This window comes from Hermetia illucens, chromosome 1 (assembly GCF_905115235.1).
Source record: "Hermetia illucens chromosome 1, iHerIll2.2.curated.20191125, whole genome shotgun sequence".
Classification (NCBI taxonomy): Eukaryota; Metazoa; Arthropoda; class Insecta; order Diptera; family Stratiomyidae; genus Hermetia; species Hermetia illucens.
The window spans coordinates 208367273-208655630 of NC_051849.1; the positions used below are offsets into that span (position 1 = coordinate 208367273).

Consider the following 288358-nt stretch of genomic DNA (forward strand, 5'->3'; position numbering starts at 1 on the left):
AAGGCATTTAGGAACGAAGTTGGTAAAGACCAAACGATTTGAAGCAATAGATCCATGTTCCATGAAACCATGTTTTTTTTCATAATGAGGTGGACGAAGTGCGCGGTCAGCCAGTTGAGGATTGTGTAGCAAGAGGAGAGAGAGAGATGGTAGTTCACAGCTAGCGTCGGATCTCCGCTCTTGAGAATAGAAATGATAATAGCCATTTTCAAAAGATGGGGATAGTAGCATTCTTGGAAACTTTTGTTGAAATTACACACAGTTAACAAGGAAGAGGTAAGGAAGCTCATAGGGAAGGATCAGGAGGAACCGAACTAACGAAGGTATGAGGAGAACAACAACCACAGATTCTAAGCAGTTTAAATCAAGAAGAGGCATAGAGGGTACGGTGGTCGAGGGAGTAAACACGGAAGGAAAGTAAGAATAGAGACGGACGCAGAATTGTTGTGGGGAGTTGGCAGTGGATTCAGTAAAATTAATGAAAGAAGGCGAATATTGGGTGAGGTTATGGGAGTAGCCAGCGTGGGAACCAAAATGGTTTCAAGTTACCGCGGGCAATCGCGACTAGCGCTTCGGTCAAGAAGTATCTCTTATCATCATCATTCATCAACAACGATGCAACAACCGGTATCCGGTCTAGGTCTGCCTTAATAAGGAAGTCCAGATATCCCGGTTTTGCGCCGAGGTCCACCAATTCGATATCCCTAAAAAGCTGTCTGGTGTCCTGACTTAGGCATCGTTCCATTTCAGGCAGGGTCGGCCTCGTTTTATTTTTCTACCATAGATATTGCCTTTATAGATTTTCGGGGCTGGATCATCCTCATCCATACGGATTAAGTGACCCGTCCCCGCAATGGCGTGTTGAGCCGGACTAGAATCCTTCTGTGGAATTGGAAATAGGTTCATGGTTAGCGCAATTGAAAAATGTAGAAGAACGAGCTCAGGGAACTATACTAGGGCGAACCCGCCAGGAATGGAGCAGTCCAGGATACTTATGGGGGATACCAATCTAAGCGCGCAAGGGACCGTTTAAATCTCACAAAGAAGAACCTCCGGATCATAGTGGGAATACTCTTTGGTCAGTGCCGACTAAACTAAGCCGACATTGGCGATAGTCAGTTGCAATGTCAAATTTTGAAGTACCCGTTTATGAAGGAGGAATACCTTACAATATTATTGCTGGACCCGAAACTATCTAAGCTTCCACAGTGCCAAGTCAAATGAATTCTTGGTTTATGGATGATAGTCAGGAATAGTGGCACTGCTCGTGGTGCAGATGGAAAGCAGGGATAATAGCCACCTTCTACCATAGGAATTCGTTAAATCGTGATTTTGTTCTCAATAGCACGGTATCGTAGGTAAAATTGCAAATTTTATCAGGAATGGAGGCAGACCAATAATAAGAATGTGCTGCGAAATAGAGCCAAGCTATTGTATGGATTTGACGACATCCTTCATCCAATTCCCGAAGGATTATAGCTGGGAAACTGAACTCTTCCCTTATAAAACATTTCGATAATATTATAATAAGTTTTAAAATTCAAATGGCTACTGAATGCTTCAGGACTTCCTCCTCAGACCTTCTTTCGTATTCAAAAGGGACTGAATTTCTACAATTCGTTATCAAACTAAACATTCGCATTTACAAAACTTTTATCAATCTCTAAATGTCGCCTGGACTTTTCCATTTTCCTCTCCATTTTTCAATTTATCAATAAGGGGGTGGTGGTTGATTTCATTGCGCTCACATCTCGAAAATCCTTTCATCAAATCGACCTTTTGCTTCCATTCAAATTCAATTGAAATCAAAGGACTCGATTGGAAATGATGATTGTGCGGCCATCATGATAATGGCATACAGTCTGGGAGGTAGAATGGCGAACGACCTTTCTCCTTTTGCAGATGAGAGAATACCAGTGGGGGGGGGAGCGATGCTTTGCGTGCACTCGTTTCTCTTCGTTACTGTATCCTTGATATGAATGAACATTTGAACGGTTTTTTAACGTCAAATAAGAAACGAAAAGGAAACTGATGATGATGGTGAAAAAGGGGCTGAACTTTTTTTTTTTTTGATCTGCCAGGCCAGTTCGTTATCCATGTATGCATTACGGTTGTGTGTACATAGCCTCAGCCTCGGGACTAAACGAATGTTAAATTTTTGTTGAAATTTTGTTTTTATCAGGGGCAGGGGCTTCTCTGTCATTGAAAAGTTGTTGAAGGAGATGAGATACAACTTTGTCCAGGTCTATGATTACAATCAAACTAGTTAGCTTAATGCGATTCCGTAATAATAAGAAGAGTCAACATTGACATCGTTTCGTCCTTTTGTTCTGTTTATCTTCGTCCTGTGTTTTCGCTGTCATCTAAAATTACAGAAGAGTTTCGAATCCCTCTTGACGACACAAGGGAGGGCACGCATACACTAGTGGAGGGAAAAACTTTTACTTTTGGGTAATTTTATGATTGTTGAGTTATACCAAACCGTATTATTTTGTGGACAAATTGTATCCGTGATCTATATCAATCTACATGTCGCCGGTATTGAGGGGGTCTGCACCCAGAGGAAAATAAAGGAAGTATCTTTATTTCAATTTGCCAGATATGTTAAGTAATTAAGTCCAGTGGCTAATAGCTCTAAATCGCTTCTGTAGTAAAAAATCCTTCCATTGTCCTACTCTCAAATCTCCATCACTATCTCCTTCCATTGCCTTATCACACAGTGTTCAGTATCCTGGACTTCGCTACTAGATTTCTGTCATTTTCGGACTTACCTCACTCTCCCATTTTCTCCTGCTGACATCCTTCTAGACTTTCCCATCTGCTTTCCGTCTTTTTTCGAGTTCTAGTCGCAGATTCCTATCCAGAGTGAGTTTTGTTAAGCGACTTTCTTACTGGCTCGACCAATTCTTTTATCTTCTTGACCCGTATATGTTTACAAAGTGAATACTGACGACATGGTAAGCGAATACTCCACTCCAATCGACCTTAAGCAAAATATTTCGGGATATAGAGTAAAGGGTTGCTTAATTCGGCTTTCACTCCCCCTGGATTGGAGAGCATAGCGGGAGGCTTTTTCTTAAAGTGCCAATGATGATGGAAGTATATCGTAATGACGCTGATGATGACCCCATCTCGCTGCTTCTCAGCACAACCTTTTATGTGAGTCGGCAAACAGACCCTCTTTTTCCGTATTGTTAACTAAATAAATCGATGGACACTTTGAATGGTGGCAAACATCCTTATGTGCGTTTTATAGATTGCCAGGAAGGGGTATGGATCCCCCGGTTCGTTTCCTTTTTGGGACACTCGTCATCACTGAAGGGTTAAGGAATCCTCTTGACGTTTTTTTTTCGTTCGGTCATTCGGTCCCCAAGAGGGTTTTTGAGTAAAATATGTTCCAAATCGAATGAAATGTGTTCGAGCGAGTGTAAATTAATATTAGGCATATGGAGGAGGAGGGAATGGTGCTTGAGAATTCGGGTGAAGTGGGGTCGAAATCTGAAGAATGTGTTTCGGTTGTGTGTTTATAGAATTGGAGATGTTTTCGGACCTTTAATTGAATTTAACATTATTTTATTACGAAGTTGATATTGGGGACGAAGTCAATTGATCCAGCTAATTTTGATTGTGGAATGTTTTCAGAATTATCGCACTAGGACCTCGTGACAAAAAACATCAAAGTCGAAGAACTAGGAAGACCACCAGGCAGATATTACCCTTCATCATTATTGAGAAATTCTGATGTTAAATGGTATAATTTGATAGAGTTTCGATGATTTGTTGATGCAGCGGAATCCCTTTTCACGACGTTAACGAAGTCTTTTTCCTATCTTCGACCCAGGTCATTCAATCTCTGCAGAGTTTGACTCTTCGGCACACCACGATTATTAACGGTGTCACGAGTCTACGAGGAAAGCTCTTATGGGTTGTGTTGATTTTTCTATTTGGTTCTAGTGAGGTTCGTTAGTTTCCAGCCCCCGAACATAAAGACGCATCCCGTTCGTCTGACCATGCAACATCAGCCTGCGTTAACTCGTACGGCGTACATACTTCTGATTCTGGGAACATGATGGACTGTACTATGATTATTCGCCATTAGAACGACAGGAACGACCGATTAACTTCAGCTCAGCAGATGATGTCTACACTATCGTCGCGCCCTGTGATGTTGATAGCAACCCACATCCTTGCCCATCAGTTTAGTTTATGTTCTGCAAGCGTTGAGCAACTCAAACCTACAGGAGGATTTCGGGATGCTATGTATTCATGCACACACCCTTTTTAGAGGCAGAACAGCAGATAGGAATTGGGATTGTCGTCAGTCTGTCGGATTGATCGGGTGGACCCCTTTTCGTGAGGCTCTTTGGCAGTAGTTCAGGGACCTAATAGAAGACTGGGATATTCGAGGTCGCACCAAAGGTTCATGAGAGGATTTCAATAGGTATCATAAAGCAGTACGTTTGCTAACTAATCGGCTTGAGAATTCCTTAACGGAGCACAGGCCGTGGGCTGAAACGTGATATCTCTACTTTCCGGCTAGCGCGATTCGAGTTACGCAAGTTAGTGCAATATGGCGAAGAGAAGCGCCCCATAAGCACGTATTCTGGCCAATCGCATGGTTGTTGGATAAAAGGAGACTCCGTAGCGCGAAAAATAAAAGCAAATCTTACGACTGGCAGAACCTAGGCAACCAAGTAAATGGGGATCCTTGATGATTCGTTTATAAACTTGTCACTCGGCTCTCAAGAAACTCTCTATATTTAATATCGACCAGATGGACTGCATTACATACATAGCTTTATTCCGTAGATATCCCGCACAAATTGATGGAAACAGCGGGGAAAGTGACGAGACCTGTTCGCATTTTACCACGTAAGAACTTGAAGAGGCAGTTTTGACTATGAAAGGTAAGAAGGTGTTGGGTCCGGATGGTATCCCGGCGGAAGTATATAAAGCGGTGTTCCAACAACAGTCAGACTTGTTGCTTAGGGCGTTCAAAGCTTACCTGAAGGAAGGCATTTCCATAGAAGGTGGCGAGGGTCCTGCTGATTAGCAAAGGAAAAAGAAACTCTGGGATGCAGTCTATATGTTGTTCAAAAAGCTCATCAGATATAGACCCGCTGAAGCGGCTTGTGCAGTTCGGTTTCAGGGCAGGAGCATCCACGGTGATTTTGACGGATAGTGCTCTTTATAAGGCTTTTGTCAGAAATGCCTTTAATTCCCTAAGATGGGCAGATATGCTAGTAACATTACAAAATTTATTTCACGCGCCAAGCTCTCCTTCGGATATTGGGGGATTATCTGAGAGAATTCTCCCTGCTTTATGAGATGCTGGAGGGCCAGATGAAGATGAAGATCACGTCGGGAATAAAACAGGGATGCACTGTTGAACGAGCGTGAGTGGATGCATCTCACCTCCCCTGCATCCCATACCAATCGTGGAGTCGACTATAAAGAAAAGAAGAGAAGAGAAGAGAAGAGAAGAGAAGAGAAGAGAAGAGAAGAGAAGAGAAGAGAAGAGAAGAGAAGAGAAGAGAAGAGAAGAGAAGAGAAGAGAAGAGAAGAGAAGAGAAGAGAAGAGAAGAGAAGAGAAGAGAAGAGAAGAGAAGAGAAGAGAAGAGAAGAGAAGAGAAGAGAAGAGAAGAGAAGAGAAGAGAAGAGAAGAGAAGAGAAGAGAAGAGAAGAGAAGAGAAGAGAAGAGAAGAGAAGAGAAGAGAAGAGAAGAGAAGAGAAGAGAAGAGAAGAGAAGAGAAGAGAAGAGAAGAGAAGAGAAGAGAAGAGAAGAGAAGAGAAGAGAAGAGAAGAGAAGAGAAGAGAAGAGAAGAGAAGAGAAGAGAAGAGAAGAGAAGAGAAGAGAAGAGAAGAGAAGAGAAGAGAAGAGAAGAGAAGAGAAGAGAAGAGAAGAGAAGAGAAGAGAAGAGAAGAGAAGAGAAGAGAAGAGAAGAGAAGAGAAGAGAAGAGAAGAGAAGAGAAGAGAAGAGAAGAGAAGAGAAGAGAAGAGAAGAGAAGAGAAGAGAAGAGAAGAGAAGAGAAGAGAAGAGAAGAGAAGAGAAGAGAAGAGAAGAGAAGAGAAGAGAAGAGAAGAGAAGAGAAGAGAAGAGAAGAGAAGAGAAGAGAAGAGAAGAGAAGAGAAGAGAAGAGAAGAGAAGAGAAGAGAAGAGAAGAGAAGAGAAGAGAAGAGAAGAGAAGAGAAGAGAAGAGAAGAGAAGAGAAGAGAAGAGAAGAGAAGAGAAGAGAAGAGAAGAGAAGAGAAGAGAAGAGAAGAGAAGAGAAGAGAAGAGAAGAGAAGAGAAGAGAAGAGAAGAGAAGAGAAGAGAAGAGAAGAGAAGAGAAGAGAAGAGAAGAGAAGAGAAGAGAAGAGAAGAGAAGAGAAGAGAAGAGAAGAGAAGAGAAGAGAAGAGAAGAGAAGAGAAGAGAAGAGAAGAGAAGAGAAGAGAAGAGAAGAGAAGAGAAGAGAAGAGAAGAGAAGAGAAGAGAAGAGAAGAGAAGAGAAGAGAAGAGAAGAGAAGAGAAGAGAAGAGAAGAGAAGAGAAGAGAAGAGAAGAGAAGAGAAGAGAAGAGAAGAGAAGAGAAGAGAAGAGAAGAGAAGAGAAGAGAAGAGAAGAGAAGAGAAGAGAAGAGAAGAGAAGAGAAGAGAAGAGAAGAGAAGAGAAGAGAAGAGAAGAGAAGAGAAGAGAAGAGAAGAGAAGAGAAGAGAAGAGAAGAGAAGAGAAGAGAAGAGAAGAGAAGAGAAGAGAAGAGAAGAGAAGAGAAGAGAAGAGAAGAGAAGAGAAGAGAAGAGAAGAGAAGAGAAGAGAAGAGAAGAGAAGAGAAGAGAAGAGAAGAGAAGAGAAGAGAAGAGAAGAGAAGAGAAGAGAAGAGAAGAGAAGAGAAGAGAAGAGAAGAGAAGAGAAGAGAAGAGAAGAGAAGAGAAGAGAAGAGAAGAGAAGAGAAGAGAAGAGAAGAGAAGAGAAGAGAAGAGCTTTTCCCGTCTCAAACTCTTGAATTTCCGAAATCTCGGCTGCCGCCCCGTTCGATCAAGGTATCGCGCACGGGAATCCCGCGATTTTGTATTTTTGCCCATTTTGTCGACCCGGGGTCGTGGAGATTTTCAATTTTCTTTTAATTCGGCCAGCCTTTCCGGGCCCACATATTTCGCGATATCTTGCGTTCCCGGCATCGTAGCTCGAAAATTCTTGAATTTCCGAAATCTGGGTCGCCTCCCCGCGGGAATCCGACGATTTTGCATTTTTGCCCATTTTGTCAACCCGGGGTCGTGGAAATTTTCAGTTTTCTTGCATTTCGATCGCTTGCCGCAGGGAGAACATCTGGTCTGTTGCTGATTTGCCTGGAGTGAATAAGAGAATAGATTCTCGCCTGGGTTAGGCAAAAATTAACAAAAGGAGTTTTTTGTTGTGGGTTGCGGTAGAATAGTCATTTTTTTATCTATCTCTTCCTTCGAATTCTGGGTAGAATCGAAATCGACCGGATTCAGCGGTTCAGGTTTTGGAACTTCAAGACCTCCCCCGTGTTAACTATCCCGTTCGTGTCCATACTTTTCGTATCCCTTACCACCAAGAAAGTAGAATTTTCCTCGATTTTTGCACCCTTTTCAAACTCTCTACCGGGCTTATGGATTGCTCCCCCTCTGCTGATATCGTTCTTCGTAACGCGTCATACAACACTCGTAACGCTGACATTTTTGGTGTGCCCTTCGCGGAGCTCGAAGTCTATTTCCATTCCCCGATTCCGAAACTATGTCGGAGTTAACTTTAGTTTTAAGTGTAAATTACGACCTTTGCTTTTTCCTCCTTCTGAGGGCAATATGTAATTGGATTTTTTTTTGTTTATTGTCCTTTTAATAGACTTCAGACACTATTCGTCTAAAGAGGGTATTTCGGGCAAGGAATTCCTCCTTCAGGGACTTGCCACAAAATCATTGGTCCAAACAACACTGTACCGATAATGCGTGACCCGCACCCCGACCAGCCAAGTTCTTGCCAAGAAACAACTGACCAGTGTGGAAGCTTCTCCCATCCCAGAAATTTCCACATTCGTGACTTTTGTGCGAAACCTTAACTTTTGCACTATACCCTTCGTTGTCTTGATCTACCAAACAATTTTTTTTTGATTGTTCATCAACTTCAAACATCGAAAACCCTACGTATGAAGCAAGACATCTGTTTCTGTCTGTCGTCGCTTGCTGATGTTCAGGGGTTGCGAGGAGGCAGGTTTTGCATCAATTCTGTCGATTGAATCATGCAAATGATGACATGCGACAGACCCGGATCTAGACGGTACTTATCTGAAGTGGCTCCAGCCACGAACCTTCACCAGAGGTTATCTGGTACTATGGGAACCAAAATGGCCCCCGAGGGCATATCATCCAGGAGATTTCCTGATGGATGTGATCTCGCCCGCTTATTTGCAGTTGACCCCCCAGGGAGGAGTTTCCTTTGGATTAGGGCTATGTCAACTTCATGGACCTAGCTCCGTGTGGGCTCAAGAGTAGAGTTGCGCTTACAACTCGGATGCCGTACTCCTTAGTTCGATAGTGGCCTGGAACGCCGAGATTTTTTGGATTAAAGAGGAGGCGATCAAAGACATTAACGGTTAACTTCTACAAATGAAAGAGTGGACCATAAAGGATGGGAGCAAGTTGCTCTCCATTTGTTCCAGTCCGACATTAAATGGATACGGACTTAGGACTACTCAATCCCTAAAAAGAAATTGTAGTTCCAATTAAGTTTGAATTCATCTATATTTCGTTCGGAGTCAGTGTTTTAAAAACATATTTCCGAGTGTTTCTTCCTGAAATCTATAAAAAGTTAATAATCTTGCTTAACATCTCTATAAAATAAATCAAACAATATTCAATACAATTACCCTTCAACCTGCATAAACCCCATATGATATGATAGTATCCTTACACCAGTCCTTCCCGAAATGGCTTTATATTCTGAAAATCCGACAAGTATAAATTGAGGATACTCTGCCCCAGGATATGAAAATAACTTTCCCCGAGAGCTTAACACTGCATTTAGGTTGAAACAACAGGATAATACGACACTATAATTCAGATGTCGTCACATTGCAATGACATGTATTTATGACTTTGAAGAGCATTTAGGAAAGGACTATGGAAAAAATGGATCCAAACTGGTGGGCAGCGAAGTTCAAGGCATAGTTTATATTTACAACAATTCTTCTGGTGGCTGGTGGCTTCCAACCCTCCGAGCAAAGAGAGTAAAAATGGATGTGCTTTCCTGCGAGCAAGGCAAACTCAAGGAACTCTGTTTGATTCGTGAATATTGAATGCATCCGGTTTAGTATCCTGTTTACTTAATACGAAATCACAGATAGAATTTTAAAGGAAAAGGGACATTGTGTATATTGGTTTGAAGGCACGCGCCTCCAGCAATAATAACCTCCATCATCATATCGAGTACCGTCTCACCCTGCCTTGTTTTCCCTGCGAATATATGAAGCGGTCTTGAAGTTGGCTTGGAAAAAAAAGGATTGTGTATTTTCTTTACGATACTTTCGACGAAGGGTTGATGGGCTGGGCTGTTGAAATCACGACTGCCACTTTCCCTCTTTTATGTTTACATCGTGTTTTAAATGAAATTTGTGACGTTTATATACTTAAAGGGATTTCCTCGATTGTTAAGGATGAAAAATGGATTTCGGGGTGTATTTAAGAAAATTTGTTGGCACTCGTCTGGAATTCGTAAAAGCATAATATTGTGTACTTCAATGCTAGGTTGATGGATGTGATTGTTATGCGATTGTTTGCTTGGTGGAATGAAACGATTTTTAATATGAGGAAGATGGCCTTTACTCAACATCGGTTAGCAACCAGTTCCTTATTGTTGTTTATAAAATTACATATAATAACCCTCAGGTAGGTAGGGTTTTCTTCATTAACAGGAATAGAAGACTGGAATATTGGCTCACCCTTCATTTTTTATTAACAGCTAATTTATGCAATTTTAGGGCGTTCAAAATTTTAAGAAACTACTCTTTGAGCTGAGGATGACCAAAATGAGGGCTGAACTATCCCAAAACCCAAATAATGTGAGGAATGTTACCGTGACTTTGACACACCAAAAGGATAACGCTCGACATTAAGTCAACACTGGGAAGGTGAACCTAAAAAAAGTAAAAAAAAAAACCGGCCCGATCGGCCTCGATAAGCCGGGAAACTTATGATCGAAATGCTGCGATTGTCGGAGAAAATCCAAGGTGGATCGCATCACTAATCAACATTTTTCCTAGCTGAAATTTTCGCACATCTTCCGATCTCATTCATTGAAAATGCTCCTTAGTTCATGGTATGTAGGTTCTGGTATTTCTTCATCGTGTTCCGATGAAAGTACGGCGTTATATCACTTTGACACCAACACGGTCACCAAAGCTCTCAACCAATCAAACTCCCCGTAACAGGTTTGCAGTTGTTAATACCGACCGCACCAGATATTATCTGGTACTGGACGGCACGTGCTGGAGCTAACCCAAATGCTAGCAGTTGTTGGTTCTCTAGCATTATCTCCCTGTCAAGACAGACATATTTTATCACGTGCCTTAACTCAATAGTAAATCAAGTCGGGAAACCGGAAGCTGGACGCTTCAGTTACGAAAGGTTTTGTGTATTTCTTAGTACATAGCACGTAGTATATCCATATATTATGTGAGAGTATCCACTTTCGGGTGATATTGATATTCATAGTCTTCAATTTTCGAAGAAGCAACAAATTTGAGGTATTATAACTTTGTTAGTAATAGTCCAATTTCCACCAAACTTGGTAAGATCATGCTCTATATTATAGCCTTTATCACTGCAAAATTTCATGGTACTAGGATGAACTCAAGGGGGGTTTCTAACCAATTACAAAAAATTGTTGTAATATACTATTATTAACTTTATTTAAACAGATATCGGCATGGAAGGTATTTCGGAGCCCAGGCACTATATAGTGGCAGTCTCCTGATTTTTTTCAGATTTTTCGGTTTGGTAGTTTCTGAGAATGGCCCCCTTAAAGAAGTGATCACTTTCAACCCCCCGCGCTCCCCACCCTTCCAACGACTGTCAAAACTAAGATCGGCTTTGAAAAGTACTAATCGAGACCTTTAATTTGATACCCCACATGACTATATTTGATGAAAAAAAATTTTACACCCCCGTTTTGCATGTATGGGGACCCCCCTTAAATTCTACGTAAAAGGATGTAATTCACTGTATGCGTGAGCGTTCACAGTTCCCACTTTTCTATCAAATTTGGTGTCAATCGCTATAACCGTTTCAGAGAAAAATGCGTGTGACGGACAGACAGACAGACAGACAGATTCGATGAAGAAATGTTCAAGGAGGTACTTCTAGATGACACATTATTATCGGGAAGCGCACAAGAAAAAGCTTTACAGGTCGCGGAAAAATTGCAGCGGGCATGCGATGCCTCTATGCCACGGCGTAGCGCTTTCCGGAAACGAAATCCCAATTTCTGGTGGAATTCAGAAATTGAGGAATGTCGGAAAAACTGCCTCAGAGCTAGGAGATGCTCTCAGCGCAGGAGAAATCAACCTGAATTCGTTGAGCTACACATGCAATACAAGAACGCGAGGAAAAAATTGCAAGTAGCTATCATGAAGAGCAAATCCGAACATTTCAAGCGGATGTGTACCGAAGCTGATTCTGATCCATGGGGTGGCGCCTACAGGTCTGTAATGTCATCACTGAAAGGCAAGCGCTCCCCACCGATTACCTGTCCAAAATTACTACAAAACATAGTGGACACTCTCTTCCCAGAGGATGTGAACTACACAAATCTGCCTAAAGTTCATGTAAACTCCGACGAAATTCCTGAAGTGGTAGAAGAGGAAATGTTTGATGCAGCAAGGAAGTTCGCTGAAAATAAGCCCCCAGGGCCAGATGAAATCCCGAATATCGCCCTGAAAGTGGCAGCCAGGTCAGCACCAGGTATGTTTGCCAAAGTTTTTACGGCATGCCTTAGAGAAGAAGAATTCCCCGAGAAATGGAAGCTGCGAAAGTTGATACTTATTCCGAAGCCAGGTAAATCATTGGGAGACCCCTCCTCATATCGACCGATATGTTTGGTCAATACCATGGGTAAACTATTTGAACGAGTATTATACAACAGGCTGCTCGCTGTTGCGGAAAAGGAAGGAGGCCTATCCGATAAGCAATTCGGGTTTCGTAAGGGGAGATCAACCATCAATGCAATCAAAATGGTGACTGGTCTGGCACGCGCTGCAATACAAGATGACAAATGCTGCGCAGTGGTGACACTCGATGTAAAAAATGCATTCAACACTGCAAAGTGAACGAAAATCATAGAGGCTCTAACCAAACTACAGGCTCCAAAGTGCATTGTACGCATCGTTGTTGCATTTCTTCTTGGAAGAAGATTATATCGCGACTCGGACGATGGAGAGAAATTATTCCCAATGACGTGCGGCGTACCACAGGGGTCTGTCTTAGGTCCCTTGCTGTGGTTAATTATGTACAATGGAGTGCTGACGCTACGCCTTCCTAACGGCGTGACAACTATTGGCTTTGCGGACGATATCGGGGTAACAATAGTGACAAAACGCTTAGACGAGATCGAAATCTATGCAAATGAAGCGATATGGGAGATCAATTCCTGGTTGAAAAAGTCCGGTCTATCACTTGCTGAACATAAAACGGAACTAGTGCTAATCAGCAAAAGAAGGAAAGACACGACCGTGAAAATTAAAGTTGGTGGAAAAACAATTTACTCCCAAGAGTCGCTTAAATATTTGGGAGTAATGATTGACAAAAGACTCAATTTTAAGAAACACATTGAGTGCTCTGCAACTAAAGCATCTTCTATTGCTGTAACGATCTCGAGGATACTACCGAACATTGGTGGACCAAGACAAAGTCGACGTCGTCTTATTTCAAGGGTAGTTAGTTCCGTGCTACTCTACGCAGCTTCAGTTTGGGCAACCGTTCTGGAAAACAAATCAAACTGCGGAAAACTAGGAATGGCGTATCGACTAAGTGCACTCCGGGTATGCAGTGCTTATCGAACGACATCAGGAGAAGCAGCATATGTACTGGCAGGGAAAATCCTCATAGATATCTTGGCGGATGAAGGTCGGCGTCTCTACGACAAAATGTACGCAATCGGGGAGTCTATTGTACTTCGGCGGCAACTAGCACGGCGGGAATTCACCGCAAACTGGCAAAAGAGATGGAACGAGCCACAAACTGGCCGTTGGACCTACCGTATCATTCCACACATTCGAAGATGGATGGAAAGGAATCACGGGGAACTAAGTTACGAGCTAACACAGTTTTTAAGTGGACATGGAGGTTATCGGGCTTATCTTTATCGATTTGGACACGACGAGTCACCATGGTGCCCAAGATGTGGTAACGTGGCTGAGAATGCGGAGCATGTTGTATTTGAGTGCCCAAGGTTTACAGCACACCGAACTAGGCTGGAGGCGATCGCAGACAGGCGCTTAACACCTGGAAATATAGCGGAGTTTATGTTGGAATCAACGGAGGCTTGGAATCAAGTGGTAATTGAGCTGAAAATGATTCATCAACAGCTAAGGCATGAAGAACTGCGAAGAAAGCAAGAAAGGGAGCGAACAATAATGCGCCGCAGTTAAGAACTGATCCAGCCCCACGATGCAATGCTTATAGCAGTCCCGTGGGAGAGTAGAAGAAGAAGGAGGTGGTTTTAGTGAGTAGAAATCTCACATAACTGTATGGCAGGAGCCAGCAGTAGGTTTTGAACCTTTCCACCTTCCAACGATGAAAAAAAAAAAAAAAGACAGACAGACAGAGACAAAACCTTAAAAAACTAAACTCATCCAGGGTAAACTACTCTAATAGAGACTTGAAGTCTCTAGGCGAGTTGATACCACCGAAAATTCCTATATTCCTATAAGGGAGGAGACGAAATCCTAAAAAAACTAACGCGCACGGGATGCACGGGGAAGGACTGGCTCTGGGCTGACTTGGGCACTTACGCGACGACTGGCCTCCGTCTTCCTTTCCTCTACAGCAAGCTGACATGGTGGCCCTGGAGCGCCCACCCCGACCTAAACGTTCACCCCCTGCCGCTTCAAATATAATGTGGGAACTTTAAATGCATGGAAAAACTGATGCTTTTCTAGGAAAGGCTAAAGTAAAAGCAACTGTAGTGACCGCGGCCTCGCAACGGGGACGGAATCTCATTTGCCTTTTTCTGAATTAATTTGATCAAATAATGCATTCCACAATGTGCAATTACCCTAGTTGGACATTATTGAATGCATTCGGGTGAATTGATCTTGACAGAAGGGAATAATTTGCCGCATCCGTAGGTGCACGCGCATGTTGCAGCAACATAAACTCTCGGAGTTCAACCGAGTTCAAGGCGAGGATAGCGGCATGGAGATCGGTTCGTGGGTGGACAGCTGATCAACGGCCGGTGGGATTTCAAAATTTGATTGTTTGTGTCGGAGCCATACAGGGTAGAGTTAGAGGAAATTTAGCGATCTCCCGAATTTCAGCTTGGGGCAAGAAGTAAGGTAATTTACATAAGACGAAAATTGGATAACGCAGGGAAACGGAAATAAAGTTAGCGGAGAAAGGAATGATTGACGTGGAGGTGTAGTCGGAAGGTCAGGGAATTGGTTTGCTGAGATAGCGGTGTAAAGTTTTGGATGTTATAATGATGTTTAGTTTTGGGAAATTTGTGCATGGGCATGAAGCGGCAGGATAAAACGCCACAGAAAACATAGTCTGCAACGAAGACGTAATTCACGAACGGTAAGACGGTTGTCGAAGAAGAGCTTGCTTTGTGATGAATGTGAATTTCCTCAGTTTCTCGCGGGAACAATCGTGTAGTGATTTTGTGCTGAAGTTTCAGTTTCGAGCTACGGAAGACGTTCCCCATTGGGTGTGCGACATTCATAGAAGATCGCATTTGTGGCCTCTAAGAATTTCTGGTCTGAGAATGTCCGAGACATTTTCTTCTTCACGTGTGCGTCACTGGGAGGAAAGAAAATTAAAAAAAAAAAAAACCAAATGCTTTCGGTATTCTTTTTTTCCGCATTAAATTCAGTTAGTATTTCCGTATACACATTTTTTTTTTCTTCCTTCTTTTGAATCAAACAATTTCCGTATTAAACAACGAAAGAAACAAAACAATAACAAATACACGCCACACCGAGTTCAAAGTCTAATCAACGTGTACGTTTTTTGTGCTTTAATTTCATTTTTTATATTTTTCTTTTATATTTTGATTTAATTTCATTTTTCTTTTATACAGGGGTGGCAGCATAACTTCCTTTTTTAAAATGCGCGCCACTCAGTTAGTTGATGTCATAGCGGAGCGCTAGTGGTCCCGTTCAAGAGGGGATACTGTAAAGTTTTGTCCCGACACGGTTCAGTCGCTATCATGCGTTGGAATACTGAGGAGCGTGCCTTTGCCGTTGAGGTTTACTTTTCAAGCGGATGTTCGGTTATTGCAACACAGCGTGCATTTCGGAATCGCTTTAATTTAGCCCCGTTGGCTCCCGCCCCAGACCGCAAATCAATTGTTACATGGGTCACTACATTCAGACAAACTGCAAGTGCGACAAAAGGACTCCCCCTCGGACACCACCTTGTCGTGGTGGGGGAGCCTGTAGTAGTTTACTACTACACTAAGGGTGTCCAAAAATATGAATATGGAAACGATGGATTTAAACTCTCCAAGTGGTAAGAAGTCACAGACTTCGAATCCACCCGCGACCATGAGCAATCATGACGCGACCGAGGCGCGGATTTTGGAGGCCTCACCACATTCATATTTGCCTATAGATCAATCTGTAGAAGGCATGCTTTCCGACTCAGTGGAAAGTTTGCACTTGGTGCCTACGGCGAAGTTAGCCAGAAAGGAAAGTACGGAAACTTTCAAATTGGGAGAAACTGGAAATCCGACTACGGCTGAATTCTGCCTGTCAGAACCTTCCCCTTCATCCTTACCAGGAAGCGCGGAAGAACGGGAAGCTGGTGACGTGGACGCTACTGGTTTAACGCCGGTGTGTGGAAATGGATCCAAGCGGTCCGGACACCGTGAACCAGGAAAGGCCCGACGCCGACGGCAGAAGAGAGCACTGCGAAGGAAGATGATTGGGAATGAGGACATGGACGTGGCTGTACCACTAGGCGCGGTAACGCCCAGAGAAATCGAACACAAGGAAGCGGAATCTCCGGCGGAAGGTGGAAATTGGAAACCCCGGTAAGATCCACATTGGACGTACCAGACTCTTCTGTCAGCGACAATATACTAAGTTTATGTCGAAAAACATAAAGATTGGTCAAATCAACCTCCAGCATGCCAAAGCTCCCTCCTACCTGTTGGCAGCGAGAATGACAAAGCTGCAGGATTTCCCCTATATCTTTCTGATGCAAGAACCGTGGGTTCGATTTAACAGAATCTGTGGCATTGGATCAGTAAAGGGGGCTAGGATCTTCTACGACGAAAGATCCATAAGACCGAGAGCTTGCGTCCTGATGTCAAGACGGTTAGAGGCAACTATTCTGAGACAATATTGTTCCCAGGACTTAGCTACGGTCATCATACAATACCAGATAAATGGCGAGAGGGCAAACATCATAGTTGCCTCCGCTTATTTACCCTATGATTCTTTGTATCCTCCACCGACGCAAGAGCTTAGGGATCTGGTGGCGTATGCAGAATCAAGTGGTCTAGAGCTCTTAATAGGTTGCGATGCGAACGCTCAACATATTTGTTGGGGCGGTAGCAAATGCAATCCAAGAGGGGAGAAGTTATTTGATTGCATCACTTCAGCTGGTCTTATGACTGCAAACGTAGGGTGCGCCCCTACGTTCGTGGGACCGAGAAGAAGCGAAGTAATTGACCTAACAATCTGTACCTCAAAATTGTTAGAGTTGATTACACACTGGCGAGTGCTAGACGAGGTCTCACTGTCAGATCACCGATATCTAGAATTCAATCTGACTATTGCGGGCAAACAGTCTGCAGTACAAAGACGGAACCCTAGGAAAACGGATTGGGCAAAGTTCAATGAACTTCTTGGCAATAAAGTACAGTTCCCCACCCGGGAGAACGGGTGAGAGAAGTGGTAGGGGGAGAGTTGACGGTTCTTACAACCCCTTCAACACGCAAGTGTTGCAAGGGGAACTGGAACACTACGAAAGCGGTTGTTACCCATGAAAAGGTGAGAGCTGTCATACTGTCCTTTGAACATTTCAAAGCATCTGGCATGGATGGCATCTATCCGGCAATGCTAAAGGAGGGTATGGAGCATTTAGAGCGACCTCTAAGAAATATTTTTCGAGGATGTCTTGCTCTGGGCTACGTGCCTTCTTCTTGGCAACAGGTTAAGGTAGTCTTCATATCGAAACCTGGGAAAGATGGCTATTCGAATTCAAAGAACTTTAGACAGATCAGCTTGACTTCATTCTTGCTGAAAGGTTTGGAGAGACTGGTGGAGCGTCACATTCATGGAAACGCACTTAGGTCACACCCACTTAGTGGAAACCAACATGCTTACCAACGTGGAAAGTCCTGTGAGACCTGTGAGACAAAAAGGTTTTCACCGTAAACTAGCCGCACTGCAAAAACTGTGTGTCTCGGTATCACTAGTGCCATGAGCACGACATCCGGCGCAGCTCTGAATGCACTACGCAATTTGCAGCCCCTGGATATATTTATTCAAAGCACTGCAGTGAGAGCTGGTCATAAACTAATTCGATTATGATAGATCCATGGGAAAACAACGGATGTGGGGGGGGGGGGCACAGAGCATTGGAAGAGTTACTGGGAGGACTGAATCCTGTTCTTACAATGCCTTCCGATTCTCGTGTCCCCATACAACTGTTTGGTAGAAGATATGAAGTTACCCTGAAGCGTAGAGAGGACTGAGAAGACCCAGAGGAATGCGTGGCGGGATATACGGAAGTCTTCTACACCGATGGCTCAAAAACAGAAGAGGGTTCTGGAGCCGGAGTCTACCTCTCGAATAAAAGCGAGAAGTGGGCTTTTGCAACGGTTTTTCAAGCCGAAGTTTATGCGATCCTAAGGGCGGCAAACTGGGTGATTGACGAGCGGTTGGAGGGCAGGAGCATCGCAATCTGCAGTGATAGCCACGCTGCATTGAAGGCGTTGAGCAGTCCTTTGATCACCTCGAAGGTTCAGGAATGCAGAAACCGTTTGAACTCTAATCTGGGTACTTGGTCACTGTGGCATAAAGGGAAATGAAATCTCGGACGCTTTAGCGAAAGACGGAAATCCTGCGATACGTTAACGAATCCGGAATATTCCGTTAGACGGGGGTGGCGAGTACAATGGGCCAACACGGCCTGAGTGCTCAGAAGCTGTAGCTTCTTCCCCACCATAGACACACACACAATTAACGTGATAAGTCGAGGTATGCCTGTAGGGTCGAAATAACATGGCCCAGGACGTCCTGTATTTTAAGACGGGCTGTAGCAATGCCATTGTAAGAAGCTTTAACAACTGTACTGCACTCCAAAAATGCACAGCGAAGCATATCGTTATTCTCATTTCTGGCGCAGGAAAACCTGAAAAGTCTTCAATTGTTTAAAATAAAATACATTTATTCCTTTAAAATTATCAGTTCAATCATTGATATTCATATATTTTTTTTCAAACAATGCATTCTGAACATATATAAATATTCTAGAAAGAAACATATACACAATCGATCCGGTTCTAAATTTTTACAAAGTTTGTCATATTATTTAAATAAATTGTTATATAATTATTGCATTTGAAATAAAAAAAACTTAGGGTGCGAAAAGAAATATAGAATGAACTACGTTTTATTCTAAATAGTTTCTATGTTTATTTTTTATCAAATTAATTCGGTACTAAAAATCGAACTAAATAAATTCTTTTTGTTTTTTATACATTTAATTGTCATTATTTTAAAACTTGTATGATATGAAGTCTTCACGTGGTTATTAAACTATTATAATTATTAATATTCTATGGACGAATACAATATTATTCACATTTAAACGAATTATACAAATATTTAAAAACTTATACCTTTGCAGCTGAAATAATTCGAAATTTATTTCCAATAAATCAAAATTAGATTTTATAAATGTAAATTTATATTTAAAAATTATAATAATGATCATATCTTTCATTTTGAGGAAATAACACCGAAAAATAAGATCAGTTATATGTCGATATGTTTATATATATTTATGTAAAATGGTTTGGTAAATTTTTCATTATTTTTTTTCTCTTTAAAATCAGATGAAACTATATTTGATGATTATAAATTGTTCTCAGTTGATTCAGTCGATTCGTCACTCGTTCCAAAATAATATAACAAATGACGAATTAAATGAATCTAAATTTATTGAATTTAAATTCCGTGATTTATTATAATTTTCCTTGGAAAAGATATGGAATATTACGAATAATTATCAGAAAAAGATATTGATAATAAAATGAATGATAGCCATAATGTGGTGAGTGCCATTTCTGAGTCAAATGGAAAATAAATCTTGGTACAGTTGACATTTATACGGCGCAAAATGGAAATGCCAATGTAGATTCAGTTTCAATTCTTAAATCATCAAATATAATTTCAAATTGTTTTGAAATAAATCATAAGATATCGTATACAAACGTGTTTTCTGGAATATTAGACTTTTCAATCAAAATTTTTGTTGTAATAGGAACTATATTTTGTATTTTTACACATGAGTTATGTAGATAACGTTATCTATGCTAAATATCTGATAATTTTACGCCTCTATTAGATTCATGGCTGTATTCAATATAAATTCGGTATTAATATCATTATTAGCAGTAATAATTCTGTTTACGCATTTATATCTAATTCTCTTCCTTAATATTAGTGCATAGGTCATAGCAGCTTGTTGAAATGGGGACCGAATTGTTTTAGAGTAAAATAATTTTAAAAAGAAAACTGTTCTGAACGATTTATTGAAGAAGTTAAAAACCCCCCTTTAATTTTTTTTATTAATTTAAATTTATATTTCGGTTTTTATATAATATCCAGACTCTGTATCTTTTTTTTAAGATTTTTTTTTAGTAATTTCAACGCTCTCTAAGCGGAAGCAAACCCAACTCATGTATTCGACCCAGTCCGGTTTTTGTTAAATAAGATTTTCGGCTCTACTTACAAAAGTATTTACAGATTGACATATGGTAAATACCATAATTCTCCGTTGGAATCCAGATGACCTCTAAATCTAATCGACATATTTAATGTTCATATGATTATTGATGTTCGGTTTATATTCCATAGTGGCGGAGGGCAACAGATTTCGGGCGTAGTCATTAATACACCACGAAGCTGTTGGTCATTCCGGTGGCATTGACATTGATTGGTGATGGTGGTGGATATGATACGGTGGTGACATTGGACTCATGTTGGTGGGGGTCATAGAGCCTCCATCTGAACTATCTCTAGCGCTCCTATTGCCCCCATTGAAAGCCGCCCCCAATGGTGGCAAACTACCTGCATTAAGTCCCGGCAAACAGAACATGCTGTTGGTGCTATTTGGTGTACCCGTAGGACTATCCAATGATCCTGGAGGATTTATCCGTTTTTCTTTCTGACGGCGATTACAGAACCAAACTCGTACGACCTCCTTGTCCATGTGAAGCTGTTCGGCCAGTGATGAGATTTCTTCACTTGTGGGTTTTGGATTGATTAGAAACGCTTTCTCCAGCGCTCCGCGGACGGTAGTCTCGATTGAGGTTCGCTTCTTTCGTCGACGACCAATTGCTTCTGGGGTTGTCAGAGTGTTTGTCAGAGTGGTGATGCCAAAGATTCTGCAGAAGAAAGTGCACTTTCGTTAGAACTGTGCTTATGCAATTGGTTCCAGTGTAGGAAATAAAAAACAGAACTTACCCTCCTGGCTTGGATACACTTGTATCTGCATCTTCCAACCATTTCTGCAACAACGGTTTCAGCTTGCACATATTCTTAAAGCTCAAATTCAAAGCTTCAAATCGTGATATGGTTGTCTGCGAAAAGTCATTTCCATACAGTTTTCCCATCGCTAGTCCTACATCACCCTGCGTAAATCCCAGCTTTATCCGTCTTTGTTTGAACGTTTTCGCAAACTGTTCAAGCTCCTCCAGATTTGGAGTTTGCTCAGGCGAAGAATCCATTGCACAAACTGTTGGCATATGGTTGTTCATCTGGGGCGAACGTAGATCAGATCCTGGAGTTGAGGGTGTCAGGAGCCCGGAAACGTTAAAGCTTTGGGAGTTCGGTGGTGTAGTCTGGTTGTGCCCAAGCATGGAAATCGGGGTAGTTGCCAGACTGGCAGGGCTAGTGGATGGACTATGCAAAGGTGAATTTGGAAGCGGAGTTGCATGGTTTTGACTCTTAAGTTGATGTTGTTTTTGAAGCGCATGATATTGCTGTGTTGCTTGCGCCAAAGCTTGGAAAGGGTTTTGCAGCATTGATAGCTGCGCACTCACAGTATTACTATTAGGAGCCATTTGTGTTGAAGCAGTTTCATGCATGATTTTTAGGAAAGCTTGCTGAAGATCATGTGGACTCATCCCGTTTAGTTGTCCTTGTAGAATGAGGGATGCTAGGGGATTTTGAAAAGCAGCTAATGCTGCAATTGAACCGGTTGGATGTGTGGCTGGTTGGCTGTTTTGGCTTTGCAGTGGATGATGCCGTCTCGCAGATTTATTGGTTTTGTTTGCTGTTGGTGAAGGTAACCTTTTTGGTGTATCATTTGTAAGATTAAGGACATTTTCTGAGGAGTTGAATTTCTCTTTTCTTCTGTAAGGTAGGGTGTCTGGTCGTTCGCCATCGCTTGAATCATCGCTCTCTAGTGGTCCTGAAAGTAAAAAGGTTCAATATTATTAGAATAAAAAAAATATTTCCAGTTTTATTGCAAAGAGTGGGATAAAAATGTAAGGATTAAGTTCAGGTTGTCACTGCAATCTGGTACCAATCATTGACAAAAGTTTCTGAAGAACCTGCAACTTTTAACCCAGAAACATTGTGAGATGTTTTGAAAACGCACGTGAAGCTAAAATTCAAAAACAACAAAAACATAAAGTGTCGGCTTGACCACGGGCGTGGAGCCGAACAACTCGCAACTCGAGTACGAGGAGGGATCCAAAAATAACCGGATTTTTATTTATTATCTTTCTTTACGAAATTCCTCCAGTGACCTTGGAAGTACTTCCCATTAGATGCGATGCGTTTATCCAGCCTTTTCTTCGACTCTTTGAAGCATTGCTGGAACTCTCAAACCTAGATATTGTCCAGCAGCAAAGCTGCGTCCTATGCAGGGACCGTGATGCGACTGATGAGAACGTTGCGCATACTGCAGGCTCGGGGCGGTGTTCAGTCTTCAGAGCAGGATTGGAAAGGGCTAGGACGCGGTCAACATGGTTCGCATCCTACAAATCAATATGCACCGGAGTTCAACCGTTCACGAGTTGCTAGCGCAATTCGCTGCGGAGACCAAAGCTGATTTAGTACTCCTCAGTGAGCAGTACTGAAACAAGGACCCAGTTTCATGGTACCCTGACATATCAGGTACGGCTGCTATCTGGGGGACGGCACCCTCTTTAGGGTTCTTACCCAAGGCCGAAGGGACGGCTTTGTCTGGATTCGGTGTTCAGGGATAATGTTTTTTAGTGTCTATTTTATGCCGAATGAGACGATGTCGGAGTTTCGACTCAGGCTTGATGCTTTGGAGGATGCTATCTGAGGCACAGATGGGCGGATCTTGGTCTGGGGTGACTTCAATGCTAGGGCACTTGAATGGGGAATGCCTTACACAGATTCCAGAGGGAAAAGAATTCTAGAATAGCGGCGAGAACAGGACTGGTAGTTCTAAACACCGTTTCCACCCCAACGTTCTGGCACCCTGGCTGCGAGGGAAGCCTTCCAGACGTAATCTTCGCGTCGGAATCACTGGTGTCGCTGGAGGATGGATGGCGAGTTCTGGAAGACTTCTCGACAAGCGACCATCAATACATTGTCTTCAAAGTTGTGAACACAAAATTTCGGTGTACGCCACCCCTGCGCTATTTCTGTGCATGGAACGTAGCGAAAATGAACACCGGGAGGTTTGTCGAAACTCTTGGAACAGGTGGGGCACGTTGGGGGCGGTGGCGCTGCAGCGAGCATTGTCATAAATTCAGTTATGAACCTGATAACGACGGCCTGCGGAGCCTTCATGTTCAGAAGGGCATCGAGACGTGCCAAAGCTTCTATGTATTGGTGAACAGTGGAAATCGCAGAGCTCCGGAAGGAGTATCACAGGTTCTGCCGCTTAAGACAACGTTTAAGCGACCAGGAGGAGGCATGTACCATAATGACGGAGTAAAAATCAGCCAAAAGGAGACTCCGCAGCGCAATAAACAAAAGCAAAACTCGCTGTTGGCAGGATCTGGTCAACGAGGTGAATGGGGACCCGAGGGGACTCGGTTACAAACTGGTAACTGAAAAATCGTGGCTCTGCGGAAACCCTGTTCACTTAAGGCCGAGCAGATGGACCGCATTGTAAGGCACTATTCTCTGCGTACCCCATATGGGATGATGATGTCGGCGCGGAGAGCGCAGAGGACTGTCCACTTTTCTTTACAGAAGAATTTGAAGAAGCAGTCCTCTCTATGAAAAGCAAGAAGGCGCCAGGACCCGATGGTAGTTCAGCAGAGGTATAGCTGGTATTCTAACACCGGGCAGACCTCCTGCACGGCGCATTCAACGCTTGGCTGAAAGAGGACACTTTCCCTGCACGTTGGAAGCTGGAGATGTTTGCGCTGATCCAGAAAGGGAAAGGTGACCCTGAGTTGCCGTCTTCATGCCGCCCACTATGTATGCGTGATACTGCTGAAAAAGTGCCCGGAGATTTATCTCCTCAGCAGCTTGGTTTTAGAGCAGGGATATCCACAGTTGATGCTGTCATGCAAATCGTGGATGCCGTTCGACCAGCGAAGGCACATAGTCGCCGAACTCGAGGGGTGGTCAGAAATGCCTTTAATTCCGTAAGATAGAAAGACATTCTAGGCACACTAGACAATACTTTCCACGTGTCGAACTATCTCTTACGTATATCGAGAGACTATCTGAGAAACCACTCCCTGCTCTATGAAACATCAGAGGGTCAGAGGAGGATGGAGGTCACGTCGGCTATAGCACAGGGATCCATCCTACGGCCGGACCTCTGGAACACTACCTATGGTAGTCTACTTAAACTCGACATGCCAGAGAAGTCGCGTCTATTCGGTTATGCAGATGATGTCGCGGCGCTTGTTGCAGCACGCACTGTCGAACAGGCCTAAAGCAGACTCGGCATATTGATGCGACGGGTAAGCGGATGGATGACTACTCATGCTTTCAACTTACACTGGAAAAAATCGAAGTAGTCACAGTGACTATATCCCCATATCGTTCAGCGAGTCTATAATCGAGTCAAAACCAGCGGTAAAGTACCTCGGGCTGACTCATGACTCAAATCAAAGCAGCAGCGAACAAGGCTGTAGCTGGAGTTTCGGCGTTAAGTAGGTTAATGGCAAATATTGGGTCTGTCCTGCTTTGCGGCGCAGAAGGTATGGGCTGACGCTCTTGGTTGTAAACGTCTTGCGCAAGTACAGCGACGGGTGTTTTGCGGGTGGCGTCTGCGTAATGCACTGTCTCTGAACCGGCCGTGATGGTGATTGCGAGAGTGAACCCAGTTGCCCTTGTTGTCAAGGAGCGTCAAGCCATATACAAATGCAAGGGAGATAAGGCTCTGCTCGTGCAGAACAGCAACGCAACCTAGACGAGTGGCAGCTCTCTTGGCAAAATGAAACTAGAGGCAGATGGACTGCGCGATTCATCGGCGGTAAGAACAATTAGAGTGCCCTACAATAAATCATAGCAGGAGGAACGAAACTCCAAGGGCAAGTCGAAATCTGCTGCCCCAACGATGTCACAGACGACCCAAGTGATACCCAAACGTATTGCAATCAACCTGCCACCAAACCAGAGAGTGCGGGAAAAAATGTGGATCCTCTGGGAAATCAACAGGCGCCTAAGAGGAAAAAGGCCATACAAATAGTTCCGAAAAACGGAATTAAATGCACCGAAGAGAAAAAGCAGAAAAGCAGGTCCCCCAAGTGCGAGCTCCGACAATCGACTCAACAAAATCCAAGGGGAATGAAAAAGGTGGATGGACCAAAGTAGTTAATAAAGAGGCCGAAAAAAAGGCAAAAGTGGGAATTTGCCCAGAAGCAATTGTGGTCTCTATGCGGAGATACTGAAAAAGGTCAAAGCTGACACCGACCTAAAAGATCTAGGCCGAAATGTCAGCAGAATTCGAAGCAACCAGAAGGGTGACCTCATGTTTGAGCTGAAAAAATCCAGCGTGGGAAAAACTGATGGATTCCGAACTCAAATCAAGAACTCACTTGGAGAGAATGTCACAATACGGGCCCAAAAACACGAGGTCTATATATAGTGCAAGGATCTCCATGAAGTGACATTCAAAGGAGAAATTTTCATTGCGTTGATGGAACAGTGGATAGAACTTGACGAGGAGTCTATTGTGAGTTTGCGGAAAGCCGATGGTAACACTCAAACGGCAACATTGCCATTACTAGTGGACACAGCGCAGAAGTTATTGGCGGCCTGGAAGGTTCGAATTGGATGGGTTGTTTGCCGTCTGAGAGAGCAGATTTCTCTAAAGAGGTGCTTCGAGTGCCTCGCGTTCAGTCATTTCGCAAAGGCATGCACCAGCGGCATTGATTAGTCCGATCGATGTAGAAGGTGCGGAGAGAAAGGCCATATTGCCGAAGCGTGTAATAGGGATTCCAAATGCTTATTGTGCGAAGGAAGGGAGGGACGGGATTACCGGCATATTGCCGGAAATGCTAAATGCCCGGAATTTAGGAAGGCGCTGACTTCAATGAAAAAATGAGGTTTACTCAAATAAACCTCAATCATTGCTCAAAATTTACTCGACCTGACCACCTCCGAAGTGGAAATTGCCATCATTAGCGAATCTTATAGAAATCGTCACCTTGGCGTATGTATTACAGATTCGACTGGTGGAGCGGCGATATGGGCATGCAGTCGATAAGCCATACAATATACTGGGAGTCAGACAACCAGCGGCTTTGTGTGGGCGAGAATAAACGGGGTATATATGTACAGCTGTTACGCCTCACCAAGTCTGACACAGTCCGAGTTCGAGGAAATGCTTGACAGTCTTGTTCTCGACGTCAGAGGACGAAGTCCAAAGGTGATTGCTGATGATTTCAATGCTTGGGCCCTGGGGAGGGCTAGCAGAGAATCAAATGCCAGGGCGCAGTTTATTAGAAGCTTTTGCGCAGATGGACATAGTTTTGGCCAACGAAGGTTATGTAAACACCTTTCAGAAAGGGGAGTCTGCCTCAATTGTAGACCTAACTTTTGTCAGCCATGCACTGGCACGTGGTATGTCCTGGTGCATCAGCAAGGGCTATACCCACAGCGGCCGCCAGGCAATCTACTGTGGGCTATGGGTGGAGTCCCCGGGCACCTGAAACCGAGAAAGATGTCAGACTGGTCTGCTAAAGCGCTGGATGACCAGACCTTCATAGAGGAATGACTAGACCAACCTAATAAAGCTGGCGCCTCTACAGAAAGAGCTGTACATGTGGCCCATTGCATAACCAAAGCGTGTCACGCGTCCATTCCCCAGTAGAAGATCAAACTGCTGGTGGAATACTGAACTGGTCAGCCTTCGATCAGTCTGTCACCGAGTCAGAAGAGCCACCTATCAGCATCGTTTTGCATATTAAGGCCACCAGATGACTTTTAGCTGGGGTGATGAGGCCGAGCCGAAGTAGAACTGGCTTGTGGTTGCTTACGTAATTGAAAAAAATTAAAAACGAGCTGCTAAAGGAAGCAAAGGAGGTGAAAAATTGAAACAGTTGGAAGTATGGTGGTCTAAAAACAAGTCCACCCCGGAAAGTAATGGTGGTTTCACGTGGTCAAGGCTGGAGAGACTGGCACTGTTGTGCAGTAGGCACGAATCCCACACGTACGTGCTGCAGATGGGTCTTTTTAATAGTTTTACAGCACCGAGTGATAGCAGGAGAAAATGCTGTACAATTCTCACGAAGGAACCCTACAGGACTTGTAAGAAATTGCTGAACGAATACTTTAAGGTTCAGCTTGCTTTCCGTTTTTGAGACGAAACTACCACTTCACAAACTTGGTCTTTACCGAGATTGTATAATGCAAAAGCGTAGATCTGGAAACAAAAGAAAATTTTGCCAATCTCAGCACAAATACCCCACCCCCTCTCTGAATATGATTGTAAAATCATTTTCCATCAAATTTTCTCTACTGTGAAAATTGCAACGAAAATTCTCAGGCCACAAGTTATCGTTATCCTACAGGTTTATAGTCTCCAGTCTCGGGCTTGGTTATAAGCCACTAAAGAAATGAAAGGGAGTGAAGTGAATCCTGTGAACGTATAAACGGAAATTTTCATTCAACCCAAATAATTTGATTTTGGTCACAAGTGAAATTGAATGCAGACATGAAGTATAAAAGGAGCACTCGTTGAGCACTGAGCCTGAAATGTCCTCCTCGTTCATCGTTCGTTCGGCCAAGGGTTAGGAATCAACAACAACCAAACCCATAGTCCATAGTCGGGGTACAGAGAAATTCATGTCCTATAAGGAAAGGCAAATTTTATTCAATCTTCCAGTCGACTGGACATTCTGGGCTTATCAACATGTCCACAACATTGGCCAAGTCAAGTCAAGGATAATGCCCAAAGTGGATTCATCCGTGTACAATAAGAAAATAAATAAAAATGGAAAAATAACATGAAAAAGTGGACACCGGACCGTACAGGCCTCGTATGAGTACACAAAGGAAATGACGGCGGCGAATATGGAGCTTTGATGGCTAAGGCTTTGGATTAAAATGAAGCGGCTGATGTTCGGATGGAGATATGGAAACCAGGAACAGAGTGAAATTTTCATTTTTGGCTTTCCTTTACACTAAATGCGGGAGAATTGAAGGGAAAACTATTAGTTGATATGCTTTCGTAATAAAAGTCAACATTGTGGAAAAACATTTCATACTACATATCCGCAATTGGGACCTAACTTTGTGGGGGTTTTATCGGGAATTCCAAGAAAAGGGAGGAGGAGGGCCAATTTTTATTCATCCCAGAAAACGAGGAATGTTAAAATGTATCTAAAAAACAAGTGTCACTTAGTAACTTTCTGCGCCATTTTATCGGCTTATCCTAATTTAAGATAGTTTCAGGGGAAGAGCTTTGTTAGCATGATGCTGTCCCAAATGATGACAATCATTCAAAGGATCATGTCAATATTTTCGGTGCTAATTAGCTCGGCAACTAAGTCAGGAAGGAATCATGTCCTTTCAATGGACGTGTGGCAGGTGAGAAGTTTAATTGGTCACACGCATTTCACTGGGCTTATTAGGGACATGATTTTACCATTGACCGGATTTGTTTTGAAAGTGCTAATCGATGAAAATATTTTTTTTATCCTGTAGTACATTGAATGAGGTCCTTGAGCAATTCCAGCTTTCAGTACCCAGCTCGGTAGGTAAGCTTAAAGGAAGAAAGCAAAACCGACTACATGACGGTAATGAAGTTAGGCCTTATGAGAGGGGTGGAGTGGAAAGGGTAGGACTCCACATCACAATCAATGCTTCTACGTAGTTTAGATAGTTAGTTTCAGGTAATCGAATAACTTTCTTACTACTGCAAGGCAGTATTCCGACGAAAGTGTTAGTGTTTAGATACTGAGCCATCAGCATGTCTTTCAAAAGTTCTTGAATCACAAAACATTTACCAAGTTGAAAAAATTTAAGGGAACCGTCGTTCTTAGCTAATTGATTGAAAGTGCATTTAAACCATATTTCGGGAACCAGCTACCCCTTTCCATCAAGACAGTACACTGATAACGTAGGTAGATGGTTCCCGAAAAGGGCTGGGGAGAAGTAGATTCTCCATGAATGGAATTTTAATATTTTATTCGAATGTCGATTATTCTCGTTAATTATGACGTCAGCATCTTATTTGTTTGGCTTAGGATGCAGTAAAGCCGTAAGAAATTGATAAATTTGAACTGCTATAACTTTGATACTAATAGTCGGATTTTCAAGAAACTTGACATGTGTATGCACGAGACTGTCTTCTATGTCGGTACAATTTAGTACTCCTAGGATGAACTTAAGGGAAGTTTTTCAGTCAATTTCTAAAAGTTGGTAATATACTATTAGTAAGTTTTTTTGAGCAGACATCGGAATGGGACATATTTTGAGGCCTACATTTGACCTAAGTGCAACACTCTGATTTGTTACAGATTTTTGGGTTGGGTAGTTTCCTCACTCCTTAATCGCGCACCTTACAATTCACGCCAAAACTAATATCAGTTTCGGAAAGTACTAACCGAAACCTTTCATTTGCTACCCCACATGGCAATATCCGGTGAAAACAAATTTTAAATCCTTCTTTTGCATGTATGGAGAGCCCCCTTTAAACTCACCAAAATTTATGTCACTCGCCGTATGCGTGGGATTTCGTAGTTCCCATCTGTTCATCAAATTTCGTTCGGATCGATTTAGCCATTTTGGAGAAAAGTGCGTGTAACAGACAGGCAAACAGACAGAGACAGATAGACAGCACAACAAACCTTTGGGGGAAGCTTCGCTTTACAGGCCGATATGCCTTTCAAATTTTGGCAAACTATTCGAACGAGTAATCTATAACAGATTACTTCCAATTGCCGAAAAGGATAGCGGTCTCTCCGAAAATCAGTTCGATTTTCGAAAGGGGAGGTCTACAACAGATGCAGTTGTCCTAGTAGCTAACACAGCTAAAACCGCACTTGACGAGGTCAAATGTTGTGCAGTGATCACACTTGATGTGAAGAACGCCTTCAATTTCGCTAGATGTCAATCAACTTAGGCGTGGCGAAGTACCTGGTACGTATCGCTGCCGATTTCCTAATCGACAGGGTTCTGTGCTGCGAATCAGATGAAGGAATGAAATTATACCAAACAACATGCGGAGTTCCACAAGGGCCTGTCCTAGAACCAAACTTGTGGATTGTTATGTATAACGGAGTACTGCCACTAGACCTTCCTACTGGTGTGGCCTCCATTGGTTTCGCGGACGATTTGGTGTGACGGTTGTTGCACGCCTTCTCGATGAAGTCGAGCTTTATGCAAATGAAGCAGTCTATGAGATTAAATTCTGGTTAGATAATGCTGGTCTGCAGCTCGCAGAACATAAGCCGCGGTACTTATTACCAAGCGGAAAAAATGCACTTTCATGAAGATCAAAGTTGAACGCAAACAATTCATTCCAAGCCTGCGCTTAAGTACTTAGGCGTAATGATTGACCAGAGGTTAAACTTCGGATTGCATGTGGAGGGTCCAGCAACCAAGGCATATAATATTGGAGTGCTGGTTGCGAGGATGCTACCAAATATAGGTGGCCGAAGGTCGAGCCATCGACTCCCTATTCCGAAGGTGGTCAGTTCGATCCTACTGTATGCAGCCCCAGTATGGGCAGATGCACTAAAAAATATAGCAAATAAGGGAAAGATAGGAGCTGCGTATTGCATAAGTATACTCCGAATATGTCGCGCTTACAGAACAATCCAAGCTTGCGTGATAGCAGGAATGGTCCCGATTGAGATTCTGGCGAAAGAAATACAACGACTTTACGATCTCATCGGAGAATCTACTGCCTTTCGGCGTCAGTTCGCACGAACTGAAATTGTCGCGGAATGGCGTGGAGCGAGTCAGAAAAAGGCCCCTGGACTCACAAAATCATATGGGATATCCGGAAATGTATCGAGCGATCCCACGGCGAGGTAAGTTCTGACCTAACTCAATTCTTGAGCGGACATGGAGGCTATCGAGCATATCTGTATCGATTTGGGCGTGATAATCCGCCATATTGCCCAAAGTGCCCAAATATTGCAGAGGGCGCAGAACACGTTTTTTATTGCCACAGATTCGAAGCCCAAAGGCCTACAATGGAAGCTACAACCGTAGAGCATTTTAAATCCGAAAATATAATGGAACTTATGGTGAAAGCAAGGGGATATGGACCGAAGTCGAAAAGGTGATTGCAGCCATCGGAAAGAAGCTTAGGCAGGAAGAAGTCATCCGAAAGAGAAACACGAATGTTAGCACGAGCGCAGAATAAATTCTGATTCAGCCCCGCGATGTTATACCAAATGAGAGTCCCGCGGGTAGAGTGGAAGGAGAAGGAGGTGGTTTTATTGGGCAAGAGTCGCACATAACCGTGTGGCAGGAGCCTGCAGTAGCTTTTGAAGCTTTCTACCTTCAATCGGCAAAAAAAGACAGACAGACAGACAGTGAACCAATTTTAATAGGGTTTTGTTCAAGGGTGCGATCATTTCATCAGTGTTAACACCGTTGTGGTCAAGATTACGATCCGGGTTGACTAACAACAGAAACTACCCTCGTTTCCGCCATTCTTAAAATCTAAGAAAAAGGGGCGAAAGTTGACTGCATAGGTAAGCCAGCCCTTGAGTGCGCTGTACTGAAGTGTCCCTCGGCACGCACTTACATGCCTTAGCGCTAACCAGGCTCATTTTTTCCCTTGCATGTCAGTTACGAAAACATCACGTGTGTGTTGAATCGGACACTTTGGACCCGCTCTTGAAACTGAAAATCTAAAAAAAAGGGAAAAATCGCTACATAATCGACGTGGGGTAGGGTGTGATAATAATGATGACTAGGACATGCGCGTGGTGCCGGAAAATTCGAGGACCCGGAGCCGCGGGGGAGAGCGTATCGGATTGAATCGACGACCTCGTTCCTTTTCAAGCCTTGACTGTCAACCGTACCTTATAGTACATTTCTACTAAGCGATTGCCAGTCCTCCTGGAGCTACTAGTGCCTCAACGAGGTACACAATTGGTCAGACGCTATTCCTATCGAACAATTTCTTTTTCAGATAAAGATTCTCGGTCGATCCATCCTCGTAGGTGATTTCAAAACCCCATCCTGTCTCTCTTGATGTTCATCAAGGAAGCGTCCTTCAACGGTTCCTCTGGACACTGTTATACGGGACATCCGCCGTCCAGCACCGCACAAACCGCTCTATCCAGAAATGCTTCCTAGCCTCTCTTAGTAAAGCTGATGTCGAGCAACTTGTGCAAAAGTGGGATGATCGCCTCATGCAATACAGTCTGACACTGAGTCTGAAAAAAACAGAATTTTCGATGATCGACCCTAATGAAGCAGGCACTATCACTGCCAGTAGAAGTGACCTGCCGAGAACTGAGCGAATTAAATACATATTTCGGATTAATGCTATCGCCCAATGGTGAATTACGCTATGACTTTACTTCACGCATCAGTGCAACTTGAATGAAGTCACAAGTGGTATCCTTTGTGACCGACAATTCAACGAACATCTAAAATCCAAAATTTACGGCAGTATCGTTCACTCTGTCGCGAGTGTTGGCTGTCTAAAAAAAACGAATAATGGCGCCTGGTGGAGAATGGAATGGAATGGAGACATAGATGTTACGTTGGACCAGTAGCGTAACACAACATGATCACATAAAATGCATGGATTGATGGATATGTAGCAGCAAGCGCCGCGACATCATCTCTTCTGGTATGTCGAGTTTAAGTAGACTATCATAGGTAGCGTTCCAGAGGTCCAGCGCTAGGATGGATCCCTGTGCTACCCCCGACGTGACCTCCATCCTCCTCTGACCCTCTAGTGTTTTATAGAGCAGGGAGCATAGTTTTGTACGTGGCGGAAGGAGAGGTTTTGTACGTGATGGAAGGAGAGGAAGAGTAACATGTTTGCTTCAAGGTTGTATGAAGTTGGGGAGACCGTCTTCAGAAATTTTCCCTTGTTCAAAGTGTTAGCAATGGTTAAAAAGGTTCGAAGAAGGTGGAATATCAACCGCAATTTTGGGAAATGGCAGAGGAATGCAAATAATTCCAAAATAATTCCAACAAAAAAATGCACATGCATCGAGCGGCGGCAAACTTTGCTCTCCAGATCTCCAGATGATGTTACCAGAAAAAGGTCCATGAAAGGAGAAACGTTTGACGATGTTCAGATCATTAAAAAAATCGATGGAAGAACTGGAGAAGGTTCCTAGAAAAAGATATCCAGAGGGCCTTCTTGCAGTAGAAATGTCACTGGAAAAAGTGTATTTCAACTCAGGAAGAGTATTTTGAAGGAGATACAATTTTGTTAGAACTAACTAACTTTGTTAGAACTAAACTAACCATTCCGGGAAGACACTTTTGATTTCAGTTCAGTTGATTCACCGATCCGAACGTCTCATGGCTGATACTAAGTGCTGGATAAAATTTTGAAAAATTGGGCATGTTTGGCAAAGTCCAAAGTCTCAACTAAGATGAACTGTTGCCAGGTCGACCAGTAGTAAAATGCGTGGTATAACTCTTGTTTAAGGGTTTTTGGGTCTGCTCTGGGACCTCGAACGGACCAATAATGATTACGGTCTACGTCTTCCAGGCGAGATAGGATTCGGGCGCAGTCCACGCGAATATGTACCAGGTCCCAAGTGCGACAAGTACGATGGTTAAAAGTTATAATATTTTTGCGGCTTCCGCAAAGGATTGTCCATATTTAGTCATCCAAAAAGCGAGTGGGGGTTTTATCTAAGGCAGAGGCAACTTGTTAGACTTTGTCTCTCCTCTGCTGTGGGAACAGTGTGGTTGAAAGTGGTTGTTTTTGCGCTCTTACATATACGTTTGTAAACATGAGTGCAAATTATATACAGAGTGAAAACTTCCCGGTTACGCCCTAAATTGTCTAAATTAGATTTTTCTGAAGGATTGAGGTAGCCCTAAGTCCATTTCCACTTGATGGACCGGACAAATTGGGTAGCAGCAGCCTTTCTTTTTCCTAGTTTTTGGGGTAATTTTTTTTAAAAAAGAGGAGCTGGTAGAGAGAGAGAAGCAGCGTCCAATAAGTTCCTTTTCTATGGGAGAACGGCACATCGCTTCTTCTAGAAAATTGGGGGCTTTACTCGACAATATGGGGTCCGTGTACCAAAAAAATGTATCCAGTCCTCCACCCAGTTAATAAGAACTCAGGACACGCGACATCTTTGAATATTAAATCATGTCTTCAACACGAAGGAAAGAAAACTACCAAGGGTTTGATACGTAGCTTTTAACGTCTTGAAAGAAATCAATCGGATATAAGTAGGACAGCGAAAATAAAAATATTTATACTGGAGGAGATTCATCTAGAACATTCGAAGATTACAAGGGACTAACAATTACCTAAGATAGAGATCCTAAATTATCCAGGTTATTTGTTCTTTGGGTACACCTCCATTAACCAGTTAATTACAACTTCCTGTTATCAACTCCCTAGTCACAACCCTTCAAAATTACCTCCTCAACGTACATATCACCCTCCTAATATGTAAAAAAGATTATTTGATATGCATAACCACCATAAAGGCACCCTAACTCCATCCCCATTATTCAAATTGCGACCCTTCCTCTGACACCTAACAAAAAAAGTCATTCAAACAAGGTGACATCAAACGCAACAATTACAAGGCAATTTGTTGCCTCCTCTCAGGTGTAAAACCGCTTGAAATGCATTTGAAAACCGCTTAAATAAATTTATTTAAATTTCACGCTATTATGCAAGACCTTTTATTGTGACAAGTGCTGTCGAGGGATTTAAATAAACGACAGAAAGGAAGACTTGAAGGGTTGATGTTCCCGATAGAAGTGCTCATTTCAATGTTGGTTATTTTTTGTGTGTCCTGTGTATACGCAGGGATGCATGAAAATACCTGGGGAATAGGTGTTTGAAGTGCGATATGGCATTGTCATGTATTTATTTAAATTATTGGTTTAACATAGCCTTTCATTGCCTCCTGTTATGCGATCAACAAGTTTAGGAGGAAAGGGTTCCTGCGATGGGTGAAATATGAGATTTTAAAGTGATACGAATATGCGGTTAATAATTTGGGGAGAAAGGGTGTGTTTTTTGTACACTATGGAACAATAAATGACATACAATCAAATAAAATCCTGTTTTTGTTTTTATAAAACGTATAGACTGTCGTGCAAACATACACGACCTTGAAGGAAGAGAAGAGTGAGGCAACCTTTCAGAAGATTCAACAAGTAGAATCACTCAACTTGGAAAAATTGTCAAAATTGTCAACTTCCAAGATCAATATGTGTTTTAATATGATGAGATCTCCTAAAGTATAAGTACCTTTAGTAGGCCTGACGACGGAGGGAGGAGTCCAACCTGAGAGCCTTTTTTGCAAAAATTCATGAAAACGTCCTTCGGGTAATTTTTCTTCTAATACTACGTGAATAACTCATCAGGTGCTACCATTTCGTAGTACTGCGAGTATTTCAACAAAGTGCTTGAGTTAGGGGGTTGGAGAGGGCAGCGGATATAGTGGTCATGGGATTGATGACCTGGGTAGAGGATAACTATTCCTTCTCCGTTATTCCTATAGGAAATTTTCAATTTATTCCTGACACTTGACGGCTAAGTGATAGAGTAGGGCTGACAGGGCTTTCATTACATATCTGGCTAGGGAGGCCCCGATGCCTTATTGTTATGAAATTTCAAAGAGGATTTGAGTTGATATGCATTTCTTGAGGTCATCACTTTTGGGTACGCTGGTTCACTAGTGGAGAATCCGTAAGACGTAGCCTCTACATCTGATAAGGAAAGGTCTCGGTCCATAAGATGAAAGTAGAGGGAACCAATGCTCAGGATACTACTGACAACAAAAGTTCTGATCTTTGATGGAGTTGCCTTATTAAAGCCCAAAGTGAGGCATAGCGATCTGAAGTTTTGGTTTGCACAGTTTGAAGCCTTGTTGATATGAGGCATATTGGATAGGTTTGAGGTTACAATCACCTCAAGGTGGATGATTTGTTTCCCTTTGGGGGTGGGAGAAGTAAAGACATTTACGAACAGACAACTGATGTCGAAATTATTTTGGTGTCATCTTAAGTTTTCCGTTAAAGGCAATTGTTTGGAAATTTTGTGAGTGAGAGTCGGTTTCTCCTTGGTACAGTATCGGTAGAGCGTGTGCAAAAATGAACTCAGACGAGCCCTGTCCTGGCGTACTATGCCTCTTGTGAATGTGCAAACCATGAGGTCACCGGTATATTGCAGCATCTTCATTGGATTGGGAACGGGCTTCAGGATATCTATGGTAACAGGTAAAATGGAGGTTATTAAGAGAGCGAGGAATCCTAGATGAGGTGAAAGGCGTGGTTGAAAGTAAAAAATGTTGTTTAGTTTATGAGCGGTCCACTTTGTCCCTTATGCCAAGAAGGGAAGCTATTGAAAGTGTTTTATAAACAATCCTGGGCTAGACGTTGAATTTTAGGACTAGAAGGGCAGGCTCAACGGAGTAACCTGATGGATTGGTTAATTGGAAGTCTGAGATAGAGTTGTTGGCAGCGCAATGCTCATCTATCATGGTGAACGGTCCTGACGAAAATGTTGGCAGAAGTTGAGAACGTTTTCAATCCTTTTGGAAGTGGGTGTGATCTGATCAAATTTGTAGCTCGTGTGGATTCCGAAAATAAGGGCAGGGAGGACCGGGCCGAGCATTTCTTAAAATTATGGATGGGACCATTTTGGCGTGACACATCGTTTTTTCTTTGTTTAATGGAATATCGTAATCGTCTTGGAGTTGACGAGTTTTATTTACGATTTTGAACCAGAAAGTTTGGAGTGAATGATGGAGGAGCTCAATTTTGTTGGCTGTTTTGGTGTAGGACAGTGAATATTTTGAACAAAAAGGAGATATTTTATGAGATATCTCTCGTATGGTTATTGTGTGATGCGTCCGGCAAAGAAGGACAGAGTTGTAAACAACATTTTCACTAGAAAGAAATGACCAAACAAGGGACATTTCCATACGAGCTATTCTAAAGTGCATAAAGACGGCAATGAATTATTAAGGACCGGAGATGATAATTCCAATAGACTTATTGAAGAATGAAAGCACGAGGGCCATGTGGCTCACCCATATACGGAGTTTTGCCGAAAGCCCGAATTAGAGATTTTTACAAAATTCAATTTTTTGATAATACAGACACAGAAGGGGTGGAGTGAAAAGGCACATTGCCAAGGACTGTCACAGTGTCTGAATTCACATGCGAATTAAGAGAAGGTTTACTTAATACCTACCATGCCGCCCTGAATTAAGTGTAAACTGGAGCGGAAAAATAGAGTCAATGCGACTTGAACCTTTGAAAAGTCACTCAGGATCTGCATTCAAAGAGCACTTCCGAAATGAATCATATCTTTCTTTACAATTATGGGACTAACACGCTATGTTGGTGTATAACTTGAAATTCGAATGAGTATTACCCCCACCCATATTATAGAATTATTCACACATTCTAGTTGACGAGGTAGCCTATAGGAAACCTGAAATCCCAAAAGTGAGAAGACTGCTAAGTGGCCAGCGAAAGTGAGGAACCAGCAAACTTTCGTAGAGATATCGATGTGTTGGCCATTCAAGTAGTTCTGTTTTTAGTTTTGCCGCTTTCTCAGGGAGTATATGTACAGTGTATTCGCGAGTATTCAATAAGACCTAAAATCCTGCGCTTCTGCCCTCAGTGTGCAGCACCACATACAATGATGGCCTTAGCCTTCAACATGTTAACTGAAAATGGAAATAATACGCATCTTCACAAATCGCGCCAAGAGAAATTATGCGGGACTGAAGGATAATGTTAAATTTTAGCGGGGTCCTGTAGTATATTCTTATAAAATATTCGGTGACAATATGGTTCAGGCGAGGGTGGTGCCGAACGTAGGAGGTTTGGGTTGCTCAGGCCTGAGGTATAGCGTGTCAACTACACCTACGCGCCAGCGTTTGCCAGAAATACCCTTCAGCTGCCCCACGATTTTCTGAGATCCTTGCAGTCCTTGTCTACTGTTCTGCGACAAGTGCCTTTGGGGCGACCCGCTTGTCGGCCATTTTGGGAGAATGGATTTCACTGCATGGCATAGTCAGCAATGCAATTGTTGCTCATCCGTAATCTGTAACCTATTCACTGCCACTTCCGCTTTCTGATCACAATGTCAGGTCAGCACACTTTGATGATACGACGCAGACAGGTGTTCACGAGGCTTGGAGCTTTTGAGTAGTAGTGGGGCTCACTTTCCATGTGTTACTCCCATATAGCAACACAAAAAAACCCTAGCAGAGATTTTGGTGTTGAGATAATTGCATTTTCAGATTTTAAGCAATGCAACAGAATTGTTTCTAGCGCTATTAATACGTTGGGCAACATTCAGTTCTGTGCCATCGTTCGCAGAAACCAGGTTCTCTCTATATATTCAAATTGATCGAAAATTTTGATGCTCAGCCCATTAGTGCAGGAAGAGATAATGCAATAACCCGTCAGACCGTGAACCTTGGCTTTATTGGTGTTTACCTTCAGCCTTGCCTCTCTTTCTAAATTCAGACCCATTTGATCTAGGTCCATGACCCGGTGAGAGAGCAAATAGACGTCATCAGCGTAGTCGATATGTTTGAGAGTTTCCTCGTTTTATGGACAAGGCACCATGGCAAACGTCACCGATAACAAGAAGAAATAATATCGATGACAAGACGCAGCTACCTAATATTCATCGAAATTCTCAGGTGGATTACTCAGTGTACCTGCATCCGGTCAGCAACATAGCTCTTCCACTGCCGAGTGACACCTGGATCATACAAGCGGCCAATGTTGAACTTGGAGGGTCGCAGCTCTCCGACTCTGCGAGAAGAGGCGGACGCGACACGCAAGAGAACGTAAGCGACTATCACATGGTGATCCTTTCGGGGCTGATGTCCGCGCCTTTTTTGTTACCCACATCCAGGAGACAACCCCTAAATTTACTGATGGTCGCAAACAGGACCAATCTGAAGGCTTGTGCGGTGTCGATCAGTTGAGACCCAACTGACCTTATGGCAGGTTTTGTGCTTGAACCTTATGCCATTAATGATGAGGCGGTAGGAACTGCAGAAATCCAAAAACCTCCTATCATTATCGTTGCGGTCGCAAAGTCCATGCATTTCCATCACATGTCCGAGCAAGATGTTGTCAAAGCATTCATCACGATCAAAATGTCACCTTTAAAACTCCTCCCCTGAGCTGTGTGTAATTGCGTCTAGAGAACATCCTCCTCCACTGTATAGTAAGTCTCCGTTGGTGCTACTATTGTACATTGGGATACTCCTTAACCTGGAGCGGAATCTTGCAGTCAGAAGTTTGTCAAAAACCAGTCCAGATGAGGAGAGCGCGTCTGGATGGGGGTGGTCTTTTCTGCTCCGGTAGAGCAATAGCTTGTGTAAAGTGGAGTTGTCCTTTTGAGAAAGCAATTATTACTTCTACAAGGAATGAGGATTATACAATATTTTCAGCTCTGGCCAAGCTCTGGTCAATAAGGCGGATTTGCGCTCAATATAATGCATGTCGTGTTCTACGAATTATATAAAGGAGCACTCAACATCTGCGAGCCGCTACGATCACGCTGCTCCCAGGGCAGAGGTGAGGCAGCGCCTGACGATTTGCCTCTGCCCTGGTAAGAAACCGTAAAGCCGCCATCGCTTATAGATGACCTAGTTTACCAGATATGTCCGTGATGATTGAATTTAGTGCTGGAATGAGTCTCGGGAAATACGCAGTAAAAAGTTAGAAGACATTTGCGGGATTCCAGCTGAACTGACGTAAGGAGGGGATAAGTGCTGCCTATTCAGAAAGTTGAAGGTTAGTTTGTACAGCTAAAACTGTTGACTTGAATTACATCGGCTTTCGGTTATGCGAACTCGAAGTCTACGATAATGCTGTTGCTATCATAGTGACAATCTCTTATTCGATGGTCCAATCAAAAAGAAAGGACTTCCAATACCCAGGGTTTGCCTGTAGTTTGCACACTCTTTTAACATTTTCGAATCGTGTGGAAACGGGCATTCGTTGAATAATATGGACAGGGAGGGACTCATGGATATTTCAGTCAATGTTTTGGTATCTTTCGGCTTGATGGAGGTTGTATTTTTTTAGACTTGACGGGAAGTCTGGAACGAATGCTGAAACAGTAAAGTCTGATTGAAAAGTGTTAATCGATGTATTAATTTCAGCTTTAAAGTTGCGAGGGTTTCTCCCTCTTCTCCACAGCTTTGAAAGTGCGAATTATAGGGTATGCTGAGTTAAGAGGCATAGTTCCTTACAGGTTAGTGCCTCGTGTAGACCGCCAGAAGGGCACAGACTACCTACTGAAAAGACCCTCGCCTGGCCAGTTGGTCAGCTTGCTCATTCCCCTCTACGTTCCCATGGTAAGAAACTTAGAGTAGGGTGATCTTAAGCATGCGTATAATAGAGCCACACATTAGGATGGGGCATACCACAGATGTGTACATCCAAAGAACCATCTTTGGCCGGAGTCCCCGTTTCCTTGCAAATCTCCTTTCGCAGGCATAGAAGACTATACAATCCTTCTTAACTCGCAGTTCTAGGTTCGATCTTCATTTTAGCTTCAGATACAGCATTACACCCCGAGACGGAGGGACGTGCCTCTGTTCAAGTGACTACTTCCCAGATCAGACTGGATTATCCTAGCTCATAGCACGGATATCATCTAATGTTCCCTTGATGGCGTTGGTAATAACGTTGTTAAATGTTCTTCCTGCATCCAAGAAAGCAGCTAGAGTATACTGCTTGTATTGTATAGATAACTCAAACGTGCCAATTACCTCGTGAAGAGCAGTTTCTGTGGATTTACCTTTGAGGTAAACGTGTTGGGACTTAGAAAAAGGCGTTCTCTCCATTACCATCTTACGTTGGTGTCCAGGGTGAGCTCTAGGGCCTTCAACACGAAAGAGGTGAGACTGATTGGTCGAAAGTTCTTCGTGAACTCATGGCCGCGTTTGCTCGCTTGCGGTATGAAAATGAAGCGTGCGCGTCTCCAAGACAGCCCCGGTAAATATCCGTCTAGGAGCCTTCTCACTTTTTAAGAAAGGATGGGCTCCTATGTTCCTTGGACAGAATCTTAGGGAGCCCTGTGGATACGTTGGTGCTTTCAATGATCTGATGCTTTCAATGTTTTTCAATACAATCAGGACCGCCTCCTGGCAGTCTTGATGCCCGCCTAATACTTCTCCATAGTAAGCTTGATGGCCGAAAAACTTTCTTCCACTGTTTTCGGCACATGGACCCCTCTGTTTTGGATGAGAAAATTTCGTACTCTGTTTTTAAAACTGCTAGGCCAAAATTAAGGGTCCATAGCCCCAAAACAATGACAGAAAGTTTCTCCCCAATTGGTATAGTCCGCCATCAAGGAAAAGAAAAATGTAGTTCTCCTTCGATCGGCCTAGGCCTGAACGAGCGAGGCGGTCGTTTGGTTCAATATAATTCGCATCCACATCATGTTTGCAAGTTTATACAAAGGAAATGAAGAATACCTAGTAGCACCACTTCGGCTACGATGGTCCCATGACAGAATCGATTCAGCGCCTGATAAGTTGCCTCTCCCTTTGACGAAACCGTAAGTCATCCGTATTTTGAAGAGTTTCCAAAACTTTATATTGTAAAGGGTTGAAAGGAATGGAAGAATTCGACTACTTTGCGTACTAACATTTATGCTGCCAGTTTTAATCAAGGCTCTTTTACGAGATTAATTTCTTGTTGTGTCAAGAGTTGCGACATAGAACACGAATTCCACAAAATTGCTTATAATTTCCTCTATTTCGATAGACCATGCACATTCTGGGAGGCTTACTGGATACAGTACCCCTGTAATGTGCCTATCGGCGACTATATGATTATTGCGGGCAACCTCTGTGATTTTATCAGGGAAAAGGTGCAAAGTAAACGAGAGAAAGGGCCTCGGGAAACATACACAACATAATTGGGTTGTTTAGTGAATATTGTCAGGTTTCGGGAGTCAGCACAATTGAAAGGTAGAGAACAGCTAGTACCCTACTGGCTGTCGTGAGGAGCGTAGTGGTATCGCAACATTTGTCAGTTGCTGACTTCAGATGGCGCACATTTATTGCCTGTGCTAAATAGAGCAAGACTTGGCCTTATAACAACAGAACCTGGACGTGGTAGCTTATGAGCCCGATGTGTGCTGATGGCTATTATTGGATTATATGCATGGGACATTTACAAATAGGGAGGTGGAAAATCGTGGAAAGACACGTCCGCCCAAGCTCCGCCGCCCGGACGCCGGAGCTACGGCGGGCACGTGTGGGATTCGCATCCACTAAAAACCACCCCCGGTCTTTCCAGCCTCAGCCCCGCGGGACCACCATTAAGGCATTACTTCGCGGGGTAGGTTTGCCCTTAGGCACTCGTCCTTCTCCTATTTGCGACTTTCCTCCTTCTTTGTTCCTTCAGCAACTTATCCTGTATCTACGCAATCAAGCTCTCCGGGGTCACGCTCCTGCCCAGCACCTGGTTCAAGCTCCTTCTCCCCATCGCAAATCGTGGGCAGTGAAACATTACATGCTCTGAATCCTCCGGTATGCCATCGCATCTGGGACAATTCGGAGAATCATCCAACCCAAAGCGGTGCAGATAATGCCCGTAGCAACTACCGTGTCCCGTGAGAAACTGGGTAATGTGGTAGTTGGTCTCCCCACGTTTTCGCTCAAGCCACACCTTAATGTAGGGAATGAGCCTTTGGGTCCACCTCTCTTTCGTAGATTCGTCCCATCTACGTTGCCTGAGATCATGCTACTCTGACCTTGCCGCGTTTCTACGCTGTGCATGCCCCTTCATACGTCTTTCATGGTACAGGACACTCATTTATTTTGCGAGAATATCAACAGGGATCATGCCTGCCACCACAAATACTGCCTCATCTGATGTGGTTTTAAAAGCACTGCAAACCCTCAAAGCCATCAGCCGATAAACCGAGTTCACCTGCTTCCGTCTCTGATAGTTTGCAAGCGCCTCTGCCCACACAGGTGACGAGTAGAGCAGGATGGAGCGCACCACTCCGGCTAGCACCAACCTCCGGCAATGTTTCGGTCCACCAATATTTGGCAACATTTTTGCAAGTGCCGTGATGGCATTGGCTGCCTTTTTGCATTGCTCTAGGTGTTCCCTAAAACTCAATTTGGTGTCAATTATTACCCCCCGATATTTAATAGCCGGCTTTGATACGACCGTATGTTCACCGACCTCCACTTTCACAGTGTTCTTTTTCCTGCGGTTCGTTATTAAGACTGCTTATGTTTTCGCGTCCGCCAAGGTCAGCCCGGCCTTTTCTAGCCAGGACTTTACCGCTCTCACTGTTTCCGTTGCGTAAACCTCCACATCATCTGGGTGTTTTGCTGCAACAGCCACAGCTAGGTCATCAGCAAAGCCGACAATCGTAGTTCCCTTTGGGACGGGAAGAGCAAACACCTCATTATACATGATATTCCACAACAGGGGACCAAGTACCGATCCCTGTGGTACCCCGGCTGTGTGGGGCTCTCATCCGTCCCGTACCAGAGAGTCCTCTCTGAGAGGTAGTTTTCCACCAAATTCGCTAAATATCCGGGGACACCTATGAATAGGGAACTATATCGTGAGCTCCATAAGCTGACTTCAGAATTCAGACTCCAGTGGATATTCTTCCTTCCGTATATAACGGCTATATGATCTTAAGGGTTGTGGCGTCAAAACGGCGTACCGCAGCGTTAATTGCGGAGCAAGCATTTTTACCTACCACCTAATGATAAAGAAACTGAGAAGCTCTATTCATATTTTATGGCAAATCAAATGTAAATACATCCTACTGAGCAAGGTCACCTCTCAATGACTTATTCCCACCTTAACTATACCACCTAGTGACTTCTTAACAAGCGCATTCTCACCTTAACATCTTGAACAAATCACATTCCTTAAATCTAAAGTCAAGCACTCCATCGAAATCTACTCAAACCCTTGCGACCCACCGAAATGAAAAACGTTACCAGTTACCAATCAACCCTTCATCTCCCCCAGGAAAAATTCCTGGCTACACATTCAAAAACTCAAGCCAATCAAAACTCTACCCTAATACACCATAAAAACATCAAAATCATAAAAATATAACTTTAAAAAAATCAGTGTAAGGGTTATTATACCAACATGCTACCCATTGTCCTTTGAAATCTCCTCCCGTCAACTATGCAACCCTAATCCAACCCACCGATGCATAACCCTTGCATATCATGAAAATGGAAATTCTTTCTCAGCACAAATGCACACGCATACACAGTTCTTTCAAAACAATATGAAAATATCAAAGAAATGAGAAAATCCTGAGGTCATCTTGCTGCTTTTTAAAAAAATAGGGGACGGGGGATGAAGTACAACAGAATCAAAATTGCAGTGAAAATAATAATCACCGACCCGAATTGATAAATTATGGATATATATGCGATAAAATTATGTATTGTAATCGGTATCAGTGTACGTCGTATGTTAGGATCCGTGACAGGATTGAAATTTTCAGATATTATCCTTTCGCAGTCACCCCATACCGCCTGTACGCAATTGCATACAAGTTTGGAAAATGCAAAGGGTTTTTTTATGTATAGCTCACGATTGCCGATTTCGCTGTCCAATAGCAGCAGATGTCCTTAATTTGTCTGATGCTAAATAGGATACGAGTTGAGTTTTGTATATCTAAAATCCTTTGCATCCCTCATAAAAGACGACCGCCATTTTTTTTTTAAATTTAAACTATGGCGCGCTGCCTCGTTTTAGCCGTTTTTAAAAAAAAATGATATAAATCAGGGATTGTAAAGAAAGGATGTTTGTGGTGCAATTCCGTATCAATCAATTTTTGACACAGGATAATGGTCATCTCATAATCGGAGAGTCGAACCTACGAGAATAAATTTAAGTTTAATACGTGCGTAATTAACGAAGGGGTTAGTTGCATAGTTTTTTCGCGCCCGCATGAGGATAACAACAAGTATATGAAACCGTGAGGGTAATTTGGTGATGGAAAGCATCTGGGTGGAAAGGAAGGTTGTAATTAACACTGAATTTATAGCGCTCTGACTTGCAATAAATTGTGATCAATCAAATTATTTGGAGATTGTGAGAAAAAGGATTAATTGAATCCTCATGATTTGCGATTATACTTGAATAACAGAGAGGGTGTTGTCCTGGGAAGCGATCAGTTGTGTTCATGATGATTGCTTCCTTGATCCCCTAATTTTTAATACCATTCCAACATACCAAGAGCTACTTCTTTACCATAGTAAACTATATTCTTAGAATGCAGCAATAGCTTTGCATATAAAAAGATGTCAGTAGTAAGCAGAGGGGCAAGATAGAATTGCTTAAGACTACGAAACATGAAACTTTGTAGAAATACCAGGTGTACAAGCTTAAATCCGCTGTTTGCGCACAGATGGTGTTAGTGAGGGTACCAAGCTGCTATGAGCACGCCATATTTTTTTGTTTGACATTTGTCAACAATTGTCAGTGCATATCATCAGTAATTTCATGCAAAACCATATTTTTTCTTTTCAATAATCGTGTCCAGTTTTGTTCTCAGAAGGAAATATTTGGGGAAGGCCCTGTTTATTTGCTTGAATTTGAAGAAATCAGCCGCTGAATTGCATCGAATGCTTGTGGAGACCTACGGCGACAATGCTCTATCGGAAACAATGTGCCGCGACTGGATTCGTCGGTTCAAAGATGGCGATTTCGATCTAAGCGGCAAGGAGCGTGAAAATCGGCCCGGGAAAGTTAAGGACTCGAAATTGGAGACGCTTTTGGACGAGAACGATACTCAAACGCAGAAAATGCTCGCGAACCAATCAAGTGTGTCTCAACAAGCCGTTTCCATACATCTACGTGTAATGGGTAAGGTTCAAAAGATCGGAAAATGAGTGTCGCATGAACTGAACGATAGGCAGATGGAACGGGGCCAAAATACATGCGAAAATGCCAGACACAAAAAGGATGAGTTTGCATCCGTTTGTGACTAGCGACAAAAAATGGATTTATTTTGAGAATCCTAAACGAAAAATATCGTGGGTTGATCCCGGGCAACCAGCGACATCTTCTGGAAGACCGAATCGCTACGGACGGAAGACGATACTGCGTTTAGTGGGATCAGCGGCGTATTGTCTACTATCAACTGTTGAAACCTGGTGAAACTGTCGATGCCTATCTTATCACCAATAACTCATCAAATTGCGTCGTGCTCTGAATGAAAAACGGCCTTAATATCAACAAAGACATGAAAAGCTGATTTTCCTCCATGATAATGCTCCGTCGCACACGTCGGAAAAAGTTCGAAACTACTTAGAAACGCTAAACTGGGAGATACTTCCCCACCCCGCTTATATACTAGACTTGGCCCCATCCGACTATCATCTGTTTTCATCGATGGGCCACTCGCTCGCTGGGCAGAACTGCGATTTTTATGGAAACGTTCCAAACGTCCGAAAATGGCTTGACGGCGTCGTTTGCCTCCAAGGATCAACAATTTTATTGGCATGCTATCGATAAATTGCCCGAGAGGTGAAAAAAATGTCTAAATAGCGAGTGCCAGCATTTTGAATAAAGTTTTCTTTGGTTCCTATAAAATAAAAGTGTTTTTCTTGAAAAAAAAACCAGCGGATTTAAGCTTGTCCACCTGGTAGATTTAGATGGTATGTAGGGAGGAGGTGGCCAGAACGATCATCCGAGTTGACCACAGTCAAACACGAGAGCAGAACTATATCCGGCACCTAGAGAAAAGTGGCGAAGTTGTTCATGCAGGTTCGTCAGCACCTAAGTACCCGACTCCGTGCTAGTCAAGCTAGGGAATACGAGGGAATACTTCAAACTGGCACCCCGACCGAAAGCCTCGGTTCCATTGTAGCCGTAAATGGTATGGTTAAATTCATTTCTGTTGGAGTCAAGTCTTAAGAATCAGAACAGCTCAGCAGCCGCACCGCAGTTATAATTTTGGTGGAAATGGAAGCGATGAGCAAATGTCTTGTTTTTTCCTCTCGTCTAGAGGTTCCCGGGGCTCGTAAGAGCGCGCAGCTGAAAATGCTTCGCTCCTTCAAAGGTGACCGATTTGGCAACTATTCCAGCAATTGATATTGTCGAAAGATTCCAGGATACTGGCAGTGTCCCTGTCGTCCATACCCGGGAGTACCCTGTATATGTCCGTTTCCCGCAATTGGCGTTTTGTATTTTTCGTACAATGAAATCGAAGAGGCGAATAAGGCTCGCATTATCTCGGGTTGCGAACTTCTTTGCGAGATTTCCATTAAATACAGTTTTCGAAGTGGTTGCTCCAAACGGACACCAGTCTACGAATGTCCCGACAAAAATCAGTGAATGGATCGCGCTCCCGTGGAGTATGACTGTGGATTCACCTCCAGAGGTCAACATCCGGTAACCAGTCTCAAAATTGATCTCGGAGGGCGTCTCGCAGGCCCGATAAATTAACTTGGACTGTCGATACTGCCAGTACCAGACAGAAGTGTCCACAGCGAAGAGTATATACGTATGCTCGTCAGGCGGGCCAAGTTTTCTAGCTTAAAAATAAACTCATCGATGGGCAGTGATCCATTACATTTTACCCAATCGAGTTCAAAATGCGAGCCCTCCTATAGGGGGATTACGTGTCACCCGTGGAAATGTTCCAGTTTCTTCGATATCCATCAGGCCTTCCACCGGTCGATTTTCCGCTATATCTTGCCTTTCCGGCATCATCATCATCAACGGCGCAACAACCGGTATCCGATCTAGGCCTACCTTAATAAGGAACTCCAGACATCCCGGTTTTGCGCCGAGGTCCACCAATTCGATATCCCTAAAAGCTGTATGGCGTACTGACCTACGCTATCGCTCCATCTCAGGCAGGGTCTGCCTCATCTTCTTTTTGTCAGAATCGCAGCGTGAACGTTTTTGAATCTGGGCCACCTCCGCTTTCAAACGCGGAATCGCCCATCAGAATCCGACGATTTCGCATTTTTCGTCATTTTTACAACCCCCGGGCGGCGGAAAATTTCAATTTTCTTCGATTTTCATCTGGCCTTCCATCAGTCGATTGTTCGCTATATCTTGCCTTCCCGGCATCGTAACGTGAAAATTCGTGTATCTCCAGAATCTGAGCGGCCTTCCCACGAGAAAACGCCCACCCAAATCCAACGATTTTGTATTTTTCGTCCTTTTTACGACCCGGGGGTCGTTGAAAATTTCAATTTCCTTCGATTTTCCCCAGGGCCTCCAACGGTCGATTTTCCACTATATCTTGCCTTCCCGACATCGTAGCGTGAAAATTCTTGCATCTCCTGAATCTGGGCTGAACTATCTAGGACTGACAAAGGAGGTATAGCTGACAACAATGAAGCAGCGGTTGGGGGTCAATCCATGGCCGGAGAGCTCTTCAGGGCTAGATCATCCAGATCATTCCGTATAATGAATGCCTAGAGGCCGATGAGCTTTCAAATATAAAACGGAAGGAGATTTGGTGTGATATGGTACGGTCCTCTTTTGAGAGAATGTGTATCAGAAAGAGAGAGAGAGAGTTTGCAAATGTGCCCAACTGTCTAAGGTCTAAGTGATGCAATGATCTTTCGAAATCGCTCTCTTGTGATGAGCTACTACTAAGCCCGCCGTTCTATGTCTATGGCGAACCGTATTGGCGATATATCCGTTTTCTGTCATACTTCCTTAACGAGACCAAGCTCGGAGCAAGAGAGAAGGCAATTTCCCTCTATTTTCGCAATGGCTACCATCTATCTGCTCTCAGACTACGTAAGTCTGGATATTGGACGGCGAAACCCGACAGCCACAGTAATATTCTAGACGAAGTACCCCGGGAGCTCTGCCCGTTCCGTACGGACTACGCCACATCCAAGCCGAACTTCGCGGGAAACTTAACAAAAGACGTTTCAACCAGGGTGGAGTGGAAGATCGGCGACGTGTTGCAAGGTCATGATACAATTTTCTTCATCAACGGAAAAAGTTGGTCTATAGAGTCAGTGCGGGTGTTTCTTTCGGAAACACGGGCGGACTTGTATTCCAAGTGTAACTACTGGCGGCACTGTCAATGTTTGGGGTATGATCCGAGCCCCAAGCATAACATAGACATTCTGGCGTGACTATTAAGGCCTTGTACTCAGTGGTAACTTGGTTCAGGCTGGTGGCCAGTGCAGAAACACGCTGAACAGTTTGGACGGGCTCAAAGTCACCGTCCGTTGGGTTCCCGGTCATAGGATGGGAAATGAGTCTGAGACTGGCCAAGCGGAGTCCTGCGTTGGGCAGTCCTTCGGTGAACACAGTCTGTGTCAGGAGCGGAGTCTACGCGCATTGCTTAGCAGCCACTGACTTCGAATGATCAAGACTCACCACCTGCGCAAATTTAATGAAAATTTGGTTTGCCTATAACAATTGTAAGAACTCCAATGCCAGACGCGTGCAAATGCATACAAGATTACGGCAGTCTGCACGACGCAATTGCCTATAGGGGATCATGACACCAGATTCGGCATATTTTACAACTCGCATTGCCGAAGCTGCGGAGAAAAGTGAGAAACTCTCAGGCACTTCCTTTGCGGTTGCCTAGCTCTAGCTAGAACTAGGTTACGGACACTAGCCAAACCATTCTTTGAGGACCTCAGCGAGTACTCTAGTTGCATGGTGGGAGTGTTGCTTTTCTTTGTGAATGGTATGGGCGGCTCGTTCTGACGATCTGAGCCGGCTAGAGTCTGCCCCCCTTGCTATTACCACAGTAGTCGTGAATTTAGAGTTATTAGCATTAAAATGGCTACCCACAACGCTAATTGGGCTCCTCGGAGCGGTCACTGATACCAACCTATCCCAATCACAGGGTTTCAATAGAAAATTTTATGCAGGAGCACTTCAACTTTTTAAGAAACAACGAATTCCTATGTTCCTTGCCCAGAAACTTACTGAGTCTCGCAGAATCACTAATACTTTCGATGTTCCAAAGTAAGCCAGTCTGGACCACTTCCTGGTAGTCTTGATGTCCACTTTGTACTTTTTGAGGCAGCTCTTGTATGGTTACCATAATTTTTAATTGCAGCAGATGTTGAAGATTTCCTTGATCAGCTTCTTGAGATTGAACAGATCTTGGTTTCACCACGATGGCAATGTCTTGTTACTGTATTATGCTCGACACGAGTCTTTTTAAGGTAATTGCCAATGCCTTCTCCAGAGCCTTAACCTTTGACTGTAATTCACTTACCGTGGTAGTGGAGTGCTATCAAGGATCTCCTCCCAACTGTATTAATTCCCTGAGTTGCGGAAGTGGAAGGTTGGTGTAATTCCCCTATTAAACACCGATAGGTTTGCATCAGTCATAAAGTCAGACAGAGAGAGAGAGAGAGAATCACCACAACGTGTGCCTCCCATTGGCATCGCAGCCTATCTGCATGTTGGCTCTCCTTGATGCGAAGTTGGACCTATGCCAGCAAGGTTTATTCTCTGCTCTCGTCTGCTCGACGTAACCGTGTGGACTACCTGAACTCGGGTCCAGCACACAAGGGTGTACAGGATCATTCTGACAAGGATATATACTTCAGACCTATTACGATCAGTGTCTCTTGTATTGTGGGGTGAATTGTAATATGCGCTTTGGACCTTCTTGCTGTTTTGGCCTTCTCCGCTCCGATGTTCATGTCTTCCTCCCGGAGGAGGGCCAGCAGGTCAACAAAGAAGCCCTCCGATTGGTTCAGATTTATTTTTGCCACCCTCACCATGGTCTGGTTGCGTAGGGGCAATCTCCCTCAGAAGATCGATTTTGGTTCCCCTCACAACAGCTTGTTAGCTACGTCAAACCGGTCCGAGGCGTCGCGCCCGTTACTCTGAACCGTACTCTATAGTTCAGTTTTTCTAGCGCTGCAAGCATTCTACATTCATGCGAAGTAGGAAAGGCTGCCTCTTCGCCTGGAATTCCTCCTCCTTGAACAGCATCAAGTCGTCAATAGGAATCCCATGGGTTTTTGAAAAAGCAAGGATTAGATGAACTTGTCCTTATCAATGAGAATCTTTGGCAATCAGATACGAGTAGCATGTCCTCTGGGAATCTTGTCAAATGAGATATTTTTTACCTTCTCGCCCTTCCAAATGTTGGTGATGGAGAACTGATCCTCGTAAAAAAACATCAGGCCAGTTGGTTCCCGACGTAGAGTGTAAGATTCCTATATCAAATATCATCAATTCAATTGTCCTTGTTTAGAATCGGAGGACAGTGTGAGGATAAAACTTTAAGGATACCATTCTGAGTGGTGGTGAGGCAGCGTCTGATGAGTTGCCTCTGCCCTGGACGAAACCGTCAGTCAAAATTTTTGATTTTTTCAATTCTTAATGCTTGGGGTGCTACGCTCCAATACTAGGGATCCATGGACTAAAAAACGAGGGAGTAAGTTGCTCCTCATTTAGTCCGGTCCACCATCAAGTGGATGGGGACTTAGGATCCCGCAGATCCTAAACAACAGCCATTCTGTTTCGCCAAAGTTTCATCTCACGCGCCCATTCATCTTCATAAAGAAAAGGGAGTTTTGAAGTTATCAAGCAAAGAGGTAGTCGTGGATGTGGGAGAGGGGTCCTTTGGACACTTTGGTCCGTCTCACAAGGGTCATGCGTTTCCCTGCTACACGCATGTAGCAGCGCACGGTCCAGGCAGCATATTTTTTAATGTCCAATTTTTAGCTCCGGTTCTTTGGGTAATTTTGTGCGATATTCACCTTTCTGTATTTTAGGTTCTAAAGCGGTTCTACCACACCGAATAAAGGACACGCGAAAACTTTGCACATGGCGCGAGAAGGACTGCAGTGTCTGGAAAGATACCTTGCACATTAGCGATCCTTGCTAGCACAGAGGCGCATACGTCGGCTGGACATATCGAAAAAGCTGCACTTAGTTGCTGGTGGGTATGTACGATTAATTTTTGCCAATTTTTGTAGGTTTTGGGGGAGCTCTGCCTTTGTGATTAACCGTGGTCAACCCGGGGTCATTCTGATTAACTCGTACTCCTACATTTGTACAAATTCGAGGTTTTATTTATCAAATCCTACCCGGGCTTCTAAGATTCATGTAGTGCAAAAAATTCGCTGAATGAAGGAAGAAGGTATAGATAGAGACATAGGAAGACTAAAAAAAATCCTCTGGCTAAGCTAAAAATCCCCTGGATGAACCAGTAAGGACTATCCAGTGTTATACCACAACTAAATCAGGAGAGCATTGTCAATTATTTTTTACACTATAAGAATTAATCACCATTGCGCAATGAATTGCGTCCTTCGAACCTAACTTAGCTACATAAAAAGGATAAGATTGTCAACGAGGTCGGCGAGCTGATCTTCTTAACTATACAATACCACATAGAAGACGTCCCTGATTCATTCCACTAAAATTTCACTGCAATAAATGCAATGAATCGATATTGGGCTCATTTTTCGCTAAATTTGCTTCAAATTAATCCCAACAAACATAGGGAGCCACACTCACCATTCCTTAAATTAGGCACATTCGAGAGGACAGCGTGCGTCTGTCTCGTGTCCAAAATGAAACCCTTGAACTCATCTTTAACATAATCTTCCTCTGAATCCGACCACATATGAATTCAAGTTGCATAACCCTTTATATTTGCAACCCCTTCACCGTGGAAGGATGTCTCTACTATCCTAAGAGCATTATCTCTAAAAGATAGGGTCTGTCTGTCATATTATAGGCGGTTACATTGATTCACGCCAAAAACCTTTATCCTGACAAACTAGTCCCTGTCTCTGTGTCTCTTTTTTTTCGGGATCCTGTTCAATGTTATTCGTGCTTTTGGATTTTAAATTCTTAAACGGTTTAATAGCTGACGTGTGCTTTGACAAAAGGACTCAAAGAGATTAAGGACATTTTGGAACAATGGTTTATCGTCAGTTTGGTCTAACCGTGTTATTTTTTAAGCAAATTTTCCTCACAATATGTTCACTATTCAAAAGTCATTGTTATGGTGAAAAGGATGAAGATGGCCAAAAAAGGATAATAGAGCTAAATACCATTTTGGGAATTGAAGACTTACCTGACGAGCGGAGGAGTGGCGATGATGGTGGTGATTTCGATAGGCGGCCAAGATCTGAAACGAAAAGGAAAGAAAAAAGAAAAATTATTACGAATTAGAATAAATGAATGCGTTATCCACCTCATGAATATTAATTTAGGTAGGATGATAGGACGAAAAGGATGCATAAGCACACGTCCGTTAGTTTGGGAGTGAGAAATATTGTGCTAGGAAGTGAGAAATATTGTGCTAGGGAGTGAGATCAATTTTCTTCTTACTTTGAACCCCCAAATTTGATTTTCCAACAGAAACACAGTAACTGCAAAGGGTTCTATGATAAAAGATACATCTTGAGTTATCAGCCCTCTTCAGAATGTCCTCTAAATTTGCAAAGACTCCCCAAGGTTGAGTTGCATTTGCAACATTCAGACTTTGATAATTTATGTAGCATTACGGATACGTTGGTCAGTCGGGACATGCAAAATTCGATACTATCTCTGACTGGACCAATGTCCTCGGCCTGTTCCCTTGGGAGATGTAAGGAGCAAGCATCCATAAATATCATTCGGAATGCTTTTATGCACTCGATGCTAATGCTGTTGCTCGTGTTCTCAGTGTTTACTGGCCCGATAGTCCGTTCGCTACATTAAGGATATGCCGAACGTCTAGACCTTTGATACATGTCCTTTTTATATTTTTACTTAGTAGCTTTGTGTGGAAGCACGACTTTATTGATAGCCGCATTATTTTACTATTCAATGGAATTTTATGTAGATACGTTTTTTTCGTATCCTTACGGAGGGTAGGAGTGAAATTTATAGGACTCTGGGGATGATCCAGTTGAATTCTATTATTTTCGAGTTTTTTTTCCTTAGGACTGAAGTTTGTAAGGTGCTTTGAAGTTAGACTTTTTGGGGGATAACACTTGAGAAATAGGAAGGACAATTTCCATTCATGAACTCCTAATGTAGAGATTATTATCTGATTTACCTGATAAATAAGAAGGATGAGGAATTCCTGGGAGAATTTTCGATTCAGATGATTTTACTTAGTGAATTTATAAAGGAATACACTTTGAAGTAATTTAAAATTGACTAACCTATCTCTTCTCCCTCCACGATTACCTACCTAGTCGTGGTGAGAGAGCTCAGTAAGGAAGATTCTCTAGGAAACGGGAGATGACATATAAAGCTAAGTGGTAATCAAAACCCCAAGCCAAGATGTGACTACCGTGCCGAGGGTTGAATGGTCAAGATGTGGCCGTAAACGGTGAACTCTGGGTACCAGGCGACCCCCAATTTCAACTAGCCTTGTCTCGGCAAAAAGGGGCTCTGCCAAAATTGACCTACTTTCCTCGATTTTTTTTTTGTGCGTACACGGAGGTGGAAAATCTTAGAAAGACACGTCCGCCGCAGCTCCGCCGCCCGAACGGCGGAACTACAGCGGGCGCGTGTGGGATTCACACCCATTAAAAACCACCCCCGGTCTCTCCAGCCCCAGCCCCGCGGGACCACCATTGAGGTATTACTTCGCGGTGTAGGTTTGCTCTTAGGCACTCATCCTTCTCCTATTTGCAGCTTTCCTCCTTCTTTGTTCCTTCAGCAACTCCTCCTGCATTTGGATGATTGCGGAGCCAACCGCAAGCCACTTCTCCTCGGACTCCAGCATCTCAGTAACCAAGCTCTCCGGGGTCCCGCTCCTGCCCAGCACCTGGTTTAAGCTCCTTCTTTCCGTCGCAAATCGTGAGCAGTGAAACATCACATGCTCTGGATCCTCCGGTATGCCATCGCATCTGGGACAGTTCGGAAAATCATCCAACCCAAAGCGGTGCAGATACTGCCTGTAGCAACCACCGTGTCCCGTGAGGAACTGGGTAATGTGGTAGTTGGTCTCCCCATGTTTTCGCTCAAGCCACACCCTAATGTTGGGAATGAGCCTGTGCGTTCACCGACCTTTCGCAGACTCGTCCCATCTGCGTTGCCAGAGATCAAGCGACTCTGACCTTGCCGCATTTCTACGCTGTGCATGCTCCTCCATATGTCTTGCATTGTACAGGACACTCATTTCTTCATTTCTTTGGCCAGAATGTCAACCGGGATCATGCCTGCAACCACCAATACTGCCTCATCTGATGTGGTTCTAAAAGCACTGCAAACCCTCAAAGCCATCCGCCGGTAAACCGAGTTCACCTGCTTCCGTCTCTGAGAGTTTGCAAGCGCCTCTGCCCACACAGGCGACGAGTAGAGCAGGATGGAGCGCACCACTCCGGCTAGCACCAGCCTCCGGCAATGTTTCGGCCCACCAATATTTGGCAACATTTTTGCAAGTGCCGTGGTAGCACTGGCTGCCTTTTGGCATGCATAGTCTAGGTGTTCCCTAAAACTCAATCTGGTGTCAATTATTACTCCCAGGTATTTGATAGCCGGCTTTGATACGACCGTATGTCCACCGACCTCCACTTTTACAGTATTATTTTTCCTGCGTTTCGTTATTAAGACCGCTTCCGTTTTCGCGTCCGCCAAGGTCAGCCCGGCCTTTTCTAGCCAGGACTTTACCACTCTCACTTTTTTTGTTGCGTAAACTTCCACATCTTCTGGGTGTTTTGCTGCAACAACCACAGCTAGGTCATCAGCAAAGCCGACAATCGTAGTCCCCTCTGGGACGGGAAGAGCAAGCACCCCATTATACATGATATTCCACAACAGGGGACCAAGTACCGATCCCTGTGGTACTCCGGCTGTGATAATGTACTCTTTGGGGTCCTCATCCGTCCCGTACCAGAGAGTCCTCTCTGAGAGGTAGTTTTCCACCAAATTCGCTAAGTATCCGGGGACACCTATGTCAGCCAACGCCCCTTTAATTCTATTCCAGTTGGCCGAGTTGAATGCGTTTTTCACATCCAACGCCACCGCGGCACAGCAGCCGCCAGAAATCAGTGCACCTTTTGCCAGGTTTACCACTATGCCGATTGCGTCCACCGTAGAGTGGGCGCGTCGGAAACCAAACTGGCGTTCCGACAAACCATTGCTGGCTTCGACGATGGGCAGGAGTCTGTTGTAGATGACTCTCTCCATCATCTTCCCCATTGTATCCAACAGGCAGATAGGACGATACGACGCTGGGTTTCCAGGTGGCTTGCCAGGCTTCGGAAGCAACACCAACTTTTGCTTTTTCCACTGGGCAGGGAATATTCCTTCTTTTAGGCACGCCTCGAAGGTGTTGGCGAAAAGGTCGGGCCTAGTCTTCACTGCCAGTTTCAAAGCTCGGTTGGGGATGCCATCCAAACCTGGAGTCTTGTTGTCACCGAACCTACCACATATTTCCCGCAGCTCCTCCACAGTTACAGGCGGTATTATGCCGTCATTTAGCTGGACAAAAATTTGCCTTCCCCTATTTTCGTGGTGAGGGAACAGAGTGGTAACAATCTATTTTAGGAGGCGCGGACAGGCCACCTGGGGTGATTTCCGCAGCCTTTTCATCACCACTCCGTAAGCCTCGCCCCAAGGGTTTATGTCGGCATGGTCGCACAGCTGTTTGAAGCAGTTCTTTTTGCTCCTCCGAATGGCTTCCTTTAGGCGGCCACGCAATTGCTTGTGTGCCTCTTCTCGACCGTCGCCACCGGGTTTTCCCCTGAGCCTCTGGCAAAGCCTCCTTGCCCGAAAACATGCGGCTCGCAAACTTGCGATTTCGTTGTTCCACCAGTAGTTGGGTTGCCTACTGGGAAGCAATCGCCTTCTGGGCATAGTAGCATCGCATGCTTCCGTCACCCATCGAGTGATCTGGGTGGCTTTCTCTCCAGCCGTACCATTCAGGGATATGTCGGATTTGAGCACCGCGGAAAACGTGTCCCCCTCGAAAGCTTTCACTGTCCAGCCAAGCATACCACCCGGCATTCTGCGAAAACTCTTTTTCGAGCTCGATCCGCCCTTGATCTCTATGCAGATTACCTGGTGGTCGCTGTGAGTATAGTCCTCACTGACATGCCAAACGATTCTACTGGCTAAAGTAGCACTCACGTATGTCAGGTCCACTATAGACCCCAGGCCCCTTCCCCGGAAAGTGTACGAAGACCCAACATTCGCCAGTACCACGTCCAGCTCCGCGAATGCTTCGAGGAGAACACGTCCCCTGACATTAGTTATCCGGCTGCCCCATTCAAGAGCCCACGCATTGAAATCGCCTCCTATTATGATCGGCCAACGTCCTCTTGCATCCAGAACAAGAGCAGCAAGCATCCGCTCATACTCGACGAGTGTAGCGCTGGGTGGAGCATAGCAGCTGTAGATGTGGATGCTCTTCACCTTCGCTCTGATGAAGTCCTCCTCCGGGTGCTCCATTATTTCCTGGAAGGCTTGTTCTCCACAAGTCCACAGCGCTGCTTGGTCCGTTTGGTCTTTGACCCAAACGCTACCACCGCGGTTTCGGTATGGTTCACTTAGTATGGCCACATCGATGTTTTTCTCGCGGATGGTTTGCGCGAGTGTTCGGGGCACTTGTGCCTAAGGGGAAACCGAAGCGGCAGCGGTCCTCGGACGATCTTAACTCTTCGACACAAAAGGCAGCAAAGAGGGCTCGGCCAGCAACGGCGAGGCCTTCATTCGCAGCCAAGGCTATCGAAACCGATAGATGGGTCCTGTATGATGACTCTAATCCATCCGGCTATGATACTGAGCAGTGCGAACAGCTTAGGAGAAAACTCCTTCTAGCTGTAAGGATTGCACCCGCGCAAGGCATTAAGCTTTGCTTTGAGTCGGTAGGTGTATACCGTAAAATATTACGGCTGAACTTTGCCGACGAAGAGACGAACGAGTGGCTCAGGCAGTGCTGTTCCTCCTTCAACGATTTGTGGGAGGGTGTGCGACTAACTTTGAAAAGAGTCTCTGAGCTTCCATCGATCTAAAAAGTGTTTCCTCTGGCTTCCAGAAGAAGAGCGAAATGGTGCTGGGGTTCTGGAATAACTTGGTGTGGAGAACAACCTCAGCACTTCCATCTGGTTGCTCCTAGGCAGCAAAACAAGAGACCCATTTTGATGTATGCATGCATCGTCTGGTGGCCAAGACTGAACTTTGCTAACAGCAGGAAGCTGCTAACGCAGATTCAGAGACTTGGTTGCCTAAGTGTTACTGCAGCAATGAGTACTACGCTGACTGCGGCACACGGGGATAGTACAATGGGCCTAACAATGACCTGAGTGCTCGGAGCTGCGACTTCCCCCAGTAAACTAAACTAACTAACTAACCTATCTCAAATCAGTGGAAATCCTTGACGAGTTTGTCAAAGATGCTTTCAACTATTTACCGGCAAATCAAAGTTCATCGATTATCCAATTTCTACCGGTTCAAATCTGCAAGATACCCAAATTACAACGAAAAATCCAAAGACACTTCTTGGATATGCAACCATAATTTTACAGCAGATTCAAAACCATCCTGAAGCCAAAATTTATGTCCTACAATTCTCTTTGTCCTTTCTATAGGTACAGATTAATTGTGAGATTTCCGTATTCATATAATTTATCTATTCTATCCTTAAAAAGGTAGATAATAAGAACATTTTCCAACTTTGCTACGGTCCTCTTTTTTAACAGCAATTTCCTACGGTTGCTAGTTCCAAACCATGCATGACAAAAAAATTATTTTCCTTAAGATGCAAGAAAGGACGACACAAAATCCACAAATCACTGGAGAAAATGCCTACTAATGACAAGTTGTATCTTTAGAATTTGAATTTGACTGGCTGGAAGACGATGTTGCGGCGATCATATTAGTAGGTTTCCTGGATGCCATCATGTACGAGAAATCCAGGGAAAAAATGTACAAATGCAAAAAAAGGACACTCAATCGAAGGTGAGACGAGATCTTATGATTGCCAGGTAGATGAAAATAAGGACTGATCTCTGGGCAGGAAATTTGAATACGGTTTTAGGATGGGTGTATGGTGGCCATGGTTAAGGTAAATTGTAACACGATCTCGTGTTTTCAGGATTACGGATTTTTGTTTGGGTTTGATAGATGACGGAGTTCATAGCAGGTGGTAAGAATATCAGGAAAAAAAGGCCAAGGAGAAAGTTGGATTGAAAAAACTAGGGTTTCGAAATAGAATATGACTTGGTTTGAAGTGTCTTAATTGCTACTATAATTGCAAAAAATTAGTCCGCTAAGCAAGCACTACTTGCAAAGGATATTTCCCATCAATGTGAAGAGTCTTCATTTCTTTTAAGAAGTAAAAAATGATTACCCCCCTTTCGCACGTCTGCTAGATTTCATAGATTTTCACCAATCATCAGAAATTAGGCATTCACCTTCCAGGTGAAACGAGAAAGGCTTAAACGTACTTGCGGTACCTCTAGGATTATCCTTGTTAAAGTTTTAGAAGTGCATGTTTCTTGCATGTTTCTGGTTTACCTCGTTCTGGAGTAGAGGGTATCCATATAAGGTCAGTTTTTAATGAGATGAAGTTAATGTTTTGCAGGTAATGAGTTCACAGCAGGATGCACAGGCCAGCTACTCCTCTTGATGGTAAACATCTATAAGCCATGCAGTACAGTGCCAAAAACAACATGTTCTACCGTTCTATCGTAGGGCAAACGCAGCATTTGTTTCTACTATTGCGGAGAAGACTCGTAAGGAGAAGGTGAATTAAATGGAAGAATAAAAATCCCTCAGAAAATTACGAAAAGGACTGAAAAACGATCCAGAGGAAGACATAATATTATAAGTTACTGTCGATATGACACTCAACGGTTAGTATGATTCGAAAAGGCTGCTTCTTATTACGAAGAGTATCACCGAATAAAGGAAGAATATCCTTTTTTGGGTAGGTAGGTATTAGCGGACGCTCCAAGGAGCCCTATTAGCTCTGAGGTGAGCCCTTTTGATGCCATAAACTCCTAAGACCGTGGCTGCAGTTACAAGAGCAGGGAGGCAGAGTCCAACCGGCTCAGATCTCCAGAGCCAGCCCGTGGCATTCACGAAGGAAAGCAGCTCTCCCACCCTGCACCTATAAATCTCTCTGAGGTCCCCAAAGAATGGTTTGTCGTAGCCGTAGCCATCCGTAGCCGAACTTTAGCTAGAACTGGGCAATCGCAGAGGAAGTGCCTGAGAGTCTTCCCCTCTTCTCCGCAGCTTCGGCAATACGAATTATAGGGTGTGCCGAGTCTGGCGACATGGTCCCCTATGAGCCAGTACCCCGTGCAGATCAACGTAATCTTGAAAGCATTTGCACCCGTCTGGCACAGGAGCTCTCGTGATCGGGCTATGTTATAAGGAGTCAAATCTCTCTTGACGTGGCACATCGCTATCTAAGGCCCACGGCTGCTAAGTTGTGTGAGTAGATTCCACCCTTGACAATCGCCAGCGAGATACAGACTGTACCCGCCAAAGGACTGCCAAGAGCAGAGCCCCGCCTGGCCAATCCGTAAGCTCGCTCATGCCCCGCTATGTTTCTATGCCTGGGAATCCAGAGGAGGGTGACCTTGACGTGACACCCGGACTGTTCAACGCATTTCTGTACTACCTCACCAGCCTGGAGGATGTCGTCACTGAGTGCAAGGCCTTAAGGCCTTAATGGTCGCTTGGCTGTCGATCAGAATAGCGATGTTACGCTTGGAGTTCGGATCATAGTGGCATAGTCCGTAGGGAATGCTCAGATTTTCTGAAGTGCTTTATCTAGGATGTTACTTCGCTGTCCAGAATCTGGATTCACGTAGCCTGCTCGCACTACACGTATTTGATGTGGAGGTCTAGGAGGATTGCACAATCCCAGTAGCACACGCACACGCGGTTCTTTGAATTCTATTGAGCTTTATTCTATTGTATTTTTTACTGAAAGCTTCTCACCATACAATAGTTAGGATTGGACGCACAGCAGTTGCGTATATCCAGAGAACCATCCTCGACCGGAGACCCCATTTATTTTTCTATATTTAAAGGAATAGACAAAAATCCATCGAAGCTTGACTCTCCTAGGGTGTTCGATTTTCAGAATAATTTTTAACGAAAGCGGTCTCAAAAAACACCGCGCAACGTGACCTGTTGTTTGAGTAGTTTTGCTTGTTTGGTAGGAGGCATTAGGAGTGGAAGTGGTGAGCTATTACAAGATTTCTCCACCTTCCCTCTCAAAAATATGGTCATTACTTCTGTGGGGGTTGATGGTTTAAACGAACTGATCTGAGTGCTGGTCTTCATTTCAATACAGCGGGGTCGGGATGTGACCGATACCTTCCAAATAATTTCACTACATTTCTAGCAAGATTGCTGTAAAGTATGCCATTTGTTAGGTTTCTTAAAGGAATCAGTTGGGTACAGTCTTTCTACTCTCATTGGATCAGTGCCGTAATACGCAATAATCACATTCGAAATGAGGGCTTCCGCGATAGATATGGAGATGCATCTCAAGTGTAAAAATTGCGAAACGGCGTCTTTAATGGTATGGTCATGTAAACTGCGTTAACGATATGGCATTAAACAGTTGAATGTCATTTAGGCAAAGCCGGTGCAAGGGAGAAACTTTCCCGAAGGTCCATTGAAGCTTGACTTTCCCAGGAAATCTAATTTTCAGAACGATCTTCAAGGAGAGCGTTACCAAGCCACGCCAGGATTTCTGGAAGATAAAGGAACGGATGATTGAAAGATGTTTTTCGCATTCTACAGATCAGTTTTCCCTGATCTGTTCGTACATGTTGGTGTCAGACCTTGTTAGTACTGGTGAAGGGAACAAGTGGTTCCCGAAATATCGGTATTTGTAAAACCAATAAATAACACTATAAAAAAGCAGGTTTTAATTATTTCAAATAATTTAATGGCTGGAAATGGCGCGTAGTTACACTTAGATTGAATGAATTGATCAACAATCTTCGGAAGGCCCACAAAGTAATCGTCTCATTTTTGAGGTTAGGGCTTGAAATTCGTAGAATTTTTGAAAGTTTCCGGGATTAGATCCAGCGATCTTTATGCGACATTGGTTCCGGGAATTACACCTACTAAGCTGTCCTCAAATTTCCCCAGTTCATTGCATATATAGACCGGTAGTACCCCTTATGTCCGTCCAACGCTTTGTGGCTGGACAGCGTTAAACGTGCAAGGGTTCTGACTTGAAACATGATTCCATAGGCATCTTTTCTCTTGTCCAGAAAATTTCACATTTCAAGAGGGCATGATATGCACTAGCCGGTCTGTGGACAGTGTAATTCAGATTATGATTGAATTTTCACTACTTCCGAAAGCACATAAAGGATTGTGAACATGCAGAAGCATAGTTTCAACAGCCAGAGAAGGGTGTAGAATAGCATGAGAAGTGCCTTTTTTTGAAGCGTTGAATTTCTGCTGAGTATGGTCGGCGAGCCTTAAAAGCCGAGGCATCCCTTCTTTGGAATAATTCCAAAGGGGGATGTACAGGGGTCTTTCACGCACAGAAAGATGGAGTGTGCAAATTCAGCTTGGACATTTGCCCTGGAGCATTTGATTCAGTGCGATTCTGGAAGTACCTAACAAACTTATCGGTAGAAGAAAACCACCCATACTAAGAAAAGAAAGACGTAATATGCCCATGCAAATCCACGAGTCGCAACACCGAGCAATCCAAAGAAATTACGAACAGCCAACATGGTCGGAGTCATTTACTTAATTATTATACAACCAATTGAGCTAAAGTTACTCAGCCGAATAATCGACACTTCCTAATGATAATCCGATCCAAGTAACAAAAAGAAAATTGTTATATCTGGTTGCCTTTAACCCCTTGGTGAGGTATAGTGCGTCAATACATGTCATCGCTCGCGGTTACCTGGAACGCACTTCAGCTCCTTCCACAACTTCCCGAGACGCTCGCAATCCTCTTTTATTGTTCTGCCTCAAGTGCCCTTGGGACGACTTCCTCGTCGGCCATGTTAGGCGAGCAAATTCTGCTGCATGGCATAGCCCGCAATGCAATTGACGCTTCTACTTAATGTGTGATACATCCGCTGACGCTTACGTCTTCCTATTATATTGCATACGAGAGTCAAGCCTGTGCGCTGGTCAAGTTGTTCGTTTTAAATATTGTCAGTGCTGCCCGATAATACCATTCAGGCAGTTATTAACGAAAGCGTGGACCTTTTAAGTAACAATGGAGTTCATCTTCCATGTGCTACTCACATATAGCAACATAGAAAGAACACTAGAATAGGACAATCTCAACTTGACCTTAGTGTTGAGATAACTGCATTTCCAGATTTTCAACAGGGCAGCGAAGGTGGGTCTAGCACTGTTAATGCGTCGAGCACACTTCCTACATAAACAAATTGATTGATGCCTTCGATGCTCTGCCCATTAATGCAGATAGGGAAAGTGCGATGATCCGTCAGACTGAGAACCTTGGTTTTGTTAGTGTTTGTCCTGAGTCCAACTCTACTTGCCTCTCTTTCCAAATCCAGAACCATTGGTCCAAGGCCCATGACCCGGAGCGAAAGCAAACAGATGTCATCAGCCTAGTCGAGGTGTTTAAGGAAAGATGTCATCGTCCATTGAATTCCTCCACATCCTCCGGATGGGGTAGATGAAGAACGTCAGCGATAACAAGAGGGAATAATATCGGTGTCGGACTCCACTTTAGACCTAAAAATCCTCTTAGATTTCACCTCGGTGCAGCATGTGATATTTTGCGCCATCATATGTTGCTCTGATAATAGCTATTAGTTGCCTCGGAATGCCCCTTCCTACGAAGAGCACTGGAGATACACTCCCTGTTCACGCTATCGAATGAAATCAATGAAGAGCATGTGCAGCGAATATCTAAATTCCGCTTACTATTCCAAAACGATCCGTAGGGTGCTGATGTGGTCGATGCTGGAGGATCCGGAGCGGAAACCAGCCTGTTCTCTGTCGAAAAAGCTTCCGAGATGTTGTTTGATGCCTTCCAGGATTATTTTAGCTATTATCTTTGCGACGGCAGAGTGTGAGCAGGTACCCCTCCAATTGTCACACTCTAAGCGGGTGCCCTTTTTTGGTATCTTAACGATCATCCTTTCTTTTTTTACTTTTTGGGAGAGGAGTGGAAACAGCAGGTGTGCAGGTGCAGCGATAAATAACTCTACGGGGAACCGGCGTGTCTAGCGGCTTGACTCCGCTCGAGTGGATTGATGGCCGAAATGATTTTTCTTCTGTATTGAGGAACAGTCCGTGTCCATTTCGTCCACTAGTGGAGGAACCTCACCGGATGTAATACATTTAGGAACCCTGGTGCAATGTTCTTTCCACCTATTCAGTTGTTCATCATTGTAGATGAGAAGTCGACCGTTAACGTCCTTCACAGGACCATCGAAAGATGAAAGCGACCACATGCCAGCTTTTTCGTGATGCGGTATACTGTTCTCGAATCATTAGGATCTGCGGCATCTTCCGCTAGCATGGCCAGTGCAATAGAAAATTCTATCTTGCCACGGCGTACACCACGATGAACTTCTCGGGATTTCGCTCCGTATCGGAGTTCGAGCGCTTCACGCCCGCATCACTCGCTGTGGTCAGTAGAGCCTTCAACACCTTCCGTTCATCGATCCGCTTTTACGACCCCGCCGTCAGCCAGATCTTAAGACACCCCTTTGGGACGCGGCTGATAACCTGTGCAGCGTCCGAAGTGACAAATGAAATCAATAAGTAACCTTCTCCATGTTTTCCATGGAATTTATCCCCTTGAATTAGCTAAAGTTTAACAGAAATGGCAGGTCACTATTGCGAAATATAGACCAAGTTTTGCCAATTAGGTTAGGTAAAATGAAGTCAGTAGTTCCTTGAACGTGCGACGACATCATCAGACGAGTTGCTCCTTCTCATAGGATAGATAATAAAACATTCCAGTCTGTAAAAGGGGATTCACGAAAATTGAATTTTCTTCGTTTGAAGAAACAAAAGTAGATGAGGATTAGTTATTGGATGTAGAAAAGCCTCAGCGTAGGTTAAATGATTCCATGATTCCACCAACAGCTCAAACCCATCTGCCCAGTCTTTCCGACAAAGAAAAAGGACCGCTAAAGTTTCAAATACAGAGGAATAAAATGGTCGTCAGCAGAAAGAGAAGCCGAGACACGTTTGGAACGCCATGCATTGCGAGACCACAAAGACCGAAGATAAAACAGAGCAAGTTGGGAAACCAACTGGACGCTTCAGGAATGAAAGTTTTTTTGTATTTCTTTTATAAAAACATTTGCGTGTGAATTTGTCCCATTAGGACAGGTAATAAACGAATATATTGTGAGAATATTAACTTTGACCTATTATAACTTTATTAGGATTAGTGCGATTTCCACCAAACTTGGTAGGATCAAGCTCTATATTATAGCCTACATTGCTGCCCCGTGGTGCTAGGGTGAACTCAAGGGGGGTTCCATAGCCAATTTCTGAAAATTATATTAATATACTATTATTAACTTTATTTGATGGGATATCGGTATGGAAGGTATTTCGGAGCCTAGCCACAATATACTGGCAGCCTCTTGATTTTTTTCTGAGATTTGTCGGTTGGGTAATTTCTAAGAATGAGTCCATTGAAGAAATGACCATTTTTGACCCCCCCCCCCACTTCTCACCTTTCCAAGAAATTTTAAAACTAAGACCTGCTTGGCAAAGTACAAACCGATACCTTTCATTTGATACCCCACATGACTATATTTGGTGAAAAAAAAGTGTACCCCCCCTTTGCATGTATTGGGACCTCACCGTAAATTCGACATAAAAGGATGTTACTCATTGTATGCATGAGCATTCACAGTTCCCACCTTTCCACCAAATTTGGCATCAATCGCTGCTACAGTCTCCGAGAAAAATGTGTGTGATGGACAGACAGCCAGTAAACCGATTTTAATAAGGTTTTGTTTTACACAAAACCTTAAACATGTCCAATCCTTATGGTACGCTGGGAAGGAAAGGGTAAGAAAATGTTTACACGGTGAGATAGGGATGAAGTAATGAGGAAAATGGATAGTAGGTGGTAGTAGAAAGTCTAGTACAAGGAGTGCCGAGAAACAGACGACAGAGAGACAGACTAAAAAGGAAGTTTGATGCCGGGGTGCGCTATTTTTTGATAATTTTATTATAATTTCATGAAAATCATAAAAGAACGTCTGACCACGTTGGTCGCTATTCATAATGATCAATCCGGATGTAATTTTGACCATTACCAACTGTCATTACAGCTCTCTTACATCATAACAGACAGTCAGTTCGCATGGTTCTCGTCCAAGGATATCACTATGCATATACTATGTCTCCCATTAAAGAAAAGAATGTATTTTGTGGGAAACTAATAGAGTTTGAGGACTTCTCCTGTATTTACGCTTCTTCAGAGTAAAATTACGGACGGCGGTACCAAGCTTAATGTTGTTCGTCAAATCAAGAGCGCTAAATCCATCTTCATTGGTTTGACTAAAATCTGAAAATGCAACTATTTTAACTCCAACATCAAGATGAGATTATTCTGTGCTAACTTCCTCTCTACTATATGGGAATAGTACATAGAAAGTGAACCCCACTTTTACTCGGAAGCTCCATACTTCTATCAACTCATGTTTGCGTCACTTTTCCGGGGTTTCTTGACCTGAGACGGTAACAAATGGAAAACTTCTTCGGTGTACGGGTCAAATACTTGTGGACGATTGATGGGGGCCGAAGTGGCAGTGGATAGGTCACACATTGAGAACATGCGACAACTCCCACTGCGGAATATACCATTCAATGGAATCTATTATCATAGAGTGGTCAGCTTCTGTGTAGTGCAGCTTTTCAGAAAATCGTGGCAAGAGTTAAAGTAGGAACCAACAACGATGCCGTGAAGGTGTGATGGACGCACTATGCACACATAGAAATTTATGGCAAACATATAATAAAATTTGCATTTTTTTGGGTGAATTGAGGTAGAACTACTTTTCTGCGCCCGCAGATTGCATGGATATCACCGAATTTTTAAGAACTTGATCATCTCCTCAAGGGAGAATGTAGAAATTGGAGATGCCTCTTCCATTTGCCTCTGTTTTTGGAAGACTAGATTGCGAAAAATAGTCTGTCAGCTTTTACCGAATATGTGAGTAAGCTACCGAGTCCTTGCACTGCAATTTAACAGCAAAAAGCATGAAGTCAAGCAAGAAAAGCCTCAGAGGCGAAAAAGTTTCAATCGTTAAAGTTATGTATACCAGCAGACCAAGAAGACTACATACTAGAGGAGCAAATCGAGTATCTAGGCGGCACGGCACGGGGCAAAATGTCGTGGTTCGTTCCCAAAAACATGAGATCTATATCCAGTGCAAGGATCTCGATGAGGTAACATCCAGAGAAGAGATCTGCACTGCCTTGAAGGAACAATTCAAGTTGGAGGAATTTGGGGAAGCATCTATCGTGAGCCTAAGAAAAGCTTATGGCGGTACTCAAACGGCCACACTGCGACTGCCAGTAGAGTCAGCGTAGAAGTTGTTGGCCGTGGGGAAGGTTCGGATTGGATGGGTTGTTTGCCGACTAAGGGAACAGATCTCTTTAAAAAGGTGCTTCAAATGCCTAATGTTTGGACACTTCGCGAAGGCATGCACTACCGGCATCGATCGGTCCGATCGATGTCGACGGTGTGGGGAAAAAGGACATATTGCCAAGGAGTGCAATAGAGATCCCAAATGCATTCTGTGCGAAGAAAAGGAGGGAAGGGATAACCGGCATATTGCCGGAAGTGGTAAATGCCCAGAATTTAGGAAGGCGTTAACTGCAGTGAAAAAATGAGGTTAATACAAATAAACCTTAATCATTGCAGGGTCGCACAAGATTTGCTTGCGCAGACCACTTACGAATCCGCGATGGAGGTTGCTATCATTAGTGAACCGTACAGAAATCTTGACGGTGGTGTATGGGTCACAGATGCGATTGGTGGAGCGGCGATATGGGCGTGCGGTCGTCAAGCCATACAATATAGTATGCGTCAGGCGGCTAGTGGCTTTGTGTGGGCGAAAATAAGCGGTATATTCGTATACAGCTGCTACGCTCCACCGAGCCTCACACTTCCTGAGTTTGAAGAATTGTTAGATGATCTTGTTCATGACGCAAGGGGACGAGGTCCAAAGGTGATAGCCGGTGACTTTAATGCGTGGGCTATCGAGTGGGGCAGCAAAGAGACTAACGCAAGGGGGCGGTGCTTATTAGAAGCATTTGCCCAGTTAGATGTAGTTCTGGCCAACGAAGGCAATGTAAACACTTATCGAAAAGGGGGAACTGGTTCAATTGTAGATCTGACTTTTGTCAGCCCTGCGCTGGCACGTGGCATGTCCTGGCAAGTTAGCGAGGACTTCACGTACAGCGACCACCAGGCGATCACCTTTGAACTAAGGACCGAGCCACAAGGCAGGAGACACGCACCCCGGAAGCCGAAATCCAGAGGAACACCAGGATGGTCTGCAAAAGCGATGGATGAGCCAACATTCATGGAAGTGTGGCTAGACCTGCCTAGCAAAGCCGGCACGTCCACGGATAGAGCTCTCCATGTTACACAAAGCGTCTCCAAGGCATGTGACGCGTCGATGCCTAGGAGATGCTCATTCTACACTAGAAGACCCAATTATTGGTGGAATAGTGAACTTGCCAGTCTTCGATCGATTTGCCACAGAGCCAGACGAACGGCTCAGAGGGCAATAGGTAGGATCGATCAAAGGCAAAAGGAGTATGCCTATAGGGAAGCCCGCAAGAACCTCAAGCTCGCCATCCAGCGGAGTAAGAGGGAATGTTTCAAGGAGCTCTGTTTAGAAGCGGACATAAATCCGTGGGGTAGCGCCTATAAAATCGTGACAGGGCGATTCAGAGGCCGATCATCACCGCAGATCACGTGCCCTATGCTCTTGTTGAAAATAATCCAGGGGTTATTTCCCCAGCAAGAGCGGGGTACTAACACTTTCCAGCGTCCCCTAAATGTGACGCCGTTTCCACCAGTCACCAGGGACGAGCTGCTGGAGATCTGCAGTCGAATAGGCGACAGCAAAGCCCCGGGTCTGGATGGCATACCGAATAAGGCGCTCAAACTTGCCGTAAAATGTAGACCGGATATGTTCGCGGAGCTGTTCGAAGCGTGCATGTCCGAGGGTATCTTTCCAGCGACGTGGAAGCGGCAGAAGCTGGTGTTGCTGCCTAAGGCTGGCAAACCGCCAGGGGAACCGTCCTCCTATAGACCCATATGTCTTCTAGACACTATGGGGAAAATGTTAGAGCGGGTTATTTATAATAGACTACTCCCAGTCGTCGAGAGCCAAGGCGGCCTTTCAGATAGGCAGTATGGGTTCCGCAAAGCCAGATCAACCATTGATGCCATCAAAATGGTTACTGGCTTGGCCGAAAATGCAATTCACGGAAGGGGTTCTACCAGCAAATATTGTGTGGTGGTCACCCTGGATGTGAGGAATGCTTTTAACTCGGCCAATTGGAACCTTATACGAAAGTCTCTGGCGACGATTGGTGTTCCCACCTACCTTGCCACTATCATAGATAGCTATTTGCACGAGCGAACATTGTGGTATAATACCGATGATGGACCCAAGGAGTACATTGTCTCCGCGGGTATCCCACAGGGCTCTGTACTGGGCCCACTACTGTGGAACATCATGTACAATGATGTGCTTAACCTTCCGGTTCCGGAGGAGGCCACGGTGGTGGGTTACGCCGATGACATAGCACTGGTTGTGGTCGCAAAGCATCTCGAGGATGCTGAGTTGTACTCAAGCGAAGCAATCAGTGCTGTTAAGGCTTGGCTGGAAAGTGCTGGACTGGCACTCGCGGAGGAAAAGACGGAAGCGGTCCTCATCACTAAGCGCCGCAAAAGAAATTACGCCTGCGTCAGAATCGGGGATCGTATCATCAGTTCCAAGCCGGCCATCAAATACTTGGGGGTGATGATAGACGGAAAACTCAATTTTAAGCAGCACATAGAGCATACTTGTAAAAAAGCATCCACCACGAGTATGGCTCTCGCAAGGATGATGCCGAACGTAGGAGGACCGCGGCATACTTGCAGGCTGCTCATAGCCAAGGTGGTGAGTTCTATCATGCTGTATGCAGTCCCAGTTTGGGGAAACGCGCTGCAGGTTTTAGGAAATGCATATAAACTGAGTAGGGTTTACAGAAGAACAGCCTTAAGGGTGTGTTCTGCCTTCAGGACCGTCTCAGATGATGCAGCGTTCATCATCTCGGGAATGATGCCAATTGACATCCTGGCAACCGAAATGATGAACATTTATAACACCAGGTCCATCTCTCCCTTATCGCAGGTGAAAAAAGCCGAAAGAGAGAGATCCATAAGCAGGTGGCAACAGCGATGGAACCAGTCAGAAAAGGGTCGTTGGACTTACAGGTTGATCCCTTCCATCAGGGAGTGGCTGGAGAGAAAGCATGGGGAGATCAATTATAATCTCACCCAGTTTCTCACCGGCCATGGAGGATACCGTCAATACCTGTACAGGTTTAAATTGGACACCTCGCCTAATTGTCCAAACTGCGACGGGGTCCCGGAGGACCCAGCGCACGTATTCTTCCAATGTCCTAGGTTCGTGGAAGAAAGGAGGAACCTAGAGGAAACTCTAGGTGAAGTGCTATCACCGGAAAATTTTGTCCGGAGAATGGTAGCTTGCCAGGAAGACTGGGATGCGATCAATTTCATGATCGCAGTGATCCAGGAGAAACTGCGAAAAGCAGAAGAAGTGAGGAAGGCGCGGTTACGGACCCCGCGGGAAGACGGAAGGAGACCTAGCTAAAGTAAGCTAACTCCGCCCCGTGATGTAATACCTAAAGGTGGTTCCACGGGGTAGGGGGGGAGTCGGGGGTGGTTTTAGTGGGTAAAAATCCCACACGCTGGTGTGTCCAGACCACTGTCTTTTGAAGATTTCCACCTCCTCAAAAAAAAAAAAAAAAAAAAAAAGGCGGCACGGAATGTCATTGCATATAAGCGGGTTAGGTGCCAGCTAGCTTACCGGTGCGTGTGTCAATGACGCCTAGATGGTTTTTTTGTGTCTATTTACCCATCACATACACGACACCAACAGCATCAAAAAGATATGTAGAATTCACCGGCAAGTGACTGAAGAACGTCAAACATGTGCAATGCTTTTCTTCCGCCATACAAGTTCAAGAAATGCGTCGGGAGACGAATCTTCTGAAGAAGGCAATGTGGTCAGCGTTGTGCTCGACCGTAAATATTACTCTGATTTAAGTCAGGTACTTATTTACAGGTGAGCCAATTGGAATCTGACATTCAATCTCGAAAGAAATTCGTTTTTCGCTAGTGAAATTTGAACCGCGAAGTTCCGCTGCGACAGCCCAGTGCTGGAGCTGAATTTGCCTATTGAAAAGTTAGTTCACTTTCATTGGGGGTAGAAGTTTGCATCTACCTGTCTTGAAAAATTTCCTTACAGAAACTATTTCTGTAGACACAAATGATGTTTTACTTTTTTACTAAATGACAAACATTAATTGAGCTAAATATGTGGTATACTCAACGCAATTCCTTAATTTAAATCTAAGATACGGATAGTGCTGATATTGCACAAATCAAGTTTATACAGAAAGAAAACATACATCTTTTTTGACGCCTGCCGGTATTCGTAGGACTTGGAAGTAAATCCGTGCTTCTCTGGGGGTTATCCAGTCTAGTCCCCCACCTTACATGAGGTAAGACAATCATCCTGTCACCGTATCCTTCCGAACAATAACTAACTAAACACAACGTATTGTTTCACAATAACCGTTTAAATCCAATGTTCCGAACGTTGGTAAAATTCGTATTCCCGATTTAGATAAACAAATTCACCGAATTCAATGAAAAAGATCTTCCTTCCTCTAGTCAAATATCAAACTAAAGTGGATTCCTCTCACCAACATTTACTCCTTTCCAAAATGTCGTGTGATAAAAAGAAAATTCCTGTATACATATTGGAATTATTTAGAGGGAGAAGAAGGAAATTCTGACTATGTATCATAATTTTCCGTTAAAAAGATATGATTGCTCGCTGGCTGGTGCCTCTTTTTGATTTCCTTGGATTTTTCCCTTTCACGTCCGGGAGTCTCCTTCCTACATCCTCCAAGGATTTTTTTTTCATATTCCACATCAACCTCGCTACCACGGCAGTCGCCTGCGAGGGTATTGTTTGTGTAAGGATATGCCCAGGGAACAGGGAAAAATGCAAAATGCAATCATATGAAGCGATACACACGATACCTTGGCATGAGAGTGGGTTAGGGGTGAATTTTAAAATGAAAACCCTGAATAAGGAGGAGGGATGAAAATTTAAAGGACGTATTGTATGTGTTATATGCTTTAGGGTGTGGTCTGGATGTGTTTTTTAGGTATTAGGATCAACATTGTGTGGAATGGCTGTGAGTAAGGGAAATTGTTGTGGAACGAAAAATGAGTTTTCTTCAGGGGTGTTGGAAATTTTCAAATAATTTCCATTTTAAGGGGTGATGAGATTATTATGAGGGTCAAATGACCGGGGGTCATTTGATCAATGACATGGCTATTTTTTGTTTGTGGTTATTAGTAATGTGGTAATGCACTTGTATGAGGTTTATTGGGTTGTCCTTTTATTAGTAAGGGAGGTGATTTTATTGAGGTGAAGGTCGACTGCGTGCAAATGCGGAGGATGATATGCTAATGACTGGAACTGAATAAGGGGGATCATCTTTGGATATGGATATTTGGAGTAGTGAAACGAAAATTTGAGAGGGTAACCAGGTATAGTCCTAAGTGGGACACCAAAACCTTGGTTGTTAAACTGAGTTTTGGGTTATAATTTTTCATTGACCCTGAAACAGACTGTTCAGCTTAATCAAATAATCGGAAGTACATTAATCTGGTCAATGTTCTGGTCAATATAAATGCAAATTTAAAATTTGCCGCAATGTCGTCCGTCCTGTCGCTCTCTATGGTTCTGAGTGTTGGCCAACTATAAGAGACAATGAACAGCGTTTTGCGGTAATGGAGACGAAGATTTTGCGTTGGACTAGTGGCGTGACACGTTTTGATCAGATCTGAAATGAGGATATTCGCGATCGATTTGAAGTAGCACTCATCGTGGGAAAATTGCGAGAGAAGCGTCTTCGATGGAATGGTCACATAATTCGCGCTAACGAGAATTCACTTGCCAAAATTAGTTTGAACAGCGATGTCGATGGTCCATGATCGACACACCTATTAAGGACGCTAAGGGTGGATGGGTTGTGAACAATGAGGACAAAGCTGAGGCTTTTGCTCAGCATCTTGCCGAAGCTTTCACTCCAAACAGAAAAGAACTCACAAACTTAGAACTACCACTTACACACAATATACCGAATAACGTTGGGCAACTCAGATTCTCCTTTGCTTCTCTGAACAAGAAGCTTCAAGAAGTGAACATCAACAAAGCTCCCGGGCATGAGTTGATAACCGACAGGTTAATCAAAGAACTGCCACTAGAAGGGAGAATCGCTATACTATACATCTTTAACGGAATCCTCAGAAATAGCTACTATCCGGCAAACTGGAAAGACGCTAGGATAATAGTTATACCAGGGAAAGACAGAACAAAAGTCGAATCATACAGACCAATTAGCCTCCTCCCAGTCCTTTCCAGGCTCCTGCTAGATAAGCTAATGCTAATGATAATAAACAGAAACCTTGTTCCAGAACACCAATTTGGATTTCAAGGGAAACAGTCCACCATAGAGTAGGTACACAAGATAGTAAACAAAAGAAAATACGTTTGACAAGGTATGATACCAAGGCCTGAAGTACAAAATAGCCGTCCTAATAACTCCCACCAGATTCTCTATAGCTACATTGCAAACAGACGATTCAAAGTTAAGTACAAAGATAGCGTCAGTAGGCACCACCCCATAATAGCAGGCGTACCACAAGGCAGCATGTTAGGATCGGTCCTTTCTCTTTTATACACCGCTGATATACCAACTAGTAAACAAATCGTAACCACAACTTTTGCTGACAATACAGCATTACTCTAGTCACACGTCAACCCCACAACGGCTGTAAGAGAGCTCCAAGAACATGTTAACAGGGTTATGGATTGGTTCACCAGATGGAGTATCAAGATCAACGAGAGTAAAACAGAGCAAAATGCATTAACTCTATGGAAGCACAATTGCACAATTAGCATCAACAATAAAGCAATAAAGCAGGTGAAAGTAGTGAGGCACCTAGGAATAGGAAGTTGACGAAGGAAGTTAACGCGAGAGAAATCATCCTCTGGTCAAACCAGCAGAAGTTTGCCATTAATTTTGGGACGGATCACTAATTTAATGGCTCCACCACAAGGAACTGGCGATCAAGAAGTGCGTCAGTATCCCGGATCATCAGTCAACAGAAGGATAATCGAGAAGAAGCTCTTCGGCACATCAGGAATTTTAGGAAGGATTCAAAAATCTGCATACAATCTATAATATTTCCAATATCATGAGGAAATGCTTTCTTGCAGACTACGTTGTAAGGAAAGAAGACCCTGCAGGAATGAATCAAGCAAGGAGAAAGTGTAGGACTCACAATTAAATTGCGGCTATTTCGTCCAGTAAATTTAAATCATTTATTCAGTTATCACTGATTACTAATTAGCTTGTCCCTCCATACCACCCCACTCCCAGCTGATACCGTGCTTTAGCGACAAACCTGACTTCTGGTCCGCCAACTTTAGGAGCGCAGATCAAATCTTCCCGAAATCGCAGCTCCGGAAACAAAAGGCTTTAACCTGGACACAGAGACGTTCTTGGGCCTGCTGCCGACGTCAAGCCGAAAGAAGTGCTCCCCTCTGTTCAGCTCTTCAAATTGACCCTGATATGGTGGCTGGAAAGGCTTCCGGGAAGCAGCCACACGAAACAAAAGGTGTGTGCAAACATTCAGGTCATTGGGAATGTTGGCTTTCTTCGGAGAATGACAACGTGTGTGCAAATATTCAGGTCCTTGGGAATGTTGGCTTTCTTCGGAGAATGACGGGATGGCGGTGGTGATTTAGATCTTGCCACGGTGTCCCGGAGTAAACGCAAAAACCCAATGGTGGAAAGGACCGGCCAAGTGAAACGAAAGGCGTGATTTGCGACCACGAGGTGTCATCGTGTGTCATTTTAGCGGCCTTAAGTGTCCTATGCCAGCGTTCCAGCATCTCATTGGATTGCGGGTGGTACGCAGTCATCCGGTGGCGTTTGAAGCCCAGAAGTTTGCCCAACTCCGAGAACAGGATAGACTCGAACTGCATTCCCTGGTCAGTAATGACTTCGGCCGGAAATTCAAAGCGTGCGATCCATTCACGCCGCGCGATTGTAGGGAAATATTGGCCAGAGGTATTTCTCAGGCCACCGCATGAACCCATCGATGATTGTGAGGCAATACTTGAAGTTATGTGAATCTCACAAAAGGCCAATAATGTTTATGGGGATCGTGTGAAAACGCTTTGGAGACGGAGGAAATGACTCTACCCCTTTCTGTACGTGCTTGATAACTTCACACTTCTAGCACGCGTTACACTGTTTGTTCAGGAGTCAACTTCCTTATTCATTGATGACCAGAAATATCTACTAGTGACAAGCCGATTCGTTGTCCGAATGCCTGAGTGCGCAAGATTGTGTACTGCATGGAATATTTCTTGGCGAAACGCGGCCGGCATATACGGCCTTGGTCCCTTTTCAGAGGTCTCGCAGACTATTTTGGAGGTATTTGGAGTTGTGCCTGAGGCTCTGAAGCACTGCGTCATCCGTTGACCGTGGTTGGGATTTTAACCTCTGAAACGCGTGACAAAGCATCTGCAATATTATCCTTCCCGGACACAGGTTGAATGTCCGAAGTAATCTGGCTTATGAAGTTCAGATGCCGAAGTTGGCGAGGGGATGCTTTGTCATGCTTCAACTTACAAACAAAAGTAAGAGGCTTTCGGTCCGTGAACACTGTGAACGGCCTGCTCTCGAGGGAGTATCGGAAGTATTTAATTGCCATGTAGGCGGCTAATAGCTCACGATCATAGGTGCTGTAGCTCTCTTGAGATGAATTCAATTTCTTAGACAGCAAGCTCAATGGCTGCCAGATTTGGTTCACATTTTGGTAAAGGGCAGCACCTACCGGGATGTCTGAAGCATCGAGAAATACGGTTAGGGGTGAATCTGTTTGAGGAAATGACAGGAGTGTAGCGTCAGCAAGCTGTCGTTTGGCTAGCTCAAAAGCCTGGATGGTCTCTGTAGACCACGCAATCGCGTGTTAGTCTTGGGTCCAGATAAGTAAGCATTGAGGATCACTTGATAGAAGTTTAACATGCCCACCTTCGCAGATCATTGACCGTCTTAGATCTATGATGGCCTGAATCCTCTCTGGATCCGATTGGATTTCCTCAAGGAAAATCATATGGCCTAAAAACTTCACCCGCTGTTTAAGGAATTTGCATTTTTCAACGTCATATCCAAGACCGGCCTTAAGGAAATGTTCAAAAATGCAATCGAGATGTTTCAAATGCTCAGACTCTGAAATACGAAAAAAAGTTAAGATTTCGCAGGACAGACTGGATGAGCTTTTGAAAAATTTGCACCGCATTGCACAGACCAAAAGGCATCCATGTGAACTCGACGTGTCCGAAAAGTGTTCATATTGTCATTTTCTGAATATCTTCTGGAGCTACAGGAATTGGATGGTACGCCTTAGGTAAGTCTAAGGTCATGAAAACACGGCAGCTAGCGAGAGTTGATTTTTCTCTAATACCCGATTACTTCGCTAACCTTGTGACTTTCACTTGGCTACCCACAGAATGGCGAGCCACTCAGGTGGGCGAGTTTGACGCCGTTGTCACTTGCATCATTCCCGCGCGGAGCCCGGACGAATCCTCGCTAATTAGGTTGTGCTTGCACAATAGGATTGGAAGGTCCCGAAATTCAGTAGGGATTATACTATGTGGACTGCTTTCTATGATTTATTTAAAGTCATGGTTCACGGCCATACAAAGTTGAACTCCTGGTAAAAATTACAGTATATGCGTTGGTCATTAGCAAGGCTAAAAAGTTAATTTGACATCTAAGTTTAAAATTATACGAGCTTCTGAAGACCCGATACGAGAACAAAAGAGTAGGGCATGTGTCGTACGTATTTTACCTGTAGGCACTATCAGTCAATTTCGTGCCAATAGCAGTTCGTTGGGGGAAAATGTAGCTGCTACTTTTGGTGCAACACATAACAGATATGTCAGAGCAGAATACCATACAACATAACAAAGTTTAATGGGAGGCACCTGGCTGATTCATGGAAAGATTGGTGTCTTCTTGGATTCTCTGGATTTTATCAGGCCCTGTCAATCACTTGATACCAGAAGTAGACCCTTCAATTAGTATGATTAACACGGACCAATTGGATACCAATATAAGGAAACTTTAGGAGTAGGAAAAACCGCCCCAGTAATGAATACTCACCCAAGAGGTGTCAGAATGCCCTTTCTGGTTGTTACATAGTAAAATTATAATACCTGTAAACCTGATACAAACCTCAGTATCGTGTTACAACCATCATTGAAGGATGGTGTTTGCGACAGATAGAAGGCAGGCTCGAAAGAAATCCGGAACTTAAGGGGCAGTATTATGGTTTTTGAAAGAATATTTAGAGCTGGACCATATGAGAGAAATTCCGCCTTGAATCGCTCCAAATTTCGAACTCACAGAAATTAGAAAAGTTTGCGAATTAGGTCCATTAGGTGAATGGGTTTACGCACTGTTGCATTTCGGTGAATATCTCCGACAGCTTCGCCTTTGGGAGCCTACAAGTCAGGGAATGCCTTTTACCAAAAGGGAGGGCAGGGAATCGTTAGTTTAGAGAACCTCCTGCTATCCGGTCACCCATCTGTCGAGCTCTAACTTTCCTTTTTGGGATCCTAAATATAATGTGCACGTGTCTACCTGCCAGCTATCCTCAGCATATTTCTGACAACTGCTGCTTAAAAGCTGGGTAAAGAAAAAATCAATCTCACCATAGTTCCAGTACAATCAACGACCTAAGGTTTTGTCGGTCTTCATGAATAGCCACCGAATAACCCTTGAGCCATTTCCTTTGCGAAAATCATTTTACGTTCCTTGGCAAGGTGGAAACGTTGGTCACTCCCGCGATCACCGTCACTACCGATTCTGGGGGAGCACGGTGGGCAGACACCAACCCCAAAGCACCCCGTCTCTGTAATTGCACAAGGCAGTTGTGAACACCTCCTTGCCAAGTGCCTTCAGCCCAAATATATGCGCCACAAAACAAAACGGACTGCAATGTATTCACGTTTGCCATTAGCCCATTTAAGACCGAGTTGTAGCTTCGTCCGCTGTTGCTTTGATTTGCACGAAAAAGCTTATCTTCAAGTCTAGTGTCAAACCAAGTTACCTAACCGTTGATTTTGGCTCTTTGATAACCTCAAATTGAAGGCATATCTGACATCAAGCGTTACGAGGAGTCGACATCAAAAGCTCTGCGCCTCAACTCGATGAATAGCATCCATAACCTCTATGGCAACATTCACTGTGGATTTCTCTGCTCTAAAACCGATACTTTGTGGATAAGAGGATACTCCATTTGAGCTTTTCGAACATCCTTTTGATCGTAAGATGCATACAGAATGCAGCTCTGGGGCGCATAATCTGCGCGAGCCTTGACGGGTATGCGCCGATGCTGGTACACAAGCTTGTTCAGCTTGGCCGGATTACTCTTATTTTTTATAGAAAGAGCTGCCTTTTTCAAGTCTCTCACGATGAAAAGTGCGCAAACCTCGGCACCTTACACGCTGGTGTCATCAACCGAAGTGTTTTCCAGTATAGCTCTGCCTGTTCTAAGAGCTTTGACGAGTTTCGTGATGTTCACCTTTGGGACGTTCCACACGCAGTGAGAATGCTTGGCAGTTGCACGTCCAGAGATAGCGTAAATCACTTCGAACGCGATAAATTGGTGGTCTTTGGGGGGAAAGTCTTCCAGAACGCCTAACCCGTCCACTGACGACACCACTGAGTCGGACGCCATTTCGAACCCAACGAATGCTGTTGGCAATTAGTCGGGGTGTTATATGGTTGGGATCTTGTTCGGGTACTGTTCGTTGCTACAAACATATTTGGCCCCAGTCGTAAAAAAGTCGGAACGGGTTATTCGACGATGAATGTAAACTAGCAACGGAACGGAAGAATGCTGTACACTGGACAATGATGCATTCACAAAAAAAAGACCTACCACGAGCTCCATCAAGATCGTGAGCTGCACAGACGATATACATGGAGGAAAATGGCACTGATCAAATGAGAACAATTAGGATAGGAAACTATTAATATTTTCTCCTATCTAGGGTCAAAAATCACAACCGATGACAGCTATGACGATGAAATTCGCACATGGTCATGGCGGCCAACAAAGCCTATTTCAGCTTACAAAAACTGTTTGACTCGGAATGGCTCACCATAAGGTTGAAGTTCTTCCTATACAAGACAATGATTTTGACGGTCCTCATATATTCCTCGGAGACTTAAGTTCTCAGCGAAAAAAATTGCGAACTCTGAACAGCCTGGGAGGCAAAAATCGGCCGAATGACTTTGGGCCCGCCGACAATAGGATGGACGATTCCTAGGCTATATAACGACGAAATCTATTAGCAATACCGTCTGACCGTCTGGTTGTCGATAAAATCTGGTTCAATAAGTCGCGGTGGGTGGGTCACTTAATCCTTATGGATAAAACAGTCCGAAAAGTCGCGAAGGGCAGTATCTATGGCGAAAACAATGGAACGATGGTGTCGACCAGGGCGCCAAACAGCTTCTAGGGGTATGAAATTGGTGGACCTCGGTGCAAAACCAGGATGTCTGGAGTTCCTTATTAAAGCAGTCCTAGATCGGCCAACGATTATTGCGCTGTTGATTAGGAAAGGAAGAAAAGCCTATTGTGTAATTTACTTGTACATATCTTCAATGTTTTGTTGATTTTTTGACGGTTACAAATCGTCAGAAATCACATGACATATATAGCCACCCTTTTCGAGTTATTTTTTAACCGAATCCTACGTGAAGGCATTCATGATATCTTTACAAACATAACGCTGAGTAGTGACTCCGAACATCTTTATTCTAAGGAAACGGAGGAAGATATTGTTGCCGAAGCCCTTATATGGTATGTTCTACATAAAACTCATATACTTTGCGTTTACTGGCGCAAAAGCCGTTAACAGCATCCAAAAAAAATCTGATTAACCCTAAAACCGTTACAACTTTGTAATTTGCGGCAATAAAACATTCGCGCCAGAAATACATTTTTCCCCTTTCCAAAAAAAGCCTTAAATTTACTTTTTTCAGAAAAATCTTCGTAATTGAAAATGTGTCAAACAATGGAAAATCTAAAACTCCCAATACAATTCACCCTTACGCAATATATATTCTGCCTATTTAAATTTCTCCAGGAACAAGTAAAATTACACCAAAAACCTATTGACGATGCACTATCTTGACCCCTTCTCAACGGAATCGATCATCCCTGAAAAATTGCGCCAGCATCCAAACCCATACGCAAAAAACACCTAAATTCACTGCGCATCGAAAAAAAAAATCTGTAAAAATCGTGAGAAAGTTCGTTAGGAAAAAACGTACTTTGATACCATAAAGTGCTATGCGCGCGTAAAATTAGAATTTTAAAGGACTCACCGAATTCATAGCGCATCTACATTACACAAGAATTGACAGAAAATCATGAAAAAATATCCTTGGAATTCGATTTTTACTGATATTTCTCCCTATTATTCCTGAAACCAGAAAATACTCGAAGACAACCCCTCATCCTCGATTTTTCCCTATTCCTGCATATTTGTTGTTACGCTCAACATATTTTTTTTCGAAATTACAACAATGCGGAGATGCCATCAAAAATTGAGTCCCTGTAAAAAATTGAATTTCCTTAAAAAACGAGTATGCACGAGGGTAGAAAAAATATCCTTGCATTGATTGCAAAAGGGGCCAGGTACAAATGAGCCTTGACTGACGAGAGCCTATTTGCTTGTCAAATTTTGGATTTTCACATTTTTTTCCAGAAAAAAAATGTGTTTTGTGCAAAAAAATCGTTATATGGCGAAAACACGTTGATATTAATCAGGTCATCAGATATTTTTTTTATATTCATCCTTGATCATCCTGATTTCTTTTGAATTTTGGAAATGAAAACCAGTTTTTCCACTAAAATACCCTTTTTCGGGTTATGAGCACCTTTCATAGGTTGGCTGGTTGAATGAATGGAAAAGGGATGGAAATGTGAGATCTCAAAAGGGGGTACGACAGACTGTATGGAATACCTGCAGTTTCATTATGTAATTTTCATCTCTGGAGAGATTTAATAATGAGAAATTATTATGATTGAAAAATAGGTCAGACTTAATATCCTGTGAGGAATGTAGGGAAAAAAATGTTGGTAAGGACGAAAAGATGGAGATCGTCTGATAATAAACGAGCTTCATTGAAACCATCTATGTGAATATTTGAAACAGAGCCAAAAATAGGAAAGTAACCTATCACCGTTCTGGCATTTGAGGGAGCAAGTACAAATTTATACAAAGTGCACGCTTGGTCTGCCTAATACGTTCATGCCTTTGCATAACCGACACTTGCCTTGAAGAAAGCAAGACCATACGTCCAGCTCAGAAAAGTTTCACCTAGACTTGTCAACTATTTTAGGACTACCAACTAAACACCTCTCCGTCATTAAAGAACTAGCCTGGAATCGTTTGACACATTACTTTGGGTTAGCATTCTCGTTCATCTGCCTTAAGAGCTGTTAAGCCAGGGAACTGCTGTGTACAACCTTGCTCCACCAATCAGCACTTTTCAGAATGTTTCTGATAATGCTGCCCTGAGAGAAATCCTTCGCATAGAGTTGCTGACGAATCCCATCCCATCCTCCATGAAAACGATGGGTTGGATTAGCGTCGTCTACCACCCCATTCCAGGAAACACAATTAAGGAATCATGCCTTACCAATCTCGTGTAAGTGAAAAGGAAAACTTTAATGACCGCCTAGATCCCGGATATGGAAACAACCAATCTCAATACATTTTCAATTCAACCATCTAAGGTTTCGATGAGACCCGTAGTCCACTTAACTATTGACTCATTTACCAAGACAGCCACCCATCTCCGTTGAGTCCTCTACCAAGCATTTGTAGATGGTCTTGTGTTCCTTAAGAAAGACGGTGGGGAAGATTATTCTCGCGACCATTATCATACAAATAAAATAGGGGGAAAAAATAAGAACACGAAAAAGAGGCTATGCGGATGCCTTATACTCAACAAAGGAGTAAATAGAAGACATAACAATGGTAAACGTTAGCACGACAATCCAATTGGATCTGGCCTTGAAGTGTGTCAGAGCACTTCACTCAGCATTGCGCATGCCCGCGATTATCTCTCTGATTTGGCTCAGGTACTCATTCACAGCCGAGTCGACTGGTATTCAGCATCCAGCCACAATACAAATCCCTCTGCCACCAGTGAAATTTGAACCGCGATCCTTCTGCTATAACAGCCTAGCACCTTAACTGCTAAGCTATCCAGACAGAAGATACACAAGGCTGAAAACATCGGCTATCGCCCATTCGCTTACTCGTCCCATCAACATGTCGAGTCCGTTTGACGCCTATTTAATAGTACATTCGGCAATAAATGTCGTAACGTCATCGGGAAGGGTCAAAGCGATCTTTCACTCAATCTTACTCTGTGCATCCCCGTTCTATAAAATCGAACCACTTTGGAGAAAAGTTGCCAGTGGCACGCCGAGATCACGAATCGCAAAACAGTTGTCTAACCTTTTGTCATAACCCCCCGTCGCCGACGGAGCCCCAGTTCCTGCCGCTGTTCTAATCCCAGGCATTTTATCCACTCGTGCCAGCGGCCCCATGTTAAAAGCGGTCTCCCATACAGTTGTTTCTCTCCAGGCAAGCGTACCAATTAGCGAGTAGGTTTCAGAACAGCCCGTCTGCATCGCCGATTAATGTAACTGCCTGAAGTCTACCTATTTTATCAAAATGTTAGGAGTTGAAAAACCAAACTGAGTGCTTTCAATTTATAGCGCTGGTCCAGAAACAACACGTAATCTGAATTTCTGAAACCAAGCTCGACAATAATATGCTTGGAGCTCCCCGATGGGTACTCCATTTTCACTGCCACAGGGTCCGTACGTAAATCCACTGGTGGTGGTACAATACAAAATCAACTTCGCGCCAAACCTGTCTTTTTCTCCATTGGCTCTCCTTATGATTGTGTTGCCCTAAGTGTTTCCCTGCTCAACCCCCGTTCATTGTATCTTATATATACATCTCCTGTGTTTGCCCTTCTCATCAATATGAAAATAGTTTGACAGTTTGTCGGAATTCTCTACTGTAAAACTTTCTTCGCCCCTTCCTTCCTCTGCGGGAGCTTCAACCTCCCCATACTCAACTGACCTAATCATCCTAATCTTCCAATTCCTTCCAACAACCTCTTCTACTCTTTTCTTTTATGAACACTTGTTGTGACTTGACTTTCAACACCAAAAAAGCTCCTGGGCCGCACTCTCAACCTCATCCTTTCGCATCTGCCCAAGCGCCACCTCTCTTTATTTCCTTGCACTCCTAGTATGTCAAAATTGACGCTCACCCCCTTTTGCTTGACTTTGAAACGGAGCTCACCCGTTCAAACTCTAAAACTGCTAAGATCAACTTCCACAAAGCCAACTGTGACGGCTTCAATTTAATCTTAGCGTCAATCAACTGGGATCACATATTATCTAACCCAACGTTTAATCAAGCGCTTGGCACCTTTTTAATATGCTTTCCGATTTATTCTTCTGTTATGCCCCTTTTTCTCCTACTTGTCTGTGCTCTTACCCAACTTGGTTCACCACGAAAATCCTTAATATCATCCGCCTGAAACATGCACTTCGGAAGAAATTTTGGGTTTTACGAATGACATCAATCTTGCTCTGGGCTCCACTGTGAAGTCTATGATCAAAAGTGCATAAGAGATACTCTCCTGTGAAAACTCCCTCGACCACAGAACCTGCTACGTTTCTTCTAGATGCAGACTGCTGTGAATCTCTCGCCATTCCTCTCCTTAAGCCTTCCTTAGTTTGAGTTCCTTATTGGTAATCTTGACACCAATGTCGGACCTAGCCTCATTGGGCTCCCTTACCAGTTCCTTCCAAACTGTACACATCACATTTCCCTCCCTTTGTGTATAATCTTCAACAAAAGTTTCGAAGAACCCTACTTTCCTCATCTTTGTAAGGAGGCCGTTATCATCCTCATCCTCAAGAGCTCTAGCTGTGACCTACTCTTCTGTCCTCTGGCTCCAAATTATCAACAGATGTGTCAACGACTTCAATTCCTGATGGCGCATTTCGGTCACCTCATTATGGAAGAGTAGCGTTGTTTCGGGAACCATCGAACTAATGCTTCAAATGTTCTGGTCTTTACCGCTGTTAAATGAATTAATTCGCGATAGTAGGTACACGCGAGTTATACCGATTTCTCCAAAGCCTTTAATACCGTTGACCACAATATTGTCCTTTCCAAATTCTCTCTAATTAATTCGCCCCTTGTCATTGTGCGCCTTTCGAGTAGGGACGAGCTAAGTGGTATTCGTGTGTCGATGTCGCCTAGATGGTTTTCTTGTGTGTGGTTCTCCACCTTATTCCAGTAGGAAATGGATGCATTCGAAAGAGTCATCTTCGATGCATCTACTTATTTCCTCCTCACTTCCTAGGAGAGCAAACATGGATCTATTGCCGAGAATGTTGCGCATGTTTTGTTCCACCAGGCTTCCCATAGAGGAATTTTGAAGCATCATTCGCTCAGTGATTCCATTAAGATCTATTACCATTAAACCGAAATGAATCTTTAAGGAAGTTCTGCCTTTGGTTTCCGCTAGGATCTGGGAAGCCATAAACAATTGAGCAATATCTGTTGTTATGACAGATGCGGAAACGTGCTCACAGCAACTCACAGCCATGTGCTCGCAATCACGTGGGCACAAACCAATGCACTGCATCGCATACGTGACACTACTTATGCGTGAAATTTTGCACGCGCAACTCCCGTCGCAGTCCAACGCGTGCAAGACTTTTTCGTCTCCATAAAATTTCAAGGAATGTGCTGGGAGTTGATCTCTTTTGTATAGTGTTCTTGCTGCTACCTAACATCGAGGTTAAGCGTAGGTGGTCTTCCTTGAATATGTATTATGTATCAAAAGGGAAAGTTTCACAATTGTACGAATCAAAACTCACATAGATTTCCACTTAAGCGTAGTTTTACGAGCCCAGCCATATAAAATCATAGAGGTACTTTCCAGCATTAAGAATGTGTCCTGTTTTTCCATTTATTTCATAATTTGGGAAATGGCTGCAATTTCCTTTGGGGAGAAAAGGAGTTAACCTACACGTATGAGTGTCGTACTAGGAAACTGAAAACAGAATTATCTAAAGATATATATTCAAAGATACACTGTATTATGGAAAAGGATAAGTCCTGAGCTACAAAGAATGATGTGAAGTGAACTATCATTGGAGATACGTAGGTATAAATGGTGTCCTATTTCTCCTCTTAAATGTTTTTCAACTTGAAACCTGCTGGATCAGCATGATATCCTAGAGCAGACCAATGAATACTTATATGCTTTTGATGGCCTTTCCGTTGCTATGGCAATTCAGCTACAAAACCTCGCTGAATACGGAGATTTTCTAGCATGCCAGTGAATACAAAGAGCTCAGTCACACATGATGGTTGCTGAAAGGCGTGAGGGGGGGTGGGGTTATCGTGATGCGCTAGAACTTTAATAACGTGACAAAGTTCACGAAGTACGGGATCGAGTTCAGATAGTCTCACACTGCACATTAAATTGGAGGACATAGACATCAATGGTGCGTATTTTTGGTCACCGGATGATGTCCTACTTAGGGAGATTTGCCATTGAGAATTGTTGGTTGGTGGTTCCAAGCAAGCGAGTTTAGAATCAAGCGTAGGCCAAGAGAAGGGCCTGCTACCCCTCGAAGTTGCAAGTAATCAATATTGAAAGCTCGAATTTATTTAAAATTTTGCAGGCTTTCATCATCATCATCATCAACGGCGCAACAACCGGTATGCGGTCTAGGCCTGCCTTAATAAGGAACTGCAGACATCCCGGTTTTGCGTCGAGGTCCATCAATTCGATATCCCTAAAAGCTGTCTGGTGTCCTGGCCTACGCCATCGCTCCATCTTAGGCAGGATCTGCCTCGCCTTCTTTTTCTACCATAGATATTGCCCTTATAAACTTTCCGGGTGGAATCATCCTCATCCATACGGATTAAGTGACCCGCCCACCGTAACCTATTCAGCCGGATTTTATCTACAACCGGACGGTCATGGTATCGCTCGTAGATTTCGTCATTGTGTAGGCTACGGAATCGTCCATCCTCATGTAGGGGGCCAAAAATTCTTCGGAGGATTCTTCTCTCGAAAGCGGCCAAAAGTTCGCAATTTTTCTTGCTAAGAACCCAAGTTTCCCAGAAATACATGAGGACTGGCAAGATCATAGTCTTGTACAGTAAGAGGAACGGTTTTTGTAAGCTGAAATAGGCTCTGTTGGCTGACAACAACCGTGCGCAACCTGGTCAATTGTCTTTTATCGCGATGACACCCTGACCGAAGATCACACAGTTCACTGTTCCACCAGCAGTTCAGCCTTCTACTGGGAAAAGTATAACGTCTCTGCATCAACGAGCCGCATGTCGTTGCGATGCACTCCGTAATATGCAAGGCTCTCTCGGAGGGTGTGATTGGTATGGTGTCCTGGCCCAATCACACATCTATAAATGTTTGCTTTTCACTTGCTTTCGCAAACCAGCCTGACGTTCTTCCCAATCTTGGATGAACAGGTCCCCAGCTGCTTAGCTTGTTCTTCAGGTCAAAGACGATTGCCAGGTGATCACTGTGGGTATTGTTATCACTGGTGTCTCCAGGACATATCACGAACTAGTGAAGAACTAAGAAAAATCAGGTCGACAACTGGGACCGACCTCCCTTTCTGGTGAGTATTAACCTGACTATCGTTAGCCACTAGTGGTCCGGATAGCGCAGCGGTTAGAGCGCTAGGCTGTCATATGCAAAGTCGCAGTTCACTTAACGTCGGATACCAATCGATTCAGCTATGAATGGGTACCTGAGTGAAATCAAGATAATCACGGGCGAGCGCTGACCACATTGCCTCCCACAGAGTACTGTAGGTAAGTTCCTCCCGAAATATATATCTACACTGATAAATAAAAATTGTAGTTTGGAGGAAGCTACTGGTCTATAAACTTTAGGCTAGACTACAAGTAGCAGACAATATCTAACCCCTGTAGTCTACCGATACGGTCTTGAATGAAGTGCTCTAACACGCTTCAAAGCCATAATCCAATTGGATCATTGCGCTAACGATTATTGTTATTATTGTTAGCCAATATGATGTCTAACTGCGCGAAAGCCTCCAATAGACAACGACCTCTCGCATTCGATTGTGAACTTCCCCAATCTGTGGCCCATTCATTGAAGTCACCAGCGATGACTTTTGATCTCCGTTCTGTCCAAGATGTCCTGGAATTCAACCAACCTCAGACTTGGAGGAACATAACTGTAGACGTATATGGTGTCTATTTTTACCCATATAAACTCACTTTTAGGCTGCCTCATATATTTCTGTATGGCTTGGCCTTCTCTCTTCGCACCTTTCCAGCTCCAGCATGAGATTCCCGTTTTGATTCCTCAGTATCCTGCTAACATTTCCCCTCAAGTCTTTGAGATCAGGGTCAGTTTTCACTCTTTATAGTATGCGTGAGTGGGGGAAACTATCCATGCTTAAAATGATGTTCACCTCAAGACCTCCCCATTCTCTCCTTTTTCCAACTGTCCAACTGTTACGTACTTTTTAATTAGACATCGACTCCCTTCGAAGTGCTACGGTTTTGGGCATTCAAAGTGAGCGACATGTCTTTCTGTTTTTTTATGAATCTGCTGCGATTGGGCCCCACCTGTGTTGATTGCGTGACCATGAAAGGACTAATTTTAGAAATCCCTTCGATGCCTCTACATCCTCCCGCGGTTTGTTTTATATAACTCTGGTGAAAGGTGACTCTTCCAGGTCGGATATCTATTCCACAGCCTTTTCCTCCAGGATGACCTTCATTTTTGTTCCCGCACATTTCGGGACTCTTACGGAGCTTCTTTCGAGACATTTCGGGACTTTTACGGAGCTTCTTTGGCCCAAGTCTCTAACCATCTTGGATATTGGAGGAGATCTCATAATCGTTGAGAGCCGATTCGGCTAATAATAATGGCAACCTGCTCGATCTGGATGAAGGCAGTTTGTACATTTCGGGTGGTTCTTCTCATGATGTCGATATCGTCAGTATAGGCCAGTAGTTGGGTGGACTTAAAGAGGATCGTACCTCTTGCATTTACATCAGCATCACGGACCACTTTCTCGAGGGCCAGGTTAAAGAGGACGCATGATAGGACATCCCCTTGTCTTGAAAGTGATCCTGCTGCTTTTATCTGGCTTCGCACATTGGTCAGGGTCAGCCTTGTCAATCTTATTAGTTTCGTCGTGATACCGAATTCTCCCATGACCGTTTACAGTTTTACCCTGGCTATGCTATCATAGGCGGCTTTAAAGTCGATGAATAGGTGGTGCAACTGTTGTCCATATTCCGACAGTTTGTCCATTGCTTGCCGCAGAGAGAAAATCTGATCTGTTGCTGATTTGCCTGGAGTGAAGCCTCTTTGGTATGGGCCAATGATGTTCTGGACGTATGGGGCTATCCGGGCTAGCAAAATAGCGGAGAATATCTTATAGATGGTACTCAGCAAAGTGATACCTCTATAATTGCTGCACTGTGTGATATCTCCCTTTTTATGTAGGAGACTGATAATGCCTCGTTGCCAATCGTCAGGCATTGATTCGCTGTCCCATACCTTGAGCACAAGTTGGTGAACCACTTGGTGTAACTGGTCGCCTCCATATTTAACCAATTCGGCTGTAATTCCATCGGCTCCTGGCGACGTATGACTTTTTAGCCGATGAATTGCGCGGACTGTTTCTCCTAAACTTGGTAATGGCAGTATTTGTCCGTTGTCTTCAGTTGGCGGGAACTCCAACTCGCCGATATTCTGGTTGTTGAGTAGCTCATCAAAGTACTCAACCCATCGCTCCAATATTCCCATTGTGTCGGAAATCAGATTTCCCTCTTTGTCGCGGCAGGATGAGCGTCGAGGTGTATAAGGCTTCATCCTGCCGACTTTAAATAACATTTATCCAGTCGGCTTCAACTGATACCACTTCTGAAGCATCTCCGCAACTCCACGATGAGGTATTACTTCGAAATCAGATATTTATGGTACCATTACCCTTGAAACCAACAAATCCATAACTAGATTTATGTCTCAGTACAATTTTTAGGTTTTCATCGATTTGAACAGCTTTCTCCAATTGTCATTTAATAAAGGCCAGAATTGTTGAGAACACAAAGTAATAAGGGCTTCGTCTTTGTATTTATCATTGGGTATTTGACTTTGGAAATTGGATTTGATTATGTGTTGAAGAAGTTACAAGACTAAACAACGAGTGAGGACTGCCTCTCTACTTCAACCACCAGTAATGAAATATTTTCATAGAACGTAGAAGATGACGACTACCATGTCTTACCACATCTTCTACATCCTACCTCTTACCAAATATGCATACACACATATACGTATCACTGCCATTGGCCACATAATGAGTATTGAACTCAATTTTCCAATAAACACCTACAATTCCGTCTGGCACAATGAAAACAAATAGGATTCCTCATAGCTCATTTGTTTACTAGCAAACAGAGGTTGAATTAAGATGAATTTCTTATCCATGTACCAAAGGACATCCAATATTCGATTTGGCTATGAAGCTGAATTGGTCCAGTTTCCTCCGTAGGTTGAATTTCTACAACTACAGACATGCAATCAGAATTCAGGATGGCTAGCGTACGTATTTGTTTGATTAACTCCCTTGCTGTTGTCCCCGGCGTCCTGGTAGTCCACGAAGCGACCAAATACGAGTACCAGCATGAGATTTGCAAATAAAATCAAAAAAGATATTTTCTGTCTGTGACGAATATAGAGATCTGCAAGGACTTTCGATTTGGCCTCTCCGGTGTTGAGAATAGATAGATAGAAGCGATAGTGATTTATGGAGAATGGTGAATCTATCAATAAACTCGTGCATGTTTGTCTACCCAGCGGATTGTCAATTTCAATTAGAATATTCCTTTGTGTTTATTTGAATGGAGTTTGGCTACTGATTGCAGACTTGTTGAATTATATTTGGTAATTCTCATGTGACTCTAGAAAAGTCGGTATCAATTCAAAGCTAAGAAATTATTATATCACACTCTCGGCTTCGCTTTTCTTTAGAAGAAATTGGCAGGTCAGCTTTTGGTGCCATATTTGTAAATCATCTGATACTATCTGAAAAATTAGATGTCAAAAGTTACAATTGCTGATTTTCCATTTATAATTTTCGTAGAAGTTCATGGCGCGACAAGCATAGCTTACTTGGGTTAATTTTCAAAACAATGGTGTGTGGCAACTCAATCGAACTTTGCCGCGAGATAACTGCATTTCCAGATTTTAGACAAGGCAACAAAAATATATCTAGCGCTGTGAATGCATCGGGCGACATCCAGTTCAGTGCCACCGTCCGCAGAAACCACGCTACCTAGATTTGTAAATTGATCAATGCCTTCGGTGCTTTGCACATTAATGCAGAGAGTACGATTACCCGGCAGACTGAAAACCTTGGATTTGTCATTTATCTTCTATCCAACTCGACTTGTCTTTCTTTCCAAATCCAGAGCCATTTGGCCAAGGTCCATGACCCGGTGAGAGAGCAAACGGATGTCATCAACTTAGTGGAGGTGTTTGAAGAAGGATAGGAGGCAGATACCGTTCCTATTATCACACTCAAATTGGCCCCCTTTCTTTGGAATCTTGTCGATCATCCACTTTTTTCACTCTTTGAAAAAGATCTCGGATTCCCAAGATTCCCCGTGCGGGCAGAGGCAGCAGATCTGCAGTAACTGCAGGTGCAGCGATAAATAACTCTGAGCGGAGACTGTCAAGCGACCGTTAACATCCTCGACAGGACCATCGAAAGATTTGCGACCACAAGCAAGCTCTTTCGTGATGCAATATACTTTTCTCAAATCATTGCGATCTGTCAAATCTTCCGCTTTCCTGTCCAGTGGAACAGCAAATTCTCTCTTGCCAACACCTTCCGTTCATCGATCCGCTTCCACGATTCCGTAGCCAGCCAGATCTCATGACGTCCCATCGGAACGTGACAGACGACCTGTGTAGCACTCGCGAAAAGAGCATTTTTCATTTTTGATTTTTGATTATCAGGCGAGTTAGCGCCTGATCGTTAGTCGATCCGGACGTAAGCGACCAGATGGGGATCCCTTTCGATGACGATGTCAGTGCCTCTTTTGTTAAGCACAGTGAAGAAGAAGTGGTCGGCCTGATTGCTCGTATGGCATCGGTCAGCTGAAACCCAACTGACCTTATAGCAGGCTCTGCGCCTCGAACAATGTAACCCCAATGACGATACGGTGCAAGTTGTAGAAATCCACATTCCAGTTACGGTCGCCAAGACCATGCTTTCTCATCACATGTCCGAGCAAGGTGTTGTCAGATCCCGCCTTGGCATTTAGATTACCCATCACGATCAAAATCTTACTTTTAGGAAGCTTCCCCTGAACCACGTTTAATTGCTCATAGAAAGCATCCTTCTCCAGTACATCAGAAGTCCTCGTTGGTGCTTAGCATTGTACATTTGCGATGTTCCTTAACCTGTACCGGAATCTTGCAGTAAGAAGTCTGTCAGAAACCAGCTCCAAGGTCAAGAGAGCCCACATTGGGCTAGTAGAGTTTAAAAATTTTTAGGTTGCTAACCCATAGATTTCTATCCCTTTTAGTCTTACCACAAGCAGAGACGTTGAGTGTATTTTTAAGCGGTTGCCCCGAATTTAAAACCAAAATGAATACATGACGAAACTGCGTATTCACAAAATGGTCATGAAACCTGTGCTAAGTTATGGCAGTGAAGCAGGCTTTAACTCAAGCGCATCAACTGGAACCAAGAGTTGTATGATATCTACGGTGAGCTAGAAGTCACAGCTACGGTACGATAACCAAGACGCCATTGGGTTGATCATCTATAGCGCATAGGCCACCCGAAAATGACCAAAAGGAAAAAACGGACGAGGTCAGCTGGAAAACTGAGAAAAAAATTTGAAAATGCAATCGGAATCTATGATGAAATCCTATTAGGTGAGAAAATCGAGATAGTTGCGGCAAATGTTAAAGAAAGGCAAGGCGTAGGAGACGCCGCCGTAAACAGTGAGCTCTGGGAACCAGGCGACCAACAGTTTGAAGTAGCCTTGTCTCGTCAAAAAAGAGCTTAGCCAAGATCGACTTATTTTCACGGGTATAACATGCCCATGGCAACAAACTATGTAAAATCTCAAAATAAAAAAATCTAAAACAAAACAAAAACCAAAATTAGTCCCTGTGTTTATCGATGGAGAATCTGAGTCTAGACTCAGATACTGTATTTATCTAATTAGGAATAAATCCTAATCTTCAGCGGACAAGTGGAAGCAGGCTCCCTCTGTCAGCATTCCTGTCCCCGAGATCCAGTCGGCCCCGCCTGCAGAGACTAAAGTCTGACCTACGGGTAAGCATCTGTCTTCGGGCAAAAAACAACGCTTCCGGGTAAAACCACCTATTGCTAAGCCAAAACCAAGACGGCAGCGGTTTTCTGATGATTCCAACTCTTCAGCCCAAAAGTTAGCAGAGAGGGTCCGGCCGGCAATGGCTAAGTCTTGATTTGCCGCCAAGAATATCGAAGCCGATGCGTCTTCTTTTACGAAATCAGGGCATCCGGCTACGACACTGAACAGTATGAAACTACTCCTAGCTGTAAGGACAGCATCGTCGCAAAACATTAAGCCTGGCTTTGAGTTGGTAGGTGTGCACCGTAAAATCTTTCGGTCAAACTTTGCCGACGAAAGCACGAACAAATGACTTAGACAGCACTGCTTCTCCTTCAACGTTGCCTGGGAGGGTGCCCGACTAACCCTGAAGAGGGTCTTTGAGCTGCTGTAATTCAAAAAGGGCTTTTTGTGGTTTACAGAAGAGGAGCATAATGGTGCTGAGATTTCGGAGTAACTTCATCATCATCGTGGCGCTACAGCCTACCTGGGTCTTTGTCCTCCAATTATCACGGTTACGTGACCGTGCCCTCCAATCTTGGAAGCCCAGTAGTTGCTCAGCGTCCGTATATATTATGCTCTCCCAACGTGCTCTCGGTCTTCCTCGTAGCCTCGCTCCGTCGAAATGTCGACCGTTCATAACCTTTTTAGGCATGAGATGGTCGCTGATTCCTTGGACATGCCCTGCCCACCAAAGGAGTTGCAGTTGAACGAATTTCGAGACCTCTGGCTTATCGTAGACTTCATACAATTCATCGTTGTACCGAATGCGCCATCCATCGCGGTCACGAACTGCTCTGAAAATTCACCGAAGGACTTTCCTTTCGAAGGAGTTTAGCAAATTTTCGAAGGCTTGGGTTACAGTCCAAATTTCGCACCCATAGCATAGCATTGGTCGTATGATGGTTTTGTAAACGCGGAGCTTTGTGTTTCTGAGCATATTCTTCGATTTCATTATGGGAAGGACCGAGAAGACCTCGTCAGCCTCAATGGCGTCCTTTGACCGGCTGCTACCCAGATATATAAAGCTATCTACGAATTCGATGTTGAGGTCCCCGGCGTTGATGCTTGAATGAGCTGGCGTCCTACTTCTTGATCATTATTTTTGTTTTCGTCCGCATTGATTCGTAGTTCAACTTCTTTCGCAACAGTGTCAAAAGTATGCAGAAGTTCCTCTACGTCGGTCAGTTTTCGGGACATGATGTTGATGTTATCTGGGTACGCTAACAATTGTATCCACATAATGAGTAGCGTCTCGCTGGTGTTCGTATCCATTGGTCGGATAGCGTAATTGAGCACTAGGTTGAAGGGTATCGACGCCAGTTTGACGCCCTGCTCCAAATTAGTACGTGCTACAAAAGGATCAGTCAACCTATTCTGGATCCTGACCTGTGAGATGGAGTCAGTCGTACTAGTACTAGTTTAGCTGGTATACCAAATTGCAGCATTATGTTGCATAGCACACCAAGAACTATACTTTAGTATGTCTGCCTGAGGTCGGTATACGTCAATGGTATATTTCCAGTACTTTTGCAGGATTAGTTTAAAGGTAAAAAGCTCGTCGGTTGTGAAGCGACCGGGCCTGAAACTGACTTGGTACTAGTCAATGAGTTTTTCGGCGTATGCTCTTATTCTATTCTCCAGAATTTTCGTCAGTAATTTATAGGGCGAACAGACTAGTGAAATGCCTCTGTAGTTATCTTGCCTTAACCAGGTGATGGTTTGAACTGCTGTTTGCTCCTGAATAGGATCTTACATCTAATACACTGGACGCTCATCATTTACCAAAGAGGACGTGGTCAATGTGGTTGACGATATATGCGTCTGATAATTTGCAGGTCTGTTTGTGAATGCGCCGATGCGGGAAGCATGTGAACGTACGACAGGATTTCTACTCCTGGTGAAGTCAATTAATCTTCATGGGGCTGTGTCCTTCAGTGGTTCTCCGATACCAGCTTTCATTTCCGATTTTTGCATTAAAATCCCCAACAGTATTTTGACATTTTCTTGGGACTCAATCAAACAGTGTCTCCAGGTGTGCATCAAACTCGTCTTTCACTGGATCTTCCTTGATTTTAGTTGGGGCGTGCACGTTGATAAACTAGAGGTTGAGAAAACGATGCAAATCGCAAACAACCTTTCGTTGATAGGTTTGAAGTCGGTGACGTGCGGCTTGAGCTGTTTGCTCACTATAAATGCAACTCCAAACTATGTTGTGACTGGATGGTTTGCCACTTTTGAAAATTATGTGCGAATTCATATCGCTTAATTCTCTACCAATCCTATTTGTTTCGATGACTGCAATTATGCTCAATTTGCAAATCTCGACTAGTTGAAGGAGGGCTTTGACGGCCTCTGGTTTGCTACGCGAGCGTACATTGGATCCAAAACAATGGTCCGTTAAGCGTTTGCTTGGTCATCATCATCATCATCATCAACGGCGCAACAACCGGTATCCGGTCTAGGCCTGCCTTAATAAGGAATTCCAGACATCCTGGTTTTGCGCCGAGGTCCACCAATTCGATATCCCCAAAATCTGTCTGGCGTTTGGTTGGTCACCATCGTGTATTCGTCCAATCCGAGGCAAAGTTCCAGATTCCTTGACATGGAGTAATTTTTTTCATGGATGGGTTATCGGTCCATCGCAAAATCCTATCGAGGGTGGCCTTGATGGTAGCTACTTCAGGTGGTTCGAAACTTGCCAGAATTTACATAACTATGTTGCAGGTCACCTGAGACGCTTAGGTGTAATTCAGCCATTCAGGCTACAGCTATTCCTCCCTCTTCCTTTCTCAACCATGGCTTGGGACAAGCTACGGCGGAGTTCTGGAGTAACTTGGTGTCCAGAGTAACCTCAGCACCTCCATCTGGAAGCTACTAGGCCGCAAAGCAGAAGAGAAACCCAATAGGCCGGAAACTATACTGGAACGACATATCAAGCCAGTTAGCCCACCGCAACGTTCCTGGTATGGGTGCTAGGGCATTCGAAAATAGCTAGTAATGAAGAAGCTGACAGACTGGTTTACCAAGGGTTTAGATCTACAATGGTGGGACAGAGTCAGCTTTTGGCATTCGGCATACATTGTCAAATTCACTTTGAAGGGTGAAATTGCAAGGATTCAGGCAGACGGGTGAAGAAATTTGATTTCTTGTTTCCAGGGGAAAATCTTTGTGAAAGGACCTGGGGCCGTTCGAGGGCATTTTTGGTGTTCGTTAAGAAGTGGGACATGAAAGCCCTAGTAGGGCTTTTAACGGGACACTGCCCCTTAAACTACCACATGTAGTGGTATTATCGGCTATATGCAGACCTCAATCTGAGGAGGAGGAGGAGACTGCGCTCAGATCTCAGGCACTACTACACCGTAGTATCTTTATATTAGTCTAGCAATTATCCTGGATGGCCAGGTGGAATATACGAATTGAGGTTAGTAGACGACTTGTGAAAGGAAGAATGCAAATAGGATAACGACCATCTGGGAAGCCGCGAAATAGAATTCCATTGATAGGACCAGTCAAGGACCCCGAGTTCGAATCTTGCCGGTGTCCTGGATGTCCTACACTTTACCAAAAGGTTAACAAGAGAGATCAGCCGTAGAGTAATCAATACCAATAAAAACCGCCAGGACTGTCCAGCACTTATATCTGATCAATCCATTAGATATGAAGCAATAATGTGTGAATTAGCAGTTCGGTGGTTGTCATCGTTGACCATTTCCGCTGCAGTGTGGCAATTACCACTATCAAACACAGTCGAATTTCCCACATAAATCAAACATTTTCACACCTAAAAACTTAATTCTCCTTACCAAATCGCATCTTATATTCATTCCTTGTAAAATCGTTTTCAAAAGTGTTCAAAAATTTACAACTCCATTAGATACCATTTTCCCAGGACCCCATCTCTACGCGGGAAAACCTCCCCCGTACAAAACTTTTCTGGTCTGAGGCTGAACATATTTCAACTTGCACTTGAAAATTGAATGCTCCAATGAAATCGGGGGGGGGGGGGTGGAAAATGAAATCCTGAAATCCAATAAAATCACTTTACAAGAAGATAAATCCTTTAACACATGATGGCCAGCACTTTGATAATGTGGCGGTGCCATCGTGCGTCCTGTAAAGGGTTTTCCCAAGATTTTTTTTTATTATCATTTTTTTTTTGCTCTCAACTCTCGGGGTTTCCCTCGTTGCATTCGTTTTTCACGTGAACCCCACCCCCAGGCGTATCAAGGACGAAGAGAAATGTGCGGGGGCTGACAATGGGAGAAGAAAAACGTTTTTCTCTGCTTGGGATTGTTGTCTGGTGTATGTTAAGTAGGTGTCCTTGTTGTTCGCAGGGCATTGAATATACCGTCATTCATCCCTCTATGGATTTCGCTCTGACGCTCTCTATATAACTCAATACTGGGAGCCAAGCAGGAATAAATCCTTTTTGTGCGTGCTATATTTGTTGTGTTATAGCGCCATCTGTTGGCTGATGAATCAATGGCGATGCTGGATAATTAATTGAAGGGCAGGAAAACATCAGGGCCGATTGTGTTGAGCGTAATTGTGGGGGTTCGAGATAACAGAGCCTGGGTGAGTGTAGAAGGAATGAGCAATTGGGGATGAGTGAGACGGGCGGGGACTGGGTTGAAAGTATTGAGATGAATTTTCATTTTGGATGGTTTCTTTGGTGGTGAATAGGATACCGGGTGGAATGGTTATCAACCTTTGAGGAAGGTAGGATTAATTCATTATTGCGACTAGTTTTTAGGCATTCAATCAGGCCTTTTTGACTACTGGGGGTTTACTATTCGTGGTTCCATAAAAATTGTCGCTTGACCTCCTATTAAGTCGTCTTTCTAAAGTATCTGACCAACCAAAGATTGGACAGGTAAGGTAAGACGTCAGCAAATGCTAATCCTCTCAACTTTCCTATTCAGTCAACTCATTTCCGTTTTAAAAGCTCCACAACCTTCTTTCGTTCTCAAAGCAATATGGACCATATCTAAAAGGATATGGACCTTATTTATTTAAGGAAATCTAGTGGTGAATATCTAAAACGTTTTCAGTTGAAAATCTACATTTAAATATGATTTTTACCTTCCCTATTTCGCATTTACAATTCAACTCAACATTTTGAAAGAAGGATGTTCACAAAAAGCTTTTCAACTCCTTTCTGGCTCATTCCTCTTTTGATATTACCAATTCCCTTTCTTAAGGAAAACCCTTAAAAGGCTATTCCTCTTCTGAGGTCAGACGGTATGTACACAGTGGCAGGAAATTGAAAAAGGCTGTTCTGAATTTTAAATCCAACCGAATGGTTGCACTTGAGTTCGTCAGTATTCGCAAATTTTGCAAACAGGGAAAATGCAGGACTAAGGGACACAGGGCACCAAACTCCTTGACCAAAAAGGTAATCAGTTCAATCATCTTTCGGGGGGAGGTAGTTTGGTAGGGGAGAGGTACTTTGGTAGTTCTATCTTTTGGTATGGTTAATCCTTTCCCCGAAGGACATAAAGGATCTTAACTTCTAGATATTGAAAAATCAACCTGTTGCAAAGTGTTACAAATATTCTTCACTCACCTTTCGAAGGACATTCCTCTGGATAGTTAGAAGTGCTATAAGTGCCTTCGCCGATTACTTTTGAACTTTTGATTAGCTCATTGGATGTCCGATGGTCCTCATTTAGGAGAACACGTTTCATTTCCATTCGTTGTTTTTGTTGTTGCAATTGATGTTCCCGAATGAGTCGGTCTCGCTCATGAAAATGTGAGGCAAGAAAGTTTCTTTCATGTTCCGAACTTCGTCGCATTGTGGGCGAAAGCATTTCCAAGTTGTTGGGAAAGCACGTTGACAACTTTTCCGTTTCATTGTGCGAATGGGGAGCCATTGCATTAAGACGTACATTGTGTGAGGCCAACAGTGGAGCTGGAGAAATTGTCCGAGGAGTTGATGAGGTGACGGGAATCTGTAGCAGGAGAGGATGGGGAAGGGTAGAACTCACAGCAGCAGTACTTGTCGCCAAATTAACAGATGATGGGGTGGCTTCATGCGGCTGGAATACTAATTCGTGGAAGGGAAGGGACGAATTAATACTAGTCGGTGGTGGAATACCACTCAATTCTTTTGGGGATTGGACCTTGTGTGGAGGCACCACGAGAAAATGGGACGGCGTGGAGGGAATATAGGTGATTGGAGTGTTTGGTGAAGACAGGGGTGACATAGGGGGTGTTGTTGCGTTCTGATGAGGATGGGTGGGTAATCTTTGATTAGATGCTATAAATGTTGTTTGTGGTGATATCCTGGCACTCGGATTATATGATGGCGTTGAATGCTGTTGAGGTTGAACCTGATGATGTCCCTGATGCTGGTGACTGTGAGCGGACCTTTCTTGTTGAATGGTTTGTTGTGTCTGGTGTGCGGCCGTTGCCGTCGTTGTTGCCGCCGCTGATATAGGTGGTGGCGTTGGTGTCAATGACGCTACTGATTGCGAGAATGGTGGGCGCCATTGTTCCGTTGTTTCACGTCGTCTGTCTGTGGATGGCCAACATTTGTCTGGAATTTTCGTGGAAAAATCAGAAAAGTGGTTATTAATATGCATTGTTATCATATTAAAGCTGTTGAAAAAATTAATTTTTGGATACGGTTAAAGAAGAAGGCAAAAAGCTGCTTAAGATTTTGCTTATTTGAAGAGGGTTAAGATAATGATATAACGAGCTTCTCCCAGGATTTCCAAAAAAAGCTGTGAAGGAATACGCAGTCGTTGGTGTACTGGGCATCTCGTCGCTCGGCAGAAAGGCTGGCTGAAGCGTCTCAACTGACGGGTTTTTTTGGCTATCCGTCCACTTCAAGACTTGGCAGCGATAAGCCTGTCAATCTCCAGTCTGTATACGAATAAATTAACGGGGATTTTATTGAGAAGACTGGTTTCAAGGCGTCTGTGCTTCTCCCGAGGTATGGGGGCATGAAACATCGCGGCTTGACTCTCAGTCAATATGACTATACTACGCTTGGGGCTCGAATTATGTTCAAGCTATCGAAAGGGTTCCAATAGTGCCAGTGTTTCTGCTTTAAACACACTGGCGCATCCTGGAAGACAGTGTCACTAAAGTACACTATATATTTTTCGCTAGAACTCGGCAGACCTTCCTTGATCCGTCACTAAAGAATAATGTGTCATAAACTCTCAAAACACTGACGATTTCTTACTCTACCCCGTTTGAAAGTCTCATCGCAAAGTTGCTCCGAAAGGCCAGTTTGCATGTCGGCTAGGCCATTGGGAATGTCCGGACGTCCCGCGGTATTTTATATAGGATATTACTATGGCTGCTGTGCTTCACTCCCAGCATTCCGGCTTACGAAGACTGACAGCACCGCGCAGTGTATTCAAAAGGAAGGGCTAGGAGCAAAGTGTACTAGTAAGCCTCTGCCGACCAGGACTGTAGAGCCCCAGTAGCATCTGCATATATGGTGGACTCTTCGGATCCTTTTTTATGGGTGGCGGTGGAAAACTCAAAAGACATATGTGAGATTCTCATCCTCTACAACTACCCTTACTTCTCTATCCGTATCCCTGCGGGAACACCGTGAAGTGTTACTTCGCGAGGAGGACTTTAGTATACACGAGCATAACTAAGTCACGAGTCCAACGCATTTTACGGGCTCGATCCAGCAGGTATAGCGGCGCATTCAGGGCAGTCTGGGGACTCAACCAATCCGAAGCGATGCAAGTACTTCTTGTATCCACCGCGACCCGTAAGGAGCTGGGTTAGGTGGTAATTCGATTCTCCGTGTTTTCGCTCGACCCATCCCTCAATATACGAGGTGAGTGTATGGGTCTAGTGGCTTTTCTCGGAATTGCCTCACCGTTGCTGCCATCTCCTGTACAGCTCCTTGTTAGTGGCCTTTCGGAAGCCCGTAGTCACTTCGGCCGGATTCGCTCTCCTTCTCCGAGAGAGACAGTGTGCCTCATTGGCTATAAGATCCAAGCGAATCATCCCCGCGATGATACACACTGCCTTACCAGATACCGTCCTATATGCACTGCACACCCTCAGCATGATTAACCGATATGCCGAACTTACCTTCCCTGGTTCACTGTCTTATCCAGTACGCACGCCCATACAGGAGCCGTGTATAGCAGGGTGGATTTCACTACTCATGCAGTAAGCAGCCGGCGACTAGGTTTTGGCCCTCCAATATTAGGCATGATCCTTGCTAGAGATGAGCTAGCCTTTGCTGCCTTTTCGCGCGCATATTTCAGGTGTCCTTTGAGGCTCAACTTGGCACCGGTCATTAGCTCCAGGTATCTAATGATCGATTCTGAAACGACCTCTTGATTACCAACCCGCATTTTGACAGTGCTGCTTTTCTTGCGACTGATAATAAGGACCGTTTCAGTCTTATGTTCCGCCAAGTCCAATTCCACCATTTGGACCCATACTTTGATGGTATGAATACAGTTGAACGTCTGGTGGTGTTTCGCAACTACTACCAGTGCCAGGTCATTTGTAAATCCAATCAATGATGCCTTCTTCGGCACGCGAAGGCCGAGTACTCTGTCAGCATTATGTTCCACAGCAGGGGCCTCAGTACGGAGCTTTGGGGAACACCTGCTGTCACAACATATTTTTTCGGTCCGTCATCCGTCTCGAACCAAAGGAGCCTCTTCGAAAAGTAACTCTCGATTATCCGAGCTATGTAACCACGGACACCCAGTTTAGCCAATGTGCGTTTAATCCAACCCCAGTTGGCCGACTTAAACGCATTCCTGATATCCAGCGTCACCATCGCACAGCACTTACCAGCGGCCGATGCCTCGAGGGCCAGGGTAGACCACCTGCTAGCTCGACGAACGGAAACAGTCTGTTGTACATCACCCTTTCTTACATATTCTCCATAGTGTCTGAAAGGCAGCCAAGGCGATATGAAGGGGGTGCGGCAAGTGGTGGGGCTTCGATAGCAGGACCACGTTTTACCTTTTCCACTGCGCGGAAACATTCTTTTCACCATGCACGATTCAAATGTACTTATGATCCATGGGGACCTAATTTTAGCTGCCAACTTCAGGGCTTTGTTCGGAGACTCTCGAATGGTTTGCGAGAGCAAGTCTTGAGTTGCCTCGCAATAGTTGAGGTTGATTTGTATCAACCTCATTTAACCCTACGATTCAGCTCCCTCCTATATGCCAGGGACCCACACTCTTTTCCTCTACGCATAACATGCATCGTGGATCTCCCGTATAGTCTTTGATAAGGTGGCCCTTTGCTCCAGCCTAAGTCGGCACACGACCCAATCTATTCTTGCCTTGCCCGCAGTAATCAGTTTAATCCCTGATTCCACCGGTAAGCTAATAATAGCAATCTGTGTACCTTCATATGCTTTCTTCGTCTTTTTGACTGCACTTTTTCTACTTCGCTAAGGTCACTCGATTACTATCTGTTGCTTTCGAGCTTTCACGCCTGCTTGCTCCCCTAGCACCTTTTCCACTTGTCTGCGAAAACTATCCACTGTCTTTTCGCTAGATTTGTTTAGCTCCAGTATCAGATTCCACTTTTGCGTACGCCTGATACGACTCACATTGCCACCCAAGTTTGTCAATTTCGGATCGACTTTGACTTTCGGAAGCATATCGGCGTAGGACATAGGTATCTCGTTTCTTGGAAATAATGGTTATTTCCGGGCGAATGTCCTTTTTCTCCTTCTAAGTTCTGAGCTTTTGCCAAAGGATCCGGTGTAGATCTCGTTTCCACGGGAGCTGGAGTGGTCTAAGCAAGGGGGCATTACGGAGGAACTAATATCAACTATCAATCTCTTCGGCTCAACCTCCGAAATACGCTTTTCGCAAGGAAGTATCCTACGCCGAGGCTCTTTTTCCGGGTAGGGAATGCAGTTCGAGTCTACCCTGTTCTCGCTGCTGTTAAGCAAACTCCTAGACTTCAAACGCCATCGGACGACTGTGTACCAGCCGCAATCCAATGGGACGCTGGAACGCTGGCGTAGGACTTTGAAGGCCGCTATAATGGCACACGATGACTCTTCGTAGCCGCAAGTTCTGCCAGCTCATCGTGACGAGTTTGCCGCCAGCTCCGCCGAGTTAGTATACGGGGAGAATTTGAGAACCCCCAGCGACCCTGTGTTTGATACCAGGTGAGCCCTTTCCACCGTGGTCAAATTAAAATCACCCAGTCGTCCCGTCATTCTGCGATAAAGGCTAACACCCCCAAGCACCTGGAAGTCTGCACACACGTCTTGAATCGCGTGGATGCTTCTTGGAAGTCCTTGCAACCACCATAGGGGAGGGCGCACTTCTTTAGGTTTGACGTCGACGACAGGCCAAAGAACGTCTCCGTGTCCAGGTTAAAGTCTTTTTTTTCCTGGAACTGAGGTCTCGGAGAAGAAAGGTGCACGCCGCGTGAGATTTGATCTGCGCCCCTAAAATCGGCAGGCCAGGAGTCGGGTTTTATCGCTAGAACCCAGCGGGGGTGGGGTAATGTGGAGCCGCTTAGCGATGATTCGTCCGAGCTCCATACCAGGTTAACGAAACTCACCATCGCTGGAAACTCACCCGCTTGAGTGGCTCGCCTACCTATTGACGGCAGGCTGACAATCGCGAGGCCGGCGGAGCAACCAGATAAAATAAATAGTCTGCCTGCTGCCACTCGAGTAGAGCTGTACTGGCGACCAATTTCAGCCTTTTCTTTAGGTTTTCAGATGGCTCAGGCCTCTCAGTCGAGTCTGGTTAACCCGGGGGACAATTTGCCCATCCCATTTCAATGTATCTGGTTAATTGCAGATAAAAAAGTCTCCGTATTAGCTAAAGTAAAATGTCTCATTCGATTTTCTGAACATCCCGAAGGCCATTAATTTGAAATGAACGCCACTTTCCTCCCATTTCGTGCTATATTAGCTCGAAAACAATGAGCCAGCCATTACTGCTAAAGAAGATTATTTCCATAAGATGACTTACTTGAAATAATTCAAATCTATAGGCAATCATGGCCTTTCGTATCTTCATTTTAAAGTAGCCGATTATCCATCTATGCTCACCGCTTTCCGTGGCAGAGTAATTACGCACGTTCAAACAACGAAAAAACCCTGCATGCAATATTCCGACGAACCTAACAACGTTGCCGAGTACAAAATGGTTTTCCTTTTCGTGTATAATATTCACTTCACCTGTTGCAGGCCAACATCCAATAAGACTATTTCGAGGAAGTGCAGACATTCAACCGCTGGTCGATCTTGTTCGCCATGCATATTTTCAAGAGGGCTGTGCACTTAGCAATATTCAAAGAAGGCATCACGGTCCAAGTGTTGTTTTGGTTTGCAGAGGTCTCTTATCTTATAATTGGATTAATGAAAATTCGTGAGGTTTTTTTATCCAAAAAGGCCGGCTAGATACCACTTCGCCCCGATCTGAAGTAATGGAATCGGTTTGTTGGTAGTGAACAGTTTATGTCCTTTCCACCTTCCGCTCAATCATCCTAGGCTTAGATGCTGTGTGTTCTTGTTAACCCTTCTGCGCTGGTTAGTTTCTCATGGAGAATAAGCATACACCAGGGAAGGAGGAAGAGCTGAGTGCGTTTGGCCGAAAGAGGCAGCGAGGGCTGACATACCCGATGTGACGCCGGGGTGCCCAAATAAAGAGGAAGCCTCATCAGAGAGTTGCGGAGATGGCAACTCTGATACCTTGTAGTGCCCCTGTTCGGGAAGAAAGCTCAGTCAGAATCGCTAGTCCTCAGCAGATGGATTCGGACACAAACCGAGTAGAAGTGCAGTCGACCATCCTAGCTAGAGCCGAAGAGGAAAGGCTCAAGAAATGCGCAGCAGTGGTGAAGCGTATGCGGTCGGCAACGTTCCTCCAGAGGAACGTCAGCAAAGGCGTCAAAAACGGGTTGATGGAACTGGAGGAATTATTGGACCGCATCTTCTTCTATAGGCGAACGTGGAGAGCACCCGAAGACGATTGGAGAGCAGAAAAGAGACACGTCTGTCCAAAAATAAGGAGGCTGTCAGCCAAGAACGAAGAAGGACTAGACCATCGGCTCTGCTCATTAAACCAACGGAAGGCAAGACATTTGTGGAAGTCCTTAGTGAAATCGGCTACAGCATGAAACCCGAAGACAAGGTGGCTTCCATACGGAAAACGAAAAGTGGCGCGGTTCTCGTCGAACTGGGCCCAAAGGCGACTAACAAGAGTACGTTCTGCGAAGCGGTTCAGGGGCTATTGGGAGAGAAGGCTCTTGTTTCCAACCTAGAGCCCATGTGCTCTCTAGAAATCCGGGATCTTGACTGTCTCAAAGAAAAGGTCGAAGTAGAATGTCCAGCGGTAACCAATGCCTGGGTAGGTATCACCCGATGCTCGATGCTCGAGGCGAAAAGTTCGGCGTGGTGAAAGTCCCGAGCATTATGCGAGGAAACTCCTCTCCCTCCAGGAGAATCAAAATCGGATGGGTAGTATGCAGGGTGCGAATGCGGATAATTCCCACCAAGAGCTATAGATATCTGCACTATGGACACACGTCAGCAGCTTACAAGGGACCGGACAGGAGGACAGCATGGCGGAGATGTGGCCAAGTGGGGCTAGGCTAGGATGCGAACCGCATGATCTTCATTTTACAAATCAACATGCACGGGAGTACAACCGCTCACCAGTTGTTAGCACAGCTCGCTGCGTAAGTAAATGCTGATCTAGTGCTGATTAGCGAGCAATACCGAAACAAGGACCCATCCTCATGGGACGACGTTCGACTTCGTGTTCTTGCCGACGTTTTCTAGAGTTTACCTGACGCTGAACGAGACGATGCCGGACTTTCGACGCCGGTTTGATGCTCTGGAGGACGCCGTTTCAAGCACGGAGGGACGAATCCAGGTAGACGGTGATTTTAGTGCCAGTGCTCTTGAATGGAGCATGTCTCAGTCAGACTCCAGAGGGAAACGGATTCTAGGAATGGCGGCGAGAACCGGGCTCGTAGTTTTAAACACTGGATCCACGCTAACGTTACAGCGCCCAGGCTGTGAAGGAAGCATCCCTGACATCACTTTTGCGTCGGAATCTCTGGCATCATCGGTGGACAGGTGGCGAGTCCTAGAAGACTGATCACCAGTACATTGCGTTCGAAGTGGTTGACGCTACTTGCCGACGAGCACCAACGCAACGCTCCCCCTGCCTATGTAATGTCGCTAGAGTGAACATCGAGAAGTTCGTCGAAGCTCTTGGAGCAGGTAGGGCCGCGTTGGAGGGCGCTCGGGGGGTGGTAGTGTCGCAGCTTACATCGTCGTAAATTCAGTGATGAACCTGATAACGATGGCGTGTGAGGCTTCCACGCCCTGAAAGGGGCCCCAGGAGCGACAAGCCTTCTAATTCCTGGTGGACGGACGGAATTGCCGACCTACGGAAAGAGTGTCATAAGCTTCGCCGTTTGGCATAAAGTTTGCACGCCAACGAGGAGGCATGTGCCAGAAAGGCACAGTATAGATCAGCAAAAAGGAGACTCCGCAGCACTTTAAATAAAGGCAAATCTCGCGGCTGACAGAACTTTGCTAACGAAGTGACCCGTGCGGACTTGTCTAGAAGCCTGTCGTCCGGAAAATCGGGGCTACGCGGAGGCCCTGCATACTAAGGACCGACCAGATGGACCGCATTGTGCGGGCATTGTTCCCCACACACCCAGTACGGGTTCATGTAAATAGCGCGGAAAGCATCGAGGATTCCCCGCTTTTCACAATGAGAGAGCTCGAAGAAGCGGGTTTCACTATGAAAAACAAGAAGGCGCCAGGTCTTAATAGCATCCCGGCGGGAGTTTACAAACTAGTGTTCCGCCAACGGCCAGAGTTGCTGTTTGAAGTATTCAACGCTTGCTTGAAGGAGGTCATTTTTCCTTGTCGCTGGAAAGTGGCCAGACTCGCGTTGATCGGTAAGGGTAAAGAAGACCTGGAGCTTCCGTCTGCAAACCGACCGCTGTGTATGCTTTACACGGCCGGAAGAGTGTTCGAGAAACTCATCAGGAGTAGACTCGCTGAAGCGATCCGCTCTGCCGGGGCAAGGCAGTTTGGGTTCAGAACAGGGAGGTCTACAGTGGATGCTGTTATGGAGGTCGTAGATGCGATTCATCGAGCTGAGGCACACAGCCGCCGATCTCGATGGGTAGTGCCCCTCATAACGCTTGATGTCAGAAATGCCTTCAATTCCGTAAGGTGGACAGATATGCTAGGCACACTAGAGAACTCCTTTCACGTGCCAAGCTATCTCTTGCGAGGGATTATGTGAAACACCGTTCCCTGCTCTATGAGACGCTAGAGGGCCAGAGAAGGATGGAAATCACGTTGGGAGTAGCACAGGGATCCATTCTAGGGCCGGACCTCTGGAATGCTTCTTATGATAGTCTGCTGAGACTCGATATACCCGAAGAATCGCGCCTGGTCGGTTATGCAGACGACGTTGCGGCACTTGTTGCCGGACACACTGTTGAACAGGCGCAAAGCAGACTTGGCATATTGATGCGACGGGTAAGCGTCCAGCCTTGCACTGGAAAAAATCGAAGTAGTCATCTTGACCAGAAGCAGAATCCCGACCCTGCGTGTCATATCGGCGAGTTGACTATAGAGCCAAAACCAGCGGTTAAATACCTTGGTTTAATGCTCGACTCGAAGATGAGCTTCTTCGAGCAAATAAAAGTGGACTGGCCTTGAGTCGGCTAATGGCGAATGTCGGGGCCCTATATCAACTAGGAGATGTCTCCTTATGGGAGCTGCGCAGTCGGTTCTGTTCTATGGTGGGGAGGTATTTGCTGATGCCCTTGACTAGAAGGTGCATCATAAACGCCTTGCTCAAGGGCAGAGACGGGAAGCTTTGCAAGTGGCGTCTGCTTATCTCCGAACCGGCCGTGATGGTGATCGCGGGAGTGATCCCCGTTGCCCTCCTTGCCAAGGAGCGGAAGACTATCTACCCCCGTAAGGGCGAGAACTTAAGAGAGGTGGTTGCCCGTGCAAAACGTCAACGCACCCCTACCGAGTGGCAAAATGAGCCAAGAGGCAGAAGGACTGCGCGGCTCATCAATAAATTAGACCCATGGTTGAACCGAACGGACGGTGAGACTTCCTTACCCAACTTCTAAGTGGTCATAGAGGTTTTCAGTCTTACCTGCACAGGATTAGGAAGGTGCGCTCTCCTGATTGTGTGTTCTGCAATGGAGTGGCTGACGACGCTGAACACACCCTTTTCTTTTGCGGAAGGTGGGATTGCCTTCGTCAGCAGCTTTATGCAGACGCAGGGGAGCTCTCTCCAGACAACAGAGATGCTGAAGAGCGCTGGCAGTTGGAATCGTATTGCGCATTTTGTTCGGGCTCTTCTTATTGCGAAGAAGATTGAACTCGACCGGCGGAGGGATCTGGAAAAACGACTCGAGCAGGATGTTGAATTAAAGGAAGGTTATCATCAGGCGATGCAAGAGTACATCGACCTTGGTCACATGAGGCGAGCGACACCTTTTGTTGGAGAAGACAGAGACGTGTACTACCTTCCGCATCATCCTGTAATTAAGATGGAAAGCATGACCAACAAGATACGGCCAGTTTACAATGCTTCTGCAAAAACCTCGAGTTGTTCCAGCTTAAACGACCTTCTACATACCGGTCCCAAATTGCAAGAGGACTTAGCGAAAATACTGCTAAGATTTGGTCCAAATGTTGAGAAAACTTTTCTTTTGTATCGCTCCAGTATCTGAGAAAAGTTTTCGGGTAGGATAATATTGTGAGAGAGTATCTTTCCAAACATGAGGAGCAGAATCATTGTATTCAGGATTGCGCGTGCCCATGTACATGGCGCGATTCGTGACTTCTTCGGTCGTTTTATCCCTACTGTAGATAACGCCAGTGGCGTTTTTCGCTCTGCCTGTTTCCGTTTTCTCGATAGAAAGGGTTTTCCCGGGGGGTTTTCTTCGGGATCTGGCGGCTTTGTGCTTGTTGATCTTGACCGGCTCGATCTTGGTTCAGGTTTTTCTGGCGCCTCTATTGGCAAAAGGCATAAATTCACTATTCGGACTTGCTTCTTTTGCGCGCCGTGATACTGCACTGTAACTGCACGAACTTTTCAATCGCTCCCAGGGTGCACTTGACGAATTCGTGCCAATGGCCATCGTGCAGGTGGGGTGTCTCGTTCTCGGATAAGCACTAGTTGTCCTGGGTTTAGGTTAGGTGTCTCTTTGTCACACTTTGCCCTGGATTGAAGATGGTGTAGATATTCCTGGGACCACCTACTCCAGAACGTTTGGTGAAGTGCCTTCAGCTGTTGCCACCGCTCGTAGAGGTTCTGATGTGATTTATCTACGTCCGGTAATGCCTTCAACGGTCGTTGCACCAAAAAGTGTCCCGGTGTCAATGCTTTGATGTCTCCAGGATTACTAGATAATGGAGCAAGAGGCACCGTCGTAAATTCTTCGAACGTTAGGACTATTTTCGCCTCATCAAATACACACTTAAGCTGCCGCTTTGCTGATTTTACTGCAGCTTCCCACAATCCTCCAAAGTGTGGGGTTGCTACTGGAATGAACCGCCAAGTGACACCATCTTTCACGGAAATCACTGCAACCGGTAAGGGTTCCCTGAACCGACGACTCCCTTCCTCTCTACTCCTCCCGTTGGTGAAAGGAATTCCCGGACTTGAAGGCTTCCAAAGCCGGGAGAGCGGGAGGGGTAGCCCGAAGTAATGGGCCAAGCGGTTCCAGGCTCGTTGTCTGATGACAGGGAGGTGCTGTTGCGGGAGTCCAACACTCTGTGCCCAAACGCATTCACCTACCCTACTCCAAAAAGAAACCCCTTCTAAAGGAGTTATTGATTTGAAGTCTTGGTCTTTAGGTTGGATTCATAGTTATAGAGGACCAGAATGGGATTGCATTAGAAGAACCTGCGAATCAGATTCTTTGAAAGAGCGCTACTTTCGATTCGGTTTTCAGCCCCGAAACAGGCTCCATTTTCCGCTCTCGGGTTAAGATACCATTTCTGAAGCAACTTTAATTCATAACCATGTACTATGTCAGATACAATAATTATATGCTAAAGCCAAGTAAATTCCCGAATGCAAAGTAACAAGAGAACGTTCATGTGAAGGAGATCATCCCAGGAAGGCTGCGATCACCTCTCCTCGTTCCGTCTCCACCAAAGGCAGGAGGGCTGGTGAACAACTTGCAGGCTACACGGATATGCTCGTCCAAAGCGGCGATCAATTATGCGTGAAATATGAAAATGATCACAACACAGACACTCAGGTGGAACAGGTACAGGTACCCTACTGGATCGTGTAACGTTCACCATCATATTATTTTGCAAACCAGAACATCTTGGGGAGTAGCGAACGAGACTGGCTGATCGAGAGTGTGCAAGATCAATTTAAATATCGCACAGCCGCCGCCTGGCCGGGAAGGGTTTAGTTCAAGTGGCGATTATCTAAATTGCGTTTAAAGAGTTTTTCAACCTTTTTTCCAGGCATCCATTTTAGTAATTTTAATTAAAAGCGCAATTTCAATATCAAACTGTACGAAAGGGGTGGAAGATAGGCTCCTTTGGTTTCGTGAATTTCCAGGAGATTTATAGCAGCGTAGATCACATGATCGCAATTTTCTGCTGTTCACGAGTCGCGATCAAGGGAACAAGTGCATCTTTGCATGCTATTCGAATTTGAATGGAATGGCCATGCACGTAATAACGATGAAGTGAGTGCATCTATTCTGAATTATGATTTGCTTAAGGAGTAACGATCGCGAGGATGCTTCAGAGCATCGTCACTTTGATGCTGTTGGGAAAATTGGATTTCAAGGGTTCTAGCTTGGCTTGGTTGTAGCAAAGAACCTGCCCTCAAAGAATAGGAACTGCATTCGTCACTCATCAGAGGAGAGTATCTTTTGCAGCCTTCCTCTAACCCGAATCAATGGCCTACAAGGGTCTTACCTGGCCGCATGCCTATCAATGCGAGAGCGCTCAATTTAAGAACCAAATTAAGTGCACAAGTTTTCGTGCACCGAATATGCATCAGAATTCGATGCAACTTAATGCAATTTTCATTGTTTTATGGGTCCATAAAAATTACAGTGCATGGCATATAACGTCGTACTTTCTGTGTTCGTTAGTAAGTTTATCACTTCCTCAGTAAGCGCAGCCACTTGGGACATGGGTTCTGAATGAGCACGGTGGCGGTTGCGGGCGGTATTATTCCTCTGAATTACCTTAAAATGGACTGAATTTTCCTACTATATTCCAAGACAAACCGAAGCCAGTGGTTTGGGTGAGGATGATGGTAGGCTAATGATGATCGTGAGATGTCTTTCTTGGGCCACGTCTATCGTGCCAAGACGTGCTTAAGCGACTCGTATGCGTAATAATGACTACCAAACCACAGAGACCACATAAGCTATGGGTAATTATTATCATATATGATGGTAAAATCGTGAAATCAAGTCCTAATTAGGTTGTTGGTTACTTTCAACGATTTTTCAGATTATCGCTCCGAGATCTGGATCTAAATGAGATGATTATGTTTGCAGTGTGAGATATGAAGATAACAATGCAGAAAGTTCAAGTTAACAAAGGGAGGACAAGTTATTAGTCTTTAGGTAAATGTTTTGTTGCACGGTTTGCTACAATGTAGTCAGCGTCAAAATTTAGAACCGAAGGATCACTACTTCCGCTCGGTCATATTCCAATGAATATGTTGATTTATATTTGAAAGCGCCGACCCACCGTGTAGACTTTTATCTGTATCTGCTTTGCGCGCGATTTGTATCTGCCACACATGAAAGTAGACATTTACGATAATTTTGCGGTATTAGTAAAGCATTAATTATATATAAAGATATGTGATAAATGAGCGTATGTTGCTTTGATGAGCGCCAACCCCTCGATATGGTAGTTGGGGTTCGAAATGCTGTGATTTGTAAATTATATTGGAGATGATGTTAATGAACCGGAGGTATAACAAGGAAGGCGGGACTTTTCTGTTGGCCTACCCTATGAGCTAATAGGAACTTATATGATGAGAGCGGTGCTTAGGTTTCCTCAAAAGTCTCAAGGTGTTCGTCTTTCACATCTCCGCTAACTTCGTTAATAATAGTAGGATTCCCACCAAATTTTCTAGTATGATGCTTGCTATTATGTCTTATATTATACGAATTTTATGTTTTTAGGATGAACTTAATGTTATATACCGCACTCCCTCCTTCTAAACGTCCACATGCATGGGGAACCCCTTCAACTCTACGTAGAAAGACGTGGGTTAGTTTAGTTTACTTAGCGGAGCCGTAGCTCCAAGTACTCAGGCCAATTGTACCATCCCTGTAAATCGCCTATTTGATGGCTTCCCGCCTACGGTGTTCGCTGTATTTAGCGAATCCGAGAACATTCTCCAGAGGCAGAGAGTGTGCAGATTCTTCATTGAAGAAAATCTTACACAGGTGCCTCCGTCTGACATCTGAGGAGGCAGGCAGCTGCATATAAAGTGCAGGGCCGTTCTCTCCTCGCATTGGCCGCACATAGCCAAATCCACCACCCCAATCTTTTCCATACGATAGTTTAATGAGCAGTGTCCCGTCCTTAAGGGAAAGAAAAGTGCCGCTCTGTCGACCCCAGGTTCTTTCACAAAGATTTTCGCCTGCCGGGAAGAGTTCAAATTTCTCCACTCGGTTGCGTGAATCCTTGCGATTTCACTCTTCAGAGTAGACTTGACAGTAGATGGTCGGATTCCAAGAGCTGGTTCTGGCCCCACCATTGTAGATCCAGACCCTCGGCGAGCCAATCTGTCAGCCTCCTCATTACCAGCGATGTTAGAGTGCCCCGGCACCCACATTAGGAATGTTTCGTTCAGTCGGCCAAGTTTCAGCAGCACCTGATGACAACTCCACACCAACTGGCTTGATATGTCGTTGCCACTTAGTGCTGATAATGCCGCCCGACTGTCGGAACAGATTCGAATGGTGCGACTCCTCCACTTTTGTTGTCCGCTGCCAATGAAATGGCATATATCTCCACCTGAAATATGGTCGTCATTTTTCCCAGGGGTCGGGCCAGTTCTATAATCGGATTCTCCGAGAACACCCCTACGCCCGAACCGCCCTCCATGACTGACCCGTCGGTGAAGATTATTAAGTCTGTAACCTGAAAAGACTCATGACCATTTGTCGACCATTCTTCCCTTTCGGTGATTACGACAGTGTGTGTCTTTTCAAAGACGAATCTGGAAACCGTATGATCGGATGGCATCGGATGTTTTTCAAGGAATTTCCAGATAGACGCATGACCGTGTGATTGGCCGCCTTTCCACGCCCCAATGGCATCGACCCTATATGCGTCGTTGACTGCTTTTCATTTCACCTCCAAGTGAATGGGAGGTAAATTTAGAATAGAAGTGCCGCAGTCGGCGTAGTACTCATTTCGGTTTTATTATGAATGTATACATTCAGTGAAAGTCCCCAGGTCTTACCAATCGCATTCCTACAGCATCAGAGCAATCTGCAGGATTTCTGATATTGTTCCTGGATATGATGCTTCCACGTTAACTTGGAGTCCAGATGTACTCCTTAATATTTGACTGTTTGTTCCAGCAGGATTTCTGTCCATGCTAAGGTGGGTAGCGTTCCACCTGACGTTCCTAGTGAACATAACTAGTCCAGTCTTCCTAGCGTTCACCGTGAGTCCATTGTGGAGGCACCAACTGTGAATTTCGTGCAAAGATGCATTGAAGTGGTCACATATGGCTAGATCATCCGCAAATGCTTACGTGAAGACTTTTTTGTCATTCAGGATCCACAGCAGGATATCCATTACCAGGAGCCATAACAGTGGAGACAGAACCCCTTCCTGCGGGCACCCCTTAAACATCCTGCGTCAATGCGTTCTGGTCGACCAATACGTTCTAAACTCCAGCATGTGAAGGCTCCAACTGATTAACAGCGGATCGATTCCATGCTGTCTTGCCGCATCACAAATTACCGCGAATGAGGCATAATCGAAGGCACTTTCGATGCCATGAATGCGCCTAATGCGTATTCTTTTTCGAACATCACCTTTTCAATTTTTGCCGTAAGTTCATGGAGTGCTGCCTCCGTGGACTAGTCGTTCTAGTCCTTTTAACAGAAAGGATGTTAGACTGATCGGTCGGAAGCTTTTCGCGTCTGTGTAGGTGGATTTCCCTGGTTTAGCAATAAATATCACCCTAACATCACGCCAGTTAATTGGAGTATAAACGCTGTGCTAGGTATGCACGATATATATTCCGAATATGTAAACCCAGGGCATCCATTCCCCTATTACTAAAACTGGAATGATGCCATCAGGAACTGCAGACTTGTGTTTATGGAACGAGTTAAATGCCCATTTTATTCACTCCAGTGATACTACTTTGCATGCCAGGTTCCAGTCTCTCGGTTGAGGGCTGTATGCAGCTGTCGGCTTCCAGAATAGATTTCGGATGCCGCCTGGAAAGTGCACTACAAGCAAATGGTTTGCCGTTTATTCACCGCTTTCTGTGTACCTCCCGCACTATAAACGCAGATAAGTAAACTGCTGGCTACGTCTAAAGAGTGTTGATCTCTTCGCAAAAGTGCTTCCATGATGATCACTTAGCCGATCTTATGCTCTTCTATAGCCTCTTTCTAGCGATTCTAGCCAGCGGCTGAATCAGACTTCAGAGCACGATTGAGGAGCATCCTTGTCGTTCTATTCTGTTTTGCCAAATTCCACTTCCACCATGGTGTTTTACCCTTCATTGGCGTCTTGAGTGGACAGCTTTCTTCGAAAGCTTCTCTTATGCTAGTTGTGATCGTCTGGATTGTCTTCTCAATTCCTGCAATGGATTTGATGGGCCTCCCAAGGGTCGTGATCCGGGCGCTCAGTTCTATTTTATACGTCACCCAATCTGTCTTCCGCGGATCCCATTACGAAGTCAATGGGCCTGTGATCCGAGAGTGTGATATCGTTTGGCACTCTCCACTTTCTGACCAGAGCTGCAATGTCAAGAGATGCCACCGTGATGTCGATCACGTCTCACCTGACCACATTGAAAAAGTGGGTTCATTACACAAACTAAGGATCTGCAGATCGGTTCCTACCAGATACTCCAGTAGTCTCGATCCTTTTGCATTGCCGTTGGAACTTCCCCAGTATATGTGGTGAGCGTTGACATCACATCCTGCTATTATCCCCATGCGTTTACTTTTGGCATATTGGTTAGCTCTGATGACTTTTCCACTGGGAAATATGCAGAGCACCATAGTATCTCTTTATTTGTCTGTTGACTTTTTATGGTTAGTTTGGCCGATGTGGTGTATCCATCACATCGGTCATTAACCAAATAGGGCAAGAAGTTTTTTGTGACTACCATGCAGGAGCGGGGTCAATCAGTTCCATTGGCATACAACATACCCCACCAACAACCACCGATTCTTGTATGAGGTATATAAATGTCTTACAATTATTACAACGACTGATAAGTACAATCACCGCTTTACAATGCTGCAACTTTATCTGAGGGATATGTGACCTCCTCTACGCTTAAGGAGAAGATGCTATGGGCTGCACGTCCCTCTCAATGGTTTTAGGAGCCGAAACTTGTAATGTGACGGTCCCTAGTCCGTAGTAGATTCGGCAGTTCGCTTGTTCCCGGACCTTCTTTATATTGAGTTCGGGAACGGCGATAGTAAGGAAAGTTCCTGGCCTATTGGCTCTTTCTCCTGTTTTGCTGCCTAGTACAATCCAGGAGGAGGTGCTGAGGTTATTCTGGATACCAAGTTATTCCAGAACGTCAGCACCGTTACGCTCTCCTTCAGGAAGTCAGAGAAAGCACTTTTTGAACGATGGCAGCTTAGAGACCCTTTTTAGGGTTAGTCGCGCACCGTCCCACATATCGTCGAAGGAGGAGCAGTACTGCCTGAGCCACTCGTTAGTGTTTTCGCTAAACGGTCTAAACGGGAACTAACGATTGGGTGTATGATCGCGCTTCGATGCTGTAGAACTGTCAGCCCAATATTACTGTCAAAACTAGAAGAATTACTGTGTCCCTTAGTTGGTTATAGGTATCTGTTAACTATAGTATCGTAGTCATTCAAGCCAACAGGAAGTTTATTATGTTCCCTACCACCAATCAACAACCTGATATCTGGTATTAAGTATCCTTAAATGTCCGTACTTTGTATAAATGCATAAGCTTCGGATACTGTACGGAAGTCCCAGAATATGTACGGAAGTTTCGCCACTCCCCCCACACAATCTCTAGGTGATAATTTAGCCAGCAGTGACCACTGAGTATTCCTACTATAATCCAGAGCCTCTTCTTGATAAGGTTTAAAGAAACTTTAAAATGATTAGCTTCGTATTCCCCCTTGACCACATTCCATTCCTAGTAGGTTCGCCCAGAACAGTTCCGTCAGCACTTCCTCTTCATTTCCCATTCCGGTGTATTTTTCCGTTTGGAATATACATTGGTTTAAAGTACGTTTTCCTTGGACCAATAGTCTCGGTGCCCGGGCTCTCCGTTGTGAGGGATGTGTCAGTGTACCAGGTCATCACTTGCTGGTTTAAGTCGTAGGTCGTTGCCACGATCTCATAGTTTACCCTGTTGTTCCAACAAGTTGCAAATTTATTATCGAAATGAAACCTCGAGAGAAGTCAATACCAGAAGGATTTCTAGGGGCATATCCTCATTGCTCCACTTATACGCATACAAGCCAGTCTTCCAAGTTTATGTAATTCCCTGGCTGTTGTATCCTCATATTGCCCCTACTGGTTAAAACAATCCCATTAGTGGAACCCTGAACGTGATTCCAGGTGTTTGTTAGTTTTCCTAGGAATTCATCAACTACCATACTCCATACTAAAGAAGATAGTATCTTACGCTGTGGCCAACCTTGTGTTCATGACAATAGAATTTGCACTTTTCAGCACTTCTACTTGCCTACTATCTAACATCCTGCCCATTCGGAAGGCCAGGGTGTTTCCCACTTCCTTGTGGATTAGGGCATTTCGTATTTCTGCGATCAGTTGTTGAATCTTTTTTTGGATGTCCAAAAACGAACAGAAGGGCATTTCTTTCATTTCTATACTATTCCATAGTACATCCGTCAGTTGATACAGGCCAGGCGAAGCTTCACATGGATATAGGGGATTCGGAATTCTAATGTTAGTTCTAATATACATAATTATGTATGACCTTCTTCGCTGGTTTGAGTACAAACCATGTCACGCAAATTGGTCTCAATTATTTGAAATGAAAAGTATCCTTTTACCCGCTTTCGGGATAGAGATAACTTTTGCTTACCTTAATGTCCTTGGTATATCTTAAGACTACGTTGTCCACCCTTAGGAGAGCTGCTTAGACGATTTCCAGGACTCTCCTGAGTAGTGCTGGCAAAATGTCATTTACTCCCGGTAACTTCCGCTGTTTAAAGGTTCTCACTGCCCATCTTACTCTAGTTTCCAAGCATCTTGTTTTGCTAGTTTTCAATTTTCCTTTATTTCCCCTTCTGTGTGTTGTTGGGGTGGCATGTTGCTCTCCACCGTGGGGTAGAATACCGGGAAATGTTCACCTTATTCTCGGTAAATGTCTCCCTTCTTTGGACTGGCAGACGATATTGCTCAATTTTTTTGTCTCAGTGTGTTTTCCGTACTATTTTTTATACTTGGGAGTCGCCATAAATGCCGAGAATAATCAGATTCTGTGATCTGACATAGAGGGCCCATCCGACACCCTCCAATTTTTGACTAACCTGTGTATTTAACTATGCTATTCGATGAAGATTTGTATTTTCAACCCTGACGAAAGTAAGACGAGTATACAAACACAGGGACGCATAGACCGACCGAGGGGTCTACAAAGCCATCTTCTGTTGCTGGTTCCATCGTGAACTCAAATCCTTTATGAAGCTTATTGAGTGTCGATTTTATTTGATAGATAGTACAGTGAAAGTTTTTGCACAAAACATTTGAAGGTGCTAACTTTGGTGTAACTATATACCTAAAAGGCTTTCGCGACAACATCTAAAAAGCATTAGTACTAATCAAGATCAATTTTTGGTTCCAAAAATCAATGAGGAATTGAAGGTATACTTTCAGTAAAATTTGACTTTAACACTACATACCAGAGTTAAAAGGGTAACGCGAAGATATGGAGGAGAGGGGAGCGGAAACGGCACTATCATCAAAATCTCGCAACCCCTTTGTCAACCAGAAAAGTTTTTGCGATAGCTTTTCAGGGCCCTCAAGGAATTAGTAGCTTTACTTTTCCCATCGAACATTAAGCATTTATTGGTGGTGATCAAAGGATCAGGTTGCAGTTGCGTATTTATCGGCAAAATGACGCTCTAGCACAGCAATACAAAACCTCCCACTGCAGCACATGCCATCCAAAAATTTCTTCAAACCTTTTGGACTGAATGTTCTGTATATTCGTGACCTTCAAGGAGTAATAACATTGGACAGGGTTGAAGTATCAACCTGAGTAGATTCTTGTCAACTACGAGGACAAAACTACACTTCAATAATGAAATTTGAAATAGCGCCAATTTCCCCTTCATATGTATGCTTCATCGAAGTTCTGGCAATCTGTTCGCCTTCTGCGCAACTATCCGAGAAAATTTCACTCTTCCTTCACTGTTCTAAGGAAGACGTCTGTCGAACCAACGCCAGCAGCCCTACTGCTAAATCCTATCTCCACTGCCATGTGGTGATCGCTGGGAGTTCTTTCTTAATGAAAAACTGCAGATGGAAAGAATGAAAGCGAATCTCCCGCTCTTAAAAACAACGTTGAAAATTGTACCATCTGGTTCTCCAGATTGGGGTTTGGGCAGGGCTGACAACCCTAAACGCAAAATAACTTGTTACGAAGTCACGAAACGAGGCTCTGACAAGATGGATATTCTAACGACGAACCCGGCAACGAAAACGGACGAGCGTGGACTTCCTGTAGAGAAAAGGACCTGCGTATTAGCTAGACGATACCCTGTCCTAGGATGACATAACGCCGTTACAAGGCATGCGCTGGACAGAGACCGGTATCCTAGAGAAGAGCCATTACACCATATCTTATAGTAACCATCCCGTAAATTATTTTCCCAGAGTAGATTTTTTAGTCAGCCATAAAATGAAACCTGCTGTTATCGGCTTTGAAAACATAGGCTATAGGCCATGCATTCTATACTTGCGAGACAAATTTCAAAATATAAGCCTCATTAAGTCCAGGCCCCTACAGAGTCGGAGGAGGATACATTCTACGAGACAATGAACTCAACCTTCAAAGCCTGTGTGAGAAGGATACCCAGTAATCAAACCAAAAATGGAGTACGAGACAGGTAGTTTCTTTACGGTGTAAGGCTTCGGAAACCCTCGACCGTCGATATCCAGCGACCTCAGTGCCTCAGTAGTGGGAAACTTGGCTACTATGGCATCTAATGCTACAAAAGATCTTAGTGGAGTGCAAAAGCTCAAAACTTGGGAGGCCACCACTGAAGGCAACATTATCATTAGGCAGTCGAGATTCGCCACGGGACTCGAAAAGGAACTTCTAGGTACATCACGAGAGGATATCTGTGCTGTACTAAGGAAACAATTTAACCTTAATGAAATGAAGAAAGTGCCATCAAAAGGATGAAGAAGGCATATGGAGGTACACAGACCGGTATTATTAGCTTGCCAGTAAAATCAGGAATTAAACTGATTACCGCGGGCAAGGTAAGAAACGTTGGGTTGTGTGCCGATTTAGGGAGCAAGTATCTCTCAAGAGATGCTTCAGATGCCTCGATTTCGGTCACTGTGGAGCAGCATGTAGGTGTAGGAACTGTGGAAAAGAGGGCCACCTTATCAAAGACTGTACGAGAAATCCACGATGCATGTTATGCAAGGGGAAAAAGGAGTGGACGACCGGCCCGTTGCAGGTGACCGGCATATAGGAGGGAGTTGAATTGTAAGGCTAAATTAGGTCGGCACAAATCAATCTCAACCGTTGCGAGGCAACTCAAGACGTGCTCTCGCAAACCATTCGAGAGTCGAATATGGACTTGGCGGTAATATGTGAACCGCACTGAAATTATGTAAGTGCTAGGTGGGTAGAAGAATCTTCGGAAGACGCAACAATATGGGCATGTGGACGGCAAGCCATTCAAGAAACAATGACATTCCCGGGAGCCAGCTTTGTACGGACGAAGGTCAACGGCGTCCATATCTACAACTGTTATGCTCTTCCTAGTAAAACATTAGCACAATATGAGGAGACGATAGATAGCTTGGTGTTGGACGCTTGAGATCACAGCCGGCGATTTCAACGCGTGGGGCTTAGAATGGGGAGTCGAGTGACGAACACCAGAGGCCAAATCCTGCTTGGAATCTTCCCGAAGGTGAACATAGTGCCAGCCAATGCTCGATGTGTGCTCACCTTTTGAGGCAGAGGGCTAGGCTCAATTGTCGATCTGGCTGACCTCAGTACCTCGGTGTCCAGAAGGATGGTCTGTTGGGTGAGTGAACACTACACTCACCGTGACCATCAGGCCATCTTTCTGGACATTAGGAACGGGGGAGACGACAGTCGTGTGAGGAACAAAAGCGGAAAAACCAGGGTAACTGGGTGGTTCACTGGAGCATTTGAAGAAGAAACATTCCTGGCGGCTGTAGAAGGGGGTTATGACCCGAAAAGAACGCCGCTGGAAAAAGTGAGCCATTTATGTCAACGGGTAACTGAGGCATGCGACTCTACAATGCGGCGACGCAAGTTCCATCGCAGTAGGAAACAAACTACTGGTGGAACCAAGAAATCTCGCTGTTGAAAGATCCGTCTCCGGACGAGGAAGTTTTGCTGAAGGACCAGAGGGAAGGCCGAGCAGAAGGCGTTGCTTAAAAGGTTGCAATGAACAAGACAAATAATCGCAATCCTTTTCCCACAACCGGAAGAAAGTGGACCTCATCCAATGATTTAACAGGCCGTTTTCTCAAACCCCGGGGTGACCTAGGAGGAACTACGGGAAATCTGTGGACGAATTGGGGACAATAATGCTCTGGGATTGGTCGGGATTCCGAACAAAGCCCTGAGGTTAGCTACTAAAATCAGGTATGAATGGTTCATAAACTGATTTGCGCACCCTCTTCATTTCGCTCTCTCTGCCTTTTAGACACTATGGGGAAGATGTTGGAAAGGGTGATATAAAACAGACTGCTTCCGTTCATCGAGCTAGCAGATAGGCGCAGTTTGTGTTTGCGAAGAGCGTGGTCTATAGTCAATGCAATAGCAAGGGAAATATCGGCCGCTAGTGAGTGCTGCGCGGTGCTGACGTTCGATAGAAGGACTCGGCCTTTAAAAGGCCGTTGGACACGTACACTGATCCCGTGTATTGAGAGATGAGTCGAGCGAAAACATGGAGAGTTGAATTACCACCTAATACAGCTTCTTACGGAACATGGTGGGTACAGGAAGTACATGCATCACTTCGGATGAGACAAGAGGCAGATGGACTGCGCGGTTCATTGGCAACTTTGGTGCGTGGCTGAATCGGAAACATGGTAAGACTGACTACTTCCTTACCCAGCTCCTAAGTGGGCATGGAGGTTTCCAGTTTTACTTGCACAAGATGCAATCAGGTTGTAGACGACGGCCATCAAACCTTTTTTCTTGTCGAAGTTAGGATGAAATTCGCCATCTTATTTATTTAAACACAGGGAATCTCACTCCAGACAGTGTTGTCTAGGAGATGCTGAGGAGCACTGACATGTGGAGCCCTATTGCGGATTACGTTCGGGTTTTTCTCGTTGCAAAGAAGATAGAGCTTGACTAGTAGAAGCGCCAGATGGGAGAGGTTCCTTGAACTAACAGTTCCCTTCCTCCTCTCTCTTCCGGTCGATGAAACGACTCTCCTGATTTGAGAGCCTGATAAACGGTTTCAAGTGTTCAGTTGGTAGCCTAACGACGTACCGTCGCATTCATCCATTCAACCACAAAAAAAAGCACTAACCTGTCAGACTGAGAACCTCCTTTTGTAGGTGTTTATTTTCAGTTGAACTTTACTTACAACTCTGCCCAAACCCAGAGCCATTTGGCTTTATTTCCGGTTGTAAGCATGAACGTTTCATCACTGTCCCCATCTTGAGAATTTTTCCGGTCTATGTTGAAAGAATTCCTGGGGAAAACTCAGTCGATGTTCCTTCTACCCGTCAGTCATCAAATGAACAGTGAATTTTATTTTGGATCGATGCATCGAGATTCCAAATTCTGTAATATGTTCCCCAATTGACATTGGCTTCATTTGGCATTTGGCCACAAACTTGGTGAAGTCCAGAAGGTCGGTAGCAGTGTATTGACGTTTTGTGAAGCGGTGTTGCTTCTCAGCTATGAAGTGGCCGAAGTGGTTGGTCAACCAGTCATTGACGTACCTCTCGAAGACCTTGGAGCAGGATGAGAGGATCGAAATAGGGCGGTAATTCTCAGCAGGAGTATGGTCACCGTCTTTGTATATGGGAAAAATAATGGCTTCTTTCCACAGGCTGGGAAAGTGACACACTTTGAGGCTCTTATTGAAAATAATGCAGAGAGGAAGGGAAATGAACTTAGAGGTTTTAATCAAGAAGAGGTTGGGAAGACCATCGGGGTCGGGTCCGACATTGGCATCAAGGTTGCCAATGAGGTACTCCACCAACGAGAGAGTAAGGAAGGGAGGAGATTCGAGAGAAGCTCTACTCCGAAGAGAAGAGAGGAAGAAGAGAGAGATAAGTTATGCATCGAGGAGAAGTAACTGCAAAGTAAATTACAGGATATTTGAGGAATTTTATGAAAGTGGGAGGGGACTGGGTGGTATTGCGGGCGCTACGGTATGTGAGACCAGAAAAGCTTCACGCGCCAATTCGACTTCAACACTGCCCAGATAATCCTTCCTAGAGTTAACTATCAGCGACTTAATTGAAGTTCGCAGAGCGTTGAAATGGTTAAAGTCTGCAGGGCTTCCGGTGGATAAAAACTTTCTTCTCACAGCCTGCTTCAGAAGAAGATTTTACGGATTTCAGTGGTGAACCTTAATGGGCAGGAGCTCAAGGATTTGGAAGAGGAAGAAACGTAGCTAGGAAGGAGGTCAAACAGAATGGAATAAGAGGAGAGGAGGGCTTGGTCGCAGGTTAATGGTAAGAGAATGGGAGCCCAGTTGATTGAAACCAGAGCTAAGTTTAAACCCTCACAGTTGAGATTAGGTGGCTTACGCATAGTATGCGAGTTGAAATGTGGCAGTTGTACCTCGAACTCAAGAGCAGGATGTTGAGCATCAGGAGCAACATAGGGAAGAGCAAGAGAAGATCGGGAAAGGAGCCGTTCAGGCATGTTGGAGAGAACTAGATCGAGAGTGCGATTTAGATGATTTGTGGTGCGGTTGAACGGAAGAGCAGCACAGGTAGTCATGAAAGTGAATAAAGGGAGAGACGAATGAGAGGAACAAATTGGGAGTTGTGGCGCGTCGAGAATGTTAGGCCAGGAGAGCAAAGGGAGGTTAAAGTCACCACAGACAATGAACGGTAGAGAGGGGAAAGTTACAGTAATGGATTCTGAAAGACTCTCGAAGAATTCATCATACAGATAGAAGGGACTAAGGCAAGGGAAGTGTACGCAATATATAATAAAAAGACCGGCCATGGGAGGGAAAACACGTAAGCTGATACAGTTATAAGAGGTAGAAACTGAAGAAAAGATGGATTCGGCTCGTAGGGGGGACTTAACTGCGATCAAGGCACCTCCACCAGCTAACTTACGTGAAGCTACGCGATCTCTGTCGCAGCGAAAGACAAAGAACCCCTCAAGGGGGGAGCTTAAAATCATATCATCCAACCACGGTTCAGTGATACAGATGAGATGATGTTGGAAAGCCAGGGCAGAAATTTTGAAACTCGACAGCTTGGTACGTATGCCACTCACACTTGGATAATAAAGACTTAAGCTATTTGACAAGTTGTTTATGCTGGGCGGTGACCTCGATGGGCAACATGGAAGCTTGTACGTAATTTATTCCGCTGGTAAGGCTTATTGAATACTCCTTGCAGTCAAAAGAAGGGTTGGGCGACGGCATCGAAGTCATGTGGAACGATGCAATCACGCGGTCACAGGAGCCATCCTTCGACAGTTTTACACACGAAATAGGCGACGGGGATAAACCAGCTTTACTTCTGATGTAATTAAGAACTTCATCAGAAGAAGTAGAATAGGCAAGTCTGATATCGAAAGGTTGTTTAGGTGGTGATGCGAGTGTGTAGGAGAGGGGCACGGAATGAAGGCGGCTGATGTCTGATGCACTGCGGGGGAAGGCATTGATAATCCGATGGAAAGATAGCGCGCTGGAGTTTCCAAGTACTCCTATCGGAAGGTGAACAGCATCCTCTCCTGATGAAGCACGGCCGACGGGCAAAGCTTGGACTGGAGGGTTTGCCAGGAGGGTCAAAGCTATCGGAGCTGCATCAAAACAGTGCGAAGAGTTGGAGTAGGCGGGTTACGTGCACGAGGGCACTTAGGTATAGCATCCATATTTTGCGCAACTTTTGTGGGCATGCTAACCGAAGCTCGTAGCAGGGATGATCCGATGGCTGGTGATATATTGACGTCATATAAAGGAACGGATAGCAGAAGTAAGTTCGGGGATGCACCTGGTGGAAGCAGATTGGAGTTGGTTGTTCCAATTGCTTGCTAGATCGTCGCTAACGCCACTGTGTGCTGGTGTATAACCTGGATCGCATCAGAGAGCGTAGGGTCATGTTATGGTCACCAAATTGAAGCAAAGGGAGCCTTACGTCACCAAAATTAAGGCTCAATAATTGTGGGAGACGAAAAACTGAGAGCTTGCTCTATTCTCTACTACTCACACGTTACATTTTACAGAATATCTAATTGTTTTTGACAAATAGAATTGAATTCAAGGAACTCATTTATTTAGATTTTCACATATCATTTTCGTATCTTTTCTTAGCCTCAACATGACCAGAGAATACTAATCATCATCTTCTCTCAGCATCGAACGTTCATTTTCCAGTACATTTATCTTAACTTTTCCGGCAAAAAGATAATATCTTCCGTCCTCACAGTTTTTACTTATGATTTGAAAAAAAAAAACCTAAGAAAAAGGACATTACAATTCTCAAATGATGATGATCTTAGAATTAGATACACCGAAAATCTAAAAAAAATGCATAAAGGGCGCCAACAGTCTGAGGTCTACCTGTGTTGAGGATCAGATTTGCCACCTTACCTGACCCGATTTGGTCAATTCTCTCTGGTTTTAAGATATTCATATAAAGACACTGACGAGATTCCACACTTGACTTCTACGGGACCACAGAGCCATGAGGATAGTTTGCATCTTAAAGATGATAATTCAGAAAGAGGATGTACACAAAAAATCAAACTGAGTGACTTATGTGGAGGATTTTTTTTGCGGTTCGGAAACGATAATCACTAGGTATGAAATGAATTTCTTTGAGTATTCTAATGGACCTAGCTAGGATCCTTGTAGGCGGTTTTGATGGTTGTAGTACCAGGAATCGAACCAACGATTGGGAAAGTATCATTTTGGTTGGAGTGCATTATTCATAATTGATTGATTTTAAATATAATTATAGGATCGTCAGGATTTAGTGTGCTTCCAATGAATGTAGCAGGAAGTCAGTTATTATCCTTTCCATTTGATCCTTTTTGTGTGGGAAAGATGGAATTGGAATGTCATTAGTTATAAAAAGGATTCTAGAGGTAATGAAAATGAAGTAGCTGAAGAGCTGAACAGATAGACCAAATGGACTTAACTTAACTAATCTAAAAGGATTTTTTTGACGTTTCCTAATAATATAGATAAAGTGACAATCACCTTACCTAATATTTTTTGCACCCACCTCAGGGCAAGATGTATCTTTATCCATGGGTACACCGCACGTGCATCTATTTTACAGGATGTGCAAGAAATATAATATTATCCTGCACGAATTCACTTGATTATAAAAACTGGGCATGCGCTCCTACCCTGAAGGTGGATGATACCAACAGCCGTTCAGAAAAGGATTCAAATCTGCTCTAAAAGTAGATCCATATAGTGTGCCACATTATTTACTTGTGATCATTTAATCCATTGGTTGACTGACTGCAGTTGAGCCTAAGGGATGCGAAATGCTTAGCCCGAATTTCAATCCTTTTTATATTCTATGGCTTTTCTACCCTTAAATCAAGGTACATGTGTTACCTCATAATTGAAATTTTTTTCTTGAGCTAAATCTTCAACAGTCTAAGATTACGCTGATCCGGTCTAGGCTGCCAACAATGATATTCCACAAAAAAGTTTAATTTTCACGAAATTCAAGGTCTTAATAACGAACAGGCGAGTTTATATTTTTTTGTACTTTTTTGAAGACATAACCGTCTTCTTTACGACCTTTTTTGTGCGTGGATTTTCTAAATCGGACAGTGAAAACTATGACGAAAGACGATATCCTTTCGATTTTATATATATGAACGATAATGAAAGGATTTTCCTTTCAATATACTTTAAATCTGAACGTATTTTTCATTGTCCTGGTTTGAATCCTTTTCCTTTCTGCAAGGAATTGTGTCGATCCAAATTATTACAACTGCTCCTTAATAAATAAGATGTTTGGTACTTGGGTGTGTTCTGTTCAAGTTAATTTGAAAAGGGTTGAGTTACGGATGAAGAAAATTGATTTGGCAATGGCGGAGGATTTGGCGCAAGTTTGGCACCCTTGAAGCATCTGGACGCGTGTCATTTGTCACGCGTGGTTTCCTGGTCTGAATGTAAGATTGAGGAATTGCATTGGAAGAGATTCATTTAGATTTTACGGCTTTGAAGGCAAATTGACAGTAGGTGAAACCCCGTACAATATAAGAATGTAATCCTGGAAAGGATACTTTTCACATTAATTTAAATGCCGGAGAAATCAATGTGTTGGATCGCTCTGACTTGATCACATGATGCTTACCATGTATGAGGCTTTAAACTGGTGAACGAACTACAGGCCAAATCCTAGCTGTGAGAACCCTTTCCAAAACCTTCAACAGGGGAAGCTGTAGGAGGGGGAACTACATACATGAGTGGAACTGGCTCAATGTCAATTTGTGGATAAGATCTGCGTTGATCGGACGCTACGGACTTAACTAGACGTTTAGCCAACAACAGAATGCTATGAGTGAAAAGATAAGACCCTTTGCAACGAAAACTTGGATATATCAGCATTATCAAATGCGTAGGTTAAGAATGTTGCAGGACTGCCCTTATATTTTTCTGGTACAAGAACAATGAGTACGGTCAAAGAAGACTGCGATATTGGTACGGAGGGGGCTAGGATATTTTACCATGAAAGATCCTCAAGACCGAGAGTCTGTGTCTTTATGTCAAAACTATAACAGGGAACCATTCCATGACAGTTCGGTACCCAGGGCTTAGCTGCGGTCATCTTGCATTACCAGGCTAAAAGTCAGAGGGAGATCCTGATAGTTGCCCTGTGAAACGAAGGGATCTGGTATGCCGAATTAAGTTACCTTAAACACTTAATAGGTAGTGGTGCGAACACAACATATTTCTTGGGGAAATAGCAAATGCAATTCTAGAAGACGGAATCTATTTGATTTCATCAGATTAGCTTGTCTAGTTACTACAAACGTAAGGTGTGTAATTGACCTAATAAATTGTACTTCGAAGATAGTAGAATTGCTTAGAGACTGGCGGGTTCTAGACGAAACCTCATTGTCAGACACTTTGTGAGGACAAGGAGGGGATTATGGTTCAGCGACTGGGACTGAAAATATCCCAGCTGGTGTCGGGCAAGCAGTCCTGCTTCTGAGCTAGAAGATGGACCAATGAAGCATTGATGTATGTCAAAAACTTTGTTGTTGGTGTGCTAGCAAGTACGCCCTTGGAAACGTCGTAAACTTCGAAGGCGTATTTGATTACCTCAACTGATCGCCTGTGTTGTTGAAACTTGATGAGTAGGCCTGTCAGGAACTATCTCTGTTAGGAAAATATTTCCTTGGTAGAGAAGCTTTAGTTCAAGGTCCGTCTATTGGTATAATGTCGGGCACATCTGTTTAGAGGGATCAATTGCAGTCCCCCAGTAACCTGATGATGGAGGAACTGTTGGATGAGCTTTGTTTGGTGGCTGAATGTGTTGCATATACGGATGATCCCTTTATCCTTGTTAAGGGAGCACAAGAATTTAGCTCGTTTGTAGGGAAACGGAATAGACACGTGCTTTTAATGCGAAGACGGAAAGAGTCGATGTTTCGGTTGCATTGGAGAAAACTGTCGCAACCTACGCCACGAGGCAACAAAATTGAAAAAAATTGAAGAGTGCGTATCCAAGTGTATGGGGATTACCATTGCAGAACAGATGTACTTGTACCCGCACCTGATGAAAATCATGACTCGTTTAATGAAGCTGATATTGTGGCTTGTGATGGGATGAGAAGGAGAGCTACTAAATCAATATATGTGAGACTCTTTGTTGCGTGCACCATTTCTGGATCCCTTTTTTGAGTGAACAGTGTGAAGCAGGGGGGAATCGACTGAATGCCTACCAGTGATTTTGGTGGCGTGTCGCCCTGTCTTCCGTCGCCATGCAGGTATTGTTAGGTGCTCCTTCTCTTCACCTAGAGGTCCAGTGTACTGCTGAGAGGACTGCTTTAAAGTGGCATTGTCGGCAGTAGCTAGGCGGAGGAGTTAGGACCGTTTGCGGTTAAAATATTGTTGAACGAGAGCACTACGTCTAAGTAACAGTTTAGATGGACGAAAATAGTAAAACTCGGACACATATAAATACGTCAAATGCGTAATTACCTGAGCTTGAAATGGGATTGCTTCTATCTGGTAGTTTGAACGAATTTCTTCTCCAAACAAAATCTTGGTTTCATTCAGCAGAGTGTTCAGTGTGCCACAGGCTCGGAGGACTGACTACATCTCCACTGCATCTGTCTGTAACAACGCGTAACAAAGCTAGTGCATATGCACTGGCTTTCGAAGACGGAGGGAATTTTTCGACATTACTTCGTCTGCAGTATGATGGGCAAATGGCCATATAGGTAGATAGCAATCAGTTCCTTTTTTTACTAGTGTTATCCTAGGTATTGTACGCAATGGACCATATGATTGATTGGAAGACTTGGTTGTAGTTCCCTGCAATGAGCTGGTTTTAGTTAAGCTGCTGGGTAGTGTCGTTCCCAGACACCCGATCACCATCAGACTTGAGTCTGCAAAGGACTCTGTATCTGAAGTGACTTTCGCTACGAAGCCTTGCAAGATGGTACCTCGTAACATGCACACCGGTATTACCCTCTGAGAAAATATGTCCCAGGAGAATTCGTATGAACCTCTGAGAAAATATGCCTCAGGAGAATTCCTGAAGGATCTGCTATCATCCAATATCTGGGAGTTATTTTAGATATGAAGCCTCTTTGGAAAAATAGTTAAAGGTGAAATGAGCTTTCACAGCCTTTGCTTCGATGCGGAGGTTCAGGAAGAGGAACTAAATTTAATTCTTGTCCTTTGGTCATCGGGCCCTCATACATTTTTCTGGCAGGGGATAAAAAATTAGCCCCGAGCATAGAGTTCAGACCAGAAGACTGTGTGATGGGTATATTGGCGCCTTCTCCGTCGACGGGAGAAAAACAGCGCAAAGTTTTAGATGAAGGCTCTATCCATCTGATAAAAATGATAGGTGGTCTTTTCCAGTTTTTCGGGCGAAAGTACATATATTCGATCCTTAGAACGAGAATTTGAGAAATTGACATCCCCTTGGAGGAAGAGCTCATAACGATCTGCAGCGATAGCCAAACAATCTTGAGAGGGTTGGACAGTACTTTCATCGCCTCAAAAATCGTTCAACAAGCTAAAAATCCTTGGAATTCCACTTCGAGACTCAATACAGTGGAACAACTCTAGGTACCCGGGCATTATAGAGTAGCAAAAGCGGTTTTAATTTCTTCCATGTCGAGACCGGAACTAGTAACTGAAGTGCTAATAGCAGTGTCTAATGCCACAAAAAAAAAAAAAACTGAGAACAAACTTTACGTAAGGACAAATGGTAGATAGTGGTAGATACACCAAAATTTAGGCAGGTGGACGTGAGTCTCGGACCTCGCCGAACGTTTTCGTGGCGATTCGTTCTGGCGAACATCAGTACCCCCATTTTATGTCTAAACGTCCTGTGTCACTATGGTCTGTTGGTGGACCTGCAGAACAAGGTCTTACTGAAAGTAGTTTCTCTCAGCTGGTTAAGGACGATGTGCAGCACCACATCAACACTTCTGATTCCCCAATATTTTCAAAGGTGCGTCCAATGTCACCCCTGGCTATTGTGGAGAAAGAGTTTAAGAATTTGATGAAACAAGGTATCTGCAGACAATCCAATAACTGTTGGTCCTCTACACTTCATTTGGTCCCTAAGCCAAACGGCGGCCATGCGGAGATTATAGGCGTCTGAATCCTTAGACAGTTTCCGATCGATACTCCATTCCACTCATCTATGATTTCCACCACTTGCTTACGCACTGCCGTATTTTTAAGACCTTGGATCTACCCAAGACGAATCACCAAATCCCTGTCACTCTCAAAGACATTCCGAAGACGGCTATCTGCACACGTTTCGGAGTCTTTGAGTTCATCAGAATGACTTTCGGCTTAGGCAACGTTGCGCAGGTGAAATTTCTCTCCCACTTAATAACTCTTGACGGTATCTAACCTGACCCAGACGATTAAGGCGATTAAGAGCTTTTCTCTACCAACCAGGGTAAAGAATCTGTGAAGGTTCTTGGGCATGTTCTTCTATCGGGTCTGTTAAAATTGTAAAACCAAAGACTTCCGCGAAGTTGCGTGGTCTGCTGAGGCCGTCCATGCGTTTGAGTCGGTCTATCAACAGTTTGTTTATGAAATACTGCTGACATTTCCTCAGCCCCCCCCCCCCCCCATTCATCGATGCCTCAGATACGGTGGGGTGGTAGGCGCCGCTATCCACCAACGGGTGAATTAAACCTGGCAACCGTTAAGCTTCTTTTCGAAGATCGTTAGCTACTCGCCGCGTACCTCCTAGAAAATACTTCCGATTCTTCCTGGAGAACATGCCGTTCACCGTGTTTACGGACCACAAGTCACTTACTTTCGCGTTTAGACAGAAGCCCGACAAAGCGTCCCCTCGCGAGCTTCGGCACTTAAGTTATGGCATCCAGTTTACTTCATCATCAATATCAATCTATCAATATCACTTCGTTCCAGCGATGTCCATGGAACAAAAGGGCGCAACAGGACGCTTTAACTGCGCGCTGGTTGGGCTAGACGAGGAATCTGTTGGGCTCATATTTGACGTGTTAGAGCAGGGCCCCTACTACAAATCAAAAGACCATCTAATATGGCGTTTGGCAGTAAGTGAGACAATCAAGCTAAATCACTTGCTGACGGAACTTACGCTGGGCGACTGGACACCCAGTCACCTGCTTAGAGAAATGAAGCAGTTAGCTGGACACACGGTGTGGTCGGCTCTGCTCCAATCTTTGTGGTTGTAGCGCCTTTCGGAGGACACTCGTGCCATTTTGGCGTGCGCTGGACATGTTGACGACAACCGCCGACAAAATCCATGAAGTGCACTACCGGCCCATAGTTTTTGAAGTGGCGAGCGACGTGCAACTACAAAATTCAATGGCTGCATTGGCAACTACAGTAGCAAAACTTGCCGACACCGTGGCCGCCCTCCAACCGAGACAAAGCTCACGAAACAGGTCGAGATCCACCCCTTGAAATAGGTGCTCGGGTAGTAGGTCGTCATGACTCTCGACAGGTACCGGGCTATGCTGGTACCACCGAACGTTCGCGGAAAAAGCCACAAAATGTACCAGCCCTTACGCTTTTGCAACGGAAAACTAAACCTGTGGTTGGCCCTGCCGGTAGCTACCCGAAACGAAAAACCACGCCGCCTTTCCGTTTACCCCCTGAGCAGATGCAACTATTTGAGTGATACAAGTGCTGAGGTTTCGGTTCTCCCGGTATCCAAGTACTATCGATTAATGCCGTAGACTTTAAAATTGATGGCAGCAAATTCATCGTCGATCCGCACGTATAGGTACAAGCCAGTAGACCTGATTTTGGGACTTCGACGCACGTATTCGTGACGTTTGATTATATCGAACCTTAGCACTCCCATTTTGGACGCAAATTTGCTGCGCTACTATGGTTTGTTAGTGGAACTGCAACTCATTGATCCCACGACGTCAGCAGGGACGATCTCCTTCTGCCCAGCCGACACTCTAGCCATTATTTTCGTAGATATTGCCAGCCTACGCGTTCGTCTACTTCTTCAAAAATACCGCAACATAGCTACTGAGCCAATAAAGCATGATGTATAGCACCACATCAACACCACCTGCTTCTCTATCATTTCTAAGGTGCGTCTACTACCACCCCAGAAACTCGCTGTTGCGCGAAAAGAGTTTGAAGAGCTCCTCAAGCAGGGTATATGTAGACCCTCAGATAGCTGTTGGTCTTCGCCACACGAGACGGTTTCTAAATTAAACGAATGGAGACCTTGTGGCGACTATAGATGTCCAAACGCTCAGGCTATTCCGGACCGATGTCCCATACCGCTCATCGGTGACTTTACACATTCTCTCGTTGGTAGCCGCACTTTGACTACCTCGGATCTAGCGAAGGCCTACCACCAAATCCCTGTAGCTCCTGAAGACATTAAGAAAGCGGCAATATGCATACCTTTTGAATTCTCTCACTAAGTTCACTAGGATGACTTTTGCACTGCGCAATGCGGCGCAAACATTCCAGAGATTCATCCACAGTGTTCTACGAAATTTAAACTTTTGTTTCGTTTGTATGGATGATGTTCTGGTCGCCTTTTCTTTAGAGTCTGAGGCCAGTCTCGCTCTCAACGTTGAAAAGTGCAAATTCCTCCAACGGCAGGTGAGATTTTTTGGCCGTAATACTTTCCCTGATGGCATCCAACGGGACCCGGATAAGGTACAAGCAATTGCGAGCTTCGTACTTTCCAAAGCTGTTAAGGATCTGAGGATGTTCTTGGGCATGTTAAACTTTTAACGCCGTTTCTTGCAGGCTCACCATCAATGGATCCTTAGCAATGAAAACCAAAGACTCCTGACTGATTGAATGATGCAGAGCGGCTATCCAGGCATTTGAGTCAACCTAGCAACAACTGGTGGACGCCACGCTTCTGGCATTTACTCAGAAAGATGCACCATTAACCGTTTTCGCCGATACCTTAAACATAGGGGCTGCTCTTCAGCAAAAGGTATACCAAACCTATTAGCCGTTGAGCTTGTTTTCAAAATAGGTAAACCCCGTTTACCGGAACTACGGTACCTACGATCGTGAGTTATTAGCCGCGTATCTTACAATAAAATATTGCCTAGCCAGGCCGTTCACAGTCTTCACGGACGAAAAGCCTCTTACATTTGCCTTAAAGCAGAAACCCGACAAAGCGTCTCCTCGTCAACTCAGGCACCTGAGCTTATTAATCCAGTTCACCTCTGACATCCAACACGTGTCTGGATCGATATGTGTCTGGATGGATATTGGAAGTCTGTCGATGGCTGGAGTGAGATTCGAGCCCCAAGCGTAACATAGCCATTCTGACAGTGCAGAGACGCGCTGAACCGTCTGCGCGGCACGCTCAAGGTCACCCTCATCTGGGTTCCATAGAGAACATAGAGGGGAATGAGCGGACTGACGGATTGGACAGGCGTGGCTCTGTACTTGGCAGCCCTTTGGTGAATACAGTCGGTGTTTCTTTGGAGGCTGTCAGGGGGGGAATCTATTCGCACTACCTTACAGCCGCGAGTCTTAGATGGCGAAGACTTACGAGCTGTAGCAAATCAAAGAGAATTTGGCCTCCTTATAATATAGACCGATCACGAGAGCTCCTTTGCCAGACGCGTGCAAATGCATTCAAGATTACGACGGTCTGCACGGGCATTGACCCATAGGGGACCATGCCGCCAGGCTCGGCATACCCTATAATTCGCATTGCCGAAGCTGCGGAGAAGGAAGTGAAACGCTGATGCACTTTCTCTGCGATTGCCCAGCTCTAGCTAGAGTCAGGCTTCGGACACTTGGCAAATCATTCCTTGGGGACCTCAGAGAGATTTCTAGCTGCAGAGTGGGCTGCTTTCCTTCCTGAATGCTACGGGCTGGCTCTGCAGATTCGAGCCAGCTAGACTCTGCCTCTCTGCTCTCATAACAGCAGTCACGGTCTTAGGAGTTTGTGGCATCAAAGCAGCGCACCACAGTGCTAATTGGGCTCCTCGGCCACTGATACCTACCTACCTTCCCGAGGGCACTTTGCCCCTGATGACTAATTTTTGATGTGGGCAAATGCTTCCCGTGAATAAAACTTTATCTTCAGTGGCTCATCTACTTTGTCTCCTGTTTTTAGATGATGATCATACACCAGCTATTGCCTGCAATTTGAAAATATCTCCTGGTTCCCATTTTCATTCGTAATATCGAAGCCTACTCTTTGGAATGGCTTCTCTCAGAGTACAGAGGCGACAATTTTCTTTCAATTTCTTTGCCTTCATTCATATTTTTGATAGCGTCAAATAGCTCGTCTGGGGAATATCTTTTTTTGTCATTCCGTTTTCTTTTCTCGCTCAGTTTTAGCCATATCAACCCCCTAAGTTTCCCCATTGATGTCGAAATTGAGGACATAAGATGAGCTCATTCTTTCATTGTAAGCTTCAAAGGTGTTTTATGTTATTTCGGCTATTTCAAAGCATTGCCATTTTTAAGATAGAATCAAAATAAATCATCGTCTAATTACGTGCGCAAGCACAGGACTTACAACTCCCCCCCCTCTTAGAAAAGCTCCGATTTTCAAAATATATTGTGAATCTATTTTTAACCCTATCGCGACGCGTCTTCGATATTATTTTTAAATAAGACTCCTCAGGTGTGGTTGGCTGATAAGAAACGCTTGAGTAAAGGAAAATCGAAGAAATTGGTTATCGGTGTGGGCTTTGATACTGAATAATGTCGCGTTTCTCTTGATATTATGCATCAACCAAGTGAACAACAATCTTATCTTAAAGTGACTTTTGTATGTTAATTATTGCTACATATTAATGCACTTTACGGCTTGCGCAGGTAATGTTGTTGCTTTATATGTAGAACATACAAATATTGTCGGTGTGATATCTTTGAAAATCATGTAAGGTTGTAAAAATATTTGTCCAATACTCGTCTCACCCTACATCATGGATAATGAATAATAGAGCGGTTGAACATGAATTCGTAATATCGTCATTTGATAGGGACTTTTCAGATATTTTAAGATGTTTTCTTTTTTTCAAAGAAAAATTACGCGAAAGGAAATTGATACAAGATTTGAGGTTGTCATACAATAAGTTGATATGAACTTGAAGAGTGCATGTTTAGTTCATTATACTTTTGAGGTTTTTAAGGTTTTGTGTGAAACAAAATCTTATTAAAATCGGTTCAATGTCTGACGGTCCGTCTGTCACACCCGATTTACTCGGAAACGGCTGAACGGATTGTCACGAAATTTGGTGAGAAGTGTATGTCCCTTTACATGCAATTTTTTGTTGAGTTTGAAGTTGGGCTCCCCGCACATGTAAAAGGAGGATATACATTTTTTTAACACCGAATATAATCAAGTGGGTAATCAAATGAAAGGGCTCGATTAGTACTTTCCGGAACTGATCTCATTGCTAATATTTGGCGAAACATAGGGGAGATAGGGCTCAAAATGTTTGCCCCAAAAAGTGAAACAGCTCTCGTTCTCAGAACCTACCCAACCGGAAAATCTGAAAATCTCAGTGACGTAACTATATGGAATCTAGGCTCCAAAATACATCCCATTCTGATGTATGCACAAATAAAGTTATAAAATATATTGTATATTCCCATGTTTTTGAAATTTACCGGAAAGCCCCCCCTTAAGTTCATCCCCGAAGTACCAAATTTGATACCAGCACCGGCGATATTATAGGACATCATTCTGAACTTTGAAGGCACTCCGACTATTATTAACAAAGTAATAGATGGTCAAGGTTAGATCAATTGACCTACGCACAAACATATACTCGTATATGTATGCATCGTCGTATGTACGAATGGAAAATCTTCTCACATAAGATGAACACAAAACCTTTATATCCGAAGCGCCCAGCTTCCGGTATCCCCACTTGTTTTTATATATTTATAAATTATAACTTTGAAATCATTTATCCCTTTCTGCCTTGCTATGGAGTTGTTTATTTGTGAGTCAGACAATCTTCTTTATGACTTTTAACACTTTGTTTTGAGGACTTCCTTTTTCTCCCCTCCTCATTAGCCCCGCAAAACTCTTACAAAATGTAAGGACAGGCTCCAAACTAATGGCCTGAAGATGCCAAGGAAGGGAGGCCTTAATAAACATCTGAGGCAGAAGAAACAGGGATCGAGACTGTCGTGAATCTTCCCTCTCGATCGGGTACTCGGGTCCGGAGATTTAGGGCTCCACGCGCGGGGTTCAGCCGTCGTTTTATTCTTTCAATTCCAGATTGTAGCTCGGGTTTTATTTACTTCGTTAGGCTCGCGCGAATTATGAAGAATAACACGTGATGGATCGAAGCGGTCAAAGGATCACTCCTGAGTCATCCTGAGTATCCTTCCCACAGCCACCTTAGTCCACTCACAAGAGATGAGCAAACATTAGCCCACGTACAGTCAGAAAAGAAAAGTGCATGAACACAAATGTACACGTCAATACATATGACCCTATCCGCCGGCTGGGGTCGCACCTGATGAAAGATCAGGCAAATTCTCCCAGCTCCGACTGTCTGTAGCAGACGATTTACTCAGAAACGACTGAACCAAATGTCAAGAATTTTGGTGAGTTGGTGTAGTCTGTGAATCGTCTACATATAGCAAGTGACGCCATTTTCTGCTGAGTTTGAAGTGGGGCTGGCCATTCGAAAGAGGGTGTACATTTTTTTTCCACAGAATGTGATTATGTAAGGCATCAATTATGGTGAATTGATAATGGACTCACGGTGGACGCTAGGAAAACTGGACTAGTTATGTTTATTGGGAACATCCAGTAGGGCACCTATATGCTATCCAGCTATCCAGAGGCGGAAATGCAGTTGGTACAAATAGTCAAGTATTTAGGAGTACACTCAAACTCCTAGCTAACGTGGAAGTAGCATATCCAGGAATAATATCAGGAAACCTGCAGATTGCTCTGGTCTTGTAGGACTCCGATAGGTAAGACCTGGGAACTTTCACTCGAAGCTATCTTTAACCTACCCGCTAATCATTTGGAGGTGAAACGGAAAGCAGGCAACGACGCATATATACTGGATACAATTGGAACTTGCAAAGGCAGCTAACCATGCGTTCATTTGGAAATTCCAGGACAAACATCCGTGTAAAAACATACACTGTCGTAATCATCAAAACAAAAGAATATGTAGTAGATGAATGGCCATGAGGTTTTTCATATTAGATTTAATAATCTTCACCGATGGGTTAGTCACGGAAGACGGTTCGAGCGCAGGAGTTCTCTCGGGTAATCCGATTATGGAACTGACTATATTCTAGGGGGAGATTTCCATCTCATTGGCAGCAGAAGAATGTCTGCGATAAAAATGGAGTGGTCGTACCATTTGAATTTTTGCCAACACTCGGACAGCCTTATCAACATTAAACACCACCGACATGTCAAGCCAGTTGGTGTGGAGTGATCATCAGGTGCTGCTGAAACTTGACTGTTTGAACGAAGCATTCCTGATGTGGGTGCCAGGGCACTCAAGCATCACTGGTAATGAGGAGGCTGACAGACTGCCTCGCCAAGGGTCTGGATCCACAATGATGGAGCCAGAACCAGATTTTGACATCCAGCTATCCACTGTCAAGTCTATTCTGAAGGGTAAAATTGCAAGGATTCACGCTGGAGAAATTTGAACTGTTGCAGGCAGGTGCAAATCCTTGCGGAAGAACCTGGGGCGGTTAGAGCGGCATTTTTATTGTCTTTCAAGAAGTGGGACATGAAAACCCTAGTAGGTCTTTTAACGAGACACTGCTCCTTAAAATATCATATGGAAAAGTTCCCAGTGATGGTTTGGGCTATATGCAGCCAATGTGAGGAGGAAGAAGAGACGGTCCTGCACTTCATATGCATGCTGCGAACACTGTAGGCGGGAAATAATTAAATAGACGATTTACGGGGATAGTACAATTGGATAAATAAAGGCCTGAGTACTCGGAGCTGCGCTTCTCCCCAGTAATCCAAACTAAACCCTTTATATATTGCAAATGTCACCATTTTGTGTCGACTTAACGACTTCGGTTTTGATTTGATAAACGACGATTCCTGAACGAATTCACAACGATAATTTCGTTATTCCTGACGTGCCTGCAGATATCTTGGGGATCAATTTTAATCGATAACTTTTCTACAAGATTTCTGATGACTCTTGCCGACGAAGCCTCAAGATGGGTGAAGGCATTTACATTACCGAACACATTGTATAAAATGCAGTCAAATCCGATGTGCCTAATGAAGGAGCTGATTGGATTGTACGAAGGCGCAGGCTGTTCTACTCGTCACTTCAAGTTGGAGACCATTATGTGGGAAAAGCTTCATTACACGGACAAGTGGCTTATTACTGCACCGAGACTCCCGAGTCCGCGCATACAATATGTGCTGGCACTCGAAAGGAGATTGTTTTATCCGGGGCTGGTCTGTTGTCTGTGCCCCTGAATGCAGCGTCATAGTAAAACAGGTCATTCTCTCGGCAGAGCATGAAACCTTTGGGTAAGTCCACGAAGTATTCACGAAGAGTAAGCCAATCAACGCAATTGGCTTGATCGAGTCAACAACTGAAAAAAATACAACTGGGATACCGCAGGGCAGTGTCTTGCGCCCAACACTGTTTCCATTGTATACCAATGATATACCTTGTTGTAAAGAAGCCAAAATAGCGACATTTGCGGACGACACTTCCATCCTTATCACGGGTGAAAATACGGAAGAAGTAAAAATAAAGTTACAAATAGCTATTGACATTGTAGAATGGAACACTCACTCACTCAACTCACAAACAAAAAATAGAATCCAGCTAAATTCATCATAAACGGACAAGATGTGCCACACAGGCTAGTTGGGTCAAATATTTAGGTATGGGTATGACACTCGATGCTAAGCTCAGCTGAAAAAAAAAAACACATCCTTAAAAAGGAGGACGAGCCTAACACTAGATATAGACAGATTTACTGGCTATTGGGGAGGAATTCCCAGCTGATCATCGACTACAAGCTGTTAATTTATAAGTAGATCCTAAGGCCCATATAAACATACGGCATCCAGCTCTGGGGATTTCCCAAAGAATCAAACCTGAAGGTCCTACAAACATTCCAAAATAAAGTGTTTAGAAGCTTAGTAGACGCTCCCTGGTTCTTTTGTTAAGAAGATCGATCTGCATAGGGACCTGAAAGTTTAGTGAAGTCATCAAAGACCAAGCAATTAAACATAGCCACCAGGTACGATCAAATGAGAATAACGAAGTCCGAAAATTGACTGACATGATATAATGAGACGACTGAAAAGAGTAAAGCCAAACGGCTTGCTAGAAGGATGCCTAAAAATATAAGCTACTGAGGAACAGCCAGTTTCTCAGCGCAGTCAACCAAAGTGTTGGGATGAATCACAAGGTCTTCTCCCAATAAAAATGGAACCTAAATATGCAAAGAAAGCAACAGTGATCTGCCCAGAACTGAGGAGATTTAAATCTTTCGAATCAACGCTATCAGCCAATGGAGAACTGCATTATGAAATTGCTTCCCACATTAACGCAACCTGGATGAAGTGGCGTTCCACAACTGGTGTTCTTCGCGATCGACGTATCAAGGAATTTCTCAAATCTAAAGTTTACCGCAATGTCGTCCGTCCCCTCGCTCTCTATGGTTTTGAGTGTTAGCCGACTATAAAACGCAATGAGCGGCGTTTTGCGGTAATGGAGACGAAGATATTGCGTTGGGCTAGTGACATGACACGTTTTGATCACATCCGGAATGAGGATATCCGCGATCGATATGAAGTTGCACCGATCGTTGAAAAACTGCGAGAGAGGAGTCTTCGATGGTATGGTCACGTAATTCCGGCTGACGAGAATTCACTTGCCAAGATTGGCCTGAACATGGAAGTCGATGGTAAACGATCAAAAGGTCGACTGAAGCAATGGTGGCTTGATAGGCTGGGTGGTTATTTAAAAGCCTCGAGATTGCATCCAGATCAAGCATTTGATAGGGCTAAATGGTGAGGCCGATCACGACGAGTTGAACTCGCCTGCGAACGGGAGAAAGGCTGAAGAAAAATAAGAAGAAGATGGAGATGAACGTAGTGTATTCTGTATTCGTGGAACTTCCTATGACCAGAATAGGATTTGAACTCGGTGCACGCGTACGATGGGCTGACCATTTCGATTATTTTATCGTTATAAGTGTATCAATCAATTGACCTATTTCCTCTTCCAGAGTATACAATTTATTTTACTGTCTTAAATCTATAAGTCCAAGTAATTTTGACTAATTTCATCAAAAATTTGAATTACATTTTCCAAGATCCCCTAATTAGATTATCGCTCAATGACAACATGCAATACATCCGCTGATCAGCTTGATGACCCTAAATCCACCTCATTCAAAATTACCATGTTTTCCGGTGCTCAAAGCCCAATACGTAACCGTGAAATGTACATTTTAGGTGAAAGCTATCTATCCACCAGGTGGGTCATTTAGGTGCTGGTCGCCTATATTTTTTGCTGATATCGATATGTCGCAATGCCTCGCCAAAATACAACTATGCCGTCTACCCATTGCGCCGTGTCGCCCAAAAAACCAATTCATTCACAAAACAGTTTACTCCGTTCATTCTTCATATGAACGTAAAAGTTTTTCTTCAAATTATATTACTCCAGCGTACGGAAATGGTGGCCTAATCAATAGACATTAGTGTACCTGGCCTGTACCTGGCCGACAGGTCTTTTATTTCAACTTGATTACACCCATATCGACAGTCTTGGTATTTTCGTCAAAATTTTGATTGCATTACTGTCATGCAGCTGGATATGTACGTATGTTCGTACCCAGAATCACATGTAAAATAATTTGCTATTGACGCGATCATAGTTTATTGAAGATCGCGTGATTGTGGTGATTAGATTTCCAAGAAAAAGATATCAAAGGGGTTTTTTTTGAATATTTTTAGATTAGGCAGCTGGTGATGTCGCCACGTTGAGTCGCGTGTTTGAGCTTTATTTTTTTATCAATTTTTCTGGTTTTCCATTATTTTGACCCGATTCGGGGATTAAAAAAGCTGTAACGGTTCGATATTGAACTGTAATAATGGACCTTGCACATTTTTTTGCTATCCACACTTTGATATCCATGATCAAGTCTATGATGTCTAATAAATATGAAAATAATATCGCGTTTAATAAGTTTCGTGAGAATCAAAAGGAGCCGCTATCTACCCGTCTACCACAATTTGATCTTTACGACCGCTCAGATATGACCAGTCTCTCCAAGCATATCTTTGAACTGTTTACGTGGTTGCAATTAGACAAGACTTTTGGTCTTTTCTCCCCTAGCCTCCCGCACGTACTTAGTACTTCAACGATTTAATCTAATCTTCAGTGAACGCTTCCTCTTCAATAAGCTTTTCCACCATATTCACTCACAAGAAGCCTCTTTCCTATATGAACAGACATCCTCGCCAAGCCAACCCCATAAATATCATCACATCACCCCATTGAAATGCCATTATCATTAAATTATAAGTAGGAACATTCTCAATCTTAAATAACTTCCGCAACTTCATAACATTCAATTCCACCCAAATCAGGGGCCAATTTTCGTCCTTGTACTCATTTATCAACAAGTAACCAGGAATCAATGCTGCAATTGTCAACGATATTGCCGTTGGTTCCCCACGCGCCGTTAGTTAAACGCTCAATCGTAAAAAAGGACGTGCCGCCAAAGTTAAGTGTATGCACCCTTAAGGATATTTTCAACCCTTTCCTTACTATGACATGTGGAATGTCTTCCGCTCTATGAGTATACGTTTAGATTGAATGTGTTTTTGAAGGCACCCTTCTGGTAGGGAATTTAGATGTTACAAAAGATAAGGAGCAATAACCACATCATCATCATCACTATACCAGCTCGTGGACGTCATCTTCGCTTTTTTGTGTCATAGGGTATCCTTTTGAAAAAGGGTTAAAGAAGAAACCCTTTCGCTTATGTTTCTTTTTATTGATAGAAAGTGCTAGGCCAATTGGTTAATACATGTCTTGATCTTCACGTGGAAATTGATTGATATCTTTGAATCTTACAGTTATCCTGGGTACCAAAACTGCATATGCATAAACTGCACTTGAGCCGGAGTTGCCTAAGAAAAGCTACTTCAATTGAAAAATCCTTTATTTTCAAATTGCGTTTAGAGCTTTCAAACCGAAACAAAATACCAGTGGAATCATCTTCGTAGCTTTTGAAACGTAGTCACTTTCTGTCGAATTGTCAAGGAACTAGGGGACCCGTCCCACCAAGTCTGACACTCTGCGAATTCGAGGAATTGCCCGTGAGTGGGGTACCAGAGCGACGAATATAAGGGGCCGCAGTCTATTATATGCCTTTGCACAGTTTGATATAATTCTGGCTAACGAAGGTTATGTAAACTCCTTTCAGAAAGGGGGGTCTGCCTCAATCGTAGGCTTAACCTTTGGCACGTGGTATGTCCTGGTGCGTCAGCAAGGCCTACACTCACAGCGATCACCAGGCAATCTTCTTTGGGCTATGGAAGGAGTCATCGGGCAGAAGACCATCATGCCCGAAACCGAGAAAGATGTTGGGCTGGTCTGCTAAAGCTGTGGATGAGTAGACCTTCATATAGATGTGGTTAGATCAACCGAATAAAGCAGATGCCTTTACAGAAAGAGCTGTCCATGTGGCTCAATGCATCGCCAGTAGAAGACCAAATTACTGGTGGAATACTGAACTGGCCAGTTTTCGATCAACCAGTCACCGAACTGGAAGAGCGGCTGAGAGGGCGGTAGGAAGAATCGACTAAAGGCAAAAACAGTGCACTTATAAGGAAGCCCGCAAAAGCCTCAAGCTCACCATCCTATGGAGCAATGGGGGAATGCTTTACGGAGATTTGTTCGGAGCGGACCTAAACCCATGGTGGAGCAGCTACAGAATCGTAATGCGGCGATTCAGAGGGCGATCATCTCCGCAAATCACATGAATTTCACTCTTGTTAAAAATTATCCAGGGATTTCCTTAACAAGAGGAGGGCACTGATAGCTTCCAACGAGGAGTCACAGAGGACCCAGAGCATGTATTGTTCCACACTGTCCAAGGTTTGTGAAGGAAAGTTAGAACCTAGAGGAGACTCCAGGAGAGATACTCGTAGCAGAAAATCTGGTGCGAAGAATGTTAGAATGTCAGGGAGACTGGGATGCGATCAATTTCATGGAAGTATCTCTCCAGAGCAAACTGCGAAAGGAAGAGCAGACTAGAAAACCGTGGTTACGTACGCCGCGTAGAGACGAAAGGGGATCAAGCTAAATGAGTTGACTCCACCCCTTGATGTAATACCGTATGGTGGTTCCACGAGGCTTGGGAGGAGTCGTAGGTGGTTTTCGTGGATAAGAATCCCACACGCTGGCGTGTGCAAGCCAGTGTCTTTTAAAGATTTCAACCTCCTCAAAAAAAAAAAAAGCAAGGGGACGCCTTTTGATTTGGTTTACGATTGTGGATCATGGATGTTCTATGTGCTGAATCTTAGAATGTAAAAGAGCCCTGCAAGGTCAACCACGGCCTAGGTTTCCAACGGGTTCCCTTAATATAATAATATATCAATATACAAACGCATCCTGAAGCTACCTTGGATGACTCTAGCTTGGTCCAGATTTTCGATATCTTATTCGACAGGAAGTCTCTACAAGGATTTTCAGAGAACCGAACAAGCTGTATATTAGGTGATCCTTCAAGCAATTTGAAGCTTCTTAGTTGCCAATGGCTGAGAGGTCGCGGGTTTTACAGTACTAAAAGCGTATTAACTAAAAAATTAACCTGAAGTTGTTAATTTTTCGTATCACATTTGATGGCCCCAGCGATCGTCTTTTTCGCTTTTGATTAACTGTCCTCTCGGATGAGGAGGGGCTCTTCCACTCATCCGGAACCTTAATTAGCAAAGGACCAATATCTCTGACCAATCCCCGACAGAGAGTCTGATGTATTGCTTTTGGTTGTTGTCACCCCCTAGTATAGACTCCCTTGAGCCCTGCTAACTTCCGAAATCGCAATCAATATTGGTTACACAAAAAATGCCTCGGCGCCAATCCTTCGAGGTCATCAGGATTTTTCGAGATCCTAATTAGAAATCCCGAGATCTGACAATCCTTTATTTTGCAGAGCGTAGTCGTAAATTCATCGAATGTTGAAATGAAATTCGTTTCGTTGAGCATGCCCTTCAGGTGTTTTTCAACTAACTTCACCATGGCCAGAGCCTCTTGAAATGTGACATCTCAACAGACACAAATTTCTAGATTGTATCACCTTTTGTAGATATAGTTGTATCTTCTATAATTGATTGCTTGTTCGCACGAAATTGATACCAGGATCACTATAAATCTCGGAGTAAAGACCACTTCGCATAAAGAATCTCCTTAAATTTTGCCAAGAAAATTTACACAGGTAAGTCGCTTACTAGCTCCAAATGTACAGCAAATACAACCTTTTAGAAGAGTAGTGGACCCGGTTTTGGCCATCCGCTTCCATAAAGAAAGTCTATTTCACAGCGCAAACAGGAAGGGATAGCGAGGAAACTGTTCCCATTTGTTGTTGAATATAACTGGTCATGTTTCCAACATATGTCCGTAACTCCGGTCATTCCGCTGGGTAGAGTATTTTAATGCGCTTCCTATATTATCGAGGATGGAACGTGATGATTTTGAGACAATAGAATCAGGTGCTAGTCATAATTTTTAACGTCATCATAATCAACGGCGCAATAACCGGTATCCGATCTAGGTCTACCTTAATAATAACTCCAGATATCCCGATTTTGCGCCGAGGTCCACCAATTCGATATCCCTAAAGGTTGTCTGGTGTCCTCACCTACGCCATCGCTCTATCTTAGGCTTTCCGGGTCGGATCATCCTCAGCGGTACAGATTAAGTGACCTGCCCACCGTAACCTATTGAGCCGGATTTTAGCCATAACTTGACGGTCATGGTATCGCTCATAGATTTCGTCTTTATTTAGCCTACGGAATCGTCTATCTTCATGTAGGCGATCAAAAATCCTTTGGAGGATTCTTCTCTCGAACGCGGTCAAGAGTTCTCAATTTTTCTTGCTAAGATTCCAAGTCTCCGAGGAATACATGAGGACTAGCAAGATCATTATCTTGTACAGTAAGAGCTTTGACCCTATGGTGAGACGTTTCGAGCGGAACAGCTTTTGTGAGCTGAAATAGGCTCTCGATGAAGGCAGTTTGTACGTTTACGGTCGTTCTTACCTTGATGTCGATGTTGTCAGCATAGGCCAGTAGTTGGGTGGACTTAAAGAGGATCATACCCGCCGCATTTACTTCAACATCACGGATCACTTTTTTTCAGTGACAGGTTAAAGACGACGCATGAAAGGGCATCCCCTTGTCTTAGACTGTTGTTGATGTCGAACGATCCCGAGAGTGATACTCCTGCTTTTATCTGGCCTCACACATTTATCATCATCAACGGCGCAACAACCGGTATCCGGTCTAGGCCTGCCTTAATAAGGAACTCCAGACTCCCGGTTTTGCGCCGAGGTCCACCAATTCGATATCCCTAAAAGCTGTCTGGCGTCCTGGCCTACGCCATCGCTCCATCTTAGGCAGGGTCTGTCTCGTCTTCTTTTTCTAGCATAGATATTGCCCTTATAGACTTTCCGGATCAGATCATCCTCATCCATACAGATTAAGTGACCCGCCCACCGTAACCTATTGAGCCGGATTTTATCCACAACCGGACGGTCATGGTATCGCTCATAGATTTCGTCATTGTGTAGGCTACGGAATCGTCCATCCTCATGTAGGGAGCCAAAAATTCTTTGGAGGATTTTTCTCTCGAACGCGGCCAAGAGTTCGCAATTCTTCTTGCTAAGAACCCAAGTTTCCCAGGAATACATGAGGACTGGCAAGATCATTGTCTTGTACAGTAAGAGCTTTGACCCTATGGTGAGACGTTTCGACCGGAACAGTTTTTGTACGCTGAAATAGGCTCTGTTGGCTGACAACAACCGTGCGCGGATTTCATCATCGTAGCTGTTATCGGTTGTGATTTTCGACCCTAGATAGGAGAAATTATCAACGATCTCAAAGTTGTATTCTCCTATCTTTATTCTTCCCGTTTGACCAGTGCGGTTTCATGTTGTTGATTGGTTGGTTTTCGGTGCTGACGTTGTCATGTAACCACAATATACGATAATTGCGAACCATGAAGCTTACAGCGGTACCTTTTGAGTAATCCTTAGTATCTTTCAGAAGAAGATCGGCCTAGTCAATTTCTGATTGCCAAATCTTTTACACCAGCAGTTTCTTTGAATAATGGAAGTACCACCAGTACCAGATTCTAGCTCTGGTAACTCGTCTCTATGGGCCAAAGTATCTTCCGGAAAAGCATCTTCTTCTTTTGAACCATTTAGTCCCTCAGATTTTATTGTACAAAACTTCGTGGGTGACTGATGCGTTGCTCACTGGAAAACAACACAACCAGAGGCAGGAAGCCGCAATCGAGATCGAAGATCCCCGACTGATCACTTTGCTAATCGATGCTTCCCCTGTCTCAGATATTTATGAAGCGGCCTTTGGACATTTGGGATTGCTACCTTGACTTGGCATCTTCAGGTCATAAAAATGGTGAATGCCCCTGATCACCCCTGAATAAAGGTTGGTGGTCACCCTTCGAAGTTACTCCAACCTTAATTGTGCCGCTTCTTGTAGGAAAAAGTAGTACTAGGTGTTCACCGAAACTTCTGGATTCTTCAAACCATGAAGATATTCTTGCGTCCGATAATTGCGATGGATGCAGTAAGTTTATTAGGGAAGGTCGATATTGCTCTCTCCTTCAAGCGTACTTACTGCTCAAACTGAACGTAGGTCTACCACCAGCTGCAACCAATAGCCTTTCGATCCTCTGATGTTTCCCAGGTGTTGGTATGTCTTTCACATGATGCTAATAAGGCTGAATGATTGCGCTCCACAATTCGTATTTCGGAGTCCTCGTTTCATTGCTGTTAGCACGGACACCTGACATATCAGTTGGTCGTGCTGTCTAGTAACTCCGTGCGATATAGCAGGTTGTTCGACCGCCTTGTTTCCTGGTTGACTCTGCAAGCCTTGAGTACTCTTAGCCAACTTTGATGAGACAGCTTTCTCTTTTATGTAATGGGTTCGCTCCATAAAATTCGGGCAATCTAGATTTCCACCAAAGTCTTCCCAAATCTCGCTGTTGCATCGTTCGAGAATCTCCCACAGGTCGAGGACCTTCTGCAGGCGCTCTAGGTAATGGTTGAGGGTTATTCTGGACGCTTCTGCTGTGAGGTAGGCGACTCAATTTGCTTCCCAACTGCTTTTTCGAGGTTGTCGAATCCATTTTGTCGTCCACTTTGCGGTGGATTGTGCGTTACATGGAAGCTCTTACCAGTCACTACGATACATTTTGAAGGAATTTGGAAAGCGGCTATATCAACGAAAGTCCTAAGTTGAAAATTTATTGCAATGTTGTCCGCTCTGTTCTTTTTATGGTTCCGAGTGTTGGCCGACTATAAAAGACAATGAACGACGTTTCGCGGTTATGGAGATGAAGATGTTACGTTGGACCAGTGGTGAAACATGCGTTTATCAAACCTGAAGTGAGGTCATTTGTGATTGATATAGAGTTGTACTGATCGTGGAAAAAATTGTAAGATAGGCATCTTCGATGGTATGGTCACGTAATGCGCGCTAACGAAAATTCATTTGCGAAGATTGGTCTGAACATCGAAGTCGATGGGATGGGCCGTAGCAACGGCGGCTTGATACGCTGGATGGTCATTTGAAAGCCTTGCGACTATATCTAAATCAGCCCTATGACAGAACAAAGTAGCGCCACGGATCAAGATGAGCCGACTTCGCTTCTGAATGGGACAAAGACTGAAGAAGAAGACGAAAATTCGATGAGACGTACATTGTCCCGACATTCGAGGAGTTTATAATGAACTCTAAGCGTCAGACCCCTCGTAACCACCACTGCTGCAACTCGAAGACTCCAAGCTTTCGTCAACACCTGTCTATTATTGATCATGGGAATGCGTTGGGTTGCCACTATTGAAAACGAAGAATTTGGTCGGTGCACAGGAGGTGCGACAATGGCATTGTTGGCTATGCCATGCCGTGGAATCCACTCTCACAGCATGATCGACGAGTGGATTGCCCCAGGAACACTTAGTGCAGAACAGTAGAGAAGAAGTGCGAGCATCTCCGGAAGTTCTGGGGGGAGCTTAATCACATTTCAGCGAACCGTGGACGATGACGCGTAGGTGTAGTTGATGTTCTGTACCCCACCAAGGGGTAAATGGGAATCATATATATACAGCATAGAATATCAACATCATATTCAAGTGAATGGGATACAGTGCGCCGACTATACCCACGTGACTTCGTTGTCGATTTGTCGAAATGAGCTGCTATTCTCTAGGTTCTCCCGAGAAGACTACAGTTCTCCTCTACTATTCTATGCCAAGTATTTCTAGGGTGACCCACCCATCGGCCGCTCTGAGAAGGTGGATTTCATTGAACAGCAAGGCCAGGAAAGGATTTGTTGCCCTTTTTTAAAGTGTACCCTAACCACTGCCACTTCTGTTTTCTAATCAACACACCCAATGTACGCTGACGTCGCTCTTCGTTTGAGATTGGGTCGGATCAGAGAATACTGGCAGCGACAGGTGTTAACTTAGTCTTGAAGTCTTTGATTAACACTCTCCATATGCTGTTCCTATAAAAGAGCATAGAAAGAGGATTAGAACCACTTTAACTTGATGTTGACATTGAGGGATCTGTATTTCCAGAGACAAAAGAGCGAAGGCTGATCCTCCGGGTCGGGTAACATCAAACTTGGCACTCACGACGGCAGGAACAACGCTATTAAGATTCATTAATTGGTCGACGTTTTCGGTGTCCAACCCGTTAATACAAATAGGAAGAAGGCTGATATTTATCCCCAGTTCGAATCAATCTGCCTCCTCCAAATCCATGGAAATTTGGTCAATGTGCGCTGAGAAAGCAAACAGATGTCATCAGTATAGTTAAGACATTTCTGGAAAGATGTTATGGTTCATTGAAGCTACCACGACCTCTAGACAAAGCAGCATTGAGAATTTCCAAAAAACAAGAAGGAATAGAATCGATGGCAGAAGGCAAATTTTGTTCGACTCCGCAGTGGACTTTGAATTCTTCCGAAATTTTACCTCAATGCAGGATATGACATTTATGACTTACTAGCAACCTACAAATGGAGCCGTCGTGTCCTCGTTGGGATTGAAATCCATAAAACCTTCTATAATTGAAGAGCCGAGCCTCCGGTTTCCAAACTGAACCTTAATAAAATTACCTCATACTCGTTACACTCTAGTCTGCAATTTTATCCATGAGCCCTGAAAAAATGTTACAAACGAAAAATTTAGTCGGCGTACAGGCCAGATACCGAACGCGATTTGATCGGAGGGCGAAAGTGGCAGTGGGTAGGTCACACATTAAGGAGGGGAGACAATTGTGTTGTTGGATAAGCCATGCAGCAAAATCAATTCTCACTAGATGCCCGACGAATTGGTCTCCCCAAGAGCACTTGGCGCAGAACAGTTGAGAAGGAATGCGAGCGTCTCGGGAAGTCCTGGGAGGAGCTGAAGCGAATTGTATGTAACCGCGAGTAATGCCGGGTATGTGCGGTTGACACATTATACCCTACCAAGGGGTAAATGACAACCATATATATTAAAAAAATGTTAATGGTGATGGCCAGTAGTTTTAATAAAAACGGATATCCTGCTTTGACACTGGTTTTCCGAGGTTCGGAAGCATCAACAAGAATGGAAAGAAAGAGGGTTTAGTCAAGCAGATTTTCCCACACAAATTGTGAAAAATTTGGTTAATCTAGTAACACAACTCACAGTTAAAGGTAACTTACCTAGAAGTTGCGCATGTTTCTCATGTTCCTGCCGTCGATTCTCCATTTGCTGAGTCCTGGTCGAACCACTGCTGTCATCACTTTGCGGAGACTTATTGTTACGAGACATTTCACTATCTGCATTGCAATTTTTCAGCAATTGATTATTATTATTGTTGTTATTGTTAATACTGTTCACAATAAAATTATTATTTTTTAATTGGACACTTTTTGGAAACTCGATATCACTATCCGTTCCGTTGGTGCTGTAGTAAGCATGGCGGTCACTTAAATCTATTCCGTCGGTTTCTTGTAACGATTTCGGACTAGCTCTAACCTTTGACATGGTAAAGTCCAGAGGCTGGTCACTACCCCCGTGGCCGTTGCTGGTTGAGGTGTTCCCCACCATATGGCGATGACTGGGCTGTTGATTCCGAGCGGCTATAAGAAGGGGCATGTTTCCGGTGATTAGGCTGGTGGTTGCTTTCTTAATATTACCATAAACTCGTGCCAGTTGAGGTGCGATTGAGCATTCAAACCTGAAAAAGAAAATCAAATGAGACCAATCATATGTACACATATCTACTTACGTATGCAGTAATTAAAGTACTTTGATGATTATACAATTTAACTGGGTGGTGTGAAATTCAGTGCAATAACAGATAATGGAAAGTTTTGGGGTTGCGGAGACTTCTCCGGTAAAAGGGCAGTAAAAGCATTGTGCTGGTCCTCCGGTTGTGGGGTTTTTATTCCCTCTACATTGACATCTTCATTCATAAGTTACGCTGGAGTCATAATTTTGAATTTGCTAAACTTTGAAAGAAGCCAAACATGTCTCTGCCATACCAAACGGAGACAACGTCCCAAACGATTACCAACAGGTAAAGGTGCAAACGTACATTATAAGGTAAAGAGCTCCTTCTCACGTGCTCGCGCCCTCACACAATGGTCTCATTATAATGTTTATTTCCATAATGGGTAAATTTTCTGCAAATTAGGTAATTAAGTCATTATACTCGTGTGCGATAATTTGCTTCATGTCATGATATTGGCCTGTCAAGGAGGCGCCTCAGACAGGAATAAACAGAAGGAAATATCCAGTCACCAGGGAGGATTGGAATTGGCAATCTTTGGAGTTTTTTTCGTAGTCAAGGCTTGCATGGCATCAACTGAACAAAGAGAGCTGACGGGTTTTGGTTGGATACCTTTGAGATGGGGGACTCCGGTGGGTAGTTGACGACAGCGATGTGGCTGGTGATAGTTTTGAAGTTTGTAAATTGCTAAATAAACATTCAAAATGACTAATTAGAATAATGGTTACGTGATGTTTATGAGGTTTGGAGAAGTAATTTGTTCTCTGTGGAGAGACATGAATAATGGATTCATCAAAGCAAATTCGGGGTTATGATTACCATTAGTGCTAATAAATATCGAGGAACTTCGGACCGGATTTTGGTTGATAGTAATTATGACATAATCGCACCCATTCAGGAGAGGTTCCTCAATTCTTCGATTTCCACCAATGACAAAGCCGGCAAAAAATAAAACGCAGGAAACCACGTTAAATGCTACGGGCGAAGGTGCGTTTAGAAGGAGTAATCCGGCCAAGACTCCTAGTGAAAAGAGCCCTTGCCCGGAGGAACTACCTTTAATCCAATTTGGAGCTAAAATAAGTGAGCTGCCCAGGTTTATTTAGGACAGGCGCAACCTGCACCAAGTTATCAAAAAAATGGTCAGAGGAAGAATGACATCCCAAAGAAAAGCTGAAATCTGTCACATGCGACCCAACTGACACCAAACCATACTGTTAGCGACCTGCCATCAAAGAAAAAGGTTCGGGGGCAAGATGATTTTTCTAGGGAATTAGCAGACGCCTCAGAGGAAAAAAAATACACTAGCAGTTCCCAAGAACGGAACTAAAAGTACACCAGATAGAAAACCTGTGCGCCAAATGCGAGCCTCAGCAATGGAAGAGAAACCTAAGGAGAACAAAAATGGTGGATGGCCGAAAGTCGTTAACAAAACGGCGAAAAAGAAAGAAAAAGTGCGAATTCGCCCAAAACAAAATGTTACTTCCAGTAAGGGTAATTTGTCACACGTGGAGATTTTTAAAAAAATGTCAAATCTGATCCCGACCCGAAAGATCTGGGTGAAAATGTCAGCAAAATCCGAAGGTTTAGGTTGAAAAAATCCAGCTTGAACAAAGTCGACGGCTTTCGCACCCAAGTGACGAACTTGCTGGGGGAGATTGTCACAGTTCCAGCCCAAAAGCACGATACCTACGTTACAATGCAAGGATCTCGACGTAGTGGCATCCAGAAGAAGCTCCTGTCATACAAAATGATAATAACACCCATCCTATGCTACGGATTTGAACCATGAATCCTAACACAAACTTCCGGTCAATATCTTTCGGAAGAGGGTTCTGACGAAAATAAAAGAAGCTAAATCAGAGGATGAATGAGATAAAACCCTCATTTGATAACCCTGAAATCTCCAAACATGTAAATACCTAAAAGAGTATTCAAAGAGAATTCAGAAGGACAAAGACCAGTAGGAAAACCCCGAAAACGCTAAGCTAGGCTTCTGTTGACAAACACGGCGTATCACTACTCGGACTTTAAAACTGAAGGCACGAATGATGGACTGAGATGGTTTTTTTTTTTGGGAGTTGGGTAGGTGAATGCGTTTACGCACAGTGTTGGACTCCCGCAACAGCACGCTGGCAGCCTACCAACTAAACACCTCCCTGTCATGAGAGAACTAGCCTGGAATCGTTTGACACATTACTTCGGGCTAGCCCTCCCGCTCTCCCGGCTTTGAGGGCCATCAAGTCAGGGAATTCCTTTCACCAACGGGAGGGGAGGAAGGGAGTTGTTGTTAGTCCAGGGAACCCCTTACCATTCGACCCCTCTGCCGGTCGAGTTCAATCTTCTTCGTAGTAAGGAGAGCCCGAACATAATGCGCAATACGGTTCCAGCTGCCAGCGCTCTTCAGCATCTCTCTGACAATGTTGTCTGGAGAGAGCTCATCTGTGTCTGCATAAAGCCGTCTCACCTCTCGCAAGAGAAAAAGGTGTGTTCTGCGTCATCCGCCACTCTATTGCAGAACACGCGATAGTCAGCTTTGCGGTCCTTAGCAAGGAGGGCAACGGGGATCACTCCCGTAATCACCATCACAGCCGGTTCGGAGACGGTGCGATAAACTCCCCGCCTCTGCATTTGAGCGAAGCGTTTACGATGTACCTCCTTGTCAAGGGCATCAGCCCATACCTCCGCACCATAGAGAAGGACGGACTGCGTTGCATGAGGAGACGTCTCCTAGTTGATATAGGGCCGCCGATATTCGCCATTAGCCGACTCAAGGCCGCGACTCCTGCTGCAGCCCTGTCCGCGGCTGCTTTGATTTGTTCGAAGAAGCTCATCTTCGAGTCGAGCACTAAACCAAGGTATTTAATCGCTGGTTTTGACTCTATTGCCAACTCGCCGATCGAAGTGGGACGCAGGGTCGGGATCCTCTTTCTGGTCAGGATGACTACATCGGTTTTTTTCCAGCGCAACGTTGAAACCGTGAGCAGTCATCCATCCGCTTACCCGTCACATCAATATGCCAAGTCTGCTTTGCGCCTGTTCAACAGTGCGTCCGGCAACAAGTGCCGCAATGTTGTCTGCATAACCGACCAGGCGCGACTCTTCGGGCATATCGAGTCTCAGCAGACTATCGTAGGAAGCGTTCCAGAGGTCCGGCCCTAGGATGGATCCCTGCGCTACTCCCGTCGTGATTTCCATCCTCCTCTGGCCCTCTAGCGTCTCATAGAACAGGGAGCGGTCTTTCAGATAATCCCTCAATAGCCGCAAGAGATAGCTTGGCACGTGAAAGGAGTTCTCTAGTGTGCCTAGCATATCTGTCCATCTTAGGGAATTGAAGGCATTTCGGACATCAAGCGTTATGAGGTGCACTATCCGTCGAGATCGGCGGCTGTGTGTCCCGGCTCAATTAAACGCACCTACGACCTCCATAACAGCATCCACTGCAGATTTCCCTGTTCTAAACCCGAACTGCCTTGCGGATAAGTCCCCTGCAGCACGGATCGCTTCAGCGAATCTACCCCTGATGAGCTTCTCGAGCACTTTTCCGGCCGTGTCAAGCATACACAACGGTCGGTATGCAGACGGAAGCTCCGGGTCTCCTTTACCCTTACTGATCAACGCGAGTCTGGCCACTTTCCAGCGACAAAGAAAAATGCCCTCCTTCAAGCACGCGTTGAACGCTTCGAGCAGCAATTCTGGCCGTTGGCGGAACACCAGTTTGTAAACTTCCGCGGGGATGCCATCAGGACCTGGCGCCTTCCTGTTTTTCATAGTGGGAACCGCTTCTTCGAGTTCTCCCATTGTGAAAAGGGGGCAATCCTCGACGCTTTCCGCGCTATTTACATCAACCCGTACAGGGTGTCTGGGGAACAATGCCCGCACAATGCGGTCCATCTGATCGGTGCTCAATATGCAGGGCTTCCGCAGAGCCCCGATTTTCCGAGTGACAAGCTTATAGCCAAGATTTTGCCAGCCGCGAGCTTTGCTTTTATTTATAGCGCTGCAGAGTCTCTTTTTTGCTGATCTATATTGTGCCTTTATGGCACATGCCTCCTCGTTGGCGTACAAACGTTATGCCAAACGGCGGAGCGGATCGAGATGGTTGGAGGAAGGATATCCTGCAGGCCAAGATCCGAAGTGGGATGCAGACCCTCATGGACGATCTTCATAGCTCTCCCGATCAGTGATATCGTAGTTCGCAATCAATCTGCAACTTGCTGGTTCTTGGAGTTTACGGTCAGTTTTAGAAGCGTACCACGTTTTGACTGAGATTTTTTCCTTTCAGATAGACTTGAAGTTTCATTGTCGCAGGCCCAGTTCCTACTTCCAGTAACATTTCTGATTCCAATTGACAGCTTTTGGAGGTGATTGCAGTTTCGTTGCCTCTGGTCTTAAACTTGGACAGAGGTTCCTGACAAGTCGAATTTCACTTTCGCTCATTTTATAGCTTTCTTTTGTATCTGGACTGCAAGGGCCCGTTCCAGTGGTTTTTATTGTTGTTATTTATTTGAAAAACAGATTTTTTTTAAATATAGAGCGCGGAATAAGTTGCTCTCTAAAATTACTATTGCCCGTTATTGAGAAGATAGGTGGGTTCAGGACCAATCTATCTTCAAACAAAAGTTGTTTTTATTGACACTGTTCTGCTAGCTAGATTTGAGTTCGGACTTCGTCTCGTGTTACGTCTGTGAATGATTTATTGCTGTCGGTACTCAGTGTTTGACGCAGTATTGCCTTCACGCGTGGGCCTACGAGAGTGACGGTAATTTATCGTTCGCGGGTTATCGCCATCCTTGGCGCCATGGTGAGAGCCATTAGGGTCCTCTATAATACGTCGCTGGAGGAGGAAAGAGGTCCCAAGCAAAAGCCGAAACCTGCCATTCCAACAGTATCGCAGGCGACCCAAGTGACACCGAACGGTAGTTTTAGCAACCTGCCAGCAAAGAAAAAGGTCCAGGAGAAAGACAGTGATCTTCTACGGAATCAGCAGGCGCCCAAAGGAAAAAAAAATACACCAGAATTCCTAAGAATGGAACTAAACGCACGGAAGGTAAAAAGCCTGCGCTTCAAGTGCAAGCGTCAGCGATCGAATGGAAATCTAAGGGGAACGAAAATGGTGAATGGAGGAAGATCGCTAATAAAAAGGCGAAGAATAAAGCAAAAGTGCAAAAAATGCCATATTGCCAATGTGTGAAATAGGGACCCCAAATGCCTATTGGGAACGGAAGGAAGGGATGACTGATATATTGCTGGAAGTGGTGAATGCCCAGAATTTAGGAAGCCGTTGATAGCTATTATAAAATTAGGTCTATTCAAATAAATCTCAACCATGGCAGGGTCGCTCAGGATTTACTTCAACAGACCACTTATGAATCGCTGATAGAAATTTCCATCATAAGTGAACCCTACAGAAACCGTGGCGGGGGTGTATGAGTCACAGACTCAACTGGTGAAGCGTCGATATGAGCTGTGGGGCTGGCAAGCTATGCAGTGCTCCATGAGTCAATCGACCAGTGGCTTCGTGTGAGCGAAAATAAGTGGCGTGTACGTCAACTGCTACGCCCCACCCAGTCTCATATTGTCGGAATTTGAACACATATGAAACAACCTTACTCCCGACGAAAGAGGATGAAGTCCAAAGGTTATTACCGGTGACATTAACGCTTGGGCTGTCGAATGGGGAACCAGATAGAGATGGGGGCCGGAGTCTATTAGAGGCTTTTGCCCAGTTGGATAAATTTTTGGGCAATGAAAGCGATGCAAGCATTTTTCGCAAATATGGGTATTCTTCAATCATAGAACTGACCTTCGGTAGGTGGTATTTTCTGACATGTTATCAAGGACCACACCAAACGATCACCAGGCAATCATCTTTGAACTAAGGTGCGAGGTACAGGGCATGGAAACATGACATCCAAGCCGAGCATCAGGCTAGTTTACAAAAGCATGGGATAAGGGAAGCTTCTTGGAAGTGGGGCTAGACTCCACCGAGAAATCTCTCCACGTGACAGAATGATGCGTCCATGCCTAGGAAATGCTCATTCCCCAGTAGAAGACCCAATTACTAGCAGAGTAGTGAATTGGCCAGCCTTCGATCATACTGCCACCGAGCTAGACGAACGGATATCTACAAGTAACCCTCCAAAAACTTCAAGCTTGCCATCCAGCGTAGCAAGAGGGAATGTTTTAAGGAGCCCTGCTCGGAAGCAGATCCAATAATCTATGAGGAAGCGCCTATAGATTTGGGATGGAACGGCTTAGAGACCGTTAATGTCTGCGGATCACATGCCCTACCCTCAGTCATGAGACCAGCTGAAGTGATGAAATCAAATAGCTTCTCTCCTCTTGGATTGCTTGCTTGGCTACTGGTCCAACAAATATGTTGAGCATTCGCATCGGAACCTATTAAGAGTTCGAGACCATTTGATTCTGCATACGCTACCAAATCCCTTAGTTCTTGCGTCGGTGGATCATAGGATAAATCATAAGGTATAGTATCGTAGAAGACCTTAGTCGCCTTTACTGATCGAATGCCACAGATTCTATTAAATCAAATCCATGGCTTTTGCACCAGAAAAATGTAGGGGCAATCCTGCAGCCTTGTTAGCCTCGCTGCCAAAGGTTAAGGGAGGCTTTAGCATAGTGCAGGTTAATTTAGCCTTCTTTATGTTTTTCGATATAAACTCTAATGTGTAATGGAAAACTGTTAGAAGCGTATGCCACGGTCCACGCCGCACTTGGAGGTACAGCAGTTCCCATGTCCTCATCCATGAAAAATCCCATCTCATCTCGCAAAGCATTCGTCTGTTTTCCACTTAACACCTTGACTGGTTTGTGGTGTCCGGTTTGCACAGTTTTGATCACTCGAGCTGACATCAAGTCAGTTCCGTTCACGTATCTGGCTTCCCTTTCTTCCGGCTGTTCGTTGAAAGGTGTATGAGAAGTTACTATCAGGTAGGATTCACTTTGCAATCCCTTCATGAATGCGAACCCCAATACGGGGGTTTCGCCACTGTATGCACTATCCTCCGCGCGCAGTTCCATGGTGGGAGAGCGCACCAAAGATGCTGCAATTTTCTCTATATTGTGTGAGTTGAAGACCATTATTGTTCTTCGCTCTCAAAATGGAGATGATGCTTTAAAATTTCGTGATATTATTGAATTTCAATCTATTTAGGAAAAACCAGAGCACCATATTGTGACCTCCCCTGGGCACATTCAGACTCTTTTGGTCCAGTTCGAATACCAAGTTCAAACCCTCCACGCTGATAGATTTGTCCTTCCAGGCATTCATGAACTTTACCTTCCAGTGTCCAAAGTCCATGCCTGGATCCTGTTCACCCAGCAGCGGAGCATGCGGATGATGTCCTCTGCCTTCCTTCGGGGGCCCGGTAACCAACATCCGATATGTTCTGTCCTGCGCAGCTCAGTGTTGACAACTTGGGCCAACCGCCAGAACTCAAAGCCGGGACTGCGTGCTGGAGCTACTTTAAGGCAGCTTCGTCAGTGCACTTCAAATGAAGAAGCCCATCTGGAAAACTTTGAGTGTTAAATCCTGGCTTCGTTCTAGGCTGCAGCATTTTTTTCCAGAGGCATTCCTGGAAGATGGTGGATTCTCTCTCTGACATTTTGCCATCCTTGGACGAAACTCCCACGGCAGCGGTCAGAACTGAGGCTGCCGGTTGCGCATATGTCCTCTTCCTTCCTGCTTTGGTGTCCGAATTCCTATGAGCTGATTTTACCTTCCGGCACACCGGTCCTAATCCCCGTAGGATGCGTACATGTAAGCCCTGGCGTGGAACACAATAGAGCGTTGGCAACGACAGATGTGATGGTCTTACTCTTTTTGCGCGCATAACCACTGACAAAAGAGTCTGTTGTATCCAGTGTGGATCTCATGTGATCAGTTTATCCCCACCTTCCACCGAAGATTCTGCTACCGCATCTAGTGGTACAGCTACGTCCATGTTCTCATTCCCAGGATGCCTCATCTTCCTTCGCAGTGCCTTCCTCCGCTGTCGGCTTGGGGTCTTTCCAGATACACGCTGTGCGGGTCGCTTCAATACATTTCCACATACCGGCGGTGAACCAGTGGCGTCCACGGCACCAGCTTTTCTTTCTTCCGCTCCTCCCAGTAAGGGTAAAGGAGGCAGAGTTCAGCCTTTAGTCTCCCCTCCTTAGTGGCCGAAGTTTCCTTCTGCCAAGCCTTCCTCTTCCGTTTCTGGGTAGATTTTGGCTGCAGTAACGCAGACGAAGTCGAAGACGAAGTCGAATTTCCAGTTTCTCCAAAGTTGAGGGTTTCCGTACTTTCCTTTCTGGCTGGCTTTGCCGTAGGCACGAAATGCAAGCTTTCCTCTGAATCGGAAAGCATGCCTTCTATAGATTTATAACATATGGGGGGGGGGGAGGGTTATGAATGCGTTGAGGACTCCAAAATCCGCGATTGGGTCGCGACATGATTGGTCATGGTCGCGGGTGGATTGGAAGTCTGTGACTTATTATCACTTCGAGAGTTTAAATCCTTCGTTTCCTTATTCATATTCAGAGAAGGGCACTGACACATTTCAGGGATCTCTGAATGTGGCGACAATTCCTGAAGTAACCACAGACGAGCTGTTGACTTGGACGGCAGCAGAAAGGAGGTAGTGATTTTCTGGTAAATTACAAAATTGATATTCATTGATAATATTCTTTGCTGTTGTTTAATAAGGAGAGACATCCAATGAAATTTAATCTGGAACCTTGAATAAGCGCTGAAAACAGTTTAAGATGAAGACTAGTTTTGGTAATATCCGTACACTCTACGACAGCGGTGTTGAGGTTTCCTAGAATAAGTACTTCCTAGAATACAACGGAGGAAAAAGGTCTCCCATCAGTGGTTAGACATGGAAACTGGGGATTTATACTCCTGAAGGGATAAGAAGTCAAAGACTTGGGATCCATCCGGACCTGTGAATAATCGAATTCGGTCAAGCCCCGAATTTTGAAAACACCCTACGTGACGGACAAGCTTACCTTCAATGTAAACCTTGCATGTAGTGCATGGGGTGGAATTAACCAGAAAGGAGAATACGGGAATGGGAAGTATTATAAGACAACTCAAACCACCCTAATCCCAGTTGTAGGTTCGTTTGTTGTCTCGACTTAGGGCAATCATTAAGGATGTTTTGGAGGCGGAACAACGCTCTCCAACCCTGCGAAGATATCCGTCGTTGATTGACTTCTAGCTGCCTGCAGTCATGCCCTTCCGCCCATACTGATTACTCTGGAAGCTCACCCACCCACTGTATAGACTACTGGTGCTCTACGTCAACAGCAAATCAACTCAGATAAAATTTTGTTTAAAAATTGAGGGATTCCTAATTCCGCCATCCACTGAATGGCAGACCGGACCAGTTGGAAAGCAACATGCTTTCGCGGTTATGGTCCACGGAACCCTCATCCTTAGGCAAGCACCCAAGATGCAAAATTTAAGACTTGCGGTTTCGTCTAGGGCAGAGGCAACTCATGAGACGCTGTCTCAGGCCTAAAATTTTACAAGGCGGATTTGTGTTCGTTATAATTCATACACATGACGTGTTTTTGAATTAAGAAAAGGGAGCAAATACCATCTTTGTAACCATTTCGGTCACGCTGCTCCCAAGGCAGAGGTGAGGCAGGGTCTGATGAGTTGATTCTGCCCTGGACGAAACCGCAAGTCTCAATTCAGATAAGTTCTTGCGGTAAAGTTCGCCGGAATAGAGGAGATATTACCAATAGACCCGTATTTTACCGAGTGGGAAACCTAAAATCTTCTACCTTACAGGAGAAATTCCACTTGTTAGGTGAACATACCGTTTGCTGTGGGTTGTAGCCCCCTCCCACCTCAGGAACTGGCGTTTAAAATTAAGCTTTACCGGTTTGGCACCAAAATAGTCCCACTTCGGGGGATCATGACATTTTATTCTATTCTTTCCACTTTACATGAGAAGTTATATTTGCTAGGCAAACACCCTCATACACCGTTTGCCTGGGTTGCTTCTAACTGGTTATGGGAGCTGAATCGATTTCATGGAAGCCAGTGTTGGATGGCAACCAAAGGAGCTTTAGTTCAGCTGCAAGAACTTTGTTTCCTCTGTGGATTTTTTGGAAGACCACCTTAAATTTGAAATGTGATTTGTGTTGCCACAGGATCTTTCACATCTTTGAATTCTTCATTGTGAATGTTCTGGTTGATCTGGACCTTGAAGTATGTTAGAGCACTTCATTCAAGACTGTAACGGAACACTAGGTGGTGATGTGGTTAGCATTATGGTCGTCCTTCATTATTATCCTGATGTGACGCATTTGCTCATTCATAGTTGAGGCGACTGGTATCCTATATCCAGTCACCCCTCTGCTTCTAGTGGGATTTGAATCAGGTTGTTCCGAAGAAGTCGCTTAACAACTGTATAAGAATTGTGATTCAAATTTGCTTGCCTTATGTTATCGACGATATGATATTTAATGAGGTCCTTCCTTGAATTAGCAGCACCTCCACGAGCCTCGTCTTTGGTGTTCGCCATTGTAGAAAAAATATAATATGAGGGTCTTAAAGATTAAATCAACTCGTATCAAGTCGAAAATGAAACCAACGATAAACTTGGAGATAATAATGCAAAAACAAAAACAATGCACCACCATGAATTACTGCATCAAAGAGCATTTATTAACGTGTATCAGAAATTTTACGAGTGTCTGTTTGAATTAGATAATACACCCGTCAATCAACTGTACGCTGTCGCTTTCTATTCACAAAAAATAGAAGATAGTCTCATTGATACTTAGATTATCCGAAACCGCGTTAAAAATACAGCATAAGCCGTCTTCTAATCAATCAATGGACTATGCCTTCTTCTTTTCGATAAGAAAATTTTAACAAACAAATTAACTGATTATATCTGAATTACTGGAAAAAGCTAAACATGCCACACCGTCAACACCTCCACGAACAAAAACAACAATTAGGCCGAAGCTTTGAGATTTGGTTGTGCCGATTCAAGAAAATCTGAATGGGTAACTTTTACACGTGAACCTTATCACTGCAAATTTAGCAACATTTTTGATAACATGCATTTCTGTCTGCAGCATATGGATTCCTAGAAAATTTCCATTCTCGTTAAGTGAATCATAAATCAAAATAGATTTTTGATTTAGATTTGAATTTGGAAATATTTTTTTTCAATAGGTTGTACCATAGTCTGCATGGAAAGCCCCCAACCGATAAGGGGGGGGGGGTCAATTTTATGATCGTTAATGATTGTGAAGGCTTTTATCTTAATAACCACCACTGGTGGGTTATTCCTTAAATTTAAATTTGTTTAGCATGATAATGGTGAATGGTCTGATTAAATTGTTATTTGTTATTTGAAAAATTAACGTCATTTGGATGATAATTGACAATATGAAGAGTTATCTGCCAAGTGGTGTATATTTGAAAAATTAATCTATAATTACTTTTTTATTATGTTATAATGTAAAATGGCAGTTTATCGGTTGGCGAGGAATAACACCTGTTTTTTTTTAATTAATTTTGTATCTTAAGGGGAGATCTCAGGATGAAAAACAACAACAACAAGGAGGGGATGCAGAGAATACCACAGAGGAAGGTCTTCTCTTTCTAGCAGCATTGAAGAATTCCACCCGTCACTTCTTCATTAAAAAGTTATGGAACCTCAAAATGCGGCTATTTTGATGTCAAAACGGTGAACACTACGCCAGAAAGGAGCGGTTCTCTTCCTTATCAAAATAAGGGCGACCGTTTTCCCTTAAAAAGTTGTGGCGCCTGAAAAAGTGATCATCATCATGATAAATTGTTATATTCCAACCCTATTTGAGGTTACGTCTCTATGGTTTAACGCGGGTACCTGTCTCGGGAATTTTACCCCCCTTAACTCCCCATCAGAGCCCCGCTGCAACAAGCTACGACGGTACCAATCTATACCGAGACTAAGACCGAACTAAGGATTACGGATTCCGTGTTGAAACGCAACACCACGTCGAGGTCCGAAGGTCTCTGTTCGCTTGAACGTAACTACAACCCCCATGAAGCTGCCACTAGGAGGCCAACCGCAACAACCGAGCTGAGCGCACACACAAAAGGAATTCTCTTGAAGTATGTGAATTCAGGGGTTATCCACTTCAGATGAGTCCCTCCAGACTCGGGTCTGATCGCCCTAATTAGGCCTTTGGAGCATTCACCTGCTGCATCACGGCCAGCAAGCCAATGTGATGCAGCGTCTTCCGGTGCCACTACTATGGAGATTCTTCTCGCCCACTTGGTTTTGGTTCGGACAACAAGGTAGCCGCCTCCTCATCCTCCCCACCACTTCTGAGCACCATCCTATTTGGGTAAGAAAGGTATGTACGCCGAAGGAAAAGAGGTGGAGGAAGAAGTAGGCGCCTCTCTCTTCACCTCCCCCCCCTCTCCTTACAAATGGCGGCGGTAGTTGTCGTACTAATAAGCACATTAATTATAAGAAAACAATCCCTTTTTAGGGCGCTGTAGTTTTTGAAGGAGGCATGATCGCCATAAATTTTCAGTAGGGATAAAAGAAGGACGATCTTCCTCACATCTTTCTTTATCCTCCCTCTGGGGGCAGAGCTAGTAAATCGAAATTTACAAAATTTACATATACCCCCTTTTAAGGCGTCAAAGCTTTTAAAGGGTTGACTGCCCCAAGAGAGAGGACCGATGAGAGGTGGAATTCAAAATTAAACCTTACCATCTTGATATCCTGGCTCCCTTTGAGGAGCCATAACATTTTAGAAGGGGGAGGGGGTGTCTGACGCAATTCTTCAAGGTTGATAGAAAGGGGAGACCTTGGTAGACGTACCTAAATCTCTACCGGTCATTGTCGACTCTCACTCCATGTCCACTGCACTCGTATTATCTGTGCTAGAGGATAAAAACCGCCTGAAATGTAACTCAGTATTCTACAAGACTAAAAAAAGTTGTTAGATGTCATCTTATTATTTCGGTGACATTTATGTATCCAATCGTGAAAGATAGATGGAAGCTGGTAAGCTTCGAAAATTATCTATGCTGAGAGGAGAACTAAGGTAGTAAAATCCTCGACAGTAACAACGGTCAGAAAGTTGGCCAGAGCCTTTTGGTGAACTGGTAAAGTCTCTCTGGGTGCAACGGCTCCCGAAGAGCACCCGCACCATCTTGGCCTGCGCGGTTTCGGTATCACTGGTGGTGTTGTCCGCCACGGTCGACAAAGTACCACAAGATGTACTTGCACCCCGTGGTCGCGGAAGTCTCCCGAGGCACAACTCAGGAAATCGACGAGCTTAAGTCGATGGTTACAACACTAGCCGACGTGGTCACAAAGCTCGCAGCGATGGCTGGTACTTAGGGTTCGGGAGGTAGATCTCGATCGCAATCACGGTTTAGGTCTGCTTCCCGAAATGAGCGTTCAGGTAGTCGTACGCTGGAACCCTCATCGGCCTCGACTGTTTGTTGGTACCATTGGAAATACGAAGCTCAAGCGACTAAATGTAGCACCAGATGCACGTTCATTGCAACAAAAAACTAGGCCCGCTGGGTACCTCAGCGAAGGCTATCCGAAGCGCAGTACCCGTCGTCTTACAATCTTCGACCCACGACGTTGCTTCCTGGTCGACAGGAACGTTGAGGATTCGGTTTTCCCTGTATCCCGTCTGAAAACCATTATTCCGAAAAACTTGCGTTTAGCGGCCGCGAACTCATCTCCCATCAGCACCTATGGCTATAGGCAGGTGGACGTGAGTCTCGGACTCCGCCGAACGTTTTCGTGGCATTTTATTTTAGCGGACATCAGCATCCCCATATTAGGCGCAGACTTCCTATGTCACTATGGGCTGCTGGTTGACTTGCAGAATAAGACTTTAATAGACCCCGCAACCTCGTTACAGACGTCAGGGCAAAAAAGAAAATGTTTGGATAAAGAAAGAAGTTCGGTTCACGTCCGCCATGTGATGTGATAATGATGAGAGGTTTGTGAATTTCTATAACTTTCACCGCCTCGTTATTGGTGGCACAATTTGCCATAAGGCAGCTGGGTTGCAATTGCCCGACACGGTACGGGCAACCACATCGACCACTTTTTGATCTGCAGTAGACTTAGGAGTTGTCTCCTGAATGCGAGTAACAAAAGAGGCGCTCACATCGGCCTCCAAAGGGATCACCATCTGATGGTAACTTACGTTCGTTGGCGTATTGCGGTCGCCACTTGTCGCAGGTTTGGAAAGCTATGGCCGCCCAGATTCAACATCCAGTGTTTTTATGATCCAGCAGGTCGACAGTAGGAGAGCTACTTTGCTGATCGAACGGCAGATGCACTAATTACCTCTCTAAGAATATCTATGAACATTAGGTTACCATCAAAAATGCACTTTTCGCGCGGGATGTACAGTTGGTCGACTACGTCTCGATAGGACGTCAGAAGATCTGGCTGACTGCGATATCGCGGATGCGGATCGATGAATGGAGGGGATGAAGGGTCTATCAACGGATGCGAGCGATGGCGATCGAACTCCAATACCGAGCGAAATCGCGACTCAGGGAAGTATTATAGAAGATACTGCAGAATGATTTCAGAAGTGTATACCGCATCACAGAAGGGCTTGCATGTGGCCACTAATCTGTCGATGGTCCTGAGAAGGACTTTCTGCGAATTATATAAAGGAGCATTTAACATCTGCGAGCCCCTTCAGTTACGCTGCTCCCAGGGCAGAGGTGAGGCAGTTTCTGACGATTTGCCTTTACCCTGGTAAGAAACCGTAAAGCCGTTATGGCCTAATATTTTGAAAGTTTGGGTGCTAAGTCCTAAACGAGGGTCGGTGGACCAAAAAAAGAGGGAGTGAGTTGCTCTCTATTTGGCTCGGTTAGATGCCTCCAGGGGTAATCCGCTGGTCGAGGCATCTCACCTGCGATTGTAGAAATTTCCACTTATCAACGTTCCAAATCCAAGGTCGAGAAAATATGGCAATTTGCGATAGAGTGCGCAGTCGTGGATGAGTGGTATGGGATAGCGGTCTGGAATTGTCTGAGCATTCAGACGTCTGTAGTCACCACAAGGTCTCAATTCGCCGTTGGGTTTAGCGACCATATGAAGTGGCGAAGACCAACAACTGTCTGAAGGTCTGCAAATACCCTGCTTAAGAAGTTCTTCGAATTATTTCCGCGCAACTGTGACCTTCTGTGGTGGTAATGGACGCAATTTAGAGAAAAATGGGGAGGCAGCAGTGTTGATGTGATACTGAGGATCATGCTTAACGGGTACAGAGAGACTAAGCTCGGTAGTGATATTTTTGAGGAAGTGCACGAAAAAGTGCGTCAGCAATATCTTCAAAAATAATGGAAAGAGTGCTGGGTGAGCAGGATGAGATTTTTCCCGATGATTTAAGGAAAGTTGTGCGGTCAATGAGGGACCTATTATGGATATCTACTAGCAAACCATGGTGGCACAAGAAATCCGCGCCTCAGATGGGTATACTGATCTTCGCGATTATGAAGTGCCAAGAAAACCTTCGTCGAAGTCTACTTGCCTGTACCCCTACGTGTCGATTGACGAAGAATTTACTGCCGCGAATTACAATGCTTGTAGTAGTAAGTTGTTACGCCGGGATACGGGAAGAACCGAGACTTCAGCGCCTTTATCGACCAAGTAGTTGTGCCGGCTCAAGGGGTCGTAGAGTCTGAGGGGAGGTGGTGTACATGTCGGGTAGCAGTCGCCAGAACTCTCGGCAAGTCTGATTTATTTGGTGAGAAGTTGGAGGGGAGGTAAACTTTGTAATCTTTTGAGCGAACCTACGATAGTAACGGCATGCCCCGGTAATTGCCGAAGGTCCCGACGATCTACTAAACGATCGCCCATATCGGGAGGCGGATCTACATCTTGATCTTGTCTTACTAGAGAGACGGTGGCTGCTAATGTTGTCACCATCTGCTCCAGCTGAACCACCTGACTTACGTTGTCACGAGATACGTCACCAACCATGGGTTGCACGTGGATGTCATGGATTTTGTTCGCGATGACGGCTAACGTATCCAGAGACTGCTCTCTGGAAGTGCTTGCAGCCACAAAGACTGTAGCAGCTCGCTGCCGGCTTAATAGGTTACGGTGGGCGGGTCACTTAATCCGTATGGATGAGGATTATCCCACCCGGAAAGTTTGTAAGGGCAATATCTATGGTAGAAAAAGAAAACGAGGCAGACCCTGCCTAAGATGGAGCGATGGCGTGGGTCAGGACGCCAGACAGCTTTTAGGGATATCGAATTGGTGGGCCTCGGCGCAAAATCGGGATGCCTGGAGTTCCTTATTAAAGCAGGTCTAGACCGGATACCGGTTGTTGCGCCATTGGTGATGATGATGATAGAAAAAGGAGACTTCGGTCACACTTCATTATGATGATATAAAAACACACTTTGAGGCTCCATAATTTTTTAAGGAGTATTCGTTGTACAGGGGATCTCCGCCTTCTTCTCCAGAACATTCCCACCCTTTCTGGGACGGGGTTGAACATTTACGCATGTGTTGCTGCAGAAAGGATGTCTTAAAAGGTTTTACAAGTGCCAAAACTTCCTTGGATCCATACTCTAAATCAGTGGTGACCGACACTCTGCAATCGGCACACCATTGAGTGCCTTAAATCCTTAAGTTGACTCAAAAGCCACCAAAAATAATTTATTCGCTTCGCGGTCATGGAGACGAAGATGTTGCGTCGGATTTATTGTATAACTTGCTATGACTACGTCCGAATTGTTGATAATCCCAATTGACATGACGTCAACTTCATCGCGAAGAACTTTGGAAAGAAGTGCCTGCGATTGTTTGGTCATGCGATCCATACTGACGATAGGTTGATAGCTAAGGTTGGCCTGACAATCTAAATCGATGGAAAATAATAGAAACCCCAAAAGATGGCCTAATTGATGATGGGTTAATATGTTAGATGATGATTTGAAAGGTCCTCCACCCTATTCCGACCAAGCTTATGATGAAGAGAAGTGACGGACACGCCTCAGAAAAGGTGATCCTGCTGCAGAATGAGACAAAGGCTACAGAAGACGAAAAACCTTCACAATATATTCCGAAGAATTTGACATCCAGCTGAAAGGTAGCAATTCCGTTCAAATTGGTACATTTCGGTTAAGTGCTAAAGTATGTTGACAACTTTTGGTTCCTCTTATCTCTCTTCTCTATATTGTCAGCCAATATGATGGTGGTGTTTCAGGGGATTTTTATGGGAGGTTAGTGGATACACATGTGTATCTAAAACAGTGAATTACGGCACGGAGTCTCCGCGTCAGCCTTACTGGTCCTGCATGGCCACGGCGCAACTCAACATCGTGGAGGTGAAGTTCGACACCCAGTTTGACAAACTCCAAGTGGCCGACATCATTGAGTCTCCACCACTTACTAACAGACATCGAATAATCAAAAACAGGATTATTACTGCATATGCCGTGTCGGAGGAGGCTGAACTGCGTGAACTTCTTACGGATCTGCAGACCGTCGCCGTCCTCAAATCGTTATGGCTACAACGCCTACTGGCTTGCGTCTAGGCCATCCTTAGCATTTCGGAAGCTGCGGATGTGTCTCGGTTGTTGGAAATGTCCGACAGGATCTTAGAGATTCGAGAGCCGGTACAAGTCTCCGCGGTGGTTGCATATTCCTCCCCGTGGTCTCCAGCGGAAGAATGTTTGCGAGAAGAGTTGGTAGAAATCCGCACTCGCCTCGGTTGGATGGGTGCGGACCGATTCCGAAGCTGTCACTATACCAGCCGGGGTAATCGCGCGGATTCCAAAAAATGTCGAGAATCAAATTCCAGCTCTTTGTGCTTTTTTCACCGGAAATTGCGAGAATACGGAGGGAAGTACCAAAAACCTTCTTCTTAGATTTTCAGGGGCGAGTCATTGGAAAACTAATTACAACGCTTGCAGATTCGGTGGATGGAAGCGTCGCCAAACAAAGTCGTCTCCATATTTTTGACGAGCATACCGGACTGAAGTTTTTAATGATTACGTGCGCGGACATATCAGTTATCCCATCATCGCGAAATATCCGAAAACTCAAAGCCGACGACACCAAATTTTTCACCGCCAACGGATAGTGTATTAACACATACGTTAGTTAGCCTTGGCCTACGCAGGAAATTCTGCTGTAAGTTTTTCGTCGCCGACGTCCTGCGACCAATCATTGGTGCTGATTTTATTAAGAGATACGGTTTAATAATCGACATCAGAAATCAACGAATCGTTGATCCGCACACTAAGTTATCACCGGGTGGTTTCTTAGCCTGCGTGGAGTATCGATCCGTTTTTACAGTGACAGGCAACTCAACATACCATCAGCTACTTAAAGAGTTCCCCAACATAACGAACCCCTTCCTTCAAACCAATTGCCAGCATGGAGTGCAATACCACAACACCACATCGTTACCGACAGACCGCCCGATGCAGAGAAACCCTGATGTCTGAAGCCCAATCTACTGGAGGTAGCGAGAAAGGACTTTGAGTACATGGCCAAGATGGGTTATTGCCGCCTATCGAACTGCCCTTGGGCCAGTCCCCTGCATTTGGCTCCCAAAAAGGACGAAGGCAATGTGGAGATTTCCGGTAACGCGGTAACAGCCTCGGATCGATATGCAATGCGGCACATCCAGGATATCGTACCCGGACTAAACAAAAATCGCGTTTTCTTCCAGATTATCCTTCACAGAGCGTTCTACTAAATACCAATCACGGAGGCGGACATCCCCAAAACTTCCGTGACAATGCCGAGTTCAGGGTAATGACGTTCGGTCTACTGAAAGCCGTCCAGAACTTTCAGCGCTTCATGGAAGAAGTGCTGCGACGGCTGAATTTTTGAGTATCCTATGTCGACGATATCCTGGCCGCATTCGAGACCCCACAACAATATACTTGCACAAGGTTTTTCAACGTCTAACTGATTACGATCTCGTGGTGAACATGTTGAAATGTATATTCGGAACAAACGAAATCGAGTTCCTGGGCCATACGATTAACGAACATGGAAGCTTATCACCGTGTCGAGGCAATTCAGAAGTACAAACGTCCAAAAAACTCAGACGATTTCTGCGAGTCCTTAATTTTTACAGACGTTTTATTCCCAACGCCGCGATGCTTTAAGCACCACTGAACGACCTAATGACAAACGCGAAAAAAGGGGACCGAACACCCACTACGTGGACAATGCAGGCAGACCAGGCCAGCGTTAAACGCTTGCACAAACAGCCTAGCGAAGGCAACATTGCTGGTGTACTTCCAACCAAACGCACCAATTGCTTGATAAGCGACGCATCGGACGTGACCATAGGTGCCGTCTTGGAACAACAACACGGCGATAGTTGGCTTCCAATAGCATTTTTCCAGCGGAAGCTTTCAACCTCAAAACGTAAATAGAGCACGTTCGACAGAAACCTATTGGCCATCTACTGCAGCGTTCGGCACTTCCGTCATTTTTTGGAGGGCGTGCAGTTTGTTATCAAGACGGATCATAAGCCGCTGATCTACGTGTTCAGGCAAAAGGCGGATAAAGCATCGCCTCGTCAGGTACGCTACCTGATATACATAGCCGAATTTTCAACCAACTTTGTTAACGTCAAGGGAGAAGCGAACTTGGTAGCTGACACACTCTCGCGCGTTGACGCCATTTCTCTACGAACAACGTTTGATACTGACGAGCTGATAGCGGAACGGGAGAAGAACCAACTGCTCCAACAGTTACGTGCTGATCATTCAAAATCACTCAAAGTGAAACCAGTGGACATCGGTGACAGAAGGACGCTGTTTTTCAGAAGATTCCAGCAGGTTCACTTGGACATTGTGGGTCCTCTTCCCACTTCAAGCGGGTACCGATCAGTTTGACGATGCTGGATAGATTCTCCAGTTGGCCCGAAGCTACACCACTGGCAGACCCGTCTGCCGATTCCATTGCTGTCGTGCTATGAGAAGCCTAGGATTATAACCATGGGCCATAGGACTCAGTTTGAATCGTCACTTTTCATTGCCTCAGCCAAAATGCAAGCGGATTGCCATATCATCCGGCATCAAATAGGGCGATCGAACGGCACCGTTCTCTCGAGGCCGCCATCATGGACAATCGCAGCTGGGTAGAGGTCTCCTCGGTCTTCCGGCAAGTGTCAAACAAGACCTAAACCCGTCATCAGTAGAGCTGCTATTCGACACCCCATTACGATTGCCAGGTGAATGGTTCCTGGATTCGGAAGTCGAGAGTGATTCCAGCGTATTTCTCAGCAAAATCCATCAGCACCTCAGACCCAACGAGCATCCCCCAGCGAAACAACCGGACACCATTTGTTCAGAAGGAATTAAAGTCCGGCATACACGTCTTCGTTAGGGTAGATGCCGTAAAAAGATCGTTGGAGAAGCTGTCACTGTCATCTATTGCATTTCACCCGTACTGTTTAAGGTGGATCCTAACGGCGGCAGGTACATATTTCCACCGAAAGGCTGAAACCAGCCTTCCTGGCATACGACGTGGACAATCCGATGTCGCAGTCGGAATACAGTCAGTCAACAACACGACCTTTCGAACTAAGGCCCAGCATATCACGAATTTCGGATGCAGATTTTTCGGTGCCATCACAACTGCACTTCGGCCATCAACTAGAAACTCTAGTGGAAAAGCTACCCAAGATTTCGCAGCAACAGAAACGGCACATGCAGCTCCTCGACTAGCGGCTGGGTCTCGGCCTACGAAGAAGATGCCCTCATTCGTCTCGAGGGCAGCCACACCAGTCAATAGACTAAGCTCTTCATCACCGGGTCAAGTCAAACCTCTGATTCCAGCTCAAGCAGAGGGAATGCCGACTGCAATCGCAGAACACTTGACCCAGCACCGGTCACCTGCTATCTTGAGTCCATTCAACCCGCGTCCGCAGCACATCCGACATGTGTACCAACTGAAATGAGCGAAAAGTGACGTTCCTAATCTCACGTGACTCCATTACTCGAGAGGGAGTTATGTAGCGACTCAAGCGCACCTCACTTCAGGTGGCAAAAACTCTCACCACTAGGAGCGCCTATTCGGTTAACAACATAGCAGTCGAATTGGAGCAGCCAACCGGCCGGCGTCGTTATTGCATACTTTATTGCATTTCGAGTTGTAACGGAGTTGCGAATATTAAATGGCATTTCTTTTTAGGTTAATCCCAAAACTAAGTCTTTTTATTTATCCAGATCCAGTGAAGCCCCTAAAAACTCTTATCAAATGTGTTAAGGGAAGTCAAGCAAAAGCTATAATTGCGAAATATTAACTGTGAATCAGCATTCAAAAACAATTGACAGATTTCCATTTTATTCCAATAATTGTGTCATTCTTTATTTTTAATTTTCTGTCCCAATAAAATAATTGTTTTTCTGACAAACGTAAATGCGCACCATGACTTAATGTCATTCTCTTTTCCAACAAATTATTACAAAGTCTTATCGAAATGGCCTCATTTAAATTGAATGTAAAGAATGAAAAATATTTAAAAGCAAATAAAAGAAATAACGAAAGCGTGCAGGCAATCATATCCGAAAGAAGGTTCACTCTGCGGGCCTCCACGCACGCTTTATCTTTTATCTTCGATAATAATATTTAAACATTATCGCCGATAACAAAATTAAGTTCAACGTTTTTTTTTAGCTGATTCGTATGAGGCATGACACCGTAGATTATACATATATGACTTAATGGTGTACATGATATTCACAGGTTTTCCATGGAAAGCACCTTTCCCGTTCCGTTACAGGTTCCAACTCTCGAATTTAACACTTTCCTGCCATCGCGTGTTCGTTTTACACTTGTTTGTTCTAAAATCGAAGCAATCGATTTATAAAGCGTTTCTTATCGCGCGTCTTCAAAAATTTGTTTTTCTTTTTTTTCTAAATTTGGATTTCAGGTGAATTTCAACTGAAAGATTGTCATACGGATTAGATCGAAGTTGTAAATTTAATTCGCTTATAATCAAGTAGGTATCATAAGTGTGTATGCCAGATTACTTGAAAAAAATTGAAAATAACAGACTGGACTGGAAAAACGCGCTGATTTTCAAGACCTGATAGAAACCTAACAACAATTAGCGATTGTTTGATTTTTATTGTCAACGAGAATTTGATATTAAAACGCAACTAGTCAAATTGTCAATGGAAATAAAAGGGCCCGATAAAATTAAAATGCCATTTGAGCAAATGGGGGAGCTTTGAAATCACCGCCTGAAACGATATGTTTGCTGAAATGTTGATTATGTTATTTTTAAATTAAAAATTTGGGAATATTCTTTTCGTATTTATACAGAGTTGGGCAAGAAGATGGATCGATCGTTGTGGAATAACCAGTTACGCTCTGATTTGAGGACAGCTACGATTGATGCCTAATACAAGCAAGGCTACCTTCCTTTCCTAAAAACGCGCATTGATTTTGTAATGGGCATAGATCCACCTCCAAACACTTAATTTCGGAATCCGCGCAAGACAATTTGGGTGACGTTAAAAATAGAACTGAGCACCCGAGCTACGATCCCTGGGAAACGCATCACATGAGAAAACAACCCAGATGATCACAACTATATCTACTGCGGCTTCTACTGTATCTTCAGCTGTGTCTACTTCTCCTTCTGCTAAGGATGATCATACCAAGCCCACCGATTCAGCACAATCACTGAATTTCGCCGAAAACGTCAACCGCAACTATTAAGTCGTTGTTATCTAAGTGTTCCCGGCTGCCTAGGAATTCGTTAGACGAGACTTTGACTTCCGAAAAGGCGCTTCCTACTGTGCCTAACAATCCTCAGCCTCAATATCTCAGGAATCTATGCACCAGCCCTCTCAGTCTGAGTTGATTTCGTCTGCAATGCCTTCCTACATTAGGGTTACTGCTACTGGTTCTACACCCCTGATCCAGCGGCTCCTATGCGACGAGTTACGGTTCACCAAGCCTCCGATCCTGTCCCGCTCCATCGCGCCTACAACGGGACTATATCTGCAGTCTCCTCAGCAAGTCACGAATCGGAACACAGCGGCCCCACTTTTTGACATCGTTCCTGTCCCTCTCCCACCACTGCCATATATCCTGGCACTTCATCAACCCATACCAATGGCCCCAAGCTAAAGGTGGCGTCCCGACCTAAACAGCTCTTTATCTCCAGGCTAGCGTTCGCAACTTCTACGAACGAAGTTCTGGAGTATATAAAGAGCAAAATTGGTTGACTTTCTCCTCTGTCCTGCGTTAAACTGACAAAAGACAACAACACCAACCCTGTGATTGCATCTTTCAAGGTGACTTATCCACACGAAGTTGAAGTCCTCGGCAACCCTTCTTTCTGGCCTGAAGTTGTATTCATCAAGCCATACAAGCGCCCTAATTTGCGGGCAAATTTCAGAGCAACCCGCTTGCCACGCCGAGCTATATAACTGGATCCATGTTTACTGTCCGTCTGTTCTATCAGAACGTTAGGGGTTTAAGAACCAAGTTAGGGACCTTCAATTTATCCGCGCTGGCTCAGCAACACCATGCCATCTCTATCTCCGAAACCTAGCTGGACGATGCCATATCAAACTCCGAGTTCCCCGAAGGGTACTCCACTTTCCGCTGTGACAGGGTCCGGGGTGCATTTCGTAAGTCCACCGGCGGTGGGGTTCAAATTGCAATAAAAGATACACTCCCCGCCGAACCCGTCTTCTCCTCTGGCCTTCGTTTTCATTGTGTTGCTCTTCGTGTCTCCCTGCCCAACTTCGTCCCGTTCATTGTATCTTGTGTATATGTCCCCTGTGCTTGCCCTTCTCACCTGTATGAAGAATTGTTTGACAGTTTGTCTGACCTCCTTACTGTCAGATTCCTTTCCCTCCCTTTCTTCCTTTGCGGAGACTTTAACCTCCCCATGCTCCGCTGGCCTAATCATCCTAGTCTTCCAATTCCTCTCAACAACCTCTCCCATTTTTCCTCTTCACTTTTTTCCTCTATGAACACTTGCTTTGCCCTGAATTTCAATACCACCAAAAACTCCTTGGGCCGCACTCTCGATCTCTTCCTTTCCAACCTCCCCGAGCGCCACCTCTCTTTATTTCCTTGCACATCACTGTATGCCAACACAGAAGCTCACCACTCCGCGGTTGAATTTGAAGCGGGGCTCCTTGTTCAAAACCCAAAACCAAGCGTAAATCTACTAAGTTCAACTTCCGCAAAGCCAATTTTGACGGTCTGAACTCAGCTTTGGCGTTTTTTAACTGGGTACATATATTAAGCAACTCATCGTGTGATCCAGCTCTAAACACATTTTACAATATCCTGTCCGATCTCCTCTTCTGTTATGTCCCTTCTTCTCCTCCCTGCCTACGTTCGTACCAGACTTGGTTCACAAGGGAAATTCTTATTAACATTCGCTTGAAACATACACTACCGAAGAAGTTTCGGGCTTCTAAGAATGATGCCGACCTTGCTCACTTTAAGAATATACGCTCTACCCCTGAATATAATCTACAACAAAAGTCTAGATGAATGCTATTTTCCCCGTCTCTGGAAAGAAGCCCTTATCATCCCTATCCTCAAGAGTGGAGACCCTTCTCTTGCTGTGAACAACCGCCTCATTTCTCTTCTCTCTTCTGGCTCCAAAATCCTGGAAAGATTCGTCAACGACTGGTTAACCGCACACTTCGGTCATCGCATTGTCAAAGAGCAGCATGGTTTCGTGAAACATAGATTTACGTCTTCAAAGTTTCTGGTCTTTACCAACTTTTTTTCTAAATGCTTGAATTCACGACAGGAGGTACACGCTATTTATACCGATTTCTCCAAAGCCTTTGATACCGTTGACCACAACATTCTCCTCTCTAAACTTTCATTACTGGGCTTCCCTCCCTCAGTCATCTCCTGGCTTTCCTCCTATCTCTCATACCGTTTTTGCAAAGTTTCTTTCCATGGTTACTCATCTCTTTCTCTCCTTCCTCTGGTGGCTCTATACTTGGCCCGCTACTCTTCCTGTTTTTCAACTATGACCTCGTCTCCATCCTTGCCAGCCCGTGTTTGCTTTGGGCAGACGACCTTAAATTGTTTGCCTCTGTTTCGTCTCCGTTGGACTGTGCTCTCTTACAGTCCAACCTTGATAATTTAGTCCGTTGGTGTTCGGTCAACAAGTTAACACTGAATGTCACTATATGTGCTATTTGCTTAAACCCTCCTCAACATCCTTTTCCTGTTCTCTCAGTGGACAACCCCTTTCACTACTGACCTCCTTCAAAGACCTGGATGTAATATTCGACGACAAACTTCGTTTCAATTTCCACTTCGCTGACATCATCAATAGAGCTACCAAAATGTCCACATTCCTCCTCCGACTTTACCTCAATCCAGCCCTCCTTAACACTCTTCATTTCCATTGTCAGAAACATCCTTGAATATTTCTGTGTAGTCTGGTCCCCTTCCGTATTCGGGACTACCGCGCTCTTGAAGTTGTACAACGCAAATTCACCCGGACCCTCTTTTACAAAAAGAACCTTCCACGGGATCTCACTGTCAGAGCACCTATACCTAGAATTCAATCTGATCATTGCGGGCGAACAGTCTGCAGTGCAAAGACGGAACCCTAGGAAAACGGATTGGACAAAGTTCAATGAACTTCTTGGCAATAAAGTACAGTTCCCTAGGCGACTAAGGACTCCTTTTGCGCTTGAAGATGAATTGAAAACTCAGAACTGCGCACTTTTAGAGTGCTATGAAGAGGCTTGTCCTATTTCCCGATGCCAAAGCGGTAAAAAGGTCCCTTGGTGGAACCAGGAACTTCAGAAACTCAGGAAATCCATCCGGCGACTTCTGAACCGTACGAAGGTTGGTTAAACTTCGGGAACTCACAGCGTGAATATAAGAGGCTCGTAAAACATTCGAAACGAGACTCCTTTAGAGCCTACAGTGAGGAGCTGAAATGCGAAACAGAGACTTCAAGGCAGTGCAGAGTCTTTTATAAGGATGGCAAAGCCAAGTTGGACTCTCTTAGAAAATTGGATGGTACTTTCACGAACTCCAGAGTTGAGTCTATACAGACTCTCTTGGAAGTACACCACCCGGGAGAACAAGTGTCAGAAGTGAGAAAAGGAAAATTGGCGGTTTCTGCAAACCCTTCAACACGAAGGTGTTGCAAGGGGAATGGGGACACTGCGAGAGTGGCTGTTATCAATGAAAAGGTGAGAATTACTATACTATCATTTGAACACTTCAAAGCACCTGGCATGGCTGGCATCTACGCAGCGATGCTAAAGGAAAGTATAGAGCACTTAAAGCAACTGCTAACAAATATTTTTTCGAGGATATCTTGCTCTGGGCTATGTGCCTTCCTTATAGCAGCAGGTGAAGGAAGTTTTCACTCCAAAGCTTGAGGAAGATGACTGTTCAAATCCAAAGAACTTCAGGGAAATCTGCTTAAAATCATTTTCACTGAAATGTCTGGAGTGACTGGTTGAGCGTCACATTCGCGAGAAGGCGCTAAGGTTGCACCCACTAAATGAAAACCAACATGCTTACCAACGTGTAAATTCCGGTGGGTCTACTCTTCACTCTTGGTTTCAAAGATAGAGGATACAACCCTGAAGGGTCAGTACGCAATGGTAGTGTTCGTGGACATTGAAGGGGCTTTTGACTGTGCGCCCTTCCAAAAGCTCTATGATTCCGGCAGAGAGCATGGTGTTGATAAAACTTTAATAAAGTGGATCTACGCTATGCTAACGCAGAAATTACTGCGTACGGAAGTGGGTGTTGATCGCTCCCTAATAAGGGAGGCATCGCAATCTGTAGCGATATTCGAGCTGCATTGAGGGCGCTCAACGCCCTTTATCGTCCTTTAATCACTTCAAAATTCGTTCAGAAATGTAGAAATTGACTGAACTCTGTTTCTAGATTCAATACTGTGAAACTGCTCTGAGTACCCGGTCGTTGTGGTTTAGAGGGAAATGAAATCTCGATTTGTTTAGCAAAAGAGGGTTCAATTTCCTCCATGCTTGGACCGGAACCTGGGGTGTCGGTAGCATTGGCTGATGCTACTATCAAAAACTGGAGACAAGCTACCCATAATGACAGGTGGCTCAGTGTTATTGCTTCTAAACACACCAAACTCTTCCTGTCAGAACCAAACAAATGTACTGCAAAGTTTATCCTGTCGAAAAGCAGTAAGTTTTGCAGAAGTGTTGTGGGTATTCTGGCTGGCCATAATTCACTAGCTGGACATAGAATAGGAATTCTCGAAGATGATACGTGTTCATCCTGTAATGGGGAAGCGAAATCCACGCAACACTTTCTATGTGAGTGCCCCGTCTATGGAAGCATCAGACATCAAATTTTCGGTGATGATTTGCTTCAACTGCAGCGCATCCACTAACGGAGATTCTGTGATACATAAACAAATCCGAGATATTATGTTGGATGGGGGTATCGAGTACCGTGGACTACTTGAGTTTGAATGCTCAGAGGCTTTGCCTTTCCCCCAACTAAAATACACAAGCTAACATCTCAAAATATTGTTCGATCTTTAAAAAGCGTTTGACGTTTGACGAGGTACACATAGTACCGATGTTCGAGGAATTTACGACGGTGTTACACGAAATTGACGCTTCCTTAAATTCAAGGCCACCCATTTCAAGCAATACTGAAGACCTCGAGGGATTAACCCCGGGACACTTTCTGATGTAACGACCATCAATAGCATTACCGGGGGTAGATAGATCTGAGTAGGACGTTTACGAACGGTGCCTAGGAGTGTTTGCACCACCTGCAATTCAGAGCACAATGGGCTAGGGAAATCCCTAACGTAAAGCCTGGGCAGCTGATGCTGATCAGAAAACGCGATAACCTGGTAATTTTCCAACCAGAATAATTCATTACAGGATATTCCCTCAATCGCAAGGATTTGGCAGCAGGTGTTCACCAAATCAACCACCGAGATCGATCCAATCATCCAACTGAACGAAGAACGCAGCCAGCTTCACCACCACATAGCACTAATTTTCAGGGCAGTGACAACTCTCCTTGCGAGATTAACCGCTGTAGTTAACCGCGTTTCGACATAGTACGGCCCAGCTGATCTCTCTCACCAGGCTGTCGATCGAAAGTCGGGCCGTTGATGCCGCGATCGAGCTGCAACAATGATGACGGTCGAGACCGGGGAAACGCAGTCAACCAAAGAACCGCCCCAACTCTCTGGTGTCTAACCTACACTGTTACTGGTATCACCAGCTCGCAAGTACAACAGTAATAACCAGGGAAACTGGTAAAACAGCCTCCGCGTAGAGTTTGGCGCTCCTATCCGTGCAGAAAACCGCCTGCATGTACAAATCCGGTCGCAACAGCCGAATCAAGTCCTCGTTATCTCCTTACTTCCTAGAACTGCCGTCAATAGGAAGCAACTCCAGCGCCAACCTGTCAATTTCCATTCAGCCAAAGCTTCACAGATCGCCACGTTCGGGACGCATGAATTTGGGCATTACTCGCCTGTACTTCTGGTAGGTCATCAGCGATCATCGGCATGAACTTCTTGGTCCAATATGGCCTCCTCATCGACATCAGAGGTAAAAAGTTACAGGATTCATTGAATATAGTTGTTTTGTATGGCAACATGGAAGTTACTCCCGTTTATATCGTCCTCATTATTTCAGAAGTCGCTGCACCTTCGGAACAGTGGTACTTTGTTGCCAGTCGGATGGTGTTCTTCCTTCCTGAAGAACCCAATTAAAGAATTCATGAGCCATATTATTGGGTCCCAGCTCTTCGTTTTCCAGAGCTCAGATGCGATGTCGTCAGGTCCTGTAGCTTTCCCTGATTTCACTCGTTTTATTGCTTCCTCGACTTCAGTTGCGCTTACAGGTGGAACTGCTCCCAATGCGGAACTGTACCAATGATGTGGAAGATGAGCAAATTTCCAGTAGAAATCTGCTCGAGAAATTTGCACCATCTATCGGTCGCGGCTCGACGATCAGTAAGCAAAGTACCGTTCTTGTCATTAACACAACAGAAGTGTTCGATATCCTGTGTGCGTTCTTTTCGGCTTTTGGCAAATCGATACAGATCTCTCTCGTTATTCCGAGTGTCCAGGGGATCGACAGATCTTTGTAATGGGCCGCTAAGGTGACATAGATCGCTTTCTTTGCTTCCCGGTTGGCATTGTTATAGATTTGCCAATTGGCGAACGATTTATCGCCGAAGAACTTGTCGTAGAGGTTTTTCTTTTCACGAACCTTAATTTTGACATTGTCATTCCAAAACCAAGTATCTTGGATGATGTACCACTTATCTGGCTTGGTGATCCTTAGGGTTGCGCTTTGTGGATCGTGTCTTTAATTTGGTTCTACGATTCTTCCACATTCGTGATGGTTGGTAATCGTGCTCGCCCATTCTCGTTTTCTTGCAGGTATAGTTTCCTTAAGATCTACAAACCAGGAAGATGCTGGAAGATGCGTTGTTCCCTCAACTACTGAGCTTAGTTCCATCCCTTCTAATTGGAGTTTGAATAACATGGATCTGACACCAGCACCCATTTTTTTTAAAAGAGCCGACGCTTCCGACTATTAGGTCTTTGTATCTAAGACTGCAGCAATACTGGTGTGCCAGGAGATAAATTTTCATATTGCAATTGACCCGACGGAAACCAAATCTTGGAAGACAGTTTTCCTCGATCCCACTGGCGAAGGATACCTGCTTTGGCATTCATTAAAAGGGTCATTTTTTGACATTTTTGAGCACTGTTACAGCTAAATATTAAGAAAAGGTCAAATTGACGCTTCCGTTCCTTAACCTTCACCAAAAGTGCGACGCAAATACTACCCCAACTTCTCCAGGACAAACACTGAAATACCAGGAACGTATGTTCAACTCAGAGGAAGGGAGGGAAACCGACTTAACTTAGGCCTAAACCAGATAGTCTTCGATCTGCATATAATCAGGACTTGTGTCGTTTTGGCAAATATATATAAGGAAGCAATGTTTCTGTCACGTTCCCAAGATACCCCGGAGATGATGCAGTGTCTAATGATTTGCTTCTGCCCTAGACGGAACTGTCAGTCCCTTTTTTAAAAGACTTGGATCTTTTGTCCAAACTGTGGGGTCCATGGACCTAAAAAAGTTGAAGAAGTTTCTCCCCAAATGGTTCAGTCTGCACTCAGGACCTCCTCCATTTCTGAGAACTTTTTTCTCCAATTTTAGCCTCCAAATTAAGGACTAACCTTCCTTCAACTAATTCAGGCCGTAAGGAGTAGTGGGTGAGCCCTTTTTTACTCAAAATTGATTGGGTGTGTTTAGGCATCCTACGGTAGTCTGTAACTTGAAATCCTCATCGGTTAGATTTCTTCAATTTGTTTAATTCAAGTTTGGGGGTTTCACCCCCGCTAAAGATGCTGAATCTAAAGATAAATCCACGCAATTTGAGTGAAAATCGTCTTATCTAGTTTCTGGCTGCCACCACCCAGTTCTCCCCCTAAATCTGCATAAATCCCAAACCCCCAAACCCAAGTAAAAATCCAATTAAACGAACCTTTCTCCGCGTCCAAGTCACCGCGAGCCCTTGAACCTTCCCAATCGGGGAACCTGTCGCTCGCTCCAAGAACTCCTCCCACTAAGTGCACTCTGTCCACCGGTTTGACTGCCTCGAACCAATGCACTCACTTCCGTCGCCCGCCGCGGCTGGCAATTGTCACAAGTCACAAGCGCTGACGCCGAGAAGCCTGTCAGCGGCCGCGTCCATATTTTGCGCTAGTTCCAGGCGCGATTTGTAGCAATTTCGCGGTCCGCACTAGGCAGAACCCGCGGTTTCACTGTTATGCACACACACCATGCGTCATGCGTCAGATTTAATGATGCACCGACGACCGAATGGGCACCTGATTGGGGCCGGCAGCAATCATTTGCGATTTTCGCGAACGCGCGCCAAGAAATGCGGACCATGGACGGTAACGAGCTGGTAACGATGCCAGTCACGTGCGTTTTGGCGCTCGTTTGAAAGTCACGGGCAGCTGGGCCCGAAGGGGTTGAAGGCGGGCGCAAGGAGCCCCCAACCGCGTATTCTATGCTAATAAGGACTCGCCACTAGCGCGCAGTCAATTCAAGTCAAAGTTCACTAACGGCAGCTTCCGCTTTCCCGTTCGCCTGTTCAAATCCGGCCCGCGAGCTGTTTACTTCCGGTCTCTGCACTGGACTCGCTCACGTTTTTTTTTGTATCCGCCCCGGCCAACGTATTTTCCAACGGACAGCCCGAACGCGACGCTATTTCACCGTTGACTAACGACGTCCGAAAAATTTGACGGAAAAATGAAAACAAAACGCCGCGCTACCATCGAATCGGTGGCAGTCGCAAAACGAGCTGCAGACCTCGGGGCCGTGGACGCGGGATCCACTCCGGCCACCCTTCCGAGCCTCCCTGCCGGCGCGACCCCTCGCGCACACAGGCCTGCATGCATGCGTCGCCATGTAAAAGAGTTTTTGCTGGTTCGGTCGCTTTTCCTCCTCGCCAGCGGCAGGGCTTTTCCGTTTTTTCCCTTTTTTAAAGTCACATTTTCACGAGCGGAAAAAACCGTCGCGAGGCGATGCTCGGAAGTGAGAGGCGACATCTCGCGACCATTGTCGAGCGCCTGAGCTGCGCTCATTGCACTGGAGGGCGGGTGCTGCCACCCGCACGACCCACTCCATCGCCCGCCATCCCCTCAACGGCCACGCCGGGCTGCAGTCAATCATTTCTTCGGTGAGAAAAGCGAGGATGGATTTTCCTCCGTGGACACGAGCACATGGACAGGAGGACAAGCAGCCGCGAAGGGAACAAAAAATTCCCGTTCCGGTTCCCCTTTGCCAGTTGAACGCGCGCCATTCAACTTTCCCGCTCGTATCCATTTGCCGTGGCTTCGGCCTCAGATGCCGAGTCTGTGGCGGTATGTGTGTAAGCTGGAGAGCGATTGCCGCCGTGGTGGGGTTCGTGGGGGGAACAGCCAATCAGAAGATTGTACAATGTGGACGCGATGCACGTCGTGCGCAATGAGATCGATTTCGGCGGTTTGGTGTCGTGTTCCGTTCCGCGGGCTCCATCTTCTCCATTTTCTTTCTGGTGCGGTTTTTGTTGGGTGCGTATGGAGCGTTCCCCGGCTGGGATGCGGAACAGTTTGTTGGCTTGAATTCGCCGCGAATGTGTGTCGAGGGAGACCAGCTCTGGGGGAGGCTTCGCACTTGTGGTTTTATTGTGTCTGAGCGCGAAGATGCTGGGTGGAACCGGGAGGCATGAATGGAGCAGTAAATGAGAAAATGAACGAACGGTTAATGATGCAGCGAAGAGTTGCATTGAAATTGTTAATTATTGGGAAATAATTGAGGTGGCGATGCTCCCAAGTTGACTTTTCCTAATTAAGTTTGTTCGCCTTTTTCTTCGTTTTTTTGCTATGGAAATTGGCCTTTTTGTAATCTGCAAAAGCAACAGATTATCCGGAAAAGGATAAAATGCGACCTGTGATGAGTGGATAGAAAAAATGAAACGAGCCTCGGTTGTCCTGCAGATTTTTTGAACTCCGAAAGTCTAAAAGGGCGCATTCAGTAGTCAGCATTGCATTTGTATTGTTGAAAATTGCTATGAAAAAAATCTTTTAAGAGTTTTCCGGCAAATTGTAGAAAGCACAATCTCCAATTATTTGCTTAAAATATTTTCTTTTCAAAAGGTTGCCAAAGTTTGCTCGGCAGTTCCTTATCTAGGAGGCGCACATATTTACTAATTTCGACTTTTTGCAACTTTACTTCAACATTTCACTTACCCTCTGATCAGAAAGTACCTGCAATTTTGAATTTTAATTAATTTTTATTTTTATCTTTTAATTTCAAACGAAATGCGCGCAGCTGAACCGTTTGTTTTTTCTTTTTAAGCTGGTACCACCTTAGCTGTCATTTGTTTGTATCCGTTAACTTTACACCTTTTGCCGCATTTTCATGTGGATAGTTCTGTTGAACAAAGATTTTTTTTTAATTGTCTGTTGCTAACCAAATTTTGTATTCTGATGCATTGAAAATGCTGGAAAAACCTCTGGAGAGTTTGCTCTGTCGAAAAAGCGGGCATACGAGTGGTATAAAGACTTTAAAAGTGGTTGAACAGTGGTAGAGGATTTGCCTCGTTCCAGGCGCCTACATCAAATGCCGAAAAAACATAAAAAAGTGAGAGAAATGCTGCTCAAAAATTGTCAGATCAGCATATGGAATCTATCAGCACATTGTGGTGGAAATTTGCATATGAGACGGATCTCGGCTCGTCGCAAAAGGACTGAATTTCTTGCTAAGGATATGATTTCTGAAGCGAATAATGACTCAACCTTCATGAAACGCATAATTCCTTTTGATGAGATTTAGGTCTACGAATTTGAAATGGAGACAACTTAACAATCGTCCGAGTGCCGCGTCGACGAGCCAAAGCTAAAGGCCATCCCTTTGATGGCTACCAGTGGCGCAAGGACTAGGACACTGACTCCAAGGTGGTAGAAAGGGAGGATTCCGTTCGGGCGCAACATTTTTGGGGGGCCTAGAATAGAAATTCGAATAAAAAATGAGGTAATATGAAAGCTCACATACCTTCCATCCTAAATCCCTATGATTTCTATTTCAAGGTTCGTTTTGCCAATTTTTTTTTACCCTGGTCTCGGATTTTCGCGTGTTGCTCGAGATGGGTGTTATTTTAATAATAATAATAATCGCTGGCGCAACAATCCATATTGGATCAGGGCCTTGAAGTGTGTTAGAGCACTTAATTCAAGACCGTAACGGTACACTAGAGAGATTATTACCCTGATTTGACTGAGGTACTCATTCACAGCTGAGTCGGCTGGTATTCGACTTCAAATCACGATACAAATTCCACTTTCACCAGTGAGGTTTGAACCGCGACCTTCCGTACGATAGTTTTGTGCTCTAACCACTCAGCTATCCGGACACGGGTGTTATTTTGAAGGAGATAAAATACATTTGCTGCATTGGTCATTTTTGATTTATTTATAAATTCCTGGTAGGTTTTGATCATAGGGTTAAGTGGCTGAATTGATTCTGATTCACAGCACCAATTTTTAGCAGAACTACCCACAATGAAGCTATCAATAGATTAAGGGCGACGCAAGACAGTTAGCTTATGAAGGGCTCCTTAGGCTAACAAAGAGTAAAAACGTCCGTCGAGCCGGATATCAGAGAAATTTATTGGATTCTTTAGTGCAAGGAAAGATTCACCATCTCCACCGTTAAATTATTATCCAAATAATTTGGTGCAGACGAATTTGTAACTTCCACTGATATAAAGAATTACTGATTATTTTATCCCTCTGTTATCTGTAGTGCAAGTGCAAGGGAAATTGGCAGAAACCAGCAATAGGACTCTCCAACGGAACAATTTTGCGAGCATCGCCAAACTGAGTCGCAATTTTGGGAAGGACAGCCAGGATCGTCACTCACTAGGGACTTCCAAGCAAGGTTGGAACGGCTTAACCAATTGTGGACTTCATGCACGGAATTACACTCCGTGGCACTATCCGAAACAAAACTTACTTCGGATCAACGGGAAGAATATATGAAGGAGTATGGACTGTCGGAGGACATCTACATGGACCTTCTCACCTGTTTCCAAACAGGGATCAACGAATTCAAGGCTACGGACGTCACAGGGAAGGATGAGCAACCATCCGCTGACCCAGGGCGGATACGGTTGGAGAGAATTGCTATTCCCAAGTTCAGTGGGGAGTATAGTCAATGGAGGACTTTCAACGACCTTTTCAAGTTAATGGGGCATAACAATGAAGGACTCTCTCCTGTAGAGAAGATGCAGCACCTAGAACTCATCTGCAGGGGGTGGCTGTCGGGGTAGTGTAACATCTGGAGGTGAGCAACGATTACTACCAAGAAGCGTGGAAACTCTTACGAAAACGCTATGAAAACAAAAGGGCGATCGCTTGGAATTACTTGCGGAAATTCAATAGCAAAGTAAGGAGAAGACGTAACTATCGAGCTGACCATGTACGCAACCTCCAAGTTTCTAGCTAGTATGGAAGGCATCGGCGTGAACATTGAACACTGGGATCTGTTGATAATTTATATGATTGTTCAGAAACTAGATCAAGGGTCTAAACGTCTATGGGAGACATCGCAAGGAGCTTCACCCGACATTCCAAAGCTGTCAGTATTTATGGATTTTTTGTTTGGTCGTTTCAGAACTATGGAAGCTCTTGGTTCTCCGAAGAAGAACAAAAGGATCGAAACGCTCGTGGCCAACGACGCTACCGAATGCGACATGTGTTAAAAGGATCACCAAATACACCAATACAGCAAGTTCAAGTCCTCAACCCTCCAGCAGCGAAGTACGAAAAAGGAGTTTTTGTTGCAACTGCCTTAAGATGGGGCATGTCGGTTGTGCTGAAGGAAACAGTAACGCTGCTACATACCGACGTGATAAAGGCATCAGAGTTTTCGGTCGATGCGCTTTTGGTTTGTGTGGTCGACAACTTGCATTCTACATTGCAAGCTGGCTTGTCCCGACGACTATCGACCTATGACCATTTTGTGAACTATTATATCAGTTCTCGTGAAGAGATATCCACGAACTCCAACTGCTGTTACTCTCTTACAAGGTCCTCCCACTCACAGTACAGGTCCTTGTCGTCTCCGAGCACGTTTCAGTTGCGTTCTGACTATAGGCTCATTCTATCATTTGTTGCTATCCTTATCTGCCGTAAGGCTGGTGTAGCAATCTTTAATGCGTATCTGGTTTTACATATTACTTCCAGATATTCATATTGTAGGGTGTAATTGCACAGTAGGTGACTGAGACTACCTGCATGGGAGCAGCCGCCTCTCTTACCTGGACATAGTGAGAGAGTCCAATGTTAAGGCGCAGCTGCATTTCACTAAAACCAGACCAACATAAGAAGGATGCTTCAACGAAGTCCCCTGAAAACTTAAAAAAGTTTAAGGAGACTCCAAGAGGATCCATAGACGTCATCCGAAAGAATCTAGGAAATTCTTAAGAGTTCGGGAGCCCAACTGCTATCAGAAGGGCTGCCTTACATAGTCTGTAAGGTCCACGACTCTAGGTGAATTAGGGAGGAGGAGTAGACACCCCAGTAGGACATCAGCCTCTCTGCGCCTGATGACTTCATGATTACGGTCTCAATGTTATGAGTGGAAACCAATGTTCAAAGCTCAGAAATGAACCAACATCAAGAATCCAATCCACAACCGACAGAAACTTTCACCATGATTCTCAGCGTATTCTCAACAAGAAGAAAAACGTAAGATTGTCGTTTAGGCAAAAATAGTAAAAAACAGGCATATGGCTAATATGACCAGGATCTATCATGCTACAATGATGAAGGTCATTGCCATGAGGAAAGTTAATAAGGAGAGGTTGTACTCTCGGTATTATCTTGGAGTACCCCAGGGGGAAACAGATCCCAACTAACGACTCAAACAATATGTTCTCATCGATCGTAAAGGTAAATCATCATAAAACCTATGTCCTGTTCCCGAACTAAACGCTTTGATAACCAAAAAGGACGCCGAGACAACTATTCTGCTGACTATAGCAAGAATTCAAGTACGGGATGCAACCGGACAATTTATCTGTCTCAGAGCATTGATTGATTCCGGGTCCCAATGAAGCTTTGTGGCGCGGCAGGATCTGCAGCATTCGAAATTTATTTCGGATGTTGCGGATGCGGACGGGTAGATGGCGCTGAACTCCGAAACTCTCCACTCACTCGTTTTCTGAACGCACCAGGGGAGTGGAGAACCAGCGGTAAAAAAATGCCGTTGGTTGGGACAGTAAGGACCGCATGGAAATAAGTCGGTCTCTTCTGTTTCCAACCACGGCGGCGTTGACATGAATTACAAATGTCCGGTCGAACAGTTCGAAGTTTACTTAAAAAAAAGTCAAATATTTAAAAATAAAGTTAATGTGTACAGAGTTTTGAATTGCTGATGTTTGTTTTGATGAAACTTAATATTTAAATATACAAATTTTTATTTATTGCCAACGAGGAGATTGAAACATCATAAGTAGCGTAAGTGCTAAAGCTTTATCACGGAGGCAGCTGCGCAAATGCTTAACGTCAAACGGCATAGCGCTCAACATAACGCTCAGTCAACATATTTGGTTTGGGTGCTAAATCGTCAATACAAACGAGAGATCGAGATTTCTTTCAAGCAAGGGTGATCTGAACCTCAATGTATCCACCCCCATCATACCGAGCATCACCAATGTCTGCCCTGCTGTGGAGATTAAGGCTCAGTTACCCAATGGACTGAATTTGGAAGATCTGGCTGATCCTGCTAACGGCACCCCTGGCAACATCGATACGCTGCTGGGGGCAGAGGTGTACCATTCGTTACTACTACATGGATTTAAGAAAGGATCTCCATGCGCCATTAACATCAAAATTTGATGGCTAATGCTTAGGCCAACATATGCGATAGACACAAGCGCAGGCATAATATCCATGGTTAGCACCGAAGAAAGCACGAGCAAGCCGCTGTTAAGGACGCATTCACCTTCAAAGTAAATTTGAACCCAGAACTCGTAGGGAAAATGACGAAGTGGCAATTTCTGTCAGAAATTTCGAAACTGACTATCGGTTGGCTACAACCATGCGTCATCATAGGAAAAATGATAATGCAACAGTTATGCATCAACAGACGGGCTGCGATGAGCTCATTGACGGCGAATTTAGTATGAGATGGATGGCAGCTGCCTACTTTACAAAAGGTGTCAATTCCTCATTGGTTATGGTATGAGGCTAATGCTCGCCTTCAGATTCATGGATTCTGTGATGCATTAGAGTCCGCATACGCAGCAGTTATATGCACTCGTACCCAGGGTTCGGATGGTACGATTACAACAAGGCTACTCACGTCTAAAGCCAAAGTAGCTCCTAATCGGTTCCTCGATTAGAGTCGTATTGGCCGAACTGATGAAACCTACATCAAACCATACTGTTGGAAAGATTCCACCATTTTTCTTCAGCGGATTCAAAAACAAGCATTTAAATGGAAAACATTTGTCGCTAATTGAGTCAGCCTAATACATTTGAATTCTGATGTCGCTCAATTGAATTATGTAACTGGTAACACCAATCCAGCTGATATCGTATCTAGTGGAACCTTTCCTCAGGAGTTAATAGGAAACAGTTTATGGTAGGAAGGACCAACGTGGCTATCATAAGACTGCAATAAATGTCCAAAAACAATCGTGTACACCGACAAAGCTGTGGTCAACAAGGAAATCCTTAATGACAAGTCGTGCTTGGTGAGTACGAAGATTGATCGAGGTGCGATCTCGAGGCTGTTAAATCCCTATCTAGAGTATCAAGCCACCGTTGTTTCGGGCTGCATTTTGGTGGTTTACCATCGACTTCGATGTTCAGACCAATCTTGGCAAGTGATTTCTCGTTAGCACGAATTGCATGACCATACCATCGAAGACGCCTCTCTCGCAAATTTGCACGATCAGTGCAATCCCATAACGATCGCGGATATCCTCATTTCGGATGTTAAGCCCTTGAGTGTTTAACGTAAGTACCTGTCGTGGAGACTTAATTCGACGGTCGTCTTCAGACACGGATTGATTTTGTGACCACAATCAGAGCCCCGTTGAGACAAGCAATAATGGTACCAGTCTATACCAAGTACGTGGCTTAGCATTCATACTGGTGGATAGTGGATGCAAGAATTACCTAAATCTCTACCGAACTAAGGAGTACGGCACCCGTGTTGAAACGCAACACCACGCCGATGCCCGAAGGTCTCTTCTCGCTTGAGCATAACCACAACCCCCATAAAACCCCCACTAGGAGGCCTACCGCAAATAACCGAGCTGTACTCACATACAACGGGAGTTCACCCGAAGTATGAGAGTCCAGGGGCTATCCCGGTTTCCATGGTACCAGTATACCCCTGGCAAGGTTTCGTGACCAATTTGCCACTTCAGATGAGTCCCCGTGCAGACTCGGGTCTGATCGCCCTAATTAGGTTTTTGGAGCATTCGCCTACTGCATCACGACCGGCAAACCAAAGTGAGTATAGCGTCTCCCGGTGTCACCACTATGGAGGTTCTCCTTGGCCACTTGGTTTTGGTTTGATCGACAGGGTTGCCGCTCCGTCTTCCTCACCGCCACCTCAGAGCACCTCATTTCGAATGTGATCAAAACGTGTCACGCCACTAGTCCAACGTAACATCTTCGTCTCCATTACCGCAAGACACCGTCCATTGTCTTTTATAGTTGGCCAATACTCAGAACCATAGAGAGTGACATGACGGACAATATTGCGGTAAATTTTAGATTTGAGAAATTCGTTGATACGTCGATCGCGAAGAACACCAGTTGTGGAACGCCACTTCATCCAGGTTGCGTTAATGCGTGAAGCAATTTTATAACGCAGTTCTCCATAGGCTGATAGCGTTGACCCGAGGTATTTAAATCGCTCAGTTGTGGGCAGATCACTGCCGCTGACAGTGGACATTTCGCTAATGTGGTAATTACACATCATCACCACCTAACGTTTCATGGAGAAGCGCAGTTGGTCCTTAGTATAATCCGAGAGAAGTATTAGATCATAAACGGCTTGACTGCGGTAAAATCCTTAATAAGGAAATGCTTGATATGTCTTAAGGTAAATGCGAGACCGACCCAACAATTGATGGGGGAACTGCCTATTGAGCGGATTCACCCAGGGAAACCTTTTGCACGAACCGGTGTTGACTATGCTGGTCCTATATCCATCAAATGAAGAGTGGAAGGGAACCTAGAACACTGAAAGGATACATTGTCGTCTTCGTCTGTTTGGCTACGCAAGCGGTACATCTCGAATTAGCAAGTGATTTGACAGTAAAGAGGAACGGTTCATACCCTCCTCAATGACAGTTTGTTTAACTTTCAGGTTTGTTTCTTTGCACTGGATTAACCTCGCGGCAGTAGGTTGTAGTTATATTGATCGCTACAATTTGATCCTACTTTGCTTCTTATTTATCAACCATGGTACCTTCGGCCCCTTTCCATTGTCGGCGTCCCCAGAAAGCGATTTCTTCCTGCACACTGCCGGTGGTCAGGAGTTTAGCTTTTATTTTTCAATAGTGGCTTACATGTAAACATTGGTAACTTATTTTTAACTTAAATTTCACTTAGCAATCTTACTTTTATTTCAATGAGTGCCTACCGTGGTATCGCTCATAGATTTCGTCATTGTGTAGGCTACGGAATCGTCCATCCTCATGTAGGGGGCCAAAAATTCTTCGGTGGATTCTTCTCTCGAACGCGGCCAAGGGTTCACAATTATTCTTGCTAAGAACCAAAGTTTCCGAATAATACATGAGGACTAGCAAGATCATAGTCTTGTACAGTAAGAGCTTTGACCCTATGGTGAGACGTTTCGAGCGGAACAGTTTTTGTAAGCTGAAATAGGCTCTGTTGGCTGACAACAACCGTGCGCGGATTTCATTATCGTAGCTGCTATCGGTTGTGATTTTCGACCCTAGATAGGAGAAATTATCAACGGTCTCAAAGGCGTGATTAGGAAAGTACTAGTCGACACCTTTCATTTAATACCCCACATGACTTTATTCGTTGGAAAGAAATTGTACTTCCCTCTTTTGCAGATATGGCGAACGATAATTGGGAATAACATTTTTGGGATTACAATGCTGGACAAGTTCAGTTGTCAATACATGGTTGCCATTTATCCTTTGATATGGTAAAGCGCGTCAACTACACCTATGCGCTATCGTCCATGGTTATCCGAAATGCCAATCAGCTTCCTCCATGACTTCCAGAGACGCCCGCACTCTTTTTTACTATTTTCCGCATAGTGCCCTTGGGCTGGCCACTTGTCCCTGTCTTGGGGGTAGCCCGCAATGCAATTGTCGCCCTTTTTAATGTGGGACGACTTCACTGTCACTTCTGTGTTCCGAACACATCGCATACGGGTGACAAGCCAGTCCGCCGATCAAGCCCTTCGTTTAAAATCGTATCAGGACAACGAATTCCGATGAAACGTTGCTCTCTCTGAAAGTTGTCATTGGTTGGAAAGCGGGGAAACAGGTCTGACATTGTTTGGCTCGGAAAAAATTCCCTTCTTCCGAATCGCACTTATTTCTGTCTTTTACACTTTTGGTATACGGATCTCGCTCTATGGGTAAACCATTCCGGTTCTTCAAAAGAGGTAACTAGGTGCTGCTTTGTTAGGCCCTGAACTAGTTGTTTGGAAAGGGATATGTACCTCACATTCATGTCAGCTCCCGTTTTGTAGTCCTCCAGTCTTTTCGTTTGTAAGGGCACTCTGAGTTCTTTTTGGTTTCGTCTAACCGTTGTTGATCATTGAAGAAAAACCATTATTTTCAACCTATTCCAGCTTCCAAAAACTGTTTCGCTCGAAGCGTCTCACCATAGGGTCAAAGTTCTTACTGTACAAGACAATGATCTTGCCAGTACCCATGAATTCCTCGGAGACTTGGATTCTCAGCAAGAAAAATTGCGGACCCTTGGCCGCGTTCGAGAGAAGAATTTTTGCCCCCCTCATTAGTATGGACGATTCCGTAGCCTACATAACGACGAAATCTATGAGCGATACCATGACCGCCCGGTTGTGGATAAAATCCGGCTCAATAGGTTGCGGTGGGCGGGTCACTTAATCCGTATGGATGAGGATGATCCCACCCCCCACAAGTCTATAAGGGCAATATCTATGGTAGAAAAAGAAGACGAGGCAGAGCCTGCCTAAGATGGAGACGCCAGACAGCTTTTAGGGATATCGAATTGGTGGACCTCGGCGCAAAACCGGGATGTCTAGAGTTCCTTATTAAGGCAGGCCTAGACCGGATACCGGTTGTTGCGGGGTTGACGATGATGATGTGGAAGATTAAGTTAGGTATGCGGAAATATTTGGGGACCTTTGGAGTATGAGAAATATTAGGGTAGGAAGAGATTTCAAAATATATCCCATCTCAGGCTGGGGAAAGCAATTTGCCTTCGCCTTCGGCGGCTGCGTGGTCCGAATTTGTGGAGTATTCCGACGTCAGCTTCTATTGAGTCCATTTGCATTTATAATATTTATCTGGTCCCACCACGGCGTGGAGAAGTTTCTAAAGTCCGTTCCACCAGTTTTGAATTGGTACCGTTATGATACTCATGTTAATGGATTGTTGCTTGAGCAGCTCAGGTTCGTTATTTGCTGTCGTAGTTAATAAGAGTGGAGTTGGCGATAGTTCCCCATATGTCCGGCTTATTGCGAGCTCCCGTGAGGGCAACCGGCAGTTAAGTGGTTCAGCTGTCGATTGTTCTCTCGAAAAAAATAGGGAATATAGGCAAGAAAGGACCTTTTTGGTATTAAGTCTATAGTCGGAATAGAACAGGAACAAATTTTGTAAATTGGCGAATGAATCTGGGCTGAAACCAAGCGAATCCAACTGAGGGTTTCTGTGTGCTCTGTGATCTCAGGAAAAATGACGCAATTCGTTGCCTTTATTCGGGACAGCGCTAGGGCTTGGAACCCATTTTATTCAAAGCTGCATTTCTTGGTGATCTGACAATAGAAAATGGTGAAAGTACGGGAGGAGGTCACTTGTACCCTTTTTAGTGCAAGGAAGTCAGGTCATTAGAACGGTACTGACATTAGTCTTTAACGAAGGGGATTGCGTTTCTTGACGAGTTCTCCACTGCCTGCGGACAGTGTGAGGAAAAGGAAGACATAGCCCTGCCTCCTATGTCCAGGTGTCCGACTTTTTCAAATTTGCGACAAAAGTACCTCAGAAGCGCTTTTTCCAGCAAAGAACCTGTCCGCTCTTCGTCCTGGAAATTTCTTTAGATTGTCAAAAGTTTGTGAGCGACGGTAATTTTTGGGTAAACATACGAGGAGCCAATTTTGTCCATGATATAATGACTATAATATGACTTAATTACTTGGAAATACAGTTTGTCTCCAACGTTTACTTTACTCCAAGCCTGGTTTCTTGGGTAAATTTTGAGGAGTATGAATAAGCAGAATGAAGAAAGGTACTCTATAGACCAAGTTCTAGAGTGATTAGAGTGTAACGCGCAATTTCTCGTAAGGCATGTAAGGTAATTTGTAATGCGCGCAATATTTTTTCCTTTCTGGCCCTTGATGGTCCACGGACTCATCTTCTTAGGTTTGACATCCAACTTTCCAAAATTAAAAGAGGGGTGAAGACGGCTGTGATTTCTTACCAGGGCAGAGGCAACTCTTCAGACGCTGCCTCACCTCTGCCCTGAGTAGGAGCAAGTTGCTCTCCATTTGGTCGTATCCGGCGTTAATTTGATGTGGTCTTAGGACTCCCTAATCCCTAAAAAGAAGAAATCGTTTAGCTCCGGCCAAGCTTTTGGTCTGAACTGTAGGCGGATTTACGTAAAATATAATTCGCATCCTTGTCGTGTTTTGCGAATTATTATTATATTATATTATATTCGGTCACGCTGCTCCCAGGGCAGAAATGAGGTAGCGTCCGAAGAGTTGCCTCTGTCCTCTGTCCTGGTAAGAAACCGTAGCCGTCTTCGTCCTGGAAACTTGGGTGTTAAACCTAAAATGAGGAGTCCATGGACCATCAAGAGTGGGAGCAAGTTGCTCTCCATTTGGTCCGGTCCGGCATTATGTCGATGCGGATTTAGGGCTCCCCAATCCCTGATTAAAGGGTTTTCAAAAGTTTTCATTATATTTTCATCCAGTGCAAAGGCAATTCATTCAGGCAATGGCTTACCTCTGCCCTGGGGACGGCGTGATCGCCTGTGGTAACTTGGTGTTAGGACATAAGCCAGTAGTTTGCATATATATGGTTGCCATTTTCGCCTTGGTGGGGTATTCCGCGTCCCCTGAAATGGGCTTTAGCTCCACCATGATTTCCTGAGATGCCTGTATTCCTTTTCTACCGTTCTTTACCAAGTGCCTTGGGGCGACCCACTGTCGGCCATCTTGGGAGACTGGATTCCAATGCATGGAATTGTCGCCCCTCCTTAGTTCGTGACCTATCTATTGCCAATTCGGTCGTCCGATAACAATGCGTACGAGTGCCAGGCTTGTGCGCCGACCAAGTTCTTCGTTTGCGATAGTATCAGGCGACTCCCGTGTTTTCTGTTTTACAGCCCTCCATTCTAGCAGTCTGCGAAGCCGCTCTGATTTTTTTACTGTCCTTGTACAATGGTTGCTAATCATCGAAGGGCAGTAAAGGATTACTTTCAGGTGTATGTAAACCAACAATGCTACCCTGCACTATAGAGTAGTAGAAGTCCAGGAAGGCTTTGAGTAGGGGGATCTATAACTTCCATAAACTGTTGCCGACAAATTCAGCGTTTGGCCTTCATCCTTATCTCATAAAATGATGTGTCCTCGAAAAATAACAATAGGACCCTTGTCCTTGAAGGATATATATTAACAGTCCTTCAACGTGTTCTCTTACCTTGGTCAGAATTTCCGATTCGTGAGGTGGAACCAGGCCCTATTCTTTTGCGGTGCCCAGTGATCATCCAAAAGAGTGAAGAGTTTCTATAGGTAAGGCAGTAATTTACAGAATCTTTTTTAAGCGTCGAATCATGGAACGTTAGACTATCTTTTGCATAGATTTATTTTACTCCACATGAATAAATTTACCTATTTGGCCCAACATCCTGTTCCATGCAGAAAACCCCTTCCCCTACAAATAGTGTGCCTTTGAATAATAGACAATCAATTTTCTCCCAAAACTGTCCATATTTCTTTTTACATCTAATCTATATGTACATATGTATGAATTAAACAAATGGTGATTTCCCACGATGGCTCGTCTTTGTTATGCATCTTTGCCAATACAAACATCATTGTTCGCCCATCCTGCTATCCACCAACGTCCTTACAGATGCACGGCATCCCAGACCTGAAATCTCAAGCGAAAAGCACATTCAGGAAGGCCACTCTTCATATAATAAATGCCGTACCCAAAACTACATCCTCGCATCTCCACAAAGCACTCCCAACTCCTACCCGCCTCCCATTTTCAACCAGCATCCGCCCGCTCACAACTCTCAGAAATATGATTCTCGGACTTGGGACTTAAAACATAAAAAAATCCACCACGCCACCACGTCACACTCTGAAATCTCTAGGATTTATGCCTCAGCCCAGATTTCCCTACGGAGTGGAGCACCGTAAAACGATTTTTTATTGGACAAAGTGGGGCGCATGTCTCCGCATAAGTATGGACGCGTGATGTCCTGGCCGTAGTAACCGGGCTAGCAAGCCAGCCAGCCACCGTTCCAGTGAAAAGTGGACAGGAACATCGAAAATTTGCTTTTGAAGCACTACCCGAACCCCATCGTCCTGAATAATGGACTGTAGAATCGCCCGACCCTATTTCCATGGCCCTGAGTTAAATTTCATCGCCACCGCCTCCATTTCGGGGGTATTTCGTGTTTTTCGTCTTTTTAGATTTATGAAAACCAATTTTTCACCGAAACTCTTCCCACCTAGAAAGTGGAGGTGGCTAGCACGGCCAGGAGGCTTCCTGGCGTGCACAATAATATGACATGAAAAATGGGGCAGGAGTGAAGGGCCCCCGCTTGGGAACTTGTGCTGGAGGAGTGCAAGGACTATTGTGTGGGTTGAAGGCCACTTGACAAACTTTGTTCTGATGAATTTTTGGGGAAATGATTTTTTAAATATTTATAAGGACCTGAGTTGCTGTTATTAAAATTGAAGTGAATTGATTAGGGTTGAGTGTTTGGTTCCACAGTGAAGACAATGAGGAGGCGATGACCAATTTATTCCTTCAATTAGAAATCTCTCTATCTTCTGGCAGCCCAAGTGCTAGCTCCTTCGGCCGAAATGACCAATTTATTGGATAAGTAGATACTTGTAGTGGCCATTCATTGAGCGAGAATGATATTTAATGTGCGTGTTCATGTTTGCTTGTCTCATTGAGCGGAGTGGGGCAATGGTCGACCATCAGAAATATCCTCGAGTCGATAGGTCAAGGTAGATGGCCCTGCGGTAGGTCAGGAATTGTATTTTTGCAAACATCCAAGGTCAGCCAGCAGAGCACTGTATGTGGTTGGTTTTATTCGGCTGTCTTTCTTCGCATTTCGAGCTCCCTCTCCGCCGCGAGTCCTGTTCACGTTGCTCGTCTTGTGATTCCTCAAACTAAAGCCCAGCTGCTCGGTAATTTTTGTTTCTGGTCTACAGACAGACCAAATCTTTCAACTAGTATAGTAACCCACCCGGGAGCTACAACTTGTCTTCCACATCCCGTTCTTCCTCTGCAGTCGCAATTCATGGGATTTCGTCCTGGCCCCCCGAACAGCATCCGTGGTCCATGCTCGCGCTCTGCTAAAGTCTGGCCAAGGAACATTGGCTAATCGATAAACGTCACAACTAATGAAAGTCATTGACAGTGGAAATGCTACTGGCCTGATACTGTTCCTGATTCCGGTCTCGATGTTGGTCCTTGAGTTTGATGCCGTTGTTGAGAGAGAAATCCTAAGAATTAGAACAAAGCGGTATGTCGATACGATTGCTGAATGGATTCCGACGGCTGGAGTGGTGAAAATCTTGTGAGAAATGAAAAACAAGAAGGAAAAAGTTTTTCATGAATATGGGACCGCGGGTGGGGGTAGTAAATGAGGAATTTGAGTGAAAATTTGATTAATGCAATGCAATTTCGAGTTTTGTTGGATAATTTATTGGGAGAGCTTTGGATTTTCAAGGTTTCATCAAGATTTCATTGATATGGGGCCATAAACTTCTTCAATATTATACTTCGCGCTTCCTTTTCGCAAATATTTCAAGTCTTCCGAGTATTTCGCCTAAGTAGTACCAACTTGGTTAATGCTGGAGTATGCTTGCCTGACAAGGGAGGATCAAAATGAGGCATGCCGCGAACCCTTCTGAAGACAAAAGTGGACAAAGGAGGTTGGATAATGCCCATTTTTTAATTCCTCAATGTGACCGTCAAGACGGGTTTACTCCGCTTGAGCTCGCTGTTAGCAAAAATAATTTCGTTTTTATTTGGAAGAAGGGTCCACATCCTCGGTGGCTTACCATATCATCCACAAGAGAAGAACTGCACAAGGTAGTGATATACAGTTTGTGTGCCGTTTTGATGCCACAAACTTAACCATGATTGGTATAGGAAGAGCAAGGAGAGGAGCACGAATTTATGAAGAATAGCAGCACCCCTAAAAACTGCATATCTAGTGTCTAGAGCCAGGCTCTAACCAGAGCTGGATAATCGCAAAGAAGTTACCACAGCGTTTCTCCTTTCTCTTTGAAGCTTCGGCAATGCAAATTGTAGGTTTTTTTATACATTTGCACATTTCTGGTCTAAAAGATCAGGTGTTGTTATTGCAGGAACAAATCCTCCTCGATTTGGTGCAAGTGCTGAGCCTTGGCCATCTGAAGTCAGCGACTGTTAAGTATTGGGAGTATTTCCACATTTGACAGTCGTCAGCGGCACGCCGATTGTGCTTATCAAGGGACGACTGAAAGCAGAGTGTCGCCTGGCCAGTGCGTCGGACCGCAAATTTCCTCATATGTTACGATGAACGGGAACCCAGAGGTGGGTGACGCTCAAACTATCCAGCGGGTTTCTGTACTGCCTCACCAGCCTGGAAGATGTTGCCATGAGTACGAAACCTTAATGGTCAGAATGACTATGTTATGTTTAGGATCCCAATCATGACCAGCCATGCAGGCTACAAGTATTGTTGTACCTCTGCATGGAATACATTGGCGGCCCTGGAAAACCATATCACTCGGGTACGTTGTGTGCCCCAGAAAATCATTGCACCGACTCGACAGACCATGTTTGGTTCATCGGTCCAAAAAATATTATGTCATAACCTTGCAACACGCTGCCGGTCTTCGACTTTGCTTTGGTAGGAAAGTTCACAGACAATTCCACTTCAAGATCGTCTTGCGTGTGGCGTAGTCCATCGGGAATGCCTAGAGTTCCCAAGATTCTTCGTTTAGGATATTACTGTAGTCGCAGAATTTCGCTGTCCAACACGTAGTACGGCAGCATGCTACAGGTATCTATCAAGTGGAAGTCCATGGGGGGCAGGTACTGGAGTTTTTTTTTTGGGAGTAGGGCAGGTGAATGTGTTTACGCACAGAGTGTCAGATTACCGCAACAATACGCTGTCGGACTACCAACTAAACACTTCTCTGTCATCAGAGAATGGAACCCTTTGACACATTACTTCGGGCTAGCTCTCCCACTCTCCCGGCGCAACACGATTCCAGCTGCCAGTGCTCTTCACCATCTCTCTGACAACGTTGTCTAGAGATAACTCCCCCATGTCTACATAAAGCCGGCCCATCTCTCGCAAGAGAAAAATGTGTATTCAGCGTCATCCGCTACTCCATTGCAGAACACAGAGTCAGGAGATCACGCCTTCCCAATCCTGTGCAGGTAAGACTGAAAACCTCCATGCCGGCTTAGAAGTTAGGTAAGGAAGTAATCAATCTCACCATGCGTTCGGTTCAGCCACGGGTCTAAATTGTCGATGAGCCCCGCATTTCATCTGCCCCTTGGCTCACTTTGCCAAGAGAGTTGCCACTAGGTAAGGGTACGCCGAAGTTCTTCACGGGCAACCACCTCTCTTAAGTTCTCGCCTTTACGGCGGTAGATAGCTTTGCGCCCCTTGGCAAGGAGGACAACGGGGATCATTCCCGCGATCACCATTAGGGTCGGTTCGAAGACAGTGCGATAAGTAGACGCCATTCGCAAAACTACTCGTGCACCTCCTTGTCGAGGGCATCAGCCCATACTTTCGCGCCATAGAGCAGAACCGACTGCCCTGCTCCCATTAGGAGACGTTCCTTAGTAGATGTAGGGCCCCCAATATTCGCCATTAGCCCACTCAAGGCCGTGACTCCAGCTGCAGCCCTGTCCGCTGCTGCTTTGATTTGCTCGAAGAAGTTCATCTTCGAGTCGAGCATTAAACCAAGGTATTTAATTGTTGGTTTTCATTCTATAGTCAACTCGTCGATCGATATGAGACGCAGGGTTGGGATTCTCCTTTTGGTCATGATGGCTACTTCGGTTTCTTCCAGCGTAAGTCTGAAACCATCAGCAGTCATCCATTCGCTTACCCGTCGCATCAATATGCTAAGTCTGCTTTGCGCCTGTTCAACAGTGCGTCCGACAACAAGTGCCGCAACGTCGCAGTTCTTCGGGTCTATCGAGTCATGGGAAGCGTTCAGACGTCTGGCCCTAGGATCGATCCCTGTGCTACTTTCGGCGTGATTTCCATCCTCCTTAGGCCCTCTAGCGTCTCATAGAGCAGGGAGCGGCCTTTCAGATAATCCCTCAATATCCGCAAAGTATAGCTTGGCACGTGAACTGAATTTCCTAATGTGCCTAGCATATTTGCCCATCTTACGGAATTGAAGCCATTTCTTACATCAAGCGTTATGAGGAGCACTATCCGTCGAGATCGGCGGCTGTGTGCCTCGGCTCCATGAACCGCATCTATGACCTCCATAACAGCATCCATTGGAGACTTCCCTGTTCTGAACCCGAACTGCCTTGGGGATAAGTCCCCAGCAGCGGGGATTGCTTCAGCGAGTCTACTCCTTATGAGCTTCTCGAGCACTTTTCCGGCCGTGTCACGCATACACTGCGGTCGGTATGCAGACGGGAGCTCCAGGTTTCCTTTACCCTTACTGATCAACGCGAGTCTGGCCACTTTCCAGCGACAAGGAAAAGTGCCCTCCTTCAAGTAAGCGTTGAACACTTCAAGCAGAAATTCTTTCCGTTGGCGGAAGACCAGTTTGTAAACTTCCATCGAGGTCTGGCGCCTTTCTGTTTTTCATAGTGAGAACCGCTTTTTCGAGCTCTCTCATTGTGAAAAGGGGGCAATACTCGACGCTTTCCGCGCTATGGATATCAACTCGTACTGAGTGTGGGAAACAATGCCCGTGCAATGCGGTTCACCTGGTCGGTACTTAGTATGCAGCGCCTCCGCAGAGCCCCGATTTTCCGGGTGACAAGTTTATAGCCAAGCCCCCACGGGTCCTCATTCACCTCGTTGACATGGTTCTGCCGGCCGCGAGCTTTGCTTTTATTCATAGTGCTGCGGAGTCTCCTTTATGCTGATCTATACTGTGCCTTTATGGCACATGCCTCCTCGTTGGTGTGCAAACGGTGGAGCCTATGACACTAGGTTGGCAATTTCTGCCGTCCATCAGTAGATAGAAAGTTTGTTGCGGCTGTGGCCCCTGCGGTGCATGGAGGCCTCATACGTCGTCGTTATTAGGTTCATCACTCACTTTACGACGATGTCAGCTGCGATACTACCACGCTCCGGAACGCCCTTCAGCGCGGCCTTGCCTGCTCCAAGAGCTTCAACGAACTTCTCGATGTTCACCCTCGCGACATTAAACAGGCAGGGGGAGCGTCGTGCTGGTGCTCGCCGGCAAGTAGCGTCAACCACTTCGAACGCGATGTACATGCCGAGGAGCCTTCTAGGACTCGCCACCCGTCCACCGATGATGACAGAGATTCCGACGCAAAAGTGATGTTAAGAATGCTTCCTTCACTGCCTAGGCGCCGAAACGTTGGGGTGGATCCTGTCTTTAAAATTACGAGCTCGGTTCTCGCTGCCATTTCCCGAATCCGTTTCCCTCTGGAGTCTGACTGGGGCATGCCCCATTCAAGAGCCCTAACATTAAAATTACCGCCTATCAGGATTCGTCCCTCCGTGCTCGAAACAGCGTCCTCCAAAGCATCAAATTGGGGCCGAAAGTCTGGTATCGTCTTGCTCGGCGTCAGGTAAACGCTAAAAACTGGATCCAGACCAACCCGTTCCCTCGGCCTTCGGCAAGAACAGGGGCCGACGTTCATCCTGAACCCTAATAGTAGCTGTGGCTCGGTATTGCTCGCTAATTTGCACTAGATTACCATTTACTTCCACAGCGAACTGTAAATTTGTAATTTGTAAAATGCAGATCATGCCATTCGCACCCTATCCCTTTCCAATTCCGAACTGAAGATTGGACACCGTCCCGAGCCCGCAGTGTGTGTGCAGTGAGGCGGGGAGCTGCCTAACTCGAAGCAAGATTGATAATCATTCTAAGCGGTACCCTGAATTATTGATACCAAGGAATAACATGACAATTAGATTTCACTTTGATAAGAAATTTGAAATACTTTGGAGTAGCAAGGCAAACTGGGAGCGCGATAGACCGATGTGTCTCCTTTAATTTCCAAAGGAACTACTGAGGGAAGAAAATTGGCATTCTGACTGATAGTCAGGCAGCGATCAAGGCACTTCGATCCAACCAGGTGAACTCTAAACTGGTATGGGAATGCCTTGAGAGACTCTCGGCTCGTCCAACGAGGTTTGGATATCCTGGGTTCCAGGCCATGTTGGGTTGGAAGGCAATGAGGCAGCGGACGTACTAGTCAAGAAAGGAGCAGGGACGCCTTTGCACGGGCCAAAACCCTTCTGTGGAATCGGAAACGGTTTCATGGCTATGACATTAAAAAATGAAGAGAAACGGTTAAGGGAACTATACTGGGTGGGCCTACCAGGAATGGAGCAGTCCAGGGTGCTTATTGGGGATACGAACCGATTGCTTAAACGGAAAAGAAGCTCCGAATTATAGTGGGAATTCTCAATGGTCACTGTCGGCTAAACTATCACCGGAGGGATATCTACGGGCACTCCCTCAAGATCTGTGCTTAGTGTGACCTCTGTACAGATTTTGGGACAGTGTCCGGCACTTGTGCAAAGTACGTCGAGGCATCTGGGAAAACACTTAATACTAGATGCAAAGTTGAAGGATCTGGAAGTAATGCATATACTAAAGTTCTTGATGATTGAGATATGATAGGTACACTATAACCAGCAAAAGGGCGCAATAGTTCTTTGAAGACGCGGTGCGACTTTCCCTTAACAGAATAATAATAATATGGCAGGGATATTATTCCCTAGACATTCCGCACGGGTCAATGTCAACAGCGCGCAAAGCGTCGAGGAAAGAGAACTCGAGTTCTCACCATGAAAAACAAAAAGGGCGCCAGGTCCTGGTGATATATCCGCGGAAGGTTACAAACTGGTGTTCCACCAACGGCCAGATTTCCTGCTCGGGGCATGCTACACTTGCCGGAAAAACGACATTTTTCTTTGTCGCGGGAAAATGGCGAGATAAACGCTATTCAGCAAAAAGAAGGGAGACCCTGAACTGCCCTCTTTCTACCGACCGCTGCCGGGGACTTATCCCCAGGGTAGTTCGGGTTGAGGGCAGATAGATTTACGGTAGATGCTGTTATGGAGGTTGTGGGTGCGGTTCTTCGAGCCGAGGCACACACAAGCTGATTTCGACGTTTGTATGTCCTAATTAGGACGAACGTCTCCTGGAAGCGGCTACAGTCACCTTACGAAGGTCTCTTCGAAGTCCTCGAGCGATAGGCTCCTTGGTAGACGTTTTTTATCGCCCTGGTGGGTTGATTTTTATTGTTTTTTTAGTCTCCATTTTTCGTGCGATTTCTGTGATTATCTCCTTTTGATTTTTCCATAGTGCGTGCGTTTGGCGTCTACGATGCTCTCAGCAGAAACGGTAGTTTTACGGTATCCGTCTCATAGTGCATTTTCCCCTAAGTCCTTTTGCCGATTTAGCGGTGAAAGGAGTATTAACCCAAGAGGAGCGCGCTATGCCCCACCAAGAGGGCTATATATATATAAGGGATGTTGGAGTGTAATAATGTTCCCTGCATTTGGTCTCATTATTCAAGTTAGTATATTTTGCCTAAAAAGTTGGAAGGCTCCTGGACGGAATCTTCTAGCGAAACCTTGGAGCTGCTGGTGCAAACGCACTTTCCCTCCAGCGAGGAGGACTGTGAGTCAGAACCACGCTTGGAGGGTTTGCGGCAACCCCAGCTGTGCGAGACTATCAAATTGGTAATTACCGGGGATAGGATCGGCTGGGCTATAAACAGCTTCTCCGCATACAAATCTCCAGGCCCAGATGGCATAATGCCAGTCATGCTACAGAAGCAGCAGGAAAGGGTTGTACCGTGGCTTGTTGAGATTTACCGGAGCTGCATCACTTTAGGATACGTACCGCAGTCCTGGAGGTGCGCACGGGTGGTTTTCATACCGAAAGCGGGCAGGCGCGGTCATGAGTCCGCGAAGGACTTTCGGTCAATCACTCTGACCTCTTTCGTGCTGAAGACCCTAGAACGCGTCCTGGACATTCACTTAAGGACGATTATGGAGAGAACGCATTTCTCTAAGTCCCAGCATGCCTACCTCAAAGGAAAATCCACAGAAACCGCCCTCCACGAGGTAATTGGCACGGCTGAGCGGTCACTGCAGTACAAGCAGTATACCCTTGCTGCGTTCTTGGATATAGAAGGAGCTTTCAACAACGTCAGTACCAACGCCATCAAGGAAGCCTTGACCGGTATTGGACTGGAGGGGTATCTCACGCATTGGATTATATCCATGCTGAGTACCAGGATAATCCAGTCCGATCTGGGAGGCAACCACTTGACCAGAGCTGTTAATAGAGGCACGCCCTAGGGTGGTGCCATCTCACCGGTGCTCTGGTTAATAGTAATGGACAAAATTTTACGTACATTGAACAGCAGCGGGGTGAAGGTGGTGGCGTATGCCGAGGACTTGGTGATATTAGTATCAGAGATGTTTCTGTCCATTATGACCGACATCATGGAAGGAGCGTTGCGGAAGGTGTGCCTGTGGGCCGCAAGATGCGGACTCAGCATAAACCCAACCAAAACGCAACTGATGCTATTCACCACCAAGACAAGGATACCTGAATTCCATCTACCACGGCTGAATGAACAAAGATTGGTTCTTTCCTCTAATATAAAGTATCTGGGTGTAATCCTGGATCCTAAGCTAAATTGAAGGTTGAACATAGAACTGAGGCTTAAGAAGACCTGTATAGCCTTCTATGCCTGTAAGAGAACCTTTGCAAAGAAATGGGGTCTCCGGCCGAGGATGGTTCTCTGGATGTACATTGCTGTAGTGCGTTCGATCCTGACGTGCGGCTCTATTGTATGGTGGCAGGTTTTGAAGAAGAAATACAATAGAACGAAGCTTAATAGGATTCAAAGAACCGCGTGTGCAGGGGGCTCTGCAGTCCTGCCCGGCAGATGCTCTCAATGTACTCCTGCATCTCCTCCCCCTAGACCTCCACATCAAATATGTTGCAGCGTGCAGTGCCGTCAGACTACGTGAGTCCGGATGCTGGACAGCGAAGTCCTACGGCCACAGCAACATCCTAGATGAAATACCTCGAGAAATCTGGGCATCCCCCACGGACTATGTCACAGGCAAGCTGAACTTCACGAGAAACTTTGCTGTGGACTTTCCAACCAGGGCAAAGTGGAAGACCGGCGGCGTGTTGTAAGACTATGACACGGTATTCTTTACGGACGGATCAAAGATGGCCTATGGAGTCGGCGCGGGGGTTTTCTCGAATACACACGGTGTATCCAAGTCGTATGGTCTCCCAGGTTTCACCAGTGTATTCCAGGCGGAAGTACTGGCGATATTGGAAGTCTGTCGATTGCTGGAGCGTGATTCGAGCCCCAAGCGTAACATAGCCATTCTGACCGACAGCCAAGCGGCCATCAAGGCCTTGTACTCAACGACGACATCTTCCCGGCTGGTGAGGCAGTGCAGAGACGCGCTCAACCATCTGGGCGGCATGCTCAAGGTCACTCTCCTCTGGGTTCCCGGGCATAGGAACATAGAGGAGAATGAGCGGGCTGACGGATTGGCCAGGCAAGGCTCTGCTCTTGGCAGTCCCTCGGCGAATACAGTCGGTGTTCCGCTGGCGGCTGTCGGGGGCCGAGTCTACTCGCACTACCTAGCAGCCCCGGGCCTGAGATGGCGAAGGCTTACAAGCTGTGCCAAGTCAGGGAGAATTTGGCCCGCTTATAACATAGCCCGATTACGAGAGCTCCTGTGCCAGACGCGTGCAAATGCATTCAAGATTACGGCGGGCTGCACGGGGCGCTGGCCCATAGGGGACTATGCCGCTAGGCTTGGCTTACCCTACAACTCGCATTGCCGAAGCTGCGGAGAAGGAAGGGAAACCCTCATGCACTTTCTCTGCGATTGCCCAGCTCTGGCTCGAGTCAGGCTGCGGACACTGAGTAAACCATACTTTGGGGACCTCAGTGAGATTTCTGGTTGCAGGGTCGGAGAGCTGCTTTCCTTCGTGAATGCTACGGGCTGGCTCTGAAGATGCGAGCCGGCTGGACTCTGCTTCCCTGTTCCCATAACAACAGCCACGGTCTTAGGAGTTTGTGGCATCAAAACGGCGCACCAAAGCGCTGATTGGGCTCCTCGGAGCGGCCACTGATACCTACCTACCATATTTTGCTCATGGAATGATGTGCTATATTTCTATGTAGCTCAGAGTGTAGAGAGCTAAAAGGGAGCCAGAGTATTTAGTAACAACTACTAGCTCTGGTGGCTTAACAGGAAACTCCAGCTAACTCCTCTTATGCAACATAGTTACGTAACTTTCTGCATCAGTCAGTCAAAATAAACGGAAACAAAATCCACGAATCTGAAATCCGAAATACCAAACCATCCACCTATCACACAGCGCAAAATAGGTGTACTAATCACTGGAACAGATGCGCACTTATCTCTCCGAAACGTTCAGAAGCAGCAGCAACGGTAGCAACAGCAGTTTTAAGATTTCTTCGCTTCATTCCTCGATTTGCCAGGAGCCAGAGTGTCTTGATAATGGTTCAAAACGATAAACTGCTGAAAAGCCAGCGCAGTGTGCAAGCAAAAAGTGATATATCGTGGCCAGAAGGTAACAGCATTTAGCACCTTTAAGGTGAGAAATGCGATTTTAATCGGACATGTTTGATTCGAATGGTTCGGGTGTTTTTGCCTCTTAATGGGATCCCTTTTGCCTTCCTTTCCCATATGGCACACACACGACAGTGTCACATGCGCTGCACAATTGTGAAGTGGTTATGAATGTGGCATGCCTTCCGCTCCTGTTCGGGGCGATCGAGGCCCAAGGGTCCGGCGGATCTTCCTGGATCGCCTTCGTAACCAGGGAAAACATGTTCGAACGCTTTAATTTACATACGCTCCATTATATCGTTCAATGCGATAGTACGAGATACACATGCATCGGATCGCTATTATCTTGCTTCTAATGAGATCGAACCTCGAACCTCGAACCTTTCCTTTTTCCAGGAGAAGGCCTTGAGGAGTTGTGGAGGTGCATCGTCAACGTTTAGCCAAATGATGTGCGTGAGTGGACTTCATTCAATTTTTCGTTTTGTGGAGGAAGCACTTTCCGGCAAAATGAAGGTGCATTCAGGCACTGAACAGTGCATCCATGCATTCTAGGCAGGAAAGATACATTTGAGTCACAATTCAGAGGAAAAATACTTTTCCTCCACCCTTAAGGGCTGACAACGGGCTCTGGCTACATTGGAACGTTTAGAATTTTTCCACTTGGCGAAGGGACGCGCACGGGTAACTGTCCGCCGAGGAGCTGGAAACGTAGATACCATTTTCGGTATGCGTCATGCAGGCTTCTTCCTATTTTGGAGAAATATTTTTACACAGTATTGTATTCAGCGGACGGATGGGCAGTTTGGCGCGATCATGGTATCATGAATGAATCCAAAACGCACGCGAACGATGATCGTAAATCGTAGCGTTACGAGTTCCATTCCCGTCTGGTAAGTGCACGCTCCATGGCCCAGCAGATCCCGGCAAGTAGTTCCTACATGATCCTCAGTACATTGTACGTTATGGTCACCGGTGATATCGAGAATAGGGCCGGACACCGGTTTTCCAATATAATTTTCACTATCAAGCGATTATCATCTTTTCCATTTATTTGCGTCATTAGCTGCTCAGACGAGGGTTAGATATTAAACGATCGAAGGCGTTGCTCCTTGTTGGAGAGAATTAAGCCGACGTTGTGCAACCGCATCGAGTGCCTGATCATCGTCGGTCAATTGACGATTAAATGGCGTAAAATTTTAGTTTTAATGATATCGAAGAGGAATTTAAATTGCAGCAACTGCTTTGGCTTGAATGTTGGTTTTTATTGGCAGAGAATCTTGGAAACGCAGCGGTTACTCATAGTTATGCGATTAGTACAGATCGAAAGAATGGTATTGAATGAATTCAGATTTCTCTGAAACTAGGGGGTGGTTGGAGAGAGAAGTTGGACTACTTGTTATGCAATTGAAATTAATTCAGTGATAAAGGACGAAAACAATTCCGCCAGGACCGGCTTCTCCCCCAAGCTCATTTGGGGTTTTTGTAGTGTAATGACTTATCCTGAATGATGAAACCGGTCAAGGGTTGAGGGAGTCTTTAGTTTGCACACATTTAAAGACATACACGGACCAATTGGAGACTAGTTAGTTAGTTTAGTTTACTGGGGGGAGCCGCAGCTCCGAGCACTCAGGCCATTGTTAGGCCCATTGCACTATCCCCGTAAATTGCCTATTCAATGGCTTCCCGCCTACGGTGTTCGCAGGCTTTAGCGAATCTGAGAACATTCTCCAGAGGCAGAGAATGTGCAGATTCTTCATTGAAGAAAACCTTGCCAAGGTGTCTTCGTCTGAGATCTGAGGATGTCGGGCAGCAAAAGTGCAGGGCCGTCTCCTTCTTCTCGTCACATTGGCTATACATAACCGAAACCACTACCACAAACTTTTCCATATGGTAGTTTAAGGAGCAGTGTCCCGTTAAAAGCCCTACTAGGGTTTTCATGTCCCACTTCTTAAGGGACAACAAAAATGCCGTTCTAGTGGCCCTAGGATCTTTCACAAGGATTTTCGCTTGGCGGTAAGAGTCCAAATTTCTCCACTCGGTTGTGTGCATCGTTGCAATTTCACCCTTCAGAGTAGACTTGACAGTAGATGGTCGGATCCCAAGAGCTGGTTCTGGCCTCACCATTGTGGATCCAGATCGTCGGCGAGCCAGTCTGTCAGCCTCCTCATTACCGGCGATGTTAGAGTGCCCCGGCACCCACATTAGGAATGTTTCGTTCAGTCGGCCAAGTTTCAGCAGCACCTGACGACAACTCCACACCAACTGGCTTGATATGTCGTTGCCATTTAGTGCTGATAATGCCGCCCGACTGTCGGAACAGATTCAAATGGTGCGATCCCTCCACTTTTGTGGCAGACATTCTTCTGCCAATGAAATGGCATATATCTCTGGAATATGGTCGTTATTTTTCCGAGGGGTCGGGCCAGTTCTATAATCGGATCCTCCGAGAACACTTCTGCGCCCGATCCATCCTCCATGACTGACCCGTCGGTGAAGATTATTAGGTCTGTATCTGAAAAGACTTATGGCCATTTGTCGACCATTCTTCTCTTACGATGATTACGACAGTGTCTGTCCTTTCAAAGACGAATCTGGAAACCATATGATCGGTCGGCATCAGGGCTACCGGATGTTTGTCAAGGAATTTTCAGATTGACGCATGACCGTGTGCCGCCTTTCCACGCCCCAATGGTATCGAGCCTATATGCATCATTGGCTGCTTTCCGTTTCACCTCCAAGTGAATGGGGGGTAAATTTAAGATAGCTTCAAGTGCCGCAGTCGGCGTAGTACTCATTGCTTCAGTAATACTTTGGTAACCAAGTCTCTGAATCTGCGTTAGCAGCTTCCTGCTGTTAGCGAAGTTTGGTCTTGGCCACCAGACGATGCATGCATACATCAAAATGGGTTTTATTATAGATGTATACATACAGTATATCCGTTTGGGTGAAAGTCCCCAGGTCTTACCTATCGCATTCCTACAGCACCAGAACAATCTGCAGAATTTCTGCTATTGTTCCTGGATATGATGCTTCCACGTTGACTTGGAATAGAAATGTACTCCTAAGTACTTGACTGTTTGTGCCAGCTGGATTTCCGCCCCTGTTAAGGTGGTTAGCGTATAGCTGCCCCACCTGACATTCCTAGTGAACATAACTAGTCCAGTCTTCCTAGCGTTCACCGTGAGTCCATTGCGGAGGCACCAACCGTGGATTTCATGCAGAGTTGCATTCAAGCGGTCACATACTGTGTTCGCAAACTTGCCTGTAATTATTACGGCTAGGTCGTCCGCAAATGCTTGCTCGAAGACTTTTTTGTCCTCCAGGAACCACAGTAGGGTATCCATTACCAAAAGCCATAACAGTGGAGAGAGAACCCCTCCCTGTGGGCAGCCCCTGAGACATCCTGCTTCAATAGACTTCTTCCCGCTGATATGTGGATTTTCCTCCACTCTAGCATGCGATGTATCCAATTGATTAGCAGCGGTTCGATCCCATGCTGTCGTGCCGCATCACAAATTACCGCGAATGAGGCATAATTGAAGGCACCTTCGATGTCCATGAATGCGCCTAAGGCGTATTCTTTTTCGAACATCGCCTTTTCAATTTTTGCCGTATGTTCATGGAGTGCTGTCTCCGTGGATTTGTCTTTCTGATAGGCGTGTTGCCTACGGTGAAGTGGCCACTTAGGAATGTGTGTATCCCTTAGGAACCGATCTATTAGTCTTTCTAGTCCTTTTAGCAGAAAGGTGTAGGTGGGTTTTCCTGGTTTGGGAATGAACAACACCTTCACATCCAGCCATTTAATTGGAATATAAGCGTGTGCTAGGCATGCACGATATATATTCCGAATGTGTAGACCCAGGGCATCCATTCCCTCTATTACTAGCGCAGGAATGATGCCATCCGGACCTGCAGACTTGTATCTATGGAACAAGCCCCCCCAGTCTCTCGGTTGAGGGCTGTATGCACCTGTTGGTCCCGAGATTAGATTTTGGATGCTGCCTGGGAGGTGCACTTCGAGCAAATGATTTGAAGTTTCTTCATCGCTTTCTGTGTACTTCCCGTTCTGTAAACGTAAATAACCCAGTTTCTGGTTACGTTCTTTGACCAGAATCCGCTTCAGCTTTGAGGTTGCCTCAAGAGAGTTAGTCTCTTCGCAAAAGCGTTTCCATGACGGTCGTTTATGCTCTTCTTTAGAGCCTTCTGTGCCTCTCTGTAGCGATTGCAACTAGCGCCTGATTCACCCTTCAGAGCACGAATGAGGAGCATCCTTGTCGTTCTCCTCTGTTTTGCCAAACCCGAGTTCCACCATGGTGTTTTACCCTTCTTTGGCATCTTGAGTGGACAAGCTTGTCTCATGCTAGTTGTGATCATCTGGGTTGTCTTCTCAATTTTAGCAATGGATTTGATGCGCTTCCCAGGGATCGTGACTCGGGCGCTCAATTCTATTTTATACATTACCCAATCTGTCTTCTGTGGATTCCGAAATGGAGTAGGTGGAGGTGGATCCATACCCATTACGAAATCGATGCGTCTGTGATCCGAGAGTGTGATATCGTTTGATACTCTTCACTCTCCGATTAGAGCCGCGATGTCAGGCGATGCCACCGTGATGTCGATGACCTCTCGCCTGACCACGTTGAAGAAAGTGGGTTCATTACCCAAATTTAGGATCTGCAAATCGGTTCCTACTGGATACTCCAGTAGTCTCGATCCTCTTGCATTGATGTTCGAACTTCCCCAGCATATGTGGTGAGCGTTGACATCACATCCTGCTATTACCCCCATGCTTCTACTTTTGGCGTATTGGATAGCTCTGATGAATGTTCCACTGGGAACGTCTTCGGCGTCATAGGGAAAATATGCAGAGCACCATAGTATCTTTTTATCTCCCTGTTAACTTTTTATGGTTAGCTTAACCGATGTGGTGTCGCCATTACATAGGTTGTGAACCAAATTAGCCTGGAAGTCTTTTGAGACTATTATGCAGGTGCGGGGCTGATCGCTTCCACTGGCATATAATAGGTCAGCATGTTGGAAGTTTAGGCCCCTGACTACCCCACCAACAACCCACGGTTCTTGTATGAGGTATATAAATGTCTTGCAGCTATTGATCCGACGACTGATAAGTGCACTCGCCGCTTTACAATGCTGCAAATTTATTTGGGAAATGTGGCATCTCATCTACGTTTCAGATGAAGATGCCGAGGGCTGCACGTCCCCTTCAATGGTTTTAGGAGCCGACACTTGTAACGTGACGGCCCCTAGTCCATAGTAGAGCCGGCAGCGCGATTTTTCCCGAACCTTCTTAACATTGGGTTCCGGAATGCCGATAGTGAGAAAAGTTTCCGGTCTATCGGCTCTCTGGATACTAAGTTGCTCCACGGACCCGCAATTTGATGTAAACACGCAGCTTTTTTGAAAAAGGACCCCAATATATTGAGAATAGCAAATAAAAGAGCATGTGACTTCGTGGCTTAAGAACACACTCACAGTCTTCCCTACTTGTTATAAAAGGGATAAAGATTTGTGGGCTAGAAACCTGCAAATTTTTAAACTTTGGTACTACCGAAACTTAAACAACGCCTTGGATAGACATTGACCTCACGTCGAAGACCTTTGATTATCGAAAACGGACTATGGTTGGGTCTTGGAATGTGCACACCCTGCTCGCCAACTGAGGTTCCTCAGAATGCCTGATTTCTACAACTTCAAGGATATAAGCTGGACATTGGTCTAAGCAAAGTGAGATGGTGAGACTCTGAAAAGCACTCAGGACAGGAGGACCTTAAAGGGAACCTCGTGCGGTGGCAGCAGCGGGTGACATCCGTGTCTACAGACTGCAAAATCCCTCCCTGAACCGCTGGCTGTGCATGTCGGCTTTAATTAATTAATTTGAGAAAGACGTCCCTAGCAGTCGCAACAATCTGGTCTTTTCAAGCCCCATCTTCTTATCGAGACCAAAGCCGTCCTCCGTCTCCCCGTACAGCAGATCAACATGGCTGGCAGCAAACTCTTCGAGTACGGTAATGCGGAAGCTAAGCTGAACGAAAGGTGAGACCTGCGACCAGAACGGCTCGTTGCGTGCCATAATGGCTTCATCTATAATCCCGTTGGACTTTGAATGGGGTTTCAGTCTAAGCTCTGAGAAGAAAGTAGATTCGCATTCCATTCCGTGGTTTGTGAAGATTACGACGGGAACAACAGCGGAGTCCACTCTCGACGGAAGGCCTCAACACACGAACGTGCTGTAATGCCCTTCAGAGGTTATACCGTATACCGATCAATGATCGTGAGCTAACGCTTGTAGCCGTGTGAGTTTCGTAAAGAGCCTACAATGTCGGGGTATATCATCATTATCAACGGCACAAAAACTGGTACCCGGTCTAGTCCTGCCTTAATAAGGAACTTCGTACATCTGGGTTTTGCGCCGAGGTCCACCAATTCGATATCCTTAAAGGCTGTCTGGCGTCCTGACCTACGCCATCGCTCCATCTCAGGCAGGATATGCCTCATCTTCTTTTTCTACCATAGATGTTGGCCTTATTGGCTTTTCGAGCTGGATCAACCTATTAAGCCGAATTTTATTCACAACCTGATGGTCATGGTATCGTTCATAGATTTCGCCGATATGTAGGCTACGGAATCGTTCATCCTCATGTATGGGGCCAAAAATTCTTCGGAGGATTCTCCTCTTGAACGCGGCCAAGAGTTCGCAATTTTTCTTGCTAAGAACCCAAGTTTCCGAGGAATACATGAGGACTGGCAAGATCACAGTCTTGTATAGTAAGAGCTTTGACCCTATGGTGAGACGTTTCGAGTGGAACGGTCTTTGTAAGCTGAAATAGGCTCTGTTGGCTGACAACAACCGTGCGCGGATTTCGCAATCGTAGCTGTTATCGGTTGTGATTTTCAACCATAGATAGGAGAAATTACCAACGGTCTCAAAGTTGTATTCTCCTATCTTTATTCTTCCCGTTTGACCAATGCGATTTGATTTTGTTGGTTGGTTAGTTTTTGGCGGTGACGTTGCCACCATATAATTTGTCTTGCCTTCATTAATGTGCAGCCTAAGATCTCGCGCCGCCTGCTCGATCTGGATGAGGGCAGTTGGTACGTCTCGGATCGTTTTACCTCTCACTTTTACCTCAGCATCACGGATCACTTTTCCCAGGGCCAGGATAAAGAGGACGCAGGATAGGACATTCCCTTGTCTTAGACCGTTGTTGATGTCGAATGGCTTGAGGGTGATTCTGCTGCTTTTATCTGGCCTCGCACATTGGTCAGTGTCAGCCTAGTCAGTCTTATCAATCTCGTCGGGATACCGAATTCTCTCATGACCGTGTGCAGTTTTACACTGGCTATGCTATCATAGCTGGCCTTAAAGTCGATGAAAAGATGGTGCAACTGGTGGCCATATTCCAACAGTTTTTCCATCGTTTGCCACAGAGAGAAAATCTGATCTGTTGCTGATTTGGCTGGAGTGAAGCCTCTTTGGTATGGTCCAATGATGTTCTGTGCGTATGGGGGTATCCGCCCTAGCAAGATAGGGCAGAATATCTTATAGACAGTGCTAAGCATTCTGATCCCTCTATAACTGCTACACTGCGTGATATCCCCCTTTTTATGTATAAAACTGATAATGCCTCGTTGCCAGTCGTCAGGCATTGATTCGATGTCTCACACTTTGAGCATGAGTTGATGAACCACTTGGTGTAGTTGGTCGCCTCTATATTTAATTTATTTGGCTGTAATTCCACCGGATCCTGGCGACTTATGGTTTTTAAGCCGATGGATTGCACAGTCTGTTTCTTATCTACTTGGTAGTGGCAGTATTTGTCCGTTGTCTTCAGTTGGCGATACCTCCAACTCGCTGATATTTTAGTTGTTCAGTAGTACATCAAAGTTCTCAACCCATCGCTCCGATATGTTCATTTTGTCGGAAACTAGAGTTCCCTCTTTGTCTCGGCAGGATGTGCATCGATGTGTATAAGGCTTCATCCTGCTGACTTATTGGTAAAACTTCCGCGCATGGTGGTCCCTGTACTTTTCGAGTTTACAGACCTGTTGGTTCTCCCAGGGTTTCTTTTTCCGGCTGTGAAGTCCGTACTTGGCTGTTAAAATCCTCATGGGGCGTGAACGTTAATGAGGCTTATATTTCTAAATTTTCCTCCCAACCGCTTATATTTTCAAACCCGATAGCAGGAGGTTTCATTTTTTGGCTGACTAAGAACCCTACTTCGAGCCCATAGTTTACTGGATGCCCGCTATAATATATGGTGTAGCGACTCTTCTCCAAGAAACCGGTTCCTGTCCAAAGTATCTCCTGCAACGCTGTTACATCGGTCCTATATTGGGACAGGGTATCGGCTAGCTGCTTGGGAGCTCCACCTCTCTACAGGGAGCGCACGTTCCATGAGAAAATGCGTCGTTGTGTTATCCGTCCATTCCGAGGCTCCTGTTCTGGTTTCGTAACTTCTAATTTCCTCTAGCATTTACAGAGGTAATACCTATCCGGGTATTGGCTACCTTTGGACATTCAGGTTTTATAGCCTCATCCACTTCGACGTTTCCTGTGAGGCATGCAAGATCTCGGATTTCTAGCGAGCAAAGCCTTCTCCATCAATAACCACTTGACCGCTTCACAGAACCTACTCTTGCTAGTTGTCTTCGGGCCAAGTTCGACGAGGATCCGGCTACCCCTCATCTTCCATATGGAAAACAACCTCTGCTCCGGTGCTTCATACTGTAGCGGATTTCACTAAGGACTTCCGCAAATGGCTATAAACTAAAAGCCAGTAGCTGAAAAGACGAGGAAACGAAGAAGGACTAGACCGTCGACTCTGCTCATTAAGCCGACGGAAGGTCCTCTTTGGTTCCGTTGGTCCTCGTCTTTTCTGTTACTAGATTTTGGTTTATAGCCTCCTTGCCTTTGGACCGACGGGTCTATGGCGGGGTAGCCAGCTGTTTCCTTTTATCCTTCTTCGCCTTCTTTTTTGAGGCCCTGGAAACTGCTTTGATAAAGTCTCCATTAAACACGTTTTCCTCTTTCCGCTTTTTTCCCAATTTGTTTCGCAGTGGGTTATCTGCGGTCCTCTTGGCGCTAGCAGTGTTCTCAGCTTGGAGTGCAGCTGTTTCTGCTTTTCAATCGTTTTCTATTGCTCTACACGTTCGCTTCTAAAAGGAGATGCGGTTCAATATTTCCTCTAGCTCCATCGGCCCTTTTTTTGACGCCTTTGCTGACGTTCTTCCGCTTCACCGCTGCCGCTCATTTCCTCATGAGCCTTTCTTTTTCGGCTCTAGCTAGGACGGTTGACTGCATTTTGACTCGGTTCGGCTCAGGATTAGAGCTTCTGACTGGGCTTTGTTCGGAACAGGAGCACTACAAGGTGTCACATCGGGTATGTTGTTTTAAGTTTACCCTGCATGGAAAATTCACCAGCGTATCGTGTGTAAGGAAATGGGCCGGAATAGTCAGGAAGGTTAGGATCGGATGCATCTTCAGGGGCATAGCCCCTAACTCAGTTCCCTGAGGCCGGACCTACGCTTAGCAGATCCCAGAATTCACGGACGAATCTCTCGGGCCAACGCAGTTTACTAATATCAGTTCAATGCACACTACACGACCAGGGTCCCGAAGGGGCTGACTCCTGATACACGTCACAACTACCATCTTGGCAGAGCTAGATTCACATCACCCCCTCGACCTCGACAGAGAGCCGTCGATAGCTAACAGTGTGTCTCGATGTGTACCGGTCATTTGCAGTTCGCTCTTCACCAAGAGCCTTCCTCAAGGCTACTATCTAGAAGGCAGGTATAGTGCCAGCTAAGGGGTCAGAACTACTTACTTGGGTTACTTGGCGATGCCACACCCCGTATTGTAAGCGACCCGTTAAAGGTCGTTGACGACCCCTGAGGGGGCTGGTTGCTTAGCGGCTCCTCTTTTGTGCAGTGAGTAAATACTTCACTTGAAAACGCGCAAATAGATGGTCCTTTTTTTTGCCCGACCCATCGTTTTGTGGTCAATCCAGTCCGAGGCACTTTCCGTGGTTTCGTGAAAGATAGCTTTTCCGCGTAAGGTTGTATTCACTTATCCCCAACTGGAGCATCAGTGGGTGGAGTGTGCTCCGTTTTTAGGCCCAGGAGAATTGTCTTTCTGTTGCTTTGTCTGCAGCATTTCGTTAAGGAAGAACTCCCACGATCACCATGTAGATGTCGAAATATAGTAGATAGTAGAGATAGGATTTAGTAGTAAGTGGTTCAGGAGGAGTTTTCCACGTTTGGTACTCTACGTAGGTACCAATCCTATATTACCTTTTGACCACCATTTTTACACAAGAAATACGTGGAACCTTTCATATCTAAAGTGTAGAAACGAAGAATTTCAATTGTTCTTTCTTTTGGGTACTTTTCAACTTCCCTTAGAGTTTCTGGGTGAATTTTCGATCGTTTGCAGATCATAGTAATCAGTCGTGGAGTCTTTGGAAAAGCACACCCGATTATAATTAAGGGATTACCCTAAAAAGATCGAATTCTGGAGTACTTTCTTCCATATCTCTAGTGCTATTTACCTCGTTTCTCTGAGCCCTATGGATGTACAAATAAAGAAATAACCCAACATTAAGCTAATATCAGGTTACGTGTAATTTTCAATTTTGATTAGGCATTTTTTTCCCTTATTAAGAGGGTATAAAAAATGCGATATATTCCTTCGCTGTTGGGTACCCACAAGGCTACATTCTATTGACTTTACTCTTCAATTTTATTAATATAACGTTATCCGTATTAATTATCATTATCATTCATCACTTGTTGACTTCATACGAGTGTAATGTCACCAGATAGGAAGTTTAGAAATGAATTACACATCGTACATGTTCGATAGTGGCATTTATTCATAACCGCAGATAGTCTGCTCTAGAAGAGGGTATTCTGTGGATTTTTTCAAACATTTTCCAAGGGAGGTTCGGAAAATTCAGTCAACGTGTGAGACAGGATGATTTCTTTGAATTATAAAATATTCCTGGCAGTAGGCGGATTCTGGTAGTACGTAGGTCCTCGATCGGTTTGCGTAAGATAATTCATGGTTTGACAGAATTCCTGAAAAAAAGATAGGAAGACCATAAATGAAGGATAAAAGCCAAATTAGGAGCTATCGAAGCAACTAGCGAGTTGGAATATTTAGTCGGAGGCTAATTCTGCAATTGAGTCTTTGGTATTGAATTTTGCAAATGGTAAGCAAGGATATCCATATAATTTAGGAAGATTAGATTCCCAGTAGAAACCTTTGAGAATATTCAGAGGCTATGCCTCTGAAATAAATTAGATTCGTATTGAACCCCTTCAACTGTAGCTCCCTTACGACAACACACTGTATAGCAGGAATACTAGTGCCCTATATTAATACTAATGTAAGGAGAATACCATGAAATATTGAGACTAAGCAAAAACTAGAGTAGACATTACCTTATCGAGCTTTACACCTGACAAACAATTTCCAAAGAAAACTGATAACACTTCACCTGAGATGGTGAATTCCCGTTCTGGCTGAGCCTCTCCTTAAACAAATCGCGCATATTAAATCGATCAAGTAGGGTACCGGCCAAGTAAAGGCCTCAATGATGAATAATACAAGAATAAATGACGACGCTACACTTAACGAAGGTTCACTGCTTTTTTTTGCCTACGACCGGTGATATGTTATGTAGAGGTGTGCTTTCGGTATTTGTTCTACTTGGGCCCGTTTATTCCTTTGCCGTTAAGTTACTGAGTAAATTTACTTAAGTGGATACTTTTTTTTTGCAAGATCGGTATGCCTACATGAGTACAGATATTGCAATGATATCAGCTTCATGCTTTATCAAATTATATAAAATGTTAAATTGTTTTCATGAATGTTGGATTTATGGATAGGCAAACACAGAGCAAACATAGGAACCTTGTAAAATTGATGAGAAATGAAATTCAAATCCTGAGTCATTCTTGTAAATATGTGAATTGTGACGATATTTGATTATGGATTATTTATTGTAAATAACATTTTTTTCAGATGAGTTTTGATAAGATTTCTGACCAAATAGATTGCCAAGAATTTTCGCATGATACCTGTTTGTTTGACTAATTTCCGACTTATCAATTACTGTAAATATGATGGACATACATATTCAACGATAGAAGAAAACCGACCTTCAGACTTTACTTTGAAGTTGCTGAATGGAATTTTTGACATACTAGGTGCTGACTTCATCATTCTTTTTTATTCGGACTCGATACGCTACTTCAAACAATCATTACAGTGAAACCGGTTCAGAATAGGCAAGTTTGGCTCGGTTAATGACTACTGATTCTACTGATTCCTATCACCCACAAAGTACAATAAACAGGGCCGCAGAGAGAAAACCCTGGCCAGGGACCTCCACCATTCCTTTAATTTAAACTATTTCCTTTAGTTCTCTCTATTCCGAGCCTCCGAGGAAATTACTCCTTAAATTGGAGAATCCTAGAGATATACCACATATCTCTTCCGTTCTAGGTCATCCTCGTCTAGGTTATATTACCCCTGGATGTTTTGGAACGAGTATATTGCAGGCGTAATGTTTACTACTGAAAATCTGCGCCAGGTTGCAGCAGTATGTATGAATCTCGCTAACTAAAAACACCCCGACTTCTCTGCCAATACCTCCGTAGGACCACCGTGACGTATTCCTTCCTGGAGAGGGTTTTATTTTACACCATCGTGGTTTAATCACGCGTCTGACGCACTGTCGGGGGTTTGCGCAGTTATTGTAGTGTTTACCGTGCCTGTTTCCGATTTCAACACTTCTTCTACCGCCCTCTCGCATTCGCGAATCTCGGGTACATAACATACTCTGCGTCTTCGGGTGGAGCGCATTCGAGGCCTCGTCCAATTCGAAGTGTATAAGTGATTCCAGTATCCACCTTATTCCGTTTAACCTATCTCTTCATGCATGGGATCAGCGTATAGGTGCAGTGGCCTGTCCTAGAATTACCCGACCATTACTGCCATCTCATGTACAGTTCCTTACTAGTTTCTTTTCGGAAGTTCCCAGTTGCATCGGCCGGCTTGGCCCTCCTTCTTTGGTAGAGCCAGTGTGCTTCATTCGTTAGAAGCTCCAAGGGAACCATTCCCGCAAGAAAACTCACGCTCAATACTGTCCTATATGCGCTGCACACTCCCTGACCGATTGGCCGGTATGCTGAGTGCATCCTTCTTTGGTTGATTATGTTGTTTAATGCTTCCGACCAGACAGGAGCCGTATGGCAGGATGGACCCTTTCCTGACATCTGAAGGAGACTTCACTCAAGTACTCTTCAGGGCTCAAAAAAAGAAGGCGAAGAGGAACAAGAGACAACAACACGTCGCGCCATCGGCAAACCGGCTTACTAAGCCGACGGAAGGCAAGACTTTTCCGGAAGTCCTCGGGGAAATCCGTTGCAAGGTCAAACCCGAAAATAACGGAACAGAAGTGTCTTTTATTCGTAAAACGAAGGGTGGTGGAGTCCTAGTCGAACTAGGTCCGAGGACAATAAATAAAGTTACTTTCTGTGAAGCAGTCAAGGGGCTTCTGGAAGAAAAAATTTTGTTTTCCAGCCTGGAACCTATGTGTTCTTTGGAAATCCGAGATCTTGACTGCCTCATAGAAAAGAACGAGGTAGAAAAGGCCATCAAACGCGAATGTCCGGATGTAACCACTGCCCGGATTGGTAGCACCTCTGCGAACTCCCGAGGCCAAAAGCTCGCTGTGGTGGAAGTTGCCGAGCATAATGACGGAGTACAAATCAGCTAAAAGGAAACTCCCTAGCGCAATAAACAGGAGCAAAGCTCGCTGTTGGAATTATCTGGTCGACGAGGTGAATGGAGACCCGCGGTGGGCTCAGTTACATACTGGTAATCCGAAAAATCGTAGCTCTGCGGAAACCCTGTTCACTTAACGCCGAGCAGATGGACCGAATTGTACGGGCACTATTCCGTGCGCAGACCGTACAAGATGATGACGTCGGCGGGTAGAGCGGAGCGAGGACTGTCCATTTTGCTCTATAAAAGAATTGGAACAGACAGTCTTCTCTATAAAAAAACAAGAAGGACCCGATGGTATTCCAGCAGAGTTATACAAACTGGTATTCCAACACCGCCCAGACCTACTGCTCGGCGCGTTCAAAGCCTGCCTCAAAGAGGGCATTTTCCCTGCTCGTTGGAAAACCTCCAGGAAAGTACCTCGGGCTGACACTTGATTTAAATATAAGTTTTTTGAGCAAATCAAAGCATCAGCGAACAAGGCTGCAGCTGGAGTTTCGGCATTAAGTATGCTAGTAGCAAATAACATGGGTCCTACGCTTAGCAAGTGACGTTTCCTGATGAGTTCAACGCAGTCTGTCCTGCTCTATGGTGCAAAGGTATGGGCTGACGCTCTTCGCAAGGAGGTATATCGTTAGTGTCTCGCGCGAGAACAGAGGCGGGGAGTTTTGCGGGTGGCGTCTGCATACCGTACTGTCTCTGAACCGGCCATGATGTTGGTCGCGGGAGTGACCTCCGTTGCCCTTCTTGCTAGGGAGCGTAAACCCATATACAAGCGCAAGGGAGAATTGCCAAGGGAGGTGGTTGCTCTTCAAGAATGGCAACGCACCCTAGAGGCGTATCAACCCTATGGGCAAAATGAAACTAGAGGCAGATGGATTGCGTGGCTCATCGGTAACTTAGGTACGTGGCTGAATCGGTAGCATGGTGAGACTGACTATCTCCTCGCCCAGTTCTTAAGTGGGCATGGAGGTTTTCAGTCTTACCTGCACAAGATTGGAAAGGCATGATTTCCGGATTATGAGTTTTGCAATGGAGTTGTGAATGACGCCCATCACACTTTTTTTTCTTGTGAATGGTAGGATGGTCAGCAGCTTTATTTAAACACAGGGGATCTTTCTTCAGACAACATTGTCGAGGAGATGCTAATGAGTGCTGAAAGGTGGAGCTGTGTTGCACACTACGTTCGGGTTCTTCTCGGAGCAAAGAAGGTAGAGCACGACCGGTGTAGGAGCCGGGTGGCAGGGGGTTGTGAAACAAAAAGTTCCCTTCCTTCTCTCCCCTCCCGTTGGTGATGGGATTCCATGATTTGAAGGGCCCGCAAGGGGGGGGGGAGTTTGGGGACTAGCTCGAAGTAATGTGACAATCGGTTCCAGGCTATCTCTCTGACAATGGGGAGGTGTATAGTTGGTAGTTCAACGACGTATCGGTGCGGGAGTCCAACACTCTCTCCGTAAATGCATCCAATTACCCTACCCCAAAAAAAATTATCACCCTTGCACTTTCGCAACGAGTATCCTGCAGGTTTACTATCACTTCTTCCTCCTTTTTTTTATGGGTTGGGATGAACATTTTAAAAAGACATTATTACCCCAGTTTGCCGCAGTATATGGGATTTTCTCGCCCAATAAAACTACACCGCTTCTCCACCCATACCTCCGCAGGACCATTGTGAACTATTATTTCGGGGGTAGGGCTTTGGTTTACTCCAGTACAATTAAGTACTTGCCCGTCGCGCTTTCCGAGCTCAATTTTGATCCTGTGACTTTCCGTGTATTGCAGTTATTGTTACGTTTATCGTGCTCCTATTTGCTTTCGACCTCAGCATCTATTTCACGGGATTATGGGATCCGATTGTTACGTTGAAGGCGTCGTTTAATTTCCTTAATGAGCGTGGTTATAATTTTTCCTAGAAGCCGTGGACAGGTCACCTAGGGCGACCTTTGCCCCAGTAATTTCTTCATAACCACCCTGTAGGCCATGCTCCAGGGGTTTATGTTGGCATCCACACACAGTCGCCTAAAGAAATCTCTGCTGCTCCTACGAATGGCCTTCATTATTCTGTCACGCAACGTCCTGTAATCCCCTTCGTGCTCCTCGTGATCGTGCCTTGTCCTGGATCGCTCGAACTGCCTTCTCGTTCGAAGGGATGCCGATCTTAGCTCGGCGATATCGCTATTCCACCAATAGTTTGGCTATTTGCTTGCGAACTTTGGCCGTAGCACCGTTGCATGCCTCGGTTATCCATCGTGTGATTCTCGATGCCATTTCGGTCGCTGTGTCATTCAGGTCGTCATGACCCGCCAGAGGTTCAGAGGACATATCAAACTCCTTCTCGTCGTCCAGCCCGGTATCCCTACTCGCTTTCTGCGAGTATTCAACTCGCCAGTTAGCACACTTTAATAAAGACCACCTGGTGATCGCTGTGAGTGCGTGAGTTGATCACTGACGTACCACGTGGTTTTATTCGCCAATGTGGTGCTCACGTATGTGAGGTCGACGATAGAGCCCCCCCCCCCCTTCTCCTTCTGAAAGTAAATGAGTTCCCAACATTGGCAAGTACAACATCCAACTCTGCAAATTTCTCGTGCAGGATCCGTCCCCTCTCGTTTGTTCTTCGGCTACCCCACTCATAGGCCCAGGGGTTGAAGTCACCCGCCATGATTTTCGGGTTATGACTCCTTGCGTCCAGTACCAAAACGTGCAGCATCGATAGGAGGAGCGTAACATTTGTTGACATGAATCCCGCCCAATTTTACTCTCACGAAATCAGCTTTCTGAAATTGCATATCTTTCTGAATGGTCTGCCCGCCGCACCCACATTTCGCTGCTTTAGCGGTCTAGTCCCTGACTGAGGCACCACCACCATAGTTGCGATAGCGTTGAAAAATAATGGCAACGTCAATTTTCCTCTCTCGGATGGTCTGTGAGAGAAGGTCTTGCGCCGCCTCACAGTTGGTGAGGTTGATTTGAATCAATCTCATTTGGGAATCCTGAATACGGGACATCTACTACTGCCCGTAATATGTCGGTTGTCGATGCCCTCCTTTCTTTCGCACAGCATGCATTTCGGGCCAGCTGTACACTCCTTAAGAATATGTCCCTCTCCTCCGCACTTTCTGAACTTTCTGAACTCTATCATGCGCCCTGGTGCATGCTGCGGCTATGTGCCCAAGGCCGAGGCACCTCAAGCATCTCCTCATTTCCACTCCCTCTCTGAGGCGACAGTTGACCCAGCCCAAACATCCTTTCCAGTGCTGCGCGGCCATCCTTCTTGGTGGTAACCTCATCGATATCCTTGCACTCGACCACACGGTAGGAGGTACCGTGTGGTCCTTACTTCAGCCTGGCCGATGAATTTCTCTGTTGTTTTGTCATTAGACTTTTTCAGTTCCAGTATGAGGTCTCCCTTCTGTGACCGCCTAATTCAGTTGATGCTGTTCTCTAGATCCCTAAGCTCTGGGTCCGACTTAAGGATGTCGGCATAAATTGCTTCCCCATTTTTGGAAATGAGATCACTTTTGGCCGGAATTGACCATCAGTTCCTCCTCTCCTTCCTTTTCTTGGAGACAACCTTTCTCCATGCCTCCGTGCCCGGCACTTCACGTTCTTTCTCCTTTGCAGGCATCATAGCTACCGCCTTTTCCTTGACAGCTTTGGCTGTTTTCATTACCTACTCCGGCTTCTTTGGAGAAAGGCGTTTCACCTTTTTGGAGATCTGTCCAGTTATTTCACCCATCCCCTCGCGGCTTCCTTTTCCAGCGTTCTCGACGAGCAACCGCTCGAGTGTTGTCTGGCTGACTTTCTTCATATCGCTCTGCTTGGCTTCCTCAAATTTCTCGCCATTGTCTGACAAGCACCTCGTTCCTCTAGCGATCTTGCTCGTGTAGGTGGCAATCTAAGGAGCGCCGAACTTCTTCTGAAAGGATCCGGTACCGAATTTGGTGTCCCCTACTGGACACCTGCAATCGAGGCAGTACGGTCGTCGGTCATCGTCGGTCGGGAGCCGGTTCGCTCGTTCCCAGAAACCGTCGGCGTTGCGCTTTTCAAACCCGCTATTGTTGGTGCTGGTATTTTGTTAATAGCATCCATTTGACTGTTTGGGTATTTGCCCCAACTTCAGGCACGGGCTCGCTTTCACGGGCCACAGCAGTGGCAATTGCCAGCACTTTGCCTCCCGCTACCCCCGTGCTCCATTGGAACTCCTTCCCCTCCAGCCGTCCTTTCCACTCTTTAAACTGCCTGCCTACCATCAGCAGGCAGTCGCAGAAGGTTCCATAGACCTTCAGGAGTAGTCCAATCTGCGCGTCTCCTAAGTTAGCTTGAACTAATTGTCCATTTGTCTCTCTGTCTGTCCGTCCTTTTACTTGCACAAACTCAGGTGTTTCCCCGCGGTTCATCCGTCTCGGGAATGCAGCATATTTGATTCCGGGTCCCGCAGGAACCGCTCACCACAAGCGATCAGCTACAACCTTACTCAAGTAGCCGTATCACCCATGCGTTGGTTCAAAAAAATTGGAGAAGTTATACCCGAGAAGTCAAGGCTTTATACGGTCTGTGGTGCCGTGGCACCATCACATTATGGTTGAGTTTGAGAGGGTTGACCAGTGGGGAAAGCGCCTAAACAATGGGAGGCTTCCACAAGAATACTATGAAGGTCCTTTGTTACGGTAAACTTTATTTGCTCGTAGATAGCCAGCTGATAACCATTAGGAAACGAATCAGTTTTGGCCGGAAATTTATCGCAAAATATTTATTTTGATCAGAGAAGCCAAAAGTTGTTGTCAATCTAAAACATAATGTGGATATCTCATTGCAGCCACTCAAGACTAAAGTAAGCACCGACCAAAATACACAAAACTTTCAAATTATCCGTATTCCTGGAATTTTTATCTGGATTACAGCCTTTGGTCGCCTTCTAGTCAACATGCCCAAGTATTTGATATTTTTTTCTCTAGATGTCCAGAATATGACCATATGTTAAATCCGCACCTTAACCAGCTGTTGAACCGTGGGAAACCATAGCCGCTGACCAAACATTAGGTTTGGTCAATTTTTGGCTATCAATTTATCTATCTAAAAAAACATAATCGAAAATTATAAGATTTTATCAAAAGAGTGCATGTAAAATAATTTGATAATGATAAATTGATTACGCGGTGTTTATGCGTGCGTGTGATATCTGAGAATGTGACATGGATATTTCGCTTTCAGATAGATTGTGGATAAGAAAGAATTTCGTTAATGCGTTCATGGGTGATAATTGCTGGCCTGGGGAGTTGGGCGATTCGGTGGGATCCGGGTTGATAAAATTTGAATGGATTACACACTTATGTCTGAGAGTTTATGCAAAGTGGGTCAAAATTTTGATCAAGTCTGGGAAAATTGAAGGAAAACATCATGTCGACGGTCGTAAAAAAATATTTACTAATGTCCATTGCGGAATTGCTTTTCACGCTGCTGAAGACTTATTTGTATTGATTGAGAATAAAAAAAAAAATATTCCGACATCGTAAATAGAATCTTTTTTTTTTTTGGGAGTAGAGTAGGTGAATGCGTTTACGCACAGAGTGTTGGACTTCCACAACAGCACGCAGGCGGGCTACCAACCAAACACCTCCCTGTCATAAGAGAAGTAGCCTGAAATCGTTTGAAACATTACTTCGCGCTAGCCGTCTCGCTCTCCCGGCTTTGGGAGCCTTCAAGTCAGGGAATTCCTTTCACGAACGGGAGGGGAGTGGAGGAAGGGAGTTGTTGTTAGTTCAGGGAATCCGATCCCTCCGCCGGTCGAGTCCAATCTTCTTCGCAATAAGAAGAGCCCGAACATAATGCGCAGTACGATTCCAGCTGCCAGCGCTCTTCAGCATCTATCTGACAATGTTGTCTGGAGAGAGCTCCCCTCTGTCCGCATAAAGCTGCTGACAAAAGCCGTCTCACCTCTCGCAAGAGAAAAAGGTGTGTTCAGCGTCGTCCGCCACTCCATTGCAGAACACACAATCAAGAGATCGCGCCTTCCCAATCCTGTGCAGGTAAGACTGAAAGCCTCCCTTGCCACTTAGAAGTTGGGTAAGGAAGTTAAGTCCTTGGGGTTTTAACGTAGGTACCTGTCGTGGAGACTTAATCCTACGGTCTTCTTAAGACACAGATTGATTTTGGGACCACAATCAGAGCCTCGTTGTGACAAGCAACAACGGTACCAGTCTATGCAAGTGCATGGCTTAGCATTCATACTGGTGGATGCAAAACCTACTTAAATCTCTACCGAACTAAGGAGTACGGCACCCGTGTTGAAACGCAACACCACGTCGAGGCCCGAAGGTCTCTTCTCGCTTGAGCATCACCAATAACCCCCATGAAGCTTCCACTAGGGGGCCAACCGCAAACAACCGAGCTGTACTCATATACGACAGGAATTTTCCCGAAGTATATGAGTCCAGGGGCTACCCCGGTTCTCATGGTACCAGTATACCTCTGGTAAGATTTCGTGCCGAACCCACTTCAGATGAGTCCCCGTGCAGACTCGGGTCTGATCGCCCTTATTAAGCCTGGGAGCATTCGCCTAGTGCATCACGGCCGGCAAGCCAATGCGATACAGCGTTTCCCGCTGCCATAACGTGGAGGTTCTCCTTAGCCACTTGGTTTTGGTTCAGCCGGCAAGGTTGCCGCCCCGCCACCTCAGAGCACCAGAGTAACGAAGTAATCAATCTCACCATGCGTTCGGTTCAACCACGAGTCTAGTTTGTCGATAGGTCGCGCCGTCCGTCTGCCCCTTGGCTCATTTTGCCAAGAAAGTTGCCATACGGTAAGGGTGCGTTGACGTTGTTCACGGGTAATCACCTCTCTTAAATTCTCGCCCTTATGGCGGTAGATAGCTTTGCGCTCCTTGGCACGGAGGGCAACGGGGATCACACCCGCGATCACCATCACGGCCAGTTCGGAGACGCTGAGATTGGCAGACGCCAATCGCAAAGCTCCTCGCCTCTGCATTTGAGCGAGGCGTTTACGATTCACCTCCTTGTCAAGGGCATCAGCCCATATCTCCGCACCATAGAGAAGAACCGACTGCGATGCTCCCATAAGGAGACGTCTCCTAGTTGATATAGGGCCCCCGACATTCGCCGTTAGGCGACTCAAGGCCGCGACTCCAGCTCATCTTCAAGTCGAGTATTAAACTAAGGTATTTAGTCGCTGGTTTTGATTCTATAGTCAACTCGCCGATCGATATACGACGCAGGGTCGGGATTCTCCTTCTGGTCAGGATGACTACTTCGGTTTTTTCCAACGCAAAGTTGAAACCGTGAGCAGTCATCCATCCGCTTACCCGTCGCATCAATATGCCAAGTCTGTTTTGCGTCTATTCAACAGTGCGTTCGGCAACACGTGCCACAACGTCGTCTGCATAACTGATCAGACGCGAATCTTCGGGCATATCGAGTCTCAGGAAACTATCGTAGGAAGCGTTCCAAAGGTCCGGCCCTAGGATGGATCATTGTGCTACTCCCGACGTAATTTTCAACCTCCTTTGGCCCTCTAGCGTCTCATAGAGCAGGGAGCGATCTTTCAGATAATCCCTCAATATCCGCAAGAGATAGCTTGGCACGTGAAAGGAGTTTTCTAGTGTGCCTAGCATATCAGTCAATCTTACGGAATTGAAGGCATTTCTGACATTAAGCGTTATAAGGAGCACTATCAGTCGAGATCGGCGGCTATGTGCCTAGGCTCGACGAACCGCATCTACGACCTCCATAATAGCATCCACTGTAGATCTCCCTGTTCTGAACCCGAACTGCCTTGCGGATAAGCTCCCGGCAGCACGGATCGCTTCAGCGAGTCTACCCCTGATAAGCTTCTTGAGCACTTTTCCGGCCGTGTCAAGCATACACAGCAGTTGGTATGCAGAAGGGAGCTCCTTTACCCTTACTGATCAACACGAGTCTGGCCACTTTCCAGCAGCAAGGAAAAATCCTCTACTTCAAGCAAGCGTTGAACACTTCAAGCAGCAATTCTGGGCGTTGGCGGGACACCAGTTTGTAAACTTCCGCCAGGATGCCATCAGAGTCTGGCGCCTTCCTGTTTTTTATAGTGAGAACCGCTTCTTCGAGCTCTCTCATTGTAAAAAGGGGGCAATCCTCGACGCTTTCCGCGCTACTTAGATCAACCCGTTCACAATGCGGTCCATCTGCTCGGTGCTCAGCATGCAGAATTTCCGCAGAACCCCGATTTTCCGGGTGACAAGCTTATAGCCAAATCCCACGGGTCCTCGTTCATCTCGTTAACCAGGTTCTGCTAGCTACGAGCTTTGTTGTTATTCATAGCGCTGCGGAGTCTCCTTTTTGCTGATATATACTGTGCCTTTATGGCACATGCCTATTCGTTGGCGTGCAAACGTTGTACCAAACAGCGGAGCTAATGACACTCCTTCCGTAGGTCGGCAATTTCTGTCGCGCCTGGGGCTCCTCTGGGGCATGGAAGCCTCACACGCCGTCGATATCAGGTCCATCACTGAATTTACGACGGTGTCAGCTGCGACCCTAGCACGTCCGAAGTGCCCTCTGCACGGCCCTACCTGCTCGAAAAGCATTGACGAATTTCCCGATGTTCACCCTCGCGACATTCCACAGGTAGGGGGAGCGTGGCGTTGGTGCTTGCCGGCAAGTAGCGTGCCGAGAAGTCTTCTAGGACTCGCCACCCGTCCACCGATGATGCCAGAGATTCCGACACAAAAGTGATGTCAGGAATGCTTCCTTCACAGCCTGGGCGTCGAAACGTTGGCGTGGATCAGGTGTTCAAAACTACGAGCCCGGTTTTCGGCGCCATTGCTAGAATCCGTTTCCCTCTGGAGCCTGACTGAGGCATGCCCCATTCAAGGGCCCTGGCATTAAAATCACCGCCAACCAGGATTCGTCCCTCCTTACTCGAAACGGCGTCCTTCAGAGCATCAAGCCGGGACCAAAAGTCCGGCATCGTCTCATTCGGCATCAGGTAAACGCTAAAAAAACGTTATTCCTAAACAGCGGATCCAGACTAACCCGTTCTCCCGGCCTTTGGCAGGAACACGAATTCGAACGTCGTCCCGAACTCAGAAGGCAGCGATGCCCGATAAGCCGAGATGCCATGAGGACGGGTCCTTGTTTCGGTATTGTTCGCTAATCAGCACTAGATCAGCATTTACTTACGCAGCGAACTGTGCCAGCAACTGATCAGCGGTTGTACTCCCGTGCATGTTAATTTGTAAAATGAGGATCATGTCGTTCGCTCCCTAGTCCTCTCCAATTTCGCCTTGAAGATCTGACACCGTCCCGAGCCTGCAGTGCGACGCTCTCACCAAACGCGCTACGATCCCTGCAGAGAACGCAACTCTCGCTTTCATTTCAGGCCTTCGCTTGATGACCCACCTGGCCCACTCTCCGACATGCTGTCCTCCTTTCCGGTCCCTTGCAAGCTGTTGACGTGTGTCCATAGTCCAGACACCTGTAGCACTTGGTGGGAACTATCCGCATTCGTACCCTGCATACTACCCATCCAATTTTAATTTTCCCGTTGCCAAGGAGTTTCCTCGTATATTGCTCGGGGACTTCCACCATGGCGAGTTTTTGGCTTCGAGCATTTACAAAGATGGTATCTATCGGGGCATTGGCCACATCTGGACATTCACGCTTTATTGCTCTCACCACTTCGACCCTTTCTGTCAGGCAGTCAAGATCCCGGATTTCTAGAGAGCAGATGGGCTCTAGGCTGGAAAGAGGAGTCTTCTCCCTCAATAACCCCTTGCCCGCTTCGCAGAACGTACTCTTGTTAGTCGTCTTTGGGCCCAGTTCGACGAGAACTCCGCCATTCCTCGTTTTCCGTATGGAAAACACCTCTGTTCCGTTGTCTTCAGGTTTCATGTTGTAGCGGATTTCACTAAGCACTTCCGCAAATGTCTTGCCTTCCGTCGGTTTAATGAGCAGAGTCGACGGTCTAGTCCTTCTTCATTTCCTCGTCTTCTCTGGTCCTAGCTTTTGGTTAGCAGCCTCCTTGTTTTTGGACAGACGCGTCTTCGGCGGCGGAGTCAGCTGTTTGTTGTTTTTTTTTTCCTTTTTCGCCTGTTCTTTTTGGGCCCTTCGATAAAGTCTCCTTCGGGCACGTCGTCCTTTTTCCGTTTTTTCCCTAGTTTGCTTTGCAGAGGGCTATCTGTAGTCCGTTTAACGGCAGCAGCATTCTCCGCGGGGAGTGCGGCTGTCGTTTTCCACTGCTCTCCACGTTCGCCTATAGAAGGAGATGCGGTCCAATAGTTCCTCCAGTTTTATCAGAGCGTTTTTGACACCTTTGCTGACGTTACTCTGCAGGAACGTTCGTATACGCTTCACCACTGCTACGCATTTCCTGATGAGCCTTTCCTCTTCGGTTCTAGTGAGGACGGTCGACTGCACTTCCACTCGGTTTGTGTCCGAATCCATCTGCTCAGGACTAGCGATTCTGACTGGGGTTTCTTTCGGAACAGGGGCACTACAAAGTATTGCAGTTCGCATCTTCGCACGGTCAGCCGCGTCACTTGATAAGGCTTTCTCTTTATTTGGGCGCCCCGGTGTCACATCGGGTATGTCAGTCCTCGCTGTCTCTTTCGCTGATCGCTGCGTTGAACGATGCATTTTTGTGCTCCGCCCGAACGCCCTCAGCTCTTCCTTTTATATATATTCTCCATGGAAAACTCATCAGCGCATCGTCTGCAAGGCAGCGGACCGCAATAGTCAGGAACGGATGTACCGTCGGGGATACAGCCCCTATCCCAGTTTCTTGAGGCCTGACCTACGCTTAGCTGATCCCGGAATTCACGTACAAATCAGCGCTCGCTCGGGACAACGGGGTCTACTAAGATCGGTTCAATGCATACTTCCCGAACAGGGTCCCGAAGGGGCTGGCTCCTGATACACGTCACAACTACCACCTTGGTAGAGCTATGCTCACATCACCCCGTCGACGCCGACAGAGAGTTGTCGACGGCTCCGGAGACTCCCAGTGTGTCCTGACGTGTACCGGTCATTCGCAGTTCGCTCTTCTCCGAGAAGTTTTCTCGAGGCTACTACCTAGGACGCAGGTATGCTGCCAGCTAGGGAGTCAGAACTACTTACTCGGGTACCTCGGGGACGTCACACCACGAATCATAAGCGACCCGTTAAAAGTCACTAACGACCCCTGAGGGGTAGAATCATTGAATTGAGTGTGACGATCATTAAAATAATATTGTCTTTTTCGCGCCTCGGAGCTCGGGAAATTTTTTATTTATGTTCTCGTTGATAATTGCAATTTTAATAGATGCCAATTATTGCTTTATTCAATGCTGATAACATTGCAAGCTTCAACCAGCACATAAATAGGTATTTACGCGAAGGATGGATAAAAGATGACCATTCCGACTAATTTTTGCTATCATTTGGTCGTTAAGGCTGCCATTACACTTAATAATGTGTGAACCAATCGACAATTGACAATTTAACAATCATAACATGCTGGCATCTTTATTGAACCAGCTAAATGGCTTCGAATAGCTAGGGGAGACGCGAGCTTACAATCTGCATTCTTCCATTAGATTAGAAATCTATAAAATTGAAAAAAGATTTGTAATTGTAAAAAAATAGTTTTGTTCTTCCACATTCGAGGATTATACTCAACTTCACAGGAATTGTTTCCCAGGGGGTATTTGAAGTCTTAATTTCCAACCACCATGACCAATATCTGTCTTGTCTGTAATTATCTATCTCCATTTTGAGCGAATCAAATCAGCACACAAGGCATTGAAGTAGGAAAAGATAGATAAAGGCCGACTAGTGATAGATCACTAATCGAAATTGCATTGTCAATTTCACAATTGCAAACTATTACAAGGAAATCCGATTGATCCAAGTCATTGTTCAAAGCAATTGTTAATTTATTAATATTTAAACTTCCAACGCCCCAGTTGAAGTCGTTGATGGAAGTTTTCTTTATTCATGCACTTCCATAAACGGATAACAGATAATTATTTTCACCTTTTATATAATTATTTGTTCAACGATTGCTCCTTTATCTTTATTTACAATATTTATATCATTAAAATTTGCTAATCAGGCGGCTTGTAAGTGATAGGTATCGATTGCTATTGGGCTGTAACTGCAATCACTTTACATTTTCCCAGGAAAATTGAATGACTTGCAGTCGGTAATTTGCTGATGCCAATGTTACTATTAACATTCTTTTGAATAAACATTTTAGATGTGAAGAAGGCTTTTCCGCTTAACGTAAAAGGTATATGACATTCGTTGTGAAGTGACTTTTTCGCAACCAATTCAGCTTGAAATAAAATAAAAATAATAGACCGAGTCAGACGAATTGTATTCCTTAAAGAATATTTATTACTTCACACGAAGATGCTAATAGGGCCCTAAACCAAGGTGGAACAACATACTCCCATGGGGAGCTTGACCTTTATTATGTGAACTCTGAATACCTTGGGCATTTTCATTATCAAAAAAGACCCTTACCCTAGTAGCCCGTACACCGACGATAGGAAAATGCCAGGCCAGGTGCATCATCGGAAAACGAGCTGCTGGCAGCCAGGCAGGAGACAGTAACCATCGAGCGCAGTATACTCGGTGCCAGCCCTAGCACCACTGTGCTGAAACCAATCGCAGGGACCTCCCGGGGCAAGGCGGCAGACGGACTAGCGGTTTCCAGCCTGGAATCCACTGACATCAAATTGGGTGTAGCGAGTACCAGACATAGTACTTCTAACCCGAAACCCTCCACGTCGAGGGATCCCTCAAAAGTGAATACCGACAAGAACGTAGGTCGCCTGAAACCGGCTAAGAAGCGAAGGTCCACAGGTGTCCTGCTCGAGAGCCAGTACCAGAAGGCAATGCATATTCTCAGCAAGATTGCTAAGAATAAGAAGGCCGGTCCTCTCGACGAGCGGGATGAAAAAGACCTCGCTAAATTCCAGGCGATTTTTCAGGAATACAATAGGAAACGCCTGGCAGACGAAACGCAATCGATCTCAAGCGGGGCAGAGTGGGTAAGAGCTTAGACGTTACGCAACATCTGAAGAAAAGTACGCAGGAACGACGAACCACGAACTGCGAAAGCCTTCAGCGACGTGGCCAAGAGCCAATTATATGTGGCGCTGGCGGATGATAATTCCGCTAGCGGCAAATTTGCCCTGGATATGTAAGTCCGTGTTGAGGTCAGGCTGTCGGAAATGGTCACTGAGTGGCTGTTGGACGCCGAAGGTAAACATACGGGAATCATCCCTTGCTTTGATTCCTCCTAGGTGGTCCATGGGTTCCTTACTATACCTTGTGAGGACCAGTTCTCCAGGGAATTTCTCGGTTCCTGCGTTACTAAGGTTAGCGACGCCTGGGAGGGCGTAAATCTCAAAGTTATCCATTCCAATTTGCAGGAGACCGGTCGCTTGCATAGATGAGGACAAGCTGGCCCAATCGCTGCGCCTTCAGAACCCCAGGATTCCCATGGACGACTGATTAGTTATCAAGCAGGAGGAACCCCAGACAAACAGTCGGCTTTAAAGTGCGGTTCGGAATCAGGAACGCAAAGGTCAAAGTGTTCCGCTCTGCAAAACCGGATGGCGACCCAGATCCAATTGATACCGCCAAAGAACTGCGTTGAAGGAGATGACAATCGACGGTCCGACGGGGACTGACGAGCCCCCTGCACAAGTAGATCATGCTGCAACACTCGTAGTGCACCTCGGCTAATCTGCTTGTCTTCCTTCTAAAGGAAGACATCGACATCACATTAATACAGGAGCCCTGGGTCGGAGGCGAACCATCAAAGGGCTCCAAAACAAATATTTTAATTTTTTTCACAGCACAGGAAACGCTGATCAGGACAGACCTTGAGCATTTATTCTCGCGAGGAAGAGTCTGCACGCTTTCTGTGTCCGGACCTGAGTTCCATCGATCTAGACGTGGTCAAGCTGGAGCAGGCCTATATTTCCTCGGCTTACATGGCCCACGACCGATTAGCTCCACCAGAAGAACTACAACATTCGACGAACATCATAGCAGCAGACAAGGCTGTTGATAGGTTGCGATGCCAATACGAGGCATTCGCTTTGGGGCAGCTCGGAATTTAACGAGAGAGGTGATTTGATTATTACTATAAACCAATCGGTGTGTAACAGGGGAAGTACACCAACCTTCCATTTCTCCAGCTCGGAGAACTGTGACGGTTGATAGGAGGTCCTTGATATCACCCTACTAATCGACAATGGGATTGTTAGGGTGGAGAATTGAAGAGTGTCTGACTAGACATCCTTCTGAGATGACAGTTGGATACTTTTCAGTCTAGATTTCTCCGCAGAGGTTTCCAAACCTTTCAGAAACCACGGAAGGAACGATTGGAGAAAGTTTGGTCAAGTAATTAAGAACAAACAAAGCACCAGCCAATCTGCAATCTGTTCATGCAACAGAAACAACAGGACAGGATTGTGCCGTGGCATGTTGAGATTTACCGGAGCTGTATCTCTTTAGGATACGCACCACAGTCCTTGGGACGCAGACGAGTGGTTTTCATATCGAAGGAGGACATGTAGGGGCATGAGTCCGCGAAGGACTTTCGACCAACCAACCCCATTCGCCTTGAAGACCGTAGAGCGCGCCCTGGACATCCACTTAAGGGCGTTCTAAGTCCCAGCATGCCTACCGGTAAGTACCAACGCGAGCCTTGATGAATATTGGATTATAGGGGTATTCTACACATTGGATTATATCCATGTTACGTGTAATCCAGTCGGATCTGGGAGGCAACCACTTGAACAGAACTATGAACAGAGGCACACAGTCGACCACACATAGTAGGGGGGGGGGGCAAAACCATCTGGACGACATGCTCAACGTCACCCTCGTCTGCGTTCCCGGGCATAGGAACATAGAGGGGAATGAACAGGCTGACGGGTTGCCCAGGCGGACCTCTGTTCGTGGCAGTCCTTCAGCGGGTACAGTCGGTGTCTCGCTGGAGACTGTCAAAGACAAAATTTACCCGCACTGCTTAGCAGCCGCGGCCCCTTAGATGGCGAAGGCCTATCACCTGTGCCAAGTCAAGGAGGATTTGGCCCACTTATAGCTCGATCACGAGAACTCCTGTGCCAAACGCATGCAAATGCATATAATATTACGGCGGTCTACAAGGGACACTGGCCCATAGAGAGCCATGCCGCCAGACTCGGCATACCCTAAAATTCGCATTGACGACGCTGCGAAGAGAGGGGGGGGGGGCTTTTAGCCAATTCCTCTGCGATTGTTCACATCTAGTTAGAATCTGGTTATGGACACTGGGTAAACCATTCTTTCTGGACCTCAGAGAAGTGCCTAGCGGCAGGATGTTGGAGCTGGTTTCTTTCGCGAATGCTACCAGCTGGTTACGAAGATCTGAGCCGGCTGAACTCTGCCTCCCTGCTCACATAACAGTAGCCACGGTCTTAGGAGTTTGTGGCATCAAAATGGCACACCACAGCGCTAATTGGGGTCCTGAGAGCGGACACTGATAGCTAATTACCTGCCCCTTACTTACTAAAATGTATATATATATAAATTAAACTGGCATAGGAGCCAAGCAGTGGACTGTAGGATAGACTGGCGCGGAATATAGCTATAGAAAATAGCCAGCCTGGCTCTCTCTGGAGTTGTAGTTAAAGTGACCCTAACAATATCAAAACTCTACGGATCTCTCTCTACGCCCCATCATAATTCCATCGCTCCCAACGGGTCTACGTTCGCTTCCGAACAGAGTTCTTTAAAGCATTCCTTCTTGCTCCATCGGATGGCTAGCTTAAGGGTTTTGCGGGCTTCCTTTTAAGAGCGCTGTTTTTGCCCATGATCGATTTTACCTACCGCTCTTTGAGTCCCTCGGTGACACACGGCCAGTTCAGTTTTCCACCAATAATTTGGGCTTCTACTGGGGAATGAGCACCTTCTAGATATGGACACATGCTATGACGATGCATTGGGCCATATGGACAGTTCTTTTCGTAGAGGCGTCTGCTTTATTAGATTAGTCTAGTCACTCCTCTATGAAGTTCTGGTTATCAAAAGCATTTGCAGACCAACCTGATATTTTTCTTGATTTCGGACATGATGTTTCTCTGCTTTGTGGCCTTCACCATTAGCTCAAAAAAGATTGCTTGATGACAACGGTATAATCTTCGCCGACGCACCAGGCTATACCACGCACTAGTGCGGTGCTGACAGCTCTATGATTGAGGCAAGCACTTTATTTTCCAAATCTGCAACACAGATGCCACGGTGGTCAAATGGGCTCCCACCGAGGCACTGTGGTCGAGGGATATTGACCATCGGGAGCTCGCTTGCTTACTCTCAAAAGCCACCGGCACTAGGGTTCTGAGCCCCTGCATCATTTTTTCCTTCTCACGTCTTCCATAGTGGGTGTTGTGGGTAGCCATTTTGCTCAGCGCACCAGAGATTAGTAAATACTAGCCCATGCACGGTCAGGAAAGAAAAGTGTATTAAAACATATTTACACGTCCCTACATATGCTCCAATCCGCCAACTGGGATCGTGCCTGATAGGAGGTCTGGCCACTCAACACAGGTAGGCAAGGAACATAACTCTAGGGAACATTTTGAAGAACGGTTTGGTCAAAAATTGTAAGATGTCGGATGTGCCTTACATGTCGGACGACAGAATAATCAGATTCGACACATTGAGGGCAACTTGGAAGTAGATAGAATAATGAGGAATCCGAGGAAAACAGACATGCGATTCAAAAGAATCGAAATAAAGCTACAAATAGCGATGGGTGGTCTCTATAGAGTCGTCGTCAATACATATTAGGCCAGCTATTCAGCTAAGACAGTCAAGTCATCAAGGAACGTACCCCGGTTAAAAAAGAACCTCGCGAGAATGAGAACGAAGGTACGCAAAATTTTCAACCGAGCGAAACAAACAAACACAATATTGCACTGACGACCAAGAGCAACGCGATCAGGGAAACAAAACGAATTCAATGAAGGAATAGAAAAAACCACTGAAGTATCCAGGTTAAACAAAGCTATAGCCAAATATAAGGCAATATTTTCTGTGTGAGGAGTACAGGCTACATCTGCTTATCAGACTTCATTTCCCGGGGCCCTAGCAAACAGCAAAAGGTGACAAGATTCTGCCTGACACCCCAACAACGGGCAAAGGGTGAAAAAGGCGAACTGGAAACTAGCAAAAAAGGTGTGCTTGAAAGTCAAAGTAAAATGGGCAGCGGAAATCTTTAAGCTACTGAAATCACCCGTAATAGTTGGACTTCCCAGCTCTACTTCAGGGAGGCCTGGAAATCATCTTAGGATCTTTCTTAAGGCTGATAAGGGGCAGTATAGCCTTGAGATATATGTTGAGGCATGGAAGCTGACAGAAGTGATCCCTAAATCTGTCAGACCAATCTGGCTGACTTCCTTCGTACTTAAGACGCTGCAGAAGGTCATACGGAAGTATGTTAAAACTAATGTTCTAATGGGCAGTCCCCTAAATCTATATCAACACGCCTACTGGGCAGGAAGATCAACCGAAACTGCCCTGTATCAACTGAGGATGTAATACGGAATGTCAAAGAATAAGAAGGAAAGGAAGTGCGTGCATTTGTGTACTTCGCAGTAGTATTTGAAACCACATTGCACATTGAGATACGAAGTTCCTTGATCTGCAAGGGAGTGGCAAACACCCTGCCCTACTGGATGGGCAGAATAGAAATTCTATTGTTATGAATTCTACCACATGAATATTCTATGTGACAGAATCCAAACTGGACTGGACTGTATCAGTGGGGTAATGAGGAGATGCCCAACGACATCCTTGAAGGTCTTTCCAGAGTTGACTCCTGTCTATCTGCTCATTGAGATGCAGACAAAAAGGGTGATCTTCAGAATATCCGAAAGTACCAGCGAGGCGGGGATTTGCCTCAGTCGAAGGAAAATTAATAATGTTCTTGAGAGGTATCCGCAATAGCGAGCGTGGCGGTGACCTATGGCTTTAACCAGCAATTGATTACATGATATACGGTCAGTGGTCGAAGTAAAACCTAGTTTAGACCAATGGGTAAGCACACAAGTTCACTCTAGGTGGAAATATATACCACCAACAGGTGTGCTCCCCTTAACGGCCAAAGGAACTATAGGAGGCAGAACATTGCTGTTCTGACCAACAGCCCAGGGGCGACAAAGGTTCTTAGGTCCAACTAGGCGAATTCCAAAGTGGTTCCATACCAGTTGAGAGACTGAACGTGCTTGATTCGCATAATAAGGTCTGCATACTTTGGGTTCTAAGTCATGTTGAGTTAGAAGGCAATGAGCTAGTGGAAGAACTGGCAATGAAAGGAGCAATAAAACCTTTACATGGACCAAAACCTTTCTGTTGGGTCGCAAACGGGTTCATGGCTACCACACTAAAAAAACGGAAAAGAACGGCTGAGGAGATTATAATGGGCAACCTACCAGGAATGAAGTAGTTCAGGTTGCTCATAGGGGATACGAACAGAAGCGATCAAAGGATTATATAAAATTTACAAAGAAGAGCCTCCAGATTCTAGTGGGAATACTCACTAGTCACTGCCGACTAAACTATTACCTGAAGAAGGTAGGGATGCTTGCAGGCTCTGTGCGTCGAAATCTTTAAATACGTTCTGGGACAGGGTCAGGAACTTGTGTAAAGTAGGTGGAGACACCTGGGAGAATACTTAATACCAGATGCCAAGTTAAAATACTTGGAAGTAGGGAATATACCAAAATTCCTGTCAGTTTAGGCTTGTTGATAATATATACCAGTAAAACGAGCAAAACAGTCCTTCTAGGACGAAGCGCAATTTCCCATAACAGAATTTATTATTATTCGAGATAAGGTAGCATCCCAGGTTTTCTGCCATATGCAGTCTTACTGACAACGGCCGGCGTTCCAGAGCCGTTAATGGGTGGTATATGGGTGAGTCTTGAATGAAGTGCTCTAAGACCCTTCAAGGCCCTGATCCAATATGGATTGTTGCGCCAACGATTATTATTATTATATAGGTGAGGAAACCAACTGCTCTTTAGCGGAGTATGACAATGTTGCATGACTAGCTACTATAAACTAGAGCCTATTTAGCTGCCAACGTCTTTCACCATCAAACTTCAGAGAAACACGCTTAACGCAGCTACTTCAACAAGTGTGGAGCCAACTCGTAGAGTTTAATCGAATTCGTATTTTATGTCCAGCTTTTGGCAATACACAATCGAGCTTCTTGTAGACCGCAAATATGAAAGCATATTTTTCGAAGGGTTCTTGCTGATTCTTCTGATATTTAACGTGAAGGTACGTATTAATTTCGTTCAGACTAATTTACTTAGGCTCTGATACCATCCTTGCGTCAAGAATACTTATTGATTTCTTTACAGGACCGGGTCGCGTCTTGTCGCGCCCACTGGGGTGAATACTCCAGCATTTCTCCGAGGTTTTAAATTCAGCACTATCATTTTTGCTTTGTGGTGAGTGGTGATGGCTTTTTAGGATTCCTAGCCTCAAGGGAGGGAGCATACACCTTTTCCATTCAAAGTGAAGCAAGCCACGCTTACCCGGATCCAACCAACATGAAGCAGCTTACAATATTCTTGGGTATCTTTTTCTTACAGAAGGCTTATATCCATAACAGCAGGTTAACATGCACCGTTTAACGAAATTGAAAGAAATTCATTAACCAATTGGAGCTGTGAATTCGCCGCAATGTTTGAAACTTTCAAAAAGACATTGGAGGTCCCCACGCTGCTTATAGATCTGAAAGTCAACGGACTATTGGCCTCCATCTGCGATGGATCGGATTTTGCATATGAAGTCCCAACAATCGATCAGCTAGCAACCAGCTAGCCTGACAGAACTCGAATGCGCAAACTACAGGCTAAGCACATGTCATAAAACACTTTCTTCATATGGTTAAAACAAGGGAGTTCATCATCCCTATGTACCCCAAATAGGCGCTTTTTCGTAAAGAGAACAAGAACCAAAACCACCACATCATCGTTATCTACAGAGATCATGCTGGGTAGTTTACCACAGATATCCAGGATAATTCCGGTCGCGAATGCCTTATCGAAGATTAAGTGGTATACCAATATTTCGAAAGCGATCCTTAACCTTTTTGTTTTTGTAGGTCTATGCCTCGTGGTGTATGTAATTAAATGCATTTCTAACGTTAATTTCTGGCCAAAGTGAAATATAATGCATGCGAATGCAGACGATGTTGTGGATTCTGGGGTTTGTTTTTGTAATGAGGTCGATTCGGGGCAGTATGCCTCGATACAGAACTCGAGGCAGCTTTTCAATGAAATGAAAAGATTATTTTTTTGTGAGTTGCAACTTTATTGTTTTTATTTGGAGATATCAGATTGTAATCATTGCGGGAGAGAGCAACTGCCTCTCGAAATGTCGACATCTGCTAATGAAAACAATGGAGTTGACCCTAATCAAAAAACAATCTTTGAAACACAGGGCAACCAAAAAATTCAAGTTCAGTTTTTGTTGTTGTCGGAGCAAGCTAGAAATTTTGGTTTTAAGGTTTAGGCCGGCGGGACATTGCATTGGTGCATTGGTGAGTCAACGGGCTGGAGGAGTAGGTTTGGGGTCGCTGTTGGAGAAATATTGTCTTCTTGTGAGTTAGGAATTTGAAGAGGAGGAAAAAAAAACTAAAGAGGGAGAAGGATTTCGATTTTAAATTTGCTCATAACGGTCGGGTGAGAAGTCCGGATAATGAATCTTTAACGTTGGAAAATTTGCCATTCGTGGTGTATTTGAGGTTTTTTTTTACCTGAATTTCGAGGAAAGTTGGAAACGCACCATTTTTGGGTGACATCGGGTTTCACGATGAACGGAAGCAGGGTCTTGAGGCATCTAAGCGGTGGATCGGAAGGCGGTTTTGAATCAGAGAGTGTGGAGGTTTCCCGCGCAGTTTGCGGTGGCACAATATCAAGGTTATATAGATGCACTGCTGATAGCTGCTTTACCTATTTGATGCGGATCATACTCAACATAAACGGGGCTGACAAGCCCATCAGATATTTCTTTGCTTGCAGACTCCTATCGCTTGCCAACTGCTATTAATCTTTTATGAACAGGAAGTTGTAGTTCTGAGTGTTGGCCGACTGTGAAAGACAATGAACGGCGTCTTGCGGTAATGGAGACGAAGATGTTGCGTTGGACTAATGGCGTGACACGTTTGGATCACATCCGAAATGAGGATATCCGCGATCGTTATGGGGTTGCACCGATCGTAGGAAAATTGCGGCAGAGGCGTCTTCGGTAAGGTATGGTTACGCAAATCGCGCTAACGAGAATTCACTTGCCAAGATTGGCCGAATCATCGAAGTCGATGGTAAACGGCCAAAAGGTCAGCCAAAACAACGGTGGCTTGATACGCTCGACTTCGGCATCTAGATCAGGCATTTAATAGAGCCAAATGGCGAAACCGATCACGACGAGCCGAGCCCGCTTGTGAACGGGACAAAGGCTGAAGAAAAAAGAAATTGCCAGGAAGTTGTAGACGATGAAATTAGCATATTATTTGGAGGCCTGTTCTCAATCGACCGAGGTATTGAGGTAAGAAGTTACATTAGATCATCCTGTTCGGAGTAACGTCGATGAAAGACCCTTTTAACTTAAGGACTTCAGTTCATTGTCAAACCCGCGGAATTCCCAATACCTGAAAGGGGCATCTTCCAGTCTTATGGGCTGAGAATACCAAGCCAGGTTATGAACCCCAAAGGTTACGTCTTATGGACATCTGAGGCTGGAGGAGCATCGATTTAGGATGCGATCCGCCATAGATCTTCCTTTTTGATTGCAGCACTAGGGTTCGGAATTTTCCGGCTTTACGTCGGCAATGAAGCCGTTACTTTTGCGTTTTATTTTCCGGTAGATTCGTGCGTTTGTTTGGTTTTCAGATTCCGGTGCCGATCCATGCATTGAAGTTTTGAAAGATGACACGTAAGAGATTGGAGTTTTCGAAAGATCCCCCCTCCTTCGATTTTATCGAGAGGGTGTCGACGGAACACACAGCCAGCTCCAATATTTGCGAGCAGACTTTCAGGGTTAATTTGGTTAAATTTTTAGGTTTTTGGAATTGGTCTCCTCGCTTGGAAGACTCCGGCTAACCAGGATGGTCTTTTTACTATCGACCAGATCATGTTACAGGTTACAGACCCTCAGGCAAAGCAAATCATATTCAAAAAGCTGGTTTTTGGCTCCAAGTATATAATGAACCTGTTCCAAATTCCTCAGTAAATAATATTTACATAAATTAACTGATAATTCCTAAAATTGTCCAACAATTCAAAATCCAATACAAATAAGTGCATTCCAAGGAATTCACTTCATTCAAATCCCCAAGATACATTATTATAATCTATACGCACATAAGTCAGTAATAATTACAATGGCGAATGGCGGTATTTTGTCGCTGAATCAAAGTGTCTTCTAGTGGAAAAACTGGGCGACAAACTTAAAAATGTGACTTGAACCTCTTGAGCTTGCGAGTTTTGCCCTCCCTTCATCATTGAAGCAATCGAACCAACCATGTAGACGTAGGGATGCATAAACGAACACATTATTTTCTGTCCGGGGTTCTAAAAACTTGACGGACCAGTAAAATGGCATCCCGATTAGTTTTTGTTGGTCAAAGTGCGAGATGCCAGGCATCATTACTTAGGCTGGCTCTTGAATTGTCGCTTGCTCGATGTTCGTTTGAATTATTCGTATTCCATGAATCTTAGTATGGGTGTTAAGGGTCTGCAGACATGGATCATTAGTTCCAGACAGGCTGTTAATTTGGGGTTGAGGAATGTATGTTTGTCCTGGTTCTCATTTCAGGGACCGGATCTGACTGCGACTGGAACATGATCGATTTCACTGATAGGGTTGAAACCTTTGGTTCTTCTTGGCTCCCTGAGGTCCAACTTGAGTACCGAGGTGTCAACATGTGTATGACCGCTTCAAGATAGAACCAATGCGCCTCAATTGCGCTGGCTTCAGTGATGGATGCATAGTGCTTCTTAGTTCCACATACAACTATCATTCTTCACAAATCTATAGACGCTAGAATGGCTCATACTACCAGTTCCGAGATTGACGACAACTATGAATACTAAGTGAACTCGGTTGGCCCTTGCGGCCAAGACTATGTTGCATGTTCTGATTTTGAAGAGTGCGACAACGTAACGGCCTGCTCGCCCGATCTAGCTAACCTCCTTAATCCAGCCATCACGTTAGTGGATCGAGCCATTTCATTTGATGCGCTCCGGCCGCGCTGGTGTCATCCATTTTGAATACTTGAGGAATCAGATGCATAAGTACCAACTAAAGAAGACATCCCATCTCCTATCTTTCTGTACCGGAATATTATATATGCATGGAGCGTATGTGACCAGCAATCGCCTACGACGATTTGTAGTTTATATGGTTGGTGTCACTTTTTCTGCAATATGCAAGTTTGACGAGGCTCTGCACAGCTATTTGGATCTGTAAATGGCAGTCACTATGGAAATTGTGAATAAAAATGGGATTTAAAATGCTTGGTAACGGTTAAGTGGTTATTTATGTATTTACATCCGTCTGTTGCAGAAGTGAGTGGTCTGTGGTTTGGCGACCATTAGTAGATGCAGTAATGGGCCCGTGATTTATGGGTGCTCAATTGCAAATTTATCATTCAGATTTCAATAATTTATCACTTTAGTATTTGCGATTTAAATCGATTGACTGAAAGGAAAATCAAAATATCTTACATAATTGTTGCTCCACGCGGGACAATTAAGAGGTCACCAAGTCCCATAAATTATCTCTTTGAATGCTCATGGGGAGACCATTATAAACGTTAGATTTCCACTGACAATGGTTAGAAAAACTGGAAAGAGTTAACGCATCTTAAAGATAACCATGGAAGACGCTAACTAGTGAACATTTTTTTCGAAGATGTCTGGAATCCAAACAGTAGGCGGTCAAATTTAAGCCAGTGAGGCTGACATTCAATATGCGGTATCAACCGTACTGAAAACCGATACCATCACTAATACTGTGCTTCCCATTTCGATCCAAGCCAATGGCAGCGGTAATTTGGTTTAAAAACTTGATCAGATATTCAATATGCAAATTTATTTGAAATGGGTTGGAACTGACGAGCGTAGAGGCGGGGCTGACTTACATTGATCGACTGAAATCCAATAAACCAGTCTGGACAAGTGGATCACATGGAAATGTATTCCGCTAAATCGAGCCCATCTATATCTTTCATCCATAGATGCATCTACATATGCTCTATATGTTTGATTGCAAAAATCCCACGAGTATTACGGGTTGGGTCGGCTGATTCTGTAATATCAACTGTCGGCATAGAGACAAGAAGATCTGGGAGACTGTGGCCTGTACCTTAAACATCATCTGGAGACCATTTACAATAAGACAAGCCGCCACCACTATTATGCTGTAGATCATTAATGCCGCGATCAATTTAATTAAAATTTATTGTCATTGGAATTCAGTGAGCTGAAGATGAGAATCCTCTATTGCTTTGACGGGTATTTGGCAGTTCGGCGGGATCGAAATGAATAGCAGATGATCGTGTAATTAAGATGTTCATAGGGGAAAGTTGGGTTGAATGATTGATAAAATTTGATAGCTGAAAAAAATGAAACCTTGACGTGGTGGGGTAGCCTGCCACTTAAGTGAAAGTCTACACTTATGGCTTAGCAAGAATGGAGAATACGACTATGACAGGTCTGCCCATTGCATTGATGCCTAAACCTCCCCTCCCTGGAAGATGAAGGAAGCTTCAACCACAAATGAGCAGACTGCAAGCTTAGCCCTGCCTGTCGTAACCTACTCTTCCGTCTCTACTAGAAAAAGCGGAAGTCAAGTTGGCGATGTGGACGCAACTGGTTTAGTATCGGTATGCAAGAATGGATCAAAACCGACCGGGGGTCCTGAACTTGTGAAGAATCCCAACGGACCACAGTAGTCTATACAGTGAAAGAAGGTGAAACTCCTTGGGATGGGCACATGGGTGCCTCTGCACTACCAGGTTTGCGAAATTCCAGAGAAAATGGACATAAAGAAGCGGAGCCCTCGGTGGAAGGTGGAAACAAACCCTCAAAGCAAGCCCCACTGGACGTAACACAGTCTTCGTCAGCGGCGAATTTTTTTGTCAAATACAAGGATTCAGTTATGCGCGCAACATAACAGAGCCGTTTTTCTCTGCTCCGCTACTGGCAAAAAAGCTGATAAAGCTGCAGGACCGCCCTTATATCTCTTTGGTTCAAAAGCCAAAAGCCATCTACGATAAAAGGCGTAGAAGATCGAAAACCTACTTTATGAGTGCGTTACGTCAGTGCCTGAGTAGATGGGTTTAAATTGCAATTAATTATCTCTACCCCACTGAACCCCCTTAAACTCCCATATGATTGTGCTCCTCACGTGGCCTAATACTGCTCCTTTTTACCTCAGGGGTCGTCTGCGATTTTTAGCGGGTCCCTTATGGTACAGGCAATGACGTCTCCAAGGTACCCGAATGAATAGCTCTGACCCCTAGATGGTAGTATACCTGCGTCGACGCAAGCAGCGTTCTCAGCGGGGAGTGCGGTTGTTTCTGCTTTCCAATCGTCCTCCGCTGCTCTCCACGTTCGCCTATAGAAGGACATGCCGTCCAATAGTTCCTCCAGTTCCATCAGCCCATTTTTGACGCTTTTGCTGACGTTACTCTGGAGGAACGTTGCCCACCCCATACGCTTCAACACTGCTGCGCATTTCCTGATGAGCCTTTCCTCTTTACCTCTAGCTAGGACGGTCAAGTGCACTACCACTCGGTTTGTGTCCGAATCCATCTGCTCAGGACTAGCGATCCTGACTGTGCTTTCTTTCGGAACAAGGGCACTACAAGGTATTGGAGTTGCCATCTCCGCACGGTCAGTCGCGCCATTTGATAAGGCTTCCCCTTTATTTGGGGGCCCCGGTGTCACATAGGATATGTCAGTCCTCGCTGTCTCTTTCGCTGATCGTGGCGGTGAACGACGCATTTTTGTGATGTGCCTGAACGCACTCAGCTCTTGTTTCGTCGATTTTTTTTATTAGTTTATATATATTCTCCATGGAAAACTCACCAGCGCATCGGATGCAAGGGGGCGGCCCGCAATAGTCAGGAACAGGTGTACCCTCGAAGACGCAGCCCATACCCCAGTTTCCTGAGGCCTGACCTACGCTCAGCTAATCCCGGAATTCACGGAGGAATCAGCGCTCGCTCGGGACAACGCGGTCTACTAACACCGGTTCAATCCACACTACCCGACCAGGGTCCCGAAGGCGCTCGCTACTGATACACGTCACAACTACCACCTTAACCTTGACTCCCAATGTGTCCCAACGTGTATCGGTCATTCGCGGTTCGCTCTTTACCGAGAAGCTTTCTCGAGGCTACTACCTAGGACGCAGGTATACTGCCAGCTAGGGGTCAGAACCACTTACTCGGGCACCTCGGGGACGTTGCACCTCGTATCGTAAGCGACCCGTTAAAGCTCGCTGACCACCCCTGAGGGAATATTGGAGTATGTGCTAGGAACCGAACTGCAGATCCTCAGTTTGGGTAATGAACACACGTTTTAAGGTTTTGTGTAAAGGTTAAACCCTTATCGGCTTACTCCTACAGTGTTCCCTCCTTGCCGCTTTTTCGTAAACGCTCTAACTTTTGAAGTTCCTACTGAATATAGCTTATGGTGCCATTAACTGGATTCCACACTTCTTGGGATTCGGGCATTTGCGGAATGATCGTCTCCACTTGTAGGGGTCTTGTCAAGAGAAGTTGATGCTGTCCCCTTTTGTTTCTAAATCTCAGACATACGAAGAGTATGTGCTCCGGGTCGTCGTATTCGTTTATACACTCGGTGCAGAATCATCATGTCCAAAACGATGTAAATACCTATGTTATCCACCATGCCCAGGTAGAAGCTAGGTCAAGTAATAGTTAACATCTACATGGCTGCCATTATCTGCAGCTGGATATTTGGAATTAGCCTCTGCGCCCACTTCCCTTTATGATAATTGTTCCAACGTTCCTGCCACACCCTCATTGAGAGCGTTCTCTCTCTTCTCGTCGTCGGCATTATTGTCACTGCGTGCTTTCCAACTGCGTAGTGTTCACATCTCCTCAGTCCAATTATCAATGGGTACCATTCCCGCGACTACGAAAGCTGCTTCGTTATGCTAGCGAATCTTAACGTACTTAGGCTATATACTGAAGATAATTTTCTCCTACAGGTCTGAACAGGCTCCAGGGCAGTAGGCCCAGTACTGATCCTTGAGGCACTCTGCTGGTTATCAAATACTCAACCAGGCCTAATTCGGTGTCATAGAGGAACTTTCTTTCCACGAAATAATTCCCAATCCTTAGCTGAATATATTTGACCACATTCAGCTGGCTTAAAGATCTTATTATAAGCTGCCATTGCGCTGAGCTGAAAGCATTCTGTTGGAGGTGATGATGGCACAGTATTTTTTGGTACCGCTCTGCCACTTTATACCTGCAATTGCTTCCTCTGCCAGATTGGCTATTTCGTTGATAGCATCCATTGTTGATTGGTTGGCGCGAAAACCGTAGTGTAGTGTGGATATGCCTCCTGCTTCCTCTACAAATAGGAGCAACCTCTTGCAGCTAATGCGTTCCAGCAACTTTCCCATACTGTCCAACAAACAAATGGGACGATATGCCGATGGCGCTCCAGGTGGTTTGGTAGCAGCACCAGCATTTACCTTTTCCATTGAGTCAGGAGGGTGACCTCTTCCAAGCAAGTATTAAAAGTGCAAGTAAACCACTTCGATCTTGCCTTTAAAGCCACGTTTGGTATTCCGTCCAGCCCGAGGGCTTTTTTAGCCCCTATCTTTTCGCAGGCAATGGTAAGTTCATCCTCAATTATACTTGGGATAGCCTTTGTGGGATGCTCTCTTTCGACTTCAATAGTGCATTTGCTTTGCTGTGGGAATAGAGTGGTCATTATTCTTTGTAATAAAACTGTATCTGCGAGGCCCTGCTTTCTTCAACTTTAGCCTTTCTAGCCTTTAGCGCTCTATCGACTGCTGCTCATGGGTTCATGCCGGCCTCATCATTCGCGCGCTGGTAATTGGTAATTTCTTCTCACGTATAGGCATATGGTGGCCAAAGGGTCGTATAGGTCCCAGGGCAAAATGTGGAATGGCACCCACGATGAAGCATAAAACCTGGGAGACGCCTGCTGAACCAACACCGACAGCTCTACTGCTAAAACCAGTCTCCACCTCCGGTGGGGGAGGGGAGGTCCGGGACCTGTTTCCTGGAGAAGAGTCATTACAACATATATTATAGTGGCCATCCAGTAAACCATGTGTGCTGATCGGTGCGTGGTTTCTGGGAGCAGCTAAGTGTAGGTTAGGCCTCAGAGAACTGGGATAAGGGCTTTGTCCCTGAGGGTATATTCGTTCCTGAGCTTGCGGCCCCACAGAATCCTCCGGTAAAATTCCTGTGGAAAACAAAACAACTTTTTTTAGTTGTGAAATAGTAGGGAGGGGGGGGGGGGAAGAATTTAATGCGTTCAGGCGCAGCACGAAAATGTGATGCTCACTGTAATGTCCAGCAAAAGAGATAGCTAGAACACCGGGACGCTCAAATAAAGAAGAAACCTAGCAAAGTGATGTGACAAGGAGGAATCGAAAAAATACTAGACCATCGGCTCTGCTTATTAAATCGAGGGAAGGTAAGACATTGTGTGAAGCCCGAAGACAGCAAGCGAAAGCAAAAGTGACTTCCATACAGACAACAATTACTGTCGAAGTATTCATTGAATTACCCCCGAAGACAACTAGCAAGAATACGTTCTGGGAAGCAGTCAAGTGGGTTCTGGGGGAGAATGTTCTCATTTCTAGTCTAGAGTCTAAGTGCTCTCTAGATATCTGAGATCTTGACAGTCTCACAAAAAAGGTCGAAATGGAGGAGACTGTAAACCGTGAAGGTCCAGAGGAAACCAATGCCTGGATAGAGATCACCTCTGTGACTGGGCGAGCCTAAGAACTTGCTGTGGTGAATATGCGAGGAAACCCCGTAACAGCGGAAAAACCAAAACTGAATGGGTAGCATGCACGTAAGGAATGCAGATGACCCTCACCAAGTGTGACAGGTGCCAGGACTATGGACGCAGGTCTGCAACTTGCCAGGATCCCGATAGCAGGACTATAAGCCGTAGATGCGGTCAAGTTGGTCACGACGCATTTGACTAGCTCCAAATGAGACGATGGCCAACTTTCGGCGTACGCTCGATGCTCTTGAGGACACTCTTTTGGGCAATAGAGGGGCAAAATCAAGGTTGGAGGTGACTTTAATGCTAGATCCCTTGAATTTGGGCATGCTTCACTCAGACTCCAGAAGGAGATGGATCTTGAAAATGATCACCAGTGCATTGCGTTCGAAGTTAGTGCTTCCAGTTCATTCCTTAGTAGAGTGCAGGGCACCAACATAGTCACACTATGGCTCAGTTTCACTATCATCATAATTAACGCTTTGGAAGTGATGAGCTCACAGCAGCGCAATAAACACAAGACGAACACAAACACCTATCATCATTATCACCGGCGCAACAACCGGTATCTGGTTGCCTTAATAAGGAACTCCAGACATCCTGGTTTTGGGCTGAGGTCCATCAATTCGATATTTCTTAAAGCTGCTTGGCGTCCTGGCCTACGCTATCGTTCCATCTCAGGCAGGGTCTGCCTGGTATCCTTTTTCTACCAGAGATATTGCCCTTATAGGCTTTCCGGGCTGGATCTTCCTCATCCATATAGATTGAGTGACTCCCCTAATTTATTGAGCCGGATTTTATCCACAACCAAACCAGTATCGCTCATAGATTTCGAATTGCTGCTTGAGATGTTCAACGCTTTCTTGAAAGAGGGCATTTTTCCTTGTCGTTGGAAAGCAACCAGACTCGCGCTGATCAACAAGGGTAAAGGGCCGGGGAGTTATCCCCAAGGCAGTTCGGGCTCAGAACAGGGAGATCCACAGTGGATGCTGTTATGGAGGTCGTAGATGCGTCACACAGCCGCCGATCTCGACGGATAGTGCTCCTCATAACGCTTGATGTCAAAAATGCCTTCGATTCCGTACGATGGCCAGATATGCTAGGCATATTGAAAAACTCATTTCACGTGCTAGGATCTATCCTAGGACCGACCTCTGGAATGCTCCTTATGATAGTCTGCTGAGATTCGATATGGTCGAAGAGTCGCGCCTGGTCCGTTATGCAGACGACGATGCGGCACTTGTTGCTGGACGCACTGTTGAACAGGCGCAAAGCAGACTTGGCATATTGATGCGATGGGTAAGTGGATGGACGACTGCTCACGGTTTCAGCGTTGCGCTGGAAAAAACCGAAAAAGCCATCTTGACCAGAAGGAGAATCCCGACCCTGCGTCCCATATCGATCGGCGAGTTGACTATAGAGTCAAAACCTCTGGTTAAATACCTTGGTTTAATGCTCGACTCGAAGATGAGCTTCTTCGAGGAAATCAAAGCAGCAGCGGACGGGGTTGCAGCTGGAGTCGCGGCCTTGAGTTGGCTAATGGCCAATGTCGGGGGCCCTATATCTGCCAGGAGACGTCTTCTTGTGGGAGCGACGAAGTCGGTTTTGCTCTATGGTGCGGAGGTATGGGCTGATGTCCTTGACAAGGAGGTGCATCGTAAGCGCCTTGCTCAAGCGAGAGACGGGGAGCTTCGCGGGTGTCATTTGCTTATCGCACTATCTCCGAATCGGCTGTGATGGTGATCGCTGGAGTGATCCCCGTTGCCCTCCTTGCCAAGGAGCGCAAAGCTATCTACCGCCGTAAGGTCGAGAACTTAAGACAGCTGGTTGCCCGTGAAGAACATCAACGACCCCTATTCTCTTGGTAAAAGGAGGCAGATGGACCGCGCGGCTCATCGACAACTTAGACCCGTGGTTGAACCGAACCCACGGTGAGATTAATTACTTCCTTCCCCAACTTAGAAGCGGGCATGCAGATGGAGATTTTCATTCTTACCTGCACAGGATTGGCAAGGCGCGATCTCCTGATTGTGTGTTCTGCAATGGAGTGCTGGGCGACGCTGAACACACCTTTTTCTCTTGCGAGGGGTGGGACGACTTTCGTCAGTAGCTTTATGCAGACACAGGGGAGCTGTCTCCAGACAACATTGTCATAGAGATGCTGATGAGCGCTGGCAGCTGGAATAGTGTTGAGCATAGTGTTCGGGCTCTTCTTATTGCGATTGCGATTGAACTCGACCGGTGGAGGGATCGGATGGTAAGAGATTCTCTGAAATAACAACTCCCTTCCTCCCATCCCTTCCGTTAGTGAAAGGGATTCCCTGACTTGAAGGGTCCCAAAACCGGGAAAGCGCGAGGGCTAGCCGAATTAATGCGTCAAACGGTTCCAGGCTAGTCCTCTGATGACAGGGAGGTGTTTAGTTGGTAGTCCGACAGTGTACTGTTCCGTTAGTCCAATACTCTGTGCGTTGACGTATTCACCTGAACTAGAAATATGGCACCTCATCTACGATTCAGATGAAGCTGCCACTGGCTTCAAGCCCCTTCGATTTCAAGCCCGTAGTAGAGCCGGTAGCCCATTTGTGCCTGACCCTTCTTAATATCCGGTTCAGGAACGCCGATAGTAAGGAAATGTCCTGCCTTATCGGCTCTTTCTTCGGCTTTGCTATCAAGCAGCATCCCGGTGGATATGTTAAGGTTATTCTGAACATCACTTGTTCCAGTACCTCATCATTATACTCCTCTTCTGGAAGAAGGAAAAAACACTTTCTAAACGATGGCAGCTAAGAGACCCTCTTCAGGGTCAGTCGGGCACCCTCGCACAGATCGTTGACGGAGGAGCAGAACTGTTTGAGTCACTCGTTCTTGCTTTCGGCGGTAAAGTTTAATTTTAAAATTTGATGGTATTCCTACCTAGGAGGAGTTTTCTCACTGCTCGATATCGTGACCGGATGAATTGGTGTCGTCATACGAGACCCCGCCTCGGCTTCGATAGCCGCAGAAGCAAATGAAGAAAGGACCGTTGCTAGTCGAACCCTCTTAGGACCTATTTGCCCTGATGCGTTAGGATCCTCAAAAAACCGCTGCCGTTTTAGTTTGCCATTAGTCGCAGATTCTCTAGAAGATACTTCACATTGACACATCCCGATAGTTGCAGTTTGCTTGGAGGCTTTTTGTTGTCCGAAGGTAGATGCTTACCCGCAGGCAAGATTTAAGCCTCAGCAGGCTACGCCGACTGGACCCCGGGGTAGAGAAGGGGATGTTGGTAGAATGGGATTACTTCGGTTCGTCCGTTAAGGATTGGGTTCCAAATGAATTGGCTCCCCCTTCAATAAGTGGAGTATCTGATTCTAGACTCAGATTTTCTATCGAGGAGCTAACGGCTGTCCCTTCACTCAGGATTGGGTTGTTTTGCTTTGTGGTTTAGGTTTTCATGTTTGTCATAGTTGGCTGCCATGGCCTTTGGTTTACCGGGGAAAATAAATCGATCTCGGCAGGGACACTCTCTATCATGACAATGCTAGTTGAAACTCGGAGTCGGCTGGTACCGAGAGTTCACCGTTCACGCTCGCATTAGAACCCCAGTGACCAGTCAGCCCTCTCCATGGTGGCTACCCCTTGGCTTGGGGGTTCGATTGCCGCTTACCTTCACGTGTAACCTCTGGTTCCCTAGAAGATTTCCTTTACGTGACTTGGTAGGTAATCGTCGAGGGAGTAGGGGATAGTAACACCGTATGTGAATTTTTCCCTTTGAAAAAGAGTCGGAAGTTTGGAATGGAGAAAATATAGTCACAATGTCGTCCATCCTGTCGCTTTCTATGGTTCTGAGTGTTGGCTGACCATAAAAAGCAATGAACCGCGTCTTGCGGTAATGGAGACGAAGATGTTCCGCTGGACTAGTGGCGTGACTCGTTTTGATCACATCCAAAAGCGCCGATCGTGGAAAAACTGCGAGAGTGGCGTCTTGGATGGTTTGTCACGCAAATCGCGCTAACGAGAATTCACTTGCCAAAATTGGTCTGAACATCGAAGTCGATGGTAAACGACCAAAAGGCAGACCTAAACAACGGTGGCTTGATACGCTAGATGGGGATTTGAAAGCCTCGACATTGCACCCAGATCAGACATTCGATAGACCCAAATGGCGAAACCGATTACGACGAGCCGACCCCGCTTGTGAACGGGACAAAGGCTGAAGAAAAAGAAGAAGAGGAACGCCGATAGGAAAACTAGTTCCCGCAGCATCTCGGTGGAGGTGTTAAGGTTATTCTGGACATCAGTTGTTCCAGTACTTCACCATCATTATACTCCTGCAAGCTGGAGAAAGCCCTTTTTAGACGATGACGGCTCAGAGACCGTCTTCAGGGTAAGTCACCTTCTTGCACATCGTTGAAGGAGGAGCAGAACTGTCCGAGCCACTCGTTCGTGCTTTCGCCTTTAAGGTTTAGTTGTAATATTTAAATCCTTTGCCTATCTAGGAGGAGTTTTTTCACCGCCCGGTATCGTGGCCGGATGGATTGGTGTCATCATACAAGACATAGCCTCGGCTTCGATAGCCTCAGTCGCGAATGAAGACTTGGCTGTTGCTAGTCGAATCCTCTTTGCAGTCATTTGCTCCGAAGCATTGGGATCCACAGAACACCGCTGCCGTTTTGTTTTGCTTTTAGCCGCAGATGTCCTGAACGTTCCTTCACATTGACACATCCCACTTGTTGCGGTTTGCTGCCCGAAAGCAGATGCTTACCCGTAGGTCAGATTTTAGCCTCAGCAAGCTACGCCGACTGGACCCCGGGGTGGAGAAGGGGATGTTGGTAGAATGGGATTACTTCGGTTCGTCCGTTAAGAATTGGGTCCAAAATGGTTTGGTTTCCACGTGAATAAGTGGAGTATCTGATTCAAAACTCAGGTCGACCCCTTGACTCAGGGTGGGGTTGTTTGGTTTTGTGTTCTGGGGTTTTAGGTCCATTATAGATGGCTTCCACAGCATTTGTTTTGCCGACGAAAATATGTCGATCTTGGCAGGGACCCTTTCTACCGAGACAAGACTAGTTGAATTTGGGGGTCGTGCGGCAACCAAAGGTCACCGTTCACGACCCCAGTGACTATTCAACCCCCCGTAATGTGGTTGGGGTGGGTTGGGGTTTTGATTATCGCTTGCCTTCGGGTGTCATCTCTTGTTACCTTGGAGGATTTCCTTCATCATGATAAGGTAGGTAATCGCCGAGGGAGTAGGGGATAGAAGCACCGCAAGTTTGGAATGGAGAAAATATAGTCGCTGAAGTGTTGAGTTCCATTTGGGTCTAGGTTACCGCATTAATTTAATTATTTCAATTGGATAATTTACGAATTTCTTAAAACAAATTGGTCTCTTTCACCCCACATTTTCTTCCAATTTCAATTCCACTTGGGAAGACATTATTCCACCCCCAACGCTCACCAGTTATCTAAACTTAATTGATCTGCTGATCTGTTTATGCTATGATAAGTGTTGATCTTTGACTTGGTTATTCAATTAGTCAGTTATTCCACAGTTCACACACTCAGTTAAAAAATGCGTAGAGTCCGCGTATAAATAGGATAATTGAATGTTAAACGATATTTCCATGGACCGAGAAGTCAATTTCCCGAATAATGGCATCTGATTATTCAATTAAATTTGGATGGGAATATCGAAGTTAATGGATGGAGGCAAAGGCGGTCGACACTCGAGTAATTTGTTGAAACTCGAATTAATTAACGATTGAATGGGGGCTGAGATCCGGGGAGAGTCGAAAGCTAATTTGTTTATTCGGAAAAAGGAAGCAAGTCAATTTGGGTTTAATTAAAATATTGGTAACAATTCGGTCTTGATGGTGAATTGATATAATTTGTACATTCGGCAGGCCGTGGGGGTCTTAATTTGAAGTCATCTGAACTCACCCCCGTGACATACTAATTGCCTATGAGAGCGGGTTTGAATAGAAGTCAAGAGAATTACATAATTCAGAAGAAGGGATGAAGGTGTTCAATCCATGCACTGAGGTGCTATCAGTTCTCCTTCGTGACGAAAATAAAATGTTGTTGATAAGCTAATTGCAATACACAGTGACGCTTTCACTTTCGTGACGATTAGACAATGTAAAACGTAATGTCTACACCACTCAATTCCCTTTGCACTTCTATCTTATGATCTGTTTTCCTCGATAAAAAAAAAATCTGGGAATTTATAGCTCAGTATAAAAACATCTCATTATAAAGGAAAATCGATCTTCACGATAGATTTCTCAACGACTTTTTCAGTTTACTGTAGATCACCCTAACGTGATCGTATCACATTGCAAACGTTAGAGCGTAAGTTCCTGTTCTGGTCCATTCCGTCTCCTATGCAAGAGGCTGAGGATATACCCGTATAGGTATGCACTAAATATCTGCTCCTGTGGTGTCGAAAAATGGGTCTTCTTGGTCTTTTTAGCGACCTCATTAAAAACATGAAAAATAATAAAACTGTTGCTCGCTCGATCGATCCTACACGATCAAAGTGTCCAATATATAAGAATGAAAAACGCGACGTTAAAAAAAGAGGTAAAGGGAGAAAAGTTAGGGAAATATTGGAGGGTATAGTGTGCTCTAGAAGAGAGGTTCAATGGAAAGAATATCCTTGCATTTCCAAACTTACTGTTCCCAAAAAGGACATAGATTGACTTTTGCAATGATCTAGACTCTCTGCCAGATCCTAAGCTCAGGATGGTATGACTGCCGGTTCTTTACTTGCAAGGACCTCAGATCCTATTTTAGTAGTCATTTCTTGGCAAAACGAAAGTTTGCCCAATGCGATTTTCGATTGAGTTACATTTCGTAGAACCCCTCTTTGACCCGACTTCCAAGGAGCACCAGGTTCAATCAGGCTTTTTTTCCTGAGTATCATAGAACGCTTCCACAATTCAACCCATTCTTCCTTTCAACACCAACTGTTCATTCACACGGTAATGTACCTTTATGAGGTGAATAAAGGGCTCAGAAAAATCATCCAGTTTCTTGCATGCACAAGTATATCACGTTTTGCAAAAAGTACGGAGACAAAATTTCTCGACTACTTATCCTGTTGGAAAATAAGATCGCCAAACGATAAGATGGTTTGCTACTGAACGATTAAAATCTTGATTCTTGGGTATCTACTGGCTTTGGGTCTGTACAGATATGTTCGCGTACTTCCAATGCTTCAGGGTCTAATAAGCAAGGAATGAAAATGATTTTGAAAATAATGCTTTCGTTACGGAATCACATTGTCTTGATGTATGGTTGATGTGATGCTGGGTGGAATTGAATATTTGATTGAAATTTGACTTTGAATTAAGCTGGAATTAATTTAGTGTTAAATATTCAAAGAATTTCGTCTGGGACTTAATATTTATACATATACAATGGGTCATTGACACATGGGGTGTGGGCAAGACAATTGGGTTTTAACACCAAGAATCGAGCGGTGAAATTTCGGGATATTTTTGGACCACAAAAATATGGTTTTCAAATATCTTAGAAACCCAATAATTCGGTTTGAAAACTACAAAGCTAGTTGTTATTCTTGTTGAGTGTAATATGACAGATGTCAAACGTTCTTGTGGGTTTTCATAAGAGTGCCTACCATAGTCCAACCATCCTCTTTTGACATGGATTGATTTGGAGACCACAATCAGAGCCCTGCCTTGAATAACAGAGGTACTGGTTTACATTGAGCGCGTGCTCAACATTCATTCTAATGGATGTGAAACCTGTCTAACACATTTACCCCAATTAAGCCGGACGGTTCAGTAGTTCTAAAGCACAACTTCACGGATCGAACCAACAAAGAGCTTTGTTTGCCACGTGTAACAGCAAAAAGTAAGAAGTTCCCTTAAGGGTTGGTCAAATATCCTTACTAAGAACATATCCTCCAGAAATTCCCCTGAAGCAGGCCCCGATTTGCTTGGTAGCGGATAATCTCTGGTGAAACTTTCTAGCATGAGCCACTTCACGAATCCTTGCAGATTGGGATCTGATCATCTTTCTCGAGCACGTAGGAATTGCACACCTTAATGGGTCAATCCTGAGATAGTTAGGGCATAATCGGCAGTTTAATTGTCGTCGTTTCCGAATGTGCAACTTATTCATTACTGTTGCCGCGTTCTCATCAACATGTCTGCTGGGATATTGCTGGTACGTCGACGATGTTCTTTGGGACGGCGTGCCAGCGTCCACTGCTGGTATTAAGATAGTGTAACTTTCCGAATACATTGAAAGCAGATTGTAATAACAGAATGAGACTATTGATGGTCTAACCACGATATTGAATGGGTGGAGACAACCTAGAAGGGCGAGCTGTTCAAAAAACTTAAAAAAATGGCTGAATTAACCGTGAACATCTATGCCCACTTGAATACGCACCCAACGCATCAGACCACACAACACCAGCTTGCGTCTGGACCAGTACGTTTTAACGAAGGACGTGACCATAGATTCGACAATAGGCTCGGATCCGATATATATATAACTTTGACGACCATGATAATAACGACTCACCTTACGGATGCCAGGCATGACTTTTTAATACCTTGTCAGCGGATCGTGCCAACACAATTATAGCATAGACATATAGACATCTTTGCGTATCAACCAGTTTTTCTTCCGCATGAAAGCTCACTGAACTCTACGGGGGGTTTCGGTATGCTGTGTACTTATGTGAGCACTCTTTTCAGAGCAGATGTATTGGAATTACCGCGAATCTGTCGGACGAATCAAGTGGACCTCTTTTCCTAAGACTCTTCGCTAACAGTATAAGGACTTTCTAGAGGACTGGGATATCCTTGGAGTGATGCAAAGCCGTATGCAAAGTTCATTCCACCCCATCTTTAACCAGGCCCTCAAAAAAGTGGTCCGTGACGCTGGAGTATCTGCGAGGGACATGATTCTCTTTAAGTCCACCCAACTACTGGCCTATGACGATATCGACATTATGGGAAGAACGACCTGAGAGATCTTGGGCTGCACATCAATGAAGGCAAGACAAAATATATGGAGACCACGTTAGCACCAAATACCAACCAACCAACGGCATCAAACCGCACTGGTCAAACGGAAAAAATAAAGATAGGAGACTAGAGCTTTGAGACCGTTGATAACTTCTCCTATCTAAGGTCGAAAACCACAACCGATAACACAGCTAAGGCGATGAAATTCGCGCACGGTTATTGGCTACCAACAGAGTCTTTTTCAACTTACAAAAACTATTTCGCTCAAAAGGTCTCACCATAGGGTCAACGCTCTTACTATACAAGACAATGATTTTGCCAACCCTTAAGCATTCCTCGGAGACTTGGGTTCTTAGTAAGAAAGATTGCGGACTCTTATCCGTGTTCGAGAAAAGAATCTTCCCAAGAATTATTGGTCTCTACATGAAAATGGACGATTCTATAACGTTGAAATCTATGAGCAATACCATGACCGTCAATTTGTGGATAAAATCCGGCTCAATAGGTTGCGGTGGGCGGGTTACATAATCCGTATGTGTGAGGATAATCCTGCTCAAAAAGTCTATAAGGGCAATATCTGTGGTTGAAAAAGAAGACGAGGCAGAACCTGTCTGAGATGAAACGATGGCGTAGGGCAGGATTCCAGACAGCTTTTAGGGATATCGAATTGGTGAACCTCGGGGCAAAACCGGGATATCTGGAGTGTTGAAGTTTTTGTTGCGGGGTTGATGATGATAATAATGAGTCAGTCATTGAAGGTGGACTGGGCACAGAGGTGTTCTCATGCCATTTCATTGGCAGAAGAAAAATATTTACGTTAAAATAAGGGGTTGTACCATTCGAATTTGTTCCAACAGTTAGGCAGCATCATCACCACCAAGTGCTGCTGGAGCTTGGCTGATTGAACGAAACGTTTCTAATGTGGGTGCCAATGCCAAAAAGTCAATCGCGAGAGCTCTTATGCCAGATGCGTGAAATAAAAAATTATGGGGACCTTAACGAGCAGTCTATAGAGGACCATGCCCCAAGCTTGCATACCCTACAATTCATCTTCGTAAAGCTGCCTAGAAGAAGAAGAAACCCTCAAGTGTTTCCTTTGTAACTGCCTAGCTCTGGCTGGAGCCTGGCTGGATAAGTAAACCATTTTTGGAGGGCCGCGGAGAGATCTCTAGTTGCAGGGTGGGAAAGTTGCTTTCCTTCGTCAATGTTACGGGTTAGCTCTGAATATCTGAGCCGATTGGACTCTGCCTCTTCGCTCTTACCATAGCAGTCATGGTCTTGGAAATCTGGGTCATCAAAACGGCGCACCAAAACATTAGCTGAGCTTCTCAGAACGGCCACTGACAACCAACTACCTACTCTGAAGGATAAAATTTTAAGGATTCACGCAACCAAATAGAGAAAATTGAATTTTTCAAATTTTTGCTCTCTATGCTCCCAGGAGAGGTTTATGAATGATGCCGAATCAAATTGTTTGTCCAGCGATAAAGCCTTCCTTTCCCGAAGAAAGTTTGATTGATTTCAGTTTCCTAAATGACCAGGATGTCAATTGCATTTTTTCCAGTAGTATGTAGCGTAAGAATGGTTGACAATAGAGAGAACAACAAGCATATAAGATAAGTATCTTCAAATTTCCCACTTGAGTCTTAATAAGGTTTCCTTGCTGACATCTTGGGGGATATTTTCCCAGTCTATCTATCTCTCTACTTCTTCTTTCGTATTAAATATCCGACCCTTTTTTGCAATTAATGGTTGCCTGAGCAAGCAATCCTTGCTCTCCCTCCACGATAACCTACCTTGTAGTGGTAAGGGGGGTCAGTAAGGGGCATCCTCCGGGAAACCAGAGGTGACACCTGAAGTTAAGCGGTAATCAAAACCTCCAAGCCAAGGTGTAACTACCGTGCCGAGGGCTGAATGGTCACAGGGGTTAAAGGGGTTAAGATGTGGCCAAGAACGGTGAACTAAGGGTACCAGAAGAACCGCCCGCCCCCACCCACCCTCCAAACTAGCCTTGTCGCAGTAAAAAGGGGCTCTGCTGATATCGACCATATTTTTCCCAGTAAAACAAACTTAAAAAGAATTCAACAGCACTCTGATCATGACGATCCAACCTTGAGCGAAGGGGCAATCCTGAGCTCTTTGATGGGGAACCTGAGTCTAAACTTATATTCCCCACTTATTCAAGTGGGAACCAACCCTAATGAGACCCAGTGCTTAACGGACGAGCCGAAGCAGTCCCCTTCTGTCAGCATTCCTGACCCCAAGCTCCAATTGGCGCCACGTGCTGAGGCTAAAGTCTTGCCTATGGGTAAACATCTATTTTCCGGCAGCAAATAGCTTCCCGGCGAACAGCCTTGGGGCAAAACAATGCCTTCGGGCAAAAACTCTTCGGGCAGACCGTCTCTGGGCAAATCGGCTTCGGACAAACCGCCTTCGGGCAAAGCAAGCGGCCGGGTTGTGGCAATATTGAAGGGAAGGGATCGTCTGGGGCATTTGCTGCTAAGGGCAAACCAAAGCGGCAGCGGTCTTGTGACGATCCCAACTCTTCGGTTCAAATGGATGCAAAGAAAGCTTGGCTGGCAACGGCTAAGTCTTCATTAGCAGCCAAGGATATCGAAGCAGACGGATGGGTCTTGTATGACGACACCAATCCCTCCGGGTGCAATTCAGAGCAATGTGAGCAGTGAGCAGATTAGGATGAAAATGCTCCTAGCTGTAAGAACTACATCCTTGCAAGGACTACACTACGCTTCGAGTAAGAACTACAGCCTTGCAAGGACTACACTACGCTTCAAGTCGGTAGGTGTGTATCGTAAAATGTTGCGGATAAACCTTGCCAATGAAAGGACGAGTGAGCGGCTTAGATAGTATTGTTCCTCCTTGAATGATGTGTGGAACTGCGCGTGCGACTGACCCTGAAGAGGATTTCCGAGATACCATCGTTTAGAAAGTGTTTTCAACGGCTTCGCGAAGAGGAGCATAATGACGATGAGGTCATGGAACAACTTGAGTCCAGAATAACCTCGACATCTCCACTTGGATGGTACTAGGTAGCAAAGCAGGGGGATGCGCCGATTAGCATTATGCATTATGCCAAAGGAAATGATAGCCGCTGCTTTTGAATGGTGATTTCAAAAGACTTCTAAGCTATCTTGTTTAAGGACCCATGTGATGGCGACACCACAACGATCGAATTGACCATAAGAAGTCAACAGGGAGATAAGGAGATCCTTGGTGCCCCGCTTATTTCCTTTTTGACGTATACGAAGTTCCTAGTGGAATATTCAACAGAGCTAACCAATGTGCCAAAAGAAAAGGCATGGTATGTGAGGTAAACGCCCACCATATATGCTGGGGCGTGTTCTAATATCAACACGAAAGGATCGAGACTACTGGATTACCTGGTAGAAATTGAATTGCATATCTTCAATTTGGGTAATGAACCCAATTTTTGCAACGTGGTCAGGCAAGAAGTCATCGACATCACCGTGGCATCTTGTTCGCGAGTGGAGAGTATCAAACGATATCACGTTCTCGGATCACAGGCGTATTGATTTCGTCCTACTCCATTCGAAATCCACGTAAGATGGAGTTACTATTGCTGGGGGACGCATCAAACTCTGGAATTGAGAAAACAACCCAGATGATGACAACTAGTATGAGAGAAGCTTTCGAAGAAAGCGGTCCACTCTAGATCTTAAAGAAGGGTAAAACACCATGGTGGAACTCGGATTTGGCGAAACAGAGGAGAATGACAAGGGTGCACCTCAACCGAGCTCTAAAGTCTGATTCAGACGCCTAGTGCATTCGGTACAAAAAGGCTCTAAAGAAAAGCATAAGGTCGGTCAAACGATCATCATGGTGACACTTTTGTGAAGAGATCAACTCTCTTGAGGTAACCTCAAAGCTAAACCGGATCCTTGTCAAAGAACGTAGTCAGCAGTTTAGTTATCTACGTTTACAGAGCGGGAGGTGCACAGGAAGCAATGAGGAAACGGCAAACCATTTGCTTGAAGTGCACTTCCCAGCCGGCTTCTAAAATCTCATTTCGGGCCGACAGACACATACCGTCCTCAACGGGAAAATTGGACTTTGTTCCATAAATACAAGTCTGTAGGTCCGGATAGCATTATTCCTGCTCTAGTAATAGAGGAAATGCATGCCCCGTTCCGAATGTATACCGCGCTTGCCTATCACACGCTTATATTCCAACCAGCTGGCGTGATGTGAAGGTAATATTTATTCCCAAACTAGGGAAACCCACCTACAGAGACTCAAAAAAGTTCTCTCTCCTCTGTTGTGCCTCCTGGTGATGGACACCTTGACTCCTGAAGGGCACAAAGGTCTTTGCACAAGCGTTTGCGGACGATCTAGCCTTAATAATTATCGGCAACTTTGTGGGCACAGTATGTGACAGCCTGAATGCAACATTGCATGTAATCCACAGTTGGTGCCTCCATTATGGACTCACGGTGAACATTAGGACGACTGGACTAGTTATGTTCATTAGGTGGGGCTGCTACACGCTACCCACTCTAGCAGAGGCAGAAATCCACCTGGTACAAAGAGTCAAATATTTAGGAGTACATCTCGATTCCAAGTTAACGTGGAAGCACCATCTCCAGGAATAATACCAAAAATCCGCAGATTGCTCTGGTGCTGTAGGACTGCGATAGGTAAAACCTGGTGACTTTCACTAAAAATGGTTCATTGGGTGTGTACATCCGTAAAAAACCCATTTTGATGTATGTGTGCAACGTCTGGTGGCCGAGACTGAACTTTGCTAAAAATAGGAAGCTATTGACGCTGATTCAGAGGTTCGGTTGTTAAAGTATTATAGGAACAATGAGTAGCACGTTGACCGTGGCATCCGAAGCTATTCTAAATTTACCCCCAACTCATTTGGAGGTAAAACGGAAAGCAGCTAACGACTCATATAGGATTGGTATCATTGGCGCGTGGAAAGGCGGTCAATCATACGGCCATGAGTCCATCTGGAAATTTTTTTGGCAAACATCAGGTGGCTCTGATGCTCATATGGTTTCCAGATTCATCTTTTAAAAGACATAATCCGTCCTAATCACCAAAAGAGAAGAATGGTCGCTCAATGGGCACAAATTTTTTGGGATTACAGATTAATAACCCTCACCGACGGGTTTGTCATGGAGGGCGGATCAGGCGCAGGGGTATTCTCCGGAAATGGTGTGGAGCTATTATCAGGTGCGGGGAGGGAGGGAGGCTGGCAGACTGGCTCGCCAAGATTCCCAGTCCACAATGGTGGGGCCAGAACCAGCTTTTGGCATCCGACCATCTACTGTCAAGTCTACCCTGAAGGGGGAAATGTCAGTGATTCACGTAGCCGAATGAAGAAATTTGAACTTCTGCCGGCAGGTGAAAATTTTTGAGAAAGAACCCGAGGTTGCTAGAATGGGATATGAAAACCCTAGTAGGGCTTCTAATGGCACACTTCCCCTTAAACTACTATCTGGAGAAAGTCGGAGTGGTGGTCTCGGCCAGATGCAGCCAATGCGGGGAAAGTCCTGGGGGGTGGGGGGGTGGGGGGGTTTAACGTGAGTACCTGCCGTGAAGGCATAATCCCACGGTCCTCTTCGGACACGGATTGATTTTGGGACCACAATTAGAGCCCCGCCAAGCAGGCACAGCGGTCCTGGTTTATACTGAGTGCAGGCTCAGCATTCATACCAGTGGATGCGAGGCATATCTAACACCTCTGCCGCAACTAAGGAGGACGGCACCCGAGTTGTACAGCGCAATTCCACGGTCGAGCTCCGAGGAGCTCTGCCCGCGATGTAGGCATAACCACAACCACCATGAAACTCCCAGTAGGGGGACAACCGCAAATAACCGGGCCTCCAGGAATTTACCTGGAGCATATACTCTCAGAGGGCCATCCCGGTTCCCATGATGCCAGATAACTTCCGGTGAGGCTTCGTGGCAGAGCCACTTCAGATGAGTCCCTTGCAGACTCGGGTCTGATCGCCCTCCTCGAGTACGTGGGGATGGAAGCCAATGCGGGGAGGAAGAAAAGACGGGCTGCACTTCGTATACAGCTGCCTGTGCTTCTCAGAACTCAGACGAAGATACCTTTGTAAGGTTTTCTTCAGCGAAGAGTCTGCGCATTGTCTGTCCCTAGAGAATGTTCTCAGATTCGCGAAATTCTGCGAACGGGGTCGGCGAGAGGCCAATGAATAGTCGATTTTTGGGGACAGTACAATGGGCCTAGCTAAGGTCTGAATTCTTGGACCTGCGGGTTCCCCCATTAAACTAAACTAACTAACTGACATAAGCAATCTTTGACACTCCGAGTTCACATGTAGTTTCTCAACTATATGCTCTACTTTCTCCTGCAAAATATCCTAAGACTTGGTCGTTTATTCCAGTAGCTCCTGGATCGATTATTTTTATGATTTTATTTTATATCTTAACTGCATAATTGGTTTCGTGTATCTTTTCATTATCATCCTAAAACCCTCAAACAAAAAACTGAATTAATCCATTTCTCTCAGTAAAAATACGACCCAAGGAAAAAGAGGAACAATGTGTACTCCTATAGTGTATTCGGATAAGAAATGGAGCCCTTTAGCCGATTAAAAAAAAAGATACTCCCCAACCACTTGGCGGTCAAATCTTTTATATGATAAAGATAGCCGCGAGTCGGCGCGGTAAACCTTCCTTGTCGTCATCTCTAAAGGTTGCCGAATGTCGTTTGGGTGACGGAATGGGAAAAAATTCGTCAATCATTCACTCGTTCCGAAAAGGATTGTTGTGTGTTTTGAAATAAATTTGAATGGAATTTAGCATTCGAATTTTGACGAAAAGCCAGCCAACGATCATATCGTTTTTTTGAAGGGATCCCGTAGGAATTTCAGTTTGGAATTTTATTAAATTAGCTTTGATGGTTGGACCAAGGTCCCGGCATGGAATTGTTAAGGAACAGAACATTAAAATACTTTGAGAATGTTTAGTTTTTGCGGTGATGGCGATTTTGCATATTTTCGGTTGTTGGAATATGAAATATGTAGACTAGTTTCAGTGGAATAATTGAGGAATATGAAAAAATGGCGGTTGGAGGACCTTCAAAAGGATATGGCCGAAAAGTAAATTAATTAGGGAGGCATCATCATTGTGCACTTGGAGTGGCAATAAATATTATATCCTTTAACTGAAGAGGGAGGGGGCATCCTTTAACTACACCTTTCAGTCAAATTGAAAATGAGGAGTTCACTTGCATAAACTGCTACAATTCTGCAAAGGTTAGAGGAGTCTTTGTGATCCTTTCGAAATTCAGAACTTCATTTCCCTAGCAGCAACGTCGTCCTGTACCATAAGACTCTTCAGGTGCTACTTCGATCGTGGGCCTGTTGCTTGTAGTACCACGAGAGAGGCAGCATTTTCGGAGCTCCTTGTTACCACAGGAATGTACATAGAAAAACAGCATCTGAAAAGTGCCACTGCACTGGACGAAGCTCTTGTAGGAAAAATTTTTTTTATTAGTTATTAAGTATCTTTTATTAATGAAGCGTACTAATATCAAAAATTCCTGAATCACAGAATAATGTCAAAGCAAATCATTGGAAAATTCCTAGTTTTTCTTCAGAAAATTTAAAGCTACTTCTCAAGGATCATAACATAGCCACATTCATTTCGTATTCACTTTGTATCTATTCAGTGAATTTTTAGATAAAATCAATTGCCTTCATTGATATTAGAGAATTTTCTCACGAACCTAAAATGCAAGCGGTAACAAGATTTAAAAATTAACTTCAAATAGAAAATACAAAAATACAAGATACTCTAGGAGAACTCCACCTTGTCATTACTAAAAGTGTCGTTTATATTCTGCATATTGAATAGATTTAGATTAAATGCAAGTAGCCGTAATCTCTTAACATGTCGTCATTACAAACTCGTTTACAAGATTCATTTTGCCTGGAGCCAGTGGAAAAGATGAGGAGTGATTTCAATTGATGATGAGATTCTTGGGAAAATTTCGGATAATGTTATCCAGGAGCTAGGCTTGATTATGCTTTCTTTTCAGTCCAATAGATAAGCCCTCAATGTCAAACAGCTTTTAATCTGGTTAGTTATAGTTTGATTTCCACCAAACGTTCCAAAATGATGCTCTGTTTTCTCCGTTAATATTCTGTATTCCGGTTTTCATGACTACCATTCCATGACGCGGAGTCCGCCAAGGGTGCAAGCATTTTATTACCGATATAATTTCTTCTTGTTATCGGTAACGTTCTTCGTGCTGCCTTGTCCGGAGTACGTGGGGAAGTTTAATGAATTATAACATCTACCCTCAAACACCTTGACTACGCTCTCATTAAGTCTTGTTCTCTCTACAAACGAGCACATGGAAAGTCAACCTCACTCTTCCTCAAAATCTCCAAGCCTTCGTGAATACCTATTTGCGTCGCATCATTGGATTACGCTGTCCTGACACTATCTCAAAGGAACAAGTTGGTCGGTGCACAGGCTTGGCACCGTACGCTCTGTGATCGGAAGACGGAAGTGGCAGTGGACAGGTCACACATCGAGGAGGGGTGACAATTGCACTGCGGGAAACGTCATGTAGTGGAATTCACTCTCCCAACATGGCCGCCGAATGGGTCGCACCAAGGATACTTTTCTGGAGTCAGCAATAACAATACCTCCTTGCACATTATTGCGATTACTACGATTACTACGAGACCGAGCAGCAAATTGTTCAATCAATGCCCCGGCCTTCATGCCCCGATTGCTGCCGCTACCAATGAATTTTCCTAAAAATGGCGTTCAAATTGATACTTATGTAGCATAAAAACTGCTCACAAAAAGAACTAGATAAAGTATGACGAATGAAACAACTCCACTCTACATCCCCTCCCGCAAGTGCTAATCACAAAATTTTCTCGGGTCAGTGGTCATCCTTAATCGAGTCAGTATCCACCTAATGTCGCTATATCCTCTCATTGACATTTGCATTTACAACATTTCATCTTTAGCTAGATATAAGCATTAGTAACACATTTCGAAATATGCCACATGATTATTTCTATATGTAAAGCACAACAGAAAGCTTAATGCTTGCTTTTGAAATAAACGTCTTTCTTAACCCTGAAAATATCTAAATAGACTTTAGAGTTTTTTGAGGGATTATAAATGGAATTAAAAATAAGAATTGTCATTTCAGAGTCAATATGTTAAAATATTCCACATATTGAGATGGGAAATAGAAAATTGAAAGGAGGGTAATGGAGAAAGAAGGAGCAGAAAAGGAAATATGCTGCATGCAAGGAAATGGATGTCTTATCTGCTTGTCACAGGACAAGGAGAATGAAAACATGCGGATACTGAAAAATCACAGGCACTACAATGTGTTGATACTTCTCACTGGCTGTTAGCGTTTCGACCTTCCTCAAAAAGGGAAGCAATCTGTTAAGCAGAGTTTAAAATTTTAGACCTGGTTAACCAATATATTATAAACTGCAACTAATATACATATGGATGTATATACCTTAATTGAATCACACATTAGCTTATTTCATTAAGAAATTTTTGTTCGGCTTTTTTGACATTTCAGCCTGAAATTGATGCCTAATCTAATCTAATTATGGGCCATCAAACTCAGGAGCAAACCTTTCTTGTCAAAGTGCAGAATACTCCCCGTTCACATATCGTTTTTGAGTTAAAACCTTCCGGAATCTCCACTCCCTATGTAGGTTTATTGTTAAACACGCTGATTAACTCCAAAATTGCCTGAGAATAGGTTTTAAGCGGTCCGTACAGGTACTGCATCTCTCTCGCTAATAGGTTGCGATTACGCACACCGCATCAGCTGAACTATTTTGAATTGCGCTGTATACCCTCAGCGTAATCAGATGATAGGCAGAATTCACCTTCATCCAGTGCTATACGTTGTCCAAAGCCTCCACCCACACGGGCGATGAATACAACAATACGGACCTCACCTTTGAAAGCTTTGAAAACATTTGAAACTCAGCCAGGCATCGAGAGTCACGCCAAGGTATTTGATGGTCTTCTTTGAGACGATCATATGGCTTCCAAACCGCAGACTGATCGTATTTCTTCCCCGTCCAGTTGTAATTAGGACTGCCTCCATCTCTTCCTCCGCCAGGCTCAGTCCGGCCCCCAAAAACCAGAACCTTACAGCCATGACCATCTCGGAGGCGTAAACCTCCACCTCCTCCGGTAGTTTTGCAACGATCACTATAGCCAGGTAATCTGCAAAACAGACCAACGTCGCCTCCCCTGCGGCGGGAAGCAACACTTTCCAGAGCAGAGGGCCCAACACCAAGCCTTATGGTACTCCCGCTGTGATGATGTATTCATTGGGCTCGTTGTCCGTCCCATATCAGAGAGCTCCACTCGACAGATAGCTCTCGATTGGCTTATCCAAGTAACCAGGTGCATTAATTCTAAGCAATGATTACTTAATGCAGCCCCAGTTGGCGATGTTGGATGCATTTTTTACATCCACCGTCACCACGGTACATCACTTGCCAAAAAAAATATTGTCACTCGAGCCAAGTCCACTACTTTTCCCACCGCGACAACAGAAGAGCGAGCTTTGCGGAACCCATATTGTTCATCTGCGAGACCATTCCCGTCTTCCACGATTGGAAGCAATCTATTCTAGACGATGCGTTCGAACATCTTTCCCCTAGTGTCCAACAGACAGATAGGTCAATAGGATGCTGGGTCCCGGTGGCTTGCGGGTTTGGCCAACAACCCCAGTTTTTGTCTTTTCCATTGTGGAGGAAATACGACTTCCGCTATGCACGCCCCGACGGTATTTATGAACCAGTCAGGTTTGGTTCCCACTGCCAGCTTCATCACTTTATTAGGGATGCTATTCAAACCCGGAACCTTTCCATCGCCGCAGACCTCCTGAAGTTCCTCTTCGGTAACGCGAGGTATTTCTACTCGCTTTCCACGAGCATTCAACTCGCCATTTGGCTCACCGGCGACTTTAATAAAGATCGCCTGGTGGTCGCTGTAGGTGTAATGCTCACTAGCATACTAGGTAGTTCCTCTTGCCACGATAGAGCCCAGACCTCTCCTACTGAACGTAAATGAGTTCCCAACATTCGTTAATATAACATCCAACTCAGCAAATGCCTTGAGCAGGATACGTCCTCTCTCGTTTGTCCTTCGGCTACCCCAGGCATTGAAGTCACCTGCTATGATTTGCGTAGCTGTGTGTATGAATCTCGCCCAACTTTGCTCTCAAGAAACCAGCTTGCGGAAATTCCATAACTCCGTGAATGGACTGCCGCCCATATCGCTGCTTTACCGGTCTGGTCCCTACCACCATAGTTGCAATAGAGTTCGCAAATAGTGGCAACGTCAATCCCTTCCTCTCGGATGTTCTATGTAAGGAGGCCTTTCGCCACCTCACAGTTGTTGATATTGATTCATTCTCATTTGGGTCTTTTATTTAGCGCTCTCCTGGAAATTTGAACACCAGCTACTATCTGTAATATGTCGGTTGTCGATGCCCTCCTTTCCTTCGCACAGCATGCATTCCGGGTCAACTGTGCACTCCTTGGGGACATGTCTTTCTCCTCCGCACTTTCTGCACCGCTTTGATCTATCATGGGTGCTGACGCACGCTGTGGCTATGTGCTCGAGGTCGAGGCACCTGAAGCATCTCTTCATTTCCACTCGCTCTCTGAGCCGGCGGTTCACCCAGCCTACCTTCACCTTGCCTGTCGCTAGTATTTTAAACGCTGTCTCTGCTGGCAGGCTGATAACTGCAGTCTGCGTCCCCCCAGAAACCTTTTTCATCGATTTGATTGCCGACTCCTGTAGTGCCGGGAGCTCGAACACCTTCTCCAGTGCTGGGCGGGCATATTCCTTCGTAGTAACCTCATCGATATCCTTGCACTCGATATCTATATATATATATTAAAATTCTTCAGCCAAATCGAAAAGTCGTTAAGACAGGAAGCTAGCAGTTCCAAGATCACTATAATCTGCAAAGATATAGATGAAATCACGACGTAGGAGGAGGTAGGCTTTTCTCAGCGCTTTCATCGCTGAAAAAAGCCTACGGAGGAACACAAACCGCCATCATTAACCTATCAGTGGAGAACGCACTCAAACTGTTAGCAGCAGGGAGAGTGAGAATAGGCTGGGTTGTCATAGGGAACAGGTAGCGTTAAAGCGGTGCTTTATGTGCCTTGGCTTTAGTCACATTGTGAAAGCATGCACTAGTCCAAATGGCAGGTCGAAGCAATGCAGGAGATGCGGAGTGGAAGGCCATATCAACAAGGACTGCGGGGTTGACCCAAATTGCCTACCGTGCAAAGGGAAGGAGGGTGTGGATCATCGGCACATGGCAGCCAGCAACAAGTGTGCAGAATACAGGAGAGCCCTTAACACAAATTGCAGATGAAGTTGGTACACATCAAATTCAACCACTGCGAGGCGGCGCAGGATCTACTTTGGCAAACCATCCGCGGAGCTAGACTGATACTGGCGAATGTTAGGGTACGGTCGTACATTTTCCGGGGAAGGGGTCTGACATATGTGAGTGCCATTTTAGCCAGTAGAGTCGCTTAGCATGTTACTGAGGACGGAATAGAATTAAAGGGATGTTGGCCGACCTAGGTGTCGCCGGATACTTAGCGAATTTGGCGGAAAACTACCTCGCGGAGAGAACTCTCTGGCACGGGACAGATGAGGGCCCCAAAGAGTACATTGTCACAGCAGGGGTACTACAGGGAGCCCTACTTGGTCCCCTGTTGTGGAATATCATGTATGTACAATGGGGTGCTTGCTCTTCCCGTCCCAGTGGGAACTACGATTGTCGGCTTTGCTGATGACCTAGCTGCGGTTGTTGTAGCAAAACACCCAGAAGATGTGGAAGTCTACGCGACGGACACAGTGAGAGCGGAAAAGTCCTGGTTAGAAAGAGCCGGGCTGATCTTGGGGGATGCGAAAACGGAAGCGGTCTTAATAACGAACCGCAGGAAAAACGACATTGTGAAAGTGGAGGTCGGTGGATATACGGTCGTATCGAAGCCGGTTATCAAATACCTGGGGGTAATAATTGACCCCAAATTGGGCTTTAGGGAACACCTTGAATATGCATGCCAATGGCAGCCAGTGCCACCACGGCAATTGAAAAATGTTGCCGAATATTGGTGGGCCGAAGCACTACTGGAGGTTGGTGCTAGCCGGAGTGGTGCGTTCCACCCTGCTCTACTTGTCACCTGTGCGGGCAGAGGCGCTTGCAAACTCTCACAGACGGACGCAGGTGAACTCGTTTACCGGCTGATGGCTTTCAGGGTTTGTAGTGCTTTTCGAACCACATCAAATGAGGCAGTATTCGTAGTGGCGGACATGATCCCTGTTGACATTCTGGCTAAAGAAATGTGTGTGCTGTACCATGTAAGATGTATGAAGGGGCACGCAGAGCGTGCGAAATGCGGCAAGGTCAGAGCCGCATGTTATCTGGGAACGCAGATGGAACGAGTCTACGAAAGGTCGTTGGACGCACAGGCTCATTCTCAACATTAGGGCGTGGCTTGAGCGGAAACATGGGGAAACCAACTACCATATTATCTAGTTCCTCACGGGACACGGTGGTTGCTACAGGCAGTATCTGCACCACTTTGGGTTAGATGATTCTCCAAATTGTCCCAGATGTGATGGCATATCGAAGGATCCAGAGCATGTGATGTTTTACTGCCCAAGATTTGCAATTGAGAGGAGGAGCTTAAACCAGTTGCTGGGCAGGACCGTGACCCCGGAAAGCTTAGTTGCGAAGATGCTGAAGTCCGGGGAGAAGTGGCTTACGGTTTGCTCCACAATCATGCAAATGCAGGAGGAGTTACTGAAGGAGCAACGAAGAAAGAAAGCCGCAAATAGGAGAAAGACGAGTGCCTAAGGGCAAACCTTCCCCGCGAAGTAATAGCTAAATGGTGATCCCGCGGGGCTGAGGTTGGAGAGACCAGGGTGGGTTTTAGTGGGTGTGAATCCCACACGCGAACGCTGTAGCTTCAGCTTTTTGGCGGCAGAGCTGGGGCGCAAGTGTCTTTTCAAGATTTTCCACCTCCGTGTACCAACAAAAAAAGTATATATCTATATATATGTATAATAAGATTTCAGTAAATGATATTGATGCGATATCGACCACATTCTTCAAAGGGAGGTCGCTTCATTATATTCCTGTGGGATATTTGGCCAAGACCCATGACTCGGTAAGAGAGCAAATAGATGTTACCAGAGTAATCGTGATGTTTGAGGAAAAATGTGTGATAACTAGAAGTAATAGCTTCGGCGACGGAATGCCACCTTGTCAGACTCCGCTTTGTATTTCTAATTCCCCCAACATTTTGGGCTCAATGAAGCAAGTGATATTTTGCGACGAGCTGAACCGCTCCAATAATACAGGGTGCGGCAGCATAACTTCCTTTTTTAAAATGCGCGCCACTCAGTTAGTTGATGTCATAGTGGAGCGCTAGTGGTCTCGTTCAAGAGGGGATACTGTAAAGTTTTGTCCCGACACGGTTCAGTCGCCATCATGCGTTGGAATAGTGAGGAGCGTGCCTTTGCCGTTGAGGTTTACTTTTCAAGCGGATGTTCGGTTATTGCAACACAGCGTGCAATTCGGAATCGCTTTAATTTAGCCCCAGACCGCAAATCAATTGTTACATGGGTCACTACATTCAGACAAACTGCAAGTGTGACAAAAGGAAGAACTGGAGTCCCTCGGCCCGTTAGATTACCTGAGAACATTGAAGCAGTGAGAGCGTCAATGTTGCGATCGCCGCGGCGATGGCGATAGTGCAGGAACTTTCAGAACGTGACTTCAATTCTCGGATGAACGCGTGTGAGCTTCTTCTTGATGTCGTTCCCGAGGGTGCTATTGTTTTTTTTAGCGATGAAGCCCATTTTCATTTGTGTGGGTCGGTTAACAAACAAAACATGCGCTACTGGGCTGACACCAACCCTCGAGAATTGCACCAAAAGCCTTTGCATTCACCCAAAGTCACAGTGTGGTGTGCAATTTCCTCAGCTGGAATTATTGGTCCCTGGTTTTCGGAGGAAAATGAGGTTACAGTGACAGTGAATTCGGACCGGTATGTAAACATGCTACAGAATTTTCTTTTCCCACGGCTAGAAAATTTGGATTTGGGGGACACTTGGTTCCAACAAGATGGTGCAACAGCACACACTTCAAGAGCATCGATGGCTGTTTTGAGGGAACACTTTCCAGAGCGCCTTATCTCAATTAGAGGCGATTTGGAATGGCCGACACGCTCTCCCGATCTGTCCCCTTGTGATTTTTTTCTATGGGGTTTTTTGAAATCCCGTGTTTATGTGAACCGTCCAAAAACCCTACAAGATTTGAAGACCAACATCCAAGAAGAAATTGCCAACATAACACCTGCTATGCTAACAAGAGTCATGACAAACGCCAGAAATCGGTTTACGCAATGTATGGAGAATGGGGAACGTCACCTAACAGATTTGATCTTCAAAACAATGTAAATAAAAACTTTAGACATGTACCTACATTATAAAAAATAAATAAATATTTTCCGATGCATACAATAGTTTTTATTGAGTTTTGAAAAAAGGAAGTTATGTTGGCGCACCCTGTACATGGCTACTATTTTCTCCGGAACATCCTTCCTACGTAAAATCCTCCAGATACACTCCCTTATCCAATTTGATGAAGGGCAGAAGAAACGGAGATCTGAACGCCCATCACTGAATCAAAATGATCCGGATCGGTCAGGTCAGTGCAGGAAGATTCAGATCGAAAACCAGCCTGCTCTTTGTTGATTAAGCCTTCCAAGTGTACTTTGATGTTTTGCAGCTCAATTTTATTATCCTTATCCTTTATGAAGGGATGTGTTGATTCACTTTGAAAGCCAATATAATTTCCTTGCTGTCGCTCACTATGGTTCTGAGTGTTAGCCGACTATAAAAGACAATGAACGCCATCATGTGGTGATGGAAACGAAGATGTTGCGCTGGACTACTGGCGTGACACGTTTTGATCATATCCGAAATAAGGATATCCACGATTGATGTGGGGTTACACCGATCACTTGCCGAAATTGGTCTAAACATCGAAGTTGATAGTAAGCAAGCAAAAGGCCGTCCAAAACAACGGTGGCTTTTTACGCAGGATGGGGATTTAAAAGCTACGGAGTCGCATCCAGATCAGCCATTTGATAGAACCAAATGGCAAAACTAATAACTACGAGCCGACCCCACTTGTGAACGGATAAAGGCTAAAGAAAAAGAAGATACTGACATACATCATCGCCCACGTTGGGCGCTAAAAATTTAAAATACGCATTTGAATGTGTATCTTCTTCACGTTCGTCTTTTTTGCTTTAATCTTCAAAAAAAATCTCAAATCGCATTTATTTCCCACTGGCAAAGTATCACGCATATAACATTAAGTGCACACACGTCGTGTTATAACACTCAAAGATGGCAATATGTTACTGTATCTAGTTAACGCAGGACTAGTTTTTATTCAAACACGAGTAATACTTACCCATTATCTTAAACATTTTCATGTCATTGTCGCAGCATTTTCATGTGCATTTTTAAGCTTCTTGTTCAGAGAAAAAATCTGTAATTGCTGTTAGTTAATTATCTATTTTGCAAGCGTTGAATGGGTGATTAATTTTCATAGATATACATTTCGAGTTTTTTTGAAGCGACTTTTACAGTTTTGCCTGGTGCTGGAATGATGATGGACTGGATGTCGACTCGACCTGGAAAACGTGGTGGATATTATGCGTTGATCCGGTCTTACTTGGAATTGATTAGTCCCCAGATCTTGAGATAATTAATCGCTTGCATTTCCCACTCGCTGCCTCCAGTCCTCCTGAGAAATCAGGATCGATTCCTTAAAAACCCTTCCCAAAGCGTCCGTTGCATAAAATAACAATTTGAATATATCACTTGGGACGAAAAAACGTTCCAAACACACCATCCTTTCCTGACGCGGCTAGGAATTCTCCATTGCAGCAATTTCTTCGTCTGCTCCTTTAACCGTTGATCATCATTTCCATCATTCTTTATTTATAGTATGTTATGTATGTATTTAAATGCACAATCTTAGCGACATGCATAGCGCTACTGTTCAGCATCTTAGCTCGATTTATCTTAGGACGCCGCTAAGTTGTTGTCGCCAATCCATTCTTTCGGTTTTCTTATTCTTTTCTTTCAAAACGGCAAAAATGCCGTTCTATGCGTACGTGCGATCTGAACAAAAACTAGCCCAGACTGAAAATGGTCAACATCGATTTGAAATAATTTACAAGTTTTATTCGTTTCGCTTTGGTCAAGATTCAGATTAAAGTTACGACGAAAAATCAAGGCGGTTTGAAGGGAGAATGGGTCGGTCATTTGGAACTCATTTGCTAATTTCTGATAGAGAGGCATTTTCGAGAAAAAAGGTGATTCAAGGACACATTTTGAAGGAGAGAAAAGTTAGCTATCTATATTGGGAAAATATCTTATTTACAGATTGTGCCGAAATTTTTAGATACAACGGATTATATTATTGTTACTGCAATAGTTATTCTACAGCATTTAATTTATAATCCTCATTTTTAGGCTGAGGATTCTATTAAGGACGCATCAATACTCACAAGTAAGCGGCCCAACTCTGGAAATCACGAAATAAAGTAGTAAATAAATCATAGGCCGCCCGGGAGTGACGTCCCCTCGTACTCGCAGAGGATGATCAAACCAGAGCCTCCAATAGACTCATTTAAAGTGACTTTTGCCACGGAGCCTGACCAGAGATTACACAGTACCATTAGAATCGAGGTGACCCTTTGCGAGCATATCCTGTTGGCGAATGCCTGAAGGATAATCTCTGGGCTTGATTATCTACGGTTGACTTGCGCCGAGGTCCACCATTGTTTTCTGCCTGTTTGATACAATGGGGAAGAAGTCATCTACAATAGACTATTATCCATAGTCGAAAGTGACAATGGACTGCAGGAGCACCAGCGTGTGTTTCAAGGTGCTTAATTCTACGGTTGATGCAACAAGCATGATGGGGGCTTGGCAAACGGAACACTGAATTCTGTTGGCTGCTGAGTAGTGTGGGTTCTGGATGTAAAGAATGCATTCAATCCTACCAGCTTGGGCCGAATTAAAGGCACGTTAGCCAATCACCTGCCTGTACTTGTCTAGAGAATGTAGAGGTCTACTCGACGGAGACAGGGTGAACAGTAATGACTTAACTGGAAAAGGCTGGGTTGATCCTTTCGGATGACAAAACGGAAGAGGTCTTCACAACGAACCGGAGAAAGAAACACACGTGAAGATGGAAGTCGGTAGACATACGATCATTTCTAAGCAGACTATCAGATGCCTGGTGTTAATAATTGATGGCACACTAAGCTTTAGGGAACACTTAGGGTATGTATGTCAGCAAGCAGCTAGTACCACCGCAAACCGGGCCGAAACACTGTTGAAGATTGCTTTTACACGGAGCGGTGTGATCCTCTCAGATAATTAAGAAATTGAATTCGGTGATGACTCTGCGACTTAGGAGCGCTTTTAGAATTTCAAATGAGGCAATACTGGTGGTGGGGGTATGCCTCCATGCATCCGAAGGAAATGAATATGTTGTTACATACAATACAACTGGAGGAACACACAGAGCGCAGGAATGCGGCATGGTGTGGCAACGAAGATTGGACGACTCTTCAAAGTGTCGGCTCACTCTCAACATTAGGGTATGGCTTGAGCGGAGGCACGGAAGCACCAACTAGCACATTACCTAGTTCCTCATGTGACACGGTGATTGCTGCAAGCAGCATCTGCACCACTTTAAGCTGGAGCAGTCACCGAATCGCCCTGCATGTTGTGGCATATCGTTCTTGAAGAAGAGAAGGTTGTTGTTTGGTTTTGTTTGCCCTCTGGGATCCGGCAGACGAACAGTCCAAACAGGACCTGCTACTACCAGCAAAGCGCACCAACAGGATTGATGGCAGGCGTTTAGCCTATGGTGCCAGAAGCACACTATCTCTTAAGGCCAGAAAAATACCAAACACAAATTTTTTAAGTTAGATTCTCTTTTGATTAGCCGATACACTTGCAAACACATGACTCTCAGAGCCTGCCCGAACAGACTGGCCACATGTTGCACGCTTGTCACTATTACTCGTTTTGGGATGATGAGCTTTTGACCATAGCCCGCACAACCTACTTGTTGATAAAGCAAGGGTACTCTCTGAATCCATAAATTAGTAGGAGAACTTCTGTTAGAAAATAAAAGGTATCAAGCTTGCATGTACGAAGCATCAAGACGAAAACCATTATATTAGAAGATGAACCTGGTGACGCAAGTGACACCCCTGGAAAGAGGAGGTGTCATGAGAACGGTGAATCAAATTATTTGCAAAACATTCCAAAAAAAGAGCAAAGGAACCTATAGCAAAACAGAAGAACGGGCGATAGGAATTGCTAAACTTCACAAACCGTAAATGGCTTTACCAATCATCATAAAGGGGATTGAACGTTAGGGTGAAGCCTGGAGATATGTAGCTTTCAATGTAGGGAACATGTGGCAAATATTACTGCAGGTTAATGCAGGATCCTCTGTTAGCTTGCCAATTCTAAAGAATTTCACAGTATTAAGAGATCTGAAGAATTGGATTTTCGGTTGGCATTCAATAAGCTGAATGGTATTACCATGGACAGTTTTTAGAATACAATGAAAGAATTCCCAGATCTGGACATCGACACATCCACATTATTGGAGGAGGAACTTAGCGAAGACTTTGAAAGGGTACTGAATCAAACCAGATTGGAGGAGTCATTGAAAACTCTGCATTAGATATATTGCCGAAGCGGACTGCAAACATAAGTCTATCAGTGTAAGAATGAACATAACCTGGAATAAAAAGCAAAGTAGCACTAGAGCGATGCTATGTATGTTTAATTCACAGCGACCTAAGTGCCTAAATGGAAGCTATGCAAATAAGTGTGGAGCTGAGCGTCACATCAGTCAGAATTACTCAACTGGCCTAAATTGTATGCGTTGCAGAGAGAAAGGTGGTGTATTTTAGGAAATGCTTGGCATCTGGAGGATGGGAAGCTTCGCTCCTACAATTGTGAAGTGGTGAAGGATTTTCGTGGTCATAATTAACAAATCATACTGCAATTACAGAGGTGGATTCTTAATTAGAGATCAATTGGTTCCTGTAACAGATCGATTGTGGGGATGAACATGGAGAACTTCAAGAAATAATCTTCAAGTGAAATTCATGAGAGGGAAGGTGAGACAAATGGGCATTTATAGCTGCTATATTTCTCCCTGTGCAATCAACATACATAGCTAGTGATTTAATGTGTGTCTTGAATTGGGTAGCAAAACGATGAAAGCCAGGAAACATATCCTGTCAAAGGTAATCATGGAGCTGTACCTTGAACACTCCTGAGTGCATAATGCAAATAAGCACTTGCTTATGTATTTATATAAAGTTGGTTATTAGCAGAGTAAATCCAATAAATATTGTTCGAGAAAGAGTAGGTTGGCAGGTAGAGAGAGTAGGAGTGCTGCGGTGCACCGTTTTGACGACACAAACTCCTAAGACCGTGACTGTTGTTATGAGAACAGGGAGGCAGAGTCCACTCAGCTCAGATCTTCAGAGCCAGTCCGTAGCATTCATGAAGGAAAGCAGCTCTTCCACCCTGCAGAAAGCTCACTGAGGTCCCCAAAGAATGGTTTACCCAGTGTCCCCAGCCTGACTCTAGCTAGAGGTGGGCAATCGCAATGTGAATTGTAGGGTATGCCAAGTCTGGCAGCATGGTCCCATTGGGCCAGTGCCCGTGCAGACAGCCTTAACTTGAGTGCATTTGCACGCATCTGGCACTGGCGCTCTCGTGTTCGGGCTATGTTATAAAAGGCCAAATCCTCATTGACTTGTCACAGGTGGTAAGCCTTCGCCATCTAAGGCCCGCGGCTGCTAAGTAGTGCGAACAAACGCCAAGAGCAGAGTCCCGCCTGGCCAATCCGTCAACCCCCTCATTTCCCTCTAAATTCCTATACCCGGGAACTCAGACGAGAGTGACCTCGAGCGTGCCGCCCAGACGGTTCAGTGCATTTCTGCACTGCCTCACAAGCCTGGAGGATGTTGTCGCCGAGTACAAGGCCTTACTTCCACTTGGAAAACACTGGCGGAAACTCGGATACACTGTGTGTATTCGAGGAAACCGCAGCACCGACTCCACAGACCAACTTTGATCCATCGGTGAAGAATTATGTGTCATAATCTTGCAACACGCCACCGGTATTCCACTGCGCTCTGGTTGGAAAGTCCACAGTAAAGTTCCTCGTGAAGTTCAGCTTGCGTGTAGCATAGTCCGTGGGGAATACCGAAATTTCCCGAGGTGCTTCGTCTAGGATGTTACTGCCCGTAGCTCTTCGTTGTCCAGCATCTAAACTCACGTAGTCTGATAGCACTGCATGCCACTACATATTTAATATAGAGGTCTAGCGGGAGGAGATGCAGGAGTACATTGAGAGCATCTACCGGGCAGGACTGCAGAGCCCTCATAGCACCTGCACACACGGTTGTTTGAATCCTATTAAGCTTCATCCTATTGTATTTTTTGCTCAAAGCCTGTCACCATACAATAGAGTCGTACATTAGTATTGGACGTACCCCAGCGGCGAACATCCAGAGAACGATCCTCGACTGCAAATCCCATTTCTTTGCAATGGTTCTCTTGCAGGCATAGAAGGCTATACCAGTCTTCTTAACCCTCAGTTCTATGTTCAATCTCCAATTTAGCTTTGGATCCAGGATTACACCTAGAAACTTTACATTGGAGGAAAGAACCAATCTTTCTTCATTTAGTCGTGGTAGGCGGAATTCAGGTACTCTTGCCTTGGTGGTGAATATGGTTATATGATTGGTCGGAAGTCCTTCGCGGATTCATGGCCGTCCCAGCCCGCCTTCAATATGAAAACCACTCGTGCGCGTCTCCAGAATGTGGTACGTATCCAAAACAGATACAGCTCCTGTAAATCTCAACAAGCCACGCACACCCTTTCATGCTGCTTCTGTAGTTTGACTGGCATTATGCCATCTGGGCCCGAAAATTTATATGCAGAGAAGCTGTTTATAGCTCAGCCGATCTCATCTTCGGTAATTACCAAATACCCTCCAAGCAAGGCTCTGACTCACAATCCTCCTCGCTGGCGGGAAAGTGGGTCTGAACCACCTGCTCCAAGGTTTCACCAGAAGATTCCGAATATGTATGGCGTTTGTTTCTGGCTTTTGAGCAGGACTCTAGTGGACCTTCGGCTGGCTGACTGGCTGGATGCCAACAGCTCGTCCTTCGATGATGCGCCTGGCATCATTACCTCTTCTTCGCTCTTCGGTTAATTTTGTTTTTTAAAAATAGACTCCATGTATTGGTCCCATGAGTAGTGTCCGGGCAAGGGACTTATTTGAACCTGTAGGTGTCCTAAGTATTCGCAGTTCGCGTACTAAAGACCAAGCTCCCCATTGGTCACGTAGCCCTCGGCGTATGCTATTCCACCTTCACTTGGTGTCCGATTAATACCTTCTTCAGTGCAGAGAAAGTGATTCCCTGGCTGCTGCTTCGGGTCATCTCCCCACTAAACCCACTTGCCCCTAACATATGACCAGCAGGCAAAGATATCCTCGCCATTTCGACCAGCCCGGCCCTACACACTCTTGGCCCTTGGAAGATAGTTTCCAGCAGCGACCGCGGGGAGATGTGTGAGGACTTGCCGAATTATGCAATTTTAACCTGAAGTACAGACGTGAAATGATGTATTTAATCTTCCGGTTCCGGAGGAGGCCACAATAGCGATTTAAGTTGACATAGCATAGGTTAAAGTCTCCCGTTATCTCGAAGAAGCGAAGTTGTACTCATGCAAGGCATTTCTTGCTGGTTGGAAACTGTTGACCTCTTCAACGTCGTAAGAAGTCTGAGTAATATCATCATCAAGTCAACCATCAAATACTTGGTAGTTTTGTGAGGAACACATCCATTATGAATGTGGCTCCAGCGAGAATGATGTCAAATGTAGTTGAGCCAGAGTTTCTTGTTGGCTGGTTACACCCAGGGTAGTAGGTTTTACCTCGCTATATGCAGTTCCAATTTGGGTAACAGGGTTACATGTTTCATGTGATGCAGATAAGCTGAGTGCGGTTTGCACAACAACAGTCCTCAAGGTAACCCCTAAGGACTGATAATGCCGCATTCATCATCTCGAGAATGAGGATAGTGAACGTCTGCTCCACCTTTCCTTTATCACAGATGAAAAATACGAAAGGGAGAGGTCTCTAAGTGGATGGCAACAGCGATGGTACCACTAAAGAAAAGGTTGTTGGAAAGACGGGCTGATTCCCACCATGGACTGGAAAGAAAGTATAATTTCTGCCAGTTTTAACAGGTCATGGGGTATATCGCCTATAGGTTTAGCATGATGAGAGGTCTAGAGAAAAATCTAGGTAAAATGCTATCATCAGAAAATTTTTTACGGAAACTGGTAGTAAACCGGAAAGATTAGGATGTGAGGAACTCTATGATCGCATCGATCCAAGGTAAACTGCGAAAAGTGGAAGACGTCAAAAAAACGTGGTTACGAACGGCGCGCATAGAAGAAAGGACACTACGGTGAAATGAGTTAACTCCGCCTCGTGATGTAATATCCAACGGTGGTTTGATAGGGCAAGAGAAGAGTCGGCAGTGGTTTTAGTGGTTAAAAATTCTACACAAAATATTAAAAGGTCTGAATGAGATACTCAGCGAAGTATTACTTCTACGGTGACAGGACGGAGTCAGGGTCAGATAGATGGGATACTCTTTGGGGAAGAATCGTATACGCATTTGCGCAGGTATCATCTTTAGATGTGTGAACTGCACAGCACACATCTGTCGAAGATTTTCACATAAGTATCTGTACTAAAAAAAAAAATACTCTGCAATGCTAACTTACCTCGAAATTTCGGAATTTGGATGGATGGAGTTGATCGAAGTGAATGATAAGTCGAAAAAAGTTACTCGAATGGTACATTGTCACTATTTGTCGCATGACGACCAGTATATTTTTGTACAAGAACCATCTTGAAACTAAGAATAGTGAGAATGAAATTAAGATATTTGTTTTTATCTAGGATTTTAGTCGTAGTTCGGCAAATGTCCAATAGCCCGATAACTTAATGGATAAATGCTAAAAATTGATACGAAGCTGAGCGCCAGCCACGGTCATCATCATCATCATCAACGGCGCAACAACCGGTATCTGGTCTAACCCTGCCTTAATAAGGAACTGCAGACATCCCGGTTTTGCGCCGAGGTCCACCAATTCGATATCCCTAAAAGCTCCTTGGCGTTCTGACCTACGCCATCGTTCCATCGTAGGCAGGGTCTGCCCTATCTTCTTTTTCCCTTATATCCCTTATAGACTTTCCGGGCTGGATCATACTCATCCATAGGGATTTCGTCGTTATGTAGGCTACGGAATCGTCCATCCTCATGTAGGAGCCAAACATTTTTCGGAGAATTCTTCTCTCGAACGCGGCCAAGAGTTCGCAATTTCTATTGGTAAAAACCCAAATCTTCGAGGAATAGGACTGATAAAATCATTGTCTTGTACAGTAAGAGCTTTGACCCTATGGTGAGACGTTTCGAGCGGAGCAGTTTATGTCTTCTTCTTGCCTTCATTAATGTGAAGCTCGAAATCTCGCGCCTCCTTCTCAGTCTGGATGGAGGCAGACTGTACATCTAGGATTGCTCTTCACATAATGTCAATATCGTCATCATAGGCTAGTAGTTGGGTGGACTTAAAGAGGACTGTGCCCCTTGCATTGGCATCTGGATCGCGAATCACTTTCTCCAGGGCCAGGTTATATAGAAGGCATAATAGGGCATCCCCTTGTCTTAGATCGTTGTTGATGTTGAATGGTCTCGAGAGTGATCCTGCTGCTTTTATCTGGCCCCACACATTGGGGATACCGTCGAGATACCGAAGTCTCTCATGGCCGCGTACAGTTTTACCCTGGCTATGCTGTCATAGGCGGCCTTAAAGTCGATGAAGAGATGTTACAAGTGATCGATATTCCAACAGTTTTTCCATCGTTTTTCATAGAGAGAAAATCTGATCTGTTACTGATTTGCTTAGTTGCCTGAAGTGAAACCTCTTTGGTATGAGCCAATGATGTTCTGGGCGTATGGGCCTATCCGACCTAGCAAGATAATGGAGAATATTTTGTAGATGGTACTTAGCAACATGATACGTCTGTAATTGTTGCACGCCAGATATCTCCTTTTTTGTGCATGGGAAAGATAATGCCCCGTTGCCAATCGTAAGGCAATGATTTGCTGCCCCACACCTTGAGTATTAGTTGTTGAGCTGCTTGGTGTAGTTGGCTGCCTCCATATTTAACCAATTCGACTGTACTTTCATCGACTCCTGGCGACTTATGATTTGTAAGCCGATGAATTGCACGGACTGTTTCTTCCATACTTGGTGGTGGCAGCATTTGTCCGTCCATATCAATGATAACGCTCTTCAGGTTTCAGGCTTCAGGCTTCGTCACCAGATGTCCTGTTAGTTGCGGTTACTACGGCATCTATTTCCCCCTTATAAGTGTAATTCAGGGCTTTGTTGTGGATGACTTTAGTATCCACTCTCACCTGAATGTTAGAGGGAATTCTAGGCGGACTAATTCGAGCCCGAGAGCCTCGTCTTCATCCGTGCGCGTCTGCAGTTTTCGATTAATAAAAATCTCCAAGCGATCACGAGGTGGAGGTGGAGATAAGGTTTAGTTGGTGTTGATTCAGCAGGCGTTTTCCAGCTTTTGTGCTCCATCGTGGGTACGAGTCCACGTTTCGCCTCTATATTACCCTTTCACCACCATTGAGGGCCTTCCCTTAGTAATATAATTTACTGGCCAACGCAGGTGCTGTAAATACCTATTGCAAAGGGGGTTTGATTCAATTACAGATTTGACTTTGATCTGCCCTGTTTTCACGCGTAACGTGTCTGGCTAGTTAGCGAGGATCTCACGTATAGTGACCACCAGGCAATCACTTCTGCAATTTAGAAGGAGCCACTGGGTTGTCAGTTTGGTCTGCAAAGCAGTGAATGGGTAAACGTTCATGGAGGCGCCTTTATACCACCCTAATAACGCAAGCACCTCCCCAGATAAAGCTTCACATATAAGACAATGTGAATGCGCTAAAAAAATATATGACGCTACCATACCTAGGGTATGAATGCTCGCTAGTAAAAGCCCTAACTGCTAGAGGAATTGTGGACTGGGTAGTTTTCGATTAATTTGGCACCGACTAGGCGAATGGTCCAGAGGGTGGTAGGTAAATTGCATGTTGGTAAGAGGGAATGTTTTAAGTAGCTGCTTTTGTAATTGCACATAAATCCCAGCAAGAGAGAGGGACACGGCCAGCTTCCAACGAATGTTACAGCAGGTTCGGTGGTCACCAGAGGCGAGTGACAGTAAAGCCTCAGGTGTGGATGACCTACAAAATAAAGCAAGTAGGCTCGCCGTGATCTTCAGACTGGACATGCTCATGGGAGTGGTAAAAGCTGATGCTGCTACCTAAGGCTAGTAAACCCTCAGGTAAGTCATTTTTCTATAGACCAATATGTCTGCTGGGCATTATGGAGAAAATGTTAGAGAGACCAGGTATTGATGTCATCATATGGGTGACTGACTTGGCCCAAAATGCAGTATGCATTCAATTCGAACATTTGGAGCCCATTTATATTCCCACTTCTCTCATGGCTATTGCCCATAACTTTTTGCAGCGACGGAGGCTTAGATATGATACCAATGATAAACCCAAGGAGTACATTGTCTCCGTGGGTGTTCTACCCGGCTCCGTATTGTGTCCACTGAATAAATAACAATGTACTCAATCTCCCGGTTCCGAAACAAATCGAAGATGGCCACGATGGCTGGCATTGGCCGTAAGAGAAACTCTGTTCGGAATTGAATAGGGGTCATATCATAACTTCCAAGAAGGCCATTGAATATCGCTTAGAAAAGGGTCGTTGGACGTATCCTGCCTGCTATCGGGTGGTGGCTGGAGAGAAAGTATGGGGAGATACACTATAATCTCTCCCTTTTTTTACCGAGCCATGGGAATACCGTCAGTACCTCTACAGGTTTAAATTGGACATCATATCTGATAGTCAAAACAGTAACAAGATCCCAGAGCACGCATTCTTCCGATATGCGAGATTCGCGGGAGAAAGGAGAAGCCTAGAGGAAACTCTAAGTGAAATGGTACCATTGGATAGTTTGCTGTCGGTGGTAGCCTCAGTGAGTAAGTTAGACTTACCGTGCTACGGGGGGCTATGGCACGGCGGACCTCCAAATCCCCATACTCGTGAGAATCAAGTGAGTAACCACAATGAAACAAGCGGGACCCCGTGCCGCGCAGAAACTGGTTAACCAGGCGGAGGCGCATCTCCGAAATACTGAGAGCCGGGTGTTTACACCGAAGAAGAGAGAAGTTGGGACGTCAAGCAGTGGATCCAAGGTTAACATTGGTATACTGCGTGCATAACAACCAAGAAACGCCACTGCACAAAAAGCAGAGACCGGCAAATGCACGCCTGAGATAAATATATCAGACGCTAGGAAGTAAACAGGTCTCAGTGGCGCAGGTGCTAAATGGTACCTACGCTATCTGAAGGAAGGCTTGAAACCAGAAAAAGGCTCAGAATATACCTAATCCATCTCTACCGGAGCCGAGAAAGCGAGGAGCAGCAGAGATTAGCCCGCATGAAGGGAATGCTGCTGCCCGGGCAGGTCAGGGGCGAAGGCAGGACTCAGGAAGCCATCCGTTAGCTATGCTAGTGTGGTGAAGGCCATTCGATTGGCCATATTGCTAAAAATGTTTCCCGAGCAAATACTCACTAGTGAGGATCTCAGAGCTTGCATAATTCTCAAGCGTAATTTAAAATACATATGTCTTTTAGAGTTCCTGACCGGGGACCTAGAGGCTATCCGGCTATCGATTAGGGAAGCCAAACGGAGCAGCTTCAGAGAATTTCGTGAAGGGTTCGAACAAATCACAGAAGCAATATCTTTTATCTGTTTGAAGACGGAAGATGGGACATTTACCGAGAATGAGCATAACAGGGTACACCTGCTGCTCAGAACTCACTTCCCGGGGTCCTACCTCCCGGTGGAAGGCCACAACATCCTGCCTGACACCCAAACGACGAATAAAAGGGAAAGAAAGGAGAATTGGAAACTAGTAAAAGAGGTATGCTCAGAAGCTAGGCTAAGGTGAGCAGTGCGAACATTTAACCCACTGAAACCACCCGGAGTAGATGACATTTTCCTAGAGAATCATCTTAAAGTCTTTTCCGCGGGTGGCAAGGGGGAGTATGGCACTGGGATACATACCCAGGGTATGGAGAATGTTCTAAAGCGTAATCCCCTCCATCACTGTCAACACGCTTACTGGGCAGGACGGTCAACTGAAACTGCTCTGTATCAGCTGACAGATGTATTACGGGAGGCCATAGAAACAAAAGAAATTGCACTGTGCGCGTTTTTGGATAGCGCAGGAGCATTCGACAACACATCGTACACAGAGATACAAAATGTTCCGAGCCACAAGGGAGTGGGAAACACCCTGGCCCTCTGGATGGGCGAAATGCTAGAAAGCAGGCAAATAGAAGTACCGACAGGTGCAATTCTATTACCTACTATCGCCGCTTATGTGGAGTATAGTAGTGGACAAACTCCTGGACGTGCTAACAAATACTCGAATACAAGTCTAGGGTTACGCGGACGACATTGTTTTAATCTGTAGGGGCAAATATGAAGATACCCTATGTGAATCCAAACTGGACTAAGGGTGGGACTACGGATCAATCCAGCCCAAACCACCATAGTACCATTCACTAGGAGACGTAAGCTTCATCACCTGAGAGCCGTAAGATTACATGATGTGGAAGTGAAACGACAAACAGAGGTCAGATATTGGGGAATTATGTTAGACCAAAAATGACTCTGCAAGACACATGTCGGAAACACTTGTTGAAAATCCACAAGGGGTCTGATGACTTGTAGGTCCATAGAAGAAAAAAAATGGGGTTGTAGCCCAAAGATACTACTTTGGATAGCGAGGGAATTACACCAACTCCAAAGACTGTCTTGCGTGTGTATCAGTGGGGCAATGAGGACATGCCCAACGGCATCCCTGGAGGTCCTTCTGGGATTAACCACTCTCCATCTGCACATACTGAAGCAGGCCAGGGAGTGATATTCAGGATGGCCGGGAGTATCAGTGAGGCGAGGATCTGCCTCAATCGAGGCAAGGTTGATGTTCTTTCTAGATGGTACCCCGAATTACTGATAGGGATAACATGACGACGAGGTTTCACTTCGATAAGAAGTTTGAGTGACTTTGGAGTAACAAGGCAAACTGGGAGAGCGTGGCTGCGACATACGGCTTAACCAGGCAGAAATATACGACATAGACAGATGTGCCTCCTTTAATCTCCAAAGGAACTATAGGGGGCAGAACAATGCTATTCTCACCGATAGTCAAGCAGCGTCAAGCACTTAGGTCCAACCAGGTGAACTCTAAACTGGTGTGGGAATGCCTTGAGATACTGAATACACTCTACTCGTTCAACAAGGTCTGGATACTCTGGCTTTCGGGCCGTGCTGGGTTGGGAGGCAGCGGACGAACTAGTCAAGAAGGGAGCAGGGACGCCTTTGCACGGGCCAGAACCCTTCTGTGGAATCGGAAACGGTTTCATGGCTATGACACTAAGAAATGAAGAGGAACCGTTGAGAGAACTATACTGGGCGGGCCTATCAGAGATGGAGCAGTCCAGGGTGCTTATTGGGGGATACGAACTCAAGCGTATAATGGACTGCTTAAACGGAAAAGAACCTCCGAATCAAAGTGGGAATTCTTAT

At 45.0% G+C, this 288358-nt stretch overlaps 1 protein-coding gene across 1 annotated transcript; it reads right to left on the reverse strand.

Moving 5' to 3' along the window:
• Positions 1-19085: 19085 nt before the first annotated feature.
• LOC119646131 (myb-like protein Q) lies at positions 19086-181987 on the reverse strand. Its single transcript, XM_038046480.1, has 6 exons — positions 181201-181987; positions 150089-150606; positions 98407-99378; positions 53069-53122; positions 20914-21862; positions 19086-20834 (listed from the first exon to the last, which is right to left on the reverse strand). The coding sequence occupies exons 2-6, from the start codon at positions 150522-150524 to the stop codon at positions 20360-20362; spliced, it is 2886 nt and encodes a 961-aa protein (XP_037902408.1). The 5' UTR covers positions 150525-150606; positions 181201-181987; the 3' UTR covers positions 19086-20359.
• Positions 181988-288358: the final 106371 nt, after the last annotated feature.

Bases quoted from the DNA above. Each gene is read 5' to 3' on its own strand.
- LOC119646131 (XM_038046480.1), bottom strand. From the start codon at position 150,524: ATGCCCCTTCTTATAGCCGCTCGGAATCAACAGCCCAGTCATCGCCAT. The intron at 99,379-150,088 runs GTAAGTTACCTT...CGAAAATTCCAG, and splicing joins GAAACATGCGCAACTTCTAG to ACAAATGTTGGCCATCCACA. The intron at 20,835-20,913 runs GTAAGTTCTGTT...TTTCTTCTGCAG, and splicing joins AGTGTATCCAAGCCAGGAGG to AATCTTTGGCATCACCACTC.